The sequence below is a fragment of the Taudactylus pleione genome, unplaced genomic scaffold, assembly GCF_031769625.1.
Source record: "Taudactylus pleione unplaced genomic scaffold, aTauple2 ptg000335l, whole genome shotgun sequence".
Lineage (NCBI taxonomy): Eukaryota > Metazoa > Chordata > Amphibia > Anura > Myobatrachidae > Taudactylus > Taudactylus pleione.
Genome location: NW_028284736.1, coordinates 556 through 288913, shown reverse-complemented (window position 1 = coordinate 288913; position 288358 = coordinate 556). Strand labels below are relative to the sequence as shown.

Below are 288358 nucleotides of genomic sequence, written 5' to 3'. Positions count from 1 at the left end.
CTTATCCAGTCTCCCCCCCCCTGCCACCTCTCCCCTCGACCCTATCCCTTCCCACCTCCTCCGCTACCTCTCTCCTTCTGCCTGCTCCCATCTTGCCCACCTCCTTAATCTCTCCCTCTCTTCTGGCACTGTTCCGTCTGTATTCAAGCATGCCCTTGTCTCCCCCATTCTTAAAAAACCTACTCTAGATCCTAACATTCTCTCTAACTACCGACCAATCTCTCTCCTCCCTTTTGCCTCCAAGCTCCTTGAGCGTATTGTTTACAACCGCCTCACCACATTTCTTTCCTCCCACTCCCTCCTTGACCCTTTTCAGTCTGGCTTCCGTTCTCTCCACTCCACTGAAACTGCCCTCACAAAAGTCAGCAACGACCTCCTTGCTGCCAAATCCAAGGGCCACTCCCTGCTCATTCTCCTTGACCTCTCTGCTGCTTTTGACACTGTGGACCACCCTCTACTGCTGCATATCCTTCACTCCCTTGGTCTACGTGACACTGCTCTCTCCTGGCTGTCCTCCTACCTCTCTGACTGTTCCTTCTCTGTTTCCTCTCATGACGACTCCTCCCCCCCACAGCCTCTTACAGTAGGTGTTCCCCAAGGTTCTGTTCTTGGACCTCTCCTATTCTCTCTCTATACGTCTTCTCTAGGTAAACTCATCAGCTCTTTTGACCTCCATTATCATCTCTATGCTGAAGATATTCATATCTACCTTTCCTCACCTGATCTTTCCCCCTCTCTACTGACACGTATCTCTAACTGTCTCTCTGCTATCTCTTCCTGGATGTCCCAGCGATTTCTCAAACTTAATATGTCTAAGACTGAGCTGATAGTCTTCCCACCCTCCCACATAACATCATGTCCCACTGTTTCTTTATTAATAGATGGCATAACTATCTCATCTAGTCCCAAAGTGCGTTGTCTTGGAGTCATCCTGGACTCTTCCCTCTCCTTCAAACCACACATTCACAACCTCTCGCAGTCCTATCGTTTCCATCTCAAGAATATTTCCAAGATCAGACCCTTTCTCACCCAGGATGCTACCAAAACCCTTGTACATTCACTGGTCATGTCCAGATTGGACTACTGTAACCTTCTCTTAGCTGCCTCTTAGCTCCCCAAATCCCATCTCTCTCCTCTCTAGTCTGTGCTCAATGCTGCTGCTCGGCTCATCTTCCTCTCCAAACGCTCTCTATCTGCCTCCCCTCTTTTGCAAGCCCTCCACTGGCTCCCATTCCCTTTCAGAACCCAATTCAAGGCTTTCACTCACTTACAAAGCCCTCACCCATTCCTCTCCCATTTACATCTCTGATCTCATCTCCCTTCACTCTTCTGTCCGCCCTCTTCATTCACTTAATACACACCGCCTTTCATGCCAATTGATTACTTCCTCCCACTCCCGCCTCCAAGATTTTGCCCGTGCTGCTCCTCACCTTTGGAACTCCCTCCCTCTCCCCATCAGACTCTGCACCTCTCTACAATCTTTCAAACAAGCTCTTAAGATCCACTACTTCATTAAAGCCTTCCAGCTCTCATCCTAACTTGCTGCTACATCTTCCTTTCACCCCGCTTACCCCATTCTGTGTCACTCCTGTTTGTCTTCCCATCCCTTAAAGAATGTAAGCTCTTTCGAGCAGGGCCCTCTATCCTCTTGTGCTTCTCCCTACCGTAATTTAATTTATCTCTTACTCCCCACTAGGGCAACTAACACTTGGCTGCTTATGTGGGCGTAAAGGTCGCTAATATAGCAATGTTTATCCATGTCCTGTATTGTATTGTACTGAATTGTAAGTCAATGGTTACTTATTTGTCTATGTACTTTGTAAGGTGCTGCGGAACACTTGTGGCGCCATATAAATAAATAATGATAATAATATAGTAATATAACATTATATACAGTAATAGTCATACACAGTAATATACAGCTGCGTAAAGTAATACTTATTTTTACTTCGCACTATAGGGCCTGATTAAGCAGAGAACGCAATGCTGATATTTTCGTAGATGGCACATGAGTGAACGGTGCACGCACAGTGGCTACATTGTAATTTACTCTCGTGCATAGGAATCACTCGCAAAGTGAGTGGCAGGTAGTGTTTGGGGGTGGTAAACGAGGGGACTGGCATATCTGACCGTCTATAAGCCGTTTAATGGGTGTGTATAAATTAGCGATCACCTTCCCAGCATTAGAGCTCTGTGCGTGTCAGGAGAGCTGCAGTCTTTGCAACTGGTCAGACTTGACTTACCTGCTATGTGACTGCCCGATATCAGTCGATGTTACCGATGTTTTTGCTGTTGTACGTCGTTGGACAGATATAAGAAGGCAGCAGGGGGCGTCCCTATGCTCGGCTGTGCTTTGGAAGGCATTACAATATTTTAGCAATGACGATTTGTAAGAGAACGCAGTTGCGAATGCATTAATGTCCACTGATGAATCAGCCCCATACTTATAACAGTAATACATAGTCATACACAGTAATATACTGCAATACATCTCATACCATTATATACAGTAATACATAGTCATACACAGTAATATACTGCAATACATCTCATACCATTATATACAGTAATACATAGTCATAAACAGTAACATACTGTTAAATACAGTAATACATAGTCATACAAAGGTATATACCCTTATATACAGTAATACATAGTCATACACAGTAATATACAGCTATTTACAGTAATACATAGTCATATACAGTAATATACCGTTATATATAGCAATACACAGTAATATACCGTTATATATAGTAATACATAGTAATATACTGCAATACATCTCATACACAGTAACATACCGTTATATATAGTAGTACATAGTCATACACAGTGATTTACCATTATATACAGTAATACATAGTCATACACAGTAATATACTGTTATATACAGTAATACATAGTCATACACAGCAATATACCGTTATATACAGTAATATACCGTTATATACAGTAATACATAGTCATATAGTGTTCACTCTAGCTCCGGCGCGAGGCAGGGCGCCGGAGCTAGAGAGGGCACGTTCGTGCGCGTCCGAGAAGGGGGTGTGGTCATCGAAAAGGGGGCATGTCTATAAGATGCGTCACCTTTTCGTCACTCTTGGGGGCGGCGTCTATTCTCCGGCGGTGACCGGGTCACCGCACGTTTCTTCACCCACGGGACACTGCGACCCACGGGTGAAGACACTTCCCGCAGGCTGTTAGGGCAGGGCGCTTTTTGCCCTCCTTCTGAAGGGCAGGGCGCTTTTTGCCTTCCAGAAAGAGGGCAGGGCACCACGCCCCGCTAAAACAGCCTAGCGGGAACGCTATTATATACAGTAATACATAGTCATACACAGTAATATACCGTTATATACAGTAATAGTCATACACAGTAATATACCATTATATACAGTAACATACCGTTATATAAAGTAATATAGTCATACACAGTAACATACCGCTATATATAGTACTACATTGTCATACACAGGTATATACCGTTATATATAGTAATACATAGTCATACCCAGTAATATACTATTATACACAGTAATATACTGTTATATACAGTAATACATAGTCATACACAGGTATATACGTTATATACAGTAATACATAGTCATACACAGGAATATACTGCAATACATCTCATACACAGTAACATACTGTTATATACAGTAATAGTCATACACAGTAATGTACAGCTACACACAGTAATAGTCATACACAGTAACATACTGTTATATACAGTAATACATAGTCATACACAGTAATATACAGCTAGACAGTAATACATAGGTATATACAGGAATATACCGTTATATATTGTAATACATAGTCATATACAGGAATATACTGCAATACATCTCATACACAGTAACATACCGTTATATACCGTAATATACAGTAATACAGTCATACACAGTAATATAACGTTATATACAGTAATACATAGTCATACACAGGATTATACTGCAATACATCTCATACACGGTAACATACCGTTATATACAGTAATACATAGTCATACACAGTAATATACCATTATATACAGTAATACATAGTCATACAAAGTAATATACCGTTATATACAGTAATATACCGTTATATACAGTATTACATAATGTGATACAGTTGGGATAGGCGTCCCTCTCCGGTGGTAGATTGACTTCCTCTCTACACATAGCAGCCGTAGAAACAGGAGACAAGTCTGGGTATCTCGTTCAAACTGGTCGGCGCCAGTCTTTATTGTGTCACACAAAATTATAAACAAAAGCATAAACATAAAACCTAGCCCGGCTGGTCACTAACTGCACAGCAGATTCCCTTGCTACAACAATGGTAGGGCCTATTGCCCTTACCATCAACAAAATACGTGCACAGTACATACAGGGATTTAACCAACTGTCTCTAAACAAGCTAGACTGCCAGCTCCCCCAGGTATGAGACACTGCACCAAGAGATTACACAGCTCTAATGAGCCACTTCCAGGTGAAACCACTAATTGGCCTGCTCCCAGGCTAAAAGGCCCAAAACCTGAAGTGGCCTGTGGATGGAGCCCTCCCTCTCCTCACATCCACACCCCCAGGACCCAAACCGGCTTTTCCAAAAAGCCGACACTCTGGTCTGTTTACAAAACAGACTTCTCCTGGGGGTTTGTAGAACACATAGGCCAAAAACCTAGGACAAAAGTACCTGCCATTGACCACTTACCAGTGCTTCTATCACATATCTCCCCCTTCGACCTGTGGGCTAGAATAACTGCAGCCCCCAAACAGTGAACACGTGACACGTGCATTGGCCAGCTGGCTTCCTGGCCTATGTTCTACCGTGAACTTGAAGGTCTGTAATGCCAAGAACCACCTTGTTATTCTCGCATTACTGTCTTTGTTCTCTGACATCCACTTCAAAGGGGCATGAGAGTTTCTAAGGCCCATTTTATGGCCAATGCTTCCTTCTCAACTGTAGCATAGTTTCTCTCATGTACATTTAATTTCCTGCTTAGGGAAAAAATAGGGTGTTCCTCACCGTCCTTGCTCTGGGACAGGACCGCTCCTATACCTACTCCTGATGCATCAGTTTGCACCAAAAACTCCTTGTCAAAATCAGGAGTCACCAGAATGGGTTGGGTACACAACGCTGCTTTTAAGGCCTGAAAAGCCCTCTCTGCTTCAGGACTCCTTTCCACCATGACTTTCTGTTTGCCCTTGGTAAGGTCAGTCAGTGGGACTGCAATGGTGGCAAAATTGGGTATAAACCTCCTGTAATACCCAATAATCCCTAAGAAGGCTCTCACCTGCTTCTTATTCAGGGGTCTTGGACAGTTGTGTATTGCTTAAATTTTATTAAGCTATGACTTTATCAAACCTCTGCCAATGGTGTACCCAAGATACTTTACTTCTTCCATCCCTAGACAACACTTTTTTGGTTTGGCTGTCAAACCTGCCCTATAAATGGAGTCCAACACTGCTTGTACTCTAGGCAAGTGAGCCTGCCAGTCAGGGCTATGAATGACTACATCATCCAGATAAGCAGCAGCATACTGTCTATGGGGCCTTAGAATCCTATCCATCATTCTTTGAAAGGTCGCAGGTACCCCATGTAACCCAAAGGGCAACATTTTGTATTGAAACAAACCTTCTGGTGCTGAAAAAGCTGTCTTTTCTTTGGCATTCTCAGTTAACGGGACTTGCCAATACCCTTTGGTTAAGTCAAGTGTGGTTAAATATCTGGCTGTTCCTAGCCTTTCAATTCATTCATCCACTCTAGGCATTGGGTAGGCGTCGAATTTTGACACACTGTTCAATTTCCGGAAGTCATTGCAGAAACGCACACTCCTGTCTGGCTTTGGAATAAGCACAATGGGGCTTGACCACTCACTATGCAATTCTTCAATGACACCTAATTTTGACATTTTTTTAGACACAGACTCCCTTTGGGCTTCTGCTAACCTATAGGGTTTTAGGTTAACCTTAACCCCTGGGTCAGTGATTATATCATGTTTAATGACTGTGGTTTTCCCTGGTATGTCTGAAAACAAGACCCTATTTCTGATAAGAAATTCTTTAACTTCCTGCTGTTGAACAGCTAACAGGGTTTTTGCTACTATCACTTCGGGAACCAAGGGCCCTGGGTTTTAGTGGAGGGGCTCGGATGGCTGACAGAGCTGCTCTATCCTTCCAGGCTTTATAAGATTTACATGGTATATCTGTTCTGGCTTTATTTTCCCTGGCTGGTAAACTCTGTAATGAACTTCCCCCACTTTTTCTAGAATTTGAAAGGGTCCTTGCCACTTAGCTAAAAGTTTACTGTGGGAACCAATACCAACACTCTGTCCCCAGGAGTAAAGTTGCATAAGCGAGCATTGCGGTTGTACACCCTCTGTTGGGCCTGTTCCAAGTGCTCTCTTACTATCGGCACCACTGCAGCAATTCTTTCTTGCATTTGGGAAACATGCCCAATAACTATACGGACTGGACTTCCCCTCCGATGTCTCTTTGGCAATGTCCAGTAATCCCCTTGGATGTCTTCCGTACAATAAATAAAAAGGCGAAAACCCTGTGTAGGATTGGGGAACCTTTCTTATGGCCAACAGCAAATAAGGTAACAAGTAATCCCAATCTCTACCATCTTTGTCCACTACTATTCTTAGTATGTGCTTTAAAGTTTTATTAAACCTCTCCACTAACCCATTGGTCTGGAGATGGTACACAGAGGTTCTTCACTGATCAATTTTAAACAGGCGCATAACTCCTTCATGATTTTTGACATAGATGGGGTACCTTGGTCAGTCAGGACTTCCTTAGGTATTCCCAACCTGCCAAAGACATGGACTAATTCCCTAGCAATGGTCTTTGTTGACATATTGCGCAATGGTATCGCTTCCGGGTACCGTAATCCATTATCACTAGAATATACTGATGGCCCCGGGCAGACTTCATTAATGGTCCAACCAAGTCCATAGCTATTCTTTCTAAGAGAGCCTCAATAATAGACAACGGGACAAGTGGACTTCTAAAATGCGGCCTCGGAGCATGATATTGACATTCAGGACAGGACGCACAATAGTCAGACACCTTTTTATGGATCCCGGGCCAGAAAAACCTCTGCAAGATCCGCTCAATGTTTTTTTCTACCCCTAGGTGACCTGCCATTATATGACCATGAGCCAGATCTAACACTGTTCTTCTGTATGCCTTGGGAACTATTAATTGTTCCACAATGTTTTCCCCTTTAATCACTTGATGCAAAAAATCCTGGCACACTGCCATGTGAGGATACGACAACGGACTATCGGGGTCTATGGGCTTACCATCAATTACTTATACATTCTCCCTGGCTTTTACTAGATTAGGGTCATTCAACTGCTCCACGGCAAAGACCTCTCTCCTGACCTCAAGATCAGGCAGGCGATCCACGGGCTCAACAACACTCCCCATCTCAGTGGGAGGCACACCGCCTGGTGAGCCACCATCACTCTCAGGTTCGCCAACCATGCTAGAAAAAGGGAACATTACAGACTTGAAGAAACTCCCCCTTCTACTGCATCAGTAACCTTCTCAAATGGGTCAGGGTTGTTTACTTCTGGAACAAATCGGCTTTCCCACAACTTCCAGAAGTGAGCAAAGTCTCTTCCCACTATTGCATCATACATTAAGCCATGCACCAAACCCACAGAGACTATAGCGGAACCACACTGTGTTTCTAAGTTAACTTCTGCCGTAACATAATACCGAGTATCCCCATGTATGCAGATCACACCAACAATTTTCCCCTTGTGCCTTAAGGGGTTCACCAGTTCAGCTTTCTTAAGTGTCACCAGGCTACCAGAATCTAACAAAGCCTCTATACGGTTGCCTTCTACAGTGAGTACACACATGTGCTTATCTGTATCAGCCTGCCGGTCAGAACAGGCTGGATGTGCAAAGAAAGACATCCTGCGGTTAACATGAGAAGTATCACATTGCATGGGTTCAGAGGTAAGAGAGTTCAATTAGCTGCAATATGGCCGAAGCCACCACATCGGAAACAGTGAATCACATTATAACCTAGTCTTTTACGGAGTAGGAACCTTCCTGGCCTGGCTGGCCTGTCTCCAGGTTCCACACCCTCAGTCTTAGGTACATTTCAACGCCCAGTACCCTCCTCCATAGGAACAGTCTTACCAGTCTCGATGGGAGTTCGCCGGTGCGTCGTCGGGGCTCGGTGGGGCAGACTCAACAGCTCCTCAGCCGCCATGTACCTCTCCACCAGTTCGACTAACTGGTCTGCAGATTTAGGGTCCGCATGGCTCACCCACTTGCGCAGAGATGCAGGTAGTGATCGTAGATACTGGTCCATCACGACTCTTTCCACAATCTGTGGTCCTGTTGGCGTCTCGGGCTGCAGCCATTTTGTGGTAAGATGGACGAGGTCATGCATCTGTGAGTGTGGAGGCTTTTCCATTTGGAATTCCCAGCGGTGGACTCGTTGGGTGCGAACGAATATGGTGACTCCTAGACGAGTTAGGATCTCTCTTTTTAAATTTTTCATAGTCTTTGGCATCAGCTAGGCACAAGTCGTAGTAGGCCTTTTGTGGCTCTCCAGACAGGAAAGGTGCCACCAGACTTGCCCATTGCTCCTTGGGCCAACTCTCCATCTCTGCTGTTCTCTCAAATGCGGTGAGATATGCTTCCACATCATCGCCCGAAGTCATCTTCTGTAGGAAGTGACTGGCACGTATGGAGCGAGCGGTGATGGGAGTACCAGTGGGAGCATCACCAGACTGTCCACTAGGTATTGTACCATCTCCTTTAAGGCCTGGCTGTTTTCCGCTAAGACCTGGCGGGTTTCCTCAATGGTAACCTGTTGCTGCCTCTGGGCTGCCTCCAAGGCTGACAGTTGCACCTGGGTGGATTCCTGCTGAGCTCTGGTAGCTTCATGCTGAGCCCTGGTAGCTTCCTGCTGAGCCGCCGTAGCTTGGAGTAAGGCTTTAACGATGTCCTCCATGCTGCTTTTAGGTGTGGGCCGGAAGCAAAATCTGGCTTATCTAAGCATCTGCGGGTGCCACCTCCATGGACTTCAATGTTTATATCCACCACCAAAAAATTGGTCTCTGTCACTTTAAATTTTAAACGTAGAATTGTTTTTGTTTTTGGCTGCAACTTCAGTGTGTATGTCCGCATTCTCCACCAAATGTGACACAGTTGGGATAGGGGTCCCTCTCCGGGGGTAGATGGACTCCCTCTCTACACACAGCAGCCGTAGAAACAAGAGACAGTCTGGGTATCTCGTTCAAACTGATCGGCCCAGTCTTTATTGTGTCGCACAAAATTATAAACAAAAGCATAAACATAAAACCTAGCCCGGCTGGTCACTAACTGCACAGCAGATTCCCTTGCTACAACAATGGTAGGTCCTATTGCCCTTACCATCAACAAAACACGTGCACAATACGTACAGGGATTTAACCAACTGTCTCTAAACAGGCTAGACTGCCAGCTCCCCCAGGTATGAGACACTGCACCAAGAGATTACACAGCTCTTATAAGCCACTTCCAGGTGAAACCACGAATTGGCCTGCTCCCAGGCTAAAAGGCCCAAAACCAGGAGTGGCCTGTGTATGGAGCCCTCCCTCTCCTCACATCCACACCCCCAGGACCCAAACCGGCTTTTCCAAAAAGCCGATACTCTGGTCTGTTTACAAAACAGACTTCTCCTGGGGGTTTCTAGAACACATAGGCCAAAAACCTACGACAAACATACCTGCTATTGACCACTTTACCAGTGCTTCTATCACAATAGTCATACACAGTAATATACAGCTATATACAGTCATACCCAGTGACATACCGTTATATACAGTAATACATAGTCATACACAGTAATATATATGTTATATACAATAATACATAATACACTGTAATATACAGCTACAGTCAGGTGCATAAATATTGGGACATTGACAGAATTTTCATATTTTGGCCTCTATTCACCACCACAATGGCTCTGAAATTAAACAAACAAGATGTGCTTTAACTGCAGACTTTCAGATTTAATTTGAGGGTAATTACATCCAAATCAGGTGAACGGTGTAGGAATTACAACGGTTTCTATATGTGCCTCCCACTTTTTAAAAGGCCAAAAGTAATGGGACTATCAACTCAAAAGCTATTTCATGGACAGGTGTGGGTTATTCCTCGTTATTTCATTATCAATTATGCAGGTAAAAGGTCTGGAGTTGAGTCTAGGTGTGACATTTGCATTTGGAATCAGTTGCTGTCGACTCTCAATATGAGATCCAAAGAGCTGTCACTATCAGTGAAGCAAGTCATCATTAGGCTGAAAAATCAAAACAAACCCATCAGAGAGATAGCAAAAACATTAGGTGTGGCCAAATCAACTGTTTGGAACATTCTTAAAAAGAAAGAACGCACCGGAGAGCTCAGCAACACCAAAAGACCTGGAAGACCACGGAAAATAACTGTGGTGGATGACAGAAGAATTATTTCCCTGGTGAAGAAAAACCCCTTCACAACAGTTGGCCAAATCAAGAACACTCTCCAGGAGGTAAGTGTATATGTGTCAAAGTCAACAATCAAGAGAACAATTCACAAGAGTGAATATAGAGGGTTCACCACAAGATGTAAACCATTGGTGAGCCTCAAAAACAGGAAGACCAGATTAGAGTTTGCCAAACAACATCTAAAAAAGCCATTACAGTTCTGGAACAACATCCTATGGACAGATGAGACAAAGATCAACTTGTACCAGAGTGATGGGAAGAGAAGAGTATGAAGAAGGAAAGGAACTGCTCATGATCCAAAACATACTACCTCATCAGTGAAGCATGGTGGTGGTAGTGTCATGGCGTGGCATGTATGGCTGCCAATGGAACTGGTTCCCTTGTATTTATTGATGATGTGACTGCTGACAAAAGCAGCAGAATGAATTCTGAAGTGTTTCGGGCAATATTATATGCTCATATTCAGTCAAATGCTTCAGAACTCATTGGACGGTGCTTCACAGTGCAGATGGACAATGACCCGAAGCATACTGCAAAAGCAACCAAAGAGTTTTTTAAGGCTAAAAAGTGGAATGTTATGCAATGGCCAAGTCAATCCCCTGACCTGAATCCGATTGAGCATGCATTTCACTTGATGAAGACAAAACTGAAGGGAAAATGCCCCAAGAACAAGCAGGAACTGAAGACATTTGCAGTAGAGGCCTGGCAGAGCCTCACCAGGGATGAAACCCAGCATCTGGTGATGTCTATGTGTTCCAGACTTCAGGCTGTAATTGCCTGCAAAGGATTTGCAACAAAGTATTAAAAAGTGAAAGTTCGATTTAGGATTGTTTAGTTTGTCCCATTACTTTTGGCCCCTTAAAAAGTGGGAGGCACATATAGAAACCGTTGTAATTCCTATACCGTTCGCCTGATTTGGATGTAATTACCCTCAAATTAAATCTGAAAGTCTGCAGTAAAAGCACATCTTGTTTGTTTCATTTCAAAGCCATTGTGGCGGTCTATAGAGGCCAAAATATGAAAATTCTGTCAATGTCCCAATATTTATGCACCTGACTGTATATACAGCATTACATAGTCATACACAGTGATGTACCGTTATACACAGTAATAGTCATACACAGTTATATAACATTATATACAGTAATACATAGTCATACACAGTAATATACCGATATATACAGTAATACATAGTCATACAGTGATATACCGTTTTATACAGTAATAGTCATATATAGTATATATAAAAGGACAAACAATGAGTCCGACTTCCGAAATGAGTTGGTACGGTCCACGTTTGTAGAGCACGTACCACATTGAAGAGGCCTCACCAGCTGAAAGGTCTGGGGAGTTAAAAGCTGGTACTACAATTCCCTCATTAATGTGGAAGCTGGAAACCACCTTAGGTAGAAAACCAGGGCAAGTACGAAGAACCGCCCTGTCCCTATGAAAATTCAGAAAGGGAGGGCGACATGAAAGAGCACTCAAATCTGACACCCTTCTGGCCGTAGCAATGGCTAGAATAAACACAGTTTTAATTGTGAGCCATTTTAAATCCACTGAGCCAAGTGGTTCTAAAGGCGGCCCTTGTATTATTATTATTATCCTTTATTTAAATGGTGCCACAAGGGTTCCGCAGCGCCTTACAAAGTACATAAACAAATGCGCACACAAAGGAAAAGTACATAGACAAATGAGCACACAAGAAAAAACGTTATTAACAGTACAACCAACACAGGACAAATACATGATTTATACATTGCTGCATAACACTTAAATAAGCAGCATGGTGTCAGCAACAAAGGGTTAGGTGCTGTTGTAAATTAAAGTAGGAGTAAGTGAGGGAGAAGCACAAGAGGGAAGAGGGCCCTGCCCGTGAGAGCTTACATTCTAAAGGGGTGGGGGCAGACAAACAGGGGAGAATCCTAAGGACCACAGTCAAATCCCAAGGAACCACCAATGGGATAAAGGGAGGTTGGATGCGAAGCACAACTTTCATAAAGGTGTGTACATCCGGAAGAGTAGCAATCCTACAGTGAAACAGTACTGACAGGGCAGAAACCTGCACCTTCAGAGAAGCAAGGCGAAGACCGTGATCTAAGCCCGCCTGTAGGAATGCCAAAATTCTGGATAATCCAAATGTCTGAGGATTATAACCTCTGGGGCGACACCATTCAAAGAAGGTGTGCCACACTCTGTGATAAATTCTCGCAGAAGCAGGCTTGCGAGCTCTGAGCATGGTGTTCACCACCGAGCTGGAAAAAACCCTGGAACTCAAGAGAGCAGTCTCAAGAGCCACGCCGTCAAACACAGACGACTCAGGTCCGGGTAGAGCCAACAACCTTGGGACAGCAGGTCCAGACGTTGAGGCAACAGCATCCGAGTGTCTATGGATAGACTCCGAAGATCTGCGTACCAATGACGTCTGGGCCACGTTGGAGCTACCAGCAGTAGCATACCTCCTTCTTGCTTGAGCTGCCGAATCACCCGAGGCAGAAGGGAGAATGGAGGAAACAGGTACGCGAACTGGAAGGTCCATTTGACCGACAGAGCGTCTACCAGCAGAGCCCCACAACGTCTCTTGTTCTTGAGCCGTACCTTGGCAACTTGTGGTTGTGCCGAGATGCCATTAGATCTACTTCGGGAAGTCCCCACTTGTTCACCAGAAGCTAAAATACTTCCTGGTGCAGTGACCATTCCCTGGGTGTACATCGTGATGGCTTAGGAAGTCCGCTTCCCAGTTCAGGACTCCCGGGATAAACACCGCCAATATGGCTGGGACATTTTCCTCCGCCCAAGTCAGGATGCGGGACACTGCCATTAGTGCTTACTGACTTCGAGTGCCTCCTTAGCGGTTTATGTAGGCCACTGTGGTGGCGTTGTCTGACTGGACTTACACGGGTTTTCCGTGAAGTATGATCCTTGCTTGCTGAAGAGCACTTAGAACCACCCTGAGTTCCAATATGTTTATTGGAAGCACGGACTCTATTGTCCACCTTCCCTAGAAGAGGTGTGAACCCATCACTGCACCCCAACCCCGGGGACAGGCAACCGTTGTCAAAAGGACCCACTGCGGGATCCAAAAGGGGCGGTCCTTGGTAAGGTGACTTGTGTGGAGCCACCAAGTCAGAGACAGACGTACCTCCGGAGACAGTACCAATGTCTGGGCTCATGTCCGGCGTGGAGATCCGTCTCATCTGGAAAGGATCTGTGTCTGTAGAGGCCCAGAATAGAACTGGCCATACTCCACCATGTCGAAGGTCGACACCATGGAGCCCAGTAACTGCATTGCCGAGTGAATCGACACCCGGCGACTGTGCAGGCAGCTTCGAACCTGCTGCTGCAGCGTGGTTATCTTATCCCTGGTCAAGAAAATCCTCTGTTGTTGAGAATCCAACAATGGTCCAAGATGTAGCATCCTCTGAGAGGGCGTCAGCGAGGACTTCTTCCAGTTGATCAACCAACCGTGGCTTTGTAGCACTGTTATTGTCAGCTGTAGATGCTGAAGAAGTAATTCCGGAGACCTGGCTAGAAAAGTTTGGTGAACACCCTGGGTGCCGTGGATAGTTCAAACGGCAGGGCCTGAAACTGGAAGTGTTGTTGCAACACTGCGAACCTGAGGTACCTCTGGTGAGCCAAAGCTATCGGGACATGCAGGTAGGCATCCTGAATGTCCAGAGACACCATAAAATCCCCAGGTTCTATAGCCAGTATAATTGACCACAGGGTTTCCATTTTGAACCGAGGCACTTGGAGAAACTTGTTTAGGGACTTGAGGTTTAGGCCTGTATGCACCATTTAGGCCTGTATGCACCATTCGGTTTTGGAACCAAAAAGAGTGGAATAATAGCCCATTTCCCTCTGGGGAGTAGGTACCAGAACTATAACTCCCTGTAGGAGCATAGATCGTATAACTTTCTGCAGTTTCAATGCCTTTTCCTGATCCATCTGAAGTCCCTTAGGGAAGAATTGATGAGGAGGTCTGTATTGGAAGGAAAGGGCGTACCCTTGAGAGACCACTTCCCTTACCCAAGTGTATGTTGTGGTATGCCACCAACACTGGGTGTACTGAAGAAGTCGGCCTCCCACCTTGGGGTCCCCCAAGGAGAGGCCCGCCCCATCAGGCTGAGGGTTTAGCGTCGGGCTTGGCAGCTGGACACCTGGTACTCCAAGCCTGCTTCTTGGGCTTTGTGACCTTCTTAGCTCCTGACGGTCTGGGAAAGGACTGAACCTTGGCCTTACCCTTAGGACGGAAAGTCCGAAAGGACTGAGTTCCAGATCCTGATGGCATTGGGGCCGAAGGTAAACAGGCAGACTTGGCAGCAGCCAAAGTGTCCACGATTTTGTCCAAATCTGTCCCAAATAAGGGTAAACCTTCTAACCCTTTCTTGGAATCAGCATCCACTCTCCAAGATCGCAACCAAAGAGAGCGTCTAGCTGACACTGCAGCCGATGAAATGCGAGATGTTAGGAGACTAACATTCAAAGCAGCCTCATTCACATACAGTATGTAGTCGAGTCTCTGAGGTAACCTATCAGTTCAATTTGTTCACTGGTAGCCTCTACAGGCAAGGACGCTTCCAAGGCATTTGCCCAACGTTCCATGGCCCTGGCCACCCAGCATATAGCCATAGCTGGCCTAGCGACACCCCCCCCCCCCCCGGGAGGAATTAAATGGTCTTTAGGCACACCTCCACTTCTCTGTCTGTAACATCCTTTAATGATGACATTGACGCATAGGAAGTGTCGCACTTTTGACAAGGTATATAATATGAGAATCCACCTGAGGAGGAGTTTCCCATTTAGAGAAATACTTCTCCTCGAATGGATAAGTGACTTCCAACCGTTTCTGCGGTTGAAACCTCTGCCTGAAGTTTTCCAGGCTTCTTCCAGATGTTCAACTAGCTGATCCGACAGGGGAAAAGCCGTTGCTGAACTTTTCACTTCCTTAGAGAAAGCATGTTTGTATTTGGCTGCTGGGGTATCCACATCCCCAATATCCATAGCCACACGGACTGCACGAATGAGGCCTTGTACATAAATTTTGGACTTGGGCTCCGCCTCCTTTTGAGGGAGCTCTGTATCACATAAGTCCTGAATTTCCCCATCAGCAGTCGACACATCATCTTGATAATACGTGGACTGGGAAGACAGTACCTCCTTCCTAGCAGGGCGCTGGAAAGACTCCCCCTGTAAAACCTCTGTCAGGTTTTGCACCGTATTGGAGAGAGTATTAACCCAAACAGGTTCAGTCTGGTAGGGAGTAAATTGTAAGGGCATATTATGAGCCACAACCAGCTGTCGGGGTATCCCCTGTGATGTAGATGGTATAGCAACCTGCAGAGCGTACCCTAAGTGTGGGGCCACTGGAGGTGCAACAAGCCGACCCATCAGGGTAGTTAGTGCTTGTGCAAAACAAGCCAAGGGCGGCTCTTAAGAAGAGCTGGGCCGAGCAGGTAATCCTGCATTTTTGGTACACAGAGTACCCAATCCTCCCACAATAATCTCTCCCTCCTTTTGTCCAGCAAAGCACCTGTTGCAGGACTGTGTAAGGGGGATATCAGCCTGAGCAGAATCATGCCAGACATAATGTATGTATGTGTCAAACTCCTCAGCTCAACTTAGGCTCCGCCTTCACCACTGAACTGTGAAGTAATTTGATCCCTCAGCAGCACTGTCACTGCAAGGGCTAGTGACAGAGAAAGTACAGGGATAGCTAAAATGGCTGACAGAGAAAAAGAGTTTTACAGACAGCGCTAGCAACAGACACATACAATGCCAGGAAAACCTGCACTATACTGCACTATTATCAACTAACTAGACCTTTTGTCTAGGAGGAATAGTGCTACAAACACCGACCTGCTTTGAGGAGGGGTATGTATGGGTACCCAGGCTCCGCAGCTCCGTGAGACTAGCGTTTTATGCACAATAAAATGGCCGCCGGAGGACTCACAGGGGGCGTGCCTGAGGGAGGAGAGCTGCCTGCAACTGCCAAACCGCTGTGGAGAGGCACGGAGTTCAGCGAGGGAGGGCCGGCTGTGCCATACAGGGGAGGCCCGCTCCCCTGGCGTGCTATTAACCCCTGGGATGCCACAACATCCGCACGTTGTGGCCCCCAATCCCTGGTGGTCCAGAGACAGTGCAGGCACCATGCCTGGTGCCACACGTAGCCTCTTCCCAGGGACCCTCCAGCCCTTCTGCCACTGACTGCTACCTATTTCACATCTAAAATTGATTTCATACGTCAGGACATCATATCCAACCAGTCCTCCAGCTCTCCACCTCCTCTTTTCCCGGATCACCCCTCCCCATCCATTTTACTGACTCTGACATCCTTCTCCCCTGTGACTGGAGAGGAAGTAAAGGCCCTCATCCATTCCCCCCTGCCCTGCCACCTCTGCCCTCGACCCCATCTCCTCCCGCCTCCTCCGCTGTTTTCTCCTTCTGCCTGCTCCCATCTTGCCCACCTCCTTAATCTCTCCCTCTCTTCAGGCACTGTTCTATCTGCATCCAAACATGCCCTTGTCTCCCCCATTCTTAAAAAACCTACCCTAGATCCTAACATTCTCTCTAACTACCGACCCATCTCTCTCCTCCCTTTTGCCTCCAAACTCCTTGAGCGTATTGTTTACAACCGCCTCACCACATTTCTTTCCTCCCACTCCCTCCTTGACTCATTTCAATCTGGCTTCCGTTCTCTCCACTCCACTGAAACTGCCCTCACGAAAGTCAGCAACGACCTAATTGCTGCCAGATCCAAGGGCCACTACTCCCTGCTCATTCTCCTTGACCTCTCTGCTGCTTTTGACACTGTGGACCACTCTATACTGCTGCAAATCTTTCACTACCTTGGTCTATGTGACACTGTTCTCTCCTGGCTGTCCTCCTACCTATCTGACCGCTCCTTCTCTGTTTCCTCTCATGACTCCTCCTCCCCCCCACTTCCACTAACAGCAGGTGTTACCCAAGGTTCTGTTCTTGGACCTCTCCTATTCTCTCTCTATACGTCCTCTCTAGGTAAACTCATCAGCTCTTTTGACCTCCATTATCATCTCTATGCTGATGATACTCAGATCCTCCTTTCCTCCCCTGATCTTTCCCCCTCTCTACTGACATGTATCTCCAACTGTCTCTCTGCTATCTCTTCCTGGCTGTCCCAACGATTTCTCAAACTTATGTCTAAGACTGAGCTGATCGTCTTTCCGCCCTCCCACATAACCTCATTTCCCACTATTTCTTTATCAGTAGATGGAATAACTCTCTCTTCTAGTCCCAAAGTGTCATCTTGGACTCTTCCCTCTATTTCAAACCACATATTCAGAACCTCTTGCAGTCCTGTCATTTCTATCTCAGGAATATTTCTAAGATCAGACCCTTTCTCACCCAGGATGCCACCAAAACCCTTATACATTCACTGGTCATCTCCAGATTGGACTACTGTAACCTCCTCCTATCTGGCCTCCCCAAATCCCATCTCTCTCCTCTCCAGTCTGTGCTCAATGCTGCTGATCAGCTCATCTTCCTCTCCAAATGCTCTACATCTGCATACCCTCTCCTACAAGCCCTCCACTGGCTCCCCTTCCCTTTCAGAACCCAATTCAAGGTTCTCACACTCAAAGCCCTCACCCATTTCTCTCCCATTTACATCTCTGATCTCATCTCCCTTCACTCTTCTGTCCGCCCTCTTCATTCACTTAATACACGCCGCCTTTCATGCCAATTGATTACTTCCTCCCACTTCCGCCTCCAAGATTTTGCCCGCGCTGCTCCCCACCTTTGGAACTCCCTCCCTCTCCCCATCAGACTCTGCACCTCTCTACAATCATTCAAATGAGCTCTTAAGACCCACTACTTCATTAAAGCCTTCCAGCTCTCATCCTAACTTGCTGCTACATCTTCCTTCCTCCCCGCCTACCCCATCTGTGTCACTCCTGTTTGTCTACCCCTCCCTTAAAGAATGTAAGCTCTTTTGAGCAGGGCCCTCTACCGCTTCTCCCTACTGTAGTTTAATTTATCTCTTACTCTCCACTAGGGCAACTAACAATTGGCTGCTTATGTGGGTGTAAAGTTCGCTACGTAACAATGTTTATTATTCATGTCCGTGTCCTGCTTTGTATCGTAAGTCGCTAGTTACTTATTTGTTTATGTATTTTGTAAGGCACTGTGGAACACTTGTGGCGCCTTCTAAATAAATGATGATGATGATAATATACTAGTCATACAGTATGTAATATACAGTTACAAACCATAATATACACTGATACACAGTAATATGCATGTATTTAGAAGTAACATACAGTTACATGCAGTAATATATACTAATATCTAATCATAAAAGCAATACAGTTACATACAGTAGTGCATCATACCCAGTGACAGTATTGTACAATTTTACACAGTAATATAGATATTTATACTAATACATGATTATATATAATATATACAGTAATCTACAGTAATACCATGCCATATAAAGTAATATAGTACAACAAAGTTAGATATTATATACAGTAATATCTAGTAATTGAGCGTAATATACTGTTATACAGTAATATACACAAAATAATAATTGTTAAAAAAACAGTAATATCTAGTCATAAAAGGTTAAATGCAGTAATATCTAATCATTGAAGGTAATATACCGTAATATACACTTATACAGTAATATCTAGTCATAGATTATATACAGTTAAACAGTAATACAGAATTATATACAATATCTAGTCATAGGAGGTTATATACAGTACTATACACTAATACAGTAATATCTAGTCATAGAGGGGTATTCAATATGGGAGCGAAAAGTCCGTGCTGGACTTTTCGCTCCACATCGGAGATTTTTCAGGGATAAACTATGGGGCGCGCGCCTGCTTTATTCCCGTATTCAATATAAAATCTATGAAAACGGGACCTGGCGAAGTGGGATTTGCGATAAAATACGAAATTTTCCTTGAAAAAATTGTAGGACCCCCCTAAAGTTGTAAAAACATGGGGGATCACTATGGGTACCCCCGTTTTAGCCTGCAAATGAAAGTCGGGGATTTAAATAGCCGCAGCAGGTGCTTTTTTCCCAACATTGAAGAAATGTTGCAGAAGAGCACTTAGGTTATTTTTTTAGTTTTTTTAAGTGGTCCCATCAAATTTGGGGTACATGAAAATGGGTACTAGCATATTTTTATGTCCCTAAAATAAGTTTTTAAAAATTCTGCAACTATGCACCTGCCGCTAATAGCCTATTCTAGAATACACCTGCCACATATTTGCAGAATAGCCCTGAACCTATTTCCCTATTTTTAAACACTTTTTTCCCATTTTTTTTTTCACCCCAATTTTTTTATTAATTTTTTGGGGTGTCCCTATTTTTTTTTTTTTTTTTGACACAGTTCTTTTTAAAATGTCATTCCCAGGGGTGCAGGCTATTTTTTTTTTTTTAAGCCTGCACCCCTAAGCCCCAATTCTGCACTTTTCTTGCCACCTATTCAGTCGTGAAAAGTTATCCACGTATTTATTCAAAGACTTTTCGAACCTGCGAAAAGTCTTTGAAATTGAATACAGTGTAAAACTAAAACCTGCGATAATGACGTCATAGGTGCGTTAATAACGCACCTATGACGTCATTATCGCAGGTTTTAGTTTTACACTGTATTCAATTTCAAAGACTTTTCGCTCCATATTGAAGTCCCCTAATAGGAGGTTATATACCATTATAAACAGTACTATACGCTAATACAGTAATATAGTTATAGGAGGTTATATACAGTAATATACACTAATATACAGTAATATCTAGTCATAGGAGGTTATATACAGTACTATACACTAATGTACAGTAATATCTAGTCATAGGAGGTTATATACAGTACTATACACTAATATACAGTAATATCTAGTCAGAGGAGGCTATATACAGTACTATACACTAATATACAGTAATATCTAGTCAGAGGAGGCTATATACAGTACTATACACTAATATACAGTAATATCTATTCATAGGATATATACAGTACTATACACTAATATACAGTAATATCTATTCATAGGAGGATATATACAGTACTATACACTAATATACAGTAATATCTAGTCATAGGAGGTTATATACAGTACTATACACTAATGTACAGTAATATCTAGTCATAGGTTATATACAGTACTATACACTAATATACAGTAATATCTAGTCAGAGGAGGCTATATACAGTACTATACACTAATATACAGTAATATCTAGTCAGAGGAGGCTATATACAGTACTATACACTAATATACAGTAATATCTATTCATAGGAGGATATATACAGTACTATACACTAATATACAGTAATATCTAGTCATTGGAAGTAATACAGTTTTATACAGTACTATACACTAATATACAGTAATATCTAGTCACAGGAGGCTATATACAGTACTATACACTAATATACAGTAATATCTAGTCACAGGAGGCTATATACAGTACTATACACTAATATACAGTAATATCTAGTCACAGGAGGCTATATACAGTACTATACACTAATATACAGTAATATCTAGTCAGAGGAGGCTATATACAGTACTATACACTAATATACAGTAATATCTATTCATAGGAGGATATAAACAGTACTATACACTAATATACAGTAATATCTAGTCATTGGAAGTAATACAGTTTTATACAGTACTATACACTAATATACAGTAATATCTAGTCACAGGAGGCTATATACAGTACTATACACTAATATACAGTAATATCTAGTCACAGGAGGCTATATACAGTACTATACACTAATATACAGTAATATCTAGTCAGAGGAGGCTATATACAGTACTATACACTAATATACAGTAATATCTAGTCAGAGGAGGCTATATACAGTACTATACACTAATATACAGTAATATCTAGTCATAGGAGGATATATACAGTACTATACACTAATATACAGTAATATCTAGTCAGAGGAGGCTATATACAGTACTATACACTAATATACAGTAATATCTAGTCATAGGAGGATATATACAGTACTATACACTAATATACAGTAATATCTAGTCATTGGAAGTAATACAGTTTTATACAGTACTATACACTAATATACAGTAATATCTAGTCATATGAGGTTATATACAGTACTATACACTAATATACAGTAATATCTAGTCATAGGAGGTTATATACAGTACTATACACTAATATACAGTAATATTTAGTCATTGGAAGCAATACAGTTATATACAGTACTATACACTAATTTACAGTATCTAGTCATTGGAAGTAATATACGGTTACAAATGGTAATATACAGCTATATACAGTAATAGCCCGTCATTGAAGTTAATATACACTTATATAGTAATATGTAGTCATAGGAGGTTATACAGTAATATACACTAATATCTCGTCATTGGAGGTAATATACACTTATACAGTAATATCTAGTCATAGGAAATTATATACAGTTACAAACAGTACTATAGAGCTATATACAGTACTATCTGGTCAGTAAAAAAACAACCAATATAGTTACATACAGCAGAGCAGCGTCCTACCCAATGACCGTTCTATACCGTTACTCTGCCTCCCATGTACCACAGACCAGCGCACTGTGATGTCATAATGAGCTGTGTATGACGCACCCAGAGGCTGCCCCCTGGCGGTCAGGTAACCGTGCTGCAGCCACTATCGCATGCTCCTCCCTTCAACCTTACGTCACTAGCGTTCCTAGCCAATCAACGTTGGCGGAGCTGAGTGTCCCGGATGTGAATATTGCCAGTTCCGCCAGCAGCGCTGCTGCCCTCTCTCTCTGTCTGTGTATGTGTGTGAGCGTTGACGGGCAGTGACTCCAGTGACGGCGGGGGGGACGCGTTGGTCTGTCACGTCCCTGCAGCGGTGGCGGCATCTAGCGGAGATCATCGAGACCGGGAGGAGTCACCCGCCGGGGTCGGCCGGAGATCGCTGAGGTCTGTCAGTGTCCTTCCCCGGCCAGCCTGTGCATGATGGTATTTGTAGTTCCGCAGCAGCATGGGATCTGCGGCGGGCTCCGTCCTCCGCTCACACACACTGTCTCCCCCGGCCACCAGTCTGTGACACACAGCGTGCTGTAGTCTGTGTTACATCACTGATGACTCTATATACACATATAGGATGTCATTATGCCTCAGTTCATTACTCTCTATCTATGGTGTCACATGTATAAGGTTGGGGGTTTATCCGTCCTTAGTCTATGTAACCGAGAAGATGGTAAAAAAAAAAATATATATATATATATATATATATTCGATGTCATTGTCCTGTATTGTATTGTACTGTAAGTCTTTTGTCACCTATTTGTTTTCAGACAGTGTAAGGCCCTGCAAAACACTTGTAGCACCATATAAATGATGATAAAATATATATATATTTACACACACACACACTCTCTATTGAGGACGGCACTCAGGGCATCTGCTCCAATAATGCAGAAGACCCTAAAGCTGGGTACACCCTTTTTCGATTGCAGACTGATCGGGTAAAACAGGCGTACACACTGTGCAGACATGTCCCAGTGTGTACGGGCATCTTTGGGATCGGGAGGTCGAACTGATAAATATTAAAACGTACATAAGATGCCACCTCCCGATCGTTGCTGGAGCGTTAAAAGCCGTTTATCGGCTAACGTTCCTGCATCGGGACCAGCGTACACACCTATACAATCCAACAGCCGTTCTCACGATATTGGATGAACGGCCTGATGATTGTATAGGTGTTTACAGTGGTCCCGAAACAGTTTTGAATCACGGTACCCTAGAACAGGTCACATTTTCCAGATCACCCAGCAGGTGCACAGGTGTATTTATTGCTCTCCAACATTTGAAAAGATCCACATGTGGAGCTAATTATTTCACTTGTGATTCTGAGAGGAGACCTGGAAAACATGCACTGTTTGGGGTCCCGAGGACCGAGTTTGAGAACCTGTGCTCAAGAGTATCCGCATTGTTTTCACGGCACCCCTAAGCCAAAGGTGTGTTTTTGAGAAATTCTGCCAAAAATTTACTGAAATAAATTGTGCTTCAGAAAAACAGCAAAATTCACGCGCCGTACTATACAGGTAGTATTAGATTAGATCTCTGACTGCAGCCAGGAATACTAGAACATCTTTTTTCTTAGTCTAACCTGTCATACTTAGGGTCAGTTATGTGGTGGTGACAGGTTTGAGCTATTGTTAGTCCACATATTTACATTGACCATAAATAATTTGATTTGCTGCTGAGGCACCACAGAGTTTGGGAACCACTGCTCTGAGTGTTTTAGAACAGCAATAACATTCTTTCATCGGGAACCTATATATTCTGCGACAGACACTTGGCTGATCGCACATTTATTAGAATGTTGCCCAATCAGTGTGGTTGGGGGGGGGATTCAGTTCAGTTCAGCGCAGTGAGGCGACATGGGGTTCCGGAACAACAATTTGTGTGCATCTATATTGCAAGTTCTGCCTCATCCAGCAGAGACGCACAGGAAAACCTGCGATGGTAGGCAGGGAGGCATTTATGCAGGAAGCTGTCCTAGGGGCAATAGGCTGAATATTGGGTACTGCCGCCACAGACTGAGGCGATGGGTGGAGTTTAAATGATGATGATGTAAAATTACCGTAACACACACACACACGTCTTTTATGCTGTAATCTGAACTACACATCCCGGCATGCCCTTCCACAGTTTTGCTATTTAGCCATGTTAAAACTGTTGCACGGCATGCTGGGATGTGTAGTTCAATAGCAGCTGGAGGGCCACTCATTGCCCACCCCTGCTGTATTGTCATGTGACGCTCCTGTATGTACCATGGGCTGTATCTGAGGGATCACATAGCACTTTGTCATTCATGTCATTCCCATGGTCCTGCTTATGTACACGCACTGCGTTGCTTCGCTCTTTGTGGTTGCACAGCAATGTAGTACCATATACATTTACTGTTATTGTGATATATAATGCAGATGCCTCTTGGACTGAAGCCCACATGCAGTATGTGCAAAACCACCTCCTCTTCCATGTGGAAGAAAGGGAGCCAGGGAGAGATCCTCTGCAACAGCTGCACCGGGAAAGGCAGCACTGGGGGCACTGGCAATTACACTGGTGGGACTGGATCAAGCAGTACCTATAGTGGGATAGGCTTCGCCAGTACCTCGTCCTCCCAGCAGAGTAATGGTGGCAGCGGTAAGCAGGTCAGTAATGTATTATAGTTATTATCATTATTATGATATGTTTATCTATGGTGTGGGATACATTTTTATTTTCAATAACTTCTTTTCATGAGTTATTGCTAAATGAATAAGTCTCTAAGGCCGTACAAAAGAGCCGATGGCCGTTCCCTTCTCTCTACATCCCAGAACATACGATATAGAGCGTACACACCATGCAATCTGCAAAACGGCTGCACGATATATCATGCTGGAGTGTTGTATCCCATTGTTTCTCCTGTACACACTGTGCAATCATGGTGTAGGTCACTGTTAGTTCAGGTGATGTCTCCAGAGGAAAGGTTGGACCAGTATATCTTGCCGTCTTCCGGTTGAGCGCACACACTGCACAATGCATACTACATTGTTCATGACATCTTCCCATCTGATGTGCAGCACATGAGATGCGACGAGTGACGCACCATTGAGCGTACACACTATGCGATGTGGATGATAATGTCGTTCCAGTTTGCCTCAAAACAACATATCGTCCAATATATCGCCTAGTGTGTACTCGGTCTAAGATGTATCTGGTATCATAATGAAATAGTTATGAGGGAGGGGAGATAGGAAAAGGGATGGGGGGGCGTGCTCCAGAGCCGTTACCGTTACCTAATTTCTGGGGGAAGGGGGGGGTTTATCGCTTGCTTACACAGCTTTGCATATCTTTGTATATAGTGACACTGATTTTCTTTGCCATTAGTCCAAGCAGGAAATCCACAGAAGATCTGCCCGTCTGAGGAACACAAAGTATAAGTCTGCTCCAGCTATTGAGAAGAAGGTTTCTACCAAAGGGAAAGGTCGTCGGCATATATTTAAACTGAAGAACGTAAGCTATTTACTCCTGGGCCTTCATTTTATTCTTTTTAGGGTATATACATAACTGCAAACCGCACCTTACATAACGTAGAGACTACAGAAGGAGTTTGGGGGCCCTGCATGCAAGAGCCTACATTCTAGAGGGGCTATGGGTGGACATATAGAAGAGGAGGAAAGCAGAACTGGGGAGTGGCTGGAGAGATAGGAGGAGGGGTGCTAAACCTTCATTTTGTTGTGGATCCATCATCTGTTTGATAAAATAAAGTGAGTATAGACCATTAATTCCACATGAACCCAGCTGGAGACGGATACCATATCCGGAGGTTGAAATGCCCCCGGCTATGATCCTGATACATTCATGTGTTGCCGGCCTATAACTTTTCTGTTCTATGGGAGTCCTGTAAAAAAAAATATCATAATACCAAGAAGAGCTTAAAATGCTGTAAATGGGTTTCAAAGAGAAGAATAATTTGTCCTTAGCTCTGCAGCACAACTTTGCTGGATAATGTTAACATTACCTGGAACCTATATTACTATACTAGCCGTAACCTAGATTTCGTTCACGACCCTCTTTTATATTTTCTCTTTTCACTTTATTTTTTTAAAACGCCTTTTTGCGATTACATTTTGCTTTGTCAGAGTATAAGGACACTTAGCAACCAGCAGACAATGCTTGGAACCCCCTCCTTCTAGCTCAAAAAGATTTACGTTTATTGAATTCTCTCTTTCGAATTTTTATTTGGAAGTCCAAACGCCCAAGAATTAGGCTGATTAAATTACAGCAAACGGGGGTATTAATTTTCCTCACATCCTGAATTATAGTCACGCCGCAATATTAAGGTGTCTCCGTGACTGGATCCATGACCAAGACATTTATGCAAACTCATTAATTGAGGGTACATTTTTAGAAGACTGTAATTTGGTGAGGTTCCTACATATGCATGATGCAGAAATTCCAAATCATATACGAGATAACCCTCTTATGGTCCACACGAAGAGTCTGCCATATTATTCGTCACTGTTGCCAGTTAACTCCTTATAAATCTATATTTTTGCCTTTCATAGGGAACCTGGAATTTCAGGGAGGTAGGGCAGCATTTCCTTTTACTAAATGTCATAAAGAAGGGCTGACTACCCATCAGGCCCGCCAAGAGCCGTGGCGGGCCCCGGTAATAGGGGTGTGTGGCCTAATCGCGGGAGGCGTGACCACGCCCCCTTGCCGAGAAAAAAAATATATTTGCAGCGGCGCTGCGCGCTGGGAAGAGGGGGCGCTCTGAGCCCCCTCAGTCCGGCGCAAAGCCAGGGAGGGTGCGATCAGTGTGATCGCTCCCCCGCACAGGCATAGGGGACTGCCGTGGCTACTGCTCAGCAGCCACGAGCAGTCTCCAACTGCAGCTCAGCACACGCTGTGTGCTGGGCTGCTGTGAGGGGGAGGGGGGGGGAGGAGTGGCGCCGGGCCCCCACTGGGCCCCTCAGGAAGCCCGGGCCCAGCTAATCTGTACCCGCTCCCCCCCCCTCTCGGCGCCCCTGACTACTATAGGTATGTTTCTTAACATGCCATTGAAACGCTCACTTAATTATGAGGAGGCGTCAGAGAGGTTTCCCTCATTTCGTATTCATCCCCTCGCTTTTCTGCAGGCTAAGGCCCGTATTCCATTTGAGGTCCGGGTCCGCGATACTTTTTCGCCGATGACGTCATTTTCGCCTGTTTTGCTTTTACCACATATTCAATTTGAAAGACTTTCCGCCTAGGTGGAAAGTCAATGCAATGTACTAGGCGAAAAAGTTTTGCCTATGAATCGCAGGCGGAAAAAATGCAGAATTGGGGCTTTGGGGTGCAACATTGCAGGAACCCCCGTGCATCCTTCAGACAGTCCCCCAAAGGTAAACTGTGTCAAAAATTAAAAAGAAAAAAACACTTAAGGACACCCCAAAAAATCACTTTGAAAAAGGGGGCAAAAACAAAAAAAAAGTTGGGGTACAAAGTTAAAAACTAGCGAACTTGACTCTGGGGGGGTCCCCAAGTATGCCCCAAGTGTTTTTTTGATTGCAGGGGCTTGCGGCAGGTGGATTTTTCACGATTTTTTCAACTTCACTTTAGCAACTTTAAATTATGCTGACCCCCATTTTCAAGTACCCCAAATTTGCTGGGATAACTTATTTTCAGGAAAAAATATTCCAGAATACTATTCTGCACCACGTATAGAAAGACGCTATTTAGCAGCTATTGAGCCTGTTTAAAAACACCAAATACCTTCAGCAAGCCAAATTGGGGGGTACCATAGGGAACCCCCATGTCAGAGCATCTTTTGGGGGGTGTCAGGCTGATTTCCCCAAATCTGACAGCACTTTCCTCCTGTTCAAGTTTCTCCGGGTCCCGTTTTCTCGTACTTTCACGTTGAATATGGGGTAAAGCGGGCACGCACGTGATACTTTTCCACCTGCAAAATAGGCGAAAAGTCTCGGACTCAAAAAAGTATCTCGGCTCAAATTGAATACGGCTCTTAGTATTATGCGGCTTCAGTCATTAGATGTTTCTCGAATTCGGATTGGGAAAACACATTTAATACTATGCTTCACTCAGTACCAGCTACAAAGAAGGCGTTATCAATACACTATTCCTTTTTATGACAACCCATGTGACATGAGGTGGTGCGTACTGGGATGAGTATGTGGGTGCAGGTGATTCCCTCGTTATCATGCAAACTCTTAACAAAGCTCTTCTCTCATCACGTAATTTACTCCAAGCTATTCAATATCAAAAAATGTTTCTGAATATTTTTCACAAAGCCTACTTCCCCCCACATAGACAGTATCTGGCGGATATGACCTCTTCGGCCTCTTGCCCTCGTCAGTCCGCCATAGCCAACTTGTATCACTATTTTTGGTCTTGTCCTCTTTTGAGAACTTTTTGGCTTCGAGTAAGGAAATACGCCCTTGAGCACCTGGTGAATTATGTACCATTCGCTGATATATGAGCTCTGTTTGGGATACTTCCGGAACTGTCAGCGAGTGGCGAAGGGCTGTAAGAGACTTCTGCTCATTGTTAGTGCGGTGGCTCGTAAGACAATACTCCAGACATGGATTGAAACTTCACCTACATAGCGTCTTTTTAAAGAAAAGCTCTTCCATGTATTTAACATTGATTGGATTGAGACAATAAGAGAAGGAGGCTCGTGTCGGAAAATTTTTCTTATCTTGGGAGAGCTATATAGGAACTCTGACCTCAGCACAGAGACATAGAATTTATGAATCATTCAAATTTACCCAATGGTATTGTCATCGAATAATATTTGGGGACCCTCCAATTAGGTTAGACTTTTAAGGGATTATGCTTTGTTCACTTGAGCCTCCTTCCCCCCCCCCCCCCCACCCCTCCCCCCTTGGCATCTTCTTCCTGCGGCCGTTTTCCTTTCTAATATAGATGGTTCGAATGCTATATGTATCTTTGGATCGATGGATAAGAGTACAAGAAGTATCATTTTTATATTTAACAAGCTTCTGGAACATCTGTGTTTGTTTATTTATTTTTTCTCATATGCAATTGTATAAATATACACAAACACAAAATGTAAATTGATGTAACACTTCATTTTGTTCAGTGATCAGCTGTTATGGTAACAGTTACAATATGTATGTTTTGATTTCATGGTGTTTCAATAAAAAACATTTGCTTGGAACAAAGGACCTGATTCAGAGTTGGAAATAGAGTGAGATCTCTCTCTCAACTGATCATCTTGGTGAAACCATGCTACACTGCAGGGGGTACAGATTTAAAATGTGCAGAGAGATTTAGATTTGGGAGGGAGGTATCCAAACTGACATCTAAATTGTAGAGTAATAATAAAGCTGTGCAGTTTCTACTTCAGGGTCCATAGGGGGTCCACAGGGTTGACCTTGGGGGGTATAGCTGGATCTGGATCCACGGGCACCACGCAGTTAAAGCTTTGCTGCTCCCAGGATGCACTTGGGTCCGTCCTCCTCTATACCCCGCCCCGGCCACAGGCACCTCAGTTTTAGTTGGTGCCCGGCCGGAGTCGGGTCACCCTGTCGCAGTGGGGCTGCAGGAGCAGCCCCTAAGCTTTATTTTAAAAGAGAAAATTTTTATTTTTTTCTTCTTTTTTTACACTTTTAGAGCGGCAGCATCAGACTGTCCTTTAGGACGTCCACGCTGCCGCTCCTTCTCCCCGCTGGCGCCGCGACGCCAGTACAGCTCTGGGGATCGCGGCGGGACCCCAGAGCCTGTACTAGCCGGGCTCTGGGGACTCCCTTGACTGCTGCCGGACGCGACGGGGATCAGGTAAGCCGCGGGTCGCCGCGTGCGGCGGCCCGCGGATACTTCAATGCAGTCAGGAGCCTCCGGTCTCTGGGGACAGACCGGAGGCGCTAGCGGCGGCGGCGGGCTCCCCCTCAATTGAGGAATACCCCGCGTGTCCGCTAGACCACCAGGGTATCAGGCTGGTAGCGGGACCGGCAACCCGGGGGTTAATTGCTAGCCAGGGGAGGCAGCCTTCCCTGTCTAGCGGCTCCTCCCCTCAGCTCAGCGCGCCTTTCAACTAGGAGTCTGGCGTCGCTGAGCTGCTCTTATCTCTCGGCCACTCCTCCTCTGAGGTCTCCGGCGGCCATCTTTACTGGCACATCGCAGACTCCCAGGCGGTATCAAGTGGACCGGTCCCCCTGTGTACCTCTCCCCTGCTAAAGGACAGTGTACACAGCGCTATAGCCCTCCCAGACACTGAATCTGGGCGGTTGATTGTAGCGGAAGGTGCAGTGAGTACTAACTTTTCTGCATTGTATGTGACTATTGCTAGTGCTGCCTGTCTGTGACTTATTCTCCTTACTGTCAGCTTATAACTATCCCTTTCCTTCTCCTACGGCCCGGCAGGTGTGTGGGGGAAGGGCGTTTTTCTGAGACCCTCACATATATAAAACACGTATTTGTGGGGTCAGTCACATACTGTTGTGTGCTACACAGTACCATATCTGGGCTGTTGTTTCGCATACTGGTGAGTGCGCGGGTGTTAAAACCGTAATTCCTCTGGTGATACCTATTTCTTGTGTATTTACGGTATCATGTCGGATGAGGAGACTGAGCGCTCTGTGGCTCCTGTGCTATTTTCCTGCAGACGCTGTGCTGCTGGAGTTGATGGGGAGGACTTATCTCAGGATGGTCTGTGCGGGCGGTGCCAGCTGGTACCGGGCCCCTCCAACCCCCCTGTATCACAGGACCCTCCTTGGGCGATGTTTTCACAGGTGCTGGCGTCTATTGCGGACCGGTTATCGGTCCCATCAGCGGTCCCTTCTAGGGCGTTACCGCAGCCCACCATCCCCCATTCCCCGAGGGTTCCACAAATGTTGCGGTCTTCCCCCGGGGCCCAGACTGTGGGTCCTTACTCGGGACTGCCTGTGTATGTGCAGTCTTCCCCAGGGACGTGTCAGTCTGTAGTGCCTTTGCAGAGTGTTGCTCCGACGGCTCCTCCGCCTTGGGTGGATGTTCTATCCAGCTCCGTACAGAGTCTGGCGGCTTCATCCTCGGCGTTTCAGTCTATGTTGCAAGGTGATGTGCCACCAAGGGTGTCTAAACGTCCGGTTGTGAGTTCACTAGCTGCGCAGTTGTCGGACTCGGAAGTGTCCTCAGATGATGGAGAAATCCATGAGGACTCTGACTCTGATGTCATGGGGCAGGAGGTGGAAGCTAAGTCCTCCATTAATGTTCCAGCCTTAGTTAGGGCGCTGCGGGCTATCCTACATGTTGAGGATGATGCGCCGGCTCCTAGGTCGAAGTTTCCTAATTTTAAAAAGGCCAAGGTGACCTCAACTGTGTTCCCCCTGTCTGATCAATTATCGGATCATATGGCGGCGGCCTGGCAATTACCTAGTAAGAGGTTCCATCCACAGAAGAGGTTGGCGGCGAACTATCCTTTTCCTGAAGCTCATTGCAGGAAATGGGAAACTCCGCCGGCGGTGGATTCCCACGTTACCCGCTTGATCAAAAGCGCGACGTTGCCATTGCCGTCTATCTCCTCTTTGAAGGATCCCACGGACAGGAAGGTGGAGACTTGTTTAAAGTCCATTTATTCTCTTTCCGGGGCGGTGGCTCGCCCGTCCATGGCTATCTCCTGGGTGGCTAAAGCCATTGAGGCATGGGCCAATGCCTTGGAGGATACCTTTCCTGATGAGGCTACGGATATCCAGAGAGCGTTAGTGGGACAGATGCGGGATGCAGCTTCCTATATTGGGGAAGCGTCTTTGGATGCCAGCCTGCTCACTTCTAGGGTGTCGGCTGCAGCGGTATCTGCTCGGCGCTCCCTGTGGCTGAGGTCCTGGAGGGCTGATGCAGATTCAAAAAAGGGTCTGGAGGCCTTGCCTTTTAATGGTGATTTACTATTTGGTCCGGATTTGGACAGAATAGTGGATACTTTGGCTAAGTCCAAGTCGGCTTTTCTCCCTTCGGCCTCTGCGCCGGCTAAAGTGAGGAGCTCTGCCTTTCGGTCCTTTCGGGTTCAGGGTAAGGCCAAGGGCCAGTCCTTCCCGAGACATTCGGCGACCAAGGCCGCACCCAAGCCCAAGAAGCAGGCATGGAGTGCTCGGCGCCCTTCTTCCAAGCAGGAGGATAAGCCTGCTGCCTGATGGGACGGGCCTCTCTCTGGGGGACCCCAGAGTGGGAGGCCGACTTCTCCAATTCGCCCAGTGTTGGCACAATACCACCACGGATGCCTGGGTTCGAGAAGTAGTCTCTCAGGGGTACGCCCTGTCTTTTCGGTTCAGGCCGCCCCACCAGTTTTTTTGTACGAGTCCTTCTCTGGACAAGACCAAAGCTGGTCAGATTCAGGTAGCTATAGAATCCTTGCTACAAGCAGGGGTCATTGTTCCCGTTCCGCAGTCTCAGCGCGGGACGGGGTACTATTCTACTCTGTTTCTGGTACAGAAACCCAATGGTTCTCATCGCCCTATCCTGAATTTGAAGTCTCTGAACAGATACCTCAGAGTTCCCAGGTTCAGGATGGAAACGTTACGTTCCATCATTCTGGCGATGGAACCCGGGGATTATATGGTCTCCCTCGATATCCAGGACGCCTATCTCCATGTGCCCATAGCACCGGCACATCAGCGGTATCTGAGGTTTGCTATCCTGAACCATCACTACCAATTTCGGGCGTTGCCTTTTGGCCTTTCCACGGCTCCGAGGGTGTTCACCAAGGTGATGGCGGTTATGGCTGCCCACCTTCGGGGTCAGGGTCTACGTCTGTTGCCGTACCTGGACGATCTTCTGCTGCTGGCGAGCTCCCCGGAGGTGCTTCTTCGACATCTCCACCTGACCATTGCTTGTCTTCAAGCACACGGGTGGTTGATAAACTGGAAGAAGTCCTCCCTGATTCCATCACAGCGGATGGTTCATTTGGGAGCCCTGCTGGATTCTCGTCAGCAGCGGATTTTCCTGACTCCAGAGAAGGTCTCCTCCCTGCAGCTGCGGATACACAGTTGCCTGAGCAGTTGCCGCCTGTCGGTCCATTCAGCTATGAGAGTTCTGGGGTCCATGGTGTCGACATTCGACATGGTGGAATTTGCCCAGTTCCATTCCCGGCCCCTGCAGGGGCTGATTCTATCGGAATGGAACGGGTTACCTCACCGGATCCGCTCTCAGATGCTGGTGTTGTCCGCGGAGGTTCGGCAGTCTTTGGCTTGGTGGCTTCAGACGGTGCATCTGGTCGAGGGGCGCCCCTTTTGGATCCCGGACTGGGTCCTGCTCACGACGGATGCCAGTCTTCGGGGTTGGGGGGCAGTGACCGGCTCATTATCGCTTCAGGGTCGTTGGTCCGCGGAAGAAGCACTTCTCCCCATCAACATCCTGGAACTGCGGGCTGTGTACAGGGCCCTGCAGTCGTCCGGCCCCGCTCTTCACGGAAGGGCGGTTCAGGTGCAGTCCGACAACGCCACCACGGTGGCGTACATCAACCACCAAGGGGGAACTCGCAGTCGGGCAGCAATGTCGGAGGTGTCTCGCATTCTTGCTTGGGCGGAGTGTCACGTTCCAGCGATCTCGGCAGTCTTCATTCCCGGAGTCCTCAATTGGGAGGCGGACTTCCTCAGCCGTCACGATGTGCATCCCGGGGAATGGTCGCTTCACCCAGAGGTGTTTCAGCTACTCGTGGACAGGTGGGGGCTGCCGGAGCTGGACTTGATGGCCTCCCGTCACAATCACAAGTTGCCCGTTTACGGGTCAAGGACAAGAGACGCAGGCGCAAGTCTGGTAGACGCTCTGTCGGTGAAATGGACGTTTCACCTGGCGTATCTGTTTCCTCCGATATCCTTACTTCCTCGGGTTCTGCGGAAATTCAAGCAGGACGGCGGCACGCTCGTGCTGGTGGCTTCGGCGTGGCCCAGACGTCCTTGGTACTCCGATCTGAGGTGCCTCTCCATCGACGCTCCGTACCTTCTTCCTCAGCGTCGGGACCTGTTGTCTCAGGGGCCCTGCCTTTACCCGGATCTGGGTCGGCTGTCTTTGACGGCGTGGCTCTTGAGACAGCCGTCTTGAGGTCTAGGGGTTTCTCCAGTTCAGTGATTGGTACCATGCTTAGGGCACGCAAGCCTGCCTCCGCGCGGATTTACCACAGGGTGTGGCGCACTTATTTTCAGTGGTGTGAATCCAGAAACTATGATCCGCAGGTGTTCCGGGTTTCCAGAATCTTGGAATTTCTTCAATCGGGTTTGGACCTCGGCTTACGCCTGGCCTCTCTGAAGGTTCATGTGTCTGCTTTGTCCGTGTGGTTTCAGCGACGGATTGCTACACTGCCAGATGTTTACACCTTTTTCCAAGGTGTTCTCAGGATCCAGCCTCCCTTCGTGCCTCCGGTGGCTCCGTGGGACTTGACGGTGGTACTGAGGGTCTTGCAGGGTCCTCCTTTTGAGCCGCTTGAGTCGGTGGAGCTCAAGTGGCTGACGTTTAAGACCATTTTTCTCCTGGCAATTGCTTCGGCCAGGAGGGTTTCAGAATTGGGGGCGCTTTCCTGTCGCCCTCCTTTTCTGATTTTTCACCAGGACAGGGCAGTGCTCCGCACGCGTCCTGAGTTTTTGCCCAAAGTGGTTTCAAAGTTCCACATTAATCAGGAACTTGTTGTGCCAGCTTTTCAGTCACCTGATCTTTCGGCTGGTGAGGCTTCCTTGGATGTGGTCCGGGCACTTAGAATCTATGTGGACCGGACTGCTTCGGTTAGGAAGTCGGATTCTTTGTTTGTCCTCTTTGGTTTTCACAAGAGGGGTTGGCCTGCCAACAAGCAAACGATAGCCCGTTGGCTTCGTTCAGTTATTTGTGAGGCTTATGCGCAGGAGGGTTTACCTGTGCCAGCCTCTGTTAAGGCTCATTCCACTCGTTCTGTGGGTCCCTCTTGGGCTGCTAGACGTGGCGCCTCCGCTGTTCAGCTGTGTAAGGCGGCTACTTGGTCTTCAATTCAGACGTTTTTGAGGTTTTATGCGTTTGACACCTTCGCCTCTCAGGATGCATCCTTTGGGCGCCGGGTACTCCTTTCAGCACAGGAGCGTCCCCGCCCTTAGTTGAACTGCTTTGGGACATCCCCAAGGTCAACCCTGTGGACCCCCTATGGACCCTGAAGTAGAAAACAAGAGATATGGTAAGAACTTACCTTTGTTATCTCTGTTTCTACGAAGTCCATAGGGTCCACAGGGCGCCCGCCCTGACGCACCTGGCTTCAAATGGGCTGTGTGGCTGGTCACCGGTTTTCCGTCTCCCATTTCTGTGAGTATGGTTTCTTGTGTGTTCCAGTCTTCCTTCTCTCTGTTTAGTCTCCTCCTCCGGCCTTAGCTGCTTACCAACTGAGGTGCCTGTGGCCGGGGCGGGGTATAGAGGAGGACGGACCCAAGTGCATCCTGGGAGCAGCAAAGCTTTAACTGCGTGGTGCCCGTGGATCCAGATCCAGCTATACCCCCCAAGGTCAACCCTGTGGACCCTATGGACTTCGTAGAAACAGAGATAACAAAGGTAAGTTCTTACCATATCTCTTGTTATTTGTGGGCTACATGTAAAAGCAGCCAGTATTTACCCTACATGCAAAAAATAAATTATGTATTTACACCCCTTGCATTGCAACATGGTTTGTCCAGGTACACAGTTAAATGCTTTCTCTCTCTCTATTCCCAACTCTGAATCAGGCCCAAAACCTGTAAAATAAATTTGTTCTGATGTCTATTTCAAATGTATTGACTTTATTTATTTTTCTGTTTAATAGCCCATTAAGGCTCCAGAAGCCGTGTCCACAATAGTGACGTCAGAATCTATCTTCCACAAGGTATGTAATGCCTACTGATTGGTCACCAATCAAATGTACCATGTGACATTTTCTCTGATTATTCTCTGTATCGCAGGGATATAGGAGTTTTTTTGATGGAGCTAAGAGATGGCAGGATAGGATATATTTTCTGGAAGTAAGGGCCGTATTCAATTAGCGGCGAAAACGGACGTGTTTTCCGCCATTGGCGAAAGCGGACGTTTTTCGCCAAAAAACTGGAGAAAAGTTTTCTTCATCCGAGACGAAAAGAAAAGCAAAATCCATATTTTTGGCTAAAAATGTGTGGGTTTCTTTCAGAACCCTGTGGGCACCCCCCCCCCTTCCCCTAATGATAGATTACTGAAAAAAAAAATCGTAAGTTGCGCACTTTGGCGAAAAATTACCGCGTAAATTTTGTGCAAAAAAAAAAAAATGTTGAAAATGGTTTTAACGTATTGGGTCTGATTTTTCAGGGGGGCCAGTATGGATGCGTGAAGTGTTTTAAATATCGTACGCGGTCGCAGCAGGTGGTTTCTTAACGGTTTTTAAAATTCCGTTTTTACGACCCGAAAATTTACTTGCACCCATTTTAACGTACCTCAAATTTATGTGGAACAAGTAAATTCCTGGGGAAAAAAAAATAGCTTTCGATCATTTTCAACGTTTTTTTTTTTTTTTTCCAGCCCAAGATTTGCACGGCCGTTTGTCGCCAAAGTACGCAACTTCCGAAAATGTTTTGGGGTAATTTATCATTTAGGGTAGGGGGGTTGTCCAAAGGTTTCTGAAGGAAAACTCCACATTTTTAGACAAAAAATAGGCAGTTTGCATTTTTTTTTCTCTCGGTCTGGGATGGAGAAAACTTTTCTCCAGTTTTATTTTCTCCATTATCGCCTGCGTGCCGTTTTTACATATTTTTTTTTGGGGGGGGGGGTGAAATAAAACTGCAGTTTTCGCCGCTAATTGAATATGGCCCTAGGTTGGAAGTTAGGTGTGCATTAAACTGCCGGCTGGGAAGACTAGAATAGAAGAGCACGGTACTGCTAATATCATGGACTGCAGCCATTTCATTGTACATAATCTCACCATTACCTGTTTGTGCATGGACTACTGTCTGTGATATTGGGGGTCATTTGGTAACAAAGGCTGAAGCTGATCCAATCGCACATTTTCTTTCATGCACTAAAAAAGCAGGACGACAAAACAAGTACTGTAATTCCCAAGCAGGAGAAATATTGGGATGTACATCTAAAAGATATGAATATATAAAAAATATATTAATACAAATTTATAAAAAAAAAAATAAACTTCAGAGCATGCAAAGCATGACAGGACATGTGACTAGTAGACTTCTATAAAAAAAACTTTAATCACAAATCAATCAAAAGCAAATAGCAGTAAGCGGGCTAGAAAGCTGCATCTGAGAATCTCTGTGGCTCTGCAAAAAGAATTACATTCTAACAAAATACCACAAGGTGGCTGTAGTGAGAGCTTACTCTGACATACGGTAGGTCTGATGTATCTCAAATGAAATAAAATGATGTTCTAAGCCAGGGATGGGGAAACCTCAGACCCAGGGGCTGTATAAGACCAGCAGAATCATTTGGTCTGGCCCTCTGAGCTTTTTTCTGCTAAACTCATCTGGACAGTAGGGTGCCTAGAATGTCACCCTGCAGCCAGAATCTATGCAGCAATGCTGCCTGGAGCGTCCTTAGGACGCTTCAGACGGTCACACCGCTGCCCTTACAGCTCTCCAGTGCATCCTCAGGATGCTCCGGGCATTGCTGTAATCACCCGATCGATTGTGCCCCCTCTGTGTGACATCACACAGAGGGGGCGTGGCCGGCATCGGGCCTGCAAATGTTATATATATCAATATGGCCCTCGGCAGAAAAAAGGTTCCACACCGCTGTTCTAAACAGTGAGATATCGGATGGATCATTTGCGTGCCCTTAACTCTGCATAGACCGCAATGACTCTTTACACACCAGTGACAGACCCTTAGGACACTTAGTCCACGTACTAACGTCCCCTTGCTGCACAGTGTCAACCATCCAGCTGAAATAGGAGATGCTGAATCCCCCAAGCTTATAGTTGCTTACACTATGCCATGGAGCTTCGCACAGTGATAAAATGCGCAAGATTAATCGGCAAAACAGAGTAGCGTGCAACTCTGGACGAACCCCAATTTTACTAGGGAGGCAACTATATAAAGATGATCCTTATGCATTAAATAGTAAAGTACTGAATACAGATAAAAATAAATATAGTCCAACTACAGCAATGACCGGTACATACTATTGATCTTTACCAATCTTTAAAAAAATGTAAATATATGTAAGGGTCCATATCTGAGAGTTTCTGTATGATAATTCCCAGTATCTTAAACTGGGTAAACACTGAGACGATATCGGCACGACATGTTGTTTCCAGCCGAATCTGAATAACATATCAGCCGCATCACTCACTGTGTACGGCCAATATGCGCACTCCCATGGTAGCATACGATATCGCATGCGGCCCCATTGCAGGTAATGAGGGATGGAACATCGTTCTCGTGTGTACCCGTGGTACAATAGGTCGGTCTGTCGGCCCGACATATCGTACCGATACACATCGCTCAGTGCGTCCCCAGCCTTACTATTCTCCAGAGCTCTGCTGTGCAGCCAATTAGAGTTGGTACAGTGTGTCATGTGACGTCTGCTGTGCAGCCATTATAGTTAGTACAGTGTCATGTGACCTCTGTTGTGCAGCCATTAGAGTTAGTACAGTTGTCATGTGACCTCTGCTGTGCAGCCATTAGTTAGTACAGTGTGTCATGTGATCTCTGCTATGCAGCCATTAGAGTTAGTACAGTGTGTCATGTGATCTCTGCTGTGCAGCCATTAGAGTTGGTACAGTAGGTTTGTAACTCATATCTGCTTCTTGCTGCAGGGACTGTATTATCAGGTCGGTGATGTGGTTTCAGTCATTGATGAGGATGATGGGAAAACATATTATGCCCAGATCAGGGGCTTTGTTCAGGACCAGTACTGTGAGAAGAGTGCGGCTCTGACCTGGCTTATTCCTACTCTCTCCAGTCCCCAGGACCACTTTGACCCAGCGTCTTATATCATAGGTATTTATCTGGATAAATCACCATAATTATGTTCACATGTATAAATACAATTCCCCTATTCCCACCATACAGTGGATGATGCGCTGTCTTGGTACGATGGATTTTCTGCGCTTTTCTGACCACTGGTTTGAAGTCTCTCCAACCTCCGCTGTTCGGCTATTAGAGTTAGTACAGTGTGTTATGTGACCTCCGCTGTGCGGCCATTAGAGTTAGTACAGTGTTATGTGACCTCCTCTGTGCGGCCATTAGTTAGTACAGTGTGTTATGTGACCTCCTCTGTGCGGCCATTAGAGTTAGTACAGTGTGTTATGTGACCTCCGCTGTGCGGCCATTAGTTAGTACAGTGTGTTATGTGACCTCCGCTGTGCGGCTATTAGTTAGTACAGTGTGTTATGTGACCTCCGCTGTGCAGCTATTAGTTAGTACAGTGTGTTATGTGACCTCCGCTGTGCAGCTATTAGTTAGTACAGTGTGTTATGTGACCTCCGCTGTGCGGCCATTAGAGTTAGTACAGTGTGTTATGTGACCTCCGCTGTGCGGCCATTAGAGTTAGTACAGTGTGTTATGTGACCTCCGCTGTGCGACCATTAGAGTTAGTACAGTGTGTTATGTGACCTCCGCTGTGCGACCATTAGAGTTAGTACAGTGTGTTATGTGACCTCCGCTGTGCGGCCATTAGAGTTAGTACAGTGTGTTATGTGACCTCCGCTGTGCGGCCATTAGAGTTAGTACAGTGTGTTATGTGACCTCCGCTGTGCGGCCATTAGAGTTAGTACAGTGTGTTATGTGACCTCCGCTGTGCGGCCATTAGAGTTAGTACAGTGTGTTATGTGACCTCTGCTGTGCGGCCATTAGTTAGTACAGTGTGTTATGTGACCTCCTCTGTGCGGCCATTAGAGTTAGTACAGTGTGTTATGTGACCTCCTCTGTGCGGCCATTAGAGTTAGTACAGTGTGTTATGTGACCTCCGCTGTGCAGCTATTAGTTAGTACAGTGTGTTATGTGACCTCCGCTGTGCGGCCATTAGAGTTAGTACAGTGTGTTATGTGACCTCCGCTGTGCGGCCATTAGAGTTAGTACAGTGTGTTATGTGACCTCCGCTGTGCGGCCATTAGAGTTAGTACAGTGTGTTATGTGACTTCCGCTGTGCGGCCATTAGAGTTAGTACAGTGTGTTATGTGGCCATTAGCGTTAGTACAGTGTGTTATGTGACCTCCTCTGTGCGGCCATTAGAGTTAGTACAGTGTGTTATGTGACCTCCGCTGTGCGGCCATTAGAGTTAGTACAGTGTGTTATGTGACCTCCGCTGTGCAGCTATTAGTTAGTACAGTGTGTTATGTGACCTCCTCTGTGCGGCCATTAGAGTTAGTACAGTGTGTTATGTGACCTCCGCTGTGCGGCCATTAGAGTTAATACAGTGTGTTATGTGACCTCCTCTGTGCGGCCATTAGAGTTAGTACAGTGTGTTATGTGGCCATTAGCGTTAGTACAGTGTGTTATGTGACCTCCGCTGTGTGGCCATTAGACTTAGTACAGTGTATTATGTGACCTCCGCTGTTCGGCCATTAGAGTTAGTACAGTGTGTTATGTGACCTCCGCTGTGCAGCTATTAGTTAGTACAGTGTGTTATGTGACCTCCTCTGTGCGGCCATTAGCGTTAGTACAGTGTGTTATGTGACCTCCGCTGTGTGGCCATTAGACTTAGTACAGTGTATTATGTGACCTCCGCTGTGCGGCCATTAGAGTTAGTACAGTGTGTTATGTGACCTCCGCTGTGCAGCTATTAGTTAGTACAGTGTGTTATGTGACCTCCGCTGTGCGGCCATTAGAGTTAATACAGTGTGTTATGTGACCTCCGCTGTGCGGCCATTAGTTAGTACAGTGTGTTATGTGACCTCCTCTGTGCGGCCATTAGAGTTAGTACAGTGTGTTATGTGACCTCCGCTGTGAGGCCATTAGAGTTAGTACAGTGTTATGTGACCTCCTCTGTGCGGCCATTAGAGTTAGTACAGTGTTTTATGTGACCTCCGCTGTGCGGCCATTAGAGTTATTTATGTGACCTCCGCTGTGCGGCCATTAGAGTTAGTACAGTGTTATGTGACCTCCGCTGTGCGGCTATTAGTTAGTACAGTGTGTTATGTGACCTCCGCTGTGCAGCTATTAGTTAGTACAGTGTGTTATGTGACCTCCGCTGTGCGGCCATTAGAGTTAGTACAGTGTGTTATGTGACCTCCGCTGTGCGGCCATTAGAGTTAGTACAGTGTTATGTGACCTCCTCTGTGCGGCCATTAGAGTTAGTACAGTGTTTTATGTGACCTCCGCTGTGTGGCCATTAGAGTTAGTACAGTGTGTTATGTGACCTCCGCTGTGCGGCCATTAGTTAGTACAGTGTGTTATGTGACCTCCGCTGTGCGGCCATTAGAGTTAGTACAGTGTGTTATGTGACCTCCGCTGTGCGGCCATTAGAGTTAGTACAATGTTATGTGACCTCCGCTGTGCGTCCATTAGACTTAGTACAATGTTATGTGACCTCTGTTGTGTAGCTAAACTGTATTATCTCTATATGTTGCTGTTTGCCCTGTAGTGTGTGATTTATGAGGGAGGTGTCACCAATAGTCTGATTGTGTGTTGTTTTGGCTCCTCAAGGACCAGATGAAGATCTTCCACGGAAAATGGATTGTTTGGACTTTGTCTGTCATGCCCCCTCTGAATACTTCAAGTCCCGCTCATCACCTTTCCCCACCCTCCCTTACCGGCCCGAGAGGGGATATATTTGGACTCACGTTGGCCCAACTCCTGCAATCAATATCAAAGACACAGTTGGCAACCATTTATAATGTAGCCATGGATAAATGTTTGGACACTAGAGGACTAGGATTACTTGTACATGGTTTGTGTGCGGTTACAATAGGAATGAAGGACCTAAGGACATTACAGAGGACCGTTCTGTTGACGGAACACAAGAGGACTCTCCCAGCTTCTGTTCTTCAGTGTAAACCAAAAGCCAACCGCGTGGATGCACATCCCTCTGCCTGCCGGGGACCACGACCACCCACCGTATCATTGTAACTTTCCTAGCAGTACGGCTATAGTGATATGGTAGTTCATGCAGCCGCATAGCTCCCCACGGGCGGGCACGCAACTGCATAGCTCCCCACGGGCGGGCACACAACTGCATAGCTCCCCACGGGCGGGCACACCATAGTGTCCCTGTCACACACAGTACTTCTGCTGGTAAAATGTTACATTGATTGCTGTGTGTAACTTTCTGGTTGTATGAGAATATAAACGTCCTGCGTGACCCATTGGCACAATATGTTTTGTATTACAGTAGATGTGCTTTACGTTTTTTATCTCCCTTATCACGGTATATACTACCACACATCTAAAGATTATCTGTCCAACAGCCAACTAGTTGATTGGTTGGAATGAAAATCTGGTAAGGTATACAATCAGCAATTTGCTCCCAAACGCTGGAAAATGGACCAAAACTGTTGTTTGCACAAATAGTTTAGCTCAAACATTTAACAAACTTGTCTGAACGACCATTTTCATCTGTTTTCTTGCGTTTAGGAGCAAAATGCCTATCATCCTTTACTCCCATACGTTTCCAGACTTTCATTCCAACCAATCAACAAGTTGGCTGGTTGGATGTAAGTTTGGTCTAGTGTGTGGCCAGCTTAAGTATACGGTGCTGCGATATCCTCATGGGTCATGTAACGAGGTTTCACTGTGGTGCATTTGTGTGCGTTTCATCCTTACATAACAAGGGACATTGGCCCTCATTCAGAGCCGTACGCTCTGAGCAGAGCGCACGCTCTGCATGAGGGCCGGGCTCCTTTTTCATGGAGCGTCCTCCTGGACGCTCGTATAGCTGTGGGTCACCACCCACAGGCTATACGAGCGTGCATTTTGATGGCCGCGATGGTCGTGACCATCGCGACCATCGAAATTGCGAGCCGGAGCCTGCGGTTGAGGTTTTCAACCGCAAGCTCCGGAGTGATTTTGGCTCTATCAGAGCCAAAATCACTCCCACTGATATCACTAGTGATGTCAGTGGGCCGGCTTCTGACGGGAGGCGTTCCCGTGGGAACGCCCCCGTCAGGGAGGCACGCCCCCGGCACGCCCACCAAAGGGGGCGTGCTGTCAATCAACATTGACAGCACGCCCCCTTTGATCGGACACAACGAGCGAAGGAAAGTCCTTCGCTCGTCGTGTCTGGCGCATGCGCACGACGGAGCTCCCTCCGTCGTGCGCATGCTCAGTGCAGACCATCGACCCACTTGCGAGCGTACAGCCGCTCGCGAGTGGGTCTGAATCAGGCCCATTGTCAGGCAGAATTCTGTTACTAACAGTTATTTCTAGTGTGTTGTAATGTCTGCTCTAACCAATACAGTAACCTTCCTCCCACAAGCCTCTGCTCACTGTAATCGTTACTGGGCCTTGTCTGTGGTAAGTGTCCATCAGGCAATGAGTACAACCTCTCCAGACGTTGTAACGCAGACTTTATTATGTGTGAAAGCCAAGCAGTGAGCAAAGCGGCTCTGCCCAGTAACTAGTGGGACTCAATACTTGATAGACTTAGGGAAGCGGGGAGGGGGGTGGTAAGGCCAAGTAGGGGCATGCCCTCACCCCACTCGGGTATCATTGAATCGCTGAGGAGGCCTGGCCGCATCATCATGTGGGCCATGGTTACACATCCCCCGAACAGCCCATGTCCTTCACACCCACCCCCTTCCTTTTGGCTGTGCCTGTATATAGTCTGAGGTCAGTAAATATACCCAACATAGACATTACAACACAATCGGAATAACTGGACTGAAATTAATTTCTCCTTTTAAATAAACTTTGGCTTTCATTTACAGATACTGTATATAGCAATCTCATTGACTTCTTGGGCTACCTGTTATATAATTGTTGTAATTTTAATTAAATCTTATTATAAAAAAATATATATTTATTACATGCTGATTTATTTATATATTTATTTATTACATGCTTATTCTAATTGCTGAAGCTCACCTCCTTTTCTATGATTAATGACATTGAGGCATTGTGGCCTGTAATGTTGGAGTTTGGCACTGATGCTGGGTTACTTGTGGTAATTTAGCACTGAATCAGAGGTGCAAACCTAGGTCCTGATTCAGAGGCGCTCGCCATTTGCGAGCACTCGCTCTGAATCAGGACGGATTTAAAAAAAAAAAAAAAATCCACCTCCAGGCCGCTCGCATAGCTGTGGGTGAACACCCACAGCTTGTGTGGGCAGCCTGGTGATGGTTGCGATTATCGCGACCATCGGGTTTGCGACGAGACCCTTGTGGTAGGGTCTCGTCCACTGCAAGCCCCAGTGAACTTCCTGCTCTAATAGAGCAGGAATTTCACTACTGACATCACGTGTGATGTCAGTAGGGCCGTCCACAAACGGCAGGTGTTCCTTCGGGAACGCCTCCGTTTGTGCAGCCACCCCCCGACACGCCTACAAAACGGGGCGAGCTGTCGATCAACATAGACAGCCGCCCCGTTCTGCTGCGAGCCCCGAGCGAGTGAAGTTTTCACTCGCTCCGAGGCTCGCGCACACCCGACCATCGACCTGCTATGTGCTTGCGAGCGGGTCTGAATCAGGCACTTAGACCAAAGAATGCAGCTGGTAGTATTCATGGTCCTTCCTGCATAAATTACACGTGGTTACTCTCATGCTGTGACTATTCCTTCAGGCAGTGTTAGGCTGCTCTCCAGTCTCTTACCCTAGCAATACTCTGCACAGCTGACAGGGGGCAGTGTGACAATTGTAGAGACTGTCCATGCAGGATTGTCTCGCCAGGGTCTGGACTGTTGGCTGTCTTTCTCATACTTTTTTTTTTTTTGCAGTTTTTACCACCACCTACTTGTGTCTTATCCTCAGTCTCTGCTTGTCTGCATCCTGGTATGTTGGGGACCTGTTCAGAAAACAATAAGTACTATTCAACCACTGGAAATCTAAACCAAAAATAACCACTGTACGCTGACAATCAGGCCCAATATTCACTTCGTAACTAGTAATTATGTCTCATTTTCTTCAATCAGTCCCTGCATTAAGTTAATAAGATTCCCATTTAACAAATTAATCTATTTCCCTGCAATCAGATAATAGGGATATTTTTGACACGCAATCAGCCCTGCATTAAAATTATAGCATTCACATTAAAAATAGTCCTATTTACTTAAGAGGATAAGTTGTACTGGTTCTCCTGGACCGACACTGTTGAAGCCACCTGTGCTCAAGCATGGATATCCTTTAAAACCTGGACTGTTAAGTTGCCTTGAGAATAGAGTTTGGGAACTGGTGTAAGATCAGAGGCTGGGACACTGACATTAGAGCCTCATCTATGATGAATGCTGTGACTGTACACCACCTAATATCATACACTGCCTACTGCTTGTCAAAGCTATAAACCAGGGCTATTCAACATGTGGAACTACACATCCCAGTATGCAGTGCCATGGTTTTACTGTTAGGGCATGCTAAACCTGTTGCAGAGGGTGCTGGGATGTGTAGTGCCACAGCACCTGGAGGGACGCATGTTTAATACGTAATGGGACTGAAATGCCGGCGACAGCCCGAAGGGAGGAAATCCCGACAGCGGCACGTAAGTAACCTGTCCTTATCTTGAGGTGTGTAACCATCTTTAACATTATAAATATTGTATACAGGGACAGCGCTGTCTATAACACACTGTCACTGTGCAGTACAGCCCAGCACACACAGTCTTTGTCATTTCCATATGAAGATGGTCTTAGCCCACTGGGCCATATTCCTAAAGCTACACTTTATAAAGCTTGATGCATAGGCTCAAACTGCAGTCCCCATTGAGAATAATAGGTACTGCGGTCTACAGCGCTAATAAGTCTTTTACAGGAGCTTTCTGTAGTATCGCCTGCACTTGGATGTTGCTGCATAACCATGATACTTCTAACTATGCGGATACTACATGCTCCCACTCTGGAGGCTGCTGGATCCTAATAAGCCTCTAGGCAAACTCCGAAAAACTTTGTTTTTTGGTCATTGGGGTCAGCCTTTTGCAGGAAGTTTCTTTGTTGTTTAACTGTCGTCTCTGCATGATAATAAAAACCGGCTTGATAAATAGGCCTCTCAGTCTTTTATACTAAGCCAATTACTGCCTTCATTTGATTAAGTCTGCTGCTAATTGAAGATATAGACGGTGGAGGATCCTGTGTATAGTTCGGATGTTTAATGATAATACTCCATCACTAATGGACTGTCTGTCCGGCGTAGCTAAAAAAGCGCACAAGGAATGACCCTTTGGTTATGTTGCCCCCTGTTCATGCCTTTGCAATGGTAAATGTACTGTAAATGCTTCTTTCTATCTCCTCTAATGGGTTATGAGTGGTGGGAAAATGAGTTCCTTTAATGCGGGTGGCATCCACTTGTCCCATTAAACGAAAAAGAATTCCAACTTATTTAAAGTCAAGGCGAATGTCGCTCTTTTACTAGGGACGCACATAACGCATAATGGGCCTGATTCAGAGCCGGACGCAATTAGCGCTCGCTCGTCCAGAAAATAGGGCTGGCTATTCTAATGAACCGTTCGCTCTTTGCGGTCTGTTCACGCCTCTATGTCTGAACGAGCGAACAAAACTTGCGGCCGTTTTTTGGAAAAATACGCCCCCTGGCCGCTCGCATCCTACGTCATGTCCGCTATTAGATTAATCGAGTACATCGACCCGCGTATGAACTGCTCGCTATTCTTGTGGTTGGTTTTTGCTACCACAATCTTGCGAGCAGTTCTGGCTGTAAAATAACCCAGTGAGGTGGTCAATGACGCTGCTGTTTTAATTATGCACACCCATAAAACGCCCGTTTTGACCTTTAAGCACGCCTGCGGTCGGATCTCCACTCCCCGTTTTCAAGCACCTTCCCCTGTTACCACCCACATACGCCTCTTTCTGTCACTCAAATTATCAGGCATTCGCTATTTTGCGAGCACATGAATTTCGACCGCACTGACTGGTTCGCGCATGTGTATAACGATCAGTACGCATGCGCAGTTGGGCAAACATCGCTCGGAGCGAACGAGAGGCCGCTTACGAGCGGCTCTGAATTAGGCCCAATGAGCACAATGTACTTTCCATGCTGCGCCATACACCGCTGGCTAATGTGATCCCGTACGCAGCTGCTGTGCAATAATATGCAAATGTCGCAGACGCTGGGGTTTGTATTGAGACGCCCTCCTGCAGCTTTGCGAATCCAAGCATCTGCATAAATGGACGCAGCTATCCTTCCAGACTTCTGAGCAGCCCTGTGGGGTCACGCAGAATATGCGCCTTTACGGCGCAGGCTGTGATGCCCCTAAAACGCTTGTGACATGCCTGCGTTTCCCGTTGCCTCTCCCAAACACTCCCTGGTTGTCAATCACACTGCGAGTCTATCACTGCGAGTGACTACGGTAATGTACCTTAACGCCTGCGCCGTGCGACTCAGAGGCACGTGCAGATTGCCGATTATCGCTCAACTGCGTAAACATCGGAATAGTGTACATCTCTGAATCAGGGCTTAGATCGGTAAGGAAAAATGTTTCCTTTGCAGCTTACATGAGCCCGGTAAATACAATGGACGTTTTTCCTACGCATTATTGCACAGCTGTATACATTTCATTACACTGATATTGTTATAGGTGGTGATTGCAATGTGGTTGCTGCAGATACATTAGATAGGGGAGGTAAATCTGTTAGTGTGGCTTATCAGGGGGAAGTGAGAATTCATTATTTGGGGCTAAATGTAATAGCCTTCATTGGCAAATTGCTGTTAAGTCTGACTGTTTTAAAGGGGCAATCATTTAAAAGGCCAAAACCAACCTGATTTTACCTTTTAAATGATTGCCCCTTTAAAGCATCAAGCAAACTGGCAACATTTCGAAGGCTATTATATTTAACCCTGTGTGTGAACATTTCTACCTTGCTGACACTTATTTACTAAAGTGTGTGTTTTTGCCCATAGCAACCAATCAGATTCTACTTATCAATTATCTAGCACCTTCTAGAACTGGCATGTCAAACATGCGGCCCGAATAAACATTTTATGCGGCCCAACAGTGTGGGCTCACATATATGTGTGTGTAATATATATATATATATATATATATATATATATATATATTATGCGGCCCACACCCCTGCCACGGGCAGTGTTTACTTCTTTTAAAGCTGGCAACGCTGGTCTCTGAAGCAATCACAAGCCTCTGATCTCACCCGCGATGAGAGGAGCCTGCGCCTGCCGCTCTGGAACTGATTAGATCCAGGCAGCGTCTACGCGCGGAATAGTGGGAGTGAAGACTGCGTGGACTGGAGCGGTGCCCAGCGGCCATCGCGAAGAAAGGTAAGTACTGCACAGGTGAGTGGGCCCTGTTCTGTACTGGGAGGGGGCACAACATAAGGGGCATTACTGGGGGCACAACATAAGGGGCACTACTAAGGACATTACTGGGGGCTCTGCATAAGGGGCTTTACTGGGGGCACTACTACTAGGGCATTGCATAAGGGGCACTACTACTCGGGCACTGCATAAGGGGCACTACTAGGGACATTACTGGGTGCTCTGAATAAGGGGCATTACTGGTGGGCACTGCATAAGGGGCACTACTAGGGACATTACTGGAGGCACAACATAAGGGGCAGTACTAGGGCATTGCATAAGGGGCTCTAATACAGGGGGGGGATTGCATAAGGGGCTCTAATACAGGGGGGGAATTGCATAAGGGGCACTACTACAGGGGGCGCTGCATCGGTTTTTATTAATAATAAACCTCTCAAAATTGCATATAAGACTTTTTTTTTTGTCTTGCGGCCCATATACTCTTAGACCTTGAATATTCGGCCCGGTTGGTATTTTGAGTTTGACATACCTGTTCTAGAACGTGATAGCTAGAATCTGGTTGCTATGGGCAACAACTCCACTTCTAAAAACCCGCACTTTAGTCAATATACCCCTTAGAGAGCTAGCAATGAGGATACTCTGAATTATAAATGCATATTTGCACCACATGCTTCTGTTTCTAGGACTAATTATCTTTTAGCTTTATCATATCTCCCACTTATAGGATGGGTGAAACTGCTACGCAACCAATCGTGTCCTCTAATCATCAATGTCCGATATCAGAGGTTCTCACAAACAGTTTGGATTCCCATATCTGTGACGTTCCTCAGTAGGCTCACAGTGGCTTGTCAGGACTATGTGTCTATACTAATGGTGAGGATCATAATGACTCTGGTTTGTTTCGGCAGGCTGCTAAAACAATCCGTAGAGGGCACATTATCTCAGATGTAGGTCAGCGCAGTAAAACAAGTGCATTATGGTATAAGGCGGATTCATTGCATGCTTCTCACCTGGTGAGTATGATCCTTATCCTCAGCATAAACAGATATTCTCAAAATAAAATGGATCTTTTTTTATTTTTTTTAAGTGTCCCAGAAGGCTAATAAATGCTCTAGATCTTCCCATTACAAGTTTTACCGTTTTGGTGATAAATCAGGGCAGTTGCTTTGTAACCTTGTGAGGAAAGATCGGTCATTTAACAAAATACTGATATAATCAGGATGCGTTAGGCTGGGTACACGCTAGATACATCGGCAGATCAGACCGACATATCAGTCACATCGTCTAGTGTGTACCCACTATGTCACTGACTATGCACGCTCCCGCACGGCGTCAGCAACATCCTCTGTCGGCCCTACATGCAGGGCAGACGGGGGATGTCATTAGCGAGGGCCATGCTGCCGAATGGTCCTCGCCGTCGCTGCCTGCAATGGCAAATGTGTATGCACTTGCCGATGCCGCGTCCCATTGCTGCAGATGTCGAGCTGGGTACATATAGTCTAGTGTGCACCCAGCATAAGTCTGGAATGGTCGGTGCATTCTCAAAGTATTCACTAACTTTTACGCTGATCTCTACAGTCAGGCTGAAGAAATCCTGACATAAGTCTGACGCAAAATACAGACAGAAATCCACAATGTGTGTGTGAGAAATACTGACCCGCACATTCAGGGCACAAGACACATCACTTGCTTTGAGACCCAAAGCTGTGGTGTCACTGCAAGATCCCGTTCACTCACCGGGATCACATTTTAAAAAGTTATGAAACTACAAAACTATGGTCACAAAAATAAAAGACACATTACATCGACAAATACTAGCTTCATCAGTAATCCGTGCAGTAACTGTGACAAAAAGCAGTATAGAATTTGCCAGAAGGTGGCGCTAAGTTCTGAATATAACATTGTGAAGGCTGGCAGAGGTGAGTGCTGTTACACTTGTCTCTGTTTTAAATTTTCAATGCAGGGGCGTATCTATAATGTGTGCGGGGAACACGGGCCCCTGGGTCCAGGGGGGCCCTGCACCGCACCCCTGCACCCATAACATTACTTACCTCTCCGGAGTCTCAAGTTGGCGCGGGGGTCCGGCGCTGTAAAACGACTGGAAAATGGCCGCGGCTGCCATTTTCCCATCGTTTGCGCATGCGCAGTACAGGGAAAATGGCCACCCCTGTTTCAATGCATATTCTGCAATAAAGCATATAGCATATACACTGAATGGATTTTCCTGAATAATTTTTCACATTAATGGGCTGATTCAAAGTTGGGAGCAAAGCAAAAAAAAAAGAGTGACTTTGCAACAGTGGTAAAACCATGATGGTAAAACCATGATGCACTGCAGTGGTAAAACCATGATGCACTGCAGAGATACAGCTGTAAAATGTGCAGAGAGATTTGTGGGCTACATGTAACAGCAGCCAGTATATTCCCTGCATGCAGAATTAAAAATGTGTTTGGCCCTTTGAAGTGTAACATGGTTTTGCTCAGGTGCAAAGTTACTCCTTGGTATTTTTTGGAGCTTAGGGCCTGATTCGGAGCTGCTCGTAAGCGGCCGCTCGTTCGCTCTGAGCGATGTTCGCACATCTGCGCATGCGTATGGGTCGTAATGCGCATGCACCAACCAGTCAGTGCGGTCGGAAATCATGTGTTAGCAAAATAGAGAGTGCCTGCTAATTTGAGTTACAGAATGAGGCGTTTGTGGGTGGTAACAGGGGAAGGTGCTTGAAAATGGGGAGTGGAGATCCGAACGCAGGCGTGCCAAACGGTCAAAACGGGCGTTTTAAGGGTGTGCATAATTAACAAAGCAGCGTCATCGACCACGTCACTTGGTTGTCTCTTAGCCTGAACTGTTCGCATGATTGCGGTAGGAAAATCCTACCACAAGCACTGCGAGCAGTTCAGATGCCTTTCGATGTACTCGATTAATCTAATAAATAGCGGAGATGACGTATGATGCGAGCGGCCAGGGGGTGTCTTTACAAAATAGCGAGCGCATGTTTCGTTCGCTCGCTCGCTCAGACATAGAGAGGCGTCAACAGACCGCAAAGAGCGAGCACTCAATTTAAATAGCCGGCTCCTTTTTCTGAACGAGCGAGCGCAAATAGCGTCCGGCTCTGAATCAGACCCTTAGTTCCCAACTCAGAATCAGGCCTTAAATCTCTTACCTGTTTTGCAGATTATTATGTATCACTGGCAGAACAGGTTTTACAAACCAGGGAAACCTAACTGTATACTTTCAGGGCTGATGCCAAGCACAGCGCTCTAGGCAACATTTTTGCCTACAACCCCTCCTCCCTCGAAAACCCTCACAAGTGACTTTTGGAAAAAAATATTTAATTCTTACCTGCAAGATTCCTAGATGGAGGGGGAGGGGGGGGACTAGAGGCTTATTTATGAAGCAGCGAATTTTGTAAGCTGCTGCATCCTGGCGGGTTGCAGGTGAAAATTTTAAACAGCACCCGCAGAGTATAAAGCCTGGCGTGCTTTACGCTGAGTGCAGGAGCCATTTTACATTTTCATCTGTAACCTGCCGGGAAGTTAAGACGCTGCTTCAGAAATAAAGCCCCACATGTTGGTACAAAGTGTAGGCAGTAGTAAAAAGAGACTTATCACATCATACAGGCATATAGCACTGGAAATACTGACTGTGCTGTTTGCCTGCTGAAAGTCCACCATTTATGTACCAAACACTTTCCTCTCAGTTATTCTTCTTTTAGTGCAAATAGATTTTTATTAGTTTATAATAAACAAATTTGACAAAAACAATTTTGGCTGTGTGTGTGTGTGTATATATATATATATATATATATATATATATATATATATATATATATAATCTCAATCTGCAAACACATAGAACATAGAAACATCTAAATATAAAATAAAAAGGGAGAAAACACCTAATCATACAACATAGATCAAAACAAAACCAGAGCAAAAAGAAAAAGAAGAGAGAGAAAAAAAGAGGGGGGGGGGGCAGCTCCTAATCCCACAGAGAACAAAAGAGAAAGAAAATGCAGTCCGCCAAGTACAAGAGGACCAAATCAGTGCCCAAACCCATTGGCCGAGGACCGGAAGGATCCACATACCATAACCAGGTTTTAGGAAGGGTGAGATGCGATAATTTTTCTTTTAAGCTGGGTGCACACTGACAGATATTTTGGCCGATCTATCTGGTGCCCATTGGCCAGTGTGTACCAGCGATATGTCTGTGAACGACATCGTTCAGACATATTGCGTCGGCTGTGCTGCACATCCGATGCCCAATATATCTGCAGACATATCTGTCCATCGGCAAGTGTGTACGGGCGATCAGCCGACCGCCCATACACATGCAGCCGTGGGGAGGAGCCCCACCTTTAGAGTCTCAATGGGTAGACAATGGACGTTCCCTTAATGTTTGCTAAGAGATTACAACTGTTAAGGTGCCTACACACTAGGTGATGTGCTCACGATTCGACATTGTGTCCGATTTCCCCTTGAAATCTCTCCGCAGCAGCTCCCCGGCAGTCCTGCACACGATTTGCTGTTAAAAACTGTCCAATGTGACAAACGATCTATCGTGCCTCCTAACTATTCCAGTGTATCGTGACTGAGATTGTCAGATCTGCCCTACAACACGGCAGATCTGAAGATGCGATGTCCGACCTGTGGGGACGCGCATCGTGAGTGGACACTAACGATTTGGGCATATTTTACATGATTTGTCGTCACAATGCGTCGGTATCGGGCAAATCGTGTAAAATATCGCTGTGTGCAGGCACCTTTAATTAATGAGGTAGGTAAGATGGAGATGCAGTAGGGGGTGTGGCCACGGAGAGCATGCTGTAGGGGGCGTGGACACGATCTGGTGCGCTCTCCGGACCCATACATCCTGCCCGACTATCCTGATCGCTCCCCCGGACCTGAATCCGGTGCGTTGCTGGCGGAGGGTGTGGTGAGCGGAGCTGGTGCGGCTGCGGGGGCTGACTTACCCAGCGGCGGGCTATCCTTGAGAGACGGGGCCTGGTCACATGCGCTGCCGGCGCCATCTTGTCTGACGGGGCAACGTCCTGGCAGCAACTCCTGTGTGACGGGAGGAGGTGATTCCCGGCGGCCAGCGGCAGAGCTCTGAAACACCCTGCGGGCTTCCTGCGAGGCTGACGGTGAGAGTTCCCCTCCTGGTCCTTTGTGTGCGCTCAGCTCTGCTTCCTATATTGCAGGGCTGTGCTTGTTAACTTGCCTGCTGATTTATATGCGGACCCAGCTTCCTCTGCACCTCACCTCCTGGCAGCAGCTATTATTAATAATCTTTCTGTGCCTCATATATAATACGCAGGTACGAAGGTAGTGGTGTTGTCAATATCTATTCTATATACTACTGTACCCTGCCTCATACAGTAATATACAGTCAGCTCCTCCTATACATATTGTTATGATGGGGAAGAATTCGGCTGCGGCAGCTAAACTGGAAAAGTTCTCCAGAGTCCCCCCTGCCCAATCCACTTCTGCTGCACAGGGAGACAAATCCCCTCCTACATCCCCTGCAGAATCAGCAACCTCAGTTGAGTCGTCTGACGCTGCGCTTCAACGCGTTCTTGAGGCGGTGACAACTTGCGAGTCTAGCTTGTCAGAAAAGATTGGGAAAGTACAGTCTGATCTCTCAATTATACACCATGACCTACAGTGTGTGCGGGAGAGAGTTGGTGAGGTGGAGACTCGCACCTCCACTTTGGAAGATAAAATAACGCCTTTAAGCGTCCGTGTTGACTCTATGGATTCACAACTTATTTCCATACAGAGGAAAATGTCCGACATGGAGGGACGCCTAAGGCGTAATAATGTCTGTTTCGTGGGGTTGCCAGAGAAGGAGGGAACCAATCCTGAAAAATTCCTGGAAAAATGGCTGTCTGACACGTTCGGTTCTACCTCTTTCTCATCATACTTCACAATTGAGAGAGCTCATCGGGTGCCATTTAGACCCCTGCCCCCTGGGACACCACCACGTACTCTAATAGCAAAGTTCTTACATTTCTTACCTCAATTGTGAGCGGGACTCTGTTCTTAGAATGGCCCGCACTAGCGGTCCATTACAATGGAACGGGACTCGTGTTTCTGTTTTCCCAGATTTCGCTATGGAAATACAAAAAGATAGGGCCCAATTTCTCTCGATTAAAAGGCGTCTACGTGATCTTAATATTTCATACGCCATGTTATACCCATCCAAGCTTCGTGTCGTTGCTGATGGTGAGACCAAATTCTTCACAACTCCGAGGGAAGCGGCGTTGTGGCTGGACCGCCGCAGGCCAGCTAGGGAAGCGCTGGCTAATGACTGATATCCTGCTATTTTATCTTGTGTTACACCAATTATATGTGGTTACAAGTCTGCCACATAATGCGTTTCTGTTATAGTATATATGGTTCATGCTTTAACGGTACTGTTATTATGTAGACAAATTACCGTATATCAATAAGGGTCTGATGCTAACATTATATATTTATAGATATATTCATATTTATGTATAGTATTTCTGTGTAGTAGCATTTTGTCGTATATGGTCAGATCCGTATATGTTTTCTCTGCTGGTTAGATACCGGATAATATATATTGCAGTTTCTAAAAATATGTTTCTGTTCCCGGGGGAAGACTCCGTGTTCGGAGGCCTCTATGTGTTTTGTTCTTTGGTTATTATATATTTATCTTATGCAAGCAAGGTAATATATTTTATTGAATTGTTTAGTTTAGATTAATAGCGTGGGATAGGGGTGTTCAGGTATAAGGTATGCCTAGGTTGGGTGTGGTATACAGGGTGGGGGGTGTTTTAGGGGTTGGGTCCATGCTACTTGTATGGGATAGTTTGCTTATTTTCTTTTTTTTCTTTTCAATTGTAGTGGTTTTTTTTCTATTTTGTGTGGTGTCACATACTTATTCTTCATATGGTTCTTTGGATGTTTAAATAGTTTTGTAACTGTCTGAATTACAGCTTCACACAGTATTAATGTTCTCACTTGGAACGTGAGGGGCTTGAACGATAAGGTTAAGAGATCGCTGGTGTTCAGACAGGTAAAAAAATACACTTCAGATATAATTTGTCTAACAGAGACTCATTTGACGGGTGGGAAATTGTTGTCGTTAAAGAAGCCATGGATAGTATGGACATATCACTCCTCACATACTTCAGTGTCACGAGGTGTGTATTCTGGTGTGGAAATCTGTTCAGTTCCTTTTGGAAAAGGTGCAGTGTGATGCATGGGGTAGATATGTGTTTTTAAAATGTAAAATTAAGTCTATATCCTTATTATTATTGTCAGTATATATCCCACCGCCATACTCCCATGATGTTCTCATAAAGGTCGCCGAATTCTTGGCTTTATTCCCGGGAACTCCTGCTCTATGCGTGGGGGACTTTAATAACATATTAGACCCTCTATTAGATAGACATAGAATGCCTGCTCCAGCTACACAGGGGAGGGGAACAGGTTTCTCAAATATGGTTGGGGGAATGGGCCTAGTTGATACCTGGAGGGTGAGGTATCTCTCTGCGAGACAATATTCCTGCTTCTCCAAACACATTCAACATTTTCCAGGATTGATCCGGCTTTAGCTACACCAGATTTGTTGCCTAGAATCCACAAGATAACATATGAGACCAGGGGGATTTCTGACCACTACCCAATAACAATCAGTCTGGACTTGGAGGGTCAGAGGGGCCAACAATTTTGGAAATTTAATCAGTTTTGGCTGTCACGCATGGGCTCTGGAGCCGAGCTGGAGGCGGAGTGGAAATAATTTTTTGAATTAAACAGTGGTACTGCATCTGTTTCGGTTTTATGGGACACCTTTAAGTCATTTCTCAGAGGCTCTCTTATTCGAAAAGTTGCTGGCTTGAAATTTTCCTATAAAAAAAGTTGAAATGGATTTGGAGGCTGTATGCAAATCCTTGGAGTTAGCCTATATTGCTGACGGTTCAGAAGTAAATAAAAAAGCATGGTGGGATGCCCAAAAATTGTGGAAGGATTGTTTGATGGACAAGGTCCAATATAAGTTACTTTTTAATTCACACTTGCAGTATGCATTAGGTGATAGACCCGGTTCCTATCTAGCTAACTTGGCCCGAATTGAACAAAAGTCACTCAATACAGTGATAAAACTAGTTGGGTCAGATAATGCTGAATATCTGCGTAACCCAGATATTGTTGAGGAATTCGTTAAATACTACTCTGACCTTTACAGGTCTAGGTTGGTCCATTCCCAACAGGAGGTGCGTGAATTTCTGTCTGCTGTATCACTCCCGACACTCTCCCCGGAGGCAAGGGACTCTCTTGACTCCCCATTGACATTAGAGGAAGTAGAGGTGGCCCTAAAATCGTTAACACATTTTAAAGCCCCTGGCTTAAATGGGGTTCCCTTGGAGTTATACAAAAAACATAACAAAACATTTATACCTCAGCTATTGGAGCTAGTTATTCAAATTTATGTAAACAATATGTTGCCAAATTCTATGTCTGAGGCACTGATAGTTGTCTTACCTAAATCAGGTAAAGATCTTACCAGGACTGCATCATTCGGACCCATTTTTCTCCTCACTACAGATGTAAAAATCCTTACAAAAATATTAGCCTCCAGGATTAACCGGGTCATAACCCAATTGATTCACCCTGATCAGACAGGCTTTATGCCCGGTAAGTCCATGGCAATAAATTTACGGCGGTTATTTACACACCTACAGATAAAACGTGGGGACCCACAAACCTCTATTATCGTGTCACTAGATGCCGCCAAGGCGTTCGATTCGATTGAATGGATATTTCTCTGGGAGACTGGAATGTTTTGGTATTGGCCCGGGTTTTATTAAGTGGATAAAGCTTTTATATACGGACCCTGTGGCGAGGGTGTCGGTGAACGGATTTATTTTCACATCCTTTTCTCTATATATGGGAACAAGGCAGGGATGTCCCCTGTCACCAATCCTGTTCGCTATGGGGCCATTGAGCCCTTGGCCAGCATGATTAGAAATCACGCTGACATACATGGGTTTCAGATAGGATCCAGGGAAGATAAAATTGCGCTGTATGCGGATGACATACTACTTTTTGTCACGCACTTTGATACCTCTATGCCTAAAGCCTTAGAAGTTATTGACTTATTTGGAAAATATTCTGGCTTATTAATTAATTGGGATAAATCATGTATCCTTCCCTTCAGGGGGACTTGCCCTGACGTTCCTGTTATAAATCTTCCTTTAAAATGGGTGAATTAATTTAAGTATTTAGGAATATGGATCTCTAATACCCCTCAACAATATTTGTCACTGAATTTACTGCCGCAAATTGCCTATCTTAAATCTCGTGTCCCAATTTGGATTAAACTGCCACTAATTTTAACGGGAAGAGTGAACCTTGTTAAAATGGTTCTCCAACCTAAAATCCTGTACATTCTTTGTCATTCTCCGGTGTACATTCCTCAGAAATTTTTTAAACAGATTGATGGTCTTTTATCCTCTCTACTGTGGGCCAACAAAAGAGTCAGGATCAAATTAGATACTTTAACTAGGCCTCGTGATTCTGGTGGCTTGGCTTTACCTCCTCTTAAATTTTATTATTTTGCTGCACAATTGACACATGTATGGGAAAGGATTAATAACAAGACTGGTGATTCCTTGCCTTCCCTTGTCCTGGCTCACTATAAGACAGGCCTATCTCCATTGCGACTATTGCTGAATGATAATATACATATAGTTAATATGCCCTTAATTAGGCAGGCCATCACTATCTGGAGACTGGTGTCACGTCTATTACAAGCAGAGGGCATAGATCCAGATACTCCTCTTGCTCATGCTAATTGTCTCAGGGAGCTCTCTGCTCTTCAGGTCGGTGAGGCCTGGGGCCAGTGCGGTATACTCTCTATTGGGTAGATATTTCAGGCAGAAACGTTAAAGTACTTTCACCAGTTGCGTCTAGAGTTTGACGTCCCCAACCATTTCTTCTTTAGATACCTCCAGCTTAGACATGCCATCAATGCCCAGTTCTCTGAGGTTCCTTTATCTCTACAGGAGTCTCCCATTAAAACTTTATTGCAATCTGTTGGTTCTGGCCGCTTAATATCTGGGATTTACTCTAACTTGTTGAGCAAGCACCATAAGTCTGAGTTATTATCTTTAAAACTGCAATGGGAAAATGATGTTGGAGTAATGGAGGAGGATGATTGGAGAGCAGCTCTTGCTAGCCCTCGTTTTGCTACCACGTCCGTTAGATACCAGCAGATACAATACTTTAGAATACACAGAGTATATATGACACCCGTCCGATTAATGAGAATAGGGGGCAGGACGGATTCAAAATGTACTAAATGTAATTCATTGGAGGGGAACTTTTGGCACTTAATATGGTCTTGTCCTCTGGTAAATTCCTTTTGGCAGGGGGTACTTCGTGTTATTATTTCTACGGGTATACCTCAAGATATCCTTACCCCTACGACATGCATTTTGGCTGTGATTGATGCAGACACAATTGATAAACATGCCATACGATACACTACTAATCTCTGTACGCTTGCTAAAGTATGTATAGCAAGGGAGTGGATGGCGACTTCAGGGCCAAACCTGGGAACATGGCTATCCTTGGTTGGGGCGGTTGCTGCACATGAAAAGTATGTTTATACTGCCAGAAAAGCAGTGCAGAAATACTATGCTACCTGGGAAAGATGGCTTGATTCTCAACATAGTTGTTCAAGGATGACTGTGCCTAACCTGTTCAGTGCTTAACTCCAGGGAGTTACGTTACCATAGTACGCGAATGTTGTTGTGTGAAAAGGCATTGCCGTATATATATATGTCAAGTTATATATTTGCTGTTTGCAAGTCATGTGAAGAAAGGAATATAATTCATTTGCTATTTAAATGTTGTGAAGTGAGACCACACACATTTACCTTTTTCTTTTTGTTTTATGTATTTAGTAGTTTTTTATTGTATTTTTTACAATGTAAATTTATTATGCATTTAAAAAAAACAGTAAAAATGTATTGGATTAAAAAAAAAGATGGAGATGCTGTAATAAACTGGGCACATATGCTGGTGAGGAGGCATATGAAGCTGGCAATGTTCACAGCCCAGCAATTGTGCAGATATACGCTAGTGACTAATTTACCTCCCTTTTGCATACCTCGCAATTGTCCCGCTTATCGGGTACTGTCCTGCTGTCCCTACCGCAGTGGAAAGCAGCGTCGCATGGAGGGGAGTTGCGGGGGAGCACTCTGCATAGCAGAGCAGCGAGTGAATAGATGGCATGCGCATGGCATCTACACAGTAAGGGGGAGATCCCGGGGGCAGCCCAGCATCTCTGGAAGCGCTGGGCACGCACCCACAGTGACCAAAACGGGTGTGCCACGAAGCCACGACCCCTTCCATACAAAGCCATGGCTGTATTCCGCAAGCAGTCCCTATATTAGAATACCATATGTTGGGAGTTATGCTTTTTATTAGTAGCTCAGCCCTGCTGTCAATAATCACAACTAGTAATATTCTGTGTCTTACCCTTAGTTTGTATTTTGTTAAACTCCCTGCATGTTAGACATACTGATGCTGAGAACAAGTTGCACGTTTCATACCTGTCATACATGGTCTTATTTAAGCATACCAAACTCAAACAAGAATATAGTCATACTTGCCGACCATTTGGCTGCCTCCTCCAGGAGCAGGCAGCCAGGTCGGCACGTCGGGGTGCAGGGCTCGGTGGAGGTGACCGGTTCTGGGGGCAGCGGGAGAAGGGCTCGGCGGAGGTGGGCAGGTCTGGGGTGTGGCGAAGCATTCGGGTCATTGTAGTCCCTCGCTATGCAATGCCAAGATTACCGGCATTGTGAAGCGGAGGGTGGAGCCACCATGACATGATTCATCGTCATCGCACGCCTGTGCCATTCACTTCACTGGGGTAGTGGGTTGCCACCGGGTGCCCCCAGCCTTTGAGAGACTTGTCCACCTTTCCGGGTGGCCGGGATCTCCAGACGATTTTTGGGAGCCTCCAAGCCGTTTCGGGAGGTTAGGAAATGTGAATATAATATCTCAGTATTTTACCAATAACAGAAGTATACTTTTTTTTTTAACCAAGTTTAAACATACAGTAAAACCACTTGTTTTCATTGCTTAATCAAACCTTACCAGCAAAACCTTATTTGTTTAGTTACTTACAGTGCATGTAGTGTTTTTATATCTTATTTATGCGTTTAATTTACCTATTATAAGTTTAATGAGACTGAGAATCCAGAAGACTGAAAGTAACCCTTTAATCTGATTCTACACAAATAATCACTGTATTGCCCATCCCAGAACAAATGTGATATACAGACACAGTTCCACTGAGGGCCTGATTCCCTACAAATGCAATAGCGATTCCGCATGCTGTTCAACTGCGATAGTATGCTAATTCATTGCTATCGCTATGCCGCTGCGGCACTACATAAGGACGCCCACTTTACCTTAAACACATCCGTAGCGTTTAGCAAGACTGCGAAAACATCGGTACCATCGCTGCCTCACACACACTTGCACAAGCTCTGACCTTACTCAGAAATTGCTAACTTCAGCGCACGCTATCAGGCCTCAGGCTGCGCAGGGCATCGCAGTGGATAATTTATGCACACCCATGAAATGGCATTCAAATGCACTGGCACGCCTGTGTTTCTCCTCCCCCCATCACCACCCACAAACGTCACTTTCCTGTCAATCACACTGCGATGGGTCTGCGTAGTCACTGGGATGCATGCACAGTACACAACAATCAGCCGATTGCGTGCCTTTTAGCAACTGCTTTCCTTTCGGAATCAGGCCCTGAATTCGGAGGGTGCAAATAAACATAAATTTTACCTTTGATGTCTTTTGTTCTGAGCCTGTTTTGGCATAAAATTAACATTTGGATTTTCCCAACTATGAACCAGTAATGTGCAGTGAGGTCAATGGCGGGGGAGGCACACATGGAGATGGGTCTGTGCTGGGAGCCTGTCTCACCCCCTACTCACTGTAACTCCCCTCACTAGTGCTACACTAAGCTTCAGGGTCCGTTGATTCTCCTACCTGCATCACTGTGTCTTCCCTTGCTGCTGCTGACTGAGTTTTGATCTCTAAAGACTGCGGTGCACTTCCTGGTCACATGACACATCCAAGGTGTTCATCAGTGCTCAAGGTACGCCCCCCACACTCAGAGGCATGCCTCTATAAGCTCTCTTTCTGTGCAGCTTACTGCCCATGGTGTGGCCCCGCCCCCAGCTTTGCAAGGAGTGTCTGTCTATACCGGGGGGGTCCTCAAGGCACACTAACAGTCCAGGTTTTAAGGCTAGCCATAGCTGTGCACAGGTGACTTAATTACTACCTTAGTTATTTTGATTTAACCATCTGTGCTTAAGCATGGATATCACTAAAACCAAGACTGTTATTGTGCCTTGAGGACCGTGGTTGGGAATCACTGGTCTATACAGAAGTGAGGCTGAGCTGTTGCTGCCTCATCTCTCGTCTCCCTGCGGTCCCAGGCAGCTCTACAAAGCTGGTGAGTGTTAACTTTAAAATTATTACAATAAAGATATCTTTTAGTATTATTATAAACATTTTATATCAAATCTCAGGAGTATGACAGGAGAGGCTCTGCCTACCCTGACTGCACGTCCTTGCTATGAACTCAGATTTCCCAACTCCTGAACTCTACCAAACATTGACATTGGGGGGGGGGAGGCATACTGCTTTCATAGAAGCAGTACACTTTTATTTGCTGTGGTCAGATAAAACACCACAACAGTTAACTATGAATCAAGGCCTGCCAAATAACATAATTACATTGTACATTACACCGTGCTGTTACGTAGGAACAGAATATGATCTACAATCGCCATGCTATTGTATTTGACCACCATAAATAAGCGGACTTTAAAAGTCTTATTATCTGAGGGTAGATGTAATTTAATTGTATTTAGATAAGTGATGGCAATTTGTGACATACTTTACCTATCTCCTTAAGCAAACACTGAATGCCCAGGATAGTCAAGGTTCAAAAAGATATCTATGCAAATCATTACATCTATTTGTAACATATATTAGATGATAAGGGAATTAATTATCAACTAAATTTATCCTGATCAACACTATATTTATAGGGATACAATAGGTGTGAATGAATGGCGCTGTCTTTTGTGAAACAAGGGAGATGTTCAAGGAAAAATACTTATCTCCTGTTGTATGGATAGTTTTAAATCCTTGTGGTCATTCTTATTTGATGTTTTCCACTTTCTCCAAATTGGGTTTGTTCATACATAAAAAGTAGACATAATACAATAGTGTTGTGTTTAAAAATTTCTTAACCTTACATACTGTAATATTATACATGTGATACAGGTAGAAGCCTGTATAGGTGTCTATATTGTATAGGAGTATACAGATTCGAATAGAGATCTTAATAAATGATGTATGTATATTAGACAAATTCTCAGGAGAAATATATAGTTTCTTTGTTCTCCTGTGAAATGAAAGACGCACCTAGCTTACAAAAGAAGGTGTATTTTTAAAATTTGTAACGGTTTCTTTAGATGGAAATAATGCTGGTTCATATCCCACAAGATCCTCTCAAACATATATCAATATGTATAAGATATATATATATATATATATATATCACACCTGACTTACGTCCAGGTGGTGCAAACTGAAGCTTGTAACGATTTCTTTAAGTGAGTGTATCAAATAAAGTTGAAGAACTGGCAGCCAACTGTCATTTTTCTAACAGATGACAGTTGGAAGCTGATTGGCTGGAGCTTCATTTATCATACACAGTGACATTTATCACTAGTTTTGAGTGATAAACTCGTTGATAGATGAGGCCCTCAGTCTATATAAGACAAAGTATACGCTCGTGTATTTATAGGGTCTGATTCAAACACAATAGTTTACGTACAACTCTGATGTTTGCCGATCGGCGCATGCGCAGAATCTGTACTGCACATGTGGCGATCTGTGCCTGCAACGATGGTCGCAGTGCCCCCTAAGCCGCAGCTGGATAGGGACGGGGAAAGAGCAGTGCTGGCCAGCGTGACAGAAAACGGGGGCGTGTCGGAAAACGCAGCTTCACTGATCCCGGGAGCATGAAAACACCGGCCATCCTAAACGATGTTCACGCAGAGTGATCTGATGCTACGCTGTCGGACTCAGCGGCGGATCACAGAAGCAGGCAGGAGATGTCTATTAACACAAGACGCCACCTGCGGCATTAGCATATTATCACACAGCCGCCGCGTACAAAGACGCAGCCATGTGCACTGACGTCCGTAACACTCCAATAATCCACCCATGATCACAGGACCCTGCGTCCAGGGGGGCCCACACATCGCACATCCTGCACCCAATTAAATATACTCACCTCTCCGTCGGCCCAGTGCCATGTTCCTGGAGACCTGCATGTGCGCAGTAGACTCTGGCACAATGTTAGCGTCTACTTCGCCGACGGAGAGGAGGGGGTCTGATCGGATCCTGCACACGGGCCCCCTCCTCTTTTATATCGCCTCTGCACTGCAGACATGCGCTTATGATCCCGTACGTTACCTGCTTCTCATTCACTTACGATCCTCTGAATGACAGGTAGTTACAGTAGCGACTGCCGGCTGGGATCATAGGCACTGCATGTAACAGGTGAAGGGAGGGCACATTTACCGGGCCAGGGGGGGGGGGGGGCGCCAATACAGGTGCGTACCCCCTGCCACCTTAGGGACATGCAGAGTAGCGCACTCCAACCTGCACGGTGTCTCCGCCCTCTCTACTGCTAGTTATCCTGACACATCTTCCTCTCATTTGGCCGCTTCACTTGTGCTGCTGTATCGTACAGTCCAGGGAGGATGTTGTCATGTAAGTACATATTAGAGGTGGGCGCACGTTAATGCCACGGCCGATAGGCATCCTATTGAGATGCCCATCGACTGCGGACCATCGGCCTATGGCAGGCACAGAATGTCCTAGGGGTAATGGCCCCCGGTGGCAGTGGAACTGCGTCTTTAGATGCAGCCGCTGACACCGATATGCCTGTGACACACCCCCACCTGTTACCCCTCCCCACCACCACCAGTTACTACCCAGAAACAGCCATCGACAACCTGCATGCAATTTCATGTACAGAGGGAATTAAAATGTTCTTGAGTGCTACGGGGAGGTTAATAGGTAAGGGATTAAAGGATTAAGGGATAGGAAGGGTTAAATAAATGAATACATAAAAAGAATAAGAAGTAAGAAAAGAATTAAAAAGAAAATAGAATGTTTACAATAAATAAAACAGTTGAAGCATATACTATGCAAACGTCACTGTATTTTTAGTGCGTTTTTATGTTTATAGCCTTTTTAGGAAAAAGTGGGGAGCGGGGCTCGGGGACAAATGTACAGAGTGAAAACAACGCTCACCCCTTCCGTCTCTCAAGTTTTGTATGTGCAACTGCTCCCCCCCATGTGTTCCTCCCCCCATTCTCCATGTGTGCCTCTAACCGCTTTCTTTATCCATATTTCTCTCAATGCTCCATTTACCTCCCCATCCCATCTGTTCCCCCTCCTCCTACAGTCTTGTCCCACCACTTATTTTCTCCTTACACCTCACCATCACCCCCCATATCTTCCATTTCACCTCTCTGCATGGCTTTCCATCATCTTCTTCTGGATGTTGTAGGTAGAACCACGGCTCATGGCTGCCTATCAGAAGTGGTGCGGACGGCGGTATCACAACCATGTTCAACACATTGAACCGAAGTACAATTTTCCTTTATTAAAGGGTTACGGATGGCGATAACACTGCTATCGCAACTGGTAACCGCTGACAGTGGCTTGCATGGGGGAACCTTTATAACCAAGTAGTATTTTATTTATAAATTAAATTATATATTCCCTACGTGCTTTATTCTTTGAAACGAGTATTTTTTTTTTTTTAAATCTTTACAGGCATTTAATTATTATTTTATATTATTGTATTTGGGGCATGTGGGGAGCCCGATAGCACGTCACACTTCAATAATGTGTGTGGGGGGAAGTAATCATAGCATTCGCCTTCTTTGAGGCCCAAGGATTCAAGCTACTCCTACAACCCACCGGGCATTGGCAGGTGGAGGAGCGTTAGGGGTCCAAGGAGGTGGGGGTGCACTGTATGTTTCATTTGCACTGGGCCCCACAATTTCTGATGGCAGCCCACAGTAATGTTCACCCTCAGACGGTTCTACCAAAGGTGCATTTACAGCACAAGATGTATGAGCGGCTAACATTACCAAGCATGGAATACATACTGGCTACCGTTTCTCTGTGTTACATGGGGAAATGTAATCTGTGTTAGGTACACACTGGAGCAATGTCGGCGCGATATGTTTCCTGTCCAAATCGGATCGACATATCAGCTGTATCGCTTAGTGTGTACGGCTAATATGCGCTCTCGTGGACGTTTGCGACATTGTCCGTGAGTCTGCACATGCCAAAAAGTGGGCGTGGCCACATGCCCAAGGGGCGTGGTCGTTTAAAAATGGGGAAGCGTCAATATGACACACCACCGTTTCTCGTCACTCTGGAAATATTCCCTTCCATTTCATATGCACCTTAATTCCCCCAGTAGTAGAGCCCCTCTTGCAATGCCCACTTTAGTAGTGCCCCTTATGCAATGTCCCCAGTAGCAGTGTCCCATGTAGTAATGCTCCGTATGCAGTGCCCCCAGTAGTGGTCCCCCCTATAAAGTGCCACTGATACAGTTCCCCCAGTGGTGGTCCCCCTTATACTGTGCCCCCAATAGTGGTCCCCCTTATGCAGTGCCCCTTATACAGTGCCCCCAGCAGTGTTCCCCCCTATGCAGTGCCTCCAGTAATGGTCCTTCTTTTGCAGGCCCCCAGTAGTGTTCCCCCTATGCAGTGCCTCCAGTAATGGTCCTTCTTTTGCAGGCCCCCAGTAGTGCTCCCCCTATGCAGTGTCCCCAGTAGTGCCGCTTATACAGTGCCCCCAGCAGTGGTCACCCCTATGCAGTGCCCCCAGTAGTGATACAGTGCCGCTATAAAGTGCCCCTGGCCAGTAATGCCCCTTACATACAGTATATGACATAACAAACACACACACAAAACACTTTCCTGAATCCATGTTACTGCTGTGCCCGCCGCAGTCCGCTCTTCCCTACTCCCGCTCGGTACTATGTTAGAGACGTCATGACATCTCTCCCATCACCCACTGCGATAGCCGGAAGTCGGAGCTCATGAGTGAGCTTCAGCCTAGCTCTGTCGGTGGGCGCAGCAGCCAATGAGAGTCTGTCTGACTCTCATTGGCTGCTGAAACACATCATCACCGCCGGGTAGTACGACTGTACTACCCAGCGCCGGCGGCGGTGTGTGTTACTCTGTACTACACTGACTTTACTGGTCCCCGGCTATCAGCTCCACCCCCACGCGCCGCCAGTTCGATGTCGACCAGGGCAGGAGTCCCGGCTGACCCCCCTGGATACGCCACTGCAGGAGATATCTGTGATTTCTCCAGCGTTACCTCTATAATGAATGGCCTGTGTAAATTAACTAAAAATCCATGCACTCGAAGTGTAAAGGGAAACTGCATCAATACACAGTATATTTCCTGTATAGTTATGTGAGTGTTACAGTTACAGGCATAGAGGAACCAGATAAATCCAGCAAATAGGTGTAAGTTCAATGTTTATTTTATCTCACTGAACTTCAGCCTCCACCTACAGTAATAAAAAATCTTTACATTTTCAGTTGAACTTATTCTCCAATTTTTCTCTCTTTACTGTCTGACAGCCGTCGGCCACTCGGACCAGCGGCTCTCAGCGGAGGCACGACCTGCGCCTTCTGAGCATGCGCGACTTCAAGTGCGGTCAAGTGCTCCTGAGTGTCCCAGTATAATGGAAGTCCCATGAGACCCTAATTACACTATATCACCATTGCAGCATATATTACTCAACCTGCTGCTGCCATTACTGACTATAAGCTGTATACCACATCTGGCGACCATAATGCTCAAAATAACCCTAAAGTTCCTGGCTGTTACTGGCAACGCCTTAAAACCTGTACCTGCTGTTAACCCTCTGTTCAGGGCTTCCTTCAGAAATTGTGGGAACCCAGACTGACAAAATAGGCAGCCCCCCACTGTGTTTCTGCAACCCCAGCCCTACAGTGTTTTTCCAGCCAGCCCCCTTCTGTCTCTCCAGCCAGCACCCCTACTGTCTCTCTAGCCAGCACCCTTTCTGTCTCCCCAGCCAGCACCCTCTCTGTCTCCCCAGCCATCACCCTCTTTGTCTCCCCAGCCAGCACCCTTTCTGTCTCCCCAGCCAGCACCCTTTCTGTCTCCCCAGCCAGCGCCCTCTTTGTTTCCCCAGCCAGCACCCTTTCTGACTCCCCAGCCAGCCAGCACCCTTTCTGTCTCCCCAGCCAGCACCCTTTCTGTCTCCCCAGCCAGCACCATTTCTGTCTCCCCAGCCAGCCAGCACCCTTTCTGTCTCTCTAGCTAGCACCCTTTCTGTCTCTCCAGCTCCAGCCTCCTTGTGTCTCTCCAGCTCCCCAGTGTCTCTCCAGCTCCAACTTCCTTGTGTCTCTTCTGCAGCCATTTACACACCGCTGCCCCCTACCACAGTAGTTTCTGACAATATTAACTTTGCATCATAAAGAGTTGCATTTAACACCACATTTTCTCTTCAGCAGGAGCCTTGCATCGCAAATGTGTGCTGTTTGAGGAACCTGTTCTTTCTAATATCTAATTCAAAGCATGTGGCTCTGCCAGCGCCGTAACAGGGCAAAAATGTGCCCTGTGCCCTCCTCACTCCCTAAGAGTGCAACGTCATGATGCTGTGCAAATGGGGCGGGGCCAGCAGCATCAGTAAGTGCAGCGCTGACCTGGAGTCCTGACAATGCATGGTTGGCTGCTGTGTTCCTGTCTGGAGCATCCCAAGGACGCTCCAGACAGAACTAAACAAGCGATCCTGACTGCAGGATGCCAGTCCAGGCACTCTGCTAGCCAGAAGCAAGGGCCACGGTGCAACTATGGTGTCGCCCAAGGAGCCCTTGCGCTTCATGCGTTACCATCAGTCACACACCTCTAGTTACGGCCCTGTTTTCTGCTTATGTCCATTACTGGCTAGCCCTAAAAAAATATATCGCTGTCCTCGCTTACACAATCACATGCAAGATCGGCACACCCATCTCCTGAAACACTCTGTGCTGCTTTGCACACTTATGATCTGACAGGTTACAGCATAAATAACTACTGCTCGTTTCAAAGCTTACAACATACAGATGAGCAGGAGCTGAGGCCTGGTGACAAAAGGTTCCCCGGCACTAGTCAAGAACACTTTAATAATTGAATGAAAGAGGATGGAAATTCTCCCGTTATTCCAAGTAAACATTAATAATCACCTTCAGGCTCGGATAGGGGAGGTGTGAGAGTTAGAGACAGTAATTGTCTCCTGGCGGAAAGCTAATGTGCACAGGATCGGTTTTGTGGAAAGAACACACAAGTTAGTGCCTAGGGACGCCATGCTGTCTGGCTGTATTCTGCACATTAACACTTCTGTTTTGAATATAATTATTATTATAATTTTTGACATATTACAAACATTTAAATATGTGCATTTTGTGTACCCTTTCCATGTATTTATTTACTGTAACTAGTGGGTTTTGGGACCCATGAGAGCTCCAAAAATTGGTGGTGGTGGCACAGAAACAAGACTTCAGAGGGCATAATATTTAAATGTTGGCTTGGATGGTTGGGGCAGCTGATCAACCCTGGCAGTCCCGCGAAAAGGGCATGGCCTAGTCACAAAGGGGGGGATACGTCTCACCGGAGTGGGGTGCTGCGAGTCAAGGGGGCCTGGCGTTGCGGCATGTCCCTGTTTTTCAGTGTCCCGGCCAAGCAGAGTGCCAGGAGGCGGAGCTGCTCGGCAAGGGTTTAACACTGGACCGGCCCATGTGCCAAAAGTGCCAGATGGGCAGTCGGGCCCTGGCTAGTGCATTTTCACACTCTACATGTCATTTTCATGCTTTTGCATTTAGTGTTCCATTAAGATTTACACAGGGAAAAAAAAGTACACTGAGGTGACACACACGATAGCTGGATACAAGTGTGAGGGGGTTCAAGTTCAGAGCATGGGGCCCCCACCTCTCGCACAGTCATTGCCGCTCCCACCTCCTGCACAGTTGCCACTGGTGGGGAGGAGACATGTCTTCAGAGGACCCAGACTACGGATATGCTCTCACGGTAATGCTAAGAGCCAGCGGCAGTGGGTACTGTGCGGGAAGCATCGGTGGTTAGCATCACCATGGGAGTGTGTCCGCGGTCCGGGTCCTCTGCAATCATGTCTTCTCTCCAGTGAAGTGTACCTGGATGGCAGACAAGCTTCCAGGGTAATGCTAACAGCCAGCGGCGCCACCGCCTCCAGCACAGTCCCTGCCACCACTGGCTGTTTGCATTACCATGGAAGCATGTCTGCCATCCGGGTACTCTGCAGACATGGCTCCTCTCCAGCAGCGGTGACTGCGCGAGAGGTGGGAGCGGAGGCGTCTGTGCAGGAGGTGGGGGCCCCATGATCTGAACTTGAACTGTGTGAGGGAATAGGTAGAAAAACTGTGGTCAGCCAAGCCGTGGGCGTTACACAGTAGACCAGCAGTTCTCAACCTTAATCCTCAAGTTTTCCCAGCAGGTCATGTTTTGAGAATTTCTGTCTGAGGAAGCAGATGGGTGATACAGTATTGAGGACTGACGTTAAGAACCCCTGCAGTAGACTATAGTGCCCGAGTAAAGCAGCAGACAAGGAGAGTCCAGGAGGCATGATCAGTGGGCAAGATCGGGGATGCCACATGTGAGCAATACACTAGGCAGTGCAGCAGACGGAGAACTCAAGCAGGGCCATCTTACTATATGGGCACACTAGGCAGCGGCCCAGGGATTCTAGGGGCCTTCCAGCACGGGTGGGCTGAGCTGGGGGGACATCTACATGGTGTGCGCAGCTGCTTGCTCCGTGCATAATACTCGCGTTATATCATGTTTTTTTTTTATGTCTGAACATTGATTTTGTTGAAAGTACCAATAAATCTAAAGGTTTAGTTTTTTAAGACTGTTTACATTTTTGTTCCCGTGAATGGGTGGGAAGGGGCCCGAGTGCATTGCTTTGTCCAGGGCCTATAATGCTGTTAAGGCAGCCCTGAAATGAAGGAACATGTTCAAACAGTACTGAGGTCTAGGTAACAGGAATGCATTCCAGAACACAGTCAAGTGAGTGACATCATCAGATAATAAGGTGATAAACACAGAAGCGCCATGCATGTGCCCCAGAGAACTGCTTCGTGGTTCCAGAGCATACTGGTGGGAAATAGCTGTGAACTGCCATTATCCATACCACAGGCAAGCTGCCAAGTCGCCTGCAGTGGGTATGAGCAGCATGGAGAGTCCCCACTGGCAACACCAGGCAGACCACGGCATCACAGCACTTACCCCGACGGTTAGGGTTAGGCACTCCGACGGGTCGACTGGTAACAAGGTCGACAGGCAGTAGGTCGACACTCATATACTGTAGTCAAATGGTCAGCACTTTTTTTTTTTTGTCAGGGTTAGGCACTTACTCCGACGGGTCGACTAGTAACAAGGTTGACAGGCATTAGGTCGACACTCATATAGTCAAATGGTTGACACTTTTTTTTAGTGTTAGGGTTAGGCACTTACTCTGACGGTTAGGGTTAGGCTCTTACTCCGACGGTTAGGGTTAGGCACTTACTCCGACGGTTAGGGTTAGGCACTTACCCCGACGGTTAGGGTTAGGCACTTACCCCGACGGTTAGGGTTAGGCACTTACCCCGACGGTTAGGGTTAGGCACCAAGAGGAGAATTAGGGTAAAGATTAGGGCTAAAAAACAATCAAACCATGTGTTCACCATTTGCATGTCGACCATATGAGTGTTGACTTAATTACCATGTTGACCTTCAGTACATGTTGACCTTGTTACCAGTCGACCTTCTGACCCTGTCGATCTTCAGTCTCTGTTGACCTACTGCCTGTCGACCTTCATACATGTCGACCTTGTTGCCAGTCGACCTTTAGTGTGTCGACCTTCTGACCCTGTCGATCTTCATACCTGTCAACCTTGTTACCAGTCGACCTTTAGTGTGTCGACCTTCAGTCCCTGTCGACCTACTGCCTATCGACCTTCAGTACCTGTCGACCTTGTTACTAGTCAACCTTCAGTGTGTTGACCTTCAGACCCTGTCGACCTTCAGTCCCTGTCTATCTATTGCCTGTCTATCTTCCATTGTCTACCCAAACATTGTCTATCTAGACAATGTAGACCTAATGACCGGATACCAAATTGTTGGCACTTCTTTCGTGGCTCTACAAAAATGCAATGGTGAAACGCCAAACCTCTGCTATGTGAAAAATGGATTTTTGAGTTTCTCAAGGGACATAGACAAAGCAGACTTTAACATTAACAGTCGTTCTCAGCTTTTGCAGCCCTCTTATGCTGGGCATACACGGCAAGATAAAATGTCTGTCAGACCGACAGACATTTTATCTGGCCGGCTGCCAGCCGCAGATGTCCGCGGCATACACTGTGAGAGAAATCTCACAGTGTATAGCCCGACATCTGCGCTCCGCCCCCGGGGGAGGAGACATTTCCCTGTTCCTTCCGTAGGAAGGAACACAGGAAATGTCTGTCTGTCGGCCGCGCTGGGCATACACTGCCCGATGCGGCCGACAGTTACCGGGTAAATATCGCATCGGACGGGCATGCTGGACAATCCAGCATGCCCGACCGAACAATATTTAACCCTCGGTCGCCCCTCCCCACACTACAATTATCGCGGCGATCCGCCGATATCGGGCGGATTGTCCCGATAATTGCAGCGTGTATGGCCAGCATTAGAATGTATTGGCTTTCTGAGTCTGGAACCAAAAGCAGTAACAATTCTCGGTCTCTTATGAAGTTTGTCCTGGCAGACTCCAGTGTTTGGCTGACTGCTCTAGCACAGGGACATTGATACCTGGTAATGGCCACATGCCTTGTGCTTAGATCATCACATTTATATGACACCCTACTGACATTTAACAGAAAATACATCGATGTCTTTCTGCATCGGCACCAAACTTATATTTGTAACTATCATTTTCTCTGCTACGCCCTCATGTGGGTCTTCTGTTTGCAAAATAGCAAATAATTTAACTCAGGTTCTGATTCAGAGCCGGACGCTATTTGCGCTCGCTCGTTTAGAAAAATGGGCCGGCTATTTAAATTGAGCGCTCGCTCTTTGCGGTCTGTTGACGCCTCTATGTCTGAGCGAGCGAAGCGAACGAAATATGCGCTCGCTATTTTGTAAAGACGCCCCCTGGCCGCTCGCATCCTACGTCATCTCCGCTATTTATTTGATTAATCGAGTACATCGAAAGGCGTCTGAACTGCTCGCAGTGCTTGTGGTTGGATTTTCCTACCGCAATCATGCGAGCAGTTCAGGCTAAGAAACAACCAAGTGACGTGGTTGATGACGCTGCTTTGTTAATTATGCACACCCTTAAAACGCCCATTTTGATCTTTTGGCACGCCTGCGTTCGGATCTCCACTCCCCGTTTTCAAGCACCTTCCATTGTTACCACCCACAAACGCCTCATTCTGTCACTCAAATTAGCAGGCATTCGCTATTTTACGAGCACACGATTTCCGACCACAATGACTGGTTCGCGCATGCGCATTACAGCCCATACGCATGCGCAGTTGTGTGAACATCGCTTGGAGCGAACGAGTGGCCGCTTACGAGCGTCTCTGAATCAGGCCCTCAGTGCTCAAAGCTAAAGCAAATGACAAACACATGAGGGAACAAGCCGTAAATGGCAGATACTTGTTGTGGGAGAGATAACCAGTGTTGCCAACTCTGAAATGGAAAACAAGCAACCTATAAGCAAAAAACAAGCCCAACCCAATCCTAAAAAGCCCAATTTATGGGGGTGTCTCTTTGTCCTCACTCTCTACTTACCTAACTTCCTTTATTCCCCCTCTTCTCTAACCTAAATATGTTAGTGTATGCACAGCCTTATCTGCCTATATTGCTTTTCTCCCTCTACATCAGCCTCCATATTTTTACCTCCTCCCTCTTTTCATACCTCATTCCCTTGCCAGTCTTCAGCTGGGTACACACTTGCCGATGTGTGTACCCAGTGATGCGACGCCCGACCATGCAATATATATCGGGCGGTCGATACATAATGCACGATGTGGTGACCAAACGTCCGATATGTCAGGCACCGGCTCCATCCACTATACCAGCGTCAGCATCTGGGTCGTTCCATCGACCCCGATGGACGACCCGCAGGAGTGCGCAGGGTTACGCATAGTGGGTACACATTGGCCGATGTGGACGATATGTCGACCCAATCGACAGGATCAGGCGACCTATCATCTAGTGTGTACCCACCTTTCCTTTACCTGACTCTTCTCTGCATTTCTCTCCCCCCTCTTCTTTACCTCCTTCATTCCTGTCACATGTCTAATTCCATCATCCCCTCTTTTTAATAGCCTCAGTCATTTTAACTCACCCCCATGTACCTGCCTCATTTCTATCATCTAGTTTACCTCTCCCTCTTGCCTGCCCCCTCCAACTTCACCCTGTCCACTGGCTACTGCCCTCTATTCCCCAGACACAACCTTCCCCCCTCCCTCAGTCACTACCAGTGCAAAACACACACACACACACACACACACACACAGATACACACTTACCTGTAGGGGTGCCTCTGCAATGCACACAAAAAAATAAGCCCAAAAACAAGCGACAAGCTACTTCCAAAAAAAAGAAGCCCAATTCCGCTTGTTATAAGCGAACTTGGCAACTATGGAGACAACTTGTTCACATACTAATGAGTTGCAGGAAGTAGATGTATGCTTGTGTGCCCCCATGGTATCAGATGCCTAGTATAGAAGCAGCCAGGTAAAAGGGCTTATATTCACATATTCTGGGCTGTTAGCTGCTGTCCCCAGAGACCAAAGTTTATCTTTCTGCCGCTAGCTAATGCCATTAGCCGTTAATGGGAACCAGCGAAGCTCCTTTCGGAGCCCCTGTGCTAACACTCTACACCTCTGCAAGGGTTTTCACTGCTGCAAACGGAGCCTAATGTTGAATGTCCATGGACACAGTAGTTTGACCTGACCCTGACCAAGGGAAGCCTGACTCAGCAGCGTCTCCATTGCTGGGGAGATGAAGATGGCAAAGTCCCATGAAAATCATGCTTGCCTCTGCTATTATTGACAGAACCTATGTCAGTGTTTGCTAACCTTGACACTCCAGCTGTTGTGGAACTATATATCCCAGCATGCCCTGCCACAGTTTTAGCATGCCCTAATAGCAAAACTGTAGCAGTGCATGCTGGGTTATGTAGTTCCATAACAGCTGGAGTGTCAAGGTTAGCCAACACTGACCTATGTTGAGATTAGTCCACATGATAAATAGCTTAACCATGGATTGGTTTAGTAACCAAGTACAACAGCAGGATGTGAGACCACACAGGGTTCATGCAGCACAACGCAGGAACATGCAGTATGAACAGATTCAGCCTGGAGCAGGTCAATGAAGTAGCGTGCGGTCAGGGGCGTTTCTAGAGAGGAGGGGGCCCGTGCGCAGTCTCCGACACGGGCCCCCTCCTATCCGCCCAGCGGACGGCAGCGCTCTGAGCTGTGTGCGGCCAGCGCCGGAGTTATAGACTCTGGGCACTAGAATGTACCCAGAGTCTATAATGTATGCACAGGTCACCGGGAAAATGTCCGCGGCGGCCATTTTACCTGTACTGCGCATGCGCAAACGACGGGAAAATGGCCGCGGCGGCCATTTTCAAGTCGTTTTACAGCTCCGGACCCCCGCGCCGATGTGGGAGTTCGGAGAGGTAAGTAATATTATGGGTGCAGGGTGTGCGGTGCGGGGCCGACCTGGACCCAGGGGCCCGTGTTCCCCGCACACCATGCACCCATTATAGATAATCCCCTGCGTGTGGTGTCTGGGGCTCGCACCTGTAGATACGTGCTGTGGTGGGAGTGGAATACGCAGACCGGCTAGCGTTGGTGGCACCGTGGTGTATATTGGTAATGCCATGTCTTTCTGGCACAGACTCTTTTAGGAGACACTTAGGGGGACGTCCTTACAGTCCGGAGGACAGAGACGAAGAGCATAGATTAGAGCATAGAGTTGTAGGTCGCACATGCCCAGTAGCGCACCACCGTTACTATGGGGACCACAGCAGCTAGGAGGAGACAGCGCAAGACAGGGTGGCTTGGCAGTCGTGTTATGTGGCTCTTACCATAACCAACCAACGTCTTGGCCCAGGAGTTGGCATAGTGGAGCATTTGGAGTTTGGGATCACACATGGATGTATGTCTCCAACTGCATGTCAGTATTCCATAAGACAAGGGGGTCTATTTACTAACCCTTAGGCCCATATTCAATTTGAGTATCAGCTGAGCTGCGATACTTTTTCACCTCCCGGACTTTTCGCCTACATCACGTGTTTTGTAGGCGGAAAAGTATTGCGCGTGTGCCTGCGTATCGCCGTATTCAATTTGAAACTAGGCGAAAACAGGACCCAGCGAAAATTAAACAAATAGAAAGTCATGTCAGATTTGGGGAAATCAGCCTGACACCCCCCAAAAGATACTCTGACATGGGGGTTAGCTATGGTACCCCCCCAATTTGGCTTGCTGAAGGTATTTGGTGTTTTTAAACGGGCCCAATAGCTTCTAAATGGCGTTTTTGTATAAGTGGTGCAGAATAGTATTCAGGAGGTTTTTTTTGCAGAAAATAACTTATCCCAGCAAATTTGGGGTACCTGAAAATGGGGGTCAGCATATTTTAAAGTTGCTAAAGTTAAGTTGAAAAAATCATGACAAATCCTCCTGTCGCAAGTCCCTGCAATGAAAAAAACACCTGGGGCATACTTGGGGACCCCCCCAGAGTCTAATTCGCTAGTTTTTATCTTTGTCCCTCAACATTTTTTTTTTTTTACGCCCCCAAATTCATAGTGACTTTTTGGGGTGTCCTTAAGTGTTTTTGTAAAAAAATTTTGACACAGTTTACCTTTGGGGGACTGTCTGAAGGCTGCACAGGGGTTCCCGCAACGTTGCACCCCAAAACCCCAATTCTGCACTTTTTTCCGCCTGCTATTCATAGGCGAAACTTTTTCTCCTAGTACATTGCATTGACTTTCCGCCTAGGCAGAAAGTCTTTCAAATTGAATACGGGGTAAAACCAAAAGTTTTTGCAAAAAAAACACGTGAAAACGGACTTTCGCTCCAAATTGAATACGGGCCTTAGATGGAGATAAAGGTGACGGAGATAAAGTACCAGCCAACCAGCTCCTAATTGTCATTTTTCAAACACAGCCTGTGACATGACAGTTAGGAGCTGATTGGCTGGTACCTTATCTCCATTCACTTTATTTCCATCTAAGGCTTAGTAAATAGACCCCATATAGAGGGAAGCAATTCTTCCTATTGGACTGATGAATGTTGTGAGCTTAGGGCCTTATACAGGTTGGATTGCAAGACTGCGTTCGCACGCATCTGCTCGCTGCAAAAATATGCTAATGAATGCAATCGCAGCACTATACCAAGACGCCCATCACTGCATAAAGCCGCCCACTTCCCATGACATGGATCCGGAAGTCAGCAAAACCATCGGTAACATCGGAACCAGTCGCACAGTTATGGTTGACCTGACCCTACCCTACAAACTGCTAAATGTCCTGTCGCCATCTGATCAGCGTATGCAATCGCACGGGCTTTATTACGCACGCCCCTGTAATGGCGTTAGGGAGCACAGGCACACCTGCGTTCCACCAACCACCCCCATCTCCACCGCCCAAACGGTCACTTCATGTCAGTCACTATGAGATGGGACTGCGTGCTCGCTGCAGTCGCTTCCCAATCGCAGCGACCAGTTTGCACACGCTCACTGCGATGCTTACGCATGCGCAGAGCACAAAAATCGACCGGCCCTTTCGATCCAACCTGAATAAGGCCCTTAGACAACTTGTTATCTAGTGTCATTTGCTAGAAACTGCATTTTTAGTACGGGATGGGGATCACTTTTGCAATTTGCATGTCAGCAATAACCTGGATGATAAGGTCTAAGGAGAGCCTCATTGAAGTGGGCTGGATCTATGCAGATCTTGACCGTGCCGTCTTTCCTTCTTGCCAGCACCATTGCAGAGACCCATTGTGTTGCTTCCTCGGCAGGAGTGTTGACCCTAAGCTTGGACACCCTGCTAAGCTCTACAATGACTTTGTCCTTTCTAGCCAGTGGTATGCGTCCTGGTGCACACGCTGTGGGGGTAATCGGATGTTGTCAGGCAATCTAAGCATTGTAGGCTTGCACAAGTGAACCTAGGGCCTGGTTCAGTGATTTACGCAAATGCAATCGCAACTGCATACAGATCGCAGTTGCTAAAAATGCTAATGCCTTCCAAAGCACAGCCGAGTATAGGGCCGCCCCCTGCTGCCTTCTCATATCTGTCCGACGATGCACAACAGCGTAAACATCGGTACTATCGAGGCACAACGAGCAGTCAGGTAGCATGAAAGTCAGGTCTGACCAGACGCAAACACTGCAGTTCTCCTGACACGCCGAGAAGGCTAATTTATGCGTGCCCATGAAATGGCGTTTAAACGGTCAGACACATTTGTGTTTTTCTATCCACCCCCCATTACCATTCCCAAACACTGACTGCCTGTCTCTCACTTTGCGAGTGCTTCCTATGTACGAGTAATTGCAATGCAATCGCAGTGCGGCATTCGTGCATGCGCAATAGCAAACAATCGTTTGTTCTGCGAAAATATCGGCCATGCGTCTGTCTGTGGATTAGGCCCCCAGTGTCTTGATGACCTTACCCCCTATAGACTGGTAGAATTACTTTTTGTATAGGGTGTTTTTTTTGCTTGTGGATCAATTTGGTAAAGTTTTACTTTGCACATTTTGTCATTTTCACTTCTCGCCACTAGTAACGGTGGAGGCTCTGACATTTTCACAATTGTTCTGTCAAGTCTCTTTTCACTTTCTGTGTGTGTTAATTATTTGTGTGCACTTGTCTCTTTGCAGAGCTTACTCCTCCGAGTTGTAGGACCCTTCTTGTCCTGTTAGGTCTTGGTATGCAGCATTTGTCAAAATGATTCCATTTATTTGCACCTTTTGTTGCATGCTGGGCACCCATTGCTCTCTGGTCATTTTGACCCCACAGCTACTGTGGCAACAGGTGGTGCACTATAAGTAATTCCACCTTCTCCCTAAAGCTGGGTACACACTGGTCGATCAGCCAATATATTGCGTGTGCGGCGGCCAGTGTGTACCAGTGATATGTCTGTGAACGACACCGTTCACAGACATATTGCATCGGCTGCGCTGTACAGCCGATGGCAGATATATCTGTCCATCGTATTGTGTGTACGGGCTACGGGGAGGGGGTGTGACGCGACCCCCGGTAAGCGGGACCCGCTGCCAGATGACCGATGATGGTTGTTCAGTGTGTAGGAATAACCATCAGCTGCATATATATCTTTTAGGTGTGTATCCAGCTTAAGCTTTTTGTGCCTTTCTCAGACTTTTCATTGTGCAAACATTCTACAGACAGGACATGTTTCACCCTGTATAGACCTGTATAGACCTGTTTAGACCTGTTTGCTTACATTGAATACTTTCTCTCTGAAGTGATAACCTGTAGATTTTTTCTTTTCATACTAATCTCTTTAGATATCTACTACTCCCTGGAAAATGTACAGTATTTGTCAGAGCTTTGGGCCTGATTCAGAGCCGGACGCTCTGACCAGAGCGCTCGCTTTGAATCAGGGTCCTCCTACCTAAAAATGGAGCGGCCTCTTGGACGCTCGCATAGCTGTGGGTGACCACCCACAGCTATAGCGAGCGTCCATGATGATGGTCGCGATGGTCAAGACCATCGCGACCATTCGGCTTGCGACGAGACCCTGCGGTAGGGTCTCACTGCCGCAAGCCCTGGAGTGATTTTGGCTCTATCAGAGCCAAAATCACTCCCACTGACATCACTACTGATGTCAGTGGGGCCGGACCCAGACGGTAGGCGTTCCCATGGGAATGCCTCCGTCTGGCAGCCACGCCCACCAAAGGGGGCATGCTGTTACTCACCATCGACAGCACGCCCCCTTTGGTGCGAGACCCCGAGCGACGGCTTCCTCGTCGCTCGCCGGGTCTCGTGCATGCGCACGACGGAGCTCCCTCCATCATGCGCATTCGGGCACCATCAACCCGCTTGCGAGCGCCCTGCGCTCGCGAGCGGGTCTGAATTAGGCCCTTTGTGTATACAGAACTTAGAATAACCTAAATGCTAATCAACATAGTAACATGACGTGATCACATGACAGAAAAGTCACATCTTGTTGTCATTATTATTATTATATTATTATTTATTTTATTATTATTATTAATATTATTTTGGCGTATTATGCTGCATGTGGCCTGATTTAAAGTTGTACACTAACGCCACGGATGCTGCATCATTGTACTCAGCTGCTATGTGAAAATATGCAAATGTCGCAGACGCAGGGGAATGAATTGAAACGCCCACCTGTGGCAGATTATTAGATTATCACAGTTCTGAGTAACCCTATGGGCGCGGGAACTGAGACGCCGGAGACAATTTTTCATTCAGGCGCAGGATGTGACATATCTCCCCCAAACGCTCCCTGACTGTGAGTAAAAAGTCACTGCGTGTTACTATGGTAACGTAACTTGACACATGCGAAGTGCGTCTTAGACACATGCGCAGTTTACAGATAATTGTTCACCTCCGTAAATATCGGTATTGCGTACATCTCTGAATCGGGCCCACTGGTTACTGAGGGGATCATAATACATATCAAGAACATAAAATGACATGAAACTGAAGGTAGATACATTAATTATACATCCACCATATATGCTGCCTGTAAATGACTGAAAACATGACATCTTATTGACGTTGTAGGGCTCATTTTTCGTCAGTGACAGATAAACAGTTACAACGCACATGATACAGCTGCGGCTTCAAAGGCTTAGTAAATGTGAAAGTGACATTACCCTATTTGTACAAAATATAATCCTATAGTGAAGTGTCATATAAACAAAAGAGAATAGTGGGCCTGATTCAGAGCCGGACGCTCTGACCAGAGCGCTCGCTCTGAATCAGGGCCCTCCTACCTAAACTTGGAGCGGCCTCCTGGCCGCTCGCATAGCTGTGGGTGACCACCCATAGCATATGTGAGCGTCCAAAGCGATGGTCAAGACCATCGCGACCATCGGGCTTGGACGAGACCTTGCGGTAGGGTCTCGCTGCTGCAAGCCCTGGAGTGATTTTGGCTCTATCAGAGCCAAAATCACTCCCACTGACATCACTAGTGATGTCAGTGGGGCCGGACCCAGACGGTAGGCGTTCCCATGGGAACGCCTCTGTCTGGGCAGCCACGCCCCTGGCACGCCCACCAAAGGGGGCATGCTGTCACTCACCATCGACAGCACGCCCCCTTTGGTGCGAGACCCCGAGCGACGGCTTTCCCGACGCTCGCCGGGTCTTGCGCATGACGGAGCTCCCTCCGTCGTGCGCATGCGTACTTGTGCCCCATCGACCCGCTTGCGAGCGCTCAGCACTCGCGAGCGGGTCAGAATCAGGCCCAGTGTCTTGCCATTTATTAATATGAAAAACGTGTACGGCAGAGGTTCCCAAACGCCACCATTACAGTCCAGCTTTTACGGATATCCATTCCTGAGTCCATATGGTTAAATCAAATTGACAGAAGTGCTAATTAAGGCCCTCATTCAGAGCCGGACGCTCTGAGCAGAGCGCTCGCTCTGAATGAGGGCCGTCCTCCATAAAAATGGAGCGTCCTCCTGGACGCTCGTATAGCTGTGGGTCACCACCCACAGCACATACGAGCGTGCAGGATGATGGTTGCGATGGTCTTGACCATCGCGACCATCGCCAGTGCGACCAGAAGCCTGTGGTCGGGTTTTTCGACCACAAGCCCTGGAGTGATTTTGGCTCTATCAGAGCCAAAATCACTCCCACTGACATCACTAGTGATGTCAGTGGGCCGGCTTCTGACGGTAGGCGTTCCCTTGGGAACGCCCCCGTCTGGGAGGCACGCCCACCAAAGGGGGCGTGCTGTCAATCAACATCGACAGCACGCCCCCTTTGATCAGACACAACGAGCGAAGGAAAGTCCTTCGCTCGTCGCGTCTCGCGCATGCGCACGACGGTGCTCCCTCCGTCGTGCGCATGCTCAGTGCACACCATCGACCCACTTGCGAGCGGACAGCCGCTCGCGAGTGGGTCTGAATCAGGCCCTAAGTCACCTATGCTTGAGCATTGATATCCTTAAAATGTGCTCTGTAATGGAGGAGCTTGGGAACCTCAGGTATACTGTATTCCACATAAACTGGAATTCCATGCAAATACAAAGACCTTTGGTTTTCCCCCTATAAAAGTCCAGTGTAAATATTTGACATAATATTTAATATGAGGAGAAAAAAAGGAGAAATCATGTTGTGAGTACGTGTATCGTGATAGCCATACTACCCTACTCTCCCGGAATGGCCGGGAGGCTCTCAAAAATCAGGAGGGCTCCCGGCCACCTGGAAAAGTGGGCAAGTCTCCTGTACCCCCCATCCTGTACAATGCTGCAATTTGCAACAATAAGAATCAGATCATCAAGGAAATAAACAGGGTCTGGGAGGCTGATCCACTTCCTCCGGCAGTCTGGAAGAACTCCCCAACAATTGAGATGTGAGAGTCTCTTGGTCATGATGACAGAGTGGGCAGTATGGTCTTATCCCGGGTCTGGCTTTTAGGAGTAGCTGACCAGGATCTCAGTGTCATATAACACATGGATTGCCTACTGCAGCTACAGGCATTCCTTGGTACCCCCCCCCACATAGACTAGTAGGCTGTGGTTCTGGGGGAGACCTCAAATCATTTTTTGCTGGAGACAAAAGGTTTATGAAGCAACTGTAGCTCAGCATAGAGAGCACTGGCAGGGATTTTGTTATTACTGCAATCGTTAGGACTGCAGGATATTACTAGGGACGGGATGCATCCCGCCGGCCTTCGCATGCATGCTGGCGTTGGTAACGCCGGTATGCATGACGATCACCGCAAAGGACCACTCTCTCGGTAAGAGTGGCCTTTTGTGACAGAGGGAATTTCTTAGTCTATGACCCAGAAGCCCCTCTGGCATCCTTCTGCACATGCGCATGAGGTCACACGTGCCGCAGGGGGTGCTGTGAGGGATCCCTCTCACAGCACTCTCCCGGTAGAAGCCCAATGGCTTCTATGGGTAACAACATCTTCCTGATGGCGTTACCCACCGCAACCAAGCCCCGGAGTGCATCGCATTCCGGGGCTTGGTGCATATTAGAAATGCGGTCATTGGGGGGTTTGACCGCAATTCTCCCTATGATGCAGGCTTGGCGAGGCTGGCTTCGGCCTCTTACAGCCGGCACCTAATATGTTGTACAGGGTCCCTCAGGCATTTGTGGTTTGAAGTACCATGGGTATGGTGTAAGCATTTGGCATAGCATTAATGGGTGCAGAGTGTGCGGTGCACATAGGCCTCTGGGGCCAGGGGGTCACACACCTATATAACCTCTCCAGAGCCCCACGTCAGCCGGCGCTGCAGAGCAGCAAAAATCACAGGGAACATTCTCACGGTGATTTGCGCCCAGGTACCTTAGCAATGCCGCTCGCAGTGAGGATTTATTCACAGACTGGCAGCAGGGGACCATTTGGGGGCGGTTATGGAGAGTTGCAGCAAAAATACAGACTTGTCGCGACTGTTTTTTAGGCGTGTCTCAGGATACTACTGCGAACCCGTATGTATAAAACATGGCGGCAGCGTCTCGATTCTCGCAGCCATTCTGCACGACCACAGGGTTGCTCAGATGGTTGATTATCAAAGGATCTGCGACCACCGCTGCGTATTTGTAATCACTTGCTTGGATCTGCGAGGCTGCCGGTGGGTACATTTCCAGGCAGCGGCATGCATTAGCATATTTTCGCACAGCAGGTGCTTACGGGATAACAGCCGTGACTGCATTAGCGCCCGTCTCTGTATCAGGCTCACTGCATGTCACATTTATCCCTTACCACCACATTGTACAGAAAAATAAATGTCCTAAATCTGGCACAAAGCGGTAAAGGGTAACTTACCACTATGCCGGGCCAGTCTTTGAGCCGGCTTGCCAGATTTGGGCTTTCATTTCCATTAATGTGGGGCACACCTGTACCATGATGGCGACATAACAGAGGCCGGGTCACACACCCTGAAGAGGCGCAGAGGCCAGTGCGTCCCCCATGCAGTTAGAGTGGCTGCCGTCACGTCCCTGGAGTAATAGTCCACTTGGGATGAAGTGTATAGATGGGCGGACTAAATGCTGCCGGTCTATATCCAGACACAAGAAGTCCGATGAGGGAATTCAGACAGGCGTCCAAATACTGACGCCTATCTGAATCCCAACGCCGGAACGCCAAAGGACGACAGCTCGACCAAGGTAAGTCCTTAGCGTTAGACGTGGGGGGAGGAAGGGTTAGGTTTAGGGAGTGTTGGGGAAGAAGGTTAGGCACCCTTAGGGGGGAGGGTTAGGGTTAGGCACCCCGGGGGTTGGTTAGGGTTAGGCACCCCCCCCCAGGAGGGTTAGGTTTAGGGTGCAGGAAGGGGGGTTAGGTTTAGGCACCCCCATGGGGGACTTAGGGTTCGGCACCACCCCGGGAATTTTAGGGTTAGGCACCCCTAAGGGAGGGTTAGGGTACTTACCAGCCGGCGTCGGGATCTCCTGCTGTCGCGCATCTCATGTCGGGATTTGAACCGGCGGCTAAACAGTTTAGCCGCCGGTATTACATACTGATTCCATCCACTTTATTGTCGACCTATTTCTAGCAGTATAGATAAAAAAAACAAGTGCCACCGTGCTGGCACCAGCCGCTAGCTCCCTAGAACCCGCTCCACCTGCCCTCAAGGAAGCGGATACGTAGTTAGGTGTTTCAGAAGGTGATAAAGTGAGATTTTATATTAGGAGATAAACATGGATCAGGCAGGAAAAGTTAGATGGATTACACTGCGAGTATAGGGCCTGATTCAGTAAGGATCGCTACTGTGATCGCAGCTCCGTAATCGCACGCAGGTCTGTTGCAAAAATATGCTAATGAATGCAATCGCAATGGCGTCCCACTGACAGCATAGAGACGCCCACTGCCTCCCACTACCACTATATCACATCCGTAATACTTTGCAAACTTCCACAAACAATCGGTAACATCAATTACCCTCCTACCTAAACTTGGAGCGGCCTCCTGGCCGCTCGCATAGCTGTGGGTGACCACCCACAGCATATGCGAGCGTCCAAAGCGATGGTCAAGACCATCGCGACCATCGGGCTTGCGACGAGACCCTGCGGTAGGGTCTCGCTGCCGCAAGCCCTGGAGTGATTTTGGCTCCTCAAACAGAATTACAGCTGCCCTGACCTTACTTAGAAATTGCTAACCTCGTTACACACGGTGAGTACACAAGCTGCATATGCAATCACACTGGCTAATTTATATACGCCCCTGCAATGGCGTTCACACAGACAGACACGCCTGCGTTTCTTATACCACCCCCTCGTCACCACCCCCAAACGCTCCCTGCCTGTCAATTATTCTGCAGGGTCTCCGTGATCGCAGTGCGATTGTAGTGGTGCCTTAGCGCTCGCACGCGGCAATGCATGCGCAGTACGCAACAATCGCCTGTCTGTATACGCTTTAACAATAGTGATCCTTCCTAAATCAGACCCATGGTGCATCATTCTTATTTGTCCACAAGTTCCCAGCCTGTCTCATTCACGGTGACACTGCTGTTAATTTATCTATTCCATAAATATCAGGATAATATAACATAAAAGAAGCAGCACATGGTGTGAATAGCTTAGTATCAGTACTACAAGGGAGCGTATACAAAGTCCTATCCAGTAACAGTCAGTGAGATCAGAGATCCGCCCCCTCCTCTATTCCCAGCTCTCACACATTAGTATACAACCAGGAATCCTAGAACAGCTCTGCTGCAGACATGGGGAAAATGATCAAAATAATACTCATCGGAGCTATCCTGGCTTTCCTGGGGCAAAGGGTCATGCACTTCATGTAAGTTACCGCCTTTAATTGCTTTTCACTTGTTGCTGATGAAGTTTCAAAGTTGTATACAATGTCTAAGAACTGTGGGAAACTAAAGGGGCCCATGCATCACAACAGAACGATTCACAGATCCTGTGATTTTGTTTCCCCCTCCCCAATACACCAATCTGCACATGTACATTACATATATTCTCAGTGACAGATCTGACAATCTTGAAAGGCTCCATCATTTTACTAGTAGCGGTCGGCAATCGGCTGATCGTTACCATACACTACCAGCCCTGATTGGTTGGACAAGCAATATGTTGGACAAGCTGATTTACCGATTCCGATCGCTTTCTGTTCAGAGTTGGTGATTGGTGTACCCCATACATTGCTGTATCCCCCCCACCCCTCCCCACCTACCTCAATCATCTGCAAACCGGGGAATTGTTCCAATCAATCACAGATGGATGGGGGCCTTTAATTTTTCTTACCACATGTTTCCCTTACTAGGAATAATCATCTTCAACGCATTTTAACATTTTATAAATCACAATAAGGCAATAAGAGCAAATAGTGAGACTTTTATCTGATTAGCGTGGTAGCATGAATTGTGCAGGTGAGAAATAGGGACACTTGTAGCGACACTTATGTCAAGTCGCGTATCCAGTAGGCGATTAAAATGAGCGACTGAACGATGACAACATCGTTATTCAATCGCTCATTAGTTGTTCAGAAAACGGGCATTAAAATGTCAAAAACGACCAGCAATGTGCGCACCCGCTGGTCGTTTTCGACATCAATCATCACCTGAACATGCCGGTCAATGTGCCGATAACGACAGATTGTTCAGGGATGAGGGAGGGTGCCTGCACTGAATACATATCGTTCAGTGTAGGCATTTACAGGATGAGGAACGACTGTACGATTACAATGTTGTAATCGTACTGTCGTTCCTCCATCACCTAGTGGATACGCACCATAACACCTTGGACTGCACCTGCAAATTAGACGTAGCAGTTATGCGGCACTAATTATATTATTATAGGAGAGGGATCATTTAACCCCTTTCCACACTTGTTTTAATATCAATATCAGCAATAGTTTTATGCAGTACCCTCACACACTATACCTGATAGTTCAGTTATTCCTCCTAACATGCCGAATACAATCTGCTCAAAAAAAGTGTATGTACTGTATGTATGTATGTACTGTATGTATGTATCAGTGGCCCGAGCAGCTGCAGGAAGTACAGGGTATTTTACTTGTAGGAGGTCCCGAACTGAGAACTGAGCTTACCACACACACAACATACACCAGACCCTGTAATGTGAATCAGGGGTACGTCCCTTTCTTTTTAGACCACGCCCGTTTTTTCTGCACGCGCCGTAGGTGCACGCTGACCCTTTATTAAAGAAGCACCGGGGGGTGGGGGGTTGGGGGGTTCTCCACCACTTCTCTAGGACCACTTTAAGCATTGGTTGTTACCATGTACTTCTTCCTGTAATACACTGACTGCTTTCCAAATCTATCCATACCACCCCACTACATCATAGTCCCTGTGTTGATATTTTTTTTTTCTGTAATTCCCAGCTGTTTGTTTTACTTCTACTAATCATTCTGCCGTTTGTGGGAAGTAACAGGGAGAGACAGCAAACATGTGGGTGTGTATGTGTAGTAAGAATTTTCAAGGTGTGCATCCGCCTACATCTGCATTCCCGTACGTAGAAAATATAGCGCCAGTGTCTCAAATCCTGTAGCCATTCTGGGCGACCATAGCATTACTCAGATGGTCGATTATCGAAGGATCTGCAATCATCGCTGCGTCATAGTTGCCAATAATCTGGCTCTCCAGGTGGGCACAGCGGTGAAAGTTGCGAGGGGCGACACACGTTTAGTGGCGGAGTGGGGGGGGGGAGCCTGACTGCGCTATCGCCCCGTTACACAATGCCGAAATTACCTGTATTGTGCAGCAGGGAGCGGGGGCCACGGTGACGCGATTCAGAGCAAATTGCATTATTGGCTCCCTCCAGACCACCCACTTGTATTGTAAGTTGGCGACTGCGGGGGAAAATGGATCGCCAGTGGGAAGGGGAGTGGTGGGAGGCCAGGAGACTTGTCCACCTTTCTGTTTGTCTGGGAGTGCCACACGATTTTCCGGAGCCTCCCAGAAGTTTGGGGAGTGTAGGCAAGTATGCGCTGGGTGATTGTCTGCACTTGTTTGGATCTATGAAGCTGCCCGTGGGCGTCTCAATACATTTCCAGATGGCTACAGCACAGCCAGTGCTGGCTCTATTATTAGGCAGGGCTTTGGGATCTGGGGGGCGCCACCGAGTCACCGTTGTACTTAATGCTGTGGAACTTATAAGAGTCTGTATCCCTGAGGAGTTGGGAAGTTGGTATTGGTGGGGGAAGAGGGGGCAGTGGGCTGAAGTTTTGCCTCAGAATCCTTACACCAGCCCTGTGCACAGCAGCTGCGTGCGGGATCTCAGTTGCGATTGCATTAGTGTACATAACTGAATCAGGCCCTTAGTTCCATGTATTGCTTATAGTGATAGACGCAGAGTGTGGTTCTGAGTACCTAGAAAACCCCCTTGATGGGCAAAAAAATTTTTTTCATAGACGAAAACCGCTGTGTCTCCATCTCAGCACAAACCGCAACCGCTATCACCGAGCTGCAGCTACAGAGAGCTCTCTGCACACAGAATGTCCGGATGGAGCTGCTGCGCCTGTCCATCCGCAGCAGCTCCATCCGCCATTCTCATCTCAGCCCAGGTTATGTGTATACTGTATGTATGTATTGTATGCATGTGTGTGATATTATATATATATATATATATATAATATATCTATACACACACTCCAGTAAATCCTGTGTTTGCCCCAGGCTTATCTCTCACATTTTAACCTATGTAGTGCCCCTAAGATGGCTGCCTCATGTGGTACTTTCGTGGGTAGGATAAATAATGCTTGGAATTAATTATCCAAAATGGCTGCTTCAACCCTGTATTATGTTCATTGTTTTCTGTTTTTTAGGCAAATATAAACCTCTGTATTATGGACCTAATACATAGATGTATGTAAACCCGATGGCTTATGTACATCTCTGCGGGTGTGAGATCTGTGCATGCTGGTCGGACTGATGAAAGAGTTGGTTAGGTGTGTGGAGCATCATTTTAGTTGGCCAAACAAGTTGGATGGTTGGAGGAAAGTTGGCATGGTGTATGGACAGATCTGCTTGTGTTTGTCCCTCAGGCCCAATGTTGGTAAGTCTCCCCTGACAGCAGGTCTGACCAGCCTATTCCCGTTTCCTTATGGTGCCTCCCTCTTACTGCCTCAGATCGGATGGGTGTCAGGGGATCAGGGATTTGTGGAGCTTATGTATGGGCACCTTAACTAATGTTACATTCATTATTGCAACAATATTGCTACTATCTTTTTTTGTGTAATTCTATCCCTAACACTAACCTTAACTTTAAGCCTGATGGGATACTTGCATTAGCATAAGGTAATAAATCAGACTGCCACAAACGGCTGCGCTTGCAGCCGACTCAGAATCAAGCCCTACATTTGTATACTTCAATCTCCAAGGCTGCAGATGGGCAGCATGGTTGGTGTAGTGGGCAGCATTACTGCCTCTCAGCACTAAGGTCTTGGGTTTGATATCCAACAAGGCCCTAACTGTGTGGAGTTTGCATGTTCTCCCCATGCTTGCATGGGTTTCTTCTGGGTACCCAGGTTTCTCTGTAAAGTGCTGTGGGATATGTGTGAGCTATATATATATATATATATATATAACTGTTATTAAATAACTAACACTTCTTAACTACACCTCATTGCATTAATAGTACACTCCCATTGTGATTAATGTACATTTTCAAGTGCACTTACGTGTGCCAAGCGCACTGAAATACATTCCTACCAACATTTTACGGCACACTGAGAATGTGGCCGTTGCCCGCATTATTGGTAAAAAAACACAGCTGGCGGGAAAATACCATTGAATGTCCTGTTTGTGGAGAGGTGCTGGACAGTTCTCTATATTCGGGACTGTCACACTGAAATCAGGACAGCTGGGAGGCATGGAAACACTGTAGAGTAAGGAGCATTGAATAAAGTAACAATATAAATATGTCCTGTGTCATTTGGTGCATTCATTTTTATTTTACATCCATTAACATGTGCTTAACTTGAGTTTGAAAGCAAAATATTATCACCACGGTGTTGGTGTGCATTGGGCCTAGTTTAGAGTTGTGTATGAAAATATGGTAATGCAGCAGGAGGCGTCTGAGGATAAAAGACATCTCCTGCCGGCATCGCAGATCTGGATACACCGTCGGATCACTATCAGTCGCCATGGTGGCAGCAGTCGCCCATCTGAGTAAGTCTAAGATTACTCAGAATGGCCTCCTGAACTCCTCTGGCAGGGCAAAGGAAATCTAAGTCAGAAGACGCAGATCCTGGCCTTGATCAGCGTTGCTGCCCCGCCTCAAATCATGCTGCGGCTTAGAGGACACTGCCATCTTGCATGACCCATTCTGCACATGCACAAAATGGGTCATGCGCAGTCCCCCCACCATCGGTCTGATATAGCAATGGAAAGTAACAAACAGGTTTTATGTTTTTGGGGGGTTTATTTTGCACAACGCATACTTGACGTCATTCTGGGTTTGTAATGGGCGGTGCGGGGGGCGTGGCTGCGTGATCGCGCCCCCCGTTCCCTGCTATACAATGCAGAGATTTGCCCTGAATCGCGTCATCGGACCCTTCCGGACTGCCCACTGTCTATGTATGGGGGGGGGGTGCCTGGAGGAATTGGGGGGTTGCAAGGGGTGGCGTCCATATTCGGGAGCCTCCCGGCCATTGCAGAAGAGTCAGCAAGTATTGCCCAAAGTGACACATGTAATAATAGCAATCCCGTTATCCGAGAGGATATTTGTTGTATACTCAAATTTACAACTGCGACTCCTTAACTTAAATAGGTGAGACAGGGACGGCAGAGGAGGGAAAGTGTAGGGTGGTTACAAGATTTAAAATATTTTAATACAAAAATTTCCGGTGGGGAGAGGTGTCATTTTATTTATTTCCTCCTTTTTAAAAAATGTTACATTATAACACTAGTCATTCTACTGCAACATGAAATTACTGATAGCGATAAAACGCTTTAATCACTGCGACGCATCTAGCATGCTCTGAGGGAGATGTGCGCACGGAATAAACCCGGAACTACTTCCTTTTTGCAAGATTTTGAGGTCTGTATATTAGATGTAGGCTCAGCTCAGCACCTGGTCCTGTGCCCTTTGGAAACTATTCAGCGAATTTACCATTTTAGATTTCACAATATTGGTGACATTTCAGAAAAAGATTAAATTGTCATTTGCCATTGAACCCGTCCTGAGGACAAAGTGTCAGACTTCATACAATATATCTGTACTTTGCTTGGGATGAGACCAGAAACACTGAAAAGTTAACAAATATCTATAAAACAGATTCCAAAGTCAGCTGGACCCAAAGTAGGGTTTAGTGTGATACCGCAGAGCACTAGGTTCAATCTCAGGTGGGTTAGGGTATGAACTACTGTACGAATACTCTATTAAAATTAAAAACAATTCTCAAAAGTTATGTTACTATGGGGTCTATTCAGCAACAGTGACGATGTCGCCCAGAATATTATCGGGCAACATCGTCACGAGTTTTTATCAATTATGATAAAACATGTCTGCTATTCAGCAATATTTTCTGCAGGGACATCGGTTGCAGTGACACGCTGTCCCTACGATGTCACAGAAGGCATTGTTTCCGGGATTCCGAAACCAATCCCTTCTGTTTCTTCTACTCCACATGCTCGGTCATGCGCTCGGCAACAGTCTCCGTCCCTGCTTGCGGTGACCGCCGACTGGGTAAGTACATCTCCAGCCTGTTCAAATTGATTGACGTGTGTTTACATGTATATTTATGTGCTTTTATACTGTATTTAACATTTATATATACATGTTAAATCTAATCGCACATAAATATACATATTATATACAGGCTAGTATAAAGCCTGTATACCCATGTCAATCAATTTCGGCAGGCTTAACATGCTCTAATTGGACTTACCTGCCGGCGATCACCGTGAAGCAGGGACGGAGAATGGGCGGGCTTACAAGATGCTGCAGGGACTAATGGGAAAATTTCCCTCTGTCCTTGCAGTTTTCGGGAAATGTAAGTATTTTCTTCATATTACGCCATTCTGAGATGTCCAGAGTTATGCAGTGAGGACTTATATCCGGGCTGGGGTCTCAAAATTGAAGGCATGTCAAAATAGGGTTGGGTATGAAATACCGACGGCTTAAAAGCCGCCAATTCAAATCCCGACCCTGGAAGCCTGACAGCATAAAATCCTGATGCCGGCTGGTAAGTATAGTTAATCCTCCCCTCTCCTCCACCTAACCCTATCCCTCCCTTGGGGGTGCCTAACCCTAAGTCCCCCCTGTGGTGCCTAACCCTAAACACCCACACCCTAAACCTAAGCCTAACCTCCCCCCGGTGGTGCCTAACTGTAACCCCCCCTTCCCCTAGCATAACCCTAACGCTCCCAGGGGGGATGCCTAACCCGGAATTGGTATGAAATACCGCCGGCCTTGCGGCCGGCTGTTCGATTCCCGTCAGCGGCAGCCCTACAGGAGCAGAGTGCGACGCAGCGGAAGCCCGACAGCGCTGAAAATCCCGATCGTGGATAGGTAAGTATCCACTAACCTAACCCCCCTAACCCTCCTTAGGGGTGCCTAACCCTAACTTCCCCCCCAAGTGCCTAACCCTAATCCCCCCCGGCTTCCCGATTGCCTCCCCCTAACCCTAAGTCCCCCCAAGGGAGCCTAAACCTAAACCCCCCCGCGCGGTTAACAGCTTCCAACGCCCGGCTTACCTACGTTCGGTATGCCAGGCGTTGGGATATCGGCGTGGGGCTAATGATAGGCGTCGGTATTTAAACGCCTATCTTTAGTCCCATACCGGGCTTCCAGTGTCGGCATCCTGACTTCATCCCGTCAAAATAGATAGAGAAGGGAGGTGAATGCATACAATAAATTATCTCTCCTGCGAGGGCTGCTGGGAGGTGGGGCATACAGCAATGCAGGACTCTACCACGCCCCAACATGATGCAGGCAGCCACACCCCCTGTATGACGTAACTGTATGACGTAACACCCTGTATGACCCCCTGTATGACGTAATTAGCCCCCTTTTGCCCGATGCAGGTCGGTATGCACAAACTGTCCCTAATAATGAATTGCAAATGTTCGTGTATGAGTTTCTGGGGTCTATTTATTAAGTTGAGAAAAGCCCTTACCACTGCTTACCTCTGTTCCCTTACATGTCTATGGGACAGGGGCATTCCGCAGTTTAGCGATGTTGAGATGGCGTTGCCCTATACCCATCTATGGGGGACTTGCAAAGCCTGAGAGACTATTCAATATCCTCTTCAGGTCACAGACACAGCGTGTGGTTGTACTGGAGGAGCTCCTCGCTGGCTGCGATTAACTGCGGGTGAGGAGGACAAAACCCTCATATAGCAGCAAAATTGCCAAATACCTACCCACCAACATGACCCGTTCCCAATGTATGATTGCAGTCACATGTGTTGCACTAGTGAATTGATGAGACAGGTGTTTCAAGTCCAGGGGCAGAGCATTTTGTACCTGGTGGAACGGGTCATGCTGGAGGATCTGTAAATAGTGGTGCAAAAACTATTATGTAGATTTTGCACAGGGTTTATATAAATTGATCCCTTTGTGTGTTTGTCTGTCACTTTCTATAAAAAAAACCTTGTGTATTACAGTATATGGAATAATGAACGTTTTATTTTAAATGTCATGAGAATTATTTTCCTTAATAATTTACAACAAGGGTTACATCATCCTATGTTTACAGTCAAAGGGGGAGATTTACTAAGCCTTGTAGAGAGACAAAGTACCAACCAACCAGCTCCTAACTGTCACTTTACAGGCTGTGTTTGAAAAATGACAGAAGCTGATTGGTTGATGATTTAATCCGTCCACTTTATCTCTCTCTAAGGCTTTAGTATGTCTCCCCCAACGTATTTGCAATAAATATATTACTTCAATCATGTACAATTAATGAGAGCTTTAAAATATTGGTAGATATGCATGCAAGAAATTGATGTAATGTCGACATGGTCAGAATGTCGACGCTGCTATTGGTGTGAGTCTATCCTTAACCCTAATAGTAACCCCAACACTAAATTGAACCCTAACGCAAATGTCAACATTTTTGCAATGTCAATCTCTCCATGTCGACATTTTGCAGGTGTTGACATATATGATGTTGACATTTCTAACCATGTGCGCATCATAACCGATGTCATTCTGGTGTCGACATTATCAGTGTCATCTTCAGGACTGCATCCCGTGAGAATGTAATATGTGCTAATTCGCTTTTATCTCATTTTTGCAGCCATCGAGCTAAAGTATTCAACAAGGCAGAACCTATAGAGCTTCCCAACTGCCAGCTACTGAAAGGAATAGGTATGTCTGTGCATTCATATCATCTCACAACATTATACTGGACTGCAAAAAGGTATTTTACATATTTATCAGAAGTTTTTTTTTCCTGCAAACTTTCTCAGGTCTTTAACTCACAGGGGTATATTTACTAAAGTGAGAGTTTTTAGAAGTGGAGATGTGGCCCATGGCAACCAATCAGATTCTACTTAACATTTAACTAGCACCTCCTAGAAGATAATAGCTAGAAACTGATTGGTTGCTACGGGCAACATCTCCAATTCTAAAAACTCTCACTTTAGTAAATTTACCTCACAAAGTTTGTTCTTACTCCAGACACACCTGGGTGTATAGTTAGGAAGCTTTGGCTAATACAAGCCACCAATTCTCGTCGTGGTTGACCTCAAAATTTAAAGCTACGTTAATAAATGCTAAGCCCGGCATATTTTGCATTTCATTTTGGTGTTACTTTACATATTTAGGTCAAACCCGATGAGAAATGGCAACTCGCAAAAACTGCCACTTGGTAAATATACCCCATTAGTGTGATCTATTCACTTGCCACAAATGCCAAAGTACTTAGGAGCCTATTCATTATCACTTAGGTACCCTTTACGCATGCGGAAACCGTTGTTTCGCATATATTAAATAGCGGACCCATATGTTATTTGGGGCCTGGCGAAGTAACAGAGTTGGTCTCATGTATTAAATCTGGAGTTAACTTTAGCCATTTTAGTTGTAAAATCACTTTTATTTTTATTTGGACCACTATATCATAAACGTCTTCAGTTCAGGAATATCCAATTGCGTTAGACCAGTTTTTTTGTTACCTCTGACTTTTTATTTTTATTTTCTTGCAGAATATGGGTCTGAAGACATAGATATTCTCCCTAACGGATTGGCCTTTATCAGCACTGTAAGTAGACACTATTTCTTGATAAATATCTATATACACGTTAGAAAGAAGGGTGCCAGGGTCTCAATGAATGGGAGACTGGTGTATCATTAAATTCTAAGTATTCACCCTTACTAATAAAATTATTACTAGACAATATTTGGGAGTTAGGCCCTCATTCAGAGCCGGACGCTCTGAGCAGAGCGCACGCTCTGAATGAGGGTCGCCCTCCATAAAAATGGAGCGTCCTCCTGGACGCTCGTATAGCTGTGGGTCACCACCCACAGCCTATACGAGCGTGCAATTTGATGGTCGCGATGGTCTTGACCATCGCGACCATCGAAACTGCGAGCCGGAGCCTGCGGTTGAGGTTTTCAACCGCAAGCCCCGGAGTGATTTTGGCTCTATCAAAGCCAAAATCACTCCCACTGACATCACTAGTGATGTCAGTGGGCCGGCTTCTGACGGGAGGCGTTCCCGTGGGAACGCCCCCGTCAGGGAGGCACGCCCCCGGCACGCCCACCAAAGGGGGCGTGCTGTCAATCAACATCGACAGCACGCCCCCTTTGATCAGACATAACGAGCGAAGGAAAGTCCCTCGCTCGTTGCGTCTGGCGCATGCGCACGACGGAGCTCCCGCCGTCGTGCGCATGCGCAGAGCACAACATCGACCCACTTGCGAGCGGACAGCCGCTTGCGAGTGGGTCTGAATCAGGCCCTTAATTCAAAGAGGTTACTCTGAGTAAATGTCTCGCCTTGGAAGTGCAGAGTGCATGTTTGCGCTTTCCAGTCTTACTGCAGCTTCCTCTGTACAGGAAACTAATGTTGGGTACATGGTATGCAATATGTCGTTCATTCAGCCGACGAACGACACATCGCTTCTGTCCATGTCTACAAGCGATATATCTGTGAACAACGTCGTTCACAGACATTTTGCATTCAGCTTACAGCACAGCAGATGCCATATATCCTGCAGCAGATATATTGGTGCATCTGGTTGTGTGTACGAGTGACCCGCCAACTGCCCGTACACTGGCTGCAGGAACCGCCGACACGGACATCTCAACTGGGCAGGCAAATTTAAATGCCCGCCCAGTTGTGATGTCAGCTCAGACATATCAAGTGGCAGATTGGTAAGTGCGTATTGACTTACCAATCGCCCGCTCGGTCAGCCGATCCGTGGGTCGGGGACAAGATGGCCAGGTGTGTACCCAGTATAACTCACAAAATATTGACTATTAGATCAGTTGTAATTACAGTGATCAGGCAGCCCCATTATTGCACTGCGGTAATGCACAGATGACAATACGGCTAAATTAAAAATCACTTTAAATTTACATCACAGTTCATTTGTTTTCCTCTATTGAGATAAACTGAAGTTTATAATGACTTTTATATAAATCACTTTCATTGTCTTTGAATCATTTTAATAAAGTTTAAAAATATAACCTGTTTTTTCCCTATAGGTGCCATATTATTTTGCTGGCTTAATTTTCGTTTGTCTGTGTGTGTTTTTTTTACTAGCATTGCTGATATTTATTATTATGGGCACTAATTTGCAGCATATTAAGGTTATACTAAGAGATTGTTCAGCTTCTGCCCTGGATTGTAAATGTAGGAACAGATTTGGTCTGGTCCGGCTATGGGGTCCCACACTCAATCACTAGAGTCCCCAACACAACCTGCTTAAATCTTCTATTTGGAACTTCCAACCTGCTGCAATAAAGTTGAATATCTCTCTAAATTGCTGCAGAATTTCTGTTTTTTTTTTGTTTGTTTTTACGTATTACTAATTCTGGGAAGAGTTTTGCGCATCGTTTAAAAGAATGTTGAGCCAGGAGATAAGTCACTTTGAAATTAATTAAATAGTAATGTCAATCAGGACATTAGAATATTAAATTTGCTTAACTAGTCTACAAATGTAATTGTATGCCTGTTTTGTTCTTACTAAAGTCATTTATAAGAACATCTGGGCAGTGAAATGAATAAGTAGTGTGTGATGTTGTACCCCTGTATTAAGAAAAAGAGTCTTTTTCCCTTAGGGGTCTATGTACTAAGCCATGAAGAGAGATAAAGTGGACGGAGATAAAATACCAACCAATCAACTCCTAACTGTCACTTTACAGGCTGTGTTTGACAAATGGCAGTTAGCAGCTGATTGGTTGGTACTTTATCTCCGTACACATTAGGCTTAGTAAATAGACCCCTTAGTTCCTACAGCATTCTGCAAACGTTTTCAGTTATCTATCTCATAAAAATTCTGCGGTGCATCTCCTGTTTTTCTAGTAATGTAATTCTCAGACTTCAGGCCATTACCAACAGAGTTTGTTTTGTAGATCTCATCTAGAGCAGGATTGGTGGAATAACGACCATCCCAGCAATCCAGTATATCCTCCTGTGTCTGTCTGAGCGCATCCATAAACTACACCAAAACCACTGCGCCTGTTCAAAGGAGCAGTTTGTCAAGGACGCTGATAGTCAGCTACTTTGATCCCATCATTTTAAAATGGATTCGATTCTAAACGAGCCTGGTCTGGCATTTAATTCTGTTGCTGTCTTAAAACTACAATGTCTGTCAAAGTTACCGGTGATGGTCGGCTTTGAAAACCCTGTGCCTTAGTAAATCTACCCCCTGGTCTGTTCTTTTTTTATATAAATAGGGATACACCCACTCATATAATAATAGTGATATATTTTACTCCCGTAAGTTATCTGAACAGTTGATGTATTTTATTCTGAATGCTCTAGTTGCGCCTCTTGTCTATTGTTCTCCCCCTATGCCTCCAGTGCTCCTTGAGTTTTATCTCATTGTCACCTTCAGTGACTCTGGTAATGTTCACTCATGCATATGATAGGCAGTGGATAATTGCCACCTTTCCCCATCCCCACAACTCCCTAATCCATACTCCTTGCCCCTGTACTCTCGTCCCTCCCTGTCTGTGTTTTAGCTATAATGTCTTGTATGCATGCTATGGCCTCCATTTATTAATGATTGCTATTGCAATGCCATCTGGGCATGACATGACCATCCTTGGTCACATTGCAATAAGCGATCATAGCGCTCGGATGTATCATCCGGCACACGCAGGGTCAGAGGCTCCGAAGGGAGCCCATCCCTGCGATGTGCCCGGAGAACTGCCGGGACAGCTGTGCATGCACATGCATGCCCACCATTGCCGGGGAGGGTTCCGAGGGGAACCCTCCGCCGGTTTATTATGCGTGGTGTAGCCAATAGGCTACAGATGGCGTTAACTGCGGGGGCCAATATGTTGGTAAATTTGGCAGCATCACATACCACGTAGAAACCTATGGGTGATGCTGCTACCAGAAGGAATGGAGGGATCACAACTGGTATCCTCCTTCATACATCCGGGGGAAACTTAATTTTGAGGTTAAGCCCCGAAAATGGGTGTTTTCAGGGGTTATACCTCAAATACACAATGATAAATGGGCCCCATTGTACGTATGTGAGGTCAGGTATTGTACTAACACTATGTAACACTTTGTAGCGCCTAATAAATAAAAGATAATAATAATAATAATGTCCCATGGCCAGGTCTCCTTCTGTGGGATGTAGCTCCTGGCATGTTCTGCGTTCACTGCTCAAGTGATACCATTAGTACATGACCTCTCCTGCCCAGATATCTGGAGGCCATTTACAGATGTATTTATGTATCTTTAAAGGGCCTGAAATATCCTCCTATCAAGTGTTTTGCACCTGACAAACCTGGAGAAATATTACTGTTAGATCTGAATGAGGATGAGCTGCGCCCGTCCCCCATGCGCATCAGTAGGGGGTTTGACGTTTCTTCATTTAACCCTCATGGACTCAGCACGTACATTGATGAGAAGGGTAAGTCAGTAACCTTGTAGAGGTCAGCTCCACGTTACCATGAGTTTACTTGCCACAGCCATAACAAGGGGGTATGAGAGCACAGCCGCCACCCAGGGCGCTGGTGGTACCTGTATGTGGTTGCAGGATGCCTGGAATGTCGCCCTTTAACCTGCAGAGAGGAGGGCACCCAGCTTCCTGAGACATCACGTGTGTGGGGAGGGGGCGTTAGTGCCTTGTTAATGCCCCGTTAGTGCCCTGTTATAGCACTGACACCTGCATTACTGATTAGAATTATATTATATATCTTTTACATTTTATTATTAGCGAGACTTTTTACAAACATTAGTCATCCTATAGTCCATGATGACAGAAGAGACAGCTGTCAGCTGATTGTTTCATTATCTTATATTGTTTTTCTTATGTTTGTCTGAACTCTGGGCTTTACCTCCAAAATGATGATGTAACCTATAGACTTGTGTTATACCCTGTCTTATCTTGAGAAAGTTTTGGGTTGCCAAAACAAAAGGCGTCGGCTGTGACCATCTTATTGCTTCTATCTAGACACACTGCTCACAATCCGTACAGCTGCATTCGTCCCCTGTGCGCAGAGGTGTTCAGAAATGTTCCAAATATAAGTTCAGAAATTCTATTTGTCTCATAACAGAATTTGAGATTTCGCCAATGCGTTTTTTGCAGAACCTGATCTACAACAATCATCCTAATTACCAACAATATATTACATAATTTATTATTGTAACTAGAGATTTTGGCAGAATGAATGTCTATCTCTATTGTTCTAACATAATTAGGACTACTATCCAGAGGCACACGGCTCACATATAAACAGCAATAAGGTTTCCTCTTACAGCATGATATTGGCAGACCCATGTCACTTCTCCATACTAGTCCTCCTTATCCTCTTCATCAGTTTTGATGTAATCAACTACCCTTTTCTCCTGTAGAGCTTTACTGCCTTCCCATTGGGCATTATACTCCCATGTTTCACCTCCTACCTTTCTAAATGTTCCTTCAGTTTCTCTACTTCTGGCACATCCTCCCCTCCACTCCCTCTCTCTGTTGGGGTCCCTCAAAACTTACTACCACCTCTATGCAGACGACAACCCAAATCTAAATGTCCAACATCTCCACTTAGATGTCCAAGTGGTATTTAAAGCTCAACCTATCCAAAAGTGAAGTCATATTTTTTCCTCTTCCTGTACCTCCTCTCTAAAAAGCAGCTTTCGTTCCCACCTCCAAAATTTCTCCTGTGCTTCTCCTGCTTTCTCTGACCTTGTGCTCTCCCACCCTTCGATCTTTCAGTTGCACTCTCAAAACCTACTTCTTTACTACCCTACCCCTTCTGATACTTCTCTTCTGGGTACTACCAGCTACAGTACAATCCTGTCACACTAATTGCTGTTGTCTCATCAGTGCCTTCTCCCTCCATATTGAAAGATCTCACAAGCAGGGACCCCCTCTTATGCCTTGAAGATTTTTTTTGTTATACACACTGACCAATGCTAGAGTTTTGTGTCACCTATAGATAAACAATCATATAGATGACTATTGTATGCACTGGTGATGTGATCACTGGTGTTTCAGTTTGCAGGCCCTTAGTGTTAGAGCATTTGATGAACAGGCCATGCTGCAGACCTGGATATTTTTGATGTCCAAGCCTATGGTATTCCAAGTTAGACATGCTACTACAAAAAAAAAGCAAGACCTACAATATGTTCTATTCTTTTTTGCTACTTTTATTTGCATTGAAAGTAAAGCTGAGCTAAACCTTTGAATTTGTAAGCTGGAGTAGAAAGTTTGTTTCACAATTTTTCCAGGGAATAGTCAGAAAATGGAGCCTATAATTGATGAGGGAGGCATTGTGTCAGTGCTATGCCTTACCGTAAGCTCTTTGTGTCTCCTCTTGTTTCCAGACGATGCCGTCTATCTTTTTGTGGTGAATCATCCTCAGTATAAAAGCACCATTGAGATATTTAAATTTGATGAGGACGAAAATGTTCTTGTGCACCAGAAAACAATTAAACACCCGCTCCTGCAGAGGTACTGGAAATGGGCTGTACACAAACAATGTTCTTTTGCACAACTTATGTAACTAGTGTAAGAACTGCTAATCAGTACATCAGTAAGCAGAGAAGTTCTTTGGTGTAAAAGGCAAGAAGAATGGATTCACTTGTCATTCACATCATGAAGTGGGAGGAGCAAGGTGTCTGATGACTCTGAAGGTGTCATCATGCCCCTCCCCACTCAATGATTGAAGTGGGTGGGGCCTGATGAAGTGATTGCATCATCACATGATATAGCCGCCCACCTTTTAGAGAAGAGTCTGCTCTCAAGAGATTCATGGAGGGCTTCCTCTAATTTGTGAGTCTTCCGGACATTCCAGGAGAAGTAGACAACTATGGTTAAACGATTTTGTGATCCACTTTCTGAAGAAGAATGAAAATATAATTAAATGCAAACACGTACAATTGTGGCTCTTGGTACAAACATAAATATACTATAACGTAGGCTTTCATGTTTATTTTGCTATGATTATATTATGAATATGTTAGAATATTATGCATGCAATTTCTCTGCTCCTGTTTGGAAATTTTTAATTTTAGATTATTTTTTAGATCACATGTAAATGGCATCTAAACCAGAATAGTAAGGCAGTGACAAGGTATTGTAAATAGAAAGTAAAGAAAAACCGTTATACATATGAAGTCCCAGAGGAATAACCTTCTAAGACAAACTGGGGGTGATTCAAACGTTTATAAAGTGGCTATTTGTTTAGGGTGCCCGACGCAGCAATTCAATTCTTACTCCGTACGGATGCGATAGCCGCTGGCGCCAGCAGGTGGGTGCGAGCAAAAATGTACGATAAACGAGTTTTATGGCACCCTAACCGCAGTTTGGGCGCCCTAACCAGGACTTTAGATGGGCTCAGCCGTTTTACATGGCTAAACCCTGTCTAATAGGGCTTGAAGACCGCGATAATTAATGGGCATCTAGAACAATTTAATTGCAACACTGGGCACCCATTAATTATCTCCGCCCACGAAACAATTGAATCGCCCCACTATGTGCAGTTATTTAGGTAAAGATATCAAAAGTGCATCAATAACATTGAACAATAATTGAAAAGAGTAATAAGGTCTGCCACCCAGATTCAAACAACTGTGACGGCTGATTTTTAAAAAAAAAAATATTTAACAACTAATTTCTTCACTGCGGACAAAGGGCCTGATTCAGTAGTGGACGGAATTGCAAAGCCGCACGCAAGCAGCTTTGCAATTCCGTCCTTGCAATTATGTTGATGCAGCAGGAACAGGAGCATTACTTATCCGAGCTGCGTCCAACAACGTAGCATTGGATAATCTGCGATCACATCAGCCGGCTGAGTGACCCATGGGATCACGCAAGCTGGCTGCCAAGGATACACCAAAGAGGCCAGGGAATCTCAATCAGCCGACAGAGATCTTGGGCTCTTTCCTCCCCCCAACCGCGACGACAAGCCTCCGTTTTGGGAAACGGAGGCCGCGGCAGCCCCCTCTCGCCCACAAACGGCAGCTGACTGTCAATCACTGCAGGTCTGTATGCAAACACGCAGGACCCGTACCGCACAAGCGCATACTGATTGCCTGTGGGGAGATGGGGAGGCGTGCGCAAAGAAGTAAGCTCGTTGCACAGGGTGCAGTGGCATAACTGAGTACAACTGCGTTTCACAGCACTGCACAAATACTTATATAAGGTCACAAGCTGGCGCTGTGTCTTGTCTGACAATGGTGCTCCGGGTGATCTTTTCAGACCCATTGCTAGGAGACAAGAACGCCAGGCTGCCGCTCCACGAGGTCTTACTACCTGACTGCTTTGTTTCCGCCTTCCTGCGCTGATTGGATCTCCTCCCTTTATTACCCCCGCTGGTTCTCTGCTCTGACGCCGGCTATAGCATTTTCCTATGTGCTTCCGGTTCTAGTGAGAAGTAATCTCCCCGTGTGCTTCAGCGTCTGTGTGGATTCACGGCAAGTAACACCAGAGCAGTGCCTGCCATACCTCAGCGTCTGTGTAACTCCCTGCAAGTAACACCAGAGCAGTGTCTGCCATACCTCAGCATCTGTGTAACTCCCTGCAAGTAACACCAGAGCAGTGCCTGCCATACCTCAGCGTCTGTGTAATGCCCTGCAAGTAACACCAGAGCAGTGCCTGCCATACCTCAGCATCTGTGTAACTCCCTGCAAGTAACACCAGAGCAGTGTCTGCCATACCTCGGCGTCTGTGTAACTCCCTGCAAGTAACATCAGAGCAGTGCCTGCCATACCTCAGCGTCTGTGTAACTCCCTGCAAGTAACACCAGAGCAGTGCCTGCCATACCTCAGCGTCTGTGTAACTCCCTGCAAGTAACACCAGAGCAGTGTCTGCCATACCTCAGCATCTGTGTAACTCCCTGCAAGTAACACCAGAGCAGTGCCTGCCATACCTCAGCGTCTGTGTAACTCCCTGCAAGTAACACCAGAGCAGTGCCTGCCATACCTCAGCGTCTGTGTAACTCCCTGCAAGTAACACCAGAGCAGTGCCTGCCATACCTCAGTGTCTGTGTGGATTCCCGGCAAGTAACACCAGAGCAGTGCCTGCCATACCTCAGCGTCTGTGTAACTCCCGGCAAGTAACACCAGAGCAGTGCCTGCCATACCTCAGCGTCTGTGTAACTCCCTGCAAGTAACACCAGAGCAGTGCCTGCCATACCTCAGTGTCTGTGTGGATTCCCGGCAAGTAACACCAGAGCAGTGCCTGCCATACCTCAGCATCTGTGTAACTCCCTGCAAGTAACACCAGAGCAGTGCCTGCCATACCTCAGCGTCTGTGTAACTCCCTGCAAGTAACACCAGAGCAGTGCCTGCCATACCTCAGCGTCTGTGTAACTCCCTGCAACACCAGAGCAGTGCCTGCCATACCTCAGCGTCTGTGTAACTCCCTGCAAGTAACACCAGAGCAGTGCCTGCCATACCGCAGCTTCTGTGTAACTCCCTGCAAGTAACACCAGAACAGTACCTGCCATACCTCAGCGTCTGTGTAACTCCCTGCAAGTAACACCAGAGCAGTGCCTGCCATACCTCAGCATCTGTGTAACTCCCTGCATGTAACACCAGAGCAGTGTCTGCCATACCTCAGCGTCTGTGTAACTCCCTGCAAGTAACACCAGAGCAGTGCCTGCCATACCTCAGCGTCTGTGTAACTCCCTGCAAGTAACACCAGAGCAGTGCCTGCCATACCTCAGCGTCTGTGTAACTCCCTGCAAGTAACACCAGAGCAGTGCCTGCCATACCTCAGCGTCTGTGTAACTCCCTGCAAGTAACACCAGAGCAGTGCCTACCATACCTCAGCGTCTGTGTAACTCCCTGCAAGTAACACCAGAGCAGTGCCTGCCATACATCAGCGTCTGTGTAACTCCCTGCAAGTAACACCAGAGCAGTGCCTGCCATACCTCAGCGCCTGTGTAACTCCCTGCAAGTAACACCAGATCAGTGCCTGCCATACCTCAGTGCCTGTGTAACTCCCTGCAAGTAACACCAGAGCAGTGCCTGCCATACCTCAGCATCTGTGTAACTCCCTGCAAATAACACCAGAGCAGTACCTGCCATACCTCAGCGTCTGTGTAACTTCCTGCAAGTAACACCAGAGCAGTGCCTGCCATACCTCAGCGTCTGTGTAACTCCCTGCAAGTAACACCAGAGCAGTGTCTGCCATACCTCGGCGTCTGTGTAACTCCCTGCAAGTAACATCAGAGCAGTGCCTGCCATACCTCAGCGTCTGTGTAACTCCCTGCAAGTAACACCAGAGCAGTGCCTGCCATACCTCAGCGTCTGTGTAACTCCCTGCAAGTAACACCAGAGCAGTGTCTGCCATACCTCAGCATCTGTGTAACTCCCTGCAAGTAACACCAGAGCAGTGCCTGCCATACCTCAGCGTCTGTGTAACTCCCGGCAAGTAACACCAGAGTAGTACCTGCCATACCTCAGCGTCTGTGTAACTCCCTGCAAGTAACACCAGAGCAGTGCCTGCCATACCTCAGTGTCTGTGTGGATTCCCGGCAAGTAACACCAGAGCAGTGCCTGCCATACCTCAGCATCTGTGTAACTCCCTGCAAGTAACACCAGAGCAGTGCCTGCCATACCTCAGCGTCTGTGTAACTCCCTGCAAGTAACACCAGAGCAGTGCCTGCCATACCTCAGCGTCTGTGTAACTCCCTGCAAGTAACACCAGAGCAGTGCCTGCCATACCTCAGCGTCTGTGTAACTCCCTGCAAGTAACACCAGAGCAGTGCCTGCCATACCGCAGCTTCTGTGTAACTCCCTGCAAGTAACACCAGAGCAGTACCTGCCATACCTCAGCATCTGTGTAACTCCCTGCAAGTAACACCAGAGCAGTGCCTGCCATACCTCAGCATCTGTGTAACTCCCTGCAAGTAACACCAGAGCAGTGTCTGCCATACCTCAGCGTCTGTGTAACTCCCTGCAAGTAACACCAGAGCAGTGCCTGCCATACCTCAGCGTCTGTGTAACTCCCTGCAAGTAACACCAGAGCAGTGCCTGCCATACCTCAGCGTCTGTGTAACTCCCTGCAAGTAACACCAGAGCAGTGCCTGCCATACCTCAGCGTCTGTGTAACTCCCTGCAAGTAACACCAGAGCAGTGCCTGCCATACCTCAGCGTCTGTGTAACTCCCTGCAAGTAACACCAGAGCAGTGCCTGCCATACCTCAGCGTCTGTGTAACTCCCTGCAAGTAACACCAGAGCAGTGCCTGCCATACCTCAGCGTCTGTGTAACTCCCTGCAAGTAACACCAGAGCAGTGCCTACCATACCTCAGCGCCTGTGTAACTCCCTGCAAGTAACACCAGAGCAGTGCCTGCCATACATCAGCGTCTGTGTAACTCCCTGCAAGTAACACCAGAGCAGTGCCTGCCATACCTCAGCGCCTGTGTAACTCCCTGCAAGTAACACCAGAGCAGTGCCTGCCATACCTCAGTGCCTGTATAACTCCCTGCAAGTAACACCAGAGCAGTGCCTGCCATACCTCAGCATCTGTGTAACTCCCTGCAAGTAACACCAGAGCAGTACCTGCCATACCTCAGCGTCTGTGTAACTTCCTGCAAGTAACACCAGAGCAGTGCCTGCCATACCTCAGTGCCTGTATAACTCCCTGCAAGTAACACCAGAGCAGTGCCTGCCATACCTCAGCATCTGTGTAACTCCCTGCAAGTAACACCAGAGCAGTGCCTGCCATACCTCAGCGCCTGTGTAACGCCCTGCAAGTAACTTCTAAGCAGTGGCTTCCCGCGGCTAATTTAATTCTTCTACTCCCATGTGTACTGCTCACACTGGTACACCCTTAAGGCCCCTACACACTACACAATATTTTTAACGATTTGGCTGATTCTGACACACCGGAACGGCAAATTGTTAAAAATGTGTATGCTCCCGCGGGGTCGTCAGCCTCATCGCCTGATCTTTTGTACATGCAGTATGATCAGGCGATGCGGGTGACGATCCCATGCAGCGATATGCGGGAGGGGGCTGGTATATCGGGGGGTCGGGCATCAGATCTCCCAGTGTGTACCGACCGCCCGATATGTCGGCCCATCGTCGTTGGGATCGTCGGCGACATCGCTGGGTACACAATCGTTTAGTGAGTACCCAGCTTTACAACGGTCCCTATGTCCAATCTGAGCCACTCTTGCTCCTCATGTCTCAGCTGTGTCTCTTTTCCATCTAGGTCATAGGTGCTTCCCTAACCTTTGTTTCCACATCTGCATTTATGTTCTCTCCTTGTATGTCCCTATGATATGTATGCCCCTGTTTTCCCCTACAGATCAATGACAATATTAACAGTGTATATAATAATTTGCTATGGTCTGTCTCATTTCCAACATTCATGCTCGCTGCCCATCCAATGGCTCCCACTGCTAGGGATAGGGGACAGACCTAGCGCCAGAGAAGAGGAGGACCCGCTGTGCTGCCAGGAACAGGGAGCAGTATGGGGGCAGGATATAAGAGCAGGGAGTGGGAAGGGGTGGGTGGTACAGAGCGGAGGGGGGGGCTGAGTGGTACTTACCAGCTAACAGCGGGAGCGGGGGGCAGAGGAGTAGACAGCAGAGAGGGGTTGGACAGAACAGTGTGGGGGGCGGGATGGGGAAGAGCTTCGGCAGACCCTGAGAAGACCTGGCCGGTCCCTTTACCAGCAGAGCCGGATTAATAACAGGGCATCCGGGGCCTCCTCAAACTGGGGGGGGCCCACACATAGCTACATCACTGTGGCATATATGAACTGGGGATTCTGTGTGGCACAATGCTGGGTGTATCTACACGTTATACATTTTGATAACATCAGCAGCATATCTTATCCACAATTTTATTGGTTGGGCCCCCACAATATAGTTGCTCTGGGGCCCCCATAAACCTTAGTCTGGCCCTGTTTACCAGTAAAATATATAATACAGAAAACAGATTAAATAAAATATATATATTATGAAAAAAATTGGTACATTTTGCTTAGGTGTTTTAACATTGATTGACCAAATTGATTTACCATATGTATTACAATACAATATATATATTTTTTTTTCCTTAAAGTCTTGAATCTTTTTCAGTGTCAATGATATTGTGGCAGTTGGACCAGAGAGCTTTTATGCCACTAATGATTATTACTTCACGAATGTCAACATGAAAGCCGTGGAACTGGTGATTGGATTAACGTGGGCAAACGTGGTATATTACAGTCCCAGTGACGTCAGAGAAGTGGTATCAGGATTGTATAGTGGAAATGGAATTGCCATGTCCAGCGATAAAAAGTAATTACTGTCTTTTATTACAGCTTTGTATTTTTTTATTTTTAATTAAGTGTTTAGTATCAGTTATGTCAAACTGTGAGGAAGAGGAACATGGCCCTAGCATTTTCCTACTTCCACTGTGGGGGACACTGCTACATTGGGTTTAGATGGCTGGTGTTGGAGTAGGCATTTCATTGAAGCTCCTCCACTTCTGTCACACTCTGGCAGCAATCGATCACTTTTTCTTAAGTTCCTATGGAGAATGGCACTTACAGGCTGCTCATGGAAGCAATGACATTCTTTCTTTTTTGTTTCTTCGACTGACAGTATTCTCTTTGTGATATCACTGAAGGGAAGAACGGATCTCAGGTGTTTTTTGTAGCACTAATTGCACTGCTCCCGGCATCTAATGTATAGTGGGGCTCCCAAAGAGGTTGTCTTGTCTCTATCAGAAAGTTCAGTCTGATGGGAACTCAGAATCTGAGTTTGTATTGTATTGGTTAATTTCATGGCTGCTCAATCTTTTTAAGCTACCCCCTCCTTATTTTTCCTGAATATAGAGCAATCTAGCATACGGTAATCTTTTCATCATAATGTGGTCTTAAAATGTCACCTGCAGCAGGACATTGCTATCCCTGCTCTTGCTCCAAGCTTGTCTACGGAAGGGTTTAGAGTCTCTGTATTTTTTAGATGTAATTAGAGCTTTGGTCCAAAAGATTTACAAAGCAGCTCTGTCTGAGCATACCCTCCCCATGGGATGCTTTGGTACTTTCCCAATGTAGTAGTGTCCACAACGTGATAGAAAGATAAAATATTTTTATTATTTGTGTTGAATGCATTTCTCTGATTCCATTTGGGGGACACTGCATTCCCACCCTTTTTTTGCTCTTTGTTAAGAATGAGTGTTTGTTACATTGAGTTATTGTTCTTGTTTGCTTGTTATTTTCTGTCATATCCAATAATGCTTTACTAGTAAAACAGCATTGGATGCTAGCAAGGTGCTATAGAATGGCACAGAGTCACAAATTCACTCTTGTAGAAACTTATTCCCTTCCCTCACTGCTGGAGTAACACATTCCCCTCCCTCACCTCTGAAGTAACACATTACCCCTGCTCACCCCTGTAGTAACACACCCCCCCTCACCTCTGCAGTAACACATTACCCCCACTAACCCCTGTAGTAACACATTCCTCTCCCTCACCCTGTAGTAACACATTTCACATTCCCCTCCCTCACCTGTGTAGTAACACATTTCCCTCCCTCACCTGTGTAATAACACATTCCCTTCCCATACTTGTGTAGTAACACCTTCCTCTTCCTCACCTGTGTAATAACACATTTCCCTCCCTCATCTCTGTAGTAACACATTCCCCTCACACTGCTGTTGTAGCACATTTTCCTCTCTCACCTCTGTAGTAACACATTCCCTTCCTTCAATATTCAAATAGGGGAGCCACACCAACTGCCAGTGATGTTTGGCAGCACTTGGGGTGACAGTTGGTGTTTGAATATGAACTGTGCTACTGCCACGATGAGACGGTCAGGCAGGACATTGCACTGGGGGAGGAAACATTATAGCCATTTTCACCCCCTTATGAGTGCAATTTAGAAAAATCCCTGCTTAGTGAGCACCTATGCCATGGAAGGAATATACTCCCAGATTTTCGTGTTTCTAGGTCCAGGGGTTTGGGCTGGGTGTTGATGAGGCAGTGTGTCAGTCAGGACATTCGGTTTTATATATATAGATCATTCTTGTATTACAAATGCAATTGAAACATTCTGGTACATGATCTGAACAGATTGGGAATGATATGCATGAGATGCCGGCGGTTTAAATACCGTAGCCGGAATCCCGATCGTGCAGAATCCCGACAGGGCCCGGTAAGTACCCTAACCCTCCCCCTCTCCCCATAACCCTTCTTTGGTGGTGCCTAAGCCTAACCTCGCCCCGGTGGTGCCTAACCCCAACCTATCCCAGCACACAGGTGTCCCAGCGCATAGAGAATGGGAGAATACCACATATTACAAGCCCTGATTATACAGACCAGAGTAGGTTGCCCTGTGCCTGTAGTTCTACATTATTGGCAAATCCCATCATGCTTTGCCAGCCTAGGCCGAGCCAGGGATAGAAAATCTGTTGGTTTATGACGCATGCTGTAAATGGAGAATGTCTCTATAAAAACTGATTTTACTGAATTTATTTGTTTCTCTTCAAAGGTATATGTATGTGGCTGATCTCACGGGTCATACAATTACTGTGTTCGAAAAGAATTCAAACTGGTCACTTTCTCCAGTAAAGGTAGCGTAACATAGTTTATGTTATAAATAGTGTTACTCCATACTTGTATATAAAGGCGTGGGCTGGGCTTAAAGGTGTTTGTTTGTTTTTGCTTTAAAATATTTAGGGGTCTAGTTACTAAGCAGTGTTAGGGGACAGAGTGAAAAGTGATGTCTGTGATAAGGTGCCAGCCAATCAGCTCCCAACTGTCATTTTTCAAACACAGCCTGTGAGATGACAGTTGGAGCTGATTGGCTGGCACCTTATCACAATCCGCTCCCAACTGTCATCTCACAGGCTGTGTTTGAAAAATTACAGTTGGGAGCTGATTGGCTGGCACCTTATCACTTTCTTATCACTTTTCACTCTGTCTCCTAACACTGCTTAGTAACTAGACCCCCTAAATGTTTAAATCCCTTCCATACAATTATACTTTGGTAGAGTTCCCTCCTATAGGACCCCAGTTGTATAAATTAAGGGTCAGGGGTCAAAGGTCAGGTTTCATCTTACCCACCCTTCTTTCCTACCAAGATCCTGCCACTCCTGGTGCCAACTTGGTCACATAATCAAACGCTCAGAAGTTTTCATGTACTATGTAACATTGGGCTTCGTGAGTCCCTGTTCTGCGATTGTGCATTTGAGAATAGAGGACACAGGTCTGGCAGACTATAGGGACCCTTCTAAAGCCTGTAGCTCTGCAACTCAATAATAATACTAATATTTATATAAACATATCTAAATTACTTGGATATATCTGTCTTGTAAAATATATATAGTCATTATTTATTGTGCTTTTATGCAGCATAGACATGGAGTTCCTCAATTTATAGTAGGGGTAAATTACTATTATTATTATTATTATTAACATGTCCTAATGCAAATTATGTAAATAGGAGACGGTTATTTAAGGTGAAATGGTAGACATATGCGCTACGCATGCGCCAATTAGGTTGCGCTACAGACACAAATGAGGCATATTAGGCAATAAATGGATGGACCTAGTAATGAAATGGGTGGGAATACTATAGCTGAAGAACTATTATCCTGGCCCTGATTTGCCCAGTGATAAATACAGCCCGCACGATGACAGTGAATCTATATTTTTATATTGTGTACAACTGTAAGGGGTAAATTTACTAAACTGAGAGTTATTAGAAGTGTTTTAAAAGTGATGTTGCCCATAGCAACCAATCAGATTCTAGATATTATCTTCTAGAAGGTTCTAGTTAAATGTTAAGTAGAATCTGATTGGTTGCTATGGGCAACATCACTTTTAAAACTCACTTCTAAAAACACTCACTTTAGTAAATTTACCCCTAAATCTTCAAATGAGCGTAAACTGCACCAATTGCCTACAGTACACAAAGCGAAGGCAGCCATTTTGTGTGCTGAACCAATATTTGGGAGAAGGCCTCATATCCATCGAACCAGAACATTCAACTTCACTGCAGTTTAAAGCATGGTAGCATCCACTCTGAGGAGGGTGTATTGTATGTTAAAGAGACATTATTGGAATGATTTCCCAAATTCATAATATCCTTATTGATGTTACTTTTTCAACCCGTAATCCACACAAATCCTCTTGGGAGACGGACCTTGGCCCGCCGCCGGACAAGGAGGCTTGGGACGACATGAGACAGCCTATTGCCAAATCCTCTATTTCTACACAGTTTAAGGAAACATCATATAAATTATACTACCGCTGGTACTATACCCCAGTACGACTCTCACAAATGTTTCCTTCTACCTCACCCCTCTGCTGGAGAAATTGTGGCTCTGGTTGACTTGCCCGGTCCTCAATATTTTCTGGACCTCGGTCCGTACCCTTATAAATCAGCTCCTTGAAACTCAGATTCCACAGGACCCATGGATCTTTCTACTATGCTACCCACTTCCCGACCTTTCCAAGCGCTCCCAGAAACTGTTGTCCCATATCCTAATAGCCGCCAAACAGTTAATAGCCCGACAATGGAAAAACCCTTTCCCGCCATCTCTTACTGCCGTAAAATCACAAATTTGGCACATTGCGGCAATGGATAATATTACTTACTATCTCCATGATAGGGGCCATCTATTTGCCCAAGTGTGGGCCCCTTGGCTCTCCTGTGAGGGCACCCCTCACTCTTAACCCTTATACTTCCTCCACTGAACCCATGTGCGGCGGGAGGGTCTTGCTCCCCACCCCACTCTTTCGTGCTTATATGTTTTACTACCTTAGATAGGTACTTCTTGTTTTTGTTTTAATATCCTTTTAAATATCTTTCAGATGTTTTAATTTCTATAATAGTTCTGTTTCCCTCCCTTACACCTCCACCCCCCCTTTTGTCTTCTCCCCCATGCCCTATTTCCTTTTAATTATTGTCTACATATATAAATCTATATTGTATTTTTTTTTTACGTTTGAAAATGTGTCTCATTGTTGAGGCTATTTGCACTCATATTTGTTTATACGCTCAGTCTGTTTATTTTTTTTTATGAGCGCTTTAAATACAGAATTTGAAAAAAAAAAGAGACATTATTATATGCAAATTATAAGATACTTAATGCATTTTAAAATGTGTATTTTCTCATGTCACAGCTTATTTTATGAATAAAGTTGCATTTGTCTAATTACTGGAATGCCCTATTGAAATTGGGAAATGCTTTATTGTATTTTGTAAATGACAAACATGTTTATAAACACAATTCCCTGGATTTTAGAATATAGTTTCTGTTCAGCTATATTTATTTTATTAGTCAACTGCAGCAAATAGAATATCTGTATTGTTACAATATTAGGCCTTTGTTATAGTGTTTACTTTTATTTTTTATTCCTTTTAGATTGTATTATATCTTTGTTTAACGTTTTGCTTTATTTATTGCAATAACGATGTATCTAACATATTGTTTTTATGATTCTATGCAAGGTGGTTGATTTGGGTATAATTGTGGATAACCTGTCAGTAGACCCAGTTACCGGGGATATTTGGACGGCAGGGCATCCAAATCTGTATAAGGTGTTTGCTTACGATTATGATGCTCTCCCTGGATCAGAGGTCAGTATATAAACAGTAACACTACTAATTAAACCAGGTAGACAGTATTATAAAGAGTCTAAACAGTAAATAAAAATCTTAATTAGTGTTCCATGTAATGGGGAATGCAACCAGTGTCCACTTTCTGTTACTTATTTATTTTTTGGATTTTAGAGAAATTTGATTCTTGAAATTGGGTTAAATTACCTTTTCAGTTTTTTTGCTTTCTGTACTGTTAGCTTTCATTATACAGTATGTGCACTTTTTGACAGTGAATTTACAGGGAATTATGACAAAAAAGGAGGTAGAGACCAGCAAATCTGGAATTTTGAAAGTTGAAAAATGTGTCCCATATTTTTTCAACCTTCTTAGATCCCTCTCCCCCCCCCCCCCCCTTAGGGGACAATTTATTTTGCATACCGCTATCAAAGCCTTAACCCCTCATGGCATAGCGCTGTGATTAGTGGGTTTGCGGTAAGGGAGCGGAGCTAATATTAAGCTATTCTATGAGAATTATCATTTGGCCTTGCCCCCTCCAGTAGACCAAAGGATTGTGTCATTACATCACAAGGGGCAGGGCCTAATAATGCAAAGTGCCCAGCCCCACCCCCATCAGCAATCGGTCCTTCTGTGCTGCAGCAAAAGTGTGTGTATATGTGATATATATAAAATATGTGTGTGTTTGCGTGTCATATATATGTGCTTTAGTGTTATCTATCTATCTATCTATCTATCTATCTATCTATCTATCTATCTATCTATCTATCTATCTATCTATCTATCATTTGGGTAGAGTGATTGCACTCTAATCTATTAGGATATACACAGTGCATGTTCCATAAACAATAAAATACAATTTTAATCCCAGCAGTGGAGATAAATGAGAGCAGCACTCACTGTTCAGTTGATATAATGTTGCAATTTATTGAAACATCTCAGCAAGTTCACAAAATTTCCCACCCCTTTCAATCACAATAGTAATGTACCTCAGGGGCCTCCTAAGGATGATTACTATTGTAATTAATGCCAGAAGGACTGCTATAAGGGTTTGGCTTTGCTGGAACAATATTCAGCACTTGGGAAACAGTTAACCCCCTTGTGCATCAAAGAAGCTAAGATGCATAATGTTGTATGATATCAATAACCTATGAATGAGGTCACCCCGATGTTTTCATTAACCAGCACCAGGCTAAAACAGCCGGGGGGCTTACACTATAGCAGGGAGACACACAGTGTGGGGTCCCCCTGTCGTAATTTAAAACCAGCCCCAAACTTGTTAGCCCAAGGCTGGAAATCCTCGGTAAGTCAGGACCCCAAAAATAAATAGATTTGAAAATAGATTTTAATATTGTTCTTTAAAGTGTGACTTCAGGTCCCAGAAACGCCTGCCCTGACATGCCGGTACTTGTGGAACAAGTGACAGCATGCCAGGACATTAGGGGTCTGCTGTCACCTGTAGTCCTACTGTGAAGAAAATATTACAATAATGAAAGGACACACACAATGAAAGGGTTTATTAAAATGAATAAAAACATGCACTTAATACTTACCAACTCCTTGGCTGTGCAAGGTCCTCTTCTATTCACAACGTAGTCCACTGGTCGCCAGGAAAAAAATCAACCCAGCATCCAGTTTCCATGAACTACGCAGAGTGACAGGTCACTCCGTGGACACTCTCTTTGAAGTAAATAGCAAAGCACATATTGGCTAAGAGACGGACGGTTTATATGGCAACGTCTGCTCTCAGCCAATCAGCGGATGTTGCCGTAGAAATGGTCTATCTCTTAGCCCATAAGCTCTTCTCTATTCACTTCCATGACAATTCCTGGCAGGCCTATTGTTTGGGTGGGTTTTCTGTCGGTTTTTGTCATTTTACAAACCGACCATTAGTAAATCTCTGGTTTCTATTGTTGTCTATGTGAAAGTTTCGATTGTTTGTCCGATGTTCTAAAGTCGGATTTTTGGTCAGTTTTGCTCCGGTTTTGACTTTAGTAAATCTCTGATTGGCAAACTAGATGACAAATTGCGCAAATTATGCAAAATCATCCAAAAACTACTATTTACCCTCAATTTGAATGTGTGTACATGTGGTAGTACAGATTGTAATGACTTCCAAGAAAGTATAATGAAAGAATCCTGCAAATCCATGGGCCTTATTCAGCACGGATCGCAATTGCAACTATGGGGGTCATTCAGACCCACTCGCGAGGGAAGTTCGCTCACAAGCGGGTCGATGTTTGGCGATTGCGCATGCGCACGACGGAGGGAGCTCCGTCTTGCGCATGCGCGAGACCCGGGGAGCGACGAGAAATACGTTGCTCGGGGTCTCGCACCAAAGGGGGCGTGCTGTCGATGGTGACTGACAGCACGCCCCCTTTGGTGGCGGTGCCAGGGGCGTGGCGGCCAGACGGACCCGTTCCCATGGGAACGCCTACCGTCTGAGTCCGGCCCCACTGACATCAGTAATGATGTCAGTGGAAGTGACTTTGGCTCTGATAGAGCCAAAATCACCCCTGGGCTTGCGGCAGCGAGACCCTACCGCAGGGTCTCGTCGCAAGCCCGATGGTCGCGATGGTCTTTGACCATCGCGACCATCATCATGGACGCTCGCATAAGCTGTGGGTGGTAACCCACAGCTATGCGAGCGTCCATGAGGACGCTCCAAAAACAGGTAGGAGGGCCCTGATTCAGAGCGAGCGCTCTGGTCAGAGCGTTCAGCTCTGAATCAGGCCCCATGTACCCAGATCGTCCGATTGCGTATGGACTGCACTGGATGTGCACATCTATTATGGACCCACTGTGGAATCCATCGCAGGGTGGGTGACAGGCCCGTGACCATTTGGAGGTGGTGACGGGGGAGTGGTTGCAGAAGCGCCGTTGCATAGGCGTGCATAAATTAGCCGCTGCGATTGCCTGCGCAGCCTGAGTGCTCGCTGCATGAGACGAGACTTGTCATTTCTGAGACAGGTCAGAGCTGCTGTAATTGTGCGCGAGGGGCCGATGTTCCCCGACGTTACTGATGTATACGCAGGACTGCGAGGTATCACAGAGGTGAGAAGGCAGTAGTGGGCGTCTCTGTGCTGGCTGAGCGGTGGCAGACATTAGTATATTTTCGCATTGCGTGCGATTACGCAGTTGCGATCTGTGCTGAATCTGGCCCCATATCTGTATTGCATTTGGTGAACCATACTGTATATAACAAATACTCATTTATTATTCTGTTACAGGTTGTCCGCATACAGAACATTCACACAGACAATCCTATCGTCACCAAAGTGTATGCGAACAATGGCTCCGTGCTCCAGGCATCGTCCTGCGCTGCCGTATACGAGAGGAAGCTTCTGGTGGGCTCAGTATTCCATAAGGCTCTGTACTGTGAGCTGGATTAATGATACGAGCCGGCCAGACACTGGAACGCTGCCCAAAGGGCAAATGGAACCTCATTCTGTGAAATACAATGATCACAACGCACACACCCACGTCACAGGGCAATGCAGGGCATACAACTATACCCCAGGTACATGGTAATCTTGCCAATACATTTGAATAAAGTAAATGAGCAAAAAGACTAAATAGAATAAAAGTAGGGACAGTAATTAGTAGGGAAATCAGAGGTGCAGGCACTCTTAATTCTTTGGTTTATAATTAATCACAATGGGGCTAATTCTGGGGGCAAAGCAAAAAAAAAGTAAGTAACTTTGCACCTTGGTGAATCCATGTAGCACTGCAGGTGGGGGATATGTAAGATGTGCAGAGAGATTTAGGTTTGGGAGGGGCCTGTCCAAACTCAAACCTACATTTCAGTATGAAAAAGTTGCCCAGCCTTTGGGCGGGATGTACTAAAGGGGAAAATGCGGTAATACCCTTGAAAATACAATTTTTGTGGGTTTTACCGCATTTTCCATATGTATCAAGCACCGGAATTCAGGTGGTGTTACCCAATTGAAGCCTATTTGCTTCTTTTCGGCGCTTCTCCCTTGAGAGGGATTCAATCGGGTCTCTCCCAGCACACCCCGCTGCTCGCGTCCTCCTGTGCATGCGCAGAAGGACGCCAGGGGGTTCTTTCGTGTTAAAACCGGAAGTTCCTCTATCCGGGGGGCATCGCATAGAACAGCTCTTATAGGGAGAGTTGTCCTATGCGATATTCTAGGTACATACCGCGGTAATCAACTGCGGTATGTACCCGATGAGAGGTGGGATGTACCGTATCGCGGATGCGATGCTTAGTACATCCCGCCCTTTGTGAGCTACATGCAAAAGCAACCAGTATTTACCTTGCATGCAAAAAAAAATATTTGCACCCCGCGCATTGTGGATGATTTATTTTATTGCAACAAATAAACACAATATAAAGACTAAATGGCTGCAGTCACTGATCAATTAATCAAAATGCACAGGTTAGGTCACAACTCATAGATTGACCAATTTTTGGTTAAAATGTTCTTAGCACCTTCAGATGTCTGATAAAAGGTGTCAGACTAGAGCACTGAGAAACAGGACATTTACACGGACTTCACAGTCACTATTCACGAGACAGTCGTCAATAAGATTATAATGTATGCGAGTCTCCGGCATCTCTGAACTCTCCCCAGGTGTTAGTGGAACATCTGCGTACAAGTACCTCTGATAATTAGCTGCATGTGAGCTAGGCAGTCCCCGTATCTGGAGAACCTCACAGAGTAACTTAGTCCAAAATGACTCTGCTAGCCTATCCGCAGTTGCCAGCAAATCCGAATGCGGATGCATCTGGCGAGTATTTGCGAATCGCACAAGTACCAACATACACATCTTAGAGCTGCTATGAGCGGTTTTGAGTCAGACCCATCTCAGTCGCTTCTCACCAACTGCTGAATGAGCGATTCATGGTGACAAATGGCGTCGCACATTAGAGAAGTGTCCCATGGGCGTGTAGCCAGAGCAGCGACCTATTCTGAGTCATGCATAGGAATTGCGCACGTTATTTCCAGGCCTATGCATCTAGCATGAGGTAGGTCTAGGTGTCTTTACTAGTGACAACGGCTGCTTTGCCGTAAATGCGTACGCCTCAGAATATGGGTGGACTTAGAATAGCAGTCGTAGTTCGGAATTGCAACTACATTATGTGGGAGTCAGACCTAGTTTGTATTCGCGCCTGTGGCTTTGCTTGCTAGATTACATATAATATGACAGGAGTAAGCTGTATAATGGTCCTTAGGCCGGGATGTACTAAAGGAAAAATGCTGTAAAAACCCAATTTTCGGAGGTTTTACCACATTTCCATATGTACTAAGACCTGGCCGCACTTTTATCGGTTCAGAAGGTAATGCCAGAAAAACCTAGCATTACCCTATAGAAGCCTATGGGCTTCTTACGCACCCGGCTCTCGACGATTCGTAGCCCCGCCATCGCCCAGCGCTGGCCCCCATTCACCTGCCCTCCATGGTAGCCAGCCTGCGCTCCTCCTGGTTCCTCCTCCTCCTAATCTTCCGGGTGCAGGGAGGAGGAGCCCGGGACTTCCTGCACAGGTCACCACCAGGAAGCCCCAGGCCTCGGAGGGGGCGGGGCCCCAGGAGACCCCGTCACCCGGCGTCAAATGCTTCGCAAAGGGCAGCTCTTATTGCAAGAACTGTCCTTTGCCATACTAATCGTATATGTTAGTACATATGCGATTAGTAAGGTTGCGGTGACTGGCGGAATGGTCACCGCAACCTTAGTACATCCCGGCCTTAGTGAGCTGCAACATATATCGCTGATAAAATACTGACGCGTTTCACTGTTTGTTCATAAACATCTTATCAGACAACTGAAAGTCTTATGAACTTTTTAACCAATTTTGGTGCTTTACCTAAGACAAATGAACTGGCACTGAAATAACTATAGTTACTAAGCTACAACTAGGATTTTGGATCCGTTCTTTACTGGGACCATAGCTATCGAGCAGTTCATCTACCAATCTGTCCCATCTCCCCCAATTATTTCCTACAATTCCCCCTATTCTCTCCCATCTCCCCATATTCTCTCTTTCTCTGTCCCTGTCTTCCCCTCTATAGCCTCCCTCCAGCTCTCTACGAAGTCTGGGGTAGTTGAACAATAACAGTATTATACACTATGTAGAGTAAAGTGATTGGACATCCCCGCACAAGCGAAATGCAGACCATGCATACCATTGCACACGAGTTCCAAATGGCCACTAATGTAGCTGTTCCGACAAGAATACTTGGTAGGGAGGCCCATGGACTTGCAGTTCTATGGAAACAACAAATGTTTTTATCAGGATGACAATGCCACCTGCCATGTTGCCAGGTCGATGCAGGATTGGTATACAGAAAATTCTGTAACCCGGATTGACTGGCCAGCTCAGAGTCCAGATCTTAACCCCATTGAGAACCTCTGGGATGAATTGGAGTGACGGGTGCGTTCTAGGCTGACTCGTCCTTCTGGTCACTGTACGTAAGGCGGAATGGCAAAACATACCGCCTGCTGTTGTCCAGGAACTTGTGCAGTTTGCCAAGAAGGGTGTCTGCAGTAATCACTGTACATGGTGACCTACAAAGTACTGACGTCAGTGTCCAGTTAATTTTGCCTATATAGTGTATGATAGACCATATTCTTAGGTCACTGTCTTTTTGTGCAATATCTAAATACTCAAACAGCCCCAAAGGTAGACAAGCTGGCCTGATTATTACTCTAACAGAGGGACCAGGAGCTTGGGTTCCCTCTTACTATACTGAAAACCAGACTTCTGCTCGTCTGGTCACGGCTGATGCTTCTATGATGGGACACCAAATAGCATGCTACTGCCTCCAAGCCACGGAACACTTCACACATTTCAAATAAACATCGCTCTAAAACCCCAGATCACTACTTCATTAAATAGAAAACATTTTTTTTTGTCTCTCTATACAGTATATCATTGTCCAAAAGGCAACAAATTCACCCCAAATTTCCCGTAAACATCCCATCTGCACCAGGTAAACAGGTTCAGCGAATGATCAAACCAGGGAGCCCCTGGAACTGGCCGTCACTGCCAGCCAATCACGAGCGGTTTCCTACACTAGCCAAAATTACATTTTTGGTGGCCATTTTTTAATGCAAATGTATTTGTACAGAAAAGTGTCTTTAGCAATTAATGTTCTATGAATTCATTATGTTGTTAAGTACTTTAAAGAGGGTAATTAAAATGTTTTTGGCTATTTTCTATTTGCCGTATTGTTTTTCCCCCCTAATCTATAACTATTGTAGGGTGCTGCGCAATCCGTGGCGCCTTATAAATAAACTTTGATAATTCTGCTTTCCAGAAATTGTGAATTGTTCTCAATCTGTACTATGAAGCCACTTGAACAATGTTGATGTGATCCCAAAGTTTAGTTTTTCTGTAGTTCTTGTAGGCATGTGATAATCCATGGAATAATGGGGCAGATGTACTAACCTCTGGAAGGTGATAAATTGGAGAGTGATAAACTGCCAACCAATCAGCTCCTGTACAGCCTGTAACAGGACAGTTAGGAGCTGATTGGCTGGTAGTTTATCACTTTCCAATTTATCACTTTCAAGAGCTTAGTACATCTGCCCCCAACATGCTTGGAAATAAACTTGTCTTGCATATAATATATATAACACCAGGTAATATATTACACATTGGATGCTAATATATGTATAATCCCCTGTAAATACAGGCATGGAATAGTTTCTCTGGAAACCATTATACAGAAACTTCCAAAAAGACAAAAACAAACCCTGAATGAAAAAAATAAAAATAATAATACCTAGACACATGGTCACTTACTGACATAACTGTTGTCATATGCTACAGTCTCATGAATATTAGTAAAGTGTACAAAATGGCTGCCTCAGTTGTGTACGTCTCTGAGATGTTATTCCACAGCGCCGTCCTGTATCTTCTGGAATACCTTCATGAACAGTCTTAATAAACATTAAACTAGGTTTTATAAATTACAGCCTCTGTTGTCTGTGGTAAATACAAGTCTATTGCAAAATAAAAATGGGTAGTAGTAAGACGTTTTATAGTACTCCGTGAGAACAAACAAAAAAAAAGTTAACTGAGGTCAATAATCAAGATATGAAGCAAATTAGGTCACATTTTGATTTAACTAATTATGTTTACTTCAGTTTTCAGTTGAGATATTTGTGTTCAGTAGTACTGTACCTCTTAAACACAATATTTTGTTTAAATTACATTAATTTAATGTACTTTCACACTGGTATTCAAACAAAAATACACATAGTGGGGACGACGACAGCCATTTTGTGGATTGGATCAGTATTCATGAGGGAATAATGCCTCCAGTCTTAGTGATGTCACTGTATCCTAGAACAGTGATAGGCTGTATTCTCATGAATATTGGTTCCGCATATAAAATGGCTGTCTCAACAGTACATCAATGCCAATACATGGTCCTCAGAGGACCTCAGATTACTAAAACCCCCATCATGTAATTAATATTGACTTTGATTATAAAAGGCATGTATAAAGGCGATAGGATAGGAATAAATTATATAAGGATTGAAACTTACAACCAGAAACAGGAATTGTAATGTGCAGTTAGTCACAATTGAAAAAAAGTAAATTTTCAAGGACAAAACTTTAAAAGTATGGACTGTCCATGGTGGATATAAGCAGGTACTACACTGTGGGTTAGATATAACATTGTATAGGGCAAAGGTTCCCAAACTCTGTGCTCAGGGCACCCTAACGGTACAGGTTTTAAGGATATCCATGGGTGAGCAGAGAGCACACATGGTTAAATCAAATTGACTGAGGTACTAATTAAGTCACATGTGCCCAAGCATGGTTATTCTTAAAACCTGGACCATTAGGGTGCCTTGAGAACTGAGTTTGGGAACCTCTGGTATAGGGTATAAAAAACAACTTTGAACCTAATGGAATGTAGTCGGCATCCCAGCCTGCGGGATGCCGACGGTCTGTATACCGGCACCGAAATCCCTACAGGTCGGAATCCTGGCACCAGAATCCCGACCGCCGGCATCCCTAAGGTAAGTATTGGGGGGTTAGGGGGAGGTTAGGTAGCGGGGTTAGGCATTAGGTGGAGGGATAGGGACCGGGGAGGGAGTGTTAGCAGGTTAAGTTTAGGCACTAGGGGGGAGGTTAGGTTTTAGGCACTAGGGGGGAGGTTAGGTTTAGGCACTGGGGAGGGGGTCTTAGGTTTAGGGTACAGGGAGGGGGAGGTTAGGCTTAGGCACTAGGGGGGGGGTTAGGGTAGGGATTAGGAAAATACTTACGGGCGCTCCTATGGGTGTCGGGATTCTGGCTTGCGGGATGCCGCTCTCAGTATTCTGACTAGCTATATCCCGACAGCCGGGATTTCATACCCAACCCGAACCCGATAATTAAATGAATTATTCAGCAAAGTTAAAGGGAAGTACATTGTAGTTGCCCCATAGGGCCTCTATTATACATCTATAGTCATTTAAGTATTTATAGTCATAGCAAACTGAGATAAGGGTCTATCTATGATGCAGTGATAGCCGTATCACCATATTTTTTACCAAATTAAAAGGTTATCACCAGGGGTGTTTCTAGAGAGGAGGGGGCCCATGTGCAGTCTCCGACACGGGCTCCCTCCTCTCTGTCCGGCAGCGCACTAAGCTGTTCGTGGCCAGTGCCGGAGTTATAGACTCTGGGCATTAGAGTGCACCCAGAATCTATAGAGTATTCGCAGGTCACCGGGAAAATGGCCGGGGTGGACATTTTCCAGTCGTTTTTACAGTGCCGGAACCCCGCTCCGACGTGGGACTCTGGAGAGGTATGTAATACTATGGGTGCAGGGTGTGCGGTGCGAGGCCCCCTGGACCCAGGGGCCCATGTGCCCCGCACACCCTGCACCAATTATAGATGCGCCCCTGGTTATCACAGTTTCCACCTATTTCACAACAGGGTTACCGCAGGTAAATCACTGATTTCTCTTACAATCCCTGTATTTTCACCTAACTACTGCATTCCCATAGACTGCTATGGGAACTGCTGTGTCTGCTCAATTTAGGAATAGGCTAAGTGGTTGGCAGGTTTTCGGTGGTAAGCGACAATACAGTGTTAGTTAGGCCTCATTTTTTAAAATAGACCCCATAATTTAAGCAGCAATCCATGATCTTTCAGACTGCTTTTAATGTCTGATAATTCTGCTGATTTTCTACAGTGTTATATGCCTACCATGGCAACCATACGCACATGGTGTTGTGAGCAGAGGCTTGGTAACACCCTTTGAGCTCTGTCTTCACTGTGACATCCTACCCCTTCCTTCTCCTACCATCACACGGCATCCTGAGAGTCTGTGTCTGCCAGCCACGTGTTTCCCCACTAGAGATACTGGAAAGATGATAATGATTTGTAGAAGAATACAGTAGATAAGAAAACAACGCTTAAAAGGTACTTATCTTGATATTTAAAGAAAAACAAAGAACATATGAGTATTAAAAGCCTACAAGGCTTCAATTACGTGCAGTTTAATTAACGAGAAAACACAGCTCAGGATGACTTTTTATTGCATTCATTTGCTAACAATGATAATATCCATTGACAAGAGATTTATATACATTAGCAAATGGCGTTTTATCACAGGCATTAGCAGAGCAATCAGATGACAGCAGGTGGCTGGTCTTTAAATAACAAACCCAACACAGATCATAGCGATGGGTGCTGAAAAAACGCATAAAAGAACGAGTAAAACACCACGGTAATCAGACACATATAAAAGGACCTGGATGTCGGACTGTTTCAGTCATGCAAATAAAATATACACCAAAAATCAGAAGCACCAGAAAATGATCACATTGCACAGTTATTTCTGAAATAGAGCATATCGTCACCATAAATAAAAACCCAGAAAATGAAGTTTATTGTTCACAAAATTGGGATTCTGTATTGAGTACAACCAAGATTACCTGGCTGTTGATGCAAAAGCTGCTTTAGTTTACTATATACAAAGTAGTATTACAGTGTTCCTGTCATCAACTCACAGTGGAAGTGTTCTTGCCAGGGCTGGATTAAGGTTTGTTGAGGCCCCAGGGCAACAAACCTGTGAGGGCCCGTACCAATAAAAACTGTCAGATATATATACTGGCCATGTTATTACAAAGTATAATGTGTAAATATTCCCAGCACTGCACATGTGCTGAACACACTGTAGTGCCCTCAGTTCACATTTTGCCACACAGAAACCCAACTTCACATTATTCCACAGTGTTCCCCACAGTGGTGCTGTATATGGGGAGGGGGGGCCCTGGTTCACCACGCCGACTGCCCTGTTGATAATTCAGCACTATTTCTTGCCAATTCTAGTAGAATGTCAGGGGGACTCTGAGACTCCAGAATTACGGGGAGTCCTCCAGACTCCTGGGGGAGAATGTGACCCTCCCCCAGCTTTGCAAAGTAGGTGGGGCCATGATGATGCAAACCAACGTTAACAAAATAATATCATGCAGGGCTGCTAGATGAAAGTCAGCGACTAGGCATTTGGCAATGGTTTTCACAGAACAACAGCAGATGGGTTTACTTTCTATTACACTTCAATGAAAGAGAGTCTGCCAGCCACAGTCACAATATCATTCCTATGGGTATATTTACTAAAGTGAGAGTTTTTAGAAGTGGCGATGTTGCCCATAGCAACCAATCAGATTCTAGCTGTTATCTTTTAGAAGGTGCTAGTTAAATGTTAAGTAGAATCGGTTTGGTTGCTATGGGCAACACCTCCATTTCAAAAAACTCTTACTTTAGTAAATATACCCCTAATCTCTTAGGTGCTCAGACTACACATAATGTGAATGCTGCCTGTAATTCTTTCCTATAAAACACCTGTCAGGAGTGATTCCTACACACGGATGTTGCTTGTGCATCACATGTGGCGAGCTTCGGCAGGATGGTTCTATGTTATAACAAATGGAACCATTCTTCAAAGGCCCCGAGGGATCATATTCAGCTGGGAAAGCGGCTTTACATTGTAACGGGCATTATTCGCACACAATGCTTTTTGTATTTAATACCAGCTAGTTGTAAAGGGGTTAGTCAAGATTTAAGTGAACTCTGCTGGGTGGGACAGCATCTTGTTTTTGAAAAGACAGATGAATCAGCAGTGTGCCCAGCCTGAGGCCACATCGTGTGTAATCACCCTGCTGATCTCCCAACAAAACACAAAGGATTAAAAAAAATTGTAAACTTTTTTTTTTTTTTTTTAGAAATAAATTCCCCTCATATCACTGCCTCACTGCGTGCTCCCGCTGGTCGTTTTTGACATCTATCATCGCCCGAACATGCTGGTCAACCTGAGGACGTCGTCAGGTTGAGCATTTTAGGGGATGATTGATGACTGAGCGACTGATCGTTCAGTGTAAGCACATCACAGACTGTGAAACGACTGCATGATTACAATGTAGTAATCGTGCTCTCGTTTACAGTCGCCTAATGGATGTGCGGCATATCTACCAGGCCTGTCCCCTGCCTTTCCCTTCTACAATTTGTCCTAAATGTAATCTAAAGCTGGGTACACACTGGGCGATATATCTGCAGATGATGGTTGTTCATACACACTGAACAGCCACCACTGCCATCTGGCCGGGGGTCCCGCTAGCCGTGGGTCGCGTCGTACCCCCCTCTGGCCGCCCAAACACACAGTACGATGTAGAGATAGATCTGCGGATATATCTGCCATCGGCTGCACTGCACAGCCAACGCGATATGTATGGGAACGACGTCATTCGCAAACATCGTCTGTATACACTGGCCGATGCACACAAGATATATCGGCTGTTCAATTGAACGGCCGATATGTCGGCCAGTGTGTACCAGCATAAGTCTCTATACATTTGATTCACCACTCTGCAAATCCCTGTATTCACTTCCCATATCACCTTCATAGCCCTCACCAACTCCTCCACTACACACATCTCTGACCCCATCACAAGACACACTCCCCCCCCCCTTCATGTCTTCTGACAAACACCTTTCCTCCTCTCACTCCCACCTACAAGACTTCTCCTTACCTATGGAACTCCCTACCCCATCTGACCAATCTTTCCCCAACAACCTTCAATCTTTCAAGCACTGTCTCAAAACCCATCTCTCTATTTTAGCCTGTTCCACCCAACCTTATAGCACTCTCTTTGCATGTTCTACCAGCTCCAGACCCATGCCCACCGATTGTCCTACCGGCCCCCAGCACTGCCCTCTCCCTGTACACCACAGGTGGACAAGGTGTGGCACTCTAGCTGCTTTTGAACTATACATCCCAGCATGCCAAGCCAGTTTTGCTCTTAGGGCATGATAGAACTGTGGCCAGGCATGCTGGAATGTGTAGTTCCACAGTAACTGGAGGGCCGCATGTTGCCTATCTCTGTTTGTCTTTTTTTACAAGGGCCCCCTACACCCTTTGACTCATGCCTGCATCTCCTTCATCAATCTCCTGTTATATACTGTATGTGCAATTGTATTTGCACACTGTGTAATTCTGACTGTCCGGGGCTGCAGAGTTTTTGGCACCTTGCAAATAAATGAGATGATGTTAATCCCTGACGCCTCTAATACAGCCTCTCTGGGTCAGCAGGTCCCAGTTATTGCCATTAGAGGTTTAGACGTGTGATTTAGACAGAGGGTAAAGGATATCAGCTTTGCAGTCATTATATTAGTTACTAATGATGATGACTGCGTTTGAATTAATATAGAAGCAGAGAGGCAGTAAAAAGGGAGAGGGGGGGGATTAAAACATGATTAAGTGGTTTGGAAGAATGTAGTAATGAATGGGATGAAATTAAATGAATGTGAAAGAAATAATGATAAATAGAAAGTATACGGGGTTATAACTTCCAATAGGTGGTATCTGTTAGGAGTAGGCTTCTGGCAACAGACATGCTCAGCAGTATATACAGTAGTATTAGTCTCAGCTCAGAGATATCACTCTCAGGACATGAATACAGCACTGATCTTCCCGTTTAGCACATACTGTAAGGTGCATATAATATATGCATCTTAGATACAATATGACGATAAATAGGACACTGTCCATGTGATATGTTCTTATGTTATATATGTGCTCTTATATTTGCAGCTTATATTATATAGGGTACTAAAAATAAGTTCTACTATAGAAACATTATGAAGTCAGATAAAGCACATTGCTTATTAAGCACGTGCCTTTATATCGCCAGTGTAATACAGGATTTCCCATCACACACTAGCCAGGCAGGATTGCTGTCAGAAAGGATCGTAGTAGATCTATAATGTAAAATCTCTTGGTTCATATGGACTCAATACATTTTAACTACCCCTCTGGTACTGCTAGGGGGCTGGCTACACTTCCTTGTCCATTACTGCAAATCACTGAGAAATGTGCTCCTATTGTTTCCCTTCTCCATTGTCATCCCTGGGATTATTATACAGCCCATTTCTTTATATGTTACCCTCCCTTAATAAAGCCAATTCAATTATTGGTGTTTATTAAGCCTGGCATTTCTGTACGATAAATATTTCTACCACTGTAGTTATGTTTTTATACGGGGCAGCAAGGTTGGTGCTATGATTAGCTGGCTGCCTCACAGCGCTGAGGTCTTGGGTTCAATTGTGACCAATACATTATCTGTGTGGAGTTTGTATGTTCTCCTTGTGCTTGCCTGGGTCCCCCCCCTTACCCCCCCTGGTGCTCCAGTTTTCTCCTATTCTCTAAAAACATACAAGTAGGTTAATTGGCTTCTGATCAAAATGAACCCTGGTGTGTGCATGTGTGTGTACATGTGATAGGGAATATAGATTGTGAGCTCCAATGAGACAAGGACTGATGTGAATGGCCAAATGTTCTCACATAGTGGGACTGATACAGAGATGAACGTTATCCTATCACAGAATAAATCTTCTCAGTTGCTTCTGGTAACATAATATCACATTTCCTGTGACACTGTAAGTGCGGTCACATTAGTGATAGCGGCTTCGTATGTAGCTGATGTGTCACATACCCACGGACTAAGTTCAGCATCAGTAACTTATTGTCATTAATATTAAATATATTTTATGGTAATTGTTTATCCAATAAACGTTTCAGAGATTTTTAATTATTTGTACACAATTAAGCTTTGCTACTTCTTACATACTGACTTACATCTACCGTGCATGCCCCTCCTCCCGTTACTGCTCTCAACGATGATAAAGTGACATGCTGCGAAGCACGGAGCTTGTACCATTGCGGGATTTGTGTTGTTATATAATAATAAATGCTAATCTTAATTTGGGTGCATCAAGGAAGTCTCACTATCCCTTATCCAGTAAAGAGAAGGCCTCTCCACCACCCCATCCTGCCAGGCATTGGACATTGTGACTAGGGGCGTAACTAGGTATATGAAGGCCCCATAGCAAGTTTGTAAGGGCCCCTGTGTACTACCCAATGGTGAAAAATGTATATAACACCTATAACTTTGACAAGGAAGATGGGCCCTTCCCAGCTTTGGGCCCCATAGCAACTGCACCCCTTGCCCCTATGGTAGTTACGCCCATGATTGTGACGCTATTGTAGAACCCAATAAGTTAATTATCTTAAGTACACAACACTTGGGGCTGATTCTAAGGGGTATATTTACTAAAGTGCTGGTTTTTAGAAGTGGAGATGTTGCCCATAGCAACCAATCAGATTCTAGCTATTATCTTCTATAAGGTGCAAGATAAATGTTAAGTAGAATCTGATTGGTTGCTATGGACAACATCTCCACATATAAACACCTTCACTTTAGTAAATTTGCTCCTAAATTGGGAGCAAAGCAAGTAACTTAGTATCTGGAACAAACCGTGTTTCAATGCCAGTGGTGCAAATACATTTATTATTTTTGCATGCAGGGTAAATAAATACAGGTGGCTTCTGCATGTAGCCTACAAATGCTGGACAGCTTTATTTTTACACTGAAATGTAGATTTTGAGTGCGCCCCTCTCACATAAATCTCTCTGCACATGTCACATCAGCCCCACCTGCTGTACATTCATGGTTTTACCAAGCTGCACAGTTACTGTACTTGTCTTTTTTTTTTGCTTTTCTCCCAGCCCCTAGTTGAGATATGTATATAAAGGTTGCAAAGCTGTACAAAGAAATTATCTGAGGAAAATTGCCCCTTGTACCGTATATACTCGAGTATAAGCCGAGTTTTTCAGCACATTTTTTGTGCTGAAAAAGCACCCCCTTGGCTTATACTCGAGTCATGCCCGCATGGTACGCTGCTGAGTAGCGTACCATGCGGGCCGCGGTGCAGACTGTGTCACTGTGACACATCCTGCACCGCATGTATAGCGCTGACCGGACGGCGTTCGGTCAGCACTACACACTGCTAAACACACAGCCGCCGGAGCCGGCAGCTATGTGTTTAATGTAATCAGCAGCCGCTGAGAGTCTGTCGGACTCTCTCCGGCTGCTGCTGCTCCCACTGCGGAGCCATCTTCCGGCTCCCGTAGTGGGTAATGGGAGAGACGTCGTCATGACGACGTCTCTCCCATTATGCAAAGCGGCGGAGGAGCCTGTAGCAGCGTCGGGACCAGGAGCGGGGTAACAGGTAAGTGGTTTTTTTTTTTACATTTCTTTCTACTGGGGGGGGCTACTACCGGGGGGTACTACCAGGGGGGGATATCGCTACTGGGGGCACTACCAGAGGGGGGGGATTAATAATGGGGGAACTACCAGGGGGGGGATGTTGCTACTGGGGGCACTACCAGGGAGGGGGGGAATACTGGGGGCACTACCAGGGGGGATGTTGCTACTGGGGGCACTACCAGGGGGGGTTAATACTGGGGGCACTACCAGGGGGGGATATTGCTACTGGGGGCACTACCAGGGGGGGGATTAATATTGGGGGCACTACCAGGGGGGATGTTGCTACTGGGGGCACTACCAGGGGGGGATTAATACTGGGGGCACTACCAGGGGAGGATATTGCTACTGGGGGCACTACCAGGGGGGGTATTACTACTGGGGGCACTACCAGGGGGGGATATTACTACTGGGGGCACTACCAGGGGGGGATTACTACTGGGGGCACTACCAGGGAGGGATTACTACTGGGGACAGTACCAGAGGGGGGATTAGTACTGGGGACAGTACCAGAGGGGGGATTACTACCAGTAGCTGCTGCATTTCCCACCCTAGGCTTATACTCGAGTCAATACGTTTTCCCAGTTTTTTGTGGTGAAATTAGGTACCTCGGCTTATATTCGGGTCGACTTATACTCGAGTATATACGGTACTTGTCCTGTGATAGGTCTGATCTGGGCAAGACTATCCCAGGCATTGCCGACAAAACTTATATCTGGCAAAGCTCCAATAATTGTCCAAAACACAAACAGACAACACACATTTGTTTCCCAGTGAAAGGGCCCTTTGGCCTCTGAGTAATGTACCCTGGGCAATGTATGTGCTGCGTGCAGGAAAATCTCCCCTACCATCAAAAGGTTTGTTTTAAACTTGTGATTACAGGGGAGATACCAGTCTGATAAACTTTATTGCAAATGTTATCAGTGGCTTTTTATTTATTTTTTATTTAACCCAACTTTATTTAATGTCCTTTAATGTTTATGTGATTCTAAGTGAATTAGATACTTGAATTTTGCAAGATACTAGAGAAGAGCGGTTCGGTTTTACTGGGTTTGGTTCGGATCTCAAAAACGCCATCATACTGGCTATCCGGCTCTCACCTGTGTTGGATAGCCAAAGAGATAAATCCAAACTAATCCGAACTTGCGCTAATTTGTCAAAAAGAACTAAAGCAAAACTGAACCCGCACATCTGTACTAAATATGCTTATAAATCAACCTTTGTTACAATGGAGAATTATCAAACCTTCTAAAGAGGACCAATGGAGGTGTTGCCCATAGCAACCAATTAGCTTCTTGTGACCATATATCTTGTACATTGTAAAAAATTATAGCCATGAGCGGATTGGTTGCTATGGGCAACGTCTCACCTATCCTCATTAGAAGGATCGTTACGTCTCCTCATAATGTAACAGAGACAGTCTAATCTGCAAGGTGTGATTGATCACTGTATACAGTATAATACAGTCCTAAGTAGTAGCAGGGGGCAATGAATATAAGTAGCCAGAATATGCAGGAAATCCCCTAGAGATGAATAAATACAGCACCTGTATCAAAAACATTCACGAGTTTGTTCAATCACGAAATAAATGACAATGCTCACAAAACAAATACATGGTGCATACACACGATCAGATTTTTCCTTCAGATATGAACGATAACGATTTAAAAATCGTTCAGTCGTTCATATCTGAAGGAAAATCGTTCATATCTGACATGCCTGAACGATGGACGATCAACGATGCGCGTTCCCGTTTGTCAGATAACGATATCTGACATCTGATGGGTTTGCAGTCAGACTTGGACGATTCCATTCATTTTAATGCAGTCAAAAATCGTTCAATCGTTCAAATCGTTCAAAACTTTGGTCAAATCGTTCAAATCGTTTAATCGTTCAGTCGTTCATCTGACAAATCTGACAAGTCTGACAAATCTGACCGTGTGTACGCTCCATTAAGCTGCATACACACACAACGATTTTTTGAACGATTATCGTTAAACGATATCGTTTAACGATAATCGTTTGAAAAAATCGTTCACTTTCTGAGTCAAACGATGAACGATTATCGTTCATGCGCGTTCACGTTTGTAGCTTGTAGTTCAGTCAGACTTGTCAACTGAACGATTTTCATTAATATGCAAAAATCGTTTGTAGTTCATAAAAATCGTTCATTACACTTTAAAAAATCTGACAGATAATCTAACAGAGAATCGTTCATAAAATCGTTGGTAACAAAATCGTTGTGTGTGTATGCAGCTTAACAAATATAATCTAAACACAGATGAGACAGACAGTGGACGTAACCTGGACTTATATATGACACAATGAAAATATGAAACCCTGCAGTAAAAATGCTGCTACGCCCAGCGCTGTAGGATGAGGGTCAGATGTGTGTGTGAGGTCTGCAAGAGGAGAATCAGCCAAGGCATCAGCAGCAACAGGCTCAGGGAACTGAGCAGGAGATGGGGGCAGTTGAAGAACATGTTGCAAGTAAGGGATATAAGGCCCAACATAAAGAAATGTCTGCATTGCCCTGCTAGACCGATATAATCCAAGTACCTGCGCACATGTCCTCTTAGTTTTATAACATATGTAATATGTGGTGTTTGACGGGAGCCAGGCGCGTATTAAGAGAGGAGGCGGTCCGTGTTGATTCCCCGTCCGGGGGCCCCCTACTCTCTCTCCGATGGCCGCTGCACACTGACAGCCTCAGTGGACTCCTGGCACTAGTCTGCAGGTCACCAGGAAAATGGTGCGGCAGCCATTTTCCTGGTGATTTCCCTACTGCGCATGCGCAGAACACAGGGAAACTGGCACGGCAGCCATTTTCCAGGCGTTTTGTGTAGCGCCTCTCCAGCCGACGTGGGACTTCGGAGATGTAAGTATTAAAAAGTATGGGTGCAGGGTGTGTGCGGTGTGGGCCCCTCTCTGGACTCAGGTGCTCGTGTGCACCGCACACCCTGCACCCATTATAGATACGCCCCTGAAGGGAGCAAGAGAGATCACTGGAGGACTAGAGACTCAGCCAGGACGGGTGGCGGGGAGTGAATGTGTCATATGATTGGAGACTGTGGGGAGATACAGTGGAGAAGTTTCCCATAGCAACCAATCAGCTTCTAACTGCCATTTTATAAACTGTGCTAGATAAAAGACAAAAACTGATTGGTCGCTATGAGCAAATTCTCCACTTTATTTAACGTGAAGATTTGATACAACTCCCCCTGTAGCTCCTGTACAATAAGATGGAACCTTTGCTCTCTCATTCCAGCCTGCAGATGAATTGAGGCGCCAAAGCACTACATGGGAACTACTGAAAGAGGAAACGGCTATGCCTGAGTAATATGCTCATTTTAATGTAACATAATATTTCTCTTCATCAGTTATAAATAGTTTAGCAATACTGTGACAGCCCAATAGTCTTTCTCTACACTGCCCACTAAAGGCATGTGTATTATACTAGGAATAAAATCCCATTCACAGTTACATTAATAGAAATATGTCTGGGGTGGCCAGACCAGGACCAGTCCATGCTGGCCATTCTCCAGGTAGGGATGGTCATCGGTTATTGATGGTTAGCAAGCATCAATGGTCTGACACTCTGGTAAATAGTTTTAACATCGGCCGTGGAGGTCCGATGTCAAATGCCAACCGAAGTTCAACCATCCATGGTTTCCTCCCAATGGATAAAAATCATCAGCCATCGATGGTTAACCTGTCAATAGCCATCTCGCTATCTCCATGTAAGGTGGAATGAACCATTCTCTATGGAATGTGGGCCTGATTCAGACTCGCTCGCACATAGTGCTCGCAAGCAGGTCGATGGACGGCCAGTGCGCACGCACGCCGTGCGCAATGTGCGAGCCCCAGGGCGAGTGAGAACTTCACATGCTCCGGGGCTCGCTACAAAACAGGGCGGCTGTTGATGTTGATCGACAGCTCGCCCCGTTTTGTAGGTGGGGAAGGGGGGTGGCTGTACAAACGGAGGCGTTCCCGAAGGAACCCCTGCCTTTTGTGGGCGACCTTACTGAAATCATTCGTGATGTCAGTAGTGAACTTCCTGCTCTGCAGGACGTTCACTCGGGCTTGCGGGAACCGAGACCCTACCACAAGGGTCTTGTCGCAAGCCTGATGGTCGCGAAAATCGTGACAATCGCCAGGCCGCTCGCAAAAGTTGTGGGTGGTCACCAACAGCTATGCGAGCGGCCTGGAGGCGGATTTTTTTCATAATCCACCCTGATTCAGAGCGAGCGCTTGCAAATAGCGACCGCCTCTGAATCAGGCCCTGTATCTTTACCCAGGGAAGCTGGAATGTACCATGTCACAAGAGACAACTGAACATAGAAAATTGAATAACACATGATAAATACAGTAGGTTTGTTCACAGAGAATAACAGGCTGCAGATAGTTATACTTGAATCCGTTCAGTGGCACAGTTTACCGTAAATCTTCCAAGTGCTAAAATTCTGTAACAACATTCACAAGATGTAATCTATTTTCGAATGAACTGCATAAATTAAAATAAATTATATCATATTTTTTCCCAGAACATAATTAGAAGCCTCTCCTCGTTTATAGGCAGTTACAGATATGAGGAAAGACATGAGATTGTATCAAGTATCCTGATCCCTAAAAATAAAACGCTCATTAATTTAGCCAGCAATCATCCAGTAAACAATAACAGTGGTTGTCATAGCAACAACACTTAATATACAGAGCCATAATGAAGAACAAATAAGTGAGGGGGAGGGAGATAAACTACCAACCAATCAGCTCCTAAATGCAATGTTAGGCTGTGTTTGAAAATTGACAGTTAGGAGCTGATTGGTTGGTACTTTATCTCCATCCACTTTATCACTCTCCAAGGCTTAGTACCTCTGCCCCTTTGTGAAATGAGAATAGATGGTGCACGGCCGCAGACAGCTCCCAACACTATAACGTTTGCAGGACCCCAGCTAGGCGGAGGATGGCGGCAGCTGTGGTTGACACGGAATGTTCATCAATAAACGTTAGCGTAATTTATATGATGACTACGGAAAGTTCTTCCCCACCTGTCCAATACCAGCACTATCACTAGACCCGTGCAGGGCCTGGAGGAGCACACTGAGCTCTTGTCATGGAATTGTCCTATTCACACTTATAGTACATCAGTTACGGCTCAGGCGCGCTGTGTGCGCCATCTGTCGTTCCGTCTTCTCGCCTTGCTCTTTTTAACTGCTGGTCCTGCTCCTTTTTCCGAAGCCGCTCTCTTTGCTTCTCCACTTTCTCATTGGCCCTTCGGACTTTGTCGATAGTCCCTTTCATGTCTCTGATTTTTCTTTTAATGATCGCTCTTTCTTGAGAATTGACTCCGAGCGCCTAAAGGAACAACAGCATGTGTTATGCGAGGGTTAATTAGATGGTAAAGATTAAAATGAACATCCTTTTTTTTTTTTTTTTTTTTAAGGGTAGAATAGTAAAATTTCTGTGAGTACATGTAAAAGTAACAAAGTCAACTGCTTGGTACTGGTTCCAAGAGAAAATATGTGCTTTGTCTATACTAAGGGCCTGATTCTGATGGATGATGTAGTGTCCGTGTGTGTTTGTTGCAGGTGTTTAGTATGTGACTTTATGCAAATACCACTATAAGCCATTTCCCCGGGGTACGGCAGTGTGTCTGGCTATGCAAGGACTGAGACGCCCACTGGTAGCAACTTTAGACGCTCAAATACTTGGTGCGTCTGTAGGTGACTTGGCGGGCCCATCTATGTACATCTGCATAGTCACCTCCCCCTCACCTCCTAGTCACTGCCCAGGAACTCCCAATACATTTGGAATACTGTGCATCTCAGTAGTTACTGCACCTCTGTGAGTACACACCATGAGGCGCATGCACTGTGTAACTTGTGATACTTCTTTATATTTGTAATGCATGCTAATATTTATCACAAACAACGCAATGTCTTTATCTTCACAATGTAGACTAAGGAAGAAGCATTAGGCACATCAATAGATTTGTAAAGATAAATAAACCCTTCTGAGTCGTAAGTCTGGGTAGAGTTAACTTAGCAGAATTTCAGAGTGCTCTGTGATGAATTCATCTATACTTTGCTTTTAATAAACACATTTGTGATCATAGAATATTTAAAATTGTCTCAGCTTGCCAACATTTCCACAGTCAAAAGCAACGGCGGCTCCTTACCTGTCTGGCTGAGGGGGTCTGCAAGTCATAGGCTGCAGTCTATGCAGCCCTCTCCTCCCTGTCGTCCCAGTGATTGAAAGCTGATGTCACCAGGAGTCTAAATAAAGGGGCGTGGCTCAAGTCCGGCGCTGCTAGCAAAACAGGCTGGCTTCTAGGGACTGCATCAGCTGCAGCCCCTAGGAGCTAGATAGGGCTGCCGTAATAGGGCAGTGGCTTCCCATGGGGACCACTCTTTCTGCTATTGCAAAACACCTCCCTCTAGGGACTGCATGTCTGGCTGGACCAGCAGGGAGCGCTTCCAATGAGAAGTCACTACCACTGTTTGGTAGTCTCTACGAGTGGCAGATTTTACTTGGGGGCTGCAGTCCCGCAGCCCCTAGGTAAAATCGTCCACTGAGATGTGACTGGAGAGTGTGGTAACTACAGTACTATCCTGGACTGTACTCAAACCAAATATATCACTAGGTATCGTAAGAGACATCAGGCTACATTTACTAATCGGCGCTTTTCAAAGCCGCTAAGTCTTTTTGATGCAGCTAATTTGTTACCTTGAGTCTGGCACTGTCCAGCTGGAGCAGCTGCTCCCCGTTGATATTGTGGGCAGTGAACTCTGCGACACAATGTTCCAGGTGAAGCGTCGTTAACCAGTTGGCCACTTGCTGTGTGCTCCATTCTAGGGCAGTACGGCTTTGCCACGGGTTATGTTTGGGAGACTGTCCTTCATCCAGAATCTGGAACAAAGTCATGAAGCAATTGTGATACTCTGGAAGTTTACAGATACTTCTATCTACTTATCAGCCAGCAGAAATGATGGGGTTAATGAAATGATATAGAACGCATGGTAGAGAGACCAATGAGGACAAAATGGCTTTAATCCTCCATTACCAGAAGAAAGCACAGTAGAATGTATGATAGAGCCGCATAGGCGATTAGACTGGATGACGAAGCAGCGGCACACAAGAGTAGATGGATGATGAATATGTGCAGGAGATTATAATAGATGGCGGAGATGAGTAAGACAGTAGCAGGAATGATGGAGCAGTGCAGGTCGGAAGAATGGAAGAAAGAAGAATTGATTAGAGTGGATGATAGAGCAGCAGCACAGGATGGTACGATGGCTGATAGAGATGCATAAATCAGACTAGATGACAGAGCAGCACAGGAGAGTACGATGGCTGATAGAGATGCATAAATCAGACTAGATGACAGAGCAGCACAGGAGAGTAGAATGGATTATAGAGCTGCATAGAAGATTAGACTAGATGACGGAGCAGCGCACAGAAGTGTACAATAATTGATACAGATGCAATGGAAGATTAGACTAGATGATGGAGCCGCAACACAGGAGTTTACAATGGATGATAGAGCTACATAGAAGATTAGACCAGATGACAGAGCAGCAGCACAGGAGAGTAGAATGGACGATAGAGCTTCATAGAAGATTAGACTAGATGACGGAGCAGCAGCACAGGAAATGATTCAGGGGATTATAATAAGTTAATAGGTGGCTGGTAAGAGTTAAACAGTAGCAGGAATGATTGAGCAGTGCCGGGCAGTAGAATGGAAGAAAGAAAAAGAGACTAGACAGGATGATGGAGCAGTGCAGGAACATAGGAGAGATGATGGAGGAATGCAGTGGAGATGAATTAAATATAAAGCAGTGTAGGATAAAATAACAAATAATGGGGTATTGAAGAGGAATATAAAAGAGATGATGGGGTAAAACTTGAACATATAATGAATGCTGAGGAAGAACAGAAGGGTGTAATGGATGATTGAGCCACTGCGTTGACTCGTTATATTAGATCGGATGTGATGAGGAAGTTACAATAGAGGACATAAAATAACAGGGCTGTATATAAGTGGGACTTTGCAGGTATAGCATGCATGTAGTACAGTATGTATGGTTTGCTCAAAAGCAGATCATTCATTCATATGGGAGCTATTAGAGAACTAGCCTACAAAGTAGGGAGCATGGATGTAATGGTCTATACGTGGTCTATATGTGATCTATACGTGATCTATGTGTGATCTATGCGTGGACTAAATGTGATCTATGCGTGGTCTATATGTGGTTTATGCATGGTCTATGCGTGACCTATGTTTGGTCTATGTGTGATCTATGCATGATCTATGGCGTGATCTACAGTATGTGTGATCTATGCATGGTCTATATGTGATCTATGCGTGGTCTATATGTGGTTTATGTGTGATCTATGTGCGATCTATGAATGGAGTGTGTGTGGCTATTTTGGACAGAGAGCAGACAATCTTCAGGCGAGAGGCATGAATCTCAGTACTATACTTGATGATGGAACCACAATCAGTGGAATCTTGCACTGGACCAGCACTGGTGGGACGTCTCCTACAGCGGGGACAGTACAGCATAGGGTGAGAGCAGAGGTGTCCTACAATGTCCCGTGGGATTTAGGAAGAAGAGGCAGATAGTGGAAAGACTCACCTCATCATCTATCATATCCAGGCTCTTTACAAGTAGCATGAAAGAAATGATGGGAAAAATCAATTAGTATGAAAGGAAATAAAGTGAAACACACTGGAAGTTAGAGCCTTAGCACACACAGCAGCAAAGTGTTCCCCATTCATGACTTCAGACAGCTAATATCTGTAACACAGCTGTCAGGAGAGGTGAATGATGTGTGGGAGCAGCCTCTGTTAGATATCAGCTTAGCAGAGCTGTGGCGATGCGTGTCCCCAACCTCCCGACTGCCTGTGGGACACTTCGGCCCGCTGGTGAAACAGCAGGACAGTGCCTGAAAAAACGGGACCGCCCCGCTGAAATCGGGACGGGCGGGAGGACTGCGCCCTCTATTGGGTGGTGCCCCTGTTCGACCGAACTGGTGGAAAGCCCCAAGAGCCGCGCCCTGTCCCTACGGTAGGTTTGCTCGTAGCCTGCACAGAGTAACAACGCCTTGTGCCTAGGACAGAATATACATTCACGTCATGGATATACATTCCACTGGGCTTTCCAGCATTTTTATACATGACCCTGACCATTGCTGAATTGTATTTGTTTAATTAAACATAAGCCACACCTGTGTGGAAGGCCTTGCTTCCCCTGTGATGGTGACAGAACATTTTAGGTCACAAAATGCCAGTGGATAATAGTAGAAAAAACTGTGAAGGTGGAGAAAACCAGCAGGTCCTTACCTCATCGGAGGAGAGCGCCAAGGAATGCGACCTCTCCGCTAACTTCTGTTCCACCACAAGACCACTCAGGTCTGCTGAACTGGTGCTGCTGGCACTGAAGTCATTGCTGAGTGTCATGTTCTGCAAGCACAATTCAATTATATTGCATTAGGAGCTGATTGGTTGGTACTTTATCCCTCTCCAATGTTTGCTACAACTACCCCCATGGTGAGAAAAACTAGACACTAAATATAACAATGTGACTGTTTTCAGACTCTGAGACGTTAATATGACAGCATGGTACATAATGAAACCAATGTGTGTTGGTTTCAGACTTGAATAATGCGAAGTAGAGCAGTTTGCTACGTTAAAGAGGAATAACAAGGAAATGCTGGGACTTGTTGTTCCACAGCCGTTGGCGAGAAGCAGTTTGGCCAAGCCACAGTCTTACTGAATAGATGAATTCACATGAAAATCTATCATTGTGGCATAGTTTTAAAAAGAGATGGAGCCTACCATATAGCTATATATTTTTCCATCCCTTCACAGTAATAATACTGATGATATTACTCATTATAATAAATCAGCAGACTGTACAGTAAAGGCACCGATAATAAATTTTAGCGCATTGTTTTAAGTTTAAATTACATTTGAGGGAATCTCATAGAATCCTAGGTGTGCTGTAATTTGCCGACCCCACTAGCAGAACCTTATGTAACCTGTGTGGTAGCCACAGGTTACAGCTACAGGCTAGTAGGCCTTGAGTAGCTACAGTATATTGGAGGGACAGTAGGTGGTGCTGTATCTTAAGCTGTCACTTTGTTTTCTCTCAATATTGTGATAGTGTACCCTCTTCCAGAATTGTCACGTTAATGTTATGTTATGAAGTTTACTTTTACTGGTCACAGTTAAGTTTATCCCACAATCTTTCTCTGTGTGACCAAAATGGGAACATATCTATTTTTCTTTAGTAAATAAACTGCAAACAGTAAAGTAAGGTACTGTGTACTGGTAGCCCTAGCAATCTAATGGTGCACAGACTGTATTATTAACTCATAGCTGTAGCTGTTCGTCATGTGACTGTACTTACACAATGAAACATACCGTAAAATAGAAACAGCAATAAATTAAAATAATAATGGACATAAAGGACGCTCAAAGGTGAAGTAAGTTTGGCAGCAGCAGTTTGAGAGCAACAATAAAGCAATTATGTAAAAGCAACAAAAAGCAACAAAAATACAAAACAAAAAAAAATCAATTGAATGCATTAATTTCCTAATATGTTAACACATTACTACTGTACCCGTTATTTATTAAAAGCATAAAGCAACAATGTATACAAATTGCTAATTTTGTTATTGAATAGAATTTAAGGAGGAGAGTTGGAATTCAACAAATACAAGTTTCTCTTACATACAGTATATGCTTTATAAGGTAAAGTCGCAGACATTTCATAAGCAATACGAGGACTAATGTACATATCACAAAGCATACTCCTCTACACAGGGCTGTCACTATATTACATGATGAACGTAGAATATATGGAACTAAAATACTGTACCAAGCGACACGTATTGCGAGCTACAGCCGGCCACAGAAAGAAGCACTGTGAGAGAAACAGCAGACAATTGGAGTGAGTTAGACATGCAATGAGACAGTGAGATGAGACAGTGAGAGACAGGGAGGAATGGTCACATGCTGGGAAGTGACTGCACTCAGGAAGACAATCTCACACACTAAAACACACAACATTTGGTTTATTAGTCTGCATAAAACACAAAATGGAAGAAGAGCTGGAATGAAAGTCTTTTGCAGAGTCGTGTCGGCTAATTTCAGTCATCGTGATCCTATTGCAAAGGCCTGAAAAAGTCAACTGTTTCCTGCAAGCGCTAAAGTTTAATTCATGAGAATGCAGCAAAAAACTCACAGCCCTAGGGGGCGCTATATGTCATGGTTGTCTCTACAAATGCACTTTGGTCATGACCAGACAGTGTGTCATAGAAAAAAATAGCAAAGAGCTCCTCCACCTGGTGACAAAAGGTATAGCAATCTTGAGAGTGAGTGAAAGTGCTTTGGGTGGACCATGCAGGCACACCGGTGGGTGGTGTTGTGCAGGTCACATTGGGTGTGCTTCAGAAATTACCTACATTCTGTAAAGATAAGGAAGTTGTCGTTTTCCATGGTAATTAGCTTGTGTCATCCTATGGTGGACTAACAGGCCCCAGTGAAGCCATCAGTGATTAAGCTGCTTGCTCCCTCCACCAAATAAACCCTATTCCTGTTGCTTAGCATGTGGTCAGGTTTAGCAATAAGTTACTGTACCACCAAATACTCCACCAGTCATGTGATGGGGTAGGGGAAAAGGAATGGGGGAGAATAGCTGGCAGTTCTGGGGACATTATACAGCAGCCAGGAATAAGGGGTACATATCTGGGGCTACATCTAGCTTTCAATTGTCAAATTCCCCTGAACATTCTCCAGTATGTATCCGTCATGACGTATATTAGACTAGCAGATTAATTTATCATGACAAGTTATTCTCTGGTGATCATGTGTGATGAGTCCAGGGATGGGACGCAACCAATGGCACTGAATGGTGCAGTGTAAGTATGCCTGATTCTAGACATATCTTTTGCAACTAGCACAGAATAGGAGCAAGTGCACTGATGCTGGTGGCTATTAGCAAACCAAGTGTAAACATAGGGAGGGTCACATCGCGAGAAGCGCAAAACCCTCGGTACAGATGAATACATGCTATTATTACGTGCACGCAATTTTGGAGGAAGATATGCGCAATTTACTCCCATCTCAGAAAATACCATCATTTAACTTGCTGCTGAATAGAAGAAGGAACAATATAGACTGGGATCAACTGAGGTATAAAAGTCTGAGCCGTACCTTCCTCTCAATGCTGTCTTCTCCGTCGGTGGAGCTAATGCTGTCCCCTAGCCTGGTCCTGGACGGTTTTTGTCTCTTGCTCTTTACAATCAGATGAGCCCGAGTTTTCAATGCTTTAGAATCCAGCCTTTCTGTTTCTGGGACGGCTTCACTAAAGTCTACAATATAAATAATAATTGATGAAACATCAATAAAAATTAACAATTCGCGTATAGGATCATACCAAACAAATTCATCTAAATCCAACGGGCTTATACCATAGACAGTTATCTTCATTCTACAGGTTTATACCTAACACCTTCATCTATATCCTATGGGCTTATACCTTACACATTCTTCTACATCCTACGGGCTTATACCTTACACATTCTTCTACATCCTACGGGCTTATACCTTACACATTCATCTACATACTACGGGCTTATACCTAACACCTTCATCTACATCCTATGGGCTTATACCTAACACATTCATCTACATTCTACAGGTTTATACCTAACACCTTCATCTACATCCTATGGGCTTATACCTAACACATTCATCTTCATTCTACAGGTTTATACCTAACACCTTCATCTACATCCTACGGGCTTATACCATAGATAGTCATCTTCATTCTACAGGCTTATACCTTACACATTCATCTACATCCTACGGGCTTATACCTTACACAGTCATATTCATTCTACAGGCTTATACCTTACACATTCATCTACATCCTACGGGCTTATACCTTACACAGTCATATTCATTCTACAGGTTTATACCTAACACCTTCATCTATATCCTACAGGCTTATACCTTACACATTCATCTACATCCTACGGGCTTATACCTTACACATTCATCTACATCCTACGGGCTTATACCTTACACATTCATCTACATTCTAAGGGCTTACACCTAACACCTTTATCTACATTCTGTGGGCTTATACCTAACACATTCATCTGCATTCTACAGGTTTATACCTAACACATTCATCTACATTCTACAGGTTTATACCTAACACCTTCATCTACATTCTATAGGCTTATACCTAACACCTTCAATCACATTCTACGGGTTTATATCTAACACATTAATCTATATTCTATAGGCTTATACCTAACACATTCATCTACATTCTACAGGTTTATACCTAACATATTAATCTACATTCTACAGGTTTATACCTAACACGTTCATCTACATTCTACAGGTTTATACCTAACATATTCATCTACATTCTACAGGTTTATACCTAACACATTCATTAACATTCTACAGGTTTATACCCAACACCTTTATCTACATTCTACAGGCTTATACCTAACACATTCATCTACATTCTACAGGTTTATACCTAACACCTTTATCTACATTCTACAGGCTTATACCTAACAAATTCTTCTACATTCTACAAGTTTATACCTAACACCTTTATCTACATTCTACAGGCTTATACCTAACACATTCATCTACATTCTACAGGTTTATACCTAACACCTTTATCTACATTCTACAGGCTTATACCTAACACATTCATCTACATTCTACAGGTTTATACCTAACACCTTTATCTACATTCTACAGGTTTATACCTAACACATTCATCTACATTCTACAGGTTTATACCTAACACCTTTATCTACATTCTACAGGCTTATACCCAACACATTCATCTACATTCTACAGGTTTATACCCAACACCTTTATCTACATTCTACAGGTTTATACCCAACACCTTTATCTACATTCTACAGGCTTATACCTAACACATTCATCTACATTCTACAGGTTTATACCCAACACCTTTATCTACATTCTACAGGCTTATACCTAACACATTCATCTACATTCTACAGGTTTATACCTAACATCTTTATCTACATTCTATAGGCTTATACCTAACACCTTCAATCACATTCTACGGGTTTATATCTAACACATTAATCTATATTCTATAGGCTTATACCTAACACATTCATCTACATTCTACAGGTTTATACCTAACATATTAATCTACATTCTACAGGTTTATACCTAACACATTCATCTACATTCTACAGGTTTATACCTAACATATTCATCTACATTCTACAGGTTTATACCTAACACATTCATTAACATTCTACAGGTTTATACCCAACACCTTTATCTACATTCTACAGGCTTATACCTAACACATTCATCTACATTCTACAGGTTTATACCTAACACCTTTATCTACATTCTACAGGCTTATACCTAACAAATTCTTCTACATTCTACAAGTTTATACCTAACACCTTTATCTACATTCTACAGGCTTATACCTAACATATTCATCTTCATCTACATTCTACAGGTTTATACCTAACACCTTTATCTACATTCTACAGGCTTATACCTAACACATTCATCTACATTCTACAGGTTTATACCTAACACCTTTATCTACATTCTACAGGTTTATACCTAACACATTCATCTACATTCTACAGGTTTATACCTAACACCTTTATCTACATTCTACAGGCTTATACCCAACACATTCATCTACATTCTACAGGTTTATACCCAACACCTTTATCTACATTCTACAGGTTTATACCCAACACCTTTATCTACATTCTACAGGCTTATACCTAACACATTCATCTACATTCTACAGGTTTATACCCAACACCTTTATCTACATTCTACAGGCTTATACCTAACACATTCATCTACATTCTACAGGTTTATACCTAACATCTTTATCTACATTCTACAGGTTTATACCTAACACATTCATCTACATTCTACAGGTTTATACCTAACACATTCATCGACATTCTACAGGCTTATACCTAACACCTTTATCTACATTCTACAGGCTTATACCTAACACATTCATCTACATTCTACAGGTTTATACCTAACACCTTCATCTACATTCTACAGGCTTATACCTAACACCTTCAATCACATTCTACGGGTTTATATCTAACACATTAATCTATATTCTATAGGCTTATACCTAACACTTGCATCTTCATTCTACAGGTTTATACCTAACATATTCATCTACATTCTACAGGTTTATACCTAACACATTCATCTACATTCTACAGGTTTATACCTAACACCTTTATCTACATTCTACAGGCTTATACCTAACACATTCATCTACATTCTACAGGTTTATACCTAACACCTTTATCTACATTCTACAGGCTTATACCTAACACATTCATCTACATTCTACAAGTTTATACCTAACACCTTTATCTACATTCTACAGGCTTATACCTAACACATTCATCTACATTCTACAGGTTTATACCTAACACCTTTATCTACATTCTACAGGCTTATACCTAACACATTCATCTACATTCTACAAGTTTATACCTAACACCTTTATCTACATTCTACAGGCTTATACCTAACACATTCATCTACATTCTACAGGTTTATACCTAACACCTTTATCTACATTCTGCAGGTTTATACCTAACACATTCATCTACATTCTACAGGTTTATACCTAACACCTTCAATCACATTCTACGGGTTTATATCTAACACATTAATCTATATTCTATAGGCTTATACCTAACACATTCATCTACATTCTACAGGTTTATACCTAACACATTCATCTACATTCTACAGGTTTATACATAACACATTCATCTACATTCTACAGGCTTATACATAACACATTCATCTACATTCTACAGGTTTATACCTAACACATTCATCTACATTCTACAGGTTTATACCTAACACATTCATCTACATTCTATGAGCTTATACATAACACATTCATCTACATTCTATGAGCTTATACATAACACATTCATCTATAGTCTAGGAGTTTATACATAACACATTCATCTACATTCTACAGGCTTATACATAACACATTCATCTACATTCTATGAGCTTATACATAACACATTCATCTATAGTCTAGGAGCTTATACATAACACATTCATCTACATTCTAGAGGCTTATACATAACACATTCATCTACATTCTACAGGCTTATACATAACACATTCATCTATAGTCTAGGAGCTTATACATAACACATTCATCTACATTCTACGAGCTTATACATAACACATTCATCTACAGCTTAATGCTGTTTTAAAGGAGATGTCTACTGCAATTGTTAACGAAAGTATCCTTCCCTTGATTAGTAATATGATTTGCAAAATACCGATTCCCTGTGTGCAGCAGGGGATTGAGAGTGTGGAGTTATACATCTGTTGATGGATCTGTTACTATGGAGATGCACAGAACATAGTGTCTCCTGGGAGTGTCATGGGCGTGTGGGCCGACTTGTTTGGGCGGAGGTGCAGTAAGAAGCCGGATTCAGACGGATCTCCTGCACCCAGCATGGGGTTGGTGTAAGTTGCCGTACTAATGATGACAGCTGCGGATGGAAAAACAGTGGATGTGCCGGCCGGACAGGTGGATACTCACATTAGCGTAAGGTAGTAAGCAGGCTGCCGACGCTAAATATGTTGCTGTATGTACGTAAATGGACACTCCTGAGAACGCCATTGTATATTTACTGAATGTTGCAGACGGGATGTAGTTTCAATCCCGGCTGTCAGGGTGCCAGCGCTCAGAATGCCCGCGCCGGAATTCCAACACCAGTCAGAATCCTGGTGCCAACATCCTGACGGTAAGTAGTGGGGTTAGTGGGAGGCTTTAGGGTTAGTCACTAGAGGGGGGGGGTTTGGGCTGCAGGGGGGGTTAGGTTTAGGCACTGGGGGGGGGGATTAGGTTTAGGATGCAGGGGGGGGTTAGGCACTAGGATGGGGAGGATTAGGTTTAGGCTGCAGGGGGGGTTAGGCACTAGGATGGGGAGGATTAGGTTTAGGCTGCAGGGGGGGGTTAGGCACTAGGATGGGGAGGATTAGGTTTAGGCTGCAGGGGGGGTTAGGCACTAGGATGGGGAGGATTGGGTTTAGGTTGCAGGGGGGGTTAGGCACTAGGATGGGGAGGATTAGGTTTAGGTTGCAGGGGCACTAGGATGGGGAGGATTAGGTTTAGGTTGCACGGGGGGTTAGGTTTAGGCACTGGGAGGGAGGGTTAGGTGTAGGCTGCGGGGAGGGAGGGTTAGTAGTACGGTTAGGATACTTACCGACAGGTGTTGGTATCCTAACCCTGTCGGAATGCCAGCGTCGGGATTCTGACCGCCAGGATTCTGAGCACCGGCATCCTGTACCCAACCCTTGCATAAACTGCCATAAAGCAAAGCAAACACTTCTCAGAAAGTGCGGGTATATACGTCCATCGGATTACATTTTTATAATTTTTTTCTTTTTTTTAGAAAGTGTGTTAGTTCATTACATTACAATAAACTCAGTGAAAAGTTCATGCTGTATAGGATAAGGATTGGACACGTATGTCTGGGCCCAGCCTTCAGGGATCCAGTCGGAATGCCAACATGGATATAAGGTCGACAAGAATAAAATGTTGACATTCACAAATGTTGACATGGTTAAAATGCTGACGTGTTAATAATAATAATACCAGAATGTCGACAGTACATTTTTGTGTGATATTTAGGGATAGGCTAAAATGAGCAGAACACTGTATGTCAATATTATGGTGTTGACATGTTAAATGAACATGTCGGCATTTAAACCATGTCAATATTTGTGACTGTCGACATTCAGAACCTGTCGACATATCATGAATGTCGACTTTTCATACCGCACTCCAGCCTGCTACCTTTTCAAACTGAAATAGATAAAGGTCAGCTGTAATCTACAGCTCACAAGTAAATGGGTTAGCATTGAACTAATTTTAATTTGGGTTTATTTGTCGATAAGAAGACAGCAGAAAAGTAATTAACAATGATTTGCAAATCATCTTATTTTCAACTTGGGAACAGGAGGTTACAAACAGTGTGAAGTTTATTTAACATAAAAAAGTAAGTGGATGTCCACAATTTATTACGTTTTCATTGTCTTTCTTTCTTTTGCCTATCTGTGCATGACTTCTTATTTTAGGTTTGCTTTTTCTCTTCTAATTCAATCACTTAGAGCCTATGCATTGGGATGTATTGTGAATGGGGCGACAGTCTAGATCAGTGGTTCTCAAACTCAGCACTCAGGATCACACACAGGTCATGTTTTGCAGGTCACCCAGCAAGAGCACAGGTGTATTCATTACTCACTGACACATTTTAAAAGATCCACAGGTGGAGCTAATATCTCACTTGTGATTCTGTGAGGACACCTGGAAAACATGCACTGTTTGAGAACCTCTGGTCTAGATTACGTCAAATAAAGCAATAGTGCATTAAGTGAATGAGCTCTTGCGCTGCTGTGATCAATTTTCATTAACATATTTAAATAGTAAAGATAATGCATATCGTATATACAGTCAGGTGCATAAATATTGGGACATTGACAGAGTTTTCATATTTTGTCCTCTATTCACCACCACAATGGCTTTGAAATGAAACAAACAAGATGTGCTTTAACTGCAGACTTTCAGATTTAATTTGAGGGTAATTACATCCAAATCAGGTGAACGGTGTAGGAATTACAACGGTTTCTATATGTGCCTCCCACTTTTTAAGGGGCCAAAAAGTAATGGGACAAGCTAAACAATCCTAAATCTAACTTTCACTTTTTAATACTTTGTTGCAAATCCTTTGCAGGAAATTACAGCCTGAAGTCTGGAACGCATAGACGTCACCAGACGCTGGGTTTCATCCCTGATGATGCTCTGCCAGGCCTCTTCTGCAAATGTCTTCAGTTCCTGCTTGTTCTTGGGGCATTTTCCCTTCAGTTTTGTCTTCATCGAGTGAAATGCATGCTCAATCGGATTCAGGTCAGGGGATTGACTTGACCATTGCATAACATTCCACTTTTTAGCCTTAAAAAACTCTTTGGTTGCTTTTGCAGTATGCTTCAGGTCATTGTCCATCTGCACTGTGAAGCGCCGTCCAATGAGTTCTGAAAACAATTCATATTTGTCTGAATATGAGCATATAATATTGCCCGAAACACTTCAGAATTCATTCTTCTGCTTTTGTCAGCAGTCACATCATCAGTAAATACAAGGGAACCAGTTCCATTTGCATCCATACATGCCCACGCCATGACACTACCACCACTATGCTTCACTGATGAGGTGGTATGTTTTGGATCATGAGCAGTTCCTTTCCTGCTCCATACTCTTCTCTTCCCATCACTCTGGTACAAGTTGATCTTTGTCTCATCTGTCCATAGGATGTTGTTCCAGAACTGTAATGGCTTTTTTAGATGTTGTTTGGCAAACTCTAATCTGGTCTTCCTGTTTTTGTGGCTCACCAATGGTTTACATCTTGTGGGGAACCCTCTATATTCACTATATTAGGAGTTCAGATCTTAGCACATGCAGTGTCGCACACCTGAACAATCATGACGGTACTTGCGCAGAGCTTAGTAAATGACAATGATATGTTTTGTTGGACAGAAAAAAACATTGATCATGCTTAGCAGTGAATATTATTCTGGAAGGTAATAATAAACTATGTAGAAATAAGGGGGACATTATATTGGCCAAAGTTTTATATTTGTTTTTGCTATTTATTTACTACTCTATAGAATTTCCTTTTCATTTTAAACTATCCATTGGGTTTGTAATTAACAGTGATGGCATCCTTACATATAGTCTTATGCTTCACGGCAAGTGCTGCATCTGAGAAGCGGCACCTTGCACATTGCAATCACAATGTAAGTTTAATTGTCTTCAACTTACCAAACACGTCATCAGGATCTGCACTTCTCACTGCGCCTTCTGCAAATGTGCACAGAGTTAGTAGTTAATGGTGTTAGTAAACATGGCAGATATATTATTAATGGTCTATGACAGAGGTTCCCAAACTCCGCTATTACAGTCCACGTTTTAAGGACATCCATGCTTGAGCACAGGTGACTTAATTAGTACCTCGGTCAATTTGTTTTAACCATCTGGACACAAGCATGGATATCCTTAAAAGTTGGACTGTCATGGCGGAGTTTGGAGAGATAAAGGACTAAAGCACCCGCAGAACTTAAATTATATGGGTACATGTCTCTACCCAAATGCTATAAACAATTGGCCAAAGTCACAGAAACAATTATGTTTAGCTTTTGTCCATCTTTAAATGATAAAATGTCTACAGTCCTAGATGTGATAAGAGAAGGCCAGCCAATTACATCACAGGACGCCAGCCAATGACATCACAGGACACTGCATCATTTACCTGCAGGGCTATTTATATCACAGCCAAGTCCATCTTAAGGTGCATCAGTCTCCTCCACACAGTGGAGGCAGCGGTTTCGTGGGCTGAGATAATATTCATGAGCATGTGACCTACGACTCAGTGCCTCATGCCTCGTTGATGCCTCTGGTTCCTAGTAAGGTGGTAGGCAGAATATTGGCTCAGCCCACAGAATGGCTTCATCGTATGTCAGTTCTTTGTCTGATAGTCTATGTAAACTACAAGGTTACCTTTATGACATGTATTACTATGTGCTTCTTTCAGGTGTGGTATAAAAAGAATGTTCGGAATGTCATCATGGTCAGCATGTCGACACTGACAAAATATCACCACTGACTGAATGTTGACAGTCAGCATGTCGACGATACATTTTGCCATAGACTTGTAAACTAACCTTAACTCTAAACCGAATTCTAATGGCAGCCTAACCCTAACATCAGCTGTCGAGATTATAATTGTCAATATGCTGTATATTGACATTCAGACCGTGCCGACATTCTAATGTCGACACACTGGACCTGATTCAGCAAGGATCGCAACTGCGAATGCAATAGCAATTAAGTACACAGTCTCACTGCAATAGTATGCTAATTCACTGCGATCGCTATGCCATCACAGCACAACATAAGGATGCCCACCTTACCTTACACATATCCGTAATCCTTAGCAAGACTGCGAAACCATCGGTAACATCAAGTACCATCGCAGCCTCATGCACACTTGCACAGACATTACTCAGGACTTGCTAACCTCATCGCATGCAGTGAGAGCTCAGGCTGCGTATGGCATCACAGTAGATAATATATGCACGCCCCCGCAACGGCGTTCAAATGCACTGGCACGCCTGCATTTTGCCGACCACCCCCCGTCACCACCCCCAAACCGCACTTACAGTGAATCACTGTACGATGGCTCTGCGTAGCCGCTACTATCGCAGTCCCGATCGCAGTGGAGTGTTCTCGCACTGCGATGCATATGTATGCACAGATTGCAACAATCACTCGATTGTGTGCGTAATTGCAGTTGCGATCCTGGAGATTGACACAAGTATTGGAATATCACAAAGTTTGCGGCTTCAGTGTTTTTAGTCCTTTTTGGCAGATGTTACTATGGTATACTGAAGTAACATTACAAGCATTTCATAAGTGTCAAAGGCTTTTATTGACTATTACATTACGTTTCTGCAAGGAGTCAACATTTGCAGTGTTGACCCTTCTTTTTCAAGACCTCTGCAATTCACCCTGGCATGATGTCAATCATCTTCTGGGCCACATACTGACTGATGGCCGCCCATTCTTGCCTAATCAATGCTTGGAGTTTGTCAGAATTTGTGGGTTTTGTTTGTCCACCTGTTTCTTGAGGATTGACCACAAGTTCTCAATGGGATTAAGGTCTGGGGAGTTTCCTGGCCATGTACTCAAAATTTCAATGTTTTGTTCCGCGAGCCACTTAGTTATCACTTTTGCCTTATGGCAAGGTGCCCCATCATGCTGGAAAAGGCAATGTTCGTCACCAAATTGTTCTTGGATGGTTGGGAGAAGTTGCTCTTGGAGGATGTTTCTGTACCATTCTTTATTCATGGCTGTGTTCTTAGGCGATATTGTGAGTGAGCCCACTCCCTTGGCTGAGAAGCAACCCCTCACATGAGTGGTCTCAGGATGCTTTACTGTTGGCATGACACAGGACTGATGGTAGCGCTCACCTTTCCTTCTCTGGATGCCCCAAACAATCTGAAAGGGGATTCAACAGAGAAAATAAATTTACCCCAGTCCTCAGCAGTCCAATCCCTGTACCTTTTTGCAGAATATCAGTCTGTCCTTGATATTTTTCCTGGAGAGAAGTGGCTTCTTTGCTGCCCTTCTTGACACCAGGCCATCCTCCAAAAGTCTTCACCTCACTGTACGTGAAGATGCACTCACACCTGCCTGCTTCCATTCCTGAGCAAGTTCTGCACTGGTGGTGCCCCGATCCCGCAGCTGAATCAACTTTAGGAGATGGTCCTGGCGCTTGCTGGATGTTCTTAGGCGCCCTGAAGCCTTCTTCACAACTGTTGAACCGCTCTCCTTGAAGTTTTTGATGATCCAATAAATGGTTGAATTAGGTGCAATCTTACTAGCAGCAATATCCTTACCTGTGAAGCCCTTTTGTGCAAAGCAATGATGACTGCACGTGTTTCCTTGCAGGTAACCATGGTTAACAGAGGAAGGATTTCAAGCTCCAACCTCCTTTTAAAGCTTCCAGTCTGTTATTCTAACTCAATCAGCATGACAGAGTGATCTCCAGCCTTGTCCTTGTAGAGAGACTCACTGACATGATGTCAGCTGGTCCTTTTGTGGCAGGGATGAAATGCAGTGGAAATTTTATTTTTGGGATCAAGGGCCTGATTCAGACCCGTTCACAAGCACATAGCGCTCGCAAGCAGGTCAATGGTGGCCCAGTGCGCACGTGCAGCGTGCGCACTGCGCGTGCCCCGGAGCGAGCGCATAAAGCACTCGCTCCGTGGCTTACTACAAAAGGGGCTGCTGTCGATGTTGATCGACAGCTTGCCCCATTTTGTAGGCGTGGCGGGGGGTGGCTTCACAAACGGAGGCGTTTCCATGCGAACGCCTGCCGTTTGTGGGCAGCCCCACTGACATCACCAGTGATGTCAGTGGGAGAGCTTCTGGCTCTATTAGAGCCAGAAGGTCTCTGGGGCTTGCAGCCACGAGATCCTACCACAAGGGTCTCGTCGCAAGCCTGATGGTCGCGATGGTCTTGACCATTGCGACCATCATCCTGGCCGCTCGCAATAGCTGTGGGTGGTCAGCCACAGCTATGCGAGCAGCCAGGAGGTCGCTCCAAAGAAAAAAAAAACGCCCTGATTCAGAGCGAGCGCTCTTTCAGAGTGTCCGTCTCTGAATCAGGCCCTAAGTTCATTGTCATGGCAAAGAGGGACTTTGCAATTAATTGCAATTCATCTGATCACTCTTCATGACATTCTGTATGTGTAAGTAATCCTTTTCATATACTCTATTTCTTCCTCGCTTGTTGGTGACATGACTTCTGTTAATTTTGTGCCCTTGTCAATAGTATGGGAGTATTTACTGGCTTTGCATCTGATATTACATACTTGTTAACTACTGTATCAATATATCCTTGTTGATCAACCGTGACAGTTCATTTAGTCAAGTTTTGCAAGATTCTTAAGCCTAACAGGTGATGTGCAGGCCCTAAGTCTTTCAACTTGAACGTCTGCTCTAACAGATGCTTGACATGGGCTATGTGCCCTTCTTGACCTGCTAGTAACAAGTCATCCACATACATAACAATGATGAAGTCCATTTGCAAAAGTACTGTGATTAACTTATGGTACCAACAGAGCTCACTCTGCTACAGACCGTACAATGCTTTATTTAATAAACAGACTTTCTTCTTGGAACATGTCATCATTATAATGTTCAGGAGGTTCCATATAAATCTCTTCATCTAAATCTCCATTCAGTTTTGCTGAATCAGAATCTAACTGGTACAGCAATAAATCATAATGGCAAAAATGGCTATGACTAAACACAGTGTATTGCCACAGGTGAGAAGACTTCACTGTAGTCAATCACAGATTTCTGCGTGTATCCTTTAGCGACAAGCCATGCTTTGCAACGAGCAACAGTTCCAACTACATTTAATTTATTACAGAAGACCCACTTGTTCTTGTTTGTCTTGCGGTGACTCAGCCTGTTTACAAGAGTCAACATATTTACATGTTTGATTTTGCCACTTGGATATTTTGGGATTAACAGAAAGCGATATATTTGCAAACTCCTCATTGTCTTTTGGGGTCTTTCCTTTGTTTGTTCTTACAGAACTCTTGTGCTGCAATTGTATCCACACTGGCAGTCTCCAATTCAGACACGCTTTCAGCTGTAGGCATATCCAACTAAACAAACTTATGCTGTGATTTTTGTTCCAGCCTCACATTAGGTGGCGCTGTTTCATACACTACATCCCCAGACTTTTATAAGTTTTTTATTTGTAATTTCTCATAGTCTGTATCCATTTCTCTCGACAGTATCCTAATATAATACACTCCACTGACATCGGATCCAGCTTGTGTTTTATATATTTTGGAATGTGCGCCTAAGCTTTGCATTCAAACACTCTGAGATTATTGACATTTGACTTGCTTCCAGACCATGGCACCATCAGTGTTTTACCTTTTAGAGCAACTGTGGGTGCACGATTCTTTAAGTATGCTGCCGTAGACACTGTTTCTGCCCAAAAACACTTTTCCAGGCCCGAGTCACTCAGCATAGTCCGTGCTCTCTCCACAATTGCGCGGTTTGTAAGCTCACTGATACCATTTTGCTCAGGCATGTACGCAATAGTTAACTGGTACTCGATGCCATATTTTTTTTTAGGAAGATGGTTACATTCTTGTTTTCGCATTTCCCGCCATTGTCAGATCTCAAGAGCTATAGCTTCTGACCCAATTGAGTTTCCACCAGAAGTCTGCTAATGGTGGCTCAGCTCTTGTTGCTGACTTTGGGAAGGGACAACGCATCTGTTTACCCATTATACAGCTCTCACATGCTGGTCTCTCAGTATCACTCACAGCTATTCCTGTCACCATTACATCAGGAAGCTTTTGGACGTCATCTTACCCCAAGTGGCCTAGCCACCTGTGCTAAAGTTCCATAGACTGGCTTGTCTCAGAGGCAGTCATTGCACAACACTCTTTTAGCACATATAGTTGCTGACATCGGGTTGCTGTTGCTATCACATTCATTTTGTACAACACACTTGTCCTCTGCAAACTTGATCTTGAAGCTTTTATTCTCTAGGAGGCTTATGGCAATGAGGTTTGTCCCCAAATCTGGCACAAATAACACATCTTTGTTGTCTGTGGCTATTGTTTCACCTTTTATTTTCAGGCGCACCCTGATTGTCCCAACTGTAAGGACTTTTGGGCCTGATTGACTACCGATCGCAACTGTAATTACAGATGCAACTGGATGATTGTTGCGTACTAAGCATGTATCGCAGTGCGCAAACTGGCCACTGCAATAGGGACTGCGAGCACAGTGCACTGTGCAGACCCATCGCAGAGTGATTGACAGGAAGTGCCGTTTGTGGGAGGTGACGGGTGGTGGTCGGGGAAACGCATGCGTGCCAGTGCATTTGAATGCCATTGCATGGGCATGCAGAAATTATCTACTGCGATGCCACATGCAGCTTGAGGACACATAGCGTGCGATAAAGTTAGCAATTTCTGAGTAAGCTCAGATCTTGTGCAAGTGTGCGTGAGGCTGCGATGGAACTCTATTGTACCGATGGTTTCGCAGTCTTGCTAAGCATTACGCATGTGTTAAGGTAAAGTGGGCGTCCTTATGTTATGCTGCGAAGGCATAGCGATCACAATGAATAAACATACTATTGCAGTTGAACTGCATGCGTAATCGATATTGTAACCGCAGTTGCGATCAGTAGTGAATCAGGCCCTTGGTCTCCAATCCCTCTGTCTGTTATAGGATCAAACATGCTCAGTGATGTAAACCATTCTTGATTGCAACTAAAATGTTTTGTAGCTCCCTGTCACAAGCAGCCGCTGCGTCTTGTTGGACAACAATTCTCCTGGCAGCTCTCTCAGGACTGTTGCTAGGAGAAGTGGACGACACGCTACTACTGCGTGAAGTCCGCCTACCTGACTGCTCCGTCATCTCTGCCTCAACCGGATTGGTTCATTATCCCTTTTCTTTCCCACTTGCTGGTTGCTCAGATGCCGGTGATAGCGTTCAGTACAGTTCGTGCTTTCCGGTTCCTGGGTGTGGAATTCTTGCTCCTGTGTGTTCCAGCTTCTCATGTCCAGCGTGTATTACAGTCTCAGTTGCATTCCAGCGTTTGAGTGGACAACCTGCGTCAAACATCTCAGCAGTCTCAGCTGCATTTCAGCGTCCGAGAGGACAACCTGCTGCAAAGATCTCAGCAGTCTCGGCCGCATTTCCGTGTCTGTGTGGCCAAACATCTCAGCAGCTTCAGCTGCATTTCAGCGTCTGTGGACAATCTGCGGCAAACATTACAGCAGTCTCAGCCGCACAGCAGTGTCTGAGTGGACTCTTGTTATTGGTTACTGCTGCAACTTGGCCCCAAGGCCGCACTTCAGTCAAGTGCACAACAGCCCCCGAAGCTGCAACTTGGCCCCAAGGTCGCACCTCAGCCAAGTTCACAACAGTCCCCAAGGCTGCAACTCGGCCCCAAGGTCGCACCTCAGCCAAGTTCACAACAGTCCCCAAGGCTGCAACTCGGCCCCAAGGCCGCACTTCAGCCAAGTTCACCACAGCCCCAAGGCTGCAACTTGGCCTCAATGCCGCACCTCAGCCAAGTTCACCTCAGCCCGCAAGGCTGCAACGTGGTCAGCAAACCACAACCTTGCCAAACATCAATCAACCCTCGAAGCTGCAACCGGGCTATCAGCCTCATTCCTGACTAGGCCAAACATCAATCAGCCCTTAAGGCTGCAACTGGGCTATCTCATTCCATGGCTAGGACTATATTCTCTGTTGTCCCCATCGCTTCATATAATCCTCAGCACTGTTGCCTTAAGTCAAAGGTGAATCTTCTCCTAGATTCATAACATTCCCAAGTTCATGTACCGGCAATCCTTCCTGCAACTGTTACATTTAAAGCTGACTCATTTCTTTTGTCATGCTTCTTTTGCACCACTTGCATCACTTACTTGCATGTCTCAGTCTGCATTCAGAGGCTTTATGTCCCACCTTGTGACATCCGAAACACGTGTACTTAGGCTTTTTGAATTTAGCATCTCTTGTGAGTAATGCAGAAGTCTCTGCATCATTCTTGGAATTGCAGCAGTTTAGCCCTTTCAATCTCAGTTGACAGATTTGTCATACTGGATTCTAAAGCCACCACCAATAAATCAAATCAGACATTAGATTTTGCAGTATTGCCATCACAACCTCCTCATCATCTACCTGGTATTCTAAAGATGTAATTTGCTGAGATATAATATATTGTCAGTGTCCTCATTCATGTATCTGCATGCTCTCAGTTTGGTACCATACAGTGTACACCTCAGGCTTCATCTCCTTATGAGACCCTAATCTTCATATGCTGCCTGCAGGGCTATCCAATTGTCATATGCTGACACTTTCCCAGGAATTATGAAATACATGTGCTTCTCCACAGCCATGCCCCATCCACTTCACCAGGATTTGGATTGTCACCTGGAGCAATTGTGAGTTTCCACAGCTTCTCTCACTTCAGCTGCATCTCCATAGCGAAATTCCATGTGGCGTAGTTCTATGAACCTCTTGGTTTGGAGAAGTTCATGCTTGCAGTTGCACTGTGCATCTTTCTGTATATGCTAATTAAAATACAGGAACTTTCTGTTAACTTATCACTTGGAGTTTTTATGCCCATAACCTATTGATATAGCATATTGGGATGGTGGTCATAATAGGCGTCAGACGGAATGTGAAAGTGACTGTTAGGCCACACAGAGAGTCCTTAACCAGGATGCTGGGTTTATTGATATCAACATGGCAAAAGGTAACTGCGGTAAGCAGAATAGCGGTATTGCAGGGGATAACTGTGGTATTTAAGTGTCTCACCTCAGGAGCCAAGTACTGTGCATCTGCACAGTAAAGATGGCGCCAGATGCACAAGAGCAGTAGCTCAGTGGTGACATCATCAGGCTGGAGGTCCCACCTCACGCTAAGTCTGGTTTCTAGTACCCAGCAGTGAGAGGAGATAGTGCAGAGCGCACTGCTCTCTACCATTTTGTACCTGTCTGAAAAATATCTTGGTGACTCTGTAAGCTAGTACTCTTAATGTTATATTGTACTTGTGTCCTAAGAGAGGTGTTCCACTACACAGAAAGAGAGGCTGTAGAATAAGATGACCATGCATTTACTAGTTTCCATAGAGGTGCTGTGCACTGCTACTCCTGCTGCATCTGCATTACACATGTTCGCTATTATCACAGCTGCATGTGTAGGAACACCTGTTTGTTGATTTAACCTACAGTGGGAGAGGCTGAGTTACAGCTGGGTTGTTGACCCAAGATAGGACTTAGGCCTAAGACCCTTCCACTATCCATCCTGGCACGCAGGGACAAAGTCAACAGCATTTAAACAGGGTTAAAAGGTCAAATGGCCGACACAAAATTGGTTAACACTTTTTTTTGGTAATTTAACTTAATCCCAACCCTCCATCTAGTGCCTAACCCCAACCCTCCCCCTGGTGCCTAACCCTAACCCTCCACCAACGCTAACCTTAAAAATATTTTTTTAAAAACCATGTCAACCATTTTTGTGCCGTCCATTTTTTGTGTCAACCATTTGAACCTGAAGACCTTTTATCCCTCATATCCTGTTGTCAGTTGACCTTTTATTGCTGACGACCTTTTGTCTCTGTTAACCTATTGCATGTCAACCATCTTGTGTCGACCTATTGACTGTGGCCCTTTACACTGTCAATATTGTATCCGGATACCTGATATAAAAAGCCATAAAGTCAAATGAAAGGGGAGGTAGATAATTTTCCATCATTCACAAAGTGGACAATGACATTGCTGGCAGCGTAATGCTGATCACAGTGTGCCAACCAGTAATGTTCGGTCAGGTGAGGTGGAGCCTTTCCTGTCATACTTAGATATACTCCAGAGTTTTGACTATAAAAATTATAAGAAAAATGTAAAGAAAATATTACAAATATCTTCTATGTATTATTCTAATAATTTTTACAATTAAAACTCTGGAGTATGGCAGGTGAGGCACTGCCTCCCCTGTCTAACATTTCCACACATCCCTGATCAAAACACACCAAATCTCCAGCACTATATACTGCTGCACCTTATTATTATTATCATTTATTTATATGGCGCCACAAATGTTCCGCAGCGCCTTACAAAGCACATAAACAAGTTGTAGACAAGCGACTTACAGAACAATACAATACAGGACCAGGACATGGATAATATATATTGCTACATTAGTGATCATAACACCCAGATAAGCAACAGAGCATAAGCAGCCAAGTGTTAGGTGCCCTAGTGGTGAGTAAGAAGTAGATGAAACTAAAATAGGGAGAAGTACAAGAGGTTAGAGGGCCCTGCTCATAAGAGCTTACATTCTAAAAGGGGAGGGGAAGACAAACAGGGGTGACACAGATGGGGAGGAAGGTGTATGTATCAGGGAGTTAGAATGACAGCTGGAAGGCTTTGATGAAATAATGGGTCTTGAGAGCCCATTTGAAGGATTGCAAAGAAGTGGAGTGTCTGATGGGGAGTGGGAGAGAGTTCCAGAGGTGGGGAGCAGTGCGGGCAAAATCTTGGAGGCGGGAGTGGGAGGAAGTAATCAGCTGGCATGAAAGGCGGCGTGCATTAGTTGAACGAAGAGAGCGGAGAGGGGAGTGAAGGGAGATGAGATCAGAGATGTATATGGGGGAAGATTGGGTGAGGGCTTTGTAAGTGAGCGTGAGAACCTTAAATTGGGTTCTAAAAGGGAAGGGGAGCCAGTGGAGGGCTTGTAGGAGAGGGGAGGCAGATGTAGAGCGTTTGGAGAGGAAAATAAGCCGTGCAGCAGCATTGAGGACAGACTGGAGAGCAGAGAGATGGGATTTGGGGAGGCCAGATAGGAGGAGGTTACAGTAGTCCAATCTGGAGATGACCAGTGAGTGTATTAGGGTTTTTGTAGCATCCTGGGTGAGATAGGGTCTGATCTTAGAAATATTTTTGAGATGGAAACGACAGGACTGTGAAAGGTTCTGGATATGTGGTTTGAAGGAGAGGGATGAGTCCAGGATGACTCCAAGACAGCGCACTTCGGGGCTAGATGAGATAGTTATACCATCAATTGATAAAGAAATAGTGGGAAGTGAGGTTATGTGGGAGGATGGGAAGACGATCAGCTCTGTCTTAGATATATTAAGTTTAAGAAATCGCTGGGACATCCAGGAAGAGATGGCAGAGAGACAGTTGGAGATACGAGTCAGAAGAGAGGGGGAGAGTTCAGGGGAGGAAATGTAGATTTGAGTATCATCAGCATAGAGATGATAATGGAGGTCAAAAGAGCTGATGAGTTCACCTAGTGAGGAAGTATAGAGGGAGAATAGAAGAGGTCCAAGAACAGAACATTGAGGAACACCTACTGTAAGAGGCTGTGGGGGGGAAGAGGAGTCATGAGAGGAAACTGAGAGATCGGTCAGAGAGGTAGGATGACAGCCAGGAGAGGGCAGTGTCACGTAGACCAAGGGAGTGAAGGATATGCAGCAGGAGAGGGTGGTCCACAGTGTCAAAAGCAGCAGAGAGATCAAGGAGAATGAGAAGAGAGTAGTGGCCCTTGGATTTGGTAGCAAGGAGGTTGTTGCTGACTTTTGTGAGGGCAGTTTCAGTGGAGTGGAGATAACGGAAGCCGGAATGAAAAGGATCAAGGAGGGAGTGGGAGGAAAGAAAAGTGGTAAGGCGTTTGTAGACAATCCGCTCAAGGAGTTTGGAGGCAAAAGGGAGGAGAGAGATGGGTCGGTAGTTAGAAAGAAGGTTAGGATCAAGGGTAGGTTTTTTAAGAATGGGGGAGACAAGGGCATGCTTAAATGCAGAAGGAACAGTTCCTGATGAGAGGGAGAGGTTAATGAGGTGGGCAAGATGGGAGCAGGCAGAAAGAGAGAGGAAGCGGAGGAGGCGGGAGGGGATAGGATCAAGGGGGAGATGTAAGGGGGGGAGGACCGGATAAGGGCCATGACTTTCTCTCCAGATACAGGGGAGAAGGATGCTAGAGTTGGTAAAGTTGATTGGGAGGGGTGATCTGGGAAAGGAGGAGGTGGAGAGCTGGGGGACTGGTTGGATATGATGTCCTGACGTATGGAATCAATTTAAGATGCAAAGTAGGTAGCAAAGTCAAGGGCAGAGAACAAGGAGGGGAGACAAGGAGGGGGTGGGCGAAGGAGGGAGTTGAAAGTGGTGAAGAGACGCTGGAGATTAGAGGACTGAGAGGAGATGAGGATCTTGAAATATGACTGTTTAGAGAGGGAGAGAGCAGCACTATAGGATGAGAGCATACATTTGAAATGGAGAAAATCTGCCATAGAGTGTGATCTTCTCCACTGTCGCTCGCCAGTTCGTGAACACTTTTGCAGGTATCTGGTGCATTTGGAATGCCAGGGTTGAGGAGTAGATCTGCGAGTGTGAGTAGTGATCGCCGGAGCAACAGAGTCCACAGCAGAAGTAAGGGAGGCGTGGTTTAGGGAAGTGGCTTGGTCAGGACAGGAGAGAGAGAGGATAGGGGAGAGAAGAGAGTCAAGCAGGGAAGAAAAGGAAACTGTGTCGATAGCGTCAATGTTACGCTTAGTGATGGTGGCTTTTGGAGGTAGAGAAGGGGAAGGAGAGAGGGACAGGTTAAAAGAGAGAAGGTGATGGTCAGAAAGTGGGAAAGGGGAATTGGAGTGATCACAAATATCACATTGGTGAGTGAAGACCAGATCAAGCAAATGGCCACTCACATGGGAGGGTGAGGAGGTCCATTGGGAGAGACCAAGTGAAGATGTGAGGGTGAGGAGTTTGGAGGCAGAGGATTCTGTGGGGATATCAATTGGAATATTGAAGTCACCTAGGATAATGGAGGGAAGGTCTGAGGAGAGAAAGTGAGGGAGCCAGGAAGCAAAGTTGTCAAGGAACTTAGAGGGAGGGCCAGGGGGACGGTAAATGACAGCTACTCTGAGGTGTACTGGGTGGAAGAGGCGGTAAGGCATGGACTTCAAATGTAGAGAATGTAAGGGATGGTTCAGAGGGTATGGATTGGTATGAGTAACCAGGGGATAGGACCCCAACACCACCACCATGGCGACCCCCAGGTCGTGGGGTGTGGGAAAAGGTGAGGCCCCCAGAGGAGAGAGCTGCAGGAGAAGTGGTGTCAGAGGGTAAAATCCAGGTTTCAGTAATGGCTAAGAGATCAGGGAGTTGAAGATGAAAAGGTCATGGGTTGGGACCAGTTTATTACAGACTGACCTGGCATTCCAGAGGGCACAGGATAGAGGGACAGAGTTTGTTGTAGAGATTTGGATGAGATTATCAGGGTTGCTATAGCGTGGAGGTGAGATTAGTTTGGGGGACCGAGATGAATAGAGTGTAGCGATGGTGCGGTCTCCAGTGCTAGAAGGGGAGCCAGCAGAAGGTGGGCAGGAAGGGAAATTAATGATATGTGGATAGATGTGAGGTGAAGTGACATGGAGAGGGGGGTGGGAGGAGGGATTAGCAGTGAGGTAGTAGGACCCCAGTGGAATATAAGAGAATGAAAGTGGAGTAATGGGAGAAGATGGGGAAGAAGGTAAACAGAGGAGAGGAGATAAGGGGAAGAGGAAGTGAAGGAGACAAGGGGGAAAGCATAAAGGTGGAAGCAAGGGGCAGGACAAAAGATTAGGTAGACACTGAGTGAAGGTGGGAGTTGAAGAAAACATGGTCATGGTAAGGATGATGTGAATAAGGGAAGAAAAAGTTGAAAGTAGGAATGAACAAAGAATATAAGAGAGTGCAGATTTCCAGAAATGTAAGTAAGAGTACAGTGTGGGAAAAGTGTGTATGTAAAACAAAAGTTTATTATTGAGTATAATAAAAGTGGAGATTTGGTGGGAGCAGAAGTTAAATAATAAAATATACAGTGGTTAACTATCTCAATAATACAACCAGATACAACTTATATGTATCTGTACATCTGGCTCAGATATTAGCCAGTGCCTCCCAGGCTATTTACCTCACCGCACGTCACTGGTGCCAACACGGTACTAATGTTAGTTAAAACATTATAACTGGGTCAGCATTATAACTTTAAACATGATACTTCACAATAATGTTTAAAGTTATAGTGCTGACATGTCGGGAAATCATACCGCTCCCAAATGAAATTACTGTCTTCCCTTCATTGCTATTTTCAAAGATATTTTCTGACATAATACTAAACAGACCCAATTCTTCATGTATATTTTTGTAATACTCACTGACGAAAGCAGACCAATGAAAGGGATTAGATGTGCCTGACTGGTTGTATTATTGAGATAGTTAACTAATAAACTTTATTATCAAGCTTCAAGACAGGAGATTAACTGTGGCTGTTCATTACAATCAGAGCGGACTAATAATGCATTTGAAAATTCAAGATTTAAGATGACTGAAATGTTTAAACATCTAGAGCACTGAGAATGCATGAACCAGATTCATTTTAAATATGAGTATAAGAATATGCAGTAAGGAAAGTAGAGAAAAAAATCATGTACTTTGTATACATTAAATAGGGTCTGACACCTCATTAGAACCACACTAGCATCCCGAGATCATCAAGTTTCAGGAGAAATTCCCATTGAAGGAAACAGTCAGTTGCGTTTCGCCACCTTTGAAAGGAAATAGTTGATGACAGAACAATAGCTAGAACGGTACAGTAAGTTAAAAAATTCCAAATCATTTTAAACTTCTTCATATCTTTCAGGCTATAGGAGGATTTACATGTATGTTTGTGAATATTATTCAGAGCTCTTTAATATAACATAACTTGTTGATTAGATTTAGTGGTCCTCTTCCTCAGAAAGAAACTTTTTAGTCAAACTACCGCACCACAATTTTATTTTTTGTGTGTTTGTAAACACATGCAAAGAGCATAAAAAATAAAGGTGAATAAAAACCTTAAGAAGTGAGCACTAATTAAAAGCATAATAGACCTAAAACCATAAAAACATAATTAAATGGAAGAAGACTGTTTAGTCTTCCAAGACCTGGTATGGAGGCAATATTGAGGTGAGCTCCGTCACCTAACTGCAGATGACAGTCTGTTATCCCTAAATACGCTTGCCCTATCTATCCATACCTTTTAGCTGATGTTCTTCAGAGTCTTCACCGTCTGGTGGAGACTAGCTTCTTCCGCGGCAGCAGATCATTGCTGGTATTGTGTGTGGCCGCGGCACTTTGGAATGACGTCAGACGTCGGGCACTGGGTATGGACTTAGCGGTCGGTCAGAACACTGTTCAATCTCTGTGGTGTTTCTCCAACGCGTTTCAGACCACTGCGGGTTCTCTCTCAAGAATGGAAGGAGAACCTCCTTTGGGGCTTTAAATAATAAACTTTGTTCACATAAAAATGGATATCCGGAGCCAGAAGTCTCTCTGGGTTTTGGTGGCAAGCACATGGTCCCAGGGCAACATAGGCTCAATAATAAACTTTGTTTTATATTTTTGACGTTTTATTTACAGTATCTATTATGCTTTGTGTTATAATATGGAAGGCTGAAATTCCCCAATTTAATGGTAATTAATGATATAACGGAGTCGGCCTGCGCACTAAGACAACTAAACACAGGGTGAGCTGCTAACAACTGACAGGTACCCCTACCTGCAAAGTAAATATATCAAAAGAGAGTGTTGCAGCGCTGCACCTTGATGCAAAATGATATAATACTAACTATCAGTCTTAATCATACAAATCAAATGGTATATATGTCAGAATAGAAAAACTGCAAGTAGCTGGTGACAAGTGTAAATGCCTGTGTTCGGGCTTAATGGGTATTATAAATAATCATGGAAGTGGATACCAATGGAAGTGGATACCATAACCTGAAAGATGGCTAATAGCAATAAAGTTATAAAACAGTGGGAAATAAAGTTAAATTAATTTATTCAGTATGCGCTAAACCAGAGTAAGCCAGAAAAGATGCACTTGTAGGATAATCAATTTGTCAATAGATGTATCTCAGATTGGTGAATGATGCATCCGTTAGGAGTGAAAAAAGTAAAAAACAGGGGGAATGTGTCCATAAGCGGCGTCCCGCTAAGGTGATGTCTAGTTGGGATGGATGAAACAGATGCCCGGGGTGGTCTTCTTTGGGACAAAGAGTACGGTCGCTGTTTATGGGGAGAGGTTGGAGACAATTGCACTATTAGCCAACTTCATCCTCTTTCACCTATTGTTTATTACTACCAGAGACCCCAGATCAACGTGCAGGAACTAGGAACTATTATCAAGTTTCCCAGCTACACGGCAGGACGCTATTATTTGGAACCCTCAAGTCACGTGACCAACCCCGGAAGCAAGCCTCACCACCAAGTGGAAACGAGCCGGCAGGACAGGAGCGGTGCCCGCGTGGGTAGAGAGGTAAGTCCCCCATCTGCGGTGGAGTACGCCCGGTGCACTGCTTTCATTAGCGCTGCATCCGTGCCGTCTCCCCCCGCAGACTACAGCACTTACCAGTGTGCGGTGCGGCTTGCCGGAGGTAGCCTGTTCATTCAGGCACCATTTGGCAGCTGCGCCGCTTGGTATTCACGTGCTGGAGCCAGGCAACCTCTCCCCATAAACAGCGACCGTACTCTTTGTCCCAAAGAAGACCACCCCGGGCATCTGTTTCATCCATCCCAACTAGACATCACCTTAGCGGGACGCCGCTTATGGACACATTCCCCCTGTTTTTTACTTTTTTCACTCCTAACGGATGCATCATTCACCAATCTGAGATACATCTATTGACAAATTGATTATCCTACAAGTGCATCTTTTCTGGCTTACTCTGGTTTAGCGCATACTGAATAAATTAATTTAACTTTATTTCCCACTGTTTTATAACTTTATTGCTATTAGCCATCTTTCAGGTTATGGTATCCACTTCCATTGGTATCCACTTCCATGATTATTTATAATACCCATTAAGCCCGAACACAGGCATTTACACTTGTCACCAGCTACTTGCAGTTTTTCTATTCTGACATATATACCATTTGATTTGTATGATTAAGACTGATAGTTAGTATTATATCATTTTGCATCAAGGTGCAGCGCTGCAACACTCTCTTTTAATGGTAATTAAATCAACATTGGAACGTCCTATTATTAGACAACGATATAAAGACAATCATACCCAAGAAACCACGGGTGATATATAAAAAAGCAAAAAACTTAAAACCAACAACTAACACTGAGTTTTCTACCTCCAAATGAAGTTGGAAGAGACACAGGCACAAAAGGCTTCCATTTCTGTAGAAAAATTAGCTGGATGCAAAATCAAACATCAAATACAAAACCAATAAAGGAGTTTACCAAGAAAATGTATCAAATTAAAGAGACCCTATCATGTGAAACAGAAGGAGCAATTCATTTGCTGGAATGCCCATGTGAAACCCAATATGTGGGACAAACCAAATGAAAAATAAAAGTAAGAATATGGGAACATATTTATACCATATTTATACCATTAAGATGGGACTCACTACCCATAGTTTGTCCGCACACTTTGCAAATTGTCATAATAAAAACTCAAGAGGACTTTGATTTCTCGGGATCCAGAAGATAAGCCCAAGCAGGAGAGGGAAAAATCTAGTAGATCTATAGAAAAGAAACTAAACAAAATGAAGCTAGTCTCCACCGGACGGCGAAGAGTCTGAAGAACATCAGCTAAAAGGTAGGGACAGCTAGGGCTAGCGTATTTAGGGATAACGAACTGCCATCTGAGGTTAGGTGACGGAGCTATCTCAATATTGTCTCCATATTGTCTTGGAAGACTATAAACATTCTTCTTCCATTTAATTATGTTTTTAGGTCTATTATGCTTTTACATTCATTAGCGCTCACTTCTTAATGTTTTTTATTTGATGATTTTAGTTCGAACTGCTCTACACATACAGGGTATACACAAGCACAAGTATATACAAGCGCAGTACGCAATTTTTCTTTGCAAAGGTAAATAAGAGACAATGATGACTTTGAGAAAAGTCATCATTATAAATTAGGGTACACTATCAATAATAAATACCAAATACAGTGTGACAAGGTGTAACTCTATAAACTTCTGTGAGTGTAAAGGCGGACATACACTGTGCAATTATCGGCCTGATTAGCTAATTTAGTGTCTGATCGGGCCGATAATTGCACCAACACTGAATGGGTGGCGACTGGGGCTTATCCTATACTTTTAATGCGGCACGTCTGGTTCAATCCACTAGGTATTTCTAGGTGCCACTTGTAATAAAGGTTTTCCCAATGTCCACTCACTATCATTACTAATGTAAGCCATAACCGAGTTCATGACGGTTGTTTTTTTATGAGAAACATGTAGATATATTATTTCATGGAAAGGGCGGTTGTAAAGCGCCAAACGCGACGTTTGTACTATTGCACAGTGTTCTCTTCAAACATTCCAACCTCCACATGCCTAGGTGCAATGTGGCACACAGGGTGGACCAGTTAGGCACACGGGGGAAATGAAATCACGTGCACTTTGTAAAAAAGGTCCATGTGAAACATAAGAGCAAGAAACGTAGTATAACACCCCTCACCATAACACGCAGAGCTGTATGTGCTTTAACATTTTTGGGGGATACCGGGGGGAGATATATCAAAGCTTGGAGAGAAATTAAGTACCAACCAATCAGCTCCTCTCATTTTTCAAGCAGTCTGTAACATGACAGTTAATCTTCTATTTTGAAAATTGAAGGCTGGTCAGTTATTGCTCCCACCTATTTGTTGAAATAAACATTTAGGGGTCTAGTTACTAAGCAGTGTTATGAGACAGAGTGAAAAGTGATAAGTCAGTGATAAGGTGCCAGCCAATCAGCTCCCAACTGCCATCTCACAGGCTGTGTTTGAAAAATGACAGTTGAGAGCTGATTGGCTGGCACCTTATCACTTTCTTATCACTTTTCACTCTGTCTCCTAACACTGCTTAGTAACTAGACCCCTTAAACTGGAAGAGAAACTGTCACAGGGATCACTGATCCCCAAGGCGCACTGTCCTCCTCATGCTTAACGCTGAATTTAATACGCAGTGACCTGGCACTTACAGTAGCTGGGACCTTCTCTTGTCAACACAGAATTTCTCTTTTGTGCCTTTATTGAGGTACAGTATTCAGGGGAGTAGCGAGGGTGGTTCCAGTGGAGCATGTGCTTCGGGCGCCAAAATGGACAGGGGGCGCCATCCAGGGTTCCAGAATTCATGGGGTGCTGCACAGTATGATGGCCGCCTGTTAGTTTTATCTCGGTTTATTTGCTCTGCATCCTAAATAAGTTGCAGATCTGAGATCCTTTTCTACATTTCATGCTCCCTCAAATTGCCAAGATTGCCTCCCCTCCGGCCCTCCCTCCTCTGTGCTTATCTTCTGTCACCTCCCCTTTCCTGCCAGACTGATTACATTCACTTCTCACCTCTTTAATTCCCTCCCCTCTCTACCCTGTGATCGCCTCTATGCCCGTCCTCTCCTTCCTTATTGGCTTCTGTCACCACCCCTCTCTAATCAACTCTTTGTCCCACCTCTCTCCTTTCTTATTGGCCTCTGTCACCACCCCTCTCTGATCGACTCTTCCCCCCCCTCCTTTCTTATTGGCTTCCATCACCAGCCTTCTCCTCTCCTTTCTTATTGACCTCTGTTACCTCCCCTCTGTGATCTGCACTTTACGCTCCCTTCTCCTCTTCGATCCCCTCCCTCCTTCTCTCCTCATTGTGCTTCAATGGACTTAATAGTTACACATCTGAGGTAAAATCCTAAACTTTAATTATAAGGTATGAGATTAAAAAAAGTCCCTGCTTTGTTATTTAAAGTAATGGAGGTTTTCCCATGCATGACCACACAGTGTTATTTGAAAGGTCTTTTAAAATATATTAGGAGACCTGAAATAATAATAATAGTGGCAGACAATACATGTCATGGTTACAGGGCCGGCTCTAGGGGTGTTCGACCAGTGCGGTCGAACAGGGGCGCCACCCATAGCGGGCGCACCCCTCCCCAACATCCCGCTGTACTGTCCCGCTGTTCCACCGGTGGGCCGAAGTGGCCCGCGGGTGGTCAAATCGGGAGGTTGGGGACCGCCACCGCCGCAGCTGTGCAGTGGTGCCAGACCCCGGAGTCTGAATGGATGCTGCGCGCAATAATAATAATAATAAAATGTATTTCTATGTCGCCATTCACACCGATATGTTGACATTTTATGGGAATTTATAAATGTCCTTTATAAACTTAGGGGGAGATTTATCAAAGCTTGAAGAGAGATAAAGTGCAGAGAAATAAAGAACCAACCAATCAGCTCCTGTCATTTTTCAAACACAGCCTGTAAAATGACAGTTAGGAACTGATTGGTTAGTACTTTATATTCTCTCCACTTGATCTCTCTCCAAGGCTTGATAAATCTGCCCCACAGTTACATCTATGTATAACTTCTCAGTTCAGTTCCAACTGTGTGAAGGTGTTTCTAGGTAACATGACCTCCTGTCTATCACAATATTATCCGTGCCCGGCTTTCAGATATTACACGCCAATATTTCACATTATAAACTGGGTGATATAATATCCTCTATTGTGCCAGTCCGTACTGTAATATTTTAAGGAACACATTTTAGAAGAGGTAGACCAAGTAGCGCTGGACAGCTTACCTGAGTTGCTCGATGGAACTTGCAGAAAGTTATTAACACCGAGTCCAGATGTTTGATTTGCACAAACGCTGCACATTGCAAATGATTCCTAATATAACTGTGCAAGTGTCCAATAGGATGTAGCAATCAGAAGTTAAAGAGCTTTAAATAGTGTTGTCAAACAAACAGTAGCCATGCACTCTATTAGCTACAGTAGTCTGAGTATTCCATGTATTTCAAGAGCAGGCCACAATATAGGGGATTGCTAGCCCTAAAACAAGCCCTAAAAGAAGTACAAACAGACAGAAGAAACCGTTGTGGCCCTATGAATACGCATAAGGGTTAAATAACCAAATAACATTTAATAGTCAAAAAAACACAAACATAATATCTCCTGGGACTGTGGAGTCTTCATAAAAATATTTACAAAAAATTAATTACACAATAGCTGGTAAACATACAGTCAGGTCCATAAATATTGGGACATTGACAGAATTTTCATATTTTGTCCTCTATTCACCACCACAATGGCTTTGAAATGAAACAAACAAGATGTGATTTAACTGCAAACTTTCAGATTTAATTTGAGGGTAATTACATCCAAATCAGGTGAACGGTGTAGGAATTACAACGGTTTCTATATGTGCCTCCCACTTTTTAAGGGACCAAAAGTAATGGGACAAACTAAACAATCCTAAAGCTAACTTTCACTTTTTAATACTTTGTTGCAAATCCTTTGCAGGCAATTACAGCCTGAAGTCTGGAACGCATAGACATCACCAGATGCTGGGTTTCATCCCTGGTGATGCTCTGCCAGGCCTCTACTGCAAATGTCTTCAGTTCCTGCTTGTTCTTGGGGCATTTTCCCTTCAGTTTTGTCTTCATCAAGTGAAATGCATGCTCAATCAGATTCAGGTCAGGGGATTGACTTGGCCATTGCATAACATTCCACTTTTTAGCCTTAAAAAACTCTTCGGTTGCTTTTGCAGTATGCTTCGGGTCATTGTCCATCTGCACTGTGAAGCGCTGTCCAATGAGTTCTGAAGCATTTGACTGAATATGAGCATATATTGCCCGAAACACTTCAGAATTCATTCTGCTGCTTTTGTCAGCAGTCACATCATCAATAAATTCAAGGGAACCAGTTCCATTGGCAGCCATACATGCCCACGCCATGACACTACCACCACCATGCTTCACTGATGAGGTGGTATGTTTTGGATGATGAGCAGTTCCTTTCCTTCTCTTCTCTTCCCATCACTCTGGTACAAGTTGATCTTTGTCTCATCTGTCAATAGGATGTTGTTCCAGAACTGTAATGGCTTTTTTAGATGTTGTTTGGCAAACTTTAATCTGGTCTTCCTGTTTTTGTGGCTCACCAATGGTTTACATCTTGTGGTGAACCCTCTATATTCACTCTTGTGAAGTCTTCTCTTGATTGTTGACTTTGACACATATACATCTACCTCCTGGAGAATGTTCTTGATTTGGCCAACTGTTGTGAAGGGGTTTTTCTTCACCAGGGAAATAATTCTTCTGTCATCCACCACAATTGTTTTCCGTGGTCTTCCGGGTCTTTTGGTGTTGCTGAGCTCTCCGGTTCGTTCTTTCTTTTTAAGAACGTTCCAAACAGTTGATTTGGCCACACCTAATATTTTTGCAATCTCTTTGATGGGTTTGTTTACATTTTTCAGCCTAATGATGGCTTGCTTCACTGATAGTGACAACTCTTTGGATCTCATATTGAGAGTTGACAGCAACTGATTCCAAATGCAAATGTCACACCTAGAATCAACTCCAGACCTTTTACCTGCTTAATTGATAATGAAATAATGAGGGAATAGCCCACACCTGTCCATGAAATAGCTTTTGAGTTGATAGTCCCATTACTTTTGGCCCCTTAAAAAGTGGGAGGCACATATTAAAACTGTTGTAATTCCTACACCGTTCACCCGATTTGGATGTAATTACCCTCAAATTAAATCTGAAAGTCTGCAGTTAAAGCACATCTTGTTTGCTTCATTTCAAAACCATTGTGGTGGTGAATAGAGGCCAAAGTCTGAAAATTCTGTCAATGTCCCAATATTTATGGACCTGACTGTATATGAAAAGTGATATTCAATAGTAAGCGACACTGTCAGTAGAGGTGACGACACATTAAACATGTAACTTATACAACACCAATCTAAACAGTTTTCAGGCTGATGTAATATTCCATATAGGTTCCACAACAATGTGACTTGTTCTAATGTATAGAGAGTCTATGCACAATGCATATGAAGAGGATAGTCAATTACGTGAATAATCCCTCCAGGAAAACTGAGGTATAGTTTAAAGCCCAATAAAGTCAGACTCTATACAGATTGTTTGTGCCAGTATTGAAGCAAATGGCTCCTTATAGGCGTTTGTCCGGTGTGCATCTGGCTGTTGTTCGATTTATGGATATATACTATAAGTCCTGTGATGGGGATCAGGTGCCATATATGGAAGCTTGTTCCAGCGTGATATACTCTAAAGCAGGGGTCTTCAACCTTTGGCCCTCCAGCTCTTGTGGAACTACACATCCCAGCATGCCCTGCCACCGTTTTGATTTAACAGCATGCTAAAACTGGGATCTGTAGTTCCACACAGCAGCTGGAGGGCCAAAGGTTGAAGACCCATGCTCTAAAGTGAATGTCCTCTGGTATCAATACAGTAGCAGATTACCTTAATGCGTGGAACCACTAAAATGATTAGCTGACTGAGCAGAATGCAGGTCAGTCACTGTCAAGAGTACTTGACGCGTTTCACTGCAATACACGTTGGTTTCTTCAGAAGGCAAACAAGTATGTATTTGGATGGCAGATGTTTATTTGAAATGCATGAGAACCAATCCAATCTCGTCTAACACTTTCTGATTTGCCTACTGAAGAAACCAATTTGTATTTTGGAGAAACGCATCAAGAACTCTACATTGAGTAAGTCTGCTATTGATCCTGGAGGATATCAAGCCGGAACAAGCTTCCTGATATGCACCTGATCCAGAGACTTACATACCCATAATCCGAACACAAGCCAGACACAAACTGCACAAACACCTCCAATGCTGGGTACACACTAGACGATATGTCATCCGATACGGTGGAAATCTGCGATAATCGTGAATCTGCGTTCATCATTGCACTTGCGTGAAATGCTGAATCAGCCCCAGACTCTCTATGCATCGGAGCAACTCATGTGTTGTGGGACCATTAAGATTGGTGTTATATAAGTTACATGTTTAATGTGTAATCACCTCTACTGATGCAGTGTCAGTTATTATTGAATATTACTGTTCAATAATATATATGTTTCCCAGCAATGTTTCCTGGAGCTGTTAAGTTTTTTTTTTTTTGATTATTAAATGTTATGTATTTTATTTACTGTCCTTTTTTGTTCATCTATTTAACCCCTTAGTGGTATTCCTAGAGCCAAAATTATTTCCTCTGTCTGTTACATGTTGTGCAGGACAGAATAATACAAGCTAAAGTCTAATTGGTTGTTATACGTAATAACAAACCTCTTTAATAGTAAAGTTATAAGATATCTTTGTGACAGGGCCTGTTGTAGTCATTGGATAAATAGAAATTAACTTTCTTCCCTCATTCATCCGGCAAAGGCTCTGTGACTTGGATGATTTGCATATTAGTCAGTGTACTTAGCATGTTAGTCCACCCGGTCAGCATACTAATTGCAGCCAATGATGTCCTCCAGTGGCAAGAACAGGTTTAGAGCAGGGGGCTGGTAGTTACATTTCCCAGGTGAGTCTCAGGAAAGGGAGAATGTTTTTCTTCTGCAGGCTTTAAATATATTTACTCAACACAGAGGACATGCCACAGAGGTGACATATCTTCATTAAATAAGCTTTAAAGTGCTCCTGTCACCTGCACACACAGGAGGCTGCCATGTTATGACTGGCATGAATGCAACCTACAGATGTGTCCTCATACACTATTGCCTCTGTTGCGCCAAACAGCCCTTCTCGACGCGCCAGGTCTCGTGCGACTTGGCTTGCGTTGAGCGTCTTTCTGCTCAAATGTGCATTTCAGTTGAAACGTGACAAAACCGCTTCATGAGACTGCGCTGATTAATTCAATATGCGACACTCATATATCTGTGAGAGACTGATTCTGAAGCGCTACGATGCAGCGGCTGGGGTATTTTTTCCACGCCACGTTCCGTTGTACAGATTCAGACCCAGTCGCACAAATATACAATATCAAATTAATCAGTGCAGTCTCCTGAGGCAGTTTTGTCACATCGTGTTGCGACTAATACGCTCATTTCAGTGGAAAAGGAGCAAAAAAAGACGGTACACTGCACGGCGCAGCTCACTTGTGCTAGGCATCTTGTGCCACAAGGTGTATTGAGGCTAGGTGTATGTGGACACATCTGTATGTAGCAGTGACGTGCGGTGAGGTAAATGGCTGGGGAGGCACTGGCTGGTGTCAGAGTCAGATTTACAGATACATATATGAACCCGAGGGTTCATGTGGGCATTATATAAAGGTGCAACAGTATATAGTGCTGGAAATATGGTGTGTTTTCATCAGGGATGTGCGGAAAAAGTTGCCTCACCTGCCATACACTCTTTACTCCAGAGTTTTGACTATAAAAATGATTAGAATAAAACAGAAGATATATTATTTTCTTTATTTTTTTCTTATCATTCTTGTAGTCCAAACTTTGGAATATACCTAAGTACTGTATGACAGGAAAGGCTCTGCCTCACCTGACCGCCATAAAACCGGTATTGGTTTGTTTCAAAGGGGCCAATTCAATTATCCGTGATCGAGATGTGCAGCTATGTACAGTACATAGATCAGGGTATAAAGCCACATTGCTAATTTTACTGCCACCCTAATGAGGGGGTGCGAGATCATTTGCGCAATGTTGTAGTCGATGTGCCACTGTTACACACATTCCCACGCTGTTCTGATGACGCATCGCCAGCATTGCACATATGAGTCGCCACCAAAGTTTTCTTTTCTGATTGTGTGTTAACCACCATTAACAAAAGTGAAGGTCATAAAAAGAAATAAAAAAAATTGAAAAACAAAAATGGATGGTAAAATGCCAATGTCAAAATAAAAAATGTTCATGATCTCCATGACTAAGCCCTCACGTATGAAAATTAGTTCACTCATTCTTCTCTCATATCCATCGTGGAATGGGCATGACTGCTTGATTCAAAATGGAATCCAAGAGTCTTGTAAACACTTTTTTTTTTCAACATCTTTATTGCAAAAGTTACGTTCCTCTGACTGACCAATTTAAGACATAATGATTTCATTGTGTCAAAGGAACTATTTGACAGAGTGTATGATTTAACATTTAAACATTTTTTTTATACATTAGGCATAACATCAAATATTCGTGTTTAAACAGGAAATGCTTATTGTACATTCTTGAGTGCTACTCTTAAATGTATTTTTGTAGGAAAATCAAGGTTTGCTAACAAGTGTTTCTTTTTAATAAGTATAAATATGGATATGGTACTGCCACACAGGCAATTTCTCCACCTGCTTCTATTAGCTTTATTGAATTAAATTCCAGCTTTAACCCACTTAAGTTTCAAACTGTAATTTACAACTTTTCCATGATTTAAAGAACAATCCATAGGCAATCTGCGTCATTTATAAACACGGCCACAAACTTGCACATTGCAGTAATCCAAACCAACCAGACACTTGCTTTCATTAGTCTATCTTGCACTGGACCAATCACAGCGAATTGCTGATTGGTTGCTGTGAGTTATTGCACTGTACAAGTCTGTACCAACGTTAGCCAATAACCTACATTAGACAAAGGCCTCTTATTAGAAAACTAATAGGCACAAATAAGAGAAAACGGTGTGTTTAAGCATTGCTTTGTATCAGCAATTACAATGCCTAGTTGTTGGTGGGTTCGCTCAGCCCGGGCTAAGTACTGAAGATGACAATGGTCATCCAGCGATGCCCAAGAATAAAAATGTTGACAGTTTGTTTATATTTAAAGAGGGACAGTTTTAAAAAGTGGGTTTCGAAAATCAAAGTCTAGCAGTAAGAAAGGAACATATAACAGCGGAGGTGATTTATAGACTGGAGAAAGATATATTTCTGCATTTGTCTATGCTTTAATGGATTCATAGGGACCTCGGGAATACAGCAGACCCACACAAGTCTTATGGCGGCAAAGAAAATCTCCAATATCAAAACTCCATGGAGACAGATGGACACGTTGCCCAATGAGCTACAGTAGCCCAACAATAATATTTCAGGTGTTAGGTCCTCTATGCTCAGTACTTAACTAGCCTCTTCCCCCTTAGCCATACTTACCGACATTCAGCTCCCTCCTTCCGGGAGGGAGCTGAATGTCTGTTTCTAGGCTTCTACTGTGGGGGGCGTGGCGTGACAGAAGGGGACGTGGTGCAACGTTGATGTACCATTGGGGGCTCTTCACAATGCCGAGATTAATGGCATTGTGAAGCAGGGGGCAGGGCGTATATATGGAGATTCGGGGGGATCCGGGGCGATGTAGGAAGGTGGCGGCGGCTAGTAGATTTGCTTACTTTTCCGGGGGGCCCGGGAGCGTTAACTGTTTTTCGGGAGACTCCCGGCCATCCCTGGGGAGTACGCATGTAATCCCCTTGCAGAATATGTACGTTCTCTCTCTCTCTCTACATCAGGGTCCCTAAACTTGTGGTATATGCAGCAAGCAGTTTATCTCCAGTCCATTTCAAAATGGGCTGATGTCCACCTTTAGATACAGATTTGTCCCCAAACATCTATCCTCCATGTTCTACAAGCCGCACTACACATAACGCGTAAGAGCTGTGTGACTCGGTAGCGCTGAGCGTCTTTTCCTGCGACTTCTTACCTTCAAATGCGTCTTATTCGTAGAGCTATGCGAATAGAACTCACAAGCAGATTTTGCTGATTAAAATGTGTTATGCGGCATGCCTATGTTCTGTGTGCGACTGCGCGTGCATGTGTATGCGAAACGCTACGTTACAGTGTCACAGCCGCTAACACTGTAACCTAGCATTCTGCATGCAGATACACCCGCAGTTGCACACAGAATATAGGCATGCTGCATAACACATTTTAATCAGCAAAAGCTGCCTGTGCGTTCTATTCTATACCACCCACAACTCTTGCTAAACACAATGTATTTTCACTCTGAATTTGTTTTCTGTGTTTTTTATAGGGAAAGCAGATGTAAGTTAGGGAGAGATCTTTCAAAGGTGCATTTATCCCCAAAACTATCCAATCTATTAAAAAAAATCTATTTTCAATTCAGCTGATTTGGGGCAATTGTCCTCTTCTGAATGATCACAATTTTGTCCCCCATTCATTGGAGTAGTCAATATCAATCAATGGGAGCAGAAATGAGAAAAGCTCAGCCAATCACAAGCAATGTTTACATACTGGACTGTAGTGATTGGCTGGGCAGGCACTGATCTCCAGCCAAACTGAAAACAACGAGGCCCGCAGGAATTACGTCCAGCATATCCTAACAGTGTTGACAGTGGATGCTGGGACTTGTAGTTCCACAAGTCCCAGCAATTGCTGGAAATTGCAGCTTTACATGTGTCTGCCCTATTTCTACAATAGTATTCATTAATTACTATTTTTTGTCATTTAGCAAAAAGCAAATCTCAATTGTTTTATGTGTCTACGTAACTTCCCATTCAAACAGAAATGCATTCGATAGGAATTCTATCTTATCTCACATTCTTTCAATCCCTTGACTGTCTGATAACTGTGAGAAAGTGTTTTTATTGCAATTTTGTAAACACCATTTAATACATTCCACTTGCTCTATACTCCACAATACAGATAGTGATGATTTCCATGATTATGAGATAATCATTTTTTTTTAAAGTTGAGAAAATTGCTTACATGGCAAATTGCTTTTAGTAGATTAGATGAACTGCAAATTACCAAATAGGAGATTCTGTCAATATCAACCTTTGGTAGACTTCCCCCTTATGTCTATTGTGGAGATGCATCAATGAGCGAAGTGGACAAGTTTCCCATAGCAACCAATCAGCTTCTACCTATTATTTTATAGCTTGTCCTTGATAAATGCTTGCTAGAAGCTGATTGGTTGCTATGGTAATTTCTCCACTCTTTAGAAGGTAGTGACATGAAGGTAGTGACATTTAACCCATAAAGACAAGGAGTACACTCTATATGCACCTTACTAAGCAGTAATTGTCACATTCATCAGCGAATTATTATGAGAGCATACGTTTCACAATAAAATAGATCTTTTGTTCTGTAGTGTTTTTCTTATTGCTTTTACATGTTCACTAGGCGGATTGCACATAATACAAGGTCAGTGACATAAGAAAACTAAAGGACATAGATTGTAGATATGGGACATTAATATTCCAGCTGGTTGTCCCTGTTTTCTGGGAGTGCCAGGCCAGGATCTGCGTCCATGGACCTAGACTTCCTGGCCTCGCAGGCATACAGGACTTGGCCAGGCTGCGGTAAGCTTCAGCTACCACAGCCTGACCAAAGGGGCAACCATCGCGTCCGACAGTCGCGTGGGTGAGCCCAGTCTGCGAACTCAGTCACAGCTCTGGGATCGCAGATGCAGCAAGGAGGTGTCAGACACCTCCTGCTGCATCGGAATCGCAAAGTCACTTGTGTGCGGCTTTGCAATTCCGTCCTCTGCTGAATCAGACCCTCTGTGTGTGAGATACAAGGCCTAGAATATAATGCTGCTCTTTATCACTTCTGCAAAACAATGCCAGCCAGATGTTAGCAAATATAGTCTAAAGCTGGGTACACACTAAAAGACTGTGTAGCCAGCGATGCGACCCACGACCCCAGCGCCGACATATCGGGCGGTCCGTACAAATTGGGAGATCCGATGCCTGCCCGACATGCCGGCCCCCGCTGCATGGGATCGTCATCGCCTAATCTTCCTGCGTGTATAAAAGATTAGGCGATGCGGCTGACGACCCCACGGGAGCCTACACACTGCACGATATTGACGATTTGTCGTTCTGCTGCGTCGGAATCGGCCAAATCGTTAGCAATATCGTGTAGTGTGTAGGGGCCTTTCATTTAGTCAACATTTCAAGCAGCAGTTAAAGCAGATGGTTGAACATTAAAGGACACAACAAGAAGAGTTTGTGTTGTGTAATATTTAGTCAACAATAGATCATTTTGTAGATCTGAGTCATTAAGCCGTTCTGCTCTCTAACAAATTGTACTGGCAGGGTCAGTCTGGACTAGACAGGCAGGAAAGCAGAATGGGAAAGTGGGCCTGCAGACCCGCCAAACTGTTTCCATGCAGGTTGGAAGCAGACAGCTGAAAGGTGGAAGGTAGAAGCTCCGCCAGGGTTGGGAGACACAGGACCCTAATGTATGGATTTTCCTGCATCCTATTATTCATATTGTACTGTCACATACAGAGAGGAGAAAAAAAAGCTAGGGGGATATTGAATTACTGTTTTCAACCCCTGCAAAGTCTATATTGCAAGTGGAATTTAATGTACAGTACTGTGATTGACAGAGTAGGCTGAGCATGTGCAAATCTCCAAGAAAATGGCGCTGTTGCCATTTTTCTGGTGATTTCTGAGGTGTTCAGCACAGAGATAAGTATAGTCTGTGGGTGCAGGGTATGTGGCGTGAGCTGTCCTGTACACCGCACACCCTGCACTCATTATAGATATACTCAGCATGTTGGGAATACATGAAGTATCCGATGGCATGTGAGGATGCTTTGAGGCATGTAGGAGGTCTGAGTGGCCTGTGGAGGAACCTTGGCGCAAGGGGTGGGGGGCATGTGGCTGGGAAAGGCTCTGTCTGTTTGATTTGCTCTGCCTGTGAGCAGATAAAGGGCCACACACTCTTTGATGGCGGCCGTGCTGGTTCAACTCAAAAAAATATGACCCTCCGCTATGTGGGTCAGGTTCACTTTAATAAAGTTCTTACAAGAGGTTTTGCTGTGGCCAGTTAGATAGGTTGGATAGACAAAGGGGCTCGTTAGGTAGCAAAATTGGCGTATTTCTGCACATAAGCAGCATAAGACACAAGACATGTACGTCTCCGCATTGGCTCCATATGTGCCTAGTTGTAACAACTTATCATCATGAGTGTTTACATGCAACTGTCCTGTAGCGGGTTCAAAAGATACACCTCCTAACACGTAATACACACAGCTGCTGGTCTGTATGGGCCGTATTTGCATGAACATGTCCCCACTGAACTGCGTTTACGTGACAACCTGTTTTTCCCTCGTTCCACCTCCCCAGTCATGAGGATTCTTACGTGTAACATAAAGAATTGCTGTTATGCTCCAAATTATTGCCAGTCAACTCCAGTTCCTCTGCAAACCCCGCTAGCCCTTGCCTTTGTATGCTAGCATAATGAAACAGTGGGTTAAAGAATGTGAGATAATAGATTTATACCTACGTACTTTTACCAAATCACAACAATGCTGTAATCCTCCGAATATTATTTCCCCGATTCAAACACAGTCAGGTTGTCGAAGCCCCTCCCTCCTAAACTTTTCATTCATCTAAACAGGAAAAGTGGGGGTAATACAAACAATGCCTCAGTAGGAGACAGGAGGGCTGTGCTGGACAGTTCAGGGGTCCTCTAGATTAGGGCAACCCCACACCAAATATATATCCTAATTATCTCCACCCATAACAAAACTGTTATTTTTGGGAGGAATGATCCTCTTAGTGAAGTAGTCTGGCGGGCTCAGAGTTTCAGGGAATGTGTGCAACAATACAGCAGAAAGGATTTCCTTATTTAAATCAGCTCCAGATAAATAGAGATTCATTTAGACATGTAAGTGTGAGTATGCACTAACCCTTAGCAACCAATCAGTAGTTAGCATTTCTTGTCCCAGTGCAAGTTAGACTAATGAAAGCTAATGTCTAACCGATTCCTGTGGGTTACTGCATATTTGCATCTATGTACAGATGTGTCCACATACATCTTACCTCTGTGCGACTCGGTAGAGCCAAGCGTCTTTTCGTGCAAATTTGTACCTTCAAATGCGTATTATTCGCGAAGCGATGTGAATAGGAAGCACATGCAGCTTGCATTAAAATGGTACGCGACATGCCTATATTCTGTGTGCGCATGTGGGTGTATCGGCATGCGTAATGCTACGTTACAGTTTGAGCGGCTGTGGCACTGTAACGTAGCATTCTGCATGCAGATATATCCGCAGTTGCACACAGAATATAGGCATGCCATTTTAATTAGCGGAAGCTGCTTGTGCGTCCTATTCGTATCGTAAAAAGTCACACGAAAAGACGTCAGGCGCTACCGAGTCACGACATGGCACGGCGCGATTAGAAGGGCTGTTTAACGTGCAAGGAAGTAAGATGTATGTGGACACATCTGTAGGCAAAGCAACAATAAAACAAATTGACTCTGAGAGGCAATTACGAGTAATAACATAAATGAAGCATAATCTGAATAGCTGGAATATTAGCTAAGTTACGTCGCCTAGATCATATTCTATTTTCCTTTTATTGGACATTATGGGGCTGATCCTGAGTCGCACAGTGGGCATAGGTTTAGGACAGCCGCAGAAGCCGGATTTCCTACCTTATACTAACGTAAGTATCCGTTCTGCTAATGTGGCGGTTCATGCGTGTGTATGCGGAAATCCGTGCTGCCCATTAATTTTACGCCGGCCGCCGCCGCAATCTTCGTCATTGGTATCTGCAAAAAATACGCCAGATACAGGCGTCCCGTCACCGTACACGCTGACGACACTCCCACAAGACAAGGAGCTTACGTACGTTCACATTGTCACCCATCTGTTCACACCCCAAAACACCCTATTTCGCGTAAAGACAGTGCTGGCCAAGTTCCGTCCCACTCAGAATAGGACGGACATATGCAAAGATGCGTCAATGAGCTACTGCGCTGTACTGTAGGCGAAGCTCGCCGTTTGCGTCTGTGAAGAGAGGTCCGTGCGACTCAGAATCAGGCATTATGTTATACGTATTCCATACCGTCCGTTTGTACATGTAGCACAATTTGCTCTTAGCTATTGTAACACTTCTCTGCAACGTTTTACACTCTGTAATGCCAAAATGAATCACACTGACCTGGTCAAACCCTCAATCGGTCATTTGTATTCTCTGTTTATTGGTATAACAATAGAAGACAAAACACAAAACATGTATGTATATATTACCCAACCCCTTTCTGTTCAGCTCATAATAAATGTTTGGACACCTCGAAATCAACAGAGGAAAAAACATATACAGAGAATGGAGCCTGTGTGTAACCATACAAATAAGCATCCGGCAATGATGATACATTGTTACACTGCATTCTGGTTTCAGAGAAAGGTTAAGAGCAGTCGGCTGTAGCACAGTGCTCCGTACATGCATTATGCATATATTGCCAGGAGTGTCATTCGTCTCAACTCAATCGCTTACAGAAGATTTTCAATGTTTTAACAAACCTTCCTTCAAGCCATCCAAGCTTGTGTCTTGTTTCAAACCCAAGTCCTCGGCCGGCACTCCACTTGAGTCATCGCCAAGACATGTCCTGCTTTCAAAAATGTTGTTGTTATTGTTAACTTGGCTACCGTTACTCTTGAGAAGCCGAAACACTTCTGTTTCAAGGTCCCTGATCTAGAATGACGGGAGGAAAGTAAGTGAAATGCGTAGTGAGTTATACACAATAATCTTTACTGGTCATGGTGGTACTTACACGAGACTGCAAATTCTGAACCTCTGCAACGTGAACTTTTTCCATGTCTTCGATCTTCTTCTTTTCGGCTTCTTGGCGTTTGATAAAGTCAAGCTCCCTTTAAATGTAAAAAACGATGCAAAAAAAATATTTTTAAAGTGCTGCAGAGTATTCTGGCCCTATATATATAAAAGTATCCTAATGAACGAGTTGTCTGTTTTGTTCTTTACCTATCTGCCAACTTTTTACTGCTATGGGCCGGATTCAGAGATGTACGTAGCCCATACTTGCCTACTTTTTTTTTTTTTCCTGTCCGAGAGAAACCCGGGGAGGAGAAGCAGATAGGTTGTGCCGGGGCGGGGCCTGATGGTTCGCAGTATTAAGCCCCGCCTCTTCAATGTAAATTGCCACGATTGGCGCAAATGTAAATACGGGGTGGGGCTAAATTACGCTTTTCGCTAGGAAGTGGGCAGAATGCAGGTGAAATGCCTATCCGAAAGGGGCCTTCCGTGACTTCCAGGAGAGTAGGCATGTATGACGTAGACCCGATGGTTTGCATACATCTCCAATGGTTGGTTGACTGGGCATGCGTTGAAGCTGCAGTGTGCTGCGATGCATGTCGGAAAAGCCGCAGCCTGATTAGGGGCAGGGGCGGAGATGGCCTGTGTCCCACAAAACGGGGCATGTTGGCTCCATCTACTGAGCGTGCTGAGAATTTCCTGGCCCCGGTAGAGGGGTTCCGGTGGTCATTCTGAGTAAGCTTAGGCTTACTTAGATAGCCGATGGTTATCTGATGCTGCGTTCTCAGACACAGCAGATCACAGAAGTCGGTCCGGATGTGTCTATTTACACAAGAAGCCCTCCATCAGGGATGCTAACAGAGTACAACCCTAAATCAGGCCACTATATTCTCTATTTTATATAAGGATAGAGGCACAACAACTGACAAACAACTATTTCCAAATTAATTAAATGCAATATATAAAATAAAATCTTCAGCTAAAGTTATACTTTCCTATTTGTTAGTGCACATGTTTGTGGGCCCCCGATCTCATCCAGCACAGACACATACAGGCACAAGTGGTCAATTTTGCTAACAGAAGCTCCTCTCTGGCACTTTTTGCTGCTTAGATAAACTCTCTGTTATAGAGAGTCTCATTATGAAGGGCAAAAGGGATGAGGCACCCCACTAAATGATTTTGGTGATTGGGGCTGATGTTGAGTTGGAGCGCACGTGCATCCAATAAATAATTGCTAAAACAAAGGTGCACACCTCCGAGTCTGAGGCGTCTCAAGTTGCACCCAGCTCTCTACCAGTAGCTCCTCCACCAGCTTTCCGCCAGTCGTACCCAAGAAAAGGTCAACAATTGTTTTGATAAGGTTTTATTTGAATTCAAGAAAAAACACATACAGTGCATACATAATGCAGCAAGTATAATCTTCTTTCTTGAGTACGAATGAAAATAGCAGAAAAATTATTTAAAGAATAGGCCCCAACAATATTGACTTCCCAATAAGGCTAGCTATTGCTTGTGACCCTCATAATCACCATAATAATCGTGTATTTGCACGAAATCTTTGGCACTCGTAATTAATAATGGGGAAGATATTTTAAACCTTTTAAAGAGTGGAGAAGTTGGCCAATAGCAACCAATTAGCTTTTACTTATCGTTTTAAAGAATGTACTTGATAAATGGTAGCTAGCAGATGATTGGTTGTATAGGTCAGCACTCCACCTGTCCACTTCTTCACTATTTAGAAGGTTTAATAAATTTCACTCATAGATAGGGCCGTATTCAATTAGGCAGCGAAAAGTCGGAATCGGCGATAAATTATTTCCGATGATGTCATTTTCGCATGTTTTAATTATCCCCATATTCAATTACAAAGACTTTTCACCGGTGCGAAAAGTCTTTGTAAAAAAACAGGGATAAGTTTTCGCCATGTTTTACATGGCGAAAAAAAAGTGCAGAATTGGGGTTTAGGGGTGCAGGCTTAAAAAAAATAGCCTGCACCCCTGGGAATGTAATTAAAAAATAAACTGTTTAAAAAAAAATAAAAAATTCGAGACACCCCAAAAAATTTACTTTAATTTTGGGAGTTAAAATAATAATAATAATAATAATTAGGGAACACACTTCTAAAATAGCCAAATTAAATCCAGAGGGGTTCCCAAGTATGCGGCAGGTGTTTTCTTCATTGCGGGAGTAGCGGCAGGTGCATTTTTGCTGAATTTTTAAAAATCATTTTAGGGACTTAAAAATATGCATACCCCCATTTTCATGTACCCCAAATTTGATAAGATTTTTTTTTTGGTAAAAAAAAAGTATTCCTAAGAGCTATTCTTCACCCCTTCTTCATAGCCGCAAATATGCACCTGCCGCGGCTATTAGAAACCCTGACTTCCTTCAGCAGGTAAAATTGGGGTACCCATAGTGATCCCCCATGTCTAGACATCTTTAGGGGGGGGTCCCTGGAATATTTCCTGAAAATTCCTGTTTTCTGGCGATACTTACCTTTACGCTGGCTCCCGTTTTCGTTGATTTCTAATTGAATACGGGGATTAATCGGGCACGCGTCCGATACTTTATCCCTGGAAAACCTGCGATGTGGAGCGAAAAGTCCAGCACGGACTTTTCGCTCCCATATTGAATACCCCCCATAGTGACAGGCGTATCTGCATTTCCTTAAGGATCTGCCCCTGGGCCTGATACAGCAAGGGACGCAGTTGCTTATACACACGCAATTGACCGATTAATTTGCACTGCGCATGCGTAGCCAGACTCTGTGATCGGGAAAGCGATTGCAGACGGACGTGAACCCCTTAATGTTAGGGATGCCGGTATAGAGGAGCTGGCCCGGAGCTTAATCATATATTTGCAAATGTATGCAACTAATACCTCTGAATTTCTATTATCATGTAGGATTCAAGTATTCTTGCTGATATTTCTGCAGTATGCTGGAGGGAATACCCTTTTTTTCTGTGGTTCAGTGTAAACCCCGCCCTTTACAAGCACCTGTGCAATATCATTAAGCTGATGTGAGCGACCACCATACTTTTTTTTGCATTTCTGTTTACCTGTCAGATCAATACCAGACCCGATACTCTGACATTTATATGGAGGCTCGAAAGCAGAGTATTGTATATTGAGTAGTGCGGACGAGTTGGGTACGTGATGCTGGCGCTCGGGATCCCGGATGTCAGAAACCCGACGCCGGCCTCACGACAGGATTAGGATACCAAGATGGAGGGTTAGGATAAGTATCCTAACCCACCCCTCTTCCTACTCCTAACTCTCCCTCCCCGCTGCCTAAATCTAACCCTTCTCCCCTAGTTCCTAAACGTAACCCTCCCTCCTTAGTGCCTAACCCTAACCCTCCCCCTAGTGCCACTACTTACCGTTGGGATTCCGGCACCGGCATTTTGAGCGCCGGCATCCCGACAGCCAGGATTATGACTATATCCTGTGTGAACAAATGGCAGGGTCCCAAAGCAGGTATCACTTCCTGTTTAAATCCCACCCAATTAAAGTTTACTATATATAAGTAAAGTGAATGACCCTTACATTGAAGTATTACAATTTCTTACTTTTGTTGGAAATCCTTGATTAACTTCTTGGCCTTGTTGTACTTCTTCTCCAGGGCCTGGTACTGGCTCTGCGTCTCCTTCAGGTGCTCGTTCACAGTATGGCACAAGGTTTGAGCTTCGATCCAGTAACTTTCAAGCTTCATCATCCTATCCTTGTTCTCCTCAATGTTCTGCTGCAGCTGGTTCTTCTCAAGCTCCCACCTCACTTTCTCATTCTCGGCGGATTGTAGCTGAGCGATGGGGAGAAACCATTAGAAGGGTACAGTTATTAATAATGGTATTTAACCACACCGGCCATGCAATCTGCTATCAGGGTAAATACGATGAATAAGAAGGTTCCCATTCAGAATTCATCAGCCAGATGTAACTCCAATTCAAATTTTGGGGGAGCATTATTTGATCACCTTTAAAAGTCAGACATTTGTACACGCAGAATGAGCTACGTCTGATAAGTGTAATACAGGGAGGATGCACAGATTAGCGAAGCCTGATCCTGATTGTCCAATCAGCCCACACACATAGCAAAACAATTTATTTTCAAGGACAGGGAGATGACAAGGATCAAACGTGGGATGTGCATATATCCGTTTAGTTAAGAATATTTGCATGCCGCACACATAATTAACAATTGTTAGATTTCTACTCAGATGATATTATTTTAAAAAAAGAAACGCAGGTGTACAGGCAACTTAAGCTGCAGCAAATATAGAATGCGTTTCACTCAAATTACAATGGAATAACATGTATAAGATAAACTTTGTCTGTTGTTGAACAAAATGAAATGTCTTTGGCCCTGATTCAGAGCTGAACGCTCGCTCTGAATCAGGGCCGTCCTATTTAAATGTGGAGCGGCCTTATGGACGCTCGCATAGCTGTGGATTACCACCCACAGCTTATGCGAGCATCCATGATGATGGTCGCGATGGTCTTGACCATCGGGCTTGCGACGAGACCCTGCGGTAGGGTCTCGCTGCCGCAAGCCCAGGAGTGATTTTGGCTCTATCAGAGCCAAAGTCAGTCCCACTGATATCATTACTGATGTCAGTGGGGCCGGACTCAGACGGTAGGCGTTCCCATGGGAACGCCTCCGTCTGGCCGCCACGCCCCCGGCACGCCCACCAAAAGGGGCGTGCTGTCAGTCACCATCGACAGCACGCCCCCTTTGGTGCGAGACCCCGAGCGACGTATTTCTCGTCGCTCGCTGGGTCTCGCGCATGCGCACGACGGAGCTCCCTCCGTCGTGCGCATGCGCATTTTCACAACATCGACCCGCTTGCGAGCGAACTTTGCTCGCGAGCGGGTCTGAATGACCCCCTTTGCCTCTTACTTTTTCTGCTGGAAGGAGCGTGGGCTACATTAAGCCATTGCCTTATATAGAGTATATAAAGTGAGCCGGACAGGTAATAAATGGCCGTTGACCATCAATGCTTAACAACTATATATGGTTTGCCACTGATGGTTGATGGTTTTGCCATCGATGGTGGAGATATGATGGTTCTCCACTACTGATGACAGACAGGTTGCAGATTTTTTTTTCCCCCTCCTCGGTGCTGGGGGCATGGAGCTTAGCCCCACCTCTTTCCCTGATTGGCCCATTGTCTGCCATTCCTTAGAGAAATGAAGTCCATCGATAGGTGCAAACCATCTATGCTCCCTTTGATGGCCTCATGTCATCAATGTTAAACACTGATGGCACCATCGATGGTGACCATTGATTGTTAAACCCACTGATGGCAATCCCTGCTGCCAGGTCCTATGAAGTTATTTTATTACTTTGATAAGCACTATGAGAGCCAGCTTTCCTCTCTCTGCCCACTGGCTGCCTCCAGACCACACATAAGAGAGGCAGGACATGTAAGGAAAGTTGGTCTGGTAGTCTGGAGGCTTGGAAGGTAAGTCCGGCTGTCACAGTAGAGTGCTGTCTCCTGGGCCACCTTTCTCCATATCTCCCAGCTCTTCTGATGTGGGATCTGGGGAAAGCCTACTGTCCCGCTAGCCCTTTCAATAAAATACTCTGCACTGGGTGAACGGGATTCTGGAGGAACGCTTTTCTTTTTTACTTTCTGCAAACATAACATTAAAGGACCTGGTGACAGTGTCACTTTATGTATAGTAGCAACTCAGCTTATTGACTTACACTACCAGTCAGAAGTTTTAGAATACTCCAATGTTTCCATTCAATTGATCGCCCAATATATCTGTCAGTGTGTACTCAGTTCAACAGCTGTTGCAGCAATAAGAAAGAAACCACCAGCAGACTACCAGGGCCTTAACTACGGTAGTGTTAACTTTGCCATGGCACAGGGCACCGCAGGGCAGGGGTTGCTGTTTGGGCCTGTCAATTTTCTGTTTATTATCATTTTCACTTGTAGCTTCCTCTTCTTTTATCCCCAGCATCTCCTGGCCTCCACTATCTCTTCCCTGGCCCTTCCCCATGAGGCCATGGCCCTTTTTCAGGTGTGATTCTTATGTCCCTATTTGAAAAATAATGGGAGGGGGGCGCTAATGCTCTTTCTGGCACAGGGCACTAAAAAGTCTAGTTACAGCTCTGCAGACTACTAAAGTCTGGAAGAAGGTCTTATGGACTCATGAAGTTTTTAGTTCATCACAAGGGTTTTTCCTACATTAAGATCAGGTCAATGGCTGGGGAGGCACACATTTATAAAATCACAGTTTTTATATCAAAACTCTGGAGCATGACAGGGAGTATGATAGGGGAGGGAGTATGACAGGGGAGGCTCTGCCTCACCTGTCTACCCTGACTGCACATCCCCGATCAAGATAATGATCCAATATATACTCCCTGGCTATGGGCCTGATTCAGAGATGTTCAGAAACCTGATGGTTTACATACATACATCTCCAATGGTTGCTGAATGCTCACGATCTGTACTATGCATGTGCCGAACTGTATCTGCGACGACGGTCGCAGTGCTCCCTAAGCCGCAGCATGATGATAGACTTACACCCCATGGAGCTGGTTTGGGATGAACAGGGCAGAAAGGTGAAAGCAAAGCAACCTACAAGTGCAACACATCTGTGGGAACTTCTGCAACACTGATGGGAAGAACTTCCTGAAGCTGGCCACACACTAGACCAACTTACATCCAACCATCCAACTAGTTGATTGGTTGGAATGAAAATCTGGTAACGTATGGGATGATGATGATCAGTAAATGATGATCAGTAATTTGCTCCTAAATGCCAGAAAGCAGATGAAGATGGACGTTCAGACAAGTTTGTTAAATGTTTGATCTAAACAATTTGTTCAAACTACAGTTTTTGTCCATTTTCCGACGTTTGAGAGTAAATTGCTGATTGTCATTTGCTTTGATTCCTTACCAGATTTTCATTCCAACCAATCAACTAGCTGGCTGGTTGGACAGATAATCTTTAGATGTGTGGCCAGCTTTAGAGTTCCATTGAAGAAAGATTACTACGAGCGTGTTCGGCGGTTATAGCTGCAACATGTGGTCACTTTGCGGAGTCACAAATTTAGATACAATTGTGTTACATAAAAGCCTGTTGTTCATCAATGATTTAAGTAAATACAGTCCCATCAATTCACTGGGATTGTCCCTAATAGCAAAATTGCTGCCTGGATAACAGGTGTATTATGTATTACAAACAATGCATTCCATATGTAAAGACATATAATAGATTTGTGATTATATATATTACCATGACAACAAATGTCCTATATAATAAAGTCTTTGCTGTATTATTTTGAACAACCCAGGACTAGGACCATGCAGTTTTTGCGGTTCTGCAACTGGTGTTAACAAAAAATGTCTCCGGAAATTGAACATATTCTCCATTTGCAGTGAGGAGGCAGAAATAATGACTAGATGTTTAGATGTCAATACTCCAATTTGTGCTATTGCTGTGCTGAGCCATTAGACTGTTCACCACCGCCCCCCCTGCTCCCCACAGTCACATAGCCGGCTGCAGGGAGACAATGTCATGAAACACGCCAGCCCCCTGTTCTGATACAAAGGAAGCGCATCCCCCTGTCTTACCTTTGTTTTTAGCTTCTGAATCTCGGCTTCAGTCACTGCATGCTTAATCTGCAGCTGGGAGAAGGGGAAAAAACACAACACGAAATGAGCAACAGTTATTAGTCCTCGGTGTATGTGAAGACGGACGCAGGCAGATAACACCACGGACTGTGCATAAGAAAACGCTGCAGTGCAGTAGGTTGTAAATTAAAATATCTCACTGCAAAATTCCCCACCTCCCCCAAAACATAGCGTCGCTTCTCTATTACACAGCAGTCTATTACACTGCCCAGCAATGGCCATTTCAGATATGAATGTGACAGTATCAAGTGACATCCATTCTGCCCCAAGATCAAACAACAACATAAACATCTTCAGGTGGCACTGAGCCTGGCAATATGAGTCATCCCTCTGTTATATAACACAGTAGTCGTTTAACACTTCCATCGCTGCAGTCGTATTTGTGTCTATAGGAAAGGTTCCTGGACTGCACACCCTAAATATATATATAAAATGAGAGGTGCTACCTGATGAGACTAATTGCAGAAACAGACAAATCTCAGGTGCACAACTCCAAATTACTGATAATATATGAATGCAAGTTATAGACTGTAGTGCAACTTTGGTTCATTTTTGGGGCGTGGGTCCCCCTGGATTGCTTTGGTTGATCTGTTTCAGGGCACCGCATTATAACGCATTTTTCTTTAATAACAAATTTAACCCTTCACTGTTTGTTTATTATACATGTACTTCACTTTTTTATTTTCATCCTTTATATGCAGCTGTGGCTGCTCTTAACTATTTCTTTTACACTGAACTTTTCTTACTATGGCGGTGCCCTGGGGCGGCTTAGCTGGGCTAGTTTGGGGGTGTCCTGTTCTCTGGATTTGCACCCTAGTATGTTAGGGACCTACCCTAAAGAGGTTACCTGGATATGGTGGGTAGGCCCATAACCTTGGCCATGATTATGCTAAAAACCTCTATTGATTGCAAAATTTTAATGCATTTATATATTATCAGTAATTTGGAGTTGTGCACCTGAGTTTTGTCTGTTTCTGTATCTGTGTCTATTCCAGAGACGATTCCTTACGGCAGAGGATCCCAAAAGCAGTCCTTCAAGACTCCCTTACAGTTTAGGTTTTAGAGATATCCATGGTTGAGCACAGGTGGTTAAATCCAATTGACTGTGGTACTAATTAAGTCACCTGCGGTCAAGCATGGATATCCTTAAAACCTGGACTGTTAGGGTGCCTTTAGGACAGAGGCCCTGATTCAGAGCCGCTCGCTGCCACTGCCCGCACGCTGGGTTTGTGGCCATTTTTTTTTTTGGTTCTCCGGCCACTCACAAAGCTGTGGGAGCCCATCCACTGCTTGTGCGAGCGGCAAGGAGACCATCGCGATAATCGCGACCATCGACCTTGCGACGAGACCTACGGTAGAGTCTAGGCTGCCGCAAGGCCGAGTGGACTTCCTGCTCTAATAGAGCAGGAAGTCCACTACTGACATCAGTAGTGATGTCAGTAAGACCTCCCTACAACTAAGGGAACGCCTATGTTTGTCCAGCCACCCCCCCTACCCGCCCACAAAACAGGGCGAGCTGTCACTCACCATCGACAGCCGCCCCGTCTTGTTGCGAGCCCCGTAGCGACTGAACTTCAGTCGCTCGGCGGGGCTCGCACATGCCAGACACGGCGCATGCGCAGTGCAAAAACATCAGTCCGCATGTGAACGCACAGCGCTTGCGAGTGCTCTGAATCAGGGCCTGAGTTTGGGAACCTCTGCCTTACAGACATGCTGCACCCAATATATAACAATAAGGGCCACATGTAATAACCGGCGATTTGCGGGAGCTAACACGATTCCGGCCAGTTTCCGGATAGTCATTAGATTTAAAGCAGCAATTCATTTAAAGCCAGAACCAGGTTGCTTTTGCCTTTAAACTTCTTGCTGCTCTAAATCTATCTTGCCGGAATCTCGCCAGCCCCTGCAAATCGCTGGCTATTACATTTGTCCCTCAATGTCGGTATTAAGAAATATCATAAACAGCAACAGTATTATACAGTTAAACTGATCCGTGTCATTTGACTTGGAATTACCAAAAATAAAGTGATTCTGCACTACAGCTCAACACTCAGCAAGCTAGTTATATTGGATGGTATATAGGCTTCCCTTAAATCGCGTTTTTAGCTCATGCATTGCAAGGGGTTTCTCACCCCAGTGCTGAGGCCATTTCCAATGTTTGCGTCACATCCTAACATCCATAGCACTGTTTTATTTTAAGAACTAGCAACAAAAATGATACGGTATATAATAGCTCTGAAGACTTTGTACTTATAGAAAATACCATTATAGGGCCTGATTCAGACCCACTCTCGAGCGGCTGTCCGCTCGCAAGTGGGTCGATGTTCTGCACTGAGCATGCGCACGACGGAGGGAGCTCCGTCGTGCGCATGCGCCAGACGCGACGAGCGAAGGACTTTCCTTCGCTCTTTGTGTCTGATTAAAGGGGGCGTGCTGTCGATGTTGATTGACAGCACGCCCCCTTTGGTGGGCGTGCCGGGGGCGTGCCTCCCTGACGGGGGCGTTCCTAAGGGAACGCCTACCGTCAGAAGCCGGCCCACTGACATCACTAGTGATGTCAGTGGGAGTGATTTTGGCTCTGATAGAGTCACAAAATGAGTGTAAATCAACATATTTACACCCATATGCAGAGCTGTACATATGTACAGGACGTGTCCAGCTTTGTGTCAGCAGCATATGCACCAGGTCTACACCAAATCATCATCACTGGTGTGTATTTGCACTTGTCCTGCTAACAGGAGTACATGCGTGTTTATGTAAGTCTGCATAAGCCGCATTTCAGCGAACACGCACTTAATGTATTCGCCCTGTGTTTGCACGCCACTTCCCTCGCCTGTTACACCTCTCTAGTCACAATGAGGTACCAGGTACGCACACACCTGCACTGGCGCACATGTGTGTATTCTCTTAGTGGCTTCTTCAGAACGAAGATCGATTAAGTATCGATCTCCAAATGAATCAAGCAGATACGGACTCATTTCTCCTAAAGTCGCCGGAGCCAACAATGTTGCAAGAAAATAAAAGTAAAGATATGATTATGTAAAGTGATGGGCGTGTGGAATGTAAAATAGTTGGAAGATCTTTATTCTTCTTACAGGAATATCCCTTTGTACATATATAACACAGCATTAAGCCTAACAATGAGCAAAACTTACCAGGCAAGTATGAATTATACTGCCAAACTGCACATTATATTATATCCAGCCTTTGCCCATCACTTTATACTAGGGATGTGCAGGCTCAGATAGGTTCGAGTTTGCACGCTGAGTTCGGATTTTTCCCTCCAAAAAAACGGAACTCAGAAAGAGACAAAACGTCATCTTGCATGGACGAACATCATCATTCCTGGACAAAAGGTCCAGGTATGGGAACGCAGGCACAGGATGTTAAACGCCCTCGAAATAGCCAAGACATGCCTGCGCTTATAGCCGATACTCCCCCCGTTGCCTCCCACAAAGGCTCTCTGCCTGTCAATCACACTGCAAATAAAGAATCGCAGCGTGCGACTACAGTAATGTACCTCAACACATGCGCAGTGCGAAAAAAATAATCACACTACTTGTGAAAACATCGGCACAGTGTACAAGTCTGAAGCAGGCCCAGTGGGCCTGCATCAGAGATGTATGCTAATTCACCGCCTCTGTGTCTTAGGGCCTGATTCAGAGCCGCTCGTAAGCGGCCGCTCGTTCGCTCCGAGCGATGTTCGCACAACTGCGCATGCGTATGGGTTGTATTACGCATGCGCGAACCAGTCATTGCGGTCGGAAATTGTGTGCGCGCAAAATAGCGAATGCCTGCTAATTTGAGTGACAGAATGAGGCATTTGTGGGTGGTAACAGGGCAAGGTGCTTGAAAACGGGGAGTGGAGATCCGAACGCAGGCGTGCCAAAAGGTCAAAACGGGCGTTTTAAGGGTGTGCATAATTAACAAAGCAGCGTCATCGACCACGTCACTTGGCTCTCTTTTAGCCTGAACTGTTCGCATGATTGCGGTAGGAAAATCCAACCACAAGCACTGCGAGCAGTTCATATGCCTTTCGATGTACTCGATTAATCTAATAGCGGAGATGACGTAGGATGCGAGCGGCCAGGGGGCGTTTTTTACAAAATAGCGAGCGCATGTTTCGTTCGCTCGTTCAGACATAGAGGCGTCAACAGACCGCAAAGAGCGAGTGCTCTATTTAAATATCCGGACCCTTTTTCTGAACGAGAGAGCGCAAATAGCGTCCGGCTCTGAATCAGGCCCTTAGTACGCAGCGGCTGTGCGAAATTTTGCAAAAGCCGCAGGAGGCGGTTTAAGTAAAAAGAAGCCCACTGCCGGTTTCCCTGATCCGCTGCTGTGTCCAAAGATGCAGCCATCGGATCAACTACATGGATGTCCAGATAGGGCCTGTGAAGCTGCGTCCAAGGATGCTGCTACTGGCTTCGGCACGCCCAGTATACAGGGACAAAACCCCCCCGGTTTCTGGAACGCTCCCCATCGCCACCCCCAAACGCCAGCCACATATCAATCCTGCTGCGGCTTGTGGGGTACAACGACCAACATGGCAGGACCTGAGCTGCACGTGCGCAAAGCGGCTCCTCTGCATGCGCAGTTCATTAAACATCGGAAAATTATGTAAGTCTCTGAATCTGACCCAATATCTCCACAGAATTCAAAAGGGGAGAAATTCCCCATATGGGGATAGCATGTAGTCATTATGTCGGCATTCAGAATGTCAGCATGGGCAAAATGTCTACAGTCAAAATGTCGAATTTCACAATGTGGACATTTCACATGTCGAGAGTCAGTTTTAGTGTTAGGGTTAGGCTGGGGTTACGGGTAGGATTAGGCAGAGGTTAGTGTTAAGGTTAGGCAGTGGTTAGTGTTGGGGTTAGGCTGAGGTAATGCTAGGGTTAGGCAGCAGTTAGTGTTAGGCTGGGGTAATAGTAGGATTAGGCAGAGGTTAGTGTTAAGGTTAGGCAGCGGTCAAAGTTAGGCTGGGGTTACAGGTACGGTTAGGCAGAGGTTAGTGTTAAGGTTAGGCAGCGGTTATTGTTAGGCTGGAGTAATGGTAGGGTTAGGCAGCGGTTAGTGTTAAGGTTAGGCAGTGGTTAGTGTTGAGGTTAGGCTGGGGTAATGGTAGGGTTAGGCAGCAGTTAGTGTTAGGCTGGGGTAATAGTAGGATTAGGCAGAGGTTAGTGTTAAGGTTAGGCAGCGGTTATTGTTAGGGTTAGGCTGGGGTAATGGTAGGGTTAGGTAGCGGTTAGTGTTAAGGTTAGGCAGTGGTTAGTGTTGGGGTTAGGCTGGGGTAATGCTAGGGTTAGGCAGCAGTTAGTGTTAGGCTGGGGTAATAGTAGGATTAGGCAAGGATTAGTGTTAAGGTTAGGCAGCGGTCAAAGTTAGGCTGGGGTTACAGGTACGGTTAGGCAGAGGTTAGTGTTAAGGTTAGGCAGCGGTTATTGTTAGGGTTAGGCTGGGGTAATGGTAGGGTTAGGCAGCGGTTAGTGTTAGGGTTAGGCAACGGTCAGGGTTAGGCTGGGGTTACAGGTAGGGTTAGGTAGCAGTTAGTGTTAGGCAGCGGTTAGTGTTAGGCTGGGGTAATGGTAGGGTTAGGCAGCAGTTAGTGTTAGGGATAGGCAGCGGCCAGGGTTAGGCTGGGGTTACGGGTAGGGTTAGGCAGAAGTTAGTGTTAAGGTTAGGCAGCGGTTAGTGTTAGGCTGGGGCAAGGGTAGGGATAGGCAGCAGTTAGGGTTAGGCAGCAGTAAGGGTTAGGCTGGGGTTACGGTAGGGTTAGGCACCGGTTAGGGTTAGTTAGCGGTTAGGGTTAGGCTGGGGTAAGGATAGGGTTAGGCACCGGTTAGTGTTAAGGTTAGGCAGTGTTTAGAGTTTGGGTTAGGCTGGGGTAAGGATAGGGTTAGGTTGAGGTTAGTGTTAGGGATAGGTAGGTTTAGACAGTGGTTAGGGATAGGCTGCGGTTAGGGAGCGGTTAGGGTTACGGTGAGGCAGCAGTTAGGGTTAGGCTGAGGTAAGGTTTAGGCTGGGGTAAGGGTTAGGCTGGGGTTATTGCAGCTTGGTTTTGCCTTTAAAATGATTGCTGCTTTAAAAACATAGGAACACTCGCATGTATTTCCACAGCGGAAAAAGCTTGCGCCCTATTGCATAAGCCCCATAGTTTGAACACATAATAAAATAACTATAACACCCACTGTAAAAACATAACTGCACATATAGAATACACTCCATAGTGTTTTATGTACCTAGTACTGTATCTCTAGTTTCTGATGAATTGTATTATCATTGACCCAAAGTAAATTTTCTAGATCACAAAGCGTTTAGTACGAGGGCTGATTGAAAAGTAATGAGACAATTTTTTTTATTCAGAATCAGATGACTCCACAGGATCTGAACATTTTTTCTTTTTCAAAGTAGCGTCCTTCATATTCAATACATTTTTTGCAGCGTTTCAGCAACGATTCAGAGACGCGCAGTAGACGGTTTGTGACATCACTTGTGGTGTTGCAGTTGTGGCATTTTTCACGTTATCATCTGTTGACAACTTCTTTCCACGCAGTTGTTTTTTCAGGGTTGGGAATGGCCAGAAATCACAGGACGCTAAATCCGGGGTATATGGAGGGTGTTCCAGTGCTGTCCCATTAATTTCAGTCAGTACTGCCAATGCAACAACAGCAACATGTGGTCGGGCATTGTCTTGGAGCAAAAAGCAAAAGCCACTGTTTCTTCAGCAAATGTGGTCTTTTTTTCCTCATGGCTCCACGCAAATGGGTTTTTAGGACGTGTGCATAGTAGTCACCATTGTCTATTCACGAGGTACTCAGGGCTGTAGGATCATACCGTGCGCATCAAAGAACAGCAGAAGCATGACCCACACCAAAGGAATCACACAGAATTTTTTGGGCGGAGGCGAATTTGCGTGTTTCCACTGGACTGTTGTTTGGATTCCGGATCATAATGACAAATCCAGGATTCGACACACATCGCAATCGATGTCAGGAAATCGGGTAACTTCCAGGATTCGACACACATCGCAATAGATGTCAGGAAATCGGGTAACTTCTCCGACATTCGAACGGTGTTCTTTCACGATTCAACTCTCAGTCGCATCTGGCACACACCTGATGCATTTTCAGTTCCTTTGTCACAATATGCTGAACCCCTTGGAATGAGATGCCAAGTGAAGGCGAAAGTGCGCATAAAGTTAAACTTCTGTCATTTCGCAACATCTCCGCAGGTTTGGCAATGTTGACATCTGTAACCGTGGTGGATGGTCTCCCAGAATGTGCTTCATCAGTCTTTCGCATATTACCCTCTTTGAAGTGCTTCCACCACCGAAATACTGCAGCACGGCTAATTGTTTCTCCACCATATGCTTGTCGTAACATTTCATGAGTTTCATTTCCGCTTTTTCCAGGTTTAACACAAAATTCAATCACACACGTCTGAGGTAATCTCACAGACACGTCTTCCTCATCCGCCATGACGAAACGTACGATGATCTTCCGCTCGCTGTGATTAAACAAAGACGACTACGGCAGTACAACTGCAGGTTCAGAGTTCAGACACATCGATGTATGAGCTTCACAATAACCAGCATGGCCACGCCTGCTGCGACCACGTGCTGTGTTTAAACCGCTTGACGCCTCCATACTGCCCCTCGAAAAATCAGACCCAATACGTTAAAACCATTTTCTCCTGGTCTGACATGAAGAAAACTTTTTGCCTGTTTTTTGGCGAAAACGGACCATTTCATCAGGTTTGCTTTAGAAAATTGCCCGTTTTTGCCACTAGTTGAATACGGCCCTTAGTCGGAGTTGCAACAATCAGCAAAGGCATGTGACAGACGGTCAGCTCAGTTGTATTTACTCATAGACACTTCAATTTCCTGGCATATTATTTCGCTCAATAATACATACGCTCTGATATATGTTATCGTCCTAAATCAGGTTAACCTGCAGCTTAAAATATATCATGGTTGGAAACATTTACCTAGTTGTAATTATATAATGTTCTTTCATATGAGAACAGTCTGCATTTATTTAGGCCAACATGATCTTCTGAAACTGTAGGTCTAGTTTAGTTTTCTGTGTAGGTGGTAAAACAAAACCGCGCCAACACGCTGTGCAAATAACATTATAAACTGTTACAGCTGCATAATGAATAGGACCCGGCACGTGAGCTAACTGCAGCTAAGACCTAATAGTCCCCTAGTAAGACGGCTGTGTCCATGTGCTGTTATCATTGCCAGATATTCCTGTCCATGAATCTGATCGTTCCTGGGCTCTCCTGTGTTTTATGGAAAGTAACACAGTCATATGTGCATGTTGCCTGAAAGAACTTTATAATTATAGTATTTATATGTACTTTTGAATTTAATACTTGGGAACGGTACAGAAATGATTTTACGGATAATCTACCCGAGCAATTTTTTTTTTTTTTTGTGAGTCTTGGTGGATACTGAAATACAGTATGTTTTATAATGGACGTCTAACAGAGCGAGACACTGACGCGATGTGTTATATTCCTCCCTGCTGTTATTTAAGATGCTGCTGTCTTTTTTGGGAGCATCTCCAGCAAAGCTTAACAGCGCTTCCCCTCTGCTCTGTCTCTGCGTTCCCTGCAAGTTGTTATCGTGTGCAGTATTAAGCGCCTTTTGTATAAAATACCACAAATGTGACACCTGAATTTAATGTTTTACTTCCCACGAAGAATAGGGCCTGATTCAGCAAGGATGGCTATTGCGATCACAATAGCGATTACGTACACAGTCTCACTGCGAAGATACTGTATGCTAATGAATCGTAATGCCATACGCAGTCTAACATATGGACGCCCACCTTACCTCACACGCATCCGTAATACTTGGCAAGACCGCAAAACCATCGGTAACATCGAGTACGATCAGAGCCTCACGCACACTTGCACAAGCTCTGTCCTTACTCAGGATTTGCTAAACTCAGCGCACGCAGTGGGAGGCAGAGCTGCGTATGGCATCGCAAATGGATAATTTATGCACGCCTCTGTATCTACGTTCAAGCACACTGGCACGCCTGCGTTTTGCTGACTACCCCACGTCACCTCCCCCAAATGGTACTTCCTGTCAATCACTCTGCGATGGGTCTGCGAAGTCACTGCGATCCCTATACTGTAGTACATAGAGCCCAAAGAATATAAGTACCCTGCAAAAGGCTTTAGACAAAGTGTAATCCAGTGTTTATCATCTCCAGTCCTCAAGTACCACAAACAGATCATGTTTTCAGGATTTATGTCTATAGAAACAGGTGGGACGATTACTCACCCAGCAAAATAGATTAACTCACCTGTGCATGAAAACATGACCTGCTGAGGGTTCATGAAGACTGGGGTTGAAAAATACTATTTTAACCTCATATTCCATTTGCAGTCAGAGCTCCGTCACCAGATTGGCACCAATTACGTTTACCCCATAGAGCACAGAAGGCAGTGGCATGTACAGCATGGGTACAGGGTGTGTCGTGCACTCCAGCCCATGAGTTAGGTGGGCCCAGCCATACAGTAACAGTAAGAATGGAAGATTTCTTTAAATACCACCGGGTTGAAGGTCCTGCCGTACTATGGGCCTGATTCAGACCCACTCGCGAGCGGCTGTCCGCTCGCAAGTGGGTCGATGGTGTGCACTGAGCATGCGCACGACGGAGGGAGCTCCGTCGTGCGCATGCGCGAGACGCGACGAGCGAAGGACTTTCCTTCGCTCGTTGTGTCTGATCAAAGGGGGCGTGCTGTCGATGTTGATTGACAGCACGCCCCCTTTGGTGGGCGTGCCGGGGGCGTGCCTCCCAGACGGGGGCGTTCCCAAGGGAACGCCTACCGTCAGAAGCCGGCCCACTGACATCACTAGTGATGTCAGTGGGAGTGATTTTGGCTCTGATAGAGCCAAAATCACTCCGGGCCTTGCGGTTGAGAAACTCAACCGCAGGCTCCGGCTCGCAGTGGCGATGGTCGCGATGGTCAAGACCATCGCGACCATCAACCTGCACGCTCGTATAGGCTGTGGGTGGTGACCCACAGCTATACGAGCGTCCAGGAGGACGCTCCGTAATTATGGAGGTGGGCCCTGATTCAGAGCGAGCGCTCTGGTCAGAGCGTCCGGCTCTGAATCAGGGCCTATATCCCCCATACTGAAGGTTTGTATTAAACCTTCCATATGGGGGGCTATAGTATGGCACCTTGGTATTATTTATTTTCTGGGTTCAAGTTTATGCACAATAATTAGGGCATGCAGCTTGTACAGTTGTATCGCCCTTTGTCCCCAGCGGGTCTCCATCGGGACCATTTAACCATCAATCCTGCTGTGCACGACGCATGCACTTACTTCCTTTTCTAGAGGAAATTTGGGCCTCATTCAGATGTGGACGCAATGCAGATATTGACGCAGATTGAGCGATTGTTAGCCACTACACATGAGCGAAAGCCGCACTGCGACTGAATTGCGATTATGCTCACACAGAGGATTCACTGGTAAAGTGAGTGACAGGTAGTCAGCGTTTGGTGGAGGTAACAGGGGGTGGTTAGAAAAATGCAGGCGTGTCGGACTGTTTAAACACAGTTTTCAGGGCGTGCTTAAATTAGCCACTGCGTTCTTACTGGCAGCAGGAGAGCCCCCTGCGTGTCTGGGCAGGAGAGCCCTCTTCATGTCTGGAGATCCGCTGTGTCTGCGACAGCTTTAGACTTATTCAGAGGGTTGATGGGTTTCTGATCTGCGTTCTATGTTTCCGGTTATGTGTGTGAGCGGCGGATGTGAGATGTTTTCAGTGGGTGCCTCTAAGCACTGGACGGCGAGTGGCTCATTATTATCTTTTCACAACTGACGATCCGTGAGAGATCGACGGTATTTGCGTCCACATCTGAAACAGACCCTTTGATTGCAATATGAAACTGCCCTGACCTCATTGTAAACTAGGCTTAGGCAACCAGTGTCTCGCTGAATATTATGAAACTACAAGTTCCAGCATGCCTTATCCGCCTGCTGCACACAGTATCCATGACTGTAGAGTCATATGTTACCTACACACGCTGTAAACCCATCTTGTATGACTGTCAACAGAAAGTCATTCCTCAAGCGGACTTATTGATTAGGGCGGATGGTGCGAATGTTATTACAGACATGATATAAAGGTCCGTCACACAACTGCCAGAGCCAGAGTAACACTTCTTCATTCCCAGGACGTAGCAGCGGTTAGCGGAATGAACATACATCTCCCCTGCCAATATACTGTAACCATGTGATTGGGAATATGCTGCAGGAATTGTCTGTGCAGAATGTATTGTAATTAGTGTACTCTCTGTAAATGAGGTTATATATTGCAAGTGCTGTGCATCGTCTATTGTATCTGGGCGTAATACAGTTCTAAAGCACAATACAATACAAAATGAAATGTTATAATAATATCATGTTACAATACAGAATGTAATGGTATTAATACTTTTGTGTTGACAAGAACAGCAGTGAAATGACAGAATTCCCTACCCTATTGAACGTTCATTATAATAGGCTTCTATAGGGGTCACAGCTGTCTATAGTGAAAACATTTCAGGTGACGTATCATTTTGTCCACTAAACACGGCTACGTTGATGCGAGCCAATCCTAATGAAACTTAATGTATGAGGACACATCTATCCAAATAGAGCGAGATGCTTGACGCGATTTCTGTTCTGCGCACTTTCCTTCATTTTGCGTCTTAGTTCTTATATAGGGCGGGAAGCACTGTGGCAGATATTGTGGTCAAACCTCCGAAAAAGAAGTTTTTGGAGGTTTGGCCGCTCACCGCATACGCAACAAGCTCCGGAATGCAATATATAATCCAGGGCGTGTATGCGGTGGGCAACGCCAGCTTTATTTTGTAAGATCTCAGCATATTTCTAATATTATCTTTAGATGGCCTTGCCCAATAGAGGCCTATGGGCTTCTATTTGTGAAACCCCCCCCAGGAGAGATCCAATTGATCCCTCCCAGCACCCACTGAGGCGTGTGCTTCACTCAATGCATGCACAGAAGGACTTCTGGATCATAGACCCGGATGTCCTTCTATAGCAAAGGATAAAGAACCGGGAGAACTGTCCTTTGTGATTTTATTCATGCCTACCATTGTTATTCTTACTGTACTTTGACTGCGCCTACATGCACCCTTCCACTCTCAACTAAGCACGAAATGCCACTCATTCGCCATGGCTAAGATGCAGGGATTCATAAGCGCGCAATGCTACTTAGTCACCTTGGATGAAGAGTCATCTGGCTACTGTAATGTGCATGCACAATAGGAAAAAGTGCACCTCGCAAGGGGCAAAAAAGGCACAAAATACAATAGCGTCCAACTCAACAGAAGCCCCTGGCTGTATAGGACGTCAGTACCCTAATAAGGGTATTATATTCAGCGAATAGGAACAAATACACGCCACACAGTATCTATGGATGATCAAATAAATAATCTATTGTCTGATTTACCTCTTTAAATTTGTGAGCCAGTTTTGTTGCATCCAGATCAGAAGAAAACATTTCATCTCCTTCTGGAAGATCAAACACTTCTATAGCCATCTCTCTTCCTGGGATGACTGGACCGACGTCTTCATCCTCTTCATCTGTAGCGTATTCTCCTGTCTGGGAAAGATGAAGAGTGCTGTCATGTCTCAGGTGATGTTTGGTTACATCAGATGGGCATCTTGGAACTCTGGGTATGATTCAGAGACGGACGTTCTGAAAGCGCGCGCGCTCTCAATCAGGGCGTTTTATTTGTGCGGCCTCCTGGCCGCTTGCTTAGCTGTAGCTTAGCAATAGTCTAACAATAATAATAATAACAAAAAAAGCCTAATAATAATAATAGCATAATAATAATAATAATAATAATAATAATAATAATAGCCTAATAACAATAGCATAATAATAACAATAGCCTTATATTAATAACAGTGAGGTTTGTTACTGCACTTAAAACTCCAAAATAAATGAGGAAATAAAATAAAATATGAAAAACACTAAAGGGTGGAGGAAACGATTTATAGCTGCTGTATGTGGGAATATGCAGAAAAACAGTTCTCTGTACATGTGTGGAATCTGTACATTGGCTAGAAATAAGGGATATATTCCTCCAGCACTGACTCTAAAACAGAAGAATTAATCATCTATTTAAAGGCCCTAATTTGAATTCCAGCCTAAGAGTTTATTGTCAGCAAACAAACAATCGGAAGTGTTTAATAAAATTATTACCGGTATAAGGAATAATTGTGCAGCATGGACACAGAGAGCCGTAACTACACTTTTTGGTGTCCTGTGCCAGATAGAGCATTGGCGTGCCCCCCCCCCTTTATTTTTCAAATAGGGACATAAGGGGCGTGGCCTCATAGGGAAGGGATATGACGAATCTGATTTGTCCCTTACGATGATGAAGGGTACCAATCTTGTTGTATTACTATTATCCAGGTGTCACTGCCAAATACAGTGTGAATCCTATGGCTGCAGTGATGATACATAATAATTATACATTATAACTCACCAGCTCTACATGTAGGAGAGCGCTGGTGAAGCTGCACCTGCAGCAGGATTTGTCCATCAGAGCAGCCGTGCACATGCCTGGAGTCGGCAGTGTAGATCACCGACTGAAGGTATAGAAAGTGTGCTGCTTGTAGTGTACAGCGCCTTGCAAAGGTATTCACCCTCCTTAGCGTTTTACCTTTTTTGTTACATTACAACCTGTAATTTTTTTTTTTTTTTTTATCTGAATTTTATGTGATGGATCTGCACAAAATAGTCTAATTTGGTGAAGTGAAATGAGAAAAATATACATAAAAAAGAATCTTTCTAAATAAAATTCTGATAATTGGCATGTGCATATGTAATCACCCCCTTTGCTATGAATCCCCTCAAAAGTTCTGGTGCAACCAATTACCTTCAGAAGTCACATAATTAGTGAAATGAAGTCCACCTGTGTGAAATCTAAGTGTCACATGATCTGTCAGTATAAACACACCTTTTCTGAAAAGGCCCCAGAGGCTGCAGCACCACTAAGCAAGAGGCTTTACAACACCATGAAGACCAAGGAGCTCTCCAAACAAGTCAGGGATAAAGTTGTTGAGAAGTACAATTCTGGGTTGGGTTATAAAAAAATATCCAAATCTTTGATGATCCCCCGGATCACCATCAAATCCATCATCATCAAATGGAAAGAACATGGTACCACAACAAACCTGCCAAGAGAGGGCCGCCCACCAAAACTCACAGACCAGGCAAGGAGGGCATTAATCAGAGAGGCAGCACAGAGACCACAGGTAACCCTGAAGGAGCTGCAGAGTTCCACAATAGACTAGTGTATCTGTGCATGTGACCACAATAAGCCGTACACTCCATAGAGCTGGGCTTTATGGAAGAGTGGCCAGAAAAAAAGCCATTACTTAGTGATAAAAATAAGAAGACACGATTTGATTTTGCAAAAAGGTATGTGGGCGACTCCCCAAATGTATGGAGGAAGGTGCTCTGGTCAGATGAGACTAAAATTTTACTTTTCAGCCACCAAGGAAAACGCTATGTCTGGCGCAAACCCAACAATCCCATCGCCCCAAGAACACCATCCCCACAGTGAAACATGGTGGTGGCAGCATCATGCTATGGGGATGTTTTTCAGCCGCAGGGACTGGGAAACTGATTTGAGTCGAAGGAAAGATGGATGGTGCTAAATACAGGGATATTCTTGAGCAAAACCTGTTTCAGTCTGCCTGTGATTTGAGACTGGGACGGAGGTTCACCTTCCAGCAGGACAATGACCCGAAGCATACTGCTAAAGCAACACTCGAGTGGTTTAAGGGGAAACATTTAAATGTGTTGGAATGGCCTAGTCAAAGCCCAGAACTGTATCCAACTGAGAATCTGTATTCAGACTTGAAGATTGCTGTTCACAAGCGGAAACCATACAACATGAAGGAGCTGGAGCAGTTTTGCCTTGAGGAATGGCCAAAAATCCCAGAGGCAAGATGTGGCAAGCTCATAGAGACTTATCCAAAGCGACTTGCAGCTGTAAATGCCGCAAAAGGTGGCTCAACAAAGTACTGACTTTAGGGGGGTGAATAGTTATGCACGCTGAAGTTTTCTGTTATGTTGTCCTACATGTTGTTTGATTCACAATATAAAAAAAACAACTTCACAGTTGTAGGCATGTTCTGTGAATGAAATGATGCACACCTTCAAACAATCCATTTTAATTCCATGTTGTGAGGCAACAAAACATGAAAAATGCAAAGGGGGTGAATACTTTTGCAAGGCACTGTATATTCAGCAATATCAGCGGTAGGGAGATCCGTGTATGTACCCAGCACCGGCAGCTGAACTCACCCACAAGGGTACAAGACAGGCTTGCCTACCCTCCCGATTTGGCCGGGAGCCACCCGATTTTCGAGTGCCGCTCCTGGCCCCCCCGGAAAGGCAGGCAAGCCTCCCCACAGCCAGCAACCCTCCCGACCTCCCTCCAGAATAAACTAGAAACCCCCGCAGCGGGAAGGGGGGGCGGTGACGCGATTCGCGCTGAATCACGCCATCATGGCCCCGCCCCCTGCTGCACAATGCTGAAAATAACGGCATTGTGAAGAGGGGGCGGGGCCACGATGACGCGATCACCCGCCCCCACCCCCAATGTGATGTCAATGACAGTGCATGCCCCCGCTGTTAGCCGACAATCAGTTCCCTCCCGGAGGGAGGGAGCTGATTGTCGGCAAGTATGGTACAAGAGGTGTGCTGGTAACACCTGGGTCAAGAATCGGTGGCTGTGTTCAGGGCTGCCATCAGAAATTGTGGTGCAGATAGTACGGTGTCTGACTGCCAGGTGAGGGGTGATAGGTTTGAGTCCCAGGTATGACAGTATTTTGAAATGTGTGTTAAACATAAGTGGATGTGACTGAAGGTGCTTGGGGAGGGGGCCACATGGAGGGGGAGTCGGCCAGGGTGGAGATAGGGGAGGTCAGGAGATGCCGGAGATAAAAGAAGAGGAAGCTACAAGTGAGAATGATCATAAACAGAAAATTGACAGGCCTGAACAGCGTCACCTGCCCTGCGCCATGGCACTGATCGCACCTTCCTAGTTACAGCCCTGCGGACACAAGGATTTAAAAAATGTAAGATATATAAATAACTCAATTTGCATATTCAAATTGTGGAAGAAGGAATTTACTTTTTTTATCCTTATTTTGGCATTTATAGATTTCTCTTTCAGGATAATTTAGTTTTATTCTCTCTGAATATGGCAGTTCCTGGCAAATCCATCTCTAGGAATTAATCATGTAGACATACACAACATTTTTAAAGGAAAAACATGGTTGCCTATTTCACTCAAGATAACCTATGTAGCACGCTGCCTCGTCTGGTACTTTTCATGGGTGGGTTATGTTACTGGTGGAATTTATTACCCAAAATGGCTGCACCCACCCTGCATTAAGGTCATTGTGCCAGTTATGTTCATTGTTTCTTGGTTCGTTTTCTTTGTGCTGTAACACTAAACCTCTGTGCTATTTTTTTGATGCTTGTAGAGCGGCTTTGAGTCCTGCTGGAGAAAAGCTCTACAGAGATAAAATTATTATTATTATTGTTATTATTAAGCGGCTGATATCCTACCCTCTATTCAAAAATCAGTGAGTGCAGTACATCTTGTGGGCAGCAGGTGGCAATAGAGAGCCTTTATATTTTTAATTCTCTATTTTAGAAATGGAGCTAACTCCACCACGTAGTACAAAATAATGTCAATATAAGAATATAAATCATTAGCATTTTACCAACTATCTTGAAACGATTTGAATACATTCGCAGTGAAAACAGTAAGCTACAGTAAACAAGTACAACAGCTAACATCTCTCAGAATGTAAACTCAAAGGAACAAACAAATGATGTTTCAATTGCCTGTTTGTGCGTCCTTTTATCTGTGAATTTAAACTCTGGGAAATGCACACTATGAAATATATAAGAACGATTATAATGAATACGTTGGGGGCTCAGAACACGACATCATTTCAGCTGTTTTTTATTGATTCATTTATTTTTTTAAATACAGATCCAAAACCAAAACCAAAACACAGGGGTCGGCAGTACATCTTTAATCTATACTAATATAATAAGAATGTTGTCTCTGTTTGTTCCAAATTATACCCCTTTCAGACATACTGAGATGGGATTTTGGCCTGCCTCAGCCAAAATTCCCGGGTCTCATGTCTGTGTGAAAGGTACCTACCCGGGAACACATTCCCGGGTAGTCAACCCTGCAATTGACCAGGGTATTTCCCGGGACTTAAGTTCCGGGAAGTCTACACTGCTCTAGTGTGAATGGTGCAACCCGGGGATTTTACTCCCGGGCTGCATCAGGCAGCTTCTGATTGGCCCTGGCTGTGACTGAGCCACCGGGGAGGCGGCACCAGCGGCGGTAACAGCCTCCGCACCCCCCCTTCCCATACTCCATGTGCAGGGACCAGCTCCTGGCTTATATAGGGCTGCCCCCCAGGATGTAGCCCCCAGCTGCAGGGAACGTGCTGTGGGACCCCGGAATACTCGCTAACCTGACCGCTGCCGCGCTATATATAGAGTGTATAGAGCTGAGTGCATACTAGTAACTGCATGAACCAGGTGCAGCTATAAATAATACTAATAATTACCCCCAGGAACATAGAGCTGTGGTACCTACCTGTCCCAGTGGGTGCAGGATGCAGGATGCTCCCTGTTTGCAGACACGGCAGCACTAAGAGCAGCGGCCCCCCTGTCCCTGTAATTACCGGCGGTAGCAGCGCCGCCGGTAACAGCGCCCGCACCCCCCCTTCCCATACTAACCGCCGGCAGCACTGAGATCAGCGGCCCCCCTGTCCCTGTAATTACCGGCGGTAGCAGCGCCGCCGGTAACAGCGCCCGCAACCCCCCTTCCCATACTAACCGCCGGCAGCACTGAGATCAGCGGCTCCCCTGTCCCCAGCCCCAGTGGGGGAGCTTTCCGGTTGTCACCAGGCAGAAGCAGAGGGAGAGATTACAGCCTCAACGTATTCTCACTGCTGCACAGAGCTGCGCTGGGAAACTACAGGTACAGTGTCCCTGTCACTTTCCCCACCTGTCCCTGTCACTTTCCCCTAAACATATAGAGATATAGTTCTTGCGCCACTAAATGGGGTCAACGGGTGTTCCTTTGTACAATATGGGGAATAGATCCGATAAAGTCAGCCACCAATGTTCCTTGTATAATTCTACTGTCTCAGATCTTCTTATGCCCCAGGATAACACTTTCATGAATATTTCCTCTATATGTTTATGTGACTTTCTGGAGGAATAGAGACTTCTCCTATGTAGTTTCTTGCTGCCTGAATAATTTTTGTAGCGCTGGTGTATTTTCTCTATTTTTTTAAGTTTTACCTGTCACTTTCCCCACCTGTCCCTGTCACTTTCCCCACCTGTCCCTCTGTCACTTTCCCCACCTGTCCCTGTCACTTTCCCCACCTGTCCCTGTCACTTTCCCCACCTGTCCCTCTGTCACTTTCCCCACCTGTCCCTCTGCCACTTTCCCCACCTGTCCCTGTCACTTTCCCCACCTGTCCCTCTGTCACTTTCCCCACCTGTCCCTGTCACTTTCCCCACCTGTCCCTGTCACTTTCCCCACCTGTCCCTCTGCCACTTTCCCCACCTGTCCCTGTCACTTTCCCCACCTGTCCCTGTCACTTTCCCCACCTGTCCCTCTGTCACTTTCCCCACCTGTCCCTCTGTCACTTTCCCCACCTGTCCCTCTGTCACTTTCCCCACCTGTCCCTGTCACTTTCCCCACCTGTCCCTGTCACTTTCCCCACCTGTCCCTCTGCACCTTACCATCCACTTTAATAAAACTCTGAAAAACCCTGCTCTTGTCTGAAAGGGGTCTACCAGGGAATTTCCCGGGTAGACAGTGTAGTGTGAAAGGGGGGTCTAGACCAAATACCCGGGATTTTTCACAGGAGAAATTCCCGGGTCTGAGCAGGAAATTTCCCGGGTTGTATGTCTGAAAGGGGTATTAGCGACAAAAACGACTGAACAGATTCTCTTGAAAACTGTATCATTTTCTAGTGGAAACTCCTAGCAATAACTTGAACTACGTTTCATCTCGAACTGTCAAGTTAAAGTTGAGCAATGACAAAAACAAATGTTATTGACATCATCAATGCAGGAGATACAGTAGGTGTGGCACCATGCGCACGGCCGGTATAGGGTGGGGGAGAGAGGTGCTATGGGTCACTTGATTAGGATTATTTATTTATTACCATTTATTTATATAGCGCACACATATTCCGCAGCCCTTTACAGAGAATATTTGGCCACTCATATCAGTCCCTGCCCCAGTGGAGCTTACAATCTATATTCCCTACCACATGCTCACACACATACACACTAGGGTTAATTTTTTTTGCTGGTAGCCAATTAACCTACCAGTATATTTTTGGAGTGTGGGAGGAAACCGGAGCAAACTCACGCAAGCACAGGGAGAATATACAAACTCCGCACAGTTAGGGCCGTGGTGGGAGATGAACCCACGACCTCTGTGCTGTGAGGCAGTAAAGCTAACCATTACACCATCTGTGCTGCCTACATCTGCTTACACATCTTCCCATCCCTGCCGAATGCAGCATGGCCCCCTCCGTCGGTGCCAGCATCAGCGAGCATGTATGCACCCCCCCGGTTAGGATAGCAGTCTGTGCAAAGGGTACACAGTGACATTGGTGTGAGTGGTGGGTGAAGGCGTTGCTGCCACCAGCCTGTATAGCGCTGCTGGCCACTCTCGCGACAGGGCCCCCATGCAAAGCAATACAACTAGAACACCTCAAATAAAAAATATGTTCATCGTGGGAGAAGCCGCGGGTAACAGCTAGTGTATATACAGATGTGTCCTCATAAATCTAATCTCCTTGCGCACTAAACAGCCCTTCTAGTTAGCACAAGCAGCTTCTGCTGATTAAAATGATATGCAGCATGTCTATATGCTGTGTGTGAGTGCGGGTGTATCTGCATACGAAACGCTACGTTACAGTGTCAGCGGCTGTAACACTGTTTAGCATGCAGATGCACCCGCAGGCACACAGAATACATAGGCATGCTGCATATCATTCTAATCAGCAGAAGCTGCTTATGCTAAATATTTACCAAGTCACACAGAGCTCCAGCGTTATGTGTAGTGTGACTTATAGCGCACTGAGCATAGATGTATGTGGACACATCTGTATATAAAATTGTTCCTAAAGATGAAAGGAACATTATTAAGCAGTGTCCATAATGCTGACAACTAAAATATACAGTAGCCGGTAGCAGATTCTGACAATCATCCTGACAAAAGATAAATAAAATTCCTCATTTCTTTCTTCATCAGTTTTTGTTGTAAAGTTACTGAGGCGTGGCGAGGCACGATGAGGCACCTCAGTAATGTCACTAGTTCCTACTGAATTGAAAAGCTGCAAATGAATATATTCTCACAAAATGTCTGCTACACTGTAAGTAAGTGATGAGCCTACATGCTAATATAGAAATAATGCACCAAAGCAACATAGTAATAAGTATTTCCCGTGTACAATAGTAAAAAGTTGCTATGTATGTGCCGATGCAAGCTTTGATGGCGATTCAACTTAATCCCATATCTATTCATTGACTAGAAATTCTGCAAAATGCTGTCTTACAATGGGGTGCCGGCATCGGCAAGTGCATATATTCTCGCCCATGCTGGCACCGATGGAGGGGGCCATGCTACATTCGGCAGGGATGGGAAGATGTGTAAGCAAATCTTTGGCAGAGTGCAGGAACTTGAAAGGAGTGCAGGAGAGGTGGGACAATTTTAAAAGTGCAATATTAAAGGCAACAGACCTTTGTATCAAAAGGGTTAGGAAAAAGTATAAGGAAGCCAGTGTGGTTTGGGAAAGAGGTAACAAGTATTGTAAAAGCAAAAAAGATGGCCATTAGGAAACACAAGCAGATGCAAAATAATGAGGACAAAGAGGAGTATCTTGTAAACAGAAGGAGGCTAAGAAAGTAATCAGATGTGCAAAGGCAAAAGCTGAGGAGAAAATGGCACAGTCAGTGTGTAAAGGGGGCAAAACTTTTTGTAAGTATATAAGCGAAAGGAGAAAAACAAAAGGTGGAATAAAAAGACTAAAGACAGAAAGAGGGAGTCTTGTTGAGGGAGACAATGTAATAGTTGATCATCTTAATAATAATTTTGGTCAGTATTCACTACAGAGAGAGAGGGCAAGGGGCCACAGTTAAGTTTCAGGTGTAATCAGAAACATGAGGTAGGAACAAGCACATTTACAGAGGAGAAGATCCTAACAGAACTCTTAAAACTGAAAGTGGATAAATCAATGGGGCCAGATGGGAGACATCCGAGGATACTAAAAGAGCTTAAAGGGTGCTGGTAACACCATTAACAGAATTATTCAACCAGTCACTAGCTACTGGAGTTATTCCAGAGGACTGGAAAAGAGCAAACGTTGTCCTACTGTACAAAAGCCGGAGCAAGGACGAGGCAAGCAACTACCGTCAGTGACTACCGGCCAGTGAGCCTTACATCAGTATAGGTCATCAGTAGTTGGGAAATTGATGGAAACACTCTTAATAGAAAGAGTCGTAGATTATCTCAAATCCAGCAATTTGCAGGATCCAAAACAGCATGGATTTACTGGGGGGAGATCATGTCAAACAAATCTTATTGACTTTTTTGACTAGGTGTCTAAGGAAATAGATAAAGGGGGGCCATAGATATAGCTTATCTAGACTTTAGTAAGGCTTTTCACACTGTTCCACATCGCAGACTGTTAAATAAAGTGGAAAGCATGGGATTGGATACAAAGATAGTTGAATGGATAAGATCATGGCTGCAGGATAGGAAACAGAGAGTTGTAGTAAACAGAGAGTTGTAGTAACGCAGTGCAGTCTCAAGAGGGAAATGTCACCAGTGGAGAACCTCAGGGATCTGTACTTTGACCAGTGCTTTTAAATATCTTTATTTGTGACATTGCAAATGGTATTGAAGGGAAAGAATGCTGTTTTGCAGATGACACAAAGGTATGCAACAGGGTAGACACACCAGGAGGGGTAAAACAAATGATTGATGATCTAGGTAGACTAGAGGAATGGTCAAGAACGTGGAAACTACAATCTAATGCCAAAAAATGCAAGATCATGCACTTGGGTCTCAAAAATCCAAAGGCTTAATATAGTATTAATGGCACTATACTGGAAACTACTGAAGAGGAAAGGGATCTAGGAGTTATTATTTCAGGTGACTTAACGCAAGCAAACATTGTAACAAAACAATGAGGAAGGCAAGTCAGATGCTTGGTTGCATAGGGAGAGGAATCAGTAGCAGAAAGAAAGAAGTGATAATACCACTGTATAGGTCATTGGTACGTCCTCATCTCAGATACTGTATTCAGTTCTGGAGGCCATATCTCCAGAAGGATATTAATACATTAGAGACTGTACAAAGAAGGGCAACTAAAATGGTGCAAGGTCTACACCTCAAAACGTACCACGGAAGACTAAGGGGTCTATTTACTAAGCAATGTTATGAGACAGAGTGAAAAGTGATAAGAAAGTGATAAGGTGCCAGCCAATCGACTCCCAACTGTCCTTTTACACGCTGTGTTTGAAAAATGACAGTTGGGAGCTGATTGGCTGGCCCCTTATCACTTTCTTTTCACTTTTCACTCAGTCTCCTAACATTGCTTAGTAAATAGATCCCTAAAATATCTTAATATGTATAGTTTTCTAGCAGAGAAGGGATAGGGGGGACATGATAGAAATGTTCAAATATATAAAAGGGTTTTAACAAGGTAAAGGAAAGAGACATTCTTCAAAGAAAGAGACGTATTAGAACACGAGGACATGCACTAAAACTGGAGGGTGGTAGGTTCAGGGGAAATTTGAGGAAAAATTACTTCACAGAAAGGGTAGTGGACAAGTGGAATAGCCTCCCATCAGAGGTGGTAGAGGCTAAGACAGTAGAGCAATTTAAACATGCATGGGATAGACATAATGATATCCTTCAGAAGAAGTAAGAATCAATAAGGGTTGAGGTAACAATATGTTTAAAAATGGGGCAGACTAGATGGGCCAAGTGGTTCTTATCTGCCTTCAAATTCTATGTTTCTATGTTTTAAAGATATCACCTGTCGGACCTGCATGCAGGTCCGACGGTTGATGTTGCTGGCGACCTGTGGGAGCGCGCATCATAAGCGACATAGCGGTTACACACTAGGCGATGTGCCCGATATGACGCTCCGATCCACCGGATTGGACGACATATTGTGTAGTGTGTACCTGGCTAGACTGAGTACAGGAACGGAGTAGCTGCCCAATCACAAACACATACAGACTTAATCTGGGTACACACTGTACAATATGTGTACCCAGCGATACGACGGGCAACCCCCCTGCCGCTGGGCTGACATATCGGGTGGCTGGTACACATTAGACGATCGGTGCCCAACCACCCGATATGTCGGCCCTTGCTGCATCCCGCTGCATGTGGTCGTCAGTCGCATTGTCACGTTAAGCTGCATGTAGGGTCGACTTGACGATGAAGCTGACGACCCCACGGGGGCCAACATAGTGGGTACACACTGCACGATTTAGACGATATGTCGCTCCGATTCGTAAGGAATCGGGAGAAATCGTATAGTGTGTACCAGGCTTTAGACACAGACGCATATAAGCTTGAGAAAGCCATACTATTTGTGGGTGTAAAAGGGTAGGTGCAAAGGGCCTGATTCAGAGCTGAACGCTCTGACCAGAGCACTCGCTCTGAATCAGGGCCCTCCTACCTGTTTTTGGAGCGTCCTCATGGACGCTTGCATAGCTGTGGGTTACCACCCACAGCTTATGCGAGTGTCCATGACGATGGTCGCGATGGTCAAAGACCATCGCGACCATCGGGCTTGCGACGAGACCCTGCGGTAGGGTCTCGCTGCCGCAACCCCAGGAGTGATTTTGGCTCTATCAGAGCCAAAATCACTCCCACTGACATCATTACTGATGTCAGTGGGGACAGACTCAGACGGTAGGCGTTCCCATGGGAATGCCTCCGTCTGGCCGCCACGCCCCCGGCACGCCCACCAAAGGGGGCGTGCTGTCAGTCACCATCGACAGCAAGCCCTCTTTGGTGCGAGACCCCGAGCGACGTATTTCTCGTCGCTTGTCGGGTCTCGCGCATGCGCACGACGGAGCTCCCTCCGTCGTGCGCATGCGCCAAACATCGACCCGCTTGCGAGCGAACTTCCCTCGCGAGCGGGTCTGAATGACCCCCAAAGAGCGGATGATGATTGCAAACCATTTCTGATTGGCTGATTTCCACCGCTTTGCATATACTGACAGCTTCTTACTCCTGCACATATTATGTTTTACTGTGTGATTAATGGAATGTTTTTTGTTTTGTCTCCGTTATTCCTGTACGCAAGACGGCTTGCGGTTTCTGATGTATTAGAGAAGTACTTGCAGGTTTATGGCTGAAATGTATTACATATTGTGCAATGAGTGTCAACCTGGCGCAAACCAGATGCATATGCTATTTGTGCTGACGTATACGTATGTCTTGGCAGCTTTGATTATGGACGTAATTGAATGCACACATTGCAGCGCAACCGCCACCAACTGTGCACCAGCCGCAGAGTGCAGCATGACAAGGTAAAACTGTCACCTCTGGGCCACTATTCCGCACTGTATTTTTAAATTAGCATTTTGCAGAATTTACGAAGACAATTTATTTTTAGACAGGATTTACAAACTTTTAGGACGTAAGACTAATTTACATAGTTGTCCAGTGTAAGGAGCAGTGTAACATTGCACAAGTTCATTATAACGGTTGACTCGTTCTGTTGTGTTATGAGATTTGAGTGGAAATCTATTTTTTCGTTGCTTTCCTCACTTCAGGGTAAATGTATTGAATTGCGGGTTTTCAAAATCACCAATACAGCAGAATAATTTGTATACTGTTTTTTCTAAGGAAAACCTGATTTTTTGTCATATCCTCTATATTTTGATATGATCGCCTCATTGTTGTATGGCCAGCAGGTGTCACTGTTGCTACAGCTGTCCATGTACGGGGTTAGTAATGTAATTACTTGACATATACGGTAGGTACTTGCTCCAGGTTGGGGGTATCATAACTTTTAAATGGAAAACCCTATAACTCCTGTATCCCAAAGGTTTCTCTGAAAATGAAATCCACCCCATACATGCATTTTTGTTCCAAATATGGTAAAACAATTATAGGAAACTATTCACTGTTAATTTGGGGTTATCTTGAGTTTAAATGATGAGAAAATATACAGTATATTGTGAATTAAAGATTTTGGATTGAGAAAAAAATAAAAAAGGTAGAGGGACTGTCCAGGAAAAACAGGTACACATAATAGCCTGCAGGGTGCCTGGAATGGCACACTGCAGACAGCGCTACGGCAGAGTCGCCCAGAGCTTCCAAGGGAAACGTCAGCTTACAGCCTGTACAGCTGCCTGGAGCATCCTTAGGATGCTTCGGGCAGTGGCCTACGTCTGAGCCAGATTCCCTGCTCCCTAGGCATGGCTGTCATCATAGCGGTCATCATTCTGGTGTCGACATTGTGAACGTTGACATAGTGACTGTGGGGCTACTGCTTAGTAAGATGCTACAGTGTCTGCGTCCTTTGACTGTTTTACTTCTCTGACTTTATGTAAATAGCGCTACCAGCCCTTTCCTGGTGTACAGCAGCGCGTCTGAATGTGCAACGACTGAGACGCCCACTTTGAGAGTCTTTAGGCGCAACCGTCGGCCACACCATTGAAACTTACACCAGCCCCATTCTAGGGGAAGAATCTCTCTCAGAGTATGGCCTCCAAGGTGAGCGATTCTGCACCTGTGTACACAACCACTATCAGGTACACGCCCATAACCACACAACCACTATCAAGGACACTCCCATAACAACACAACCACTATCAGGGACACGCCCATAACTACACAACCACTATCAGGGATACACAACTACACAACCACTATCAGGGACACGCCCATAACTACACAACCACTATCAGGAACACGCCCATAACAACACAACCAGTATCAGGGACACGCCCACAACACACCCATAACAGCATAACCACTATCAGGGACACGCCCATAACTACACAATCACTATCAGGGACACGCCCATAATTACACAACCACTATCAGGAACACGCCCATAGCAATACAGCCACTATCAGGGACACGCCCATAACTACACAACCACTATCAGGGACACGCCCATAACTACACAACCACTATCAGGAACACGCCCATAACAACACAACCACTATCAGGGACACGTCCATAACTGCACAACCACTATCACACCCATAGCAACACAACCACTAACAGGGACACTCCCATAGCAACACAACCACTATCAGGGACACACCCATAGCAACATAACCACTATCAGGGACACGCCCATAGCAACACAACCACTATCAGGGACACACCCATAGCAACACAACCACTATCATGGACACACCCATAACTACACAACCACTATAAGGCATACCTCCCAACATGACCCTCTCTAGGAGGGACACAATGGTCTGGTCTTGGACTTCCCTGGTAAGAGGTGGGGCTGCAGCACAGTTCAAAATTCAAATAGGGGAGTCACACCAACTGTAATTTCACACGCTGCCAAACACCACCGGCTGGGACTCACTGGCAGTTGGTGTGACTCCCCTATTTGAAATTTGGACTGTGCTGCAGCCCCACCTCTGGAGCCTCCACCAATCATAAATTACCAGGGAAGTCCAGGACCAGAGCATTGTGTCCCTCCTGGAGAGTGTCATGTTGGGAGGTATGATAAGGGACACACCCATAACTACACAACCATTATCAGGGACACACCCATAACAACGCAACCACTATCAGGGACACGCCCATAACAACGCAACCACTATCAGGGACACGGCCACAACACACCCATAGCAATACAACCACTATCAGGGACACGCCCATAGCAATACAACCACTATCAGGGACATGCCCATAACAAGTTGTTATGGGCATGTCCCTGATAGTGGTTGTATTGCTATGGCTGTGTTCCTGATAGTGGTTGTGTAGTTATGGGCGTGTTCCTGATAGTGGTTGTGTAGTTATGGACGTGTTCCTGATAGTGGTTGTGTTGTTATGGGTGTGTTGTGGGCGTGTCCCTGATAGTGGTTGTGTTGTTATTAACAACACAACCACTATCAGGGACACGCCCACAACACACCCATAACAACACAACCACTATCAGGAACACGCCCATAACTACACAACCACTATCAGGAACACGGCCATAGCAATACAACCACTATCAGGGACACGCCCATAACTACGCAACCACTATCAGGAACACGGCCATAGCAATACAACCACTATCAGGGACACACCTGTGACACTCAACCACTATCAGGGACACGTCCATAACTACGCAACCACTATAAGGGACACGCCCATAACTACACAACCACTATCAGGAACACGCCCATAACTACACAACCACTATCAGGGACACGCCCATAACAATGCAACCACTATCAGGGACACGCTTATAACAACACAACCACTATCACACCCATAGCAACACAACCACTATCAGGGACACGCCCATAGCAATACAACCACTATCAGGGACACGCCCATAACAACACAACCACTATCAGGGACACGCCCATAAGAGGCCATCTCCATACAGATATGCCCAGCTATATTGTTGACGCTGGTGCGGCGAATCGCTCCACGCATAGCGCGAGATGCGCACCCGTCAGCAAATACACGCACTGCGTATGCGACCGCGCCTCCATAGGAATGCATAGTGTGATTGCAGTGCACGCCGTAGCGTATGCAAGCACGAGGAATTGCATGGCGCAATGCTTGCGCACGTTTGTGGCGTGATCAGCCACAATGTAACTGGGCGCATCTGTATATCTGGTTAGCCAACTCCCTGTCATCTCCCAATACATATTCTGATGGTCGCTGAGCCCCCCAAACCACGGCATGTCAATTTTTTAGGACGGGGAAGGGGCGGCAACCAGGAGTATCCCAGAAAACGGGGCATGCCGAGGCCAATGGCTGCACCCTTGGACGCAGCTTCACTGGCCCTGGGAGCATGAAATACATGGCCTTCCTGAGTAACCTGGGAGTTCCCCAGATGACCGATGGTCACACAAACGATCTGATGCTGCGTCTCCGGCTTCTGAATGGCCCCACTGCCCATCCATATCGTGTGTATGAGCCCTTGAAGTAAGCCAGGTCAGGGAAGCAGAATGCAGCCTGCTGGAAGCTGAAAGGACTCTACTGTATGCCCATGTTATGCCCGCTGTGCTCAGAGGGTTAATACCAAACAATATATAACAGAGGGAAAACAAAGCCGCCGCTCACATTCTGATCTGCTGAGGGATAAAAGCCGTTTTTCTTTTTTTTTTAATTGAAGACTCAGATGATAAATGGAAATGAAAAGCTTAAGCGACACACAGAAAATACTGATGAAATAACAGATTGTCTTCTACCCAGTATTTCATCTGCAACACGGTGCTGATTGGAAAGCCAAATACAAGCACCTGTCTAATTAAAATTCCCTGCACTGCTGCTGTGTAATTTAATTATCTGCTGCAGTAAATATTTATTACTCGCTTTGTAATACCGATGCAGCGCAGAGATTGTACGCTCCGTTTCCTGAAAGCCGAGGCCGCTGATCCGAGTGAAATTAGAATAAAGACGGTGCGGCAATTTCCGGCGCAATCCCTGGGGCTCTCTGACAATCCTCGTCACTGTGCGCGCAAAACGCTAACAAAACCCGCAGAAGAGCTGTAAGGCCTAGGAAAAGTAGGAGCACACAAAAACAACTGCTTTGCACACTTACCATTTAAAATGAGGTTTCTAAACATGGCATTTAAATGGGCAGCAAGGGAGGCGTAGTGGTCAGCATTACTGTCTGGCAGCACTGGGGTCATGAGCTCAAATCCCAGTCACGGCCCATCAGTATGGAGTTTGCATGTTCGCCACTGGTTACACGGGTTTCCTCTGGGTTTTCTAGTTTCCTCAGCGATTCCAAAAACATACTGATAGGTTAATTGGCTTCACACAAAAAATTTACCTCAGTGTGTGTCCATGTTCTAGGGAACAAAGGGCCTGATTCAGAGCCGGACGCTCTGAACGAGCGCCCGCTCTGAAAGGGCGATGTTGGCCCAGTGCGCATGCGCACGACGGAGCCGGCGAGACCTGGATAGAGACGGGCATACCGTCGCTCCGGGTCTCGTACCAAAGGGGGCGTGCTGTCGATGGTGAGTGACAGCATGCCCCCTTTGGTGGGCGTGCTGGGGGCGTGGCTGGCCAGACAGAGGCGTTCCCATGGGAACGCCTACCGTCTGGGCCAGCCCCACTGACATCACAAGTGATGTCAGTGGGAGTGCTTTCGGCTCTGTTTGAGCCGAAAGCACTCTAGGGCTTGCGGCAACGAGACCCTACCACAAGGGTCTCGTCGCAAGCCCGATGGTGGCGATGGTCTTGACCACCGCGACCATCTTCCTGGTCGCTCGTTATAGCTGTGGGTGGTCACCCACAGCTATACGAGCAGCCAGGAGGCCGCTCTAAAAATCAAGAAGGACGGCCCTGATTCAGAGTGAGCGCTCTGTCAGAGCGTCCGGCTCTGAATCAGGGCCAGTATTTGTTGATTATCTGTGTTTATTATAATATTGTACTGGAGTTTTGCTAGTGGTAGGGCGCAGTAGTGGATATTGTTTATTTCTATATCTATATCGCACCATGTATGGGGGCCTTTAGATTTCTTCATTGGACAACTTCAGTGTATGAAAGTAGTAGGACAGAGAAATATATTATGTACAAAATTCAATTTATGAAATAAAAGCTGTAGTAGCGGATGACGATGATGGAAATGCACCAGTGATATTAATAGGCTTGGGCTGTGTCCCAGCTGGCTTCAGTTCATATTCGGCTCAAGCTGGTTTAAATAGATCTGGAAACAGGTCAGAAATATTCTTGTGCATCACCAGAACTGCAGTGACTTGCTCTCTATAGCTACCTATCTCTTTGTTGGCTCTCCACTATTACATACCCCACAATATTCCCTATTTTGGCATGAATCCCCAATTGTTTATGCTCCAAAAATGTCACCGAATCGAAGCCCCTAAACATGCTCTTTATTGTAAAACCCTTTTTAAATAATATTTCTAAATAATAAAAATGGATTATAACTTTTTTTTTTATGCGAAGTGTGAACACTAATGTGTTTGCAGCTTGAAGTTCACTGTCATTTTTTATTTTTTTAAACACCCCATCAATTTAAGCTTGACATTTTGCGGACATGTGTGCAATCCGTCTCACTAATGGATGAACAGATTTGGTTAGCAGAACATGGTCAAACCTGCTTAGTGGATCTGTTGAATTTTTGAAAATTTTAGTTCCAAAACCATTTCGCAGGCGCTTCGAACATATCTAGTTGGGAGCAAGGCCGTAGAGAGCAATGACAGGCCCGGGTGATGGGGGAGGCGTGGCCAAATCCAGGGGGTGTGCCAAACAAATGAATGAAAACTACTATGCGTGCCACCATGTGTCGACAAGGAGGGGGGGCATTCTTTCCCCTGCACAGCTGCCCGGGGTCCCTGCCAAGTCCCTTAACCACTTAACTGGCATTTTTTTTTCCGGCAAAACCGGTCAACAATTGCCAGGTCCGCAGGAGAGTCCAGGAAGTCAGAAGAGATCCGTTCTGCGCATTTGTAGAAGAGGCTTTCCTCTTCAAAAACACAGCGGTGTGGATGGACGTTGTCAGCTGAAGCACAGTTGCCTGCATTCGCATCCCATGCGACCACGTCAGTTAAGTGGTTAAACAAGCTGGGTAATTAGTACCAGCCCCCCCCCCTCCAAATGTCTGCCGTGTAAATAATATCTAATTGTTGTTCTGCAGGAAGCCAATTGGTGAAAAACAATAGCCTGCGAGATGTATGCCGTGGCAGGATTTCGGTGATTTAGCCACTAGATTTAAAGCACCAATAATTTAAAATGGAGAAGCAACCTACTTTTGCGTTTTAAAATATTACAGTTTTAAATCTAGCTGCTAAATTGCTGAAATCTGGCAGGCTATTACATCTGCTATAAGATACAATGGGCCTGATTCTCTGCTACTGCGCTTGTACGAAAATCCCTGTAAACCGTGGCGTGTGCGCACAGAGGCACAGTTGCGAGTCAGACTCACAGTATCAGGAATATAATGGGCGTTACTGGGCGGTGACTATTCAGACGCAAGTGGTTGCGTATACAGATGCTTAACCCCACACATTGGAGGCCATAACTGATGGCAAATCTGCACCTATAACAGGGCTGGTGCAATCTTCCATGGTGTGACTGATGTTGGCGCCTAAAGTCTACAGACGCACAAAGGGGGCGCCTCAGTACTTGCGCTATCAGACGCACACTCGTACACCAGGGGAGTGGCTGATACTAGCATTGGCATATAGTCACAGTCGTGGGTACGGCAACGGCCGATAAAGCGGCCGCAACTGAGCCTGTATGCCAATGCCGCAGTCAATGTTCTTCCTACTGAGATGCCCACCGGCTGCGGTACTGATTCCCCACTGTGCGTATTAAGACGTACCATCGGTCACACAATCACAGATTATACCAGCCCTATGGAGGTGCAATGTCTCCGTCTGAACACGGCAGCATGTGTCAGTGTAACTGTGCTTATAGACGCCGTCGCTAACCGTGGAACTCCAGCAACAAGCCCACCTCTGGGAAGCCGCCTCCCTGGCACCACCTAGAAACGCCCATCGGTATTGCATCTCTCTGCGGGCAATTTTAATCAGCGTTTTTTTGTGCGGTAACCATCGGCACACATGCGCAATGCGACTCGGAAAACATTGAGCGCTTGCGTCGACATAAACACTGCGTCCACCTCTGAATTAAGCCAAATGTATTTTAATGGGATTGGACTCTCCAGTTATATACATTACAGAACACAAATCTGCCCATTGAATAACCTAAGCTCAGCATTTGCATAGTATATAACCAAATGTGTAATAAACCAGTGTATTCCGGTTATAAGGTTTGGCAGCATTACCTCGTCGTCATCTGCGTCATACTGCGCATAGTGCTGTTCCAGCATCTCCCTCTGGCGACGTTCTTGCTCCAGGGTCTGGCTGATTAATTGGGCAACCTCGCTCATCTGGCCCGGTTTTTCACGCCCTATGATAAACCTGTAAGAAAAACAAAAATGCATAAATACCAGATTTTCGACTATGAATCCAATGCCACATACTCTTCTGTATTATCAAGCATCTTCAACTTGACCATACTTAGTACATGGTTCGTTTAAGGGCATAAAGCTCCCCCACAGATGTTACTGTCATACGCTGACCAGCCTGGGTCTGGTTCTCGCTCTGAATGGTGGACCCAGCGCAGCTGCTTTCTAGGATGACAAGCCTGGGGCTGGCAGGACTAATCCATGCTTGTTGTCCCATTGCTGTAGTGGGAACCAGATTAGTCTTTCTGGTGCTAAGGCTGGTTGAGGAATTTGGGGAGCGCAATTTTTTTAAATGTATTTATTTAGGTGATAAAAATTGGGTGACGATTGTGCCTGGGGGGGTGATTCACGCCGGCAGCTTTACAATTCCGTCCTTGCTAATATGCAAATTCAGCAGTAGGTGTTTGACAACCCCTGCTACATTTGCGATCCCACCATCGCGACCTAGACGGTACCAGGCAGCCGACCAGCTGAGTGAGCCTCAGCTTATTCAGGCTGTCTGGGTTTGTGAGGCCAAGAAACTGCGTCCGTGGACGCAGCACCTGGCTATGCCAATCCCGGAAAATGAGGTGGACATGACCCCCATTTCCAGGAATGTCGGCAGTCCCCACCCCCGCACCGTCCCTTAAATGCCTCTGCCTGTCAATCAGGCAGAGGCATAGAAGGAGCTGCGTGCGATCACGCAGGACTCGTTCTGCACATTCGCAGAACGGGCCCTGCGCACGCACAGATTCCCGGTAATCTGCGTTCAGCATTGCACATACAGTACGTGCACTGCTGAATCAGCCCCAAGGTACATTTGCAAACACAGGTAAATGCATATCACATATCAACCGCTGGTAAACACATATCAAACACACCTAAACATACATTCTATGCTTTTTCACGTGTAGTTGGTACTGCATATATTTGAAGCATATGGCGACAGTGGTGTGTGACTGGCCTACCAGCAAGCATGTCTCCAAGTCTTGCATTGTAATACTTAATCGGGCACTTGAAGGACAGATCTACCATTAGCCGGTATTTAAATGATTTGCATTAACGAAAGAACCAAAAAGCACTTATGTACATGATTGTGCCGCTAAATCACATTAACCCTGTGGGTCATAAAGCATCACTCAAAGCCTATTGCGGTTGGCATTTAGCTGGCATACTCACTAATAGGAAATATCACCGTACTCGGAAATAAAATCAATTCGCCAGTAGGGTGTCGTGGGCAAAAATAGCAGGTGTCCAACCTTTCCATTAAGATATGAATTAATACGTTTTATGAGGATGGAAATGGCCTTTATATCAGAATACAAGACTCAGGTTAATAACTCGGCCAACTCATTTTCTAAAGAAATCTCTGTGCAGGCTGGAAATGTATCCAATATATATGTTACTTTGTGCCAGAGCAAAATTATCTTATCTCCCTCATTTCTAGAAAGTCTTTTTGGCTGAAAGGAGCTTTTATCTTAATGCACTCAGCGATAATGTGAATTTTCAATAATAATTCCAGCATATGTCAGGACACACTTCTGCTGTGTAGTCGCTGTTCTTACAGACAAGACTCTGTTGCTATTGACATTCTGGTCCTGATCCAGAGGTGGATGCGGTGCCGATATTTGCGGCGCCGATATTTGCGGCAGTTGAGCGATTATTTTGCTATTGCGCAAGCGTAAAATATTCTGCAAACCCCTATGGTGCATGCGTTGCCCTGAGCTTGCGCAGAGTCCGCTGTTGTGTACGGAGGCGCTGGTATTAGAACCGGTGAAACAAAACTATGGGCTATCCTGGGTTGTGCCTGGGAGGTGGCCTGACGTGGATAAAAAAAATTTAAGGGCATGTTATGGGAGTGTCGTGAGCATTCTCAGACGTAGCGACAAAGGCCATGTTTAGATGGGGTTCAGAAGGCGACACAGCACCTACCATAGGCTGGTACAAGTGTTGATGGTGCATTCAATGATGCGCCCATGGTGGATTGTCCAAAACCACCGGCGGAGTTGCACCAACCACGGGCATTGAAAATGGGCGTCTCACGGCTTGCACAGTCCGGTGTGTGTGTACAGATGTATCTACATCTAGCCTCAATACGCCATGCAGCACGACTTACCTGGCGTGACTGAGCCGCCAGGTCCCGTGCTACTCTGCCAGCTATCTGTGTGCACAACAGAATGAAAATAGCTGCGTACGCTACATGGTAGCACTTTGTATACAGACTCAGGGCCTGGTCCAGAGGCGCACGTTATTTGCGTGCGCTCGCTCTGAATCAGGGCGCCCCTATTTTTTTTAATTCCGGCCTCCAGGCCGCTCGCACAGCTGTGGGTGACCACCCACAGCTTGTGTGAGCGGCCTGGCGATGGTCGCGATTATCGCGACCATCGGCATTGCAAGGAGACCCTTGTGGTAGAGTCTCAGCGCTCGCAATGCCAAGTGGACTACCAGCTCTAATAGAGCCGGAAGTCCATTACTGACATCATGAGTGATGTCAGTAGGGCCGCCCACAAACGGCAGGCGTTCCTTCGGGAATGCCTCCATTTGTTCAGCCACCCCCCTACCCGTTACAAAACGGGGCGAGCTGTCGATCAACATCAACAGCTGCCCCATTTTCTGCGAGCTCCGGAGTGAGTGAAGGTCTCACTCGCTCCGGGGCTCGCGCACGTGCGTTGCACACTCCGCGCGTGCGCACTGAGCCACCATTGAGCGGGTCTGAATCAAGCCCTCAGTCAAAAACAGATATACAAATGTCACATATCAAAGTAATCAGCACTTCTCCACTCTTTAGAAAAGTTTGAAACAATTTTCCCCACATTCCTTTGAATTTAACAAGTGATTTTTCCCTTAATTATTAATGAATCGCTAGAAAACATCTTCACAAAAATTATGCGCGCGACGACGCAGGACCCGTTCTGCATGCGCAATCCCCCCATCATCCAAGTTATACGCAAACCAACGGATATGCGAACGACTGTGAATCAAGCCCTAGATGCGATATTCAAAAAAAAAAGAGATAACCAACTGTGGAACTGCACTAGTGAAATAAAGTATATCGATATGAATTTTAAAAAATATATAATTATATTTAATTAATTTTGACGTGTCTTGAATGTGTTATTCAAGACACGTCAAAATGATTTAAATATAAATATATATATTTTTTTATTCAAATAAAAAAATATACAGTGTGTATATATATATATATATATATATATATACACATAATAATTCAGCTAGGTTAAATGTAACAACTCAGACATGTATACTGGATATAACTCCTTCAAATGTAAAAGTTAAAAATTCCAATGCAAATTTAAAAATATTTGGGTGGACTACAAGTCCCGGGATAGAACTTAGGCCCTGATTCAGAGCCGGACGCTGTGACAGAGCGCTCGCAGCTACAGCGAGCGGCCAAAATGATGGTCGCGATGGTCAAGACCATCGCGACCATCGTGCTTGCGACGAGACCCTTGCGGTAGGGTCTTGCTACCGCAAGCCCTGGAGTGCTTTTGGCTCTATCAGAGCCAAAAGCACTCCCACTGACATCGCTAATGACGTCAGTGGGGCCGGACCCAGACGGTAGGCGTTCCCATGGGAACGCCTCCGTCTGGGCAGCCACGCCCCCAATCACCATCGACAGCACGCCCCCTTTGGTGCGAGATCCATAACGACGGCTTGGCCGTCGTTATTCGGGTCTCGCGCATGCGCACGACGGAGCCGCCTCCGTCGTGCGCATGCGCACTTGGCCAACTTCGACCCGTTTGCGAGCGCTCAGCGCTCGCGAGCGGGTCTGAATTAGGCCCTTAGACCTGTATAAAGCTCATGATACAGCGCAGTTCCTCAGTTGGGCCTACTGTAGTTCTGGCTATGGGGGAGATGTATAAAACCTTTTTGCATACTGCTCTGTGGGTGTACACAAACTGGCATTTGGACTTTGCAGCTATAGTAATTTCAGTGTCCTATTAGCAGTTACACGTCTGTGATATTTTGTTTTTATTTCTTCTACTTTTTATATTAGCGCCTGGTCACATACTGTTTAGTTTGTTTTTCCTATTCGATATTGAAATATTTACAGCTATTCGATGTTTTTTTTTTGTCAAAATTTTGCTGAATCACCCACCTGTAAAAACAGCGACTCGGAGGACTGGCATGCCGATGGCATTTAATGGAACTCCCTCATTCTGAATTGCACTGACTTATGTTTATACACTATCCTCAGGGAGCAGCCAACAAATCCCCCTGAACCATTCACTGTCTCATTCAGTCTGAAACAACAAATTGAGCTGATAACCTCTGTGACATGCAATATTTTGCACTGGATAATCCAATCTACATTTCATCATCCAACTCATTATTTCTCGTTTCTTGTTATAAGAAGTGACAACTCGGCTTCTCAGCAGGGTGATTCGACAACGCTATTATGACGCATTTCTTAAAATTCTATTTGTGCAATTTGACATTTATTATAATGGACCAAAAGCATTTTTCCCTCAATGGTGACGTAAGAGGCTTCCTGTGATAATGATTCCCCTATAAAAAGAAGTTTTATTTATTTGTTTTTAGATATTTAGTAGGCTCATGTTCTGATGTTCTAATTTTGTGAAAAGTAAGCAATTGCCAGCAGCCAATAGAAAAGCAGTCATGGGACCTCATTCACGAAACGCAGTGGTTGAGCAGCACAAAACGCGTTGGGTTTGTACTGGATGGTTCGCCAAGCGCACATCAAGGTGTACACCCTAGAGGTGTGCCAGCAATCCTAAAATGAGTATTGCAGTCAAGGGGCTGGATTCAGATCCGGAAGCAAAGTCGTTGTTTCACGCAATTGTAGTGATTGTTAACCATTGCGCATACGCCACAGCCACAATGCGCAGGCGCGGCCATCAATTAGTGATCGCACACACACAGAGGAATCTATCGTAAAGTGAGTGACAGGTAGCCAACGTTTGAGGGAGGTAACAGGGGTGGGTACGCAAACGCAGACGCGTTGGGACTGTTTAAGCGCCATTTCACGGGCGTAAATAAATTAGGCATCACAGCATGAGATCTCTCAGCGTGTCAGGGGAGCCGCAATGTTTGAGACAGGTCAGACTTGACTCAGAAGGTGCGTGGCTGCCCGATGTGCGTCGATGTTCACAATGTTTACACTGTTGCACGTCGCCAGACGGATATGAGAAGGCAGCAGTGGGCGTCCCCATGCTTGGGGAGGCTTTGGAGACATTAGCATATTTTCGCTATTGCGATGCCTGAGAGATAGCAACTGAATCAGGCCATTGGTTATTGAGAGGATTTATTTATGGATTAAAATTAAAGCCCTTGCACAGATAATTGTTAACTATAAATTTGTGTTGTAAGTCATATAAACTGATTGAAAGTGAGGTGTTTATAGAATAGGGATTAAACCAACATCTAAGAATAAATAAAATCTGACTCAAGGATTTAAATATAGATATAAAATGAAGCAAGAAAGGGGGTATTACAATTACCAGATAAAAGGCTTACCTAACTTTTCCTTTGGTGTTTCGGAGAACAGTTGCAGCAAAGTTTTGGGTGACACCAACCAGACTTATCCCATCTACTTCTAAGATCTGATCATTGACGAGGATCCTGCAAATATCAACACATTGTGGTTATTACAGTATATTACAGTATATGTGGAACAGTAACAAAATCATACAATGAGGAATCACATGTGATAAGACAATAGCAGTAATAGTAATTCTTGGTTTCTCCATCCTTCTGGATTTCTTTATGGCAATGAACAGACTGCAAACACTATGGCTCAAAGACTTATTATTATTATCATTTATTTATATGGCGCCACAAGTGTTCCGCAGCGCCTTACAAGGTACATAACCAAAAAGTGACTTACAGTAAAATAAAATACAATGAAGGACAAGGACATGGATAATATACATTGATACATAGGTGGCCACAACACCCAATTAAGCAACAATGCATAGGCAGCAAGTGTTAGGTGTACTAGTGGTGAGTAAGAAGTAGATGAACATAAAGTAAGGAGAAGCACAAGTGGGTAGAGGACCCTGCTCGCAAGAGCTTACATTCTCAAGGGGAGGGGCAGACTTAAGAGACTGAATTACTTAAAGTCAACTTTCTTTGGCTTTTTGGGGCAATGAGTGTATTTTATTCAATGGGATAAGTCACTATGGGGTCTACTTTTGAAGCCCCAAAACGCACTAACTCCGGCGAAAACGGCCAGAGACGCAGACACAAGGAATGATGGGATTCTGACCCTACTGTCTGCATATCCCTGGGCCCACTGTATAATATACATAATATATATATAATAGTATATATTACTTATGCTGTATCTTTATAGTTTCCTACCTGGAACTCTAATATTTACAATCTAGCACTGCATAAATGTACAGTATTGCCTCTCCAGATGTTTTCCATCTAGTTACCTTAGGTGTGACATGCACGTGCGTATAACTGGACAGGGGGGATGACGACAGGAAGAGCTGATGAAGGGGCAGAGCGGCAGGTCAATTTATTCGCTATGTATATATATATTATACTAGCTGGGATACTCGTCGTTGCCTGGGTTGAAGACTGGACCCTGAAGTACATCTGCAGCCTTATTTTTTTATATTGTCCCCGTCTATAACCTGGATAACTATGTAAATTAGGAGTAAATGACAGTGCAGGGAGGCATATTCTCATGCTGTTTGGAATGGGGGATATCAGGAGCAGACTGACTGACTTACAGAACAGAAATCAGTACAGCTTCTAACATCACTTCAGTTTCACAAATCACTGCAGAACAGAGGAGGTGATTCAGCTGCGGCCGGATATGGTAACGTGGTAGCAGCTGCGATAGATGTAATATGGTAATGCCACATGAGGAGTCACGCTCCCTGCATGCATTACTGATCCGAGCTGCGTTCACGGACACAGCATCATCTGCGATCCCTTTGGCCAGCTGAGTGACATACAAGATGGTCGCTGCAGATGAGTAAAGGATGCCAGGAAATCTCTATCAGCCGACAGAGATCCTGGCCTCTCCACTCCCAAACGGCGGTGACACGCCTCCGTTTTGGGAAACAGAGGTCTTCGCTGCCCGCTCCCAGCTCAGAAACAGCAGCAGACTGTCAACAACTGACAGTCTGCTGCCGAACTGTGTGCGGGATCGCAGAACAGTACTGCACATGCGCAGTAAGGGTCAGACACATGCGCAGATTCCCGATAATCGAGAATCTGCATGATCCCTGTCACTGCGTCCACCACTGAATAACCCCCTGAAATCACTCTGCAGACCAACATTGAAGACCATGTCTAGCCGGGGGGAAATACCGGGACTGGAGTCCCGTTCCCAGACAGAAGGGGGCCCGTCCGCAGTGGCACTGTGTGGCTGCGATCAATCTTCCCTGCTGTTTGTAATCTCTATATGCTAAGCTTTGCCAGGATCAATGATTGTGGATTGATTATGCTGTCTGCTACAGTCTGAATGTATTGAGTGAAATGTATTGAGTGCTTAGCTGCTCATGAGCCTGCCAGAGTGTGTATGAAGCCAGCCCCTCAGTCTCTGATCCTGTGTAATTTAAGAGTGTCTCGGTTTTATAGGATTGTGTGACAATGTGTGGCCCTGCCGAAGTTCAAACCTAGCCAAAAACCTAATCCTGGTCAAACTACACCACCCTGCCAAATTTGGTAGCGCCAAATACAAACTCTGGCGGTGCATAAAGGACACACACACACGCTTTCTCATTCATTACAAAGATATAGATATAATGATCTGGTATGCACAACCATGTTACTGTACTTTAACTGGGGATGGGTATGGGATGCCAGTGCTCGGGATCCCGGTGGTCAGAATCCCGACATTGGCTTCCCGACAGGGTTAGAATATCGACACTTGTCGATCAGTATTCAAACCTTCCCCCTCTCTCTACCCTAACCCTCCCCGGTGCCTGACCCTAACCCCCCCCCTAGTGGCTAAACCTAACCTCCTCCTCCCTTAGTGCCTAACTCTAACCCTCCCCCGAACCCCACTACTTATCTTTGGGATTCCAGGGGCCGGGATGCTGGCGCCAGGATTCTGACAAGTGTCGGGATTCCGGCGCCGGAATTTCCACGGTCGGGATAATGACCGCATCCACTTTAACTAATGCTCTCCAATGGATAACACTACAATTGATGATGATGGCTGTGCTCTAGTACAAAAATCTTCAATAGTGAAATGATTAGGTGATCCAGTATTTCAGAATTGGACTCTTTCATCAGGGCTCTGATGAAAGAGTAAAATTGTGAAACATCGGTTTACCTAACTTTGTCTTTATTAAAGATTTTTGTACTTGAGTGCTACCATCTGCCATTGTTGTCATCTCCTCTCAGTCTCCTGAGCCCCATCAATCAATGTTCTCTCCAGCCTCATGCCCCCAATTTGTATCTCCAACCTCATGCCCTCCATGTGTATATCCCGCCTCTTGCCCCTGTGTCTCTTCTGTATCCACATGCTGTCAGGACTCAGAGAAGAGCCCTGTCCATCCAGACAGAGCTGTCTGGGGGAGAAGTGAGGCTGTGTCAGAGAGGGGTGGTGGGCATACTATCAATGTCAGTCTGGGGGACGAGTGAGGCTGTGTCTGTGAGGTGGGATGGGCACACTATGTATCATAGTCTGATGGAGAAGTGAGTCTGTGAGGGATGGTGGGCACACTATGTATGTCAGTCTGATGAAGAAGTGAGGCTGTCTGAGAGGTGGGGTGGGCACACTATGTATGTCAGTCTGATGAAGAAGTGAGGCTGTGTCTGAGAGGTGGGGTGGGCACACTATGTATGTCAGCCTGGGGGAGGAGTGAGGCTGTGTCTGAGAGGTGGGGCGGGTACACTATGTATGTCAGTCTGGGGGAGAAGTGAGGCTGTGTCTGTGAGGGATGGTGGGCACACTATTTATGTCAGTTTGGGGGAGGAGTGAGGCTGTGTCTGTGAGGTGGGGCGGGCACACTATTTATGTCAGTCTGGGGGAGGAGTGAGGCTGTGTCTGTGAGGTGGGGCGGGTACACTATGTATGTCAGTCTGGGGGAGAAGTGAGGCTGTGTCTGTGAGGTGGGGCGGGCACACTATGTTTGTCAGTCTGGGGGAGGAGTGAGCTGTGTCTGTAAGGGATGGCGGGCACACTATATATGTCAGTCTGGGGGAGGAGTGAGGCTGTGTCTGTGACGTGGGGCGGGCACACTATTTATGTCAGCCTGGGGGAGGAGTGAGGCTGTGTCTGTGAGGTGGGGCGGGCACACTATTTATGTCAGCCTGGGGGAGGAGTGAGGCTGTGTCTGTGAGGTGGGGCGGGCACACTATGTTTGTCAGTCTAGCAGCCAATAAGACTACTTGGGGGCGGTGCCTCCCCTCATCTCCAGTACGCTGCTGCTAGACTGACATTAGAATGCTTATATTTATACTCAACTTGCAAAGTATTCTCCTATTTAAGAGCAGATTCAGTTAAGCTGATGGCAGCTCACACTTTCCATTTTTCACTGGTTACAGTAGCTGACGTCTGGGCGCACATCGATAGGCTACTGAGAGTTAATGCATGTAGCTGCCGAAACAAGTTCTTCTACCCTTTATTATTAGAAAATATATTTAAAATGATATTTCCTTTACAGCGTGTGCTATTATACTTCTGCAGGCATCATATTAAAAATACAAAATGATGACAATGTTTTCCTGTGAGATAAATAAAAATATTGAGGTAGTAATCTCCGTCCGGTGTGAGAGCCTTTTCCTAGTAGGCCCTATACATCAGTTCCTTATGCCTCACTGAACAACAAATCTTTTGATGAACCTTTTGGATGTGGAGTGATGCTGCGGCTTGTTGCAGAGAATCACTTTCCAAAAAGCTCACTGATGTTCAGGTAGTGTATAACCTACGCTGGTTTGTGGATATTAAGAAAGTGCGAATACAATGCTTTCCGTGAGAAATATTAGATTCACTCATTTCATATTACAAATTATTCAGAAACTGTAATTCGCACACTTTTTTTTTTCCAAAGCTCTTGATACGGTTTTTGCAATGTATCTGTTAGCACCTGGCGCAACTACAGTATCTGCCGGATTGTGGTCTGTGGGCCTGATTCAGAGGCGCTCGCTGTTTGCGAGCGCTCGCTCTGAATCAGGGCGTTTTATTTTTTGTTTTGTTTCGGCCTCCAGGCCGCTCGCAAAGCTGTGAGTGACCACCCACAGCTAGGGTCTCGGCTCCCGCAATCATCACAGTTTGGTGATGAACAATGCCTTTTCCAGCATGATGGAGCACCTTGCCATAAGGCTAAAGGGATAACTAAGTGGCTCGGGGAACAAAACATCTAGATTTTGGGTCCATAGTATATCAGTAGATAAGTAATGTGTTAGTGAGAACATTGCTGCATGAGACAGGGGCAGTGGCATGATGTGAGGGAAGGAATGGAGGCAGCAGGAAGCCACAAACTTAGGGTCCAATCCAATCCCATGCGAAGGCTGCGAGTTGCCGATTCAACAGCGTTTAAAACGCCGGCAACGGCACCGCAACTCACACCCCTCGCGGCCGGCTCCAAGCTCTCCGGGAGGTGGCAGCCAGGTCAGCTTCCTCGTCAGAGCAGGTGGGCGTGGCATGGCCATAGGTGGGCGGGGGACGTGGTGCCCGTTCGCATCATCATGGCCACGCCCCCATTATACTGTGGCAATATTACAGTCATTGTGAAGGGGTGGCGAAACAACGATGATGCGATTCAGCACGAATCTCATCATCGGCCCCGTCAGATCTTCCACTTCTCTGGGGAGGGGGAAGGGGTTAGTTGTGTGTAGCTTCAGGGGGTGCCGGCCGGTTCCGAAGGCGTGCTTACTCCCCCTGTGTGGTCGGGAGTGCCACCAAATTTTCAGGAGCCTCCCGGCCATTCCAGGAGAGTAGGCAAGTGTGGTGATGTGTTAGTGAGTACAGGGCTACATGTGACAGGGGCTGCGTTATGATATGGGGAATGGGGGGCAGTTGGAAGCCACAGACTGAGAGTTACTGTGTATAGAGGAAGGAGCAGGGGGCCTGATTCAGAGGCGCTCGCTGTTTGCGAGCACTCGCTCTGAATCAGGGCGGGGTTTTTTTTTTGGCCTCCAGGCCGCTCGCTAAGCTGTGGGTGACCCTGTGGTAGGGTCTCTGCTCTCGCAAACCCGAGTGGACTTCCTGCTCTAATAGAGCAGGAAGTCCACTACTGACATCACGAGTGATGTCAGTAGGGCCGCCCACAAACGTCAGGCGTTCCTAAAGGAATGCCAACGTTTGTGCAGCCACCCCCCCTCCCTGCCTACAAAACAGGGCGAGCTGTCAATCAACATCGACAGACGTCCCATCTTGTAGTGAGACCCGTTGCGACAGAGCTGCTGTCGCAGTACGGGTCTCGCGCATGCGCATGCCGGAGGCGACGCATGCGCAGTCGGGGACCATCGACCCATTTGCGAGCGCTGTGCGCTCGCGAGCGTGTCTGAATCAGGCCCAGGGTCCCTCAGCAGCACAGAGTAGACAGCACCTGTCACACTTGACACATTAAGATTGTGCAGTCAAAAGTGCCTTTGTATAATACAAAGTTCATACATACAAAATTTTTCCATAGACTTCTAGGGTGTGAAATCTTTGGCTGTTTGTAGCTGCAGTTTAAAACGCTGATACTAATGATCTGCATCTTTATAGGTGGGGCACATTTTGGAGAAGCAGAGTAACAACTTTCTAATAAGTCATTGGCCCTCATTCAGAGCCGCTCGTTAGCGGCAGTACGCTCGTTCCGAGCGATGTTTACACATCTGCGCATGCGTACGGTTTTTAGTACGCATGCGCGAACCAGTCAGTGCGGCCAAAAATCGTTGGTACGCAATATAGCGAGTGCCTGCTATTTTGAATGACAGAATGAGGCGTATGTGGGTGGTAACAGGGGAAGGTGCTTGAAAATGGGGAGTGGAGATCCGAACGCAGGCGTGCTTAAAGGTCAAAACGGGCGTTTTATGGGTGTGTATATTTAAAACAGCAGCGTCATTGTTCACGTCACTGGGTTATTTTATAGCCAGAACTGCTCGCAAATTTGTGGTAGCAAACACCAACCACAAGAATAGCGAGCAGTTCATACGCTGGTCGATGTACTCGATTAATCTAATAAATAGCGGACATGACGTAGGATGCGAGCGGCCAGGGGGCGTTTTTAACAAATAAACGAGCGTATGTTTTGCTCGCTCGTTCAGACTTAGAGGTGTGAACAGACTACAATGTGCGTACGGATCATTTGAATAGCCACCCCTTGTTTTTAAACGAACGACCGCAAATAGCGAACGGCTCTGAATGAGGGCCATTGTTCAGACTAACATTCCTAAACCATAACAAGCGATAATGTGACCAACCACAGATCCACAGAAGAGTCTACTGTATTTCCTTTCATTAACCCTTCTTGAGCCTTGCGAGCACTGCAAAGCAATTATTTTGCTTTTAAATGCCTTGTAAAACTGTAGGAATACTATTTTAGATTCTATTCTACAACCACAAAAGGCGGAAGTGCCCCTGTTCTATACGCCAAACCCAAAGTGCTGTCAATAATTGGGGCCTACATAGTTTCATCCCAGGCCACAGTCAGAGGTTTGCTGGTGCTTACAGCAGACGTTCCAGACCTGTCACTTGGATCATGAAGCCTTGTCAGGAAGATCTATGACTAACGCTGCTCCACACAGCCTAGGAGGGAGGTAATAACTCCCAAAGACCATCAATTATCTTATACAACAGCTAAATGACTACCAGAGACCACCAATTATCTGCTACAGCAGCTGGAGCTTCTCTAATAATGGTACTTGCTAAAACAAATGTGGTCCTTGGGTTGTACTCCCTCAGATGTCTAACTACCCCAACAAGGATTTATTTAAGCTAGTTTCTTGTTGACTGCAATTAATATATTGGTAGAGTCTATGGTTTTTGTTGTTTGTATATTTTAGAAAAGTTGTGTATCCACGGTGGAAGCAGCCATTTTGGGGGGAAGAACCAATATTCAGCCTATCACTGCAGTAGGAACTAGAGACATCATGGAGACACGAAGCACAAAGACGCCAAGCACACAAAATAAAACAGGAATCGGACCCTTTAATTATAATTTGGTATTCCCCTTAATAATTTACACATTCATTTTTCATCCACTTCCCTGAACTGCATTACAGATAGGAAATCACACTGTTCCGCATTGAGAAAACTTCCCATCGCGTAGGTGCTGGTTTAGTCACACTTTCAGACTTTATATAGTATATCAAACTAAATTCATTCCTGCTGTAAAAATAGACATCTTGGTTTTGTCATAGCCTGTCAAAAAATGGCAGTTCTCTCAGAGGAAGAAACCACCCTTACACTGGGAATAAGCCTGAGCATTAATCTGAATAAATCAGATTATTCTTGAGAAAGCTGAACCAAAATTTTTAATAAGAGAAAGAATTTTTACAGTATGAAAAATAAAAATGTTAAAAACATACTTATGCAAAACAACCTGATATACTGTATGTACTTCCAAACTCAAAGCCCCAACACATCAGGATAAAGACTGCTTATTACATTTTACTGCTATTCTTTGCCTCGCAGCACTGAGGTTTTGGGTTAGATTCCCAGCACAGCTTCAAATGTGTGGAGTTTGTATATTCTCCACGTGCTTGCCTGGGTTTCCTCCATGTAAAAAAATCCAAAAACAGATAGGTTAGTTGTCTCCTGACAAAAATTAACCCTAGTGTGTATGTGTGTGTGGTAGGGAAAATAGATTGTAAGCTCCACTGGGGCAGGAACTGATGTGAATGGTCAAATATTCGCTGTGGAATATGGCCCTCATTCAGAGCCGTACGCTCTGAGCAGAGCGCACGCTCTGAATGAGGGCCGGGCTCCATTTTCATGGAGCGTCCTCCTGGACGCTCGTATAGCTGTGGGTCACCACCCACAGGCTATACGAGCGTGCATTGTGATGGTCGCGATGGTCGAGACCATCGCGACCATCGAATTTGCGAGCCGGAGCCTGCGGTTGAGGTTTTCAACCGCAAGCTCCGGAGTGATTTTGGCTCTATCAGAGCCAACATCACTCCCACTGACATCACTAGTGATGTCAGTGGGCCGGCTTCTGACGGGAGGCGTTCCCGTGGGAACGCCCCTCGTCAGGGAGGCACGCCCCCGGCACGCCCACCAAAGGGGGCGTGCTGTCAATCAACATTGACAGCACGCCCCCTTTGATCGGACACAACGAGCGAAGGACTTTCCTTCGCTCGTCGCGTCTGGCGCATGCGCACGACGGAGCTCCCTCCGTCGTGCGCATGCTCAGTCCATAACATCGACCCACTTGCGAGCGGACAGCCGCTCGCGAGTGGGTCTGAATCAGGCCCTATGTGTGCGCTATATAAATAACTGGTAGTAATAATAATAATACTTGATTTAATTATATAGAGTTCTACCGAAGGTCTGCAGGTTCTGGCAGTTGTTCATTTTACAAAGAGTTATAGGTTTGTAAATGCAAATATGGATTTTTTTTATTTTTTAGGGTTTTTTTTTTATTTTAGATGACTGATTTTGAGTGATGGCTCTCCCTTTTGCCTACACTAAAGAAAACTGAATATTAGAGCTGCATTACTATAACCAAATTACTGCGGGCAGGAACCCTGTTTTATGGGCACCCCTGTCCTGCCCTCTGCTGGAGGAAGTCTGTGTAACACAGAATTTCCTCTTCAAATGAGAAAGAAGCACATTGTTTGTGATTGTTTACTTTGAATACTGAGGATAACATCCAGCATACAGAACAAAAGAAGTAGCACTACACAACTGTATATTCATACAGAATAATAATACTTTCTGAGAATTACATCCAGCCTAGAACAATACAAGTAGCACTATGCAGTTCTCCATTCATACAGAATACGGACAGATACAGATAATTACACCCAGCATACAGAACAATAAAAGCAAAAATTTAGCGGCCCATTGCTACAGAATAAGAACAAATATTGCTATGGGCAACATCTCCACTTCTAAAAATGCACACTTTAGTAAATCTAACCGTGAGAATTACATCCTGCATACAGAACCAGGGAAACAGCAGTTCACATATGTCTGTATTATACCGCTTTTCCACCAAAAGTTTTTGGACATGGGCCCTCAATCAGAGCCACTCGCTAGCGGCAGTACGCTCGTTCCGAGCGATGTTCGCACATCTGCGCATGCGTACGGTTTTTAGTACGCATGCGCAAACCAGTCAGTGCGGCCGAAAAAAATTTGTACGCAATATAGCGAGTGCCTGCTATTTTGAGTGACAGAATGAGGCGTATGTGGGTGGTAACAGGGGAAGGTGCTTGAAAACGGGGAGTGGAGATCCGATCGCAGGCGTGCTTAAAGGTCAAAACGGGCGTTTTATGGGTGTGCATAATTAATATAGCAGCGTCAATGACCACGTCACTTGGTTTTTTTTTAACTCAGAACTGCTTGCAAAATAGCGGTTGAAAAAACCAACCACAAGAATAGCGAGCAGTTCATATCCTGTTCGATGTACTCGATTAATCTAATAAATAGCGGACATGACGTATGGTGCGAGCGGCCAGGGGGCGCTTTTAAGAAATAAAAGAGCGTATGTTTTGCTCACTCGTTCAGACTTAGAGGTGTGAACAGACTGCAATGTGCGAACGGATCATTTGCATAGCCACCCCTTGTTTTTGAACGAACGAACGCAAATAGCGAACGGCTCTGAATGAGGGCCCTGGTTCCAACCCTGGTCAGACCCAGGTCAGACCCATTTACACTGCACCTTCGATCTGGGTTACTCCCAGGTCAGCCCTGTTCACACTGAACTCAGGTCTGCCCTGCTAAACCTGTGAGGTCATAAAAAGTGGGAGGTGACTGCTCCACAACCACCAATCAGCTCATTTTAAACATGACCCAGATCAGATAACCCTGGTTGCACCATTTACACTGCACCATTACCAGGGTCCATCCTGGGTCCAACCCTGGTAGCTGCCTGGGTTGGATTGCTGGGTCACTTAACCTGGGTTATTTTTCAGGGACCCTTTTACACTGAGCTGCGAACCGGGTAGACCAAGCAAAAACCCAGGTTTCTGCTCTGGTGTAAAAGGGGTATTAGACTAGTCACGCAATGGTTCTCAGCTTCAGTCCTCAACTACCCCAAACAGGTCATGTTTTCTGGATTTCTTTAATCATGAACAGCTGAGTTCATCTATTTTGCAGGGTCAGTAATTAACTCAACTACTTCCACAGACACAAATCTTTGAAAAAGCATCTCAGGGAGTTTGTGGGTGGGATGTACTAAGCATCGCCACTTATTGGGTACATCCCGGCATTAATTACACCGGTATGTACTTAGAAATACGATTAAAATTGCAAAAGACAGCTCTCCGGATCAGTCCTTTACGATAGAGGGTCTTTCGGGTTTAATACCCAGATGTCCCTCTGCGTGTGGGCAGAACTGTGCGCGCCGCTGAGGGGGACACTGGGAAGTATCCGATTGGATGACTCCAAGAAGAACCGCGGAGAGAATCCCATAGGCTTTGCATGGGTAAAGATGGCATTAACCACCGGGTCCAAGCTCTGGAATGTATCGCATTCCGGAGCTTGGTACATATGAGAAATTGGGGGTTTGACTACATTTTTGCCCATAGTACCCGCCCTGTGAAAGCAACACACGAGTGCAGCGGTAAAGTGGACGTGTACTGCTACATCTGGGAGGCCGTTCATAAAATGGACTTAAATTCAAATGTAAATGAGCCTCAAAAGAGTTAGTAATATGTACATGTATTGTGTTTTATAAGTGGCCACAAGAAACCTTATATGAAAATGCAAGGGGTGAGGTGCAATCGGGGAGACAGGGAGTCAGGGAGATTGCTACAGGTACTAATTCAGGGAGTCTCCCCGACAATCAGGGAGAGTTGGCAAGTATGCATTGGATGCAGCGATTTGGGCTGACCCCAATATTCTCAGGGGCGAATCTGTCGTGGGTGTAGGGAGTGCCATTGGTATGGGGCCCAGAGGCTTAGAGGGCCACTGATCCAAGTCATATAGTTGCCTACCAAGTTACGGAATTGGCTGCTAAGCAAATGGGTCCCCAGTCTGAAAAGGGTTCCTTGTCGGCGCTCATATACTGTAGGTGGCGGTCTCTGCCTCTCAGTAAAGCTCTACACTGATAAGACCCATCTCCCGTGCTCCCATTTCTCTATCACAGGCACAGCATAGCGAATCGGTGAGCCTAGAACTGTCGGAGAATAGCTGTCTCCTTGATTACAGTCTTTGTGAAGTGAGCTGAGGGGAGATTGAGCTACGTGATTAGGACTGTCCCAGAAAGAAATTAAGATCTCCAATGAAAGTAGAATTTCCTGCCTTAGGAAGTATTCCCCTTAGATAGGAGCTAATTGGTCTTCAACTCCTCCACCCCTGTATTTAAACTCACTGTAATCTGCAACCTTCTCAGCCCTTGGGGGTGTCATGTAAACCTGGGTACACACTAATGTATCGTATGATATATCATTCCCACGTGGATCGGAACGATATATCGTACACATTCTATAGTGTGTACGCCCGATCCGTCCGTCACAACGGTCGTTCATTGTATTGTCCCATCTGCTGTTCTGCGTGGTGTAATGAATGTCGCGGTGCTGTTACATGCAGCAGGTAAATATACGTGCGCCAACGTACAATGGATGGTGCAATGTGCATGGAGCGTGCAATGTATCATTACATCGCATCGTTGGGTCGCACGGTCGTATGGTTTCTACGCAAAATCTGCCCATACGGATTGAGCACTTGAAGCATCAACATCGGCAAATAATGTGAAACATTTAAGATAAAATTAACCAGGGCACCTCTATGGGGCATAACATAAACAACCGCTGTGAAGAGAGGAGTCTCCCAGGAAGATTAGGACGGGGGCCACGTCAAAATGTTGCTATGGGGCCCACAAAGTTCTGGCTTCACCCCTGAATATTCCTGATAAAGCAGCCCAGATGCGGGGCCCTATGAGGGATGCCGTGATGTTACTGGTTCCTAGTACATCTCTAGGCTGCATTCGCATGAATACTAGTTTCAGCCCACACATTAGCTGCATCCACAGCGTGTAAGTGACAGGTATTATTTGCATCTCAAAATGTAGGAAAATAATCCCTAAAGCAAAATCTTATCCGTGTCTGTAACAGCTTCAACTGCTAGAAGAACCAGCATTTCAATGGAACACTAAGTGATAAACACCATTGTAAGGGTCCCTTTCATCTGCTTGAAAACAACACGTTACCTAGTAACTGGGAGGAAACATGATTTATACAGAAGGTCTCATATCTGATGTGTTTGGAGAGGTATCGATCTGTTTAATCTAGATTTTCAAAGCTTTTCTTGGTACGGAGAACTACAGTATTTCTTTTTTTATTAGCACATTTTGAATTACCTAAGAGCCCTAAGGTTACAAGCAGTGGCGGATTTCACCTACGGGCTGCAGGACTGCAGCTCCCGCCCCCTCAGTAGGATCCACCAACCACAGGGACTGTCTAGCAATGGCAGTGGTTTCCCATTGGAAGCCTCCTGCGAATCTACCCCCTGGGACTGCAAATAGCAGGGAGAGAGGGCTTCCAAAGGGAAGCCAATCCCTTGCTATACCGGCCGCCACATCTGGCTTCAAGGGACTGCAGCCGATACCGGCCCCCATTTATTAATGAGTTTTATCACCAAAACGAGCAGGATCAATTTATTCAGAGGTCACCTGTTGCAGAGAATTCACCATACAGGTAAAGGCCCCCATACATTAGCAATTGATTGCAGCAATCGTGCAATTTGCAATCGATTGTGTATAAAAATCTTTCCCTTTTTCAAACGATTGCAGATTGCAGAATTGCCACAATCGATTGTAAAAGGGAAAATTTTTTATACACAATCGATGGCAAATTGCACGATTGCTGCAATCAATTGCTGATGTATGGGGGCCTTGAGGTGTATTTTTATTTAGTACATACAAAAAAACATTATAGATTTTTTTTTTAAAGGGGGCTTAATACAATAACATTAGAAAGGCTGGTAAGTGATACTCTGGGTAGACTGCAGACTGGCAGGGATAGTATAGAGAGGCAGTATTAATTTAATTATCAACTCCCGTCATACACAAAAATGCGGATTATTTTTATTATTTACAGTAGGGGTGAGCGGGTTCGGATTTCTGGAATCCGAACCCCCCCGAGCCCCCCCGATCCGAGGCCGATCCGAGTCAGGCTCGACTTTTCCCGCCTGACTCGGATCTGAAATCGAGGCAAAACGTCATCATCCCGCCTTCCGGGTCTCGCGGGTTTTGGATCCTATATAAGGTACCCGCGTCGGCGCCATTTTCTCACTCGGCTGTGGACAGTGAAGAGGGAGGGTGGGAGTTAGGGCTGGCTGAGCTCTGTAGTGTAGTGTAGTGCAGAGTAGTGTTGTGCTGTGCTGTGCTGCGCTGTGCTGCTGTTGTCCACTACTTCAAAGTCCATAGGGGCTGGCTGTGTTGTGCTGTGCTGCTGTTGTTAATAGGGGCTGTGTCCACTCCAAAGTCCTGTGCAGTGTCCCAGTCCTAAAGGGGTGCTGTAGTGTTGTCCAGGGGGTGCTCTGTCCATCCCCCCAAGTGCTAAAAAAATAATATTTTTTGTGTGTTTGTGAATTGTGTGCGCAGTAGCCGCACGTGCATCAACAAAGTAGTGCCAAGCGTGCGCCTGTGTCATAAGTAAAGGGCCGGCTGGCTTGACAGTTAAAGGGTGCTGTAACCCCCAAAGTACACTCCAGTCCAAACCAAAAAAAAAATTATTTTCTGTGTTTGTGAATTGTGTGCGCAGTAGCCGCACGTGCATCAACAAAGTAGTGCCAAGCGTGCGCCTGTGTCATAAGTAAAGGGCCGGCTGGCTTGACCGTTAAAGGGTGCTGTAACCCCCAAAGTACACTCCAGTCCAAACCAAAAAAAAAATTATTTTCTGTGTTTGTGAATTGTGTGCGCAGTAGCCGCACGTGCATCAACAAAGTAGTGCCAAGCGTGCGCCTGTGTCATAAGTAAAGGGCCGGCTGGCTTGACCGTTAAAGGGTGCTGTAACCCCCAAAGTACACTCCAGTCCAAACCAAAAAAAAAAATATTTTCTGTGTTTGTGAATTGTGTGCGCAGTAGCCGCACGTACATCAACAAAGTAGTGCCAAGCGTGCGCCTGTGTCATAAGTAAAGGGCCGGCTGGCTTGACCGTTAAAGGGTGCTGTAACCCCCAAAGTACACTCCAAACCAAATAACAAAATATTTTTTCTGTGTTTGTGAATTGTGTGCGCAGTAGTCACACATGCATCAACAAAGTAGTGCCAAGCGTGCGCCTGTGTCATAAGTAAAGGGCCGGCTGGCTTGACCGTTAAAGGGTGCTGTAACCCCCAAAGTACACTCCAAACCAAAAAAATATATATTTTCTGTGTTTGTGAATTGTGTGCGCAGTAGCCGCACGTGCATCAACAAAGTAGTGCCAAGCGTGCGCCTGTGTCATAAGTAAAGGGCCGGCTGGCTTGACAGTTAAAGGGTGCTGTAGCCCCCAAAGTACACTCCAGTCCAAACCAAAAAAAATATTATTTTCTGTGTTTGTGAATTGTGTGCGCAGTAGCCGCACGTGCATCAACAAAGTAGTGCCAAGCGTGCGCCTGTGTCATAAGTAAAGGGCCGGCTGGCTTGACCGTTAAAGGGTGCTGTAACCCCCAAAGTACACTCCAAACCAAAAAAAAAATTATTTTCTGTGTTTGTGAATTGTGTGCGCAGTAGCCGCACGTGCATCAACAAAGTAGTGCCAAGCGTGCGCCTGTGTCATAAGTAAAGGGCCGGCTGGCTTGACCGTTAAAGGGTGCTGTAACCCCCAAAGTACACTCCAAACCAAATAACAAAATATTTTTTCTGTGTTTGTGAATTGTGTGCGCAGTAGCCGCACGTGCATCAACAAAGTAGTGCCAAGCGTGCGCCTGTGTCATAAGTAAAGGGCCGGCTGGCTTGACCGTTAAAGGGTGCTGTAACCCCCAAAGTACACTCCAGTCCAAACCAAAAAAAAAATTATTTTCTGTGTTTGTGAATTGTGTGCGCAGTAGCCGCACGTGCATCAACAAAGTAGTGCCAAGCGTGCGCCTGTGTCATAAGTAAAGGGCCGGCTGGCTTGACCATTAAAGGGTGCTGTAACCCCCAAAGTACACTCCAGTCCAAACCAAAAAAAAAAATATTTTCTGTGTTTGTGAATTGTGTGCGCAGTAGCCGCACGTACATCAACAAAGTAGTGCCAAGCGTGCGCCTGTGTCATAAGTAAAGGGCCGGCTGGCTTGACCGTTAAAGGGTGCTGTAACCCCCAAAGTACACTCCAAACCAAAAAAATATATATTTTCTGTGTTTGTGAATTGTGTGCGCAGTAGCCGCACGTGCATCAACAAAGTAGTGCCAAGCGTGCGCCTGTGTCATAAGTAAAGGGCCGGCTGGCTTGACAGTTAAAGGGTGCTGTAGCCCCCAAAGTACACTCCAGTCCAAACCAAAAAAAAAATTATTTTCTGTGTTTGTGAATTGTGTGCGCAGTAGCCGCACGTGCATCAACAAAGTAGTGCCAAGCGTGCGCCTGTGTCATAAGTAAAGGGCCGGCTGGCTTGACCGTTAAAGGGTGCTGTAACCCCCAAAGTACACTCCAAACCAAATAACAAAATATTTTTTCTGTGTTTGTGAATTGTGTGCGCAGTAGCCGCACGTGCATCAACAAAGTAGTGCCAAGCGTGCGCCTGTGTCATAAGTAAAGGGCCGGCTGGCTTGACCGTTAAAGGGTGCTGTAACCCCCAAAGTACACTCCAGTCCAAACCAAAAAATATATATTTTCTGTGTTTGTGAATTGTGTGCGCAGTAGCCGCACGTGCATCAACAAAGTAGTGCCAAGCGTGCGCCTGTGTCATAAGTAAAGGGCCGGCTGGCTTGACCGTTAAAGGTTGCTGTAACCCCCAAAGTACACTCCAGTCCAAACCAAAAAAAATAAATATTTTCTGTGTTTGTGAATTGTGTGCGCAGTAGCCGCACGTGCATCAACAAAGTAGTGCCAAGCGTGCGCCTGTGTCATAAGTAAAGGGCCGGCTGGCTTGACCGTTAAAGGGTGCTGTAACCCCCAAAGTACACTCCAGTCCAAACCAAAAAAAAAATTATTTTCTGTGTTTGTGAATTGTGTGCGCAGTAGCAGCACGTGCATCAACAAAGTAGTGCCAAGCATGCGCCTGTGTCATAAGTAAAGGGCCGGCTGGCTTGACCGTTAAAGGGTGCTGTAACCCCCAAAGTACACTCCAAACCAAATAACAAAATATTTTTTCTGTGTTTGTGAATTGTGTGCGCAGTAGCCGCACGTGCATCAACAAAGTAGTGCCAAACGTGCGCCTGTGTCATAAGTAAAGGGCCGGCTGGCTTGACCGTTAAAGGGTGCTGTAACCCCCAAAGTACACTCCAGTCCAAACCAAAAAAAAAAATTATTTTCTGTGTTTGTGAATTGTGTGCGCAGTAGCCGCACGTGCATCAACAAAGGAGCAGCGCCAAGCGTGCGCCTGTGTCCCATAAGTAAAGAGCCGGCTGGCTCATTTCTTAAAGGCTGGTGTAACCCACAAAGTGCACTACTCTCCAGCAAAAATAAAAAAATATTTTCTGTGTTTAGCCGCACGTATATATCAAATCGATATAACATAAATGGAGGACCAAACTTTCTCCGATAAAAATAAAATAGAGAAAGATCAAGAACAACTTCTTCCTAGTGCTGAAGCTGCTGCCACTAGTCATGACATAGACGATAACATGCCATCAACGTCGTCTGCCAAGGCCGATGCCCAATGTCATAATAGAGGGCACATACAATCCCAAATAACAAAGTTCAGGAAAATGACCTTGTAAAAAACATTTAAATCAGCTGAAGAGAAACGTAAACTTGCCAATATGCCATTTACGACACGGAGTGGCAAGGAACGGCTAAGGTCGATCCCTAGTATGTTCATGACTAGTGGTTCAGCTTCACATGACGATGGAAGCCCTCCTCCCACTAAAAAAATCAAAAGAGTTAAGCTGGCAAAAGCACAGCGAAGAACTGTGCTTTCTAAGAAGATATCACAAATCCCCAAGGAGAGTCCAAGTGTGGTGGTGGTTGCGATGCCTGACCTTCCCAGCACTGGACGGGAAGAGGTGGCTCTTTCCACCATTTGCACGCCCCCTGCAAGTGCTGAAAGGAGCACCCACAGTCCACTTGCTGATATGCAAATTGAAGATGTCACTGTTGAACTACAACAGGATGAGGATACTGGTGTAGCTGGCGCTGAGGAGGAAGTTGGCGAGGAGGATTCTGATGGTGATGTGGTTTGTTTAAATCAGGCTCCGGGGGAGACAGTTGTTGTCCGTGGGATGAAAAAGCCCATCACGGTCATGCCTGGGCAGAAGACCAAACATTCCACCTCTTTGGTCTGGCAATATTTCTATCCAAATCCGGACAACAACTGTCTTGCCATATGTACCATATGTAAAGGTGAAATAAGTAGGGGTAGGGACGTCAACCACCAAGCAACATCCTCCCTTATACGGCACCTGCAGCGCGTTCATAAAAAGTTACTGTCAAGTTCAGAAACTTTGGCTAAGACCGTAAGCAGTCCAGGGACACCTAAATCCTGTTGTCCTGTTGTATCCAAGCGCCTGCAAACCACACCGTCAACTCCCTCCTCGTCAATTTCCTCCTTAGTCAGGATCGGAAGTAGTCCTGCAGGCCATGTCACTGGCATGACTGACTCTCCTATCCGGGATTCCTCCGGAGGATCCTGCATTGCTACGCCTACTGCTGCCGCTGCTGCCGCTGCTGCTGCTGGGAGTCGTTCATAATCCCAGAGAGGAAGTAGGAACACCACTACTTTTACTAAACAATTGACCCTCCAACAGTCCTTAGCGAGGAGGATGAAGTACGACAGCAGTCATCCTGAAGCAAAACGTATAACTGAGGCCTTGACTGCTATGTTGGTGTTAGACGTGCGTCCGGTATCCGCCATTAGTGCAGTGGGATTTAGACAATTGATGGAGGTAGTGTGTCCCCGGTTCCAAATCCCGTCTAGATTCCACTTCACTAGGCAGGCGACACCGAGACTGTACAGAAACGTCAGAAAAAGTGTCCTCAGTGTCCTGAAAAATGCCGTTGTACACAATGTCCACTTAACCACGGACATGTGGACAAGTGGAACAGGGCAGACTAAGGACTATATGACTGTGACAGCCCACTGGGTAGATGTATCACCTTATGCAGCAACAGCAGCAGCGTCACCAGTAGCAGCATCTCAGAAACGCCAGCTCGTTCCAAGGCAGGCTACGCTGTGTATCACCGGTTTCAGTAAGAGGCACACCGCCGACAACCTCTTAGAGAAACTGAGGGAAATCATCGCCCAGTGGCTTACCCCACTTAGACTCTCCTGGGGATTTGTGATATCTGACAACGCCACCAATATTGTGCGGGCATTACATCTGGGCAAATTCCAGCACGTCCCATGTTTTGCTCACACAATAAACTTGGTGGTGCAGAATTTCTGAAAAGCGACAGGGGCGTGCAGGAGATGCTTTGGGTGGCCCGAAAAATTTGTGGCCACTTTCGCCATTCAGCGACTGCGTGCCGAAGACTGGAGCGCCAGCAAACACTCTTGAACCTGCCCCGCCATCACCTGAAGCAAGAGGTTGTGACGCGGTGGAACTCAACCCTCTATATGCTTCAGAGGATGGAGGAGCAGCAAAAGGCCATACAAGCCTATACATCCACCTATGACATAGGCAAAGGAGGGGGTATGCACCTGACTCAAGCGCAGTGGAGAATGATTTCCGTGTTGTGCAAGGTTCTCCAGCCCTTCGAACTTGCCACACGTGAAGTCAGTTCAGACACTGCCAGCTTGAGTCAGGTCATTCCCCTCATCAGGCTTTTGCAGAAGCAGCTGGAGAAAGTGAAGGAGGAGCTAAGACGGAGCGATTCCGCTCGGCATGTGGGACTTGTGGATGAAGCCCTTCATTCGCTTTGCCAGGATTCCAGGGTGGTCAATCTGTTGAAATCAGACCACTACATTTTGGCCACCGTGCATCGGTCCTAGGTTTAAAGCCTATGTGGTGTCTCTCTTTCCGGCCGACACAAGCCTGCAGAGGTGCAAAGACCTGCTGGTGAACACACTGTCAGCTGAAGCGAACGTGACACGTCAACAGCTCCTTCTTCATTTTCTCCCGCAACTGGGGCTGCCAGGAAAAAACTTAGGTATCCTAAGCGACCCGCTGGCGATGATGCAGGGCAGGCAGGACCAAGTTTGGACATCTGGTCCGGACTGAAGGACCTGGCAACAATTTCTGACATGTCTACTGTCACTGCATATGATACTGTCACCATTGACAGAATGGTGGAGGATTACATCGGTGACAGCATCCAAGTAGGCATGTCAGACAGTCCATACCTGTACTGGCAGGAAAAAGAGGCAATTTGGAGGCCCCTGTACAAACTGGCTCTATTTTACCTGAGTTGCCCCCCCTCCAGTGTGTACTCCGAAAGAGTGTTTAGTGCAGCCGGGAACCTTGTCAGCGAAAGGCGTAGGAGGTTGCTTCCACAGAATGTGGAGAAGATGATGTTCATCAAAATGAATTATCAGCTCTTCCAGGGAGACCAGCCTCCAGAACGTACAGAGGGACCTGTGGTGGATTCAAGTGGGGACGAGTTAATACTTTGTGAGGATGAGGATGTACACACTGAAGAGGGTGAGGAATCAGTGGATGAGGAGGATGAGGATGACATCTTGCCTCCGTAGAGCCAGTTTGTGCAGGGACAGATTAATTGCCAGCTTGTTTTGTGGGGGCCCAAACGAACCAATCATTTCAGCCACAGTTGTGTGGCAGACCCTGGCGCTGAAATGATTGGTTTGTTAAAGTGTGCATGTCCTGTTTATACAACATAAGGGTGGGTGGGAGGGCCCAAGGACAATTCCATCTTGCACCTCTTTTTTTTCTTTGCATTATGTACAGTTTGGGGCCTAGTTTTTCAAACTGCCATCCTGTCTGCCACTGCAGTATCACGCCTAGATGGGTCACGTGTTTGTGCCGCCCACTCATGTCGCTTAGCATAGTCATCCAGCTACCTCGGTGCAACCTTTTGGACATAAAAACACTATTGTGAGGTGTGAGGTGTTCAGAATAGACTGGAAATGAGTGGAAATTAAGGTTATTGAGGTTAATAATAGCATAGGAGCAGAAAAACCTACAAATTCTGTGATTTTAGCTGTTTTTATGCTTTTTTTCAAAAAATACAGATCCAAAACACAAAACCCAGAACCCAAAACACGGAAGGGTGGTTTTGGCAAAACCAATCCAGATCCAAAACACGAAGAAAGATCCAGATCCAAAACACGAAAAGTGGCCGGTGCACACCCCTAATTTACAGTAGAGAGGACTCTACAGTGATATATGAGGAGGAATAAAAGAGCTCCCATACTAGTATTTTGGACCCATTTGCTGGGTCACCAGCTATTGCAAATTTATACGCCCTCTCTGCCGCTCCACTCATGTCTCTCTGTCCCCCTAGTCTCTCTCTCTCTGTCCCTCTAGTCTATCTCTATGTCACACTAGTCTCTCTCTCTGTCCCCCTAGACTCTCTCTCTGTCCTCCTAGTCTCTCTCTCTCTGTCCCCCTAGTCTATCTCTCTGTCTCCCTAGTCTCTCTCTCTCTTTGTCCCCCTATTCTCTCTGTCCTCCTAGTCTCTCTCTGTCCCCCTAGTCTCTCTCTCTCTCTCTGTCCCCCTAGTCTATCTCTCTGTCCCCCTACTTTCTCTCTGTCCCCCTAGTCTCTCTCTGTCCTCCTAGTCTCTCTCTCTGTCCCCGTAGCCTTTCTTTGTCCCCCTAGTCTCTCTCCTTCTCTGTCCTCCTAGTCTCTCTCTCTGTACTCCTAGTCTCTCTCTCTCCCTAGTCTCTCTCTCTCCCCCTAGTCTCTCTCTGTCCTCCTTGTCTCTCTCCCCCTAGACTCTCTCTCTCTCCCCCTAGTCTCTCTCAATCTCACATCTCTCTCTTCCATGTCTCTCCCCCAAGTGTTTTCTCTCCCTGTCTCCTCTCTACCTATAATAGCAATCATGACATCATCACCTGGATCTCCTCCTGTCACAAGGAGGCTCAATCTCTTCTTAGACCATGTGCACTGACAATTATGTGGCATTAACACCCCGGCGGGGGTGGATGTTGTGCTGGCTCGGGGCCGTCTCTCTTCTGAAAGGAAGTGGTGGATTGTGGAGTTGTGCTGGCTTGGGACCTTCTCCTCCGATGGCCAGTGGGGTGGGGTGGCAACAGACATTGCTTCTCACCTCCTACAGTGACTCTTGACCTTATTTACCAATGAGTTTTATCATTCACAATGGTAAAACTCATTGGGGCAAATTCAATTGCCGGCGAAAAGTCCGGGACTTTTCGCCTGGTGCACTTTCCGCCTACATCGCTGGTTTTGGGTCCGGAAAAGTATCGCACACGTGGCCACTTTTCTCCCTATTCAACTCCAAGGGACGCGACAACGGGACCTGGCGAAACTCAAACAGGCGAAAAGTGCTGTCAGTTTTGGGGAAATCAGCCTGACACCCCCCAAAAGATGCACTGACATGGGAGATCAGTATGGATACCCCCGAATAGCCTTACTGAAGGTATTTGGGGTACTTAAATGGTCTCAATAGGTGCTAATTAGTGTATTTGCATAAGTGGTAAAGAATAGCATTTAGCTATTTTTTTTCATCAAAAAAGCTAGTCCCAGCAAATTCGGGGTACCTGAAAATGGGGGCTAGCATATTTAAACGTTTTAAAAATCAAGGAAAATCCACCTGCCGCAAACACCTGCAAAGTAAAAAACACCTGGGGCATACTTGGGGACCCCCCCTGGAGTCTATTTCGCTAGTTTATAAGTTTGTCCCCCAACTTTGCACTTTTTCACCCCCAAAACGAAAGTACTTTTTTGGGGTGTTCAAAAGTTTTTTTTTTACTTTTTTTTTTACGCAGTTTACCTTGGGGAGACTGTCCTAACACTGCACGGGGATTCCCGCAGCTTTGCACCCCAAAACTGCACTTTTTTCCGCCTCCATTCAGAGGTGAATCTTTTTCGCCTATTTGAATGCATTGACTTTCCGCGTAGGCGAAAAGTCATTGCAATTGAATTGGGAGGAAAGACTTCAACTGGCGAAATAATGTCATCGGCAAAAACTTTTTGCAGATCACGGCTTTTCACCTGCAATTGAATACGGCCCTAAGTGTATGATAAATGGTGCTCCAGCCAATCAGCTCCCAACTGTCATTTTTCTAACATTTGACAGTTGGGAGCTGATTGGCTGGAGCACCATTATTATACACAGTGAAGTCTATCACTGGTTTTGGTGATAAAACTCGTTAATGAATGAGGCCCTCAGTTCCTAGAAGTCTGGGCTGCTTGTCAATTTGTACGCATCTGCAGGATTGTGATCCAGTGCATGGAAACAAGCTGACTGCACAGACCGGCAGAGAGCCCGTACAGGAAGGAGCTGGTGACAAGTATAGTTTTGAGAAGAATTAACCCTTTCACTACCCAAAATGAGTAAATATAAAAACATTATATAATGATAATAATAAACAACGCTAGGGGGTATATTTACTAAAGTGCGAGTTTATAGAAGTGGAGGTGTTGCCCCTAGCAACCAATCTACTTATCATTTATCTAGCACCTTCTAGAAGATAATAACTAGAATCGGATTGGTTGCTATGGGCAACATCTCCACTTCTATAAACCGGCACTTTAGTAAATATACCTCTAGAAGTTTCTGTGTGGGTGTTATTTATTTGTTTTGAATTTTTAATAATTTTTTAACGTTGTCGGACAAAAATATTTAGTTTAAGTTTATCCATCCATCCATCCTCTGAACCTGTCTGTGTGTCTTAGGGCCTGATTCAGCTTTGGGAATAGAATTAAGGTGGCCATACATTTGGGACGGATCGTCGCGATGCAGGGAATGCGATCGGAAAATTTCCGATCGCTCATCGGAAACTTCAGATCGCCCACCATCGATGTTCTGCGATCCGTCGCCAGATTGCAGACCATGTTAAATGTCGGTGATTTGATGATCGCGATCATTTTTTGATCGCGATCGTCAAATCGGCAAAATCCAACATGTTGGATTTCTGCGATCCCGCGATGCCGGGTTGCAGCATCGCAGGATCGCGGCAATCCATCGCGGATGGATGGGGCCCATTAGATATAGCAAGTAACTGTGAACCTGACCAAACCATATTGCAATGCAAGGGGTGCAAATACGTACATTTTATTTTGCATGCAGGGTAAATACTGGCTGCTTTTGCATGTAGCCCACAAATACTGCACAGCTTTATTATTACATTGCAATTTAGAAGTCAGTTTGGACGGAATTGGAATGAAATACCGCCGGCCGCCGGTTAGATTCCCGGCAGCAGCAGCCCAACATCAGCAGAGATCCCGGCAGCGGAAGCCCGACAGCGCTGGAAATCCCGATCGTGGATAGGTATTGTCTAACCTAACCTAACCCCCCTAACCCTAACCCTCCTTAGGGGTGCCTAATCCTAACCTCCCCCCCCCCAGTGCTTAACCCTAATCCCCCCTCTAAGTGCCTAACCCTAACCACCCCCTTCCCCACTGCCTAAACCTAAGTCCCCCGGGGGGGTGCCTAACCCTAAGTCCCCCCCGGGAGCCCTAAACCTAACCCTCCCCCCCTGCGGCTGTCCGCTCGCGGCGCCCGGCATCACTACGATCGGGATGCCCGGGCGCCGGTCTCCCGGCGTCGGGGGAATGCCGGGTGTCTACATCTAGACGCCCGGCATTTCACCCTTGACGGGATATGACAGTCGGGAAGCCGGCTGCCGGTATTTAGGCAGTCGGCTTCCCGATTGAATACCGTTTGGACACCTCCCTCCCTAATCTAAATCTCTCTGCACATCTTACATCTGCCCCACCTGCAGTGCAGCATGGTTTTACCAAGATGATCAGTTACGTGCTGTATCTTATGGGCCCCATCCATCTGCGATGGATTGCCGCGATCCCGCGATGCTGCAACCCAGCATCGCGGGATCACAGAAATCCAACATGTTGAATTTGCCGATCGCGATCAAGAAAAGACTTTTAACATGGCAAATGTCTGAGATCCGGCGACGGTGGGCGATCTGAAGTTTCCGATGGGCAATCGGAAATTTCTGATCGCATCCCTGCATTGCGACGATCCGTCGCAGATGTATGTCCACTTTTAGTCTATTCCCAAAGCTGAATCAGGCCCTTAGACGGGATACTACAATATAACAAAAATAATGGCACCTTTATTAGTTAATAATAAAACATATACAGAATTATTATTATTATCATTATTCTAATAACAATAATAATAACAACATATGCCAAATAGATCGCATACTAAATGAACAAATAAACTAATAAAGTTGTATAACTCTTCCAACAAGGAAATATGTAGTAAAATGCTGAAAGCAGAGAGTCGCAGGACGCTATGATAAATCCCCTTATTTCTACATTTCCCAAAATCAGGTAAGCCCCCCCCAGCAATTTAGTGAAGCAAATTCCCTCATAAATGTCTGCGTAATGAATTTGTGAATGATGAAATTTGGTCCCGTTGGAGTAATAGTAAATATAATTGCTCTGGACACTGAGGGGGAGATGTATCAAAGCTTGAACAAAGATAAAGTACCAACTAATCAGCTCCTAACTGTAATTTTCCAAACACAGCCTGTAAAGTGACAGTTAGGAGCTGACTGGTTGGTACTTTATCTCTCTCCACTTTATCTTTCTTCAAGACTTGGCACATCTCCCCCTAAATATGATATTCTTAGAAATGTATTAGCTGTGACAAACATAAACCCCAGAAACCGTCTTTTGGGTTGTTTGATAAACGAAATAAATATCAGTCTGTTGTGTTATTATAGAAGTTGATAATGATCTCTTACTATTTGAAGGGATATGTTTTGTCTGTATTTTTACACATTTGTAATATTTCTTTTATTTCTCTTTACAGTCAAATAAAACAGAAGTGTAAAAAACAAAATGCAAAAGTGGTGGCTTGGTCCACGTTTCCTCAGATATGGAAGTATTTTGGATAAAATGACACATATTAGGGGGGGGGGGGTGCATACTATACCCAAACCCCAAACACATTTTGGGGAGTAAATATTAACTATCACTGAATAGAACCAGACAACGCGCTGGCGGCTTGGGATGAACTGGAGCCTGGGAGAAGCGTCTGTGATTGACTGAGCGGCAAACGCTTGTCTGGGTCAATTCAGTTCAATGTCATTTTGCAGTGGATGCTCCTACGGATCAGTTGCGTCTGTCTCATAGGATTCTTTACTTCATTTCCAATAGGATTACATCGAGGATGAAGATTCCCTGGGGACTCTCCTGTTTCAGAATGTAGTCACAGAGAGGTTTCTAGAGAACACGGCACTTCTTTAAATAAAAATGCTTTGAACTGTTTGAGTGCATCGTTCATGCTGGTGTTTGTAGTTCCACTAGCCCCAGCATGCAAAAACAATGAGTGGCTGTCAGGGCTTGCAAGGACATGTGGTGCCGCAATAGCTGAGACCACTGGGGTACTGTAATTCCCCCTCTAGTAGAATATTAACCCAGCACGCATACCCTCAGGGGGAGATGTATCAAACTTTAGAAAGAGATAACGTGGAGAACTTGACCATAGCAACCAATCAGCTTTATAGACTGTGTGTTACATTAGCTACAGATTTATCCCTACACATCTTTGCTGCAGCCGTGCTAAAAAGCCCCTCTCAGCGCGCCAGGTCCCGTGAGACTCTGCTAGCGCTGGGTGTAATTTTTTAGGTCTTTTTTAGCCGAAAATGCATCTAAATCTCAATGTGATGTGACCAGGACGCACCAGACTACGCTGATTCATTTGATATGTGACACTTGTATATCTGTGTGCGAATGAGCCTCTGAATCCATATACAAGGTGCTGCAATGTAGCGTCCGCAGTTTTTTTCATTCTGATTTCCGTTGTGCTTCATATACAGACTCAGGTGCACACAGATATACAGGTGTCACATATCACATTACTCAGCGCAGTCTCCCATATACAGACTCAGGAGCACACAGATATACAGGTGTCACATATCACATTACTCAGCGCAGTCTCCCATATACAGACTCAGGAGCACACAGATATACAGGTGTCACATATCACATTACTCAGCGCAGTCTCTCATATACAGACTCAGGTGCACACAGATGTACAGGTATCACATATCACATTACTCAGCGCAGTCTCCTATATACAGACTCAGGAGCACACAGATATACAGGTGTCACATATCACATTACTCAGCGCAGTCTCCCATATACAGACTCAGGAGCACACAGATATACAGGTGTCACATATCACATTACTCAGCGCAGTCTCCCATATACAGACTCAGGAGCACACAGATATACAGGTGTCACATATCACATTACTCAGGGCAGTCTCCCATATACAGACTCAGGAGCACACAGATATACAGGTGTCACATATCACATTACTCAGCACAGTCTCCCATATACAGACTCAGGTGCACACAGATATACAGGTGTCACATATCACATTACTCAGCACAGTCTCCCATATACAGACTCAGGAGCACACAGATGTACAGGTGTCACATATCACATTACTCAGCACAGTCTCCCATATACAGACTCAGGTGCACACAGATGTACAGGTGTCACATATCACATTACTCAGCGCAGTCTCCCATATACAGACTGAGTCACTCACAGATATACAAGTGTCACATATCACATTAATCAGCGCAGTCTCCCATATACAGACTCAGGAGCACACAGATATACAGGTGTCACATATCACATTACTCAGCGCAGTCTCCCATATACAGACTCAGGAGCACACAGATATACAGGTGTCATATATCACATTACTCAGGGCAGTCTCCCACATACAGACTCAGGAGCACACAGATATACAGGTGTCACATATCACATTACTCAGCACAGTCTCCTATATACAGACTCAGGAGCACACAGATATACAGGTGTCACATATCACATTACTCAGCGCAGTCTCCCATATACAGACTCAGGAGCACACAGATATACAGGTGTCACATATCACATTACTCAGCACAGTCTCCCATATACAGACTCAGGAGCACACAGATATACAGATGTCACATATCACATTACTCAGCACAGTCTCCCATATACAGACTCAGGTGCACACAGATATACAGGTGTCACATATCACATTACTCAGCACAGTCTCCCATATACAGACTCAGGAGCACACAGATATACAGGTGTCACATATCACATTACTCAGCACAGTCTCCCATATACAGACTCAGGAGCACACAGATATACAGGTGTCACATATCACATTACTCAGCGCAGTCTCCCATATACAGACTCAGGAGCACACAGATATACAGGTGTCACATATATCAATTGAATCAGCACAGTCTGCTGGTGCTTCCTAGTCCCATCGCATTGCGATTTAGACACATTTTCTGCGGAATTTTTTTTTTTGTAAAGACACCCGACACTAGGAGAGTAGCACGGGACCTGGTGGCTCACTTTGGTGAGACAGTCCCGGTTTGCAGACCTGTAGGGGAGGGCTTACATGCCATGCAAGTGGGTGTAGTGTGACAAAATTAGGCGATTCTGGGCCACATTTGGGTGGTTCGGGGTGGGGCTTATTGTGTTTGATTTTGCATGTCTAAATGTTGGGAGGTATGGTATAAGTGCATGTGCCGTACATAATGTTACAGAAGCACATCCCTCGAGTACAGTGGCATACGGATCTCTATTTATATAATTATCAGTTTTATATCACTTCAAGAAATACAATAGGCTGAGCACCAGTGGCGGAACCAGGAAGGGGGGAGGGTATTGTCTTAACATACACACATTGGGTCTCATTCAGACCCGGTCGCAAGCGCCAATGCGCTCGCAACCAGGTCTCTCGCTCTGGAGCTCTCTACCAAAGGGGCGGCTGTCGACAGCTCGCCCAGTTTTGTAGGCGGGCCGGGGGGGGGGGGGGGGTTTAAAAAACGGAGTGATGTCAGTGGGGAGCTTCCTGCTCGATCAGAGCAGGAAGCTCCCTGGGGCTTGCGGTTGCAGAGACCCAACCTTAGGGTATCGTCGCAAGCCCCGATGGTCGCGATGGTGTTCACCATCGCGACCATCAACCTGGTCAGTCGCTAAGCTGTGGGTGCTAACCCACAGCTTAGCTGGCGACCAGGAGGCCGCACTAAAAAAAAGGAAGCGGCCGCACTGATTCAGAGAAAGCGATCGCTTCTTGCGACCGCCTCTGAATGAGGGCCTGTGTTTTTCCACCTGGTTTCCTACCAACTGTCTCTCTCTTCTCCTTCATGTGCCTGCAACCTGCCGCCTTAGGAGACGGCTGAGGAGAGGGAGGTCGCTGCTACCCGAGGGACAAGGTGTGTGAGAGTCACCCCCCCGTCCGCAACTTCGGGGCAACCAGACCCTAGACCACTTACCCACCATTGGGAGCAATTCCAGCACTACACTGAAATGGACAATATTAGTAAGCACACTTCCACAGGGAACTTGTGTATATCTGTTACACCTCATTCATTTGTATTTACTGGCAATGCGCCATTTTCACAGCACATTGGATTTTAGGTACGTACCTCCCATCTCTCTGTGCTGCTCCCCCTTCTGTGACGGTTTTAACAAATATTCCAAGTTTTTCCAGTCCTGTGTCTGCTCCGACACCCATGCCGATAATACTGACACCCAGACCTTCTTCATCTGTAAAGGAAATTGGACAGACTTAGCAAATGGTATGAATACCCGCTACAAAAGGGACATTATCATCGTAAAACGGGGGTCCCAGGAAAGAGGTGCTAATACTTTTATTTTACGATAGTTTATAGTCTATAACATGAAAACAAGCATTTGGCTGAATGTATTAATGGTTGAGGTATCAAGCATTTAAAGAGTGGACTAGTGGAGAAGTTTACTATAGCAACTAATCAGCTTCTACCTATCATTTTATAGAATGTACTTAATAAATGCTACCTCGAAGCTGATTGGTTGCTATGGGCAACATCTCCTCTGGTCCACTTCTGCACTCTTTTCACTGCTCGATACATCAACCCAGTGTTCAAAATGTACCAGTAGCACAACAGTTGATGCAGCCATTTTATAGACAAATGGGACCGATAAATTGTGCCTGAAAAGTTTGGTGCGGCATTTACTGCCTCATGCCTTAATGATGTCGGGCAACCACTATACAATTTTCTGTCAGATATCTGTCCAATCTGGCTGGTTGTAATGAAAACCTGGTAATGTATGGGAGTAAATGACAGTCTATCATATGGATTTTTAAACACTGAAAAAAGGACAAAAAAAAATTGTTCAAATTGGTTAAATTTGTGGGTTTTAACCAATTTGACTGAACAACCATTTTTTGTTTTTTTCCAGTGTTTGTGAACAAATGGACGATTGTCATTTGCTCCCATACATTACCAGGTTTTCACTCCAACCAACCAGATTGGACAGATATCTGACAGATAATTGTATAGTGGATGGCCATCTTAACTCCCAGTGAATTAGTAGGTTATCGATTCAGCAGACAAAATATTTTTTTCCCACTTGGTTTAGGCAATGGGTACATTTTAATATCAACTTAGCCGGGAAAGCAGCATGTCAGCTTCCATAATGTATGTGTAAATAAAATTGTAATCTAACAAAAGTAGTTTCTGCAGAATGCCCTATGCAGATAATCTTTATTTTTGGTATACAGTAGGTAATTCACTGACCATATGGTCATACACATGCTTAGCTACAATGGTCATTGTGCTGAAATAAAAACAGATCTCCATTCTAAAATTGCTCTCAAATCTAAAAAAAAAATGCTCAATACAAAAAAACAAAAAAACATCTCAAAAGTAAAAAACAAAATTTTTTTAAATCCTAACATTTATTTGTAAGGCACCACACTATTCTAGAAAGTTCAGAGGATCAATAGGCAAAGTACAAAACAAACATATGAAACAAAAATAACAGACATTGAAGAAGCTTAAATGTAGATAGAGATGAAGCATGATAATGCACATTAGACATAACGGGCCTGATTCACACAAAAGTGCATGCAGCAGCGTCGATTTGGCAGTCGCCCTACTGCGACTTTATGCAAATGGAGCTACAAACCCTTTCTCCTGTGTACACCCGTTTGCCCAAATGTGCAAGAACTGAGATGCCAGCAGCGTCACACTATACACTGAAGTACCAAAAGTCATGGGATAGATGCCTAATATCATGTAGGACTCTCTTTAGCCCAGGGAAGTGCAGCAACTAGACGTTGCATCGATTCCATAAGTGGACGGAAGATCTCTGGAGAGATGTTGACCCATGCCGTCCGGATAGCTTCCTACAGCTCCCTGATCTTTGTAGGTGCAGGATCTTGGGTGCGAATGGACCTCCCCACCACGTTCCATAAATGCTCGATTGGGTCCATGTCAGGCAGACGTGGTGGCCAAACCATTTGTCAGAACTGTCCAGAATGCAACTCAAACCGATTCTGGACAACTTGGGATGGATGACATGGTCTCTGCGCCACACCAGAACCCTACATCAGCCCGAAACAACTGGAACCGTGACTCTTTCAACCAGGCCACATGTTGCCAGTCCCCCAAGGTCCAATTAGCGATGTCACGAGCCCAGATGAGGCGCTGCGTCCGGTGTTGTAGTGTTAATAGGGACACTCTGGTTGGTCTTCTGCTCCCATATCCCATGGAAGCTAAAGAACACTACACTGACCTGCACGATATGCGTCTGGTACCTCCTGCATTAAATGTGGATGTGATCTGAGCCAGTGTCGATTGTCTGTTACCATATTCTGGCCAGACGCCGCTGGTCACGATCATTAAGGGTCCACGGTTGGCCACTGCGCTGTTCTCGGTGGGTGGCAATGACTTCCATACAGTACTCACGGTACACATGTGACACCATAGATCGAGGAATGATGAACTTCTGCACAATGTCGGAAATGGAAATGTCCCATCCGTCTGGCACCTACTATAATGCCCCTTTCAAAGTCTGTTAATTCATATCGCCTTGCCATGAGCATCCTAGCCAGTGTTCAAACTGACTCACGAGATGTCAGATCAGAACTGATGCAGGTCTGGGCATCTCCAAGACGTCACAGTACGGTGATGCCACCTACCATTACCTTTACATACTGCTATCCCATGACTTTTGGCACTTCAGTGTAATACCGATTGGTATGTCCTGATACGCTACCATCGTTTGCACCATCAAAACGTGCACCAGTCCTATGGCAGGGGCAGCTTTTCAGTCTAACTATCGCTTCCTATGCTTGCGGCTGTGCCTCTGAGAATGCAGCCACTGACATTGACACGTCCGTGGCACTCTCATAATAAGCCCACTGAATGGACCATTTTTGCACACACTACTAGCCACCTCCCAGTCATCGCCCAGGAACGGCCATCACTTTTCCAGCACTTCTCGGATACCGTCTGACCCGTTTGCATCTCTGTGTAACGCATGCGCCATAAGATACTCCCATAATTTGCGCAGTTGCAATAAATCGCTCAACTACGCCGGCATTGCATGCGGATTGTGTGCAGCTCTGAATCGGGCCCAATAGGTAAAGGTATATAACAATAGAAGTATCATACAAAAGAGGCCAGAGGCATGACACAAAGACGCACAGGTGGACGAGGAGGGAGCAGGAAAGAAGACGAGGAGAGAGGGTGCTGCGCGTAAGAGCTTGCAATCTAATTTGGGAGGGGAAAAGCTGAGATAAAGTTTGGGAGACATGGAGTGACAGTGTGAAAGCTGACTACTTACTGATTAATTCTGGTGGCTACTTTGGCATTTTAGACCTAGAGCTGGCACAGTATCAGTTCATGTGTGAGCCCAAAATAATCGTACAGCACATTGCTATTTAGATTGGACCAGTTGAAACTCTTGCTGCCCGCATCATCAGCTTGTGCGCACTATCAGTGGCTGACGGGCTCATGGCCCAGGGATCGGTATTATACAGATACTTGTTACTAGTATGGTAAATGTCATCTGAAAGTTTAACATCAGATAAATGATATAGGGGGGGATGTATGCTAGCTAACATCAGACAAATGATATAGGGGGAGATGTATGCTAGCTAACATCAGACAAATGATATAGGGGGAGATGTATGCTAGCTAACATCAGACAAATGATATAGGGGGAGATGTATGCTAGCTAACATCAGACAAATGATATAGGGGGAGATGTATGCTAGCTAACATCAGACAAATGATATAGGGGGAGATGTATGCTAGCTAACATCAGGCAAATGATATAGGGGGAGATGTATGCTAGCTAACATCAGACAAATGATATAGGGGGAGATGTATGCTAGCTAACATCAGACAAATGATATAGGGGGAGATGTATGCTAGCTAACATCAGACAAATGATATAGGGGGAGATGTATGCTAGCTAACATCAGACAAATGATATAGGGGAGATGTATGCTAGCTAACATCAGACAAATGATATAGGGGGAGATGTATGCTAGCTAACATCAGCCAAATGATATAGGGGAGATGTATGCTAGCTAACATCAGACAAATGATATAGGGGGAGATGTATGCTAGCTAACATCAGACAAATGATATAGGGGAGATGTATGCTAGCTAACATCAGACAAATGATATAGGGGGAGATGTATGCTAGCTAACATCAGACAAATGATATAGGGGAGATGTATGCTAGCTAACATCAGACAAATGATATAGGGGGAGATGTATGCTAGCTAACATCAGACAAATGATATAGGGAGAGATGTATGCTAGCTAACATCAGACAAATGATATAGGGGAGATGTATGCTAGCTAACATCAGACAAATGATATAGGGGAGATGTATGCTAGCTAACATCAGACAAATGATATAGGGGGAGATGTATGCTAGCTAACATCATACAAATGATATAGGGGGAGATGTATGCTAGCTAACATCAGACAAATGATATAGGGGGAGATGTATGCTAGCTAACATCAGACAAATGATATAGGGGAGATGTATGCTAGCTAACATCAGACAAATTATATAGGGAGAGATGTATGTTAGCTAACATCAGACAAATGATATAGGGAGAGATGTATGTTAGCTAACATCAGACAAATGATACAGGGGAGATGTATGCTAGCTAACATCAGACAAATGATATAGGGGGAGATGTATGCTAGCTAACATCAGACAAATGATATAGGTGGAGATGTATGCTAGCTAACATCAGACAAATGATATAGGGGGAGATGTATGCTAGCTAATATCAGACAAATGATATAGGGGGAGATGTATGAGAGCGAACATCAGAGAAATTATATAGGGGAGATGTATGCTAGCTAACATCAGACAAATGATATAGGGGGAGATGTATGCTAGCTAACATCAGACAAATGATATAGGGGAGATGTATGCTAGCTAACATCAGACAAATGATATAGGGGGAGATGTATGCTAGCTAACATCAGCCAAATGATATAGGGGAGATGTATGCTAGCTAACATCAGACAAATGATATAGGGGGAGATGTATGCTAGCTAACATCAGACAAATGATATAGGGAGAGATGTATGTTAGCTAACATCAGACAAATGATATAGGGGAGATGTATGCTAGCTAACATCAGACAAATGATATAGGGGAGATGTATGCTAGCTAACATCAGACAAATGATATAGGGGGAGATGTATGCTAGCTAACATCAGACAAATGATATAGGGGAGATGTATGCTAGCTAACATCAGACAAATGATATAGGGAGAGATGTATGCTAGCTAACATCAGACAAATGATATAGGGGGAGATGTATGCTAGCTAACATCAGACAAATGATATAGGGAGAGATGTATGCTAGCTAACATCAGACAAATGATATAGGGGAGATGTATGCTAGCTAACATCAGACAAATGATATAGGGGAGATGTATGCTAGCTAACATCAGACAAATGATATAGGGGGAGATGTATGCTAGCTAACATCATACAAATGATATAGGGGGAGATGTATGCTAGCTAACATCAGACAAATTATATAGGGGGAGATGTATGCTAGCTAACATCAGACAAATGATATAGGGGAGATGTATGCTAGCTAACATCAGACAAATTATATAGGGAGAGATGTATGTTAGCTAACATCAGACAAATGATATAGGGAGAGATGTATGTTAGCTAACATCAGACAAATGATACAGGGGAGATGTATGCTAGCTAACATCAGACAAATGATATAGGGGGAGATGTATGCTAGCTAACATCAGACAAATGATATAGGGGGAGATGTGTTTTCCCAAAGCAGCCAATGAGCTCCTGTCATTTATCTAGTACAGCCTATGAAATGACAGGCAGAAGTGGATTGGTTGCTTTGGGCAACTTCTTGATTCATCTCCGCTATAGTACTGCAGAGGTGCTAAAACAATTCTGACATACATTATATATACACAGATCCTAAGCACAACAATATCATGTTAGGCACTCTGAGAGAGGCAGATACATTATGCATGTAATGACCTCAATGGAAAAATGTGTGAATGCCATGTAGAATTAATGTGACCCCCCCTAAACCTGCAACAGAAAGAAATCCAGCCAGCCGCACCTCTCTACACCCAGCTCTATCTGTACAGTACATGAGATTACAGCTCCATCGCAATGTTCACACAGATCATACAGTGGGATAGCCTAGGGGTAATAATGCTGGTCAATAGACATCACCAGCCGATTACTGAATGCCGAGATTATACAGACTGTGGGGTATATGTACTAAGCCTTGGAGAGAGATAAAGTACCAACCAATCAGCTCCTCATTTTCAAACACAGCCTGACAAATGACAGTGAGGAGCTGATTGGTTGGAACTTTATCTCCCTTCACTTTATCTTTATTTATCTTAGTACATCTTCCCCTGTAACAGAAGCAAGAAGGGTAAATTACTGAGATCAGGAGGACCATACGCCTGTGTGTGCTACTAACGGCCCTTGTGGGCATCCAATGTCCGACGCTGCCTTGGCAAGCGCCTCTCACTCCATTCCCGGAATACGACAGCCCAAGGGCCACATTAGTGGTACATTACAATTGTCATGTAGCCAACCACAAGTATACACATTCAAGTCAGAATTGAATGGAATAGTCTGATTTTGTATTATTTTTTTTTTATATATTCATTATCTGGATGTTATTAATAAACATTGAATATACAAAAAAAAGAATTGAATGGAATATTTGTTCCAAAAGAAAAGAAGGAGATAATGGCTTTGTAAAGGCATGCCCCCTGTCTGGTACAGAACTGCCCTGTACAGCTCCATGAGTGGAGTATGTCTGCGCTAAGGACTAATGTCCCTTATTAAATATCACTTTCTATGGCTTGTTCACTGGAATTGAAGCTATTAAAGACACATTTGTCTAAGTTTCACTGCAGCATTGTACAGATAATATTCAGCACAGACTCTCCGTAATGTAGCTCTCTCTGCATGTTCCCAAAATAGGAGCGCTTACCCAGATAACCCACTGGAGGATGGATGAAGCAGCTATATTGCATGAAGCGGATATGGAACAGGTTTTGTACTGATGACGTCTGTAAAGCCCCGCGGGTCTCATTCACACTGTGCCATGTGATGCACTGACAGAGCCGGGCAGTTATCACAGCATCAAACCAACATTGTAAGTTACACAAAGCGTAGGTGAGAATTCAATGTCATTCTGTTCATTCTATTCCCTCTCTTCCAGAATTCCCACTCACCATAATGTTTTCCTAGGGTGGCCCCTAACCCCAGCCGCAAACCCCGAAAAAAACAGTGAGCAACGAATAAAGCTTTATTTTGGTGCCCTAGTAGATATTTGACATTACAATGGAAAAAAAAAGAGTATAAATTGTAAAATTTACATTTTCTATGATACATAGGTAGTTACAAAATCGACTCAACTCACAAAGAGCCTGATTATCAGCCAGACGCAATGCCAATATTCCCGCAAATGGTCGATGTTTCCCAAATGCGCAAGTTACAGACGTGACTACAACAAAATACTCTAAACGATCGCAGCAGCGTGCGGTTCAGAATCTGGTTCCAAAATGTGTCATCAGAGCCGACCCAGTGCGCAGGCCATATAAGCGAAAGCCTAGGACGCCATTGTTCCCGAGGGGCACGGCAGCCCAGCACCAAATCGTTCAAGGTGCACCAGCTAATATTATTTCTCCAATTTCAGACATTTTGAAGACCATAGGACCTGATTCAGACTCGGACGCTTAGCTGCGCTCGCATCAAAAAGGGGGCGGGTATTCTAATAGCACAATCGTGCGGCAAGGCATAAGGACGCCCTCTATGTCTTAGCGAGCGGCGTCTGTGCGATCGCAAAATAGTGTAATGCCGCCCGCAGCTAACGTCATCTCCAGGAAATATTTAAAAACCATCGGGAACATCGAGAGCCATCGGAAGCACTCGCAGTGCTTGTGGGAGCTCTACCCTACCGTAAGCACTGCGAGTACTTCAAGTAATATTACACCTGCTGCCGCGGCAAATGATGCACCCATGACGCACCTTTGCTAATTATGGACGCCCATGACGGTCAGACACGCCTGCGTTCACAGCACCACACCCCCGTTCACAAGCACCTCCCCCTGTTACCACCCACAAATGGCTCTATCTGTCACTCAAAGTAGCGTCCAGTCTGTGTACTACGAGTGCACGATTCCCAATCGCAGAGACTGGCCTGCACGCGCATTGTGAACTATACGCATGCGCAGACGGGCAAATATCGGTCAGTGCGAGCGGCTGCAGCTTAGCGAGCAGGTCTAAATGCGCTCCATACTGCTTACGTACTAGGCTGGTTACCCATAGTGCGGATAACACTAGTGACGCCACATGTAAAACCCGATCGCAGAGACAGTTTAATCAGCGTTTGAACTTGCAGGTGAGGGGAGGGGGTGTTTCTGCTGACCATGACGCTATTTATGCAATCATTGGGCATACCTGTGCTCACATTTCTGCACGTGGAGGTGACATGCACTCATACTGTTGGCCAGCAGAGGTCACCGTCATGCAATATACTTCCATAGGTGGCTTGCACTAAGAAACCTTTACATTTATACCGTGAACAGAAGTGATGACATACTTAGAGCTGCAGGGAAGAGCGCTAGTCCAGTAAATCCTCTACTTCATGAAGTGCACAATCAATTTTCTAGCACCTGAGGCCAGTCAGATAAACAGAACCTGCTCAAGGTCACACAGGGAGCTGATGGCAGGATTTGGTCCACTCGTCTGCAGTGACATTATAAGTGAACGGCACCTGCTGCGGGAAGTTCTAATATACACCTAACGCCAGCTGCATTAACCTCTACAATCCACCACCATTAGCCATGCACTGAATGTTATATTGTTATATAGTGCTCCATTACTAACAGAGACGTCAGCAAATGCAATACAAGAGCGTAGGAAGAAAATAAGATGGGGAAAAGCCATCACTAAGAACAAGGGGTAACCAATACACCCAAAATAAATTCTTCACTGCACAAGAATCTAACGTTCCAATAGAAAAGAGTGGCATGCATTCTAGGACATGCATAAAGGTCATGCTACATTCATTCTGAGCAGAAAAGAGGAAGCAACACAGAAAGACAATTTTTTGTTATGTTATGACATATGGTACGGTGGCACTGTGGTTAGCATTGCTGCCTCACAGCAGTGTTTAGTTCGCATGTTTTCCCGTGTTAGACACTTTTCCTTCAAGTGTCCAAAAAATATACAGGCAAATAACTGGCTGCAAACAAAACTGAGGCTACTCTTAGTGCAAATGTCAGCTTGTCATAGGGAATATAGACTGTAAGCCCCGCCGCCGTGAAGATTTAATGAGACAACGTTCTGCAGAATATGTTGATGTGAATAAGCAGTGGAGAAGTGGACAAGTTACCAATAGCAACCAATCAGCTTCAACCTATAGGGGTCTAGTTACTAAGCAGTGTTAGGAGACAGAGTGAAAAGTGATAAGGTGTCAGCCAATCAGCTCCTAGCTGCCATCTCACAGGCTGTGTTTCATAAATGACAGTTGGGAGCTGATTGGCTGGCACCTTATCACATCTCCTAACACTGCTTAGTAAATAGGCCCCATAATTTTATAGAATGTACTTGATAAATGCTAGACATAAGCTGACTGGTTGCTATGGGAAACTTCTCCACTTGTTCACTTCTCCACTCTTTAGAAGGTTTGATACATTTCAGTTTTAGACTTGGAAACTCAGGATTTTCTTTTGCAATTGTAACTAATTTTTAATGCTTATATGCATTTTGGAATTTCTTAATTATATGTACCCCAGGGGCGTATCTATAATGGGTGCAGGATGTGCGGTGCACACAGGCCCCGGATCCAGTGCGGTCCACATCACACACCCTCCACCCATTTAGTATACCTATCCGGAGTCCCGTGCCATCGCTGCACAAATTACGGGTGCCATGTCCCTGGAGATCCACAGATGCGTAGTAGACACAGTGCCAGAGTCTTCTCGCAACTGTGCCAAGGAGAGAGGAGGGTGCCTGCACAGTGGCTGCCTCCCTTAATCTGACCCTGGTACCCGAATGCAGCCAATTCTCTAGGACAGGGATGGGGAACCTCAGGCCCGGGAGCCATATAAGGCCCGCGGACTAATTTGGTCTGGCACTCTGAGCTTTTTTCTGCTAGCCTCATCTGGCTAGCAGGGTGTCTAGAATGGCACCCTGCAGCCAGAATCTATGCAGCAGTGCTGCCAGAAGCGTCCTTAGGACACTTCAGACGGTCACACCGCTGCCCTTACAGCTCCCCGAAGCCCGGGCATTGCTGTAATGGCCAGCGATTTTGGCCCCGCCCCGTGTGGAGTCACACGGAGGGGGCGTGGCCTGTACCGGGCCCACGAATAATGCTATATATATCAAAATGGCCCTCAGCAGAAAAAAGGTTCCCCACCCCTGCTCTAGGAGATAGCGACATCATTGAGGCATGAGGCTAATTCTGTAGGTCCTAGCAACATCTTTGAGGCAAGAAACCAATTCACTAGTAGCTAGTAACATCACTGAGGCATGAAGTCAAATCACTAGTACAGTAGCTAGCAACATTACTGAGACATGAAGTTAATTCACTAGTAACTAGCGACATCACTGAGGCTTGAAGTCAATTCACTAGTAGCTAGTGACATCAGTGAGGCATGAAGCCAATTCACTAATAGCTAGTGACATCAGTGAGGCATGAAGCCAATTCACTAGTAGCTAGCGAAATCACTGAGGCATGAAGCCAATTCACTAATAGCTAGTGACATCACTGAGGCATGAAGCCAATTCACTAGTAGCTAGAGACATCACTGAGGCATGAAGTCAAGTGACTAGTCGCTAGTGACATCACTGAGGCATGAAGCTACGGTAATTCATTAGTAACTAGCAACATCACTGAGTCAAGAAGCCAATTCACTAGTAGCTAGCAAAATCACTGAGGCATGAAGCTAGTGAAATCATTGAGGCATAAAGCCAATTCACTAGTAGCTAGTGACATCACTGAGGCATAAAATCAAGTCTTTAGTAACTATCAACATCACTGTGTCATCAAGCCAATTCACTAGTAGTTATTGACATCACTGAGGCATGAAGTCAATTCACTAGTAACTAGTGACATCAGTGAAGCATGAAGCCAATACATTAGTAGCTAATGACACCACTGAGGCATGAAGCCAATTCACTAGTAGCTAGTGACATCACTGAGGCATGAAGCCAATTCACTAGTAGCTAGTGACATCACTGAGGCATGAAGCCAATTCACTAGTAGCTAGTGACATCACTGAGGCATAAAGTCAAGTCACTAGTAACTAGCAACATCACTGAGGTTTGAAGCCACTTGACTAGTAGATAGTGACATCACTGAGACATGAAGCCAATTCGCTAGTAGCTAGTGACATCACTGAGGCATGAAGCCAATTCACTAGTAGCTAGTGACATCACAGGCATAAAGTCAAGTCACTAGTAACTAGCAACATCACTGAGTCATGAAGCCAATTGACTAGTAGTTAGTGACATCACTGAGGCATAAAGCCAATTGACTAGTAGCTAGTGACATCACTGAGGCATAAAATCTAGTAACTAGCAACATCACTGTGTCGTGAAGCCAATTCACTAGTAGCTAATGACATCAATGAAGCATGAAGCCAATTTACTAGTAGCTAGTGACATCACTGAGGTATGAAGCCAATTCACTAGTAGCTAGTGACATCACTGAGGCATGAAGCCAATTCACTAGTAGCTAGTGACATCACTGAGGCATAAAGCCAATTCACTAGTAGCTAGTGAAATCATTGAATAAGATGCATTTTAAGGGAAAATGTCACCTAAAAAGATGTCTGGCGCTACCGAGACATGCCATGGAGCGACTAGAAGGGCTGTTTAACGCTAGATATATGTGGACACATCGGTATCCCTATCGAATTAGCCCCTTGGATACCATATCTGCTGGCTGAAGAACGGATTTGTTCTCTCCTCACTCTGGCAGAGGGAACTGGAACTTAACCATTTCTGACCGACAGCGGGAAAAAAATCTTATGTATATACCCAAGTCTCCTCACACAGCGTCTCACTTGTCAAAACACATTTTAGATTTTTTACAAGATGGTAGAGGTGGCCAAATGTTCTTTGTAAAATGTTCCCAGGCCTGACTAGCTCATGTTGGCATCACATAATGGTGTGCCTCCTCCAAATATGGTTGGATTGCCCTAAAATTTGTGAGTTCTGGATTACAGTTATCCAGATCACCAAGGCTGTAGTTGGGGAGCCGACGCCATCTGAACCTAGATCTTGGCTGATTAACCTTAAAGACCCTGCCCATTTCTAGATATAAGAAATCTCTGCTCAAACATTTTATCAATGCAACGAAAGCTGTAATCCCAGTTTACCGGTAGGCTTCCCCACTCCTCCTCCGATATCTGTATGGTTTAAAAAAAATAGATGAGGAGGACACATCCCTTTCAAGCCGGGATAGATAGCAGGGGGCTTATGTAATGGGGTGCGATCTGGTGTCGAGGCGGGAACTCCTGCGAGCCTTCCCGTGGTTTTAAAGTAGCAATCATTTCAAAGGCAAAAACCAAGCTGGTACGGGAAGACTCTCCGGAGGTCCCGGCAGCGGCACCAGATCGCACCCTATTATATATGCCCCTAGTGATTTAACGCTACATGGTTCGCCTGGCTGGAATACAAACAATCTGTTGAGTATTGGGCTGGTCTGTAGAGGTGGTGCAGGCTGGTGCAGACCTATTGCACTATTCTTATACCCAATTGCTGATCCCTGAACTGAAATATACCACCTACATACATCTATTTTAATCTGACCCCCCAATTACCCCCCTCTGCACCTCTCTTCCTTTTATGTCCTTTTCTCAGTTACCCCCTCCCCTGCGTCATCCATGCGTCTCTGTTCCTTTTTTTTCCTTTCTCATTATGTTGAAAAATACATTCATAATATGATTGTACTAACTGATTATTTTATTGATGTTAATGTTTTAGTACATTTGTGACTGCAAATAAATACTAATTACAAAAAAATATAAAAATCAATACGTAAAAATAGATATACTATGCATTCAGAATGAAGCCATGGGTCCAAAACCTGACTCTTAGAATTAATATGGGTCCCAAGGCTGACTCCTAGACCTAATATGGGACCTAAGGCTGACTCCTAGACTTAATATGGGCCCTAAGGCTGACTCCTAGACTTAATATGGGCCCTAAGGCTGACTCCTAGATTAAACAGTGCTCCCAAGGCTGACTCCTAGGGGTATATTTACTATAGTGCGGGTTTATAGAAGTGGAGATGTTGCCCATAGCAACCAATCAGATTCTACTTATCATTTATCCAGCACCTTCTAGAAGATAACAAAATCTGATTGGTTGCTATGGACAACAACTCCACTTCTAAATACCCGCACTTAAGTAAATACACCCCCTAGACTTGACCTGGTCCCTAAGGCTGACTCCGCCCAATGCTGACTTCTAGGGTAGAGTTGCTAAAGCTTCTAAAAATTAAAAGTGGTGGTGTTGCCCATAGCAACTGATCAGATTGCGTCTATCATTTTCTAGGATGCAATAGAGTAACGATAGCTAAAATCTGATTGGTTGCTATGGGTAACATCCCCACTTTTAATTTTCACATGCTTTAGTAAATCTACCCCCAAGTCTTTATATGAGCCCCAAGGCTGATGTATAGAGGTAAGGCAGGTAACGTCTGTTTTGACCTCCGCTAGAGTTACTCCTCAGCATTTTGGGCTGTGAGTCTCAGATCACTGGCGTTGCACGGCAGGTTACAAAGCAGAGCGAAACCAGTGTATTTGTAAGCAGTGACCATTATAACCTGTCAATCACATAGTAACTCCTCGCGGTACAAGTCATGCATCAGCTATGTACTTTTCTTTCCAAATATGGATTTTGAATTCTATATGGACCATTTGGAATGTAGGTAAGAAACAATTTCTAGACTTCGCCATACTGTTTAACAAAGTACACAGCACTGAGGTATAGACGTATTCATTTGGGTTCAGTAATGCAAAATAAAATTGTTTTTGTCTTCCCATAGACGACAGTATAAGCAGATAGTGCCCAGTTCGGTATTCAGATGCATGTCTGATTTGTGATGGCATGAAGGGGTTAATAAGAATCTCCGTTACGGAAGCGGCAATGTGATAGTTGCTTTAGCCCTGCTGTAATGACACTTCTCTCATATAACAAACAATTACTGTTTCTCCACAGCAACCTTGTATTCATTTTCAATTAGCTAGACGAAAACATACCTTTCTCCAGATCCACTGGGAATAAATCCAGCTTTTCCACGCGTTTCTCCAGCTCGTATTCCGCTGAAGCAGCGACTGGGTCTACTTCATCGTTCCGCCTGTCATAATCTTCATTGGAATACGTGTTGAACACCTGTTTATGCACAAAAAAATAATAATTTGATATTTTTCTTTAAACACCTGAAGATCATTTTCTTTGCATTAAGATGACGTAATTGTCCTAAGAGACACATGTTATTAGTTACCGCATAAACAATATAACTATCATATTGCACATTGTGTAAGAATGGCGTAGATATTTAAGTCAACTTGGAAAAAGATGCGTGTTATTTTACACAGCTACAGCTGGTTCGCAACTGACGGCAAATAATGTCACTTACTAGACTGAAGAGTGGAAGAAACAAAATGAAGAAAAATAACATTGACCGTTTAATTGCCGCGTTGTTGCAGAACCTTCTCATTATGCAAGACAGCCTCATAATGGTTATTTAAACCTACAAACCTTCACCCAGTAGACTGGAGATTTGGAAACCAGGAATATACTGTAGATCCACTTTTAGTGCATTTGAAACACGTTTTGACATCATTCGTAAATAGTTGTGGGGCCTCCGTCCTAACACAACTGTGCCATTACTGAAGGATTTTTTCATATATTTTGTAGGTGTCAGGGGCATGGACGTGCCGCAGGGCCCCCCATACCTGGTCCAGGCAGTGCCATCTTTCTGGTGATGTCTTCATAAAATAATACATGTGCTAGCTTTTGTCTGGAGAAATTTCCGAACTTATTACCGGAAATATGGCGCCGCAGTCGAGTATAGGGAGGAAGGTACAGCACGGGCAGCCACATCGGTCAGTCCCCGGTACAGCGAATGCAGCACTGTGCCCCATCACTGGTACGACTGTAATAAAGCTGCATGTGCAACACGCCAGGAAAGGAGACTTCTTATTTAATCCCTGACAAAATAAACTTGTTTACTATGGAACTTGAAATGATTCTAGAATAATTAGCAGTGTTTATTCTGGCTGGGATCTCTAGTAACATTTCTCCCTAGCAGTGAAGGTTGTAGTGAGGCTGTAGGTAGAGGACAAAGCTTGGCAAGTTATTTCCCTGGGTTTTAGCCAACGTGTCAGATGGCTTCTTATGAATTGCATTGAAAGAGCCTCCTGCCAAAGATTAATATTCATTTATAGCAACATAGCGCCCAGGGGACTATCTAATTAAGAAATAGACATTCTTCAAGATACAGTTGTCTTAAGCCATGATATATACTCACGGTAGGGCCGCAACTAGGGGGGGGGGCTGGAGGTGCCCGTGAATCGGGTGCGCCACCAGTGTCCTCCAACCCGGCGCCGCAGGGGGACTCCAAGCCGGACGCCCGCTGAGATTTTATTACCAGCGGGCGCCCGTCTCCTTCCATACAGCGCCGTGGTAGCCGGAGGATGGAGATCTCTCCTGCACTCCAGCCGGGCACTATGGGAGAAACGTCATGGCGTCTCTCCCGCAGTTCCGAGGAGCAGCCGGGCGGACTGGACGTCGGAGAAGGGTTTAAGGTAAGTAATGTTTTTTTTATTTTATTTTCTGTAAGCGGCACTACAGGGGCATTACTATGGGGGCATTACCATATGGGCACTACTACAGGGGCATTACTATATGGTCACTACCACAGGGGCATTACTATAGGTGCACCGCTGAAGGGGGCATTACTATAGGGGCACTGCTGCAGGGGGCATTACTATGGGGGAATTACCAGAGGGGCGCCAAATTACTGTCTTGCCTCGGGTGACAAAAATCCTAGTTTCGGCCCTGCCCACAGTAGCGCCATTTACTACACAGTGAAGGAATTATTGTTGCCCCACACGGTGACCAATGATTGTTTAAAAGTGGTTCTCGAACCGGTTCATCAAACCAGTCTTAACGTTCAAAAGTTTGGCAGAAGTTCTAACATTTTTAATAGACTAAAAAAAAGTCAGTGAAATTCCAGCATCGGTGAACAAATTGTTTGAGTTCAGCGTCTTGACGACGCTTAGAAAAGGAAGAGGAAATTTAATATAAGATGAAAAGAAAAAATCAAATTGTCAGTCAGGGTCCATTTAAGGGTATTAGTATTTGCAATGCATAAAATGCTGGGAGTTGTAGTTCAACAAGAACGGCTGTGCTAAAAGTTGTCTATATAATAATTATCCATTGACTCAGCCACACACATGGAAGATTAGAGGTGACTTGTGCAACTAAGTGATCTCAGCAGCCATGGAATTATTTAGGCAGCAGAGCTGTCACTCATTTCTATCATTTCTTGCCAGGGCCTAACATGATATTTGAAATGTCAGCTAGCGGATCTGGATAATGAAATTTAGCATGGGGCATTTCAAGAATGATCCGCCTGATAAACCTACCAAATAATGTAAAAGCTGGAGCTCTTTGAAAGAGGCAAAACGTGACCTTTAGAACCTGAGGGAAACAAGCTCGTAACTGAACTTCAAATATGCAGAATGCATTTTTATTGCTATCACTGCCTTCATCAGGTTATGTTGTGACTTGTCTATTTCCTCGTGGTCTCACTGTTATGCTGGTTAGTATTTGCAGAGAACACACGTTCCTCCTGTAGAATGAATGGACTACTTGTTTTTTTTCTTAAATGTTTTTTTTCCAAAAGACAACTCCTACACACCAATAGACAAAATATGGGCGGTTGGTGAGAATATAAGATTACCTGAATATCTGTACAGACAGCAGTAAAAAGTACAGTGGGAGAGTGGAGAAGTTGCCCATACTGTAGCGACCAATCAACTTCTAGCTAACATTTGTCAAAACATTCTACAAAATGATAGGTAGAAGTTGCTTGGTTGCTATAGGCAACTGCTCCACGTCTACACGCCTTAGAAGGCTTGATCTCCCCCTTAGCTTCCACCTTAGCTTCCAACACGACATGATGCCATCAGTGACTGGGAAGTCAAGGACTCATAAGTAGTAATAATTATTTCAGTTCTAAAGATCATTTCTCCAATAGGACTCAAGGCACTTTACATAAACCATGAACGTAATATAGAGGTGAGGCAGCCATTTTGGGTCATCAGTTCCCAGGATTATTCACCCTGCCCATAAAGGTACCAGACAAGATGGCCATCTAGGACGCACTACATACTAATTTATAATGGGCAAAGAAGGCAATGCCTTGACAGGATGAAATGTAATATGTGCGTGTGTGTGTGGGGGGGAGGTTTTACAGAATACTAATGCAAGAGAGACGATCCATACAAAATCAAATAATTAATTCTTGCCACAAGAGTACCAGGTGAGGCAGCCATCTTGGGCGCATTACATAGGTTACAGTGGGCAGGAATAGCAATTGGTAGAAATGTAATATACCGTGGGCAAAAACGGAAACAGATTAAACAAAATATAAAATAAAAAAACATCAGAAAACAGGGACACCACCATCTTGGGGGTATCAAAATGGTTAATGAGGTAGGGAACTTTATCTCAAACTCCAAGTGCTTCTTGACCTGAGTAGTCACACTTGTTACTGTAGGTTGGCTAAATCCCTCTTAAACAATACAAATGGTGAAAGATGTCCACTTAAATCACACAAGGAGAACACTCCCACTACCAAGATCGGAGTGGGTATAAAGTCCCATATCCCGACGCCGACAGCCCGAAGGGAGAAGATCCCGAGAGGGCAGGTAAATACCCTATCCCTACCCCTCTCCCCCCCTAACCCTCCCTTAATGGTGCCTAACCCTAACCCTCTTTTAGTGGTGCCTAACGCTAACCTCCCAACCTAGTGCTTAACCCTAACCTCCCCTCCCTAGCGTCTATCTTAAGTCCCTTATTGGGATTTCCTTGTCGGTATTGAGACCGGCAGCATCGCGGCCGCCGGTCTCATAACTACAACCCCAAAGATCTCCCCCTTGGGAAGAAGAAGGTGGATTTTTTTTTCCCTATAGCCATGAAGAGTAAATAGTGTTCCAAAAGATGTCACCATACAGCCCAGCCAGTGGAGGAATGAACAGGTGCAGCTTGTGCAACATTACGATAGTTATGCTTTCCTTGTATTAACTCAATTTTGGAGGTTAGAGGACTGAAAACTGAAGGTGCTATGCATTTCGGTGACGGTGGAGATCTAAGGGAGCCCCTTTCTCTGATACTGGTAAGAGTGGCAAGTTTGGCAGGACGGGTTTACTGGAGTTTGACTGTCCTTTTAGACGTGAAATAACAAGAACCATATCTCATCTTCACAGTCATGAAAATGGTTCAAAATGATGATAAAACCCTGCTTACTGCGCAGAGACACAATCACTGTAAAGCACTAAAGAGTATAATATTATATGGTGAGAATACAGTTATAAATGTACCAAACCAACAAATACTATAGGATTATCCACACCGCTCTATGCAAGAGTTTGGGCCCGTCAGACTGACAAGTAGAAAGCATGGGTGTATGGTTGTTATTATTACTACTATTATTATTATTATTATATATTATACATAAAAATTAGAGATGTGCGGTTTGGTTTTGGCTTGGATCTTCCCGCCAAGTTCGGATCTCAGAATGTGGCAGAACGGGGCAAAACATCGTCTTATACGGACAAAACGTCATCTGTGCCGAGATGTCCGTGAAAAATTACATATATTGGCCTCATTCATTCGAGATCGGAACTTGGTGGGTAGATCCGAGCCAAAACGGAACTGCTCATCTACAATAAAAATAATGTTTTGTTTGAAACTGTGAAATGTACTTCTTCTGAAAGAAAAAATGATATCTATTGGTTTACCAATCAGGACAAAGCAGATGACTGTAAACTGCATTTTTGAAAGCTATATAAACATATTGGGCACTGTCAGAATAGAGAAATAAAACACATATAGACGTACGCAAATACAAAAAAAACCATACAGAAAAATCCCTAGAATTTAGCTATTGAGTTCTCATAACGTAAATGTTGCTGTGAAGTCATGTGATCTGTGGTCTGTGCTGAGGAACTGGTCCCGTTTGCATAACCCAGGCACATGACAGTAAACAGAGCAGTCGGCTACGGTGGAGACACGCTGTGGCATAGCTTGGTCACTTGCCAGACAACTGGATTCAGACGTAATTAATGTGACATTACTATCACAACTGTGATGAACCTTTCACTCGACTTTGTCATGACCTAAATCCATTTTTTTTTTTCACCCGTCATTATGTATTGGTGGAATTTGTGGATATGACAGTTATCATTCATCATGCTCACCTCCTCGGCTTAACAGTGTCCAGTACGGAAGTTATAAAATACAATCAGAATTGTAAAATCTTAATATACTGTATAATAAATGCCTGGGTGCTTAGGGAAAGGTGGCTTATTTATGAGTTGCATACATGTATTAGAATAACAGACATCTATAAATCAGGCTTCAGCAACCTGTGGATTTCCAGTAGTTACAGAACTACAAGTCCCAGTATAATATATATATATATATATATATATATATATATATATATATATATATATATAATGTATATATATATAACAGTATATACAGTAGTTTTGAAGTCCTTATCTGACTATGGGTTCTATTTACTAAGCAGTGTTAGGAGATAGAGTGAAAAGTGATAAGTAAGTGATAAGGTACCAACCAATCAGTTCCCAACTGTCATCTCACAGGCTGTTTGAAAAATGACAGTTGGGAGCTGATTGGCTGGCCCCTTATCACTTTTCACTCTGTTTCCTAACACTGCTTAGTAAATAAACCCCTATATCAGGAGTGTTTCAGGTTTGCAGCTGGCAGTGGCCGACAGGTCCCTCGCGGGGAATCCGGCGTTCACAATGCCGATGCCGGAATCCCGACACTTATCAGAATACCGGCGCCGGCATCCCAACCGCTGGGATGCTGGAAGTAAGTACCGGGGTTAGGGGGATGGTTAGGCACTAGGGAGAGTGTTAGGCACTAAAGGGGGAAGGTTCGGTTTAGGGTGCTGGGAGGGGGAGGTTAGGTTTAGGCACCGGAGAAGGAGGGTTAGGGGTTAGGTTAGTATACTTACTTACAGCCGTCGGGATGGTAACCTGGTCGGATTGCCGGTGTCAGGATTCTGACCACCGGGATCCCGAGAGCCAGCATCCCGTACCCATTGTTCTCGGTGTGTGTGATTTGAACAGTAGATAACAAAAAGCCCATGAACACATAGGGGCTCATTTAGAATTGGACACATGACAATATTTGTGGAAAATGTAAATATTCATACTACCATAAGGTGATAAAAAAGTGCCATAACTAGGGGTGTGTGGCCAGAGCCGCCGCACAAAGCACAGGACTCTGTGGGAGACGCCATTGCTGCCCCCACAGCTTGGAAGAGCAGCCTGCAGCCGGTATTACTGCTGCAGGGCTGCCCGATGCATCCCTTCTGTCTGTAGGTACAGCCGCTCGGAGTGTACAGAGGATGCTCCTGGTGGTGCTGCAATTCATGGGGCCGGCACATGGTTCTCTTGGACGATCTATCACGGTTCTGATAGAAAATCATCCTTATCATTATTTTGATAAATAGGAGCCTGTGTCCTCTGTTAATACCATTGTTCCTGGACACAATCAGACTCTCTAATATAAAAGCAAGACGTATGTGAGGAAGAGATGGGACACTGAGAATAGCATTAGGGGATAGGAGAAGAATGAAAAGGAAGAAATTATATCCAAAAGTCAGAGGGAGATGGCTGGGGAGGGGTATAATGGCATTTAGGTGTCAGAGGGAGATGGCTGGGGAAGGGGTATAATGGTATTTAGGTGTCAGAGGGAGATGGTTGGGGAAGGGGTATAATGGCATTTAGGTGTCAAGAGGGAGATGGCTGGGGAAGGGGTATATGGTATTCAGGTGTCAGAGGGAGAAGGCTGGATAAGGGGTATAATGGTATTTAGGTGTCAGAGGGAGATTGCTGGGGAGGGGTATAATGGTATTTAGGTGTCAGAGGCAGATGGCTGGGGAAGGGGTATAATGGTATTTAGGTGTCAAAGGGAGATGGCTGGGGAGGGGTATAATGGTATTTAGGTGTCAGAGGGAGATGGCTGGGGAAGGGGTATAATGGTATTCAGGTGTCGGAGGGAGATGGCTGGGGAGGGGTATAATGGCATTTAGGTGTCAGAGGGAGATGGCTGGGTAAGGGGTATAATGGTATTTAAGTATCAGAGGGAGATGACTGGGAAGGGGTATAATGGTATTTAGGTGACAAAGGGAGATGGTTGGGGAAAGGGTATAATGGTATTCAGGTGTCAGAGGGAGATGGCTGGGGAAGGGGTATAATGGTATTCAGGTGTCAGGGGGAGATGGCTGGGGAAGGGGTATATGTTATTTAGGTGTCAGAGGGAGATGGCTGGGGAAGGGGTATAATGGTATTCAGGTGTCAGAGGGAAATGGCTGGGGAAGGGGTATAATGGTATTCAGGTGTCAGAGGGAGATGGCTGGGGAAAGGGTATAATGGTATTTAGGTGTCAGAGGGAGATGGCTGGGGAAGAGGTATAATGGTATTCAGGTGTCAGAGGGAGATGGCTGGGGAAGGGGTATAATGGTATTCAGGTGTCAGAGGGAGATGGCTGGGGAAGGGGTATAATGGTATTTAGGTGTCAGAGAGAGATGGCTGGGGAAGGGGTATAATGGTATTTAGGTGTCAGAGGGAGATGGCTGGGGAAGGGGTATAATGGTATTCAGGTGTCAGAGGGAGATGGCTGGGGAAGGGGTATAATGGTATTTAGGTGTCAGAGGGAGATGGCTGGGAGAGGGGTATAATGGTATTTAGGTGTCAGAGGGAGATGACTGGGGAAGGGGTATAATGGTATTCAGGTGTCAGAGGGAGATGGCTGGGGAAGGGGTATAATGGTATTCAGGTGTCAGAGGGAGATGGCTGGGGAAGGGGTATAATGGTATTCAAGTGTCAGAGGGAGATGGCTGGGGAAGGGGTATAATGGTATTTAGGTGTCAGAGGGAGATGGCTGGGGAAGGGGTATAATGGTATTCAGGTGTCAGAGGGAGATGGCTGGGGAAGGGGTATAATGGTATCCAGGGTACAGAGGGAGATGGCTAGGGAGTGGTATAATGGTATTCAGGTGTCAGAGGGAGATGGCTGGGGAAGGGGTATAATGGTATTCAGGTGTCAGAGGGAGATGGCTGGGGAAGGGGTATAATTGTATTTAGGTGTCAGTGGGAGATGGCTGGGGAAGGGGTATAATGGTATTTAGGTGTCAGAGGGAGATGGCTGGGGGAGGGGTATAATGGTATTTAGGTGTCAGAGGGAGATGCCTGGGGAAGGGTATAATGGTATTTAGGTGTCAGAGGGAGATGGTTGGGGAAGGTGTATAATTGTATTTAGGTGTCAGTGGGAGATGGCTGGGGAAGGGGTATAATGGTATTTAGGTGTCAGAGGGAGATGGCTGGGGAAGGGGTATAATGGTATTCAGGTGTCAGAGGGAGATGCCTGGGGAAGGGGTCTAATGGTATTTAAGTGTCAGAGGGAGATGGCTGGGGAAGGGGTATAATGGTATTCAGGTGTCAGAGGGAGATGGCTGGGGAAGGGGTATAATGGTATTTAGGTGTCAGAGGGAGATGGCTGGGGAAGGGGTATAATGGTATTCAGGTGTCAGAGGGAGATGGCTGGGGAAGGGGTATAATGGTATCCAGGGTACAGAGGGAGATGGCTAGGGAGGGGTATAATGGTATTCAGGTGTCAGAGGGAGATGGCTGGGGAAGGGGTATAATGGTATTCAGGTGTCAGAGGGAGATGGCTGGGGAAGGGGTATAATGGTATTCAGGTGTCAGAGGGAGATGCCTGGGGAAGGGGTCTAATGGTATTTAAGTGTCAGAGGGAGATGGCTGGGGAAGGGGTATAATGGTATTTAGGTGTCAGAGGGAGATGGCTGGGGAAGGGGTATAATGGTATTCAGGTGCCAGAGGGAGATGGCTGGGGAAGGGGTATAATGGTATTCAGGTGTCAGAGGGAGATGGCTGGGAAGGGGTCTAATGGTATTTAGGTGTCAGAGGGAGATGGCTGGGGAAGGGGCATAATGGTATTTAGGTGTCAGAGGGAGAGGCTGGGGGAGGGGTATAATGGTATTTAGGTGTCAGAGGGAGATGGCTGGGGAAGGGGTATAATGGTATTTAGATGTCAGAGGGAGATGGCTGGGGAAGGAGTATAATGGTATTTAGGTGTCAGAGGGAGATGGCTGGGGAAGGGGAATAATGGTATTTAGGTGTCAGAGGGAGATGGCTGGGGAAGGAGTATAATGGTATTTAGGTGTCAGAGGGAGATGGCTGGGGGAGGGGTATAATGGTATTTAGCTGTCAGAGGGAGATGGCTGGGGAAGGGGTATAATGGTATTCAGGTGTCAGAGGGAGATGGCTGGGGAAGGGGTATAATGGTATTCAGGTGTCAGAGGGAGATGGCTGGGGAAGGGGTATAATGGTATTCAGGTGTCAGAGGGAGATGGCTGGGGAAGGGGTATAATGGTATTCAGGTGTCAGAGGGAGATGGCTGGGGAAGGGGTATAATGGTATTCAGGTGTCAGAGGGAGATGGCTGGGGAAGGGGTATAATGGTATACAGGTGTCAGAGGGAGATGGCTGGGGAAGGGGTCTAATGGTATTTAAATGTCAGAGGGAGATGGCTGGGGAAGGGGTCTAATGGTATTTAGGTGTCAGAGGGCGATGGCTGGGGAAGGGGTCTAATGGTATTTAAGTGTCAGAGGGAGATGGCTGGGAAGGGGTCTAATGGTATTTAGGTGTCAGAGGGAGATGGCTGGGGAAGGGGTATAATGGTATTTAGGTGTCAGAGGGAGATGGCTGGGGAAGGGGTCTAATGGTATTTAGATGTCAGAGGGAGATGGCTGGGGAAGGGGTCTAATGGTATTTAGGTGTCAGAGGGAGATGGCTGGGGAAGGGGTCTAATGGTATTTAGGTGTCAGAGGGAGATGGCTGGGGAAGGGGTATAATGGTATTCAGGTGTCAGAGGGAGATGCCTGGGGAAGGGGTCTAATGGTATTTAGGTGTCAGAGGGAGATGGCTGGGGAAGGGGTATAATGGTATTTAGGTGTCAGAGGGAGATGGCTGGGGAAGGGGTATAATGGTATTCAGGTGCCAGAGGGAGATGGCTGGGGAAGGGGTATAATGGTATTCAGGTGTCAGAGGGAGATGGCTGGGAAGGGGTCTAATGGTATTTAGGTGTCAGAGGGAGATGGCTGGGGAAGGGGTCTAATGGTATTCAGGTGCCAGAGGGAGATGGCTGGGAAGGGGTCTAATGGTATTTAGGTGTCAGAGGGAGATGGCTGGGGAAGGGGTCTAATGGTATTTAGGTGTCAGAGGGAGATGGCTGGGGAAGGGGTCTAATGGTATTTAGGTGTCAGAGGGAGATGGCTGGGGAAGGGGTCTAATGGTATTTAGGTGTCAGAGGGAGATGGCTGGGAAGGGGTCTAATGGTATTTAGGTGTCAGAGGGAGATGGCTGGGGAAGGGGTATAATGGTATTTAGGTGTCAGAGGGAGATGGCTGGGGAAGGGGTATAATGGTAATTAGGTGTCAGAGGGAGATGGCTGGGGAAGGGGTATAATGGTATTTAGGTGTCAGAGGGAGATGGCTGGGGAAGGGGTATAATGGTATTCAGGTGCCAGAGGGAGATGGCTGGGGAAGGGGTATAATGGTATTCAGGTGTCAGAGGGAGATGGCTGGGAAGGGGTCTAATGGTATTTAGGTGTCAGAGGGAGATGGCTGGGGGAGGGGTATAATGGTATTTAGGTGTCAGAGGGAGATGGCTGGGGAAGGGGTATAATGGTATTTAGGTGTCAGAGGGACATGGCTGGGGAAGGAGTATAATGGTATTTAGGTGTCAGAGGGAGATGGCTGGGGAAGGGGAATAATGGTATTTAGCTGTCAGAGGGAGATGGCTGGGGAAGGAGTATAATGGTATTTAGGTGTCAGAGGGAGATGGCTGGGGGAGGGGTATAATGGTATTTAGCTGTCAGAGGGAGATGGCTGGGGAAGGGGTATAATGGTATTCAGGTGTCAGAGGGAGATGGCTGGGGAAGGGGTATAATGGTATTCAGGTGTCAGAGGGAGATGGCTGGGGAAGGGGTATAATGGTATTCAGGTGTCAGAGGGAGATGGCTGGGGAAAGGGTATAATGGTATACAGGTGTCAGAGGGAGATGGCTGGGGAAGGGGTCTAATGGTATTTAAATGTCAGAGGGAGATGGCTGGGGAAGGGGTCTAATGGTATTTAGGTGTCAGAGGGCGATGGCTGGGGAAGGGGTCTAATGGTATTTAAGTGTCAGAGGGAGATGGCTGGGAAGGGGTCAAATGGTATTTAGGTGTCAGAGGGAGATGGCTGGGGAAGGGGTATAATGGTATTTAGGTGTCAGAGGGAGATGGCTGGGGAAGGGGTATAATGGTATTTAGATGTCAGAGGGAGATGGCTGGGGAAGGGGTCTAATGGTATTTAGGTGTCAGAGGGAGATGGCTGGGGAAGGGGTATAATGGTATTCAGGTGTCAGAGGGAGATACCTGGGGAAGGGGTCTAATGGTATTTAAGTGTCAGAGGGAGATGGCTGGGGAAGGGGTATAATGGTATTTAGGTGTCAGAGGGAGATGGCTGGGGAAGGGGTATAATGGTATTCAGGTGCCAGAGGGAGATGGCTGGGGAAGGGGTATAATGGTATTCAGGTGTCAGAGGGAGATGGCTGGGAAGGGGTCTAATGGTATTTAGGTGTCAGAGGGAGATGGCTGGGGAAGGGGTCTAATGGTATTTAGGTGTAAGAGGGAGATGGCTGGGAAGGGGTCTAATGGTATTTAGGTGTCAGAGGGAGATGGCTGGGGAAGGGGTATAATGGTATTTAGGTGTCAGAGGGAGATGGCTGGGGAAGGGGTATAATGGTATTTAGGTGTCAGAGGGAGATGGCTGGGGAAGGGGTATAATGGTATTTAGGTGTCAGAGGGAGATGGCTGGGGAAGGGGTCTAATGGTATTTAGGTGTCAGAGGGAGATGGCTGGGAAGGGGTCTAATGGTATTTAGGTGTCAGAGGGAGATGGCTGGGAAGGGGTCTAATGGTATTTAGGTGTCAGAGGGAGATGGCTGGGGAAGGGGTCTAATGGTATTTAGGTGTCAGAGGGAGATGGCTGGGGAAGGGGTCTAATGGTATTTAGGTGTCAGAGGGAGATGGCTGGGGAAGGGGTCTAATGGTATTTAGGTGTCAGAGGGAGATGGCTGGGGAAGGGGTCTAATGGTATTTAGGTGTCAGAGGGAGATGGCTGGGGAAGGGGTATAATGGTATTTAGGTGTCAGAGGGAGATGGCTGGGGAAGGGGTATAATGGTATTCAGGTGCCAGAGGGAGATGGCTGGGGAAGGGGTATAATGGTATTCAGGTGTCAGAGGGAGATGGCAGGGAAGGGGTATAATGGTATTTAGGTGTCAGAGGGAGATGGCTGGGGAAGGGGTCTAATGGTATTTAGGTGTCAGAGGGAGATGGCTGGGAAGGGGTCTAATGGTATTCAGGTGTCAGAGGGAGATGGCTGGGGAAGGGGTCTAATGGTATTTAGGTGTCAGAGGGAGATGGCTGGGGAAGGGGTCTAATGGTATTTAGGTGTCAGAGGGAGATGGCTGGGGAAGGGGTATAATGGTATTCAGGTGCCAGAGGGAGATGGCTGGGGAAGGGGTATAATGGTATTTAGGTGTCAGAGGGAGATGGCTGGGAAGGGGTCTAATGGTATTTAGGTGTCAGAGGGAGATGGCTGGGGAAGGGGTCTAATGGTATTTAGGTGTCAGAGGGAGATGGCTGGGAAGGGGTCTAATGGTATTTAGGTGTCAGAGGGAGATGGCTGGGGAAGGTCGTATAATGGTATTTAGGTGTCAGAGGGAGATGGCTGGGGAAGGGGTATAATGGTATTTAGGTGTCAGAGGGAGATGGCTGGGAAGGGGTCTAATGGTATATAGGTGTCAGAGGGAGATGGCTGGGAAGGGGTCTAATGGTATTTAGGTGTCAGAGGGAGATGGCTGGGGAAGGGGTATAATGGTATTTAGGTGTCAGAGGGAGATGGCTGGGGAAGGGGTATAATGGTATTTAGGTGTCAGAGGGAGATGGCTGGGGAAGGGGTCTAATGGTATTTAGGTGTCAGAGGGAGATGGCTGGGAAGGGGTCTAATGGTATTTAGGTGTCAGAGGGAGATGGCTGGGGAAGGGGTATAATGGTATTTAGGTGTCAGAGGGAGATGGCTGGGGAAGGGGTATAATGGTATTTAGGTGTCAGAGGGAGATGGCTGGGGAAGGGGTATAATGGTATTTAGGTGTCAGAGGGAGATGGCTGGGGAAGGGGTCTAATGGTATTTAGGTGTCAGAGGGAGATGGCTGGGAAGGGGTCTAATGGTATTTAGGTGTCAGAGGGAGATGGCTGGGGAAGGGGTATAATGGTATTTAGGTGTCAGAGGGAGATGGCTGGGGAAGGGGTATAATGGTATTCAGGTGTCAGATGGAGATGGCTGGGGAAGGGGTATAATGGTATACAGGTGTCAGAGGGAGATGGCTTGGGAAGGGGTCTAATGGTATTTAAATGTCAGAGGGAGATGGCTGGGGAAGGGGTCTAATGGTATTTAGGTGTCAGAGGGCGATGGCTGGGGAAGGGGTCTAATGGTATTTAAGTGTCAGAGGGAGATGGCTGGGAAGGGGTCTAATGGTATTTAGGTGTCAGAGGGAGATGGCTGGGGAAGGGGTATAATGGTATTTAGGTGTCAGAGGGAGATGGCTGGGGAAGGGGTATAATGGTATTTAGGTGTCAGAGGGAGATGGCTGGGGAAGGGGTCTAATGGTATTCAGGTGTCAGAGGGAGATGGCTGGGGAAGGGGTCTAATGGTATTCAGGTGTCAGAGGGAGATGGCTGGGAAGGGGTCTAATGGTATTTAGGTGTCAGAGGGAGATGGCTGGGGAAGGGGTATAATGGTATTTAGGTGTCAGAGGGAGATGGCTGGGGAAGGGGTATAATGGTATTTAGGTGTCAGAGGGAGATGGCTGGGAAGGGGTCTAATGGTATTTAGGTGTCAGAGGGAGATGGCTGGGAAGGGGTCTAATGGTATTTAGGTGTCAGAGGGAGATGGCTGGGGAAGGGGTATAATGGTATTTGGTGTCAGAGGGAGATGGCTGGGGAAGGGGTATAATGGTATTTAGGTGTCAGAGGGAGATGGCTGGGGAAGGGGTCTAATGGTATTTAGGTGTCAGAGGGAGATGCCTGGGGAAGGGGTCTAATGTTATTTAAGTGTCAGAGGGAGATGGCTGGGAAGGGGTCTAATGGTATTCAGGTGTCAGAGGGAGATGCCTGGGGAAGGGGTCTAATGGTATTTAAGTGTCAGAGGGAGATGGCTGGGGAAGGGGTATAATGGTATTTAGGTGTCAGAGGGAGATGGCTGGGGAAGGGGTATAATGGTATTCAGGTGCCAGAGGGAGATGGCTGGGGAAGGGGTATAATGGTATTCAGGTGTCAGAGGGAGATGGCTGGGAAGGGGTCTAATGGTATTTAGGTGTCAGAGGGAGATGGCTGGGGAAGGGGTCTAATGGTATTCAGGTGTCAGAGGGAGATGGCTGGGAAGGGGTCTAATGGTATTTAGGTGTCAGAGGGAGATGGCTGGGGAAGGGGTATAATGGTATTTAGGTGTCAGAGGGAGATGGCTGGGGAAGGGGTATAATGGTATTTAGGTGTCAGAGGGAGATGGCTGGGAAGGGGTCTAATGGTATTTAGGTGTCAGAGGGAGATGGCTGGGAAGGGGTCTAATGGTATTTAGGTGTCAGAGGGAGATGGCTGGGGAAGGGGTATAATGGTATTTAGGTGTCAGAGGGAGATGGCTGGGGAAGGGGTCTAATGGTATTTAGGTGTCAGAGGGAGATGGCTGGGAAGGGGTCTAATGGTATTCAGGTGTCAGAGGGAGATGCCTGGGGAAGGGGTCTAATGGTATTTAAGTGTCAGAGGGAGATGGCTGGGGAAGGGGTATAATGGTATTTAGGTGTCAGAGGGAGATGGCTGGGGAAGGGGTATAATGGTATTCAGGTGTCAGAGGGAGATGGCTGGGGAAGGGGTATAATGGTATTTAGGTGTCAGAGGGAGAAGGCTGGGGAAGGGGTCTAATGGTATTTAGGTGTCAGAGGGAGATGGCTGGGAAGGGGTCTAATGGTATTTAGGTGTCAGAGGGAGATGGCTGGGGAAGGGGTCTAATGGTATTTAGGTGTCAGAGGGAGATGGCTGGGGAAGGGGTCTAATGGTATTTAGGTGTCAGAGGGAGATGGCTGGGGAAGGGGTATAATGGTATTCAGGTGTCAGAGGGAGATGCCTGGGGAAGGGGTCTAATGGTATTTAAGTGTCAGAGGGAGATGGCTGGGGAAGGGGTATAATGGTATTTAGGTGTCAGAGGGAGATGGCTGGGGAAGGGGTATAATGGTATTTAGGTGTCAGAGGGAGATGGCTGGGGAAGGGGTATAATGGTATTCAGGTGTCAGAGGGAGATGGCTGGGAAGGGGTCTAATGGTATTTAGGTGTCAGAGGGAGATGGCTGGGGAAGGGGTATAATGGTATTTAGGTGTCAGAGGGAGATGGCTGGGGAAGGGGTCTAATGGTATTTAGGTGTCAGAGGGAGATGGCTGGGAAGGGGTCTAATGGTATTTAGGTGTCAGAGGGAGATGGCTGGGGAAGGGGTCTAATGGTATTCAGGTGTCAGAGGGAGATGGCTGGGAAGGGGTCTAATGGTATTTAGGTGTCAGAGGGAGATGGCTGGGGAAGGGGTCTAATGGTATTCAGGTGTCAGAGGGAGATGGCTGGGAAGGGGTCTAATGGTATTTAGGTGTCAGAGGGAGATGGCTGGGGAAGGGGTATAATGGTATTTAGGTGTCAGAGGGAGATGGCTGGGAAGGGGTCTAATGGTATTTAGGTGTCAGAGGGAGATGGCTGGGAAGGGGTCTAATGGTATTTAGGTGTCAGAGGGAGATGGCTGGGGAAGGGGTATAATGGTATTTAGGTGTCAGAGGGAGATGGCTGGGGAAGGGGTATAATGGTATTTAGGTGTCAGAGGGAGATGGCTGGGGAAGGGGTCTAATGGTATTTAGGTGTCAGAGGGAGATGGCTGGGAAGGGGTCTAATGGTATTTAGGTGTCAGAGGGAGATGGCTGGGGAAGGGGTCTAATGGTATTTAGGTGTCAGAGGGAGATGGCTGGGGAAGGGGTCTAATGGTATTTAGGTGTCAGAGGGAGATGGCTGGGAAGGGGTCTAATGGTATTTAGGTGTCAGAGGGAGATGGCTGGGGAAGGGGTATAATGGTATTTAGGTGTCAGAGGGAGATGGCTGGGGAAGGGGTATAATGGTATTTAGGTGTCAGAGGGAGATGGCTGGGGAAGGGGTATAATGGTATTTAGGTGTCAGAGGGAGATGGCTGGGGAAGGGGTCTAATGGTATTTAGGTGTCAGAGGGAGATGGCTGGGAAGGGGTCTAATGGTATTTAGGTGTCAGAGGGAGATGGCTGGGGAAGGGGTCTAATGGTATTTAGGTGTCAGAGGGAGATGGCTGGGAAGGGGTCTAATGGTATTTAGGTGTCAGAGGGAGATGGCTGGGGAAGGGGTATAATGGTATTCAGGTGTCAGAGGGAGATGCCTGGGGAAGGGGTCTAATGGTATTTAAGTGTCAGAGGGAGATGGCTGGGGAAGGGGTATAATGGTATTTAGGTGTCAGAGGGAGATGGCTGGGGAAGGGGTATAATGGTATTTAGGTGTCAGAGGGAGATGGCTGGGGAAGGGGTATAATGGTATTCAGGTGTCAGAGGGAGATGGCTGGGAAGGGGTCTAATGGTATTTAGGTGTCAGAGGGAGATGGCTGGGGAAGGGGTCTAATGGTATTTAGGTGTCAGAGGGAGATGGCTGGGAAGGGGTCTAATGGTATTCAGGTGTCAGAGGGAGATGCCTGGGGAAGGGGTCTAATGGTATTTAAGTGTCAGAGGGAGATGGCTGGGGAAGGGGTATAATGGTATTTAGGTGTCAGAGGGAGATGGCTGGGGAAGGGTATAATGGTATTCAGGTGCCAGAGGGAGATGGCTGGGGAAGGGGTATAATGGTATTCAGGTGTCAGAGGGAGATGGCTGGGAAGGGGTATAATGGTATTTAGGTGTCAGAGGGAGATGGCTGGGAAGGGGTCTAATGGTATTCAGGTGTCAGAGGGAGATGGCTGGGAAGGGGTCTAATGGTATTTAGGTGTCAGAGGGAGATGGCTGGGGAAGGGGTATAATGGTATTTAGGTGTCAGAGGGAGATGGCTGGGGAAGGGGTATAATGGTATTTAGGTGTCAGAGGGAGATGGCTGGGAAGGGGTCTAATGGTATTTAGGTGTCAGAGGGAGATGGCTGGGAAGGGGTCTAATGGTATTTAGGTGTCAGAGGGAGATGGCTGGGGAAGGGGTATAATGGTATTTAGGTGTCAGAGGGAGATGGCTGGGGAAGGGGTATAATGGTATTTAGGTGTCAGAGGGAGATGGCTGGGGAAGGGGTCTAATGGTATTTAGGTGTCAGAGGGAGATGGCTGGGAAGGGTCTAATGGTATTTAGGTGTCAGAGGGAGATGGCTGGGGAAGGGGTATAATGGTATTTAGGTGTCAGAGGGAGATGGCTGGGAAGGGGTCTAATGGTATTTAGGTGTCAGAGGGAGATGGCTGGGGAAGGGGTATAATGGTATTTAGGTGTCAGAGGGAGATGGCTGGGGAAGGGGTATAATGGTATTTAGGTGTCAGAGGGAG

At 45.4% G+C, this 288358-nt stretch overlaps 3 protein-coding genes across 4 annotated transcripts; 2 read left to right on the top strand and 1 right to left on the bottom strand.

Annotated features, from left to right (window-relative positions):
• The first annotated feature begins 22236 nt into the window (after positions 1–22236).
• Positions 22237–43871, top strand: GATAD1 (GATA zinc finger domain containing 1). 2 transcript variants are annotated; one of them, XM_088443855.1, is made up of 6 exons: positions 22237–22447; positions 24460–24687; positions 25406–25531; positions 35766–35825; positions 38736–38919; positions 41566–43871. In XM_088443855.1, the coding sequence occupies exons 2-6, from the start codon at positions 24460–24462 to the stop codon at positions 41754–41756; spliced, it is 789 nt and encodes a 262-aa protein (XP_088299981.1). In that variant the 5' UTR covers positions 22237–22447; the 3' UTR covers positions 41757–43871. The 2 variants fall into 2 exon arrangements, with proteins under 2 accessions (XP_088299981.1, XP_088299980.1); XM_088443854.1 differs by having other exon boundaries at positions 22237–22486.
• Positions 43872–85316: 41445 nt separating this feature from the next.
• On the top strand, positions 85317–119941 carry LOC148508905 (serum paraoxonase/arylesterase 2-like). Its single transcript, XM_088443852.1, has 9 exons — positions 85317–85439; positions 93869–93939; positions 94776–94831; positions 98495–98663; positions 100577–100703; positions 107292–107492; positions 109690–109771; positions 112657–112785; positions 115992–119941. The coding sequence occupies exons 1-9, from the start codon at positions 85366–85368 to the stop codon at positions 116151–116153; spliced, it is 1071 nt and encodes a 356-aa protein (XP_088299978.1). The 5' UTR covers positions 85317–85365; the 3' UTR covers positions 116154–119941.
• Positions 119942–129570: 9629 nt separating this feature from the next.
• Positions 129571–270740, bottom strand: LOC148508904 (neurabin-1-like; the record flags this gene model as incomplete). Its single annotated transcript, XM_088443851.1, has 15 exons — positions 129571–134685; positions 136057–136239; positions 137970–137993; positions 138677–138796; positions 141554–141711; positions 149277–149315; positions 181600–181771; positions 181851–181947; positions 185419–185648; positions 189438–189491; positions 201977–202129; positions 221602–221737; positions 227263–227367; positions 256439–256559; positions 270608–270740. Coding segments are annotated over 15 exons (1932 nt in total), but the record flags the coding sequence as incomplete, so codon positions are not given.
• Positions 270741–288358: the final 17618 nt, after the last annotated feature.

Coding starts and splice junctions, on each gene's coding strand:
- GATAD1 (XM_088443854.1), top strand. Junction 25,532..35,765: donor ATATATTTAAACTGAAGAAC/GTAAGCTATTTA, acceptor TCTGTTTAATAG/CCCATTAAGGCTCCAGAAGC. Junction 38,920..41,565: donor CCCAGCGTCTTATATCATAG/GTATTTATCTGG, acceptor TGGCTCCTCAAG/GACCAGATGAAGATCTTCCA.
- LOC148508905 (XM_088443852.1), top strand. CDS start 85,366: ATGGGGAAAATGATCAAAATAATACTCATCGGAGCTATCCTGGCTTTC. Junction 100,704..107,291: donor AAACACCCGCTCCTGCAGAG/GTACTGGAAATG, acceptor AATCTTTTTCAG/TGTCAATGATATTGTGGCAG. Junction 107,493..109,689: donor GCCATGTCCAGCGATAAAAA/GTAATTACTGTC, acceptor TTCTCTTCAAAG/GTATATGTATGTGGCTGATC.